The sequence below is a fragment of the Perissodus microlepis genome, chromosome 1 (assembly GCF_051167445.1).
Source record: "Perissodus microlepis isolate ML-2025 ecotype Zambia chromosome 1, ASM5116744v1, whole genome shotgun sequence".
In the NCBI taxonomy this organism is placed as follows: Eukaryota; Metazoa; Chordata; class Actinopteri; order Cichliformes; family Cichlidae; genus Perissodus; species Perissodus microlepis.
Genome location: NC_140461.1, coordinates 36416476 through 36704833, shown reverse-complemented (window position 1 = coordinate 36704833; position 288358 = coordinate 36416476). Strand labels below are relative to the sequence as shown.

The following is a 288358-nucleotide window of genomic DNA, read 5'->3' as shown; positions in this document are numbered from 1 at the left end:
ACTACTTCCAAAAACATTCAGCTTTGATATTAATGAGTTTTTTGGGTTCATTGAGAACATGGTTGTTGTTCAATAATAAAATTATTCCTCAAAAACACAACTTGCCTAATAATTCTGCACTCCCTGTAACTCAGTTTTGAGATCCCTTCCCAGACGCCTTAACGCCCACTCACATCCTGGGCCATCTGACCTCAGGAAATCACATGATAGGGTGCACCGTAAAAAAAAAAAAAAAACATCCTAAAAAAACAGTAATATTCCGGCAGCTGGGGCGCCAAAATAATACCATAAAATAACAGAAAATAACTTTCTCATAAAAATACGGTTATTTTCAGTAATGAAAATACAGTTTGTGGCCATAATTTTAAATGGGATTTTGCCTTTTTCAAGTGCTTTTAAACATTAAATTAGGAACATTTTAATGTGATTAAACAATGAAATTGCCTATAAACAAGGTCAATGAATGCAGCAATATGAATAACAATACTTAAATGTACAGAAATATACAGTTAACAGTTGGTTTAAATAATAATGGATTGCATTCATATCGCGCGTTTTGAGACCCTCAAAGCGCTTTACAATTCTACTTTATAATTACTTGCTACTTGCTAAGATTGGGAGTTTTTGCAGTGTATAACACAGAGGAGTGTGACCAAGAGCATGCTCATTGTTTTCTTTAAGATTCTTGGGGTTTGTGCACTCTCAGTTTGTCCCTGAGGGCCAGACTATCATTGAGGAATTCTACTATAACATCCAGAAGCAGCCTGAAGAAGAAAATGTCCAGAAATCTGGTGCAGTGGTAGCCCATAGCAGTTGTTCCTCATCATCATATTTAATGTTGGTCCAGGTTCAACATTTCACGCTGAAATGATGTCACAACATTGCTGTGATGCCATAGTTTTGTGACATGGATACCATCACCCCACACATCAACCCCTAACCCCAATCACGGTCTCATCCTAACCCCAACTCTGTCCCCCTTTTTTGGATTTTTCCCTCAGTGTACATTGACAGTCTTTTTTTCCACGTCACAAAACTCTGACATCGTAACGATGTGATTGGTCACTTTAAACTCGGACCAACATTCATCAGATACACCTTTTCACAACGTGACAACACTTTGATCACAACTTGCAACTTTCAGTGCAATGTGAAAACAGTCAAATGTTGTCAACAGTGGACAATAACTAGTGCGAATTTCAGTGTTGTTCAAATACAAATTTATAGTCTGACTTTAATTTGCTTCATTCTGGACTCAAAAACAGAATGCTGTTGATGATTAATTTATTGGTATTCATTCAGTGACACCGGGGCCATGCTTTTGTTTCAAATTCAAATTCAAATGTTATTTGTCCCACACACAACCACAGATTTACAGATTACTACAAAAATCTACAGATTTTTAACTTAGAAATGTACAGTAAAAGAATGTGCAAATAACGATTTACAAAAGAAATTAGGAATAAAAAGAAATATTAAATTATAAGACGTGTGCAAATAAACAGTGTGTGTACGGTGATGTGATGTGTTTGGCTCAGGGCCCGAATAGCCTGGGGGAAGAAGCTCCTCCTCATTTCTCTGTTTTGGCCTTAAGGGAGTGGAAGCACTTCCCAGACCTCAAAGGTGAGAAGAGTCCATTGTTGGGATGGGAGAGGTCCATCATAATCTTCCTGGCTTTAGACTTGCACCGCTTGGTGTAGACAGACAGCAGGTCAGGAAACTCTGCTCGAATGATGCCTCCGGCCAATCTTAAGCACCATCAGCGGCAGATGGAAGTCTCTGAGTCTTCTACTGAAGAAGAGACGCTGGCGGGCTGTTTTAACCGGTGATTTCAGGTTTCTGTTCCTGGATGTTGATTGGTCATTTAAATACTTGAATATGCTGTATGTAGTGAATAGGCCAAAAGTTGTCCTGTACTTGTTTTTTAAGTAGGAATCATTGTGAATGACCTCAGTTTTAGGTATTTTTGGTACTTCCTGGATCACTTTGTATCTGTGCATGACTAGTGGCAACACACAAGTCATGGAATAAAACCAGCTTGAGATATCAGGGTGTTTTAAGTTTTCATAAAATTAATAGTTGACAATGAGATGTGATAGAAAAAACAAATGCCTGAATTGTGGCGCCAGGTTAACCCTTTAAGACCTACCATAGAACCAAGTCCGCCAGAGCTTATATTATATTTTTACATGCTGTGGAGCCATTTTTGGGAGCATTTCAAGTTGCTATACATCAATACAACCATTATAACCCACATTTTAATAATATGTATGCATTAAGTGCATAGAAATTACATAAATTGCAAAAAAGTGCAATAAACTACAAAAAAATTGAAAATCGTTTTTGTTTGTTTTTTTACATATATTTCTAGTTAGAGAAATTTAAGAGGCTTTTCCCTCAAAACTGTAAATACAAAAAAGTTGCACAAAATAGTTTCCCACCACAGGAAATTTATTTTGTGTGTCTTCATAGTTTTATTTTTGAAATACACCAATTTTTATATACTGCAGGAAAAACGAAAATAAATATTATAGTGCAAATTTGCAAAAAAGCAGCATATGCATCAAAATAAACTTTTTCCAGCAGTGCAATATGAGTCCTAAGCATCCCAGAAACGACACAGAAAGTCATAAAGTCAAACATAACTTTTAAAAACACCAGTATAGGCTCATGAGGCCCTGATGGTAAAAAACTACATTTCCGCAAAAATGACATCACTTCCTGTTTCGGGCAGGTAATGGCGGACATGCGAAAGTTCACGCTGACGTCTATTCTAACTTAGGAAGTGGTATGAACAGCTGATTGGATCGGCAAAGCGTGTTTCTGGAATATTATGTTTTTGTTCCTGCAAGCGCTTTTTATGCAGTTTTTTTTTTCAAAGCTATATGTGGAAGGAAACTGTGACCTAGGACAAGCTGATGGCATAAGATGTAAGTACAACTCCTCCGGTTTCATATGCAAAAAAAATGATTGCGCTAGCTTACCTGGTTGCAGTTCTACAAGGATTTAAAAGTAGTTGTGCAAAACGGAGCGTGCCTGCTCTGACTGGTTTTAAAGGGTTAGGGACCAGATTTACTAAGCAGGGCAAAATGGCAAAAATACCTCAACAGGAGTGGAGGATTTTAGTAAGAAGGAGCGAATTTACAAAGAAGACACAGCCAGGTCACTTTAACAATGAGCATCATATCTGTTCTCACAGCTGTATTATTACAAACACCATATGAGTATGAAGTATGTGTGTAAAAACTGACCTGCAACAAATTTCACGTCATTTCGTCCAAAGTTCATTGGGGTTCGTGTAGAACAAAGAAGTGATTAAACTGGTTAAATTAGTCTGTGTCTAAAAGGGAAAAAGGGGTCCTGCATACAAAATGGTTTAGTATTTAACTCTGGCTCTCTTCCACAGCACATCTTTCATCCTGTCTCCCTCCCGTCACCCTCACCTGGTCACAGCAGATGGCCCCGCCCCTCTGCTGGAGGTTTCTTCTTGCTTAAGGGGAGTTTTTCCTTCCCACTGTTGCCAAGAGCTTGCTCATAGGGGGTCATCTGATTGTTGGAGTTTTCTCTGTGTTGTTAGGGCCTCTACCTAACAATATAAAGCACCATTCAACATCAACAGTAAGATTGTGATCACAGACATTCACACGCAGGAGCCATGAATATTGATGAAACACTTTGTACTGAAAAGTAGTTTTCCAGTGTTTTGACTCTGAAATAAAGCATTGCACCGCTGCATTGAATTCGTTATAGTGGAATCCTCTTGTCACATTTAATTTTTGCTAAATGCTTTTTCATCCACTATGTAATCTCTTCCCCTTTTCAGTAACTGGAACTATTCTAAGAAAATGCTTTAATGGAGAAAAAAAACAGTGTCTAACATATTTGCTTCATCTTCCCAGAACACCATTGGCACTGAATTATTAAAGCAACCAGTACTTTGGGTGAGAAACAGACTGAATTTTGACTACTTTGTGACGACCCCCCCACCCCCCCTTCCCTTTTAAGTCTACAAGCAGACACAAATGAACTCTCCACCTGAGAGTTTCCAAATGTGTTGTTTAGCAGAGCGCTCATGCAGAAGGCTGCATGTCGACCTTGCCCTCCTTCCATCTACTAAGCCAAGTCTAGCAGTGGCCGGTACACTTACATAAGTGCTCAGTTCCCATTTTAAACCCCGCCTTATTGCCCTCTCCCTCTTAGTTTTACTATTGCCTGGGTGACTCTCACAAACCCCAGACTCCATGGTGTGTTTGATATGAACTGAACCATTCTCCATTCCTGGAGGTGCTGTAAACAGCAACACTCAGACGTGTTATAGCATCTTTGACCTACACATTAAGATCACTGTGAGCCTCCCAGGAGGAGAAAATACAAAAACGATGCAGCTTTACTTCCCAGGCTTTACCAGATCACCATGGAGACATATGAAGTTGGTTTGAATGGGGATTGTGCCTCTTAAACACTCAGGCACCAGCTGATAAGGGGCTTTAAAAGCAGCTCTTGTAAGGTATCACCTCTCAGCTCTATGTGAGGATATGTGTTCAGTGGCATATCCATCATCAGTGAGTATTAAAGCAAAGTTCCTGAATTAGATGAGTTCACCTGTAGGACCCACGGTTTTTAAGGTGCCTTTAGGCTACATTTGGTGTAAATCCATGCAAAGCCTAACAGACATTTTGATGTTTAATAACTGTTGGTTAACCATTAAAAAAATGTGGTCTTGGTTGAAAAGTGGCTCCAAACTCAAAGTTGTGCCAATAGTCATAACATTTTCCCAACATCTGTTTCATGTCCTTCTCAGAATTTTGAACAACGGGAAGTTTGTTTTGAAAAATGAAACCACTAATCCAACTTTTGGCTATTTTGGGGGAAATCACAAATATTCAATAATCAGACAAGTTGTTTATCTTGAGCAAACACTCTCTTATTTTCTCTTACTGTGTGCTACTGTGCATTTAAACCACATCTGTTCATTTATAGCCTGGTTTTTAAGCAACTTTGAATGTCAGTGTTTCAAACATAATGCTGCTGGGTGGTGTCAATGTTGCCGACATCCAGCAACAGACAAACATTGTCTTTGTGTTTTACTTCCACACCAAGTAAATCTTCCATCTAAGTACAGCACAGAGATTTCACAGAAGAAGATAAAGTTTATTTCTGACAAAAGATGGGAAATTATCGAGCCTAAAAAATGGTATAAGCTTTCAAGGTCATACCAGTGAAAAAGTAGGAAATAGGTGACTTTAATTATTGTCCCATGTTTGTTGTTCTTCCCAGCTTCATGTAACAGCAGTATTTAGTCATGAACAGCATTCCTTATTGGAGCCAAATCGGTGCTCAATAACTTCCCTAGCTACTGTCAGTAATCGTACATTATAGTTATGCTTTTTGCTTTAATTTGAAGTCTTTGGAAAACCTGCAATTTATATAGTAATGTCACTCTATCACAAGCATGACAGAAATGTTCAAGCATTTAAAGACTTTTGAGAAACTCTTTCATAAGTTATTGTATTTATGACACCACCATGTGCAGGGGCAAAGCTGTGAAAATCACTGGCTCAGGTGTGAAAGACAAATATGAAGGTTCAGGTGTACCGGACAGGTTCAAGTTGAGGACAGATGGGTTGAGGTGTCAATGGATAAACTGAGCAGGCTCGGGTTCATACATGTGACAGTTTAAGGTGTGATGTAAAGCTTTACGCTCGAGTACAAAGGATTCGTTTGTGTCTCCAGCGTCATGTCCGCTGTCAGCAGAGATGATCAGTCGAAAGGCTGGCTAAGGTAAAAGGAGGAAGACTCCAGGCGTATGTGGGCTGTTTGGGATCTGACAACACAAAGAAACCCCCCGTGTCTGTCTGAATTTTTCAGAGCTTTTCTTTATACAAACTGAAGCTGGTACTTTGGTACTTTGACTCTGGCTCCCTCTATCATAGCTCTCTGTGACCTCGGTGGCCTTTCCAGTAATTTAAACCAAGGATGTGACTAACACAGATCACTGATGTTCAGCTTTGTGCTCTGTCTTTTCCCCTTTCAATTATAAAGAACATTATTATATGTACTCAGATTAATTTAGGTGGTGGTTAGGACAACTATGTAATAACACAGGCCATTTGTCTTCAATGTTGCATTACTTAACAGAAATCTGTTGTGATTTATTTTGGGGAAGAAAACATTTTTCTATGTCTGAACTGAAGAGTTTGGTTTAAGGCACAGTAAGGCAGGGATTTGTCCTGGGAGATTCAGATCCTCTGGCAAGTGAAGCAGCTAATTAGAGCCTGACTAAAAGTGCAGTGTGGTATTTTTCCCCCCTTTTTTTTCTTAAGGCAGGAAGTTTGAGTTTAGGAGTTCAAAACTGCTCCTATCATTGCTGAGAAGCTAGTTTCAGGCATTAAAATGCAGCTACAGTGTGTCAGGTTAAAGCACAGCCCTAAAAAGAGACAGAAACAAAGTTGAAAGGAAAAGAGAATCAGCAAGTAGTGATAACACAGCTATTTACATACTCACCTGAGGGATGCATGCACACCATACAGCACACAGCAGCAAAGGCATAAGAGTATTTCAAACCATGCAATAATAAACAAGGAACAAAGTAGGTGTCATCCAATGATTTTGGCATTCATTTTTGTTGTTACAAGCTTTTCCACATGGGCGATCCCGATTGGTCGCAAATTCCCTAAAAGGAGGAGGACACCATCCTAACTCAAAGAGGTTCAATTAGGCTAGTCAAGTCAGCTTCATTTGTATAGTTCTGAAGATTTCGAAAGAGGAAGAGGATTTTATAAAAGAGCATCTCCAGCATCTCCAATCCTCTTTTTCACACTTACATTCTCACCTCTAGATCTTATAGACCACAGTGAGGTTTGTGACTTTATATATTTTGGGGGAGCATATGTGAATTTTTTTGTACTCTGAAACTATAACACAAAACTTTTTCCACCGCATCGGCCATAGAAACTCACTGTTTCCACTGCATTGTTTCTACCCACTGTTCTTTAATCTGAAGGCCAAATGAAGCTATAATGATTGACTTTGCAGAAAGTTGGCGACCTCTGACCCCGCTCTGTGATGTTATGTTGTTGAGAACTGCACTCTACAGTAACAGTTTTATTACTGAATATAATTTAACCCAAGTCCAAGGTGTTGAGAATTTGAACGCAGCTTAGCTTTATGCCTGACTTTGTCAGAATTGTGTCTGCTTAGACTAATTCGTAAAGTCAGTGCATATTTGCAAAACCACACGTCAATAAGTAGTTCAGTGGTTCTACACCTTATGCAGGATCTCTCTCATATCATTTTTCTTTTACAATACAATAAATTCCAACCAGCACACAAAAACCAAAAAGAGATCTTGGAGAGAGATACGGCAGTCAGAAGGAGGATTACGGTGCCAGTGTGCTTCTGAAGACACTTTCTGTGACTTTCTATGAAATTCATCCCCTCTCTCTATGTTGTCATTGGACAGCTATCATACAGTGATAAAGATTCTAGAATGTATGTAAACGACAGTCATAGCTGTTGTTCCCCTACTGGTTTTGCACATTTTGGAGCTTTAATATCTGCATTTTGGCCACCAGATGTTTGAAAGCTGAAGTGACCGTGTTTAGAGGTGGAGCGCAATGTCACCAGCTGCATGACAGACTAGATGGACTACAAAACGCAGACGAAAATTTGACTAAAATCAGGGATTGACTCAGTGGACACTCTGAACCTCACAACAGGGCCCTGTTTAATTGGGCATTTTATAAAAGGAGCCTGTGGGGATTGAGCCACTTGTGGAGCTGCTGCAGAATTCCCCTCCTGGATATTTCTCTCAGGGTCTTTACACCTTTCACTTTCTGCTTGCACAACAGGCTGCAATATTCCAAACGTCTTCCAGAGGAGACTGAAGTCTGTGTGCAGTTATCCCCAGATTCACACAGTTATCACGTCTCACCCTTCACTGCGACGCAAAGCTTATTTCTCTTGCTTTCACTTTGGCTACAAACACCTTTGATTTCCAGAGCTGGTGAAAACGGATAACTAAAATTAATTCTGGCTGTGATACCTATTGTTGGTGACAGACACACAAAGATGTGTCAGAGAGAAAATCACGTGATTTTTCAGTGTGGATTTCATGTCGATGATGGGTTCAAGGTCTTGCCTAATGGTGACCAGGAGTATTTTATTTTAACGTCAGCCCCATCTACACTCTGCTACTGGGAAGTGAGTACAAAGCTGATGACTGGGGGAGAATTAGTTTTGGCAGCTGGTCACTTGGGAACTGACTGAGTGACTCTCTTAAGTCTCATGAATGTGTTTCCCTGCGCTCTGTTCTGTGTTTCTGTGAAACATTATTGCAGGTCACTATGCAAAGGCAAGAATTAATTAATCATTTTAAAACAATCAAACATAACAATTAAAAACTCCAAACAAGTTTTTATTATTAAAATATTGTGACTGCATGGATTTAATGTGCTGCACCCTTTTTACTGCATGCACTTCCTGTCACTGTGGATTATTGCTGCACCGCTGCACCGCCCTGGAGAGGAGCCGTTTGGATAATTCAAGCTTCACTCTGTCTTTTGATTTATGAGAGAGATGGTGCTGCTGCAGCAGAACTGAGACACGAGTCTGGTTTGAGAAAACATACATTAAAAAAAAGTACACAGTCACCTGACTGGCTGTATGCCGCATGTAATATTTAAACCCAGAGTAAGAGTTGCAGGACAAATCTATATGATCTGCTGCAGCTACAGAGCTCCAAACTGATGTAAGTGCCTGATTAGGTGTTAACTTCATTTCACTTTAACTTTTGCTGATGAATCCATCCAAGCCATGTTAAAATAGTTCATGCTTATTCTGTTCACTGTGTCATCGGAGTGTTGTTCTGATGAGGGCCGCCTGATTGTTGTAGTATTGTAGGGTCTGTACCTAACAATATGAACAGTCATGCGGCGGCTGTTGTCATGTGGGTTATTTTGATATGTTTTATCTTGCAATACTACACATACATGACTGTGCAAACATCAACACATCCATAAGTATATAGTATTTCCAAGGGATATATAAAAATACGCTGTATAAAAATATAGTGCTGTCATTTTCTGCCACCAATGATATGTTTTGTGGCTACATCTGTATGTAAGTGTTCCTCGAGGTGTTCTAACCTTTATATAAGCTCTGATCCTGAACATACTCTGTGTCCTTGCCTTCAGCTCTACTTGCTGCTTTCTGCTGTCATGTAACTCTGAGGCTCTGGACCAGTTTTCTGAAGCTGCATGAGAGCCTGGGGAGTGGAACAAAATAAAAATAAAATATACAGTGAAAATATACAGTCGTGCTTTTTATAGAGTTGTGAGAGAGAACAGACAGATGTGAGTGTAGGGATGGTGTTAATGCAGCAGGGAGCAGTTCACACTGGCAGAGCAGATTAACGTGGGATTTAGGATTTATATGATTCATATAAAAAGGATACCGTGTACTTCATGAATAACACACAACAATGCCAATATCATCCCCTTAGAACTGAAGAAGCTTCTCGGATGAGAGGTGAAACGTCTTCAAGCAACTCAAAGAAGTCCAGACGCTTTTCTTTCCGAGCTCTTTAGATCATGTCCCATCACTTTTTGCAAGTTTTCATCTTTAAAGGATCAAGTCACACAATAACTCCGCCTGCTCTTTGGTCTGTTTCAGTTTATGTGTATAAGGCACCATTCACAGACCTGCAGTCGCAAAGTGGCGTACGGTGAAGTGACACAGATGCATGGATCATTCTCTCCAGTTCAGTTGTAGCTGACAGTAAAATTAAGCTGATCTCACATGTGACCTAAAGCCCAGAGAGGAACCAAATATTACACCAAGATTACAAATGCTGGACTTTCCAGGTGACCAAAAAAAGCCCAACTGACTTTTGAAGTTCAAGAGGAGGTTTGATCCTGGGTTCAGTCTAGTTGGAATTCAAATCCTTGAATTGTTGATATTTTTGGACTCTTTTGCTCCATATTTTTAATTTGGGGTTCTGTTTGTCCTTCCTGGCCCCTTCTAAAGGTCAACCCAAGTCAAGTTGAGCTTTGTTATCTGGACATCTGGAGTATACATTGCCACCTTCTGTGTCTGTCATGAACTGGCTGTGTGGAGGCAGATGAGGACCCAAACGCAAAACTCACGGAGACAGGAACTGAACTCAAAATCACTGCTTTATTGCAGGCCTTACAATGAAACAGAACTAAACTGGGAATGCTAACAGAAGACCGAGGGAACACAGAAAGGCACACAGGTTCGGGGAGGAGACATTGACGACGCGACACTCAACTGAGGGAGACGTGCACATAAATACACAGAGGGTTAACGAGGGAAGTGGGAGCACACGGGGAACACAGCTGACACAGATAATCATAATGAGACACGGCAGGAGTAACACAACACTGACGGGAGACTGTCAAAGTAAAACAGGAAGTACACAGAGGTGCCGACAGGAGGAGGGAGAGAGAGCACTGGGAGAGCACAGGCATAATGGGCTGGGGAAACATGGAATAAAACACGAGGGCTCACAGACACACAGAGGGGCACACAGGGGGTAAAAGTCACAAGGGGAAATCAAATAAGGAACGTAACAGAGCAACCCAGGAACCATGGCCTAAATAAGGAACAAAATACATGAATACCAAGAATGCTGGGCCAACATGGCCCAGGATCATGACAGTGTCTGTCACCCTATGTTTAGTTTAGTTCTGTGTCTGTCCCTGTTGCTTCTTGCATGCAGTTTTATTTAGATGCCATTTGTCTCTTGTGCATTGTCTTTAATTATACTTCCTCCCCTTGCTCATTGTATTGATTGTTTATAGCTGTGCTATTTTGCCACATTTGTTTCCACTTCCCTCGTTACCTTCTGTATGTATAAATAGCCTCAGTTTGCCTGTATAACTGCCGTACTGTCTTCACTGCCTGCCTTTTGTTACCTTGTATTTTGGACATCATTTAGTATCTACTTTGTATGTCTGCTTGCACTTACCTATGCTGTGTTTTATATTGTCTGTGTTACATACTTTAGGCAAGATTTGGGGCAATTCATCTTGCCATTAATATTTTAATCAAATAGAAGACTATGATCCTAATTAATAAATAAAGAATTATATAATTATGGGTAAATTCTTTAACCACCATTGCAATGAAGTGATACTCAATTGCGCTGAATGAAGCACTAAAAAGCTGTAGGGTAACATGGCAGAGCAGCTACATCAGAGGTCCAAGGCAACTGATTGGCTCGTCACTGTGAGACTGACTGTGTGTGAGCCTCATTAATGTCCTTATACTCTGCCTCTCAGATAAGACTCTGTTCTCAGTGAGCTGAATAAATCGTGCTTCTTTACACACTGAGTGAGGAGCTGAGCTCTGAAGGAAGCACTGACTTATTGTTTCCCTCCTTTTGGCTGGAAGATGATCTTGAAAGGGTCAGAAGGAGATTTTATTTACTATGTAGACATTAAGGGAAAAATAATGAGACGTCTTTGTGTGTGCAGCGTTCCAGCCAGTTGCTCGGTGGAGGAGGAGCTTAAAGAAAAGGAACACAGTTTGATCTTTAGGTTATTATTGAAGTAGCATTGTATCGTTTCAACACAGCTATGCAGTTGGAGTTGATGTGAAACTGTAGAGCAGATGATTCATTGAACCTTTATTATTCATGCTCTATGCAGCATTTTAAAATCAATTCTGTATTCTGTTACATAACAGCTGTCATTATATATACGCTTATTCTATAAAACACTTTTATATATCGCTCAACGTGCACCGACCCAAGTGGCTTCGATAACTCTACATCAGAAGGAGGTGTAGCTACATGTCCCTGCCTCTGCACATTCAAGTTAAATGGCAGGTAATTATTCTAATAATGATCATAATAATGATTTTTTGTTGTTTTTTTCCACAAATCACACCCCATCCACACATGCAAAAGCACACCGTTCTCTTCTTCGAGATGTGTGATGCACTGCCTGCTTGAAGTTAAATAAATGCAACAAGGCCGCTCACAGCAGTAAATTGTTTCATGTAAGTGCAGCAGTCCACAGGTGAATATTAATGAGAGGGTCAGATAAGAGGTAACACTACTCACACCTCACACTCACACCACTGCTGGTCTCTTGCCTCCAGCAATGAGTATACAGTGTATCTGTGCTCCTACAGCGGGGGCACATCAACAAGTTAAATCAGAAAATAATCTTCTATCGGACACTTACTTTGTGCATTCTGGTGATTTTTTTAATCTATCTGTATCTATTTCTACATCAGTTTGTGGCAGAAATCTCTTCATTTATGTTCAGTAAAACAAATGAGTGAAACACAGCATAAGGTAGTGAGACTCTCCAGCACTCTGCATTGCTTTCAGATCCACTTTTCACATTTAACATCGTCCCCACAAAGCCAACTTCTCTTTTGTGTTTGGTTCAAGAAGACTGTTGGTAGTTCTTATATCACGCTACTTTTGCTTTTTTCCTTTTGGAAAATATGAATGAGTATATTTTATTCATGTAAATAATACACAATAACAAAATACAAGGGGAGGGGGAAGGCATGTTTGGAGGTAGCAAGAGAAGCAAAGGCATACATGTGGAGTCAAACTGGTGTACCACAGTGCAGACAGGAAAAAAATGGATCCGGTGTAACCTTGAAGGAAAAGTATATGAAAACTGTTGTGGGGGCGAAGACAGCGTCAGACAGGATGGAATGATGTGTTGTTGGATGTTGGATGACATTTTAGAGAAAGACAAACTCTGGAGCAAGCTGGATGAAGTGGGAGTGGTGACTGGGAACAGTGGACATGTAGGCGAAGGGATCAAAGGATGAGGAGGTGTTAAGTAGGTATGGTGTTAAGAAGAGAAAGGCAGAGAGGGGGACAGCTGGCAGTGGATTTTATGAAATGCAGTGAACCCTAACTTCAAGAGAAGTTTCAGGGAAGTGTTAGGTTAAGTGTTAGTGTTAAGGATAGACTGAAGAGAGTGTGCTGGGAACATTTAGACAGATAGCTAGATAGGTCACATGGGGCAAGGTCTCACAGTGGTTTCACCTGGAACCTCTGTTGATAATGACCCACACTTTTTTTCACCCCGTGATAAGGCACATGATTAGTAGTTGGCCAAAAGCCCTGTTAATGGACCTTCAGAGGGTTGAAATACCTGAGACTATTTAGAACTGAAGAAGCCTCTTGGTGGAATGTCCTCACGAAACTAAAAAACTAAAGTCCAGTGGCTTTATTTCTACGTTCCTTAGATAGTCTTGGTGAGTTAGATGATAAAATGGAGGAGTGTATACAGGTACTGATTTTCAAGAACAAGGCTGATATGCAGAGTTGTAGTTACTATAGAGGAACAAAGTTGATCAGCAAGTTGAATTTTTGAAACTTGGTTAACAAGGAGGAGACACTGATCAGCAGTGTCACGTGTGATGGAGAAGTATAGAGAAGGCCTGCAGCAATTGCACTGTGTGTATCTACATAAAGTATATGATAGGATTTCCAGAGAGCAACATTAGCATTTGAGTCCGGAGTGGCAGAGAAGTATGTAAGGGTAGAGCAGGATGAAGACAGTGAGATAGAGGCGTGTGGTAGGAGTGTGGTTTTGCAGTGGTGATGGACAGGTGGATACATAAGGTCAGGCAGGCAGGAGTCTCCATCAATTATAATTGTGATCTGCAGTGAGAGAAGGGAGCAGGTGGGAGAGAAGCCAGAGAGGTGCAGGTATGCACTGGAGAAAAGAGGAATGAAACAATCTGTAGAAACAAGACAGGATCCATGTGTGCATGAGAGGAAGATCAGCGAACAGTGAAGATGACAGCTAGTGAAGTTTAAATACAAAGAATTGGTACAGAACATGGAGCTGTCAGGCAAAGACCACAGAAGAGGTCCACGGATGTAGTGAAGGAGGACATGAAGAGTGACAGGCATGAATGCTATAAACAGGGTAAGATGAAGACAGATTATGTGAGAGCAGCTGAAAGCAGCAGAAGAAGATGATGTTCTGGGGAGTGGATGTCCCAGCAGATTTACCACAAGACTCAGATAAATATAGCAATTTGCAGCATATAACTGATTATCTGACAAAGTATAAAGTATAGTTCATGCTTTTAGAAAGAGCAACAGTGGATAGCAGCACATACTCGTACCTGCAGAGAGACAAGGCGAGGCTGGGGTGTCATGGATGCGGGCAGGTGTAGAGTGGGCAGGCAGAAGCTATAATACTATGGAGGGACTGGCTGACTTCCGACCACCAAAAGAGGAGAGGGTTCTTGCAGACAGCCAAGGTTCCAGGTAGCAAACTGGGGAACACAAAAGTACGAGTTAACCGCGCAAAGACAGCGAGGTCTTCAGCAATGCAGAAGTTGCCTGATTGTCACTGAAGAGATAGAGACAGTCTGGCGAGGGAGTGCGGCACCATCTGTGCAATATAACTCTACGTGCCAAACAACATGATTTCCCCTGGTGTGAGAGAGGAGGAATCCACCAGGAAACTCAGCCTGAGCCTGCCCACAAACTCCAGCTGAGGAAAAACCTCAAAAAGTAGAACATCATAACTATGCAAGAAACCAAACAGTTTTATTTTTTCACTCAAAGCTTGCCGGAGCCACAGCTGAGGGTCGACACTCGGCAGTTAAAGTGCGCTTGAAGGAGTGCAGCTGTAAGTAAGCTGGGGCTGTGGTATTTCAGAATGTAGCTAGCGCTACTGAAGAGGATGAAGCATGAAGACGGTGACATTTTTTTTAAGTGTGAGGTAATTTCAAATACAGTGTTTCTATCAGCTCAGAAAACACAAACTGTTTGTATGCAGTTTGTCAAACAGTGTGTTGCTAGCTAAAGGTCCATCTGCTGTTTTTCACAGAGAGAGAAAAAAGAGAGCTAACTTAACTCAGAGATGGAGAAAGATAAGACAGGACAGGAGAGGAAGACGAGGGGTTAGATTTACTGGTAAGGACTGCCCAGCTTACATGAAATCTCATCATTTTAATCACAGATTGGATTTGTATACGTTATGTTTTGATAAATGTTCACATTGTGAAACATTCTGCAGAATAATCTAAGCTATTACTAACTTTATTGTGTTATTGAAATGTTGCATGAAAGCACATGGCAGTCTTGTGCAGGATAAACCAGTTAGCTGCAGTACTGTGGTGAATTCACAGTAAAGCTGTGCTGGGACACAGTGGCTGTGATGCTCATGTTAGGTTACAACAGTGGTTCCCAAAGTGTTTTTGCTAGGCCCCCCTTTGTTTTACAAGAAAAATGTTCGCGTCCCCCACCACCAAAACACCGTTTTTTGCGTTTACGTGTGGACGAGGAATACAGAGTTCGTCATGCAACGTCAAAGGTATGTGCCTTTTTTCACTTCACGCTGTGCGCCACGTTATTGTTTACATGAGATGAATTGCAGAATAGCAGATAGAGACAAAATACTGTTAATCTGACTATCTTCAGGTATTACACGCTTGCATATACACACGCAGTTACTGTCCCTCCATTTACAAAGGCAGAGGCGTCACGGTGTGATTATTTTATGTGTAGTTGTTTTATTCCTGTGTAATAATATTCAACATTGCTATCAGTACCTTTTTCAAAAAATGCCTCTCTGTGCAAAATGGATTCAAGAACATAAACAGCTGTGGGATACTGTTTGTCTGTGATTTGAACCGAGGGAACAAATTGTGGCAGGATCAGCCTGATGTTATTTGTATCCCGCTGTAACTTTACTGTATAAAGAGCTAACGTCTCCAAAATGTCAGCAGTAGTTAGTCATTACAAGTGTTTGGGAACTAAAAATCAAGAATGTGGGATACTGTTTGTCCGTGATTTGAAGAGCCCAGCTCGTGCTCCCCATGAAGGGAAAACCAATTCTGCAGGGAGACCTACCTCGGCACTTGTCAAAGGCAAGATATGCTTCACCATATTTTCTAGGCACCCCCCCTGCAATGGCTCTGCGCCTTCCCCTAGGGGGCGGGCCCCACACTTTGGGAAGCTCTGGGATCCAACAAGTGTAGCAGAGTTTCATTTGCATTTAAGCTGATAATGCACAGACTCATTCAGTGAATTTCAACTTTATACCAACTGTATACGGTCTAAATAAAGACAGTTGATTAAGTTCAGCTTCACGAATCCGATCATTTTGAACAGAACATTCATCCTGTGGCACGGATACATTACCCATCAAGCTGCTTTATTGAAGGGAAGACTATGACAGCTGTGAAACATCTACTGACATCTTGTTGAATTAAGTTGTGTAAAGAGCAGCAGGTCAGCTGATCACATCCTGTACACTAAGAAAGTCTACTGAAGCTCACATTAGAAATGAAGGTTGAGTTGTGATTCTTTTCCCCTCGCTGAGCCACTACAACCAATATTAGTGTTCTCTCACCTGTTGAATCCCACTGTAACCCCCGACTGTGTTTATTTCACTGTTTAGGTAGGGAGGCAAAGTCACCCTCTACAACGTAGGCAACAGAAAATAATAATGTAAAAACAAATCTCTTGTTATTACTCTGTAATCTTGCCACATCTGAACTTGTCCAGTGCAGACTAGCAGAGGAGCAGGAGCCAATCACAGGTGACACTACGTGGGGAATAGTGATGGGTCGGTCGCGAACGAAATGGCACTTAGAGCCGGGTCTTTGACGTGAACGACACGAGCCGGCTCCTTATCGCAAGCCGTGGGGTTTTTTTTTTCTTTCTCTCACCCTCTCTCTCGCACTTTTTTTCCGCTTCACTCAGCATGCCAGCCTTGTGCTTTACGCTGGGAAGAGGGGGGAGGGGCGGTAGTTACACTCAGTAGCACAGGAACAGAGCGAGAGGGAGAGAGAGAGAAAGAGAGCCAGGGACAACAAGGTCACATTAGAAAGGTATAGTAATCATCCACAACTATTTTCAGTTGCAGATGATAAAGGATTCAGAAAGTTTATTCATGCAGGTCCATATGACAGAGAATGTGCATCTTCTTTTTGTTTTCATAGTTTAATTTATATTTAATTGTGTTGTGGTTTGTAGTGTTTTGTGTTGTTTCACTTTAAATTTGTAAAAGGAAAAAGCTGAAAATTTTAATATTTAAAAGTTGAAATGTGAATAGTTGATTTTTGTATTATGATTTATTTATTACATTTTATGTGGAGTGAATAAATAAAAGTATATTTACGGTGGCCCCTAGAGACAAAACACGTACAAACTTCAAAGCACGTACAAACTCTGAAGCACGTACAAACTCCAAAACACGTAAAAACTCCAAAGCACGTACAAACTCAAAAATACGTAAAAACACGTACAAACTCCGAAGCACGTACAAAAGACAACAGATGTGCTCCAGGATGCTAGGGGGCAGTGTTGAGCTTTTGTTACCTAGTGGCTACACAAGCCAGCAAGTACCAACGACCGGATTTGGTGTGTGGTAATAACAGGTAAATGAACTTTTTTTTAAAAAATTATTTGACTATATATGAATGCTTATGTATAAATACACAAACAATACACATATGCTTTCATGTTTTCAATTGTGTAATTTAAGTGATCTAGGTAGCTCTGTTTTGGAAGTTCAGTTCATGCTAGAAATGTGTTTTGGAGTTTGTACGTGTTTTTTGGAGTTTGTACGTGTTTTGTCTCTAGGGGCCACCGCATATATTTATATATAAACATATATAAATAAAACCACTTTTTTTTTTACATTAGTAATTCCTTTTGTGCATAATTTTATATTATTGTTAATAATAAATTAATTAAAGTAACAAAACAACCTGAAGAGCCGGTTCAGAGCCGAAAGATCTGGCTCTTTTTAGTGAGCCGAACCGAAAGAGCCGGTTCTCTAAAAAGAGCCGGAAATCCCATCACTAGTGGGGAACACAAAGTGTCAGCCAGTCTCAGGCTACGTCCACACGTACCCGGGTATTTTTGAAAACGCCGATTTTTCTATGCGTTTGCACCTTTTGTCCTTTCGTCGCACTTTTCGGTCACTGAAAACGGAGATTTTTAAAAACGCCTGCCAGGGTGGATATTTTCAAAAACTCAGTTTTTGTGTTTACGTGTCAACGAGGAAACGGAGAAAACGCAGCGTCAAAGGTGTGCGCCATTTTTGACATCACACTGTGCGCCACGTTATTGTTTCGGTGAAATTAATTTCTACAATACTGTTACTGTTAATTGTACTTTCTGCAGTGTTTAAATGCTTACACATACGCACACAGTTACTGTCCCTCCACACATACAACTCGGTTCTGCTTCTATGCCCCAGCTTTGTTTACTTTTTCCCACCGAGGCTTCTAGACTTCTGATTGGGCAACATTTCTGCACGGTTAGGAATATATCGCCACCTGTTGCTTTGGCATGTTCCTGGTAGCGTTTTCCTTCATTTCTGCGTTTACGTGTGGACGGGATTATTTTTTTTAAACGAAAACGGAAAATCTCAGTTTTCAAAAATACCCGTGTACATGTGGACGTAGCCTCAGGCTCAGGCTCTGTCCACACTGGCCCGGATGGATTTGAAAACGCCGTTTTTGTCTGAAAACGCTCCGCGTCCACACTAGCGTTTTCAGTCGTTTTCACAGAGTTGCACATCCACATTGAAACGGCTACGTTCCAGTCCTGCGCATGCATGAAACGTGAGACAATTTGACCTGCCTCATTTCTGTCTGCCGCTTATTTACTTTCCGGCTCTTTGAAACGTCGCGGCAAAATGTCGAGGAAAAGCACCAAGTTTTTTAAATGGACTCACAATGAGGTGGAGTTGTTGCTGTGAGTAATACAAAAGTACAAAGTTCCAAAAGCGAGTGAGAATTAAAGAATTTGAAGAAAAGCTCTCTGCAGCATCTACAGACTGATATTAATCTTTAATAGGGCTGTCAAAACTGAGAGCAAACAAAACGACTGCTGTGTAATGCCCTCCACTATCTTTGTTTAATTGGTCACATGACTGCATCACATGACTAACATGCGTCATCGTTTTAGAAAGTCTCCGTTTTCTCCGTCCACACTCCGACGTGACTGTTTCCATATGTATGCATTTTCGAGAGCGTTTTCCATGAGAGAAAACGCCGTCTCAGTGTGGACGGGAGGCCAAAATGGAGAGAAAACGATGCATTTTCAAACGAAAACGTATTAGTGTGGACACGGCCTAACGCATTCACATCCATGACCAACTCAGAGTCACTAATTAACATACAATCAATATCTTTCAGAGGAACTTGAAGTTCCTGGTGAGATCTCACAGAGACAGCATGCAAACCAAAGACTGGCAAGCAGGTCCAAAACCATCATCCTGTGAGATCACAGCTTTGTCATTATGCCATAATGTTCAAATCAATGAAAATATTCAGTATGTCCTTATCCCACAAATTCAAGACAAGGTCAGATAAGATAATGGTAATATCAGTTAGAAACTAGAATCAGTACTGAACTGTAAAAAGATCTGATCAGTCCTCCTTCGGGCTTCTCCGTTGTTGCCAAGCAGTCAGAGATGGAGGTGATACTGGAGGAGATGCTGTGCAGCTGCTAATTGAGATCACAGTCATACATGTGTTTGTGCTAGGAGAGTTGTTTTGCACTGAATAGTCATTAGAGGGGGACCTGCCCCCTTTGATACCTATAAAACGGTGTCCTCGGGAAATCACAGTGTTATCTGATGATTCACATGTCAGCACATCTCATATCTGCAGATGGAACCAGTCATTTAACAGTAAATTACTACAAGATCAGTGATACAGTTTTATCAGTCTGATGTTGTTTTAATCAGAATAGTGCTGTGTTTCGTGTTTCACATTGTGTATGTTCTTTAGTACAACACCATGTTCCTACATTTCAAGAATAACACTGATTTAGCAAAATTATACTTTATTTTTTCTGATGTATGTGGGGGTATGTAGATAAATGAAGGGAAACCAAAGATAGTGATCCAACGCCTCCCTCATCACTTCACAGTCAGAAGCACATAGACTCTAACTGGTCTCCTGCTTTTAGAGTCCTGCAGGAAATGTGAAGAACTGCAAGCTTTTCTTTTAAAAACAGCTTTTAATCAGTTCAGAAAGAAAAGCCTACAACTTGATTTTAAGTATATTGATATTTAAAAGAAATCGCCACTGAATGAAAAGGCTTGTGCACTAAGTCATGTCATGTAAACGTCAACAGTGGGAAATAATAAAAAAAAGTGAAAATGGTGAATAAGCAAACATCTGGTCAAACTTAATACATTTGGTCAACAAAGGTATTTCGTACAGGGAGTGCAGAATTATTAGGCAAGTTGTATTTTTGAGGAATAATTTTATTATTGAACAACAACCATGTTCTCAATGAACCCAAAAAACTCATTAATATCAAAGCTGAATGTTTTTGGAAGTAGTTTTTAGTTTGTTTTCAGTTTTAGCTATTTTAGGGGGATATCTGTGTGTGCAGGTGACTATTACTGTGCATAATTATTAGGCAACTTAACAAAAAACAAATATACACCCATTTCAATTATTTATTTTTACCAGTGAAACCAATATAACATCTCCACATTCACAAATATACATTTCTGGCATTCAAAAACAAAACAAAAACAAATCAGCGACCAATATAGCCACCTTTCTTTGCAAGGACACTCAAAAGCCTGCCATCCATGGATTCTGTCAGTGTTTTGATCTGTTCACCATCAACATTGCGTGCAGCAGCAACCACAGCCTCCCAGACACTGTTCAGAGAGGTGTACTGTTTTCCCTCCTTGTAAATCTCACATTTGATTATGGACCACAGGTTCTCAATGGGGTTCAGATCAGGTGAACAAGGAGGCCATGTCATTAGTTTTTCTTCTTTTATACCCTTTCTTGCCAGCCACGCTGTGGAGTACTTGGACGCGTGTGATGGAGCATTGAAGGATGCAGACTTCTTCCTGTACCACTGCTTGAAGAAGGTGTCTTCCAGAAACTGGCAGTAGGACTGGGAGTTGAGCTTGACTCCATCCTCAACCCGAAAAGGCCCCACAAGCTCATCTTTGATGATACCAGCCCAAACCAGTACTCCACCTCCACCTTGCTGGCGTCTGAGTCGGACTGGAGCTCTCTGCCCTTTACCAATCCAGCCACGGGCCCATCCATCTGGCCCATCAAGACTCACTCTCATTTCATCAGTCCATAAAACCTTAGAAAAATCAGTCTTGAGATATTTCAGCTTGTGTGTCTTGTTCAGTGGTGGTCGTCTTTCAGCCTTTCTTACCTTGGCCATGTCTCTGAGTATTGCACACCTTGTGCTTTTGGGCACTCCAGTGATGTTGCAGCTCTGAAATATGGCCAAACTGGTGGCAAGTGGCATCTTGGCAGCTGCACGCTTGACTTTTCTCAGTTCATGGGCAGTTATTTTGCGCCTTGGTTTTTCCACACGCTTCTTGCGACCCTGTTGACTATTTTGAATGAAACGCTTGATTGTTCGATGATCACGCTTCAGAAGCTTTGCAATTTTGAGACTGCTGCATCCCTCTGCAAGATATCTCACTATTTTTGACTTTTCTGAGCCTGTCAAGTCCTTCTTTTGACCCATTTTGCCAAAGGAAAGGACGTTGCCTAATAATTATGCACACCTGATATAGGGTGTTGATGTCATTAGACCACACCCCTTCCCATTACAGAGATGCACATCACCTAATATGCTTAATTGGTAGTAGGCTTTCGAGCCTATACAGCTTGGAGTAAGACAACATGCATGAAGAGGATGATGTGGACAAAATACTCATTTGCCTAATAATTCTGCACTCCCTGTATAGATCCCAATTTGAAAGCATTGATGGAACCATCACCTCTTCAGCTTGTTTTATTAAACTGAGCAGGTCAGAAGTTTCCCTTTCCATTGTCAAAGCTTTCATTCCTAACCACTAGACATGTTATTAATGGTTTAGCAACATAAAAGTCATCTGTTACAGTGATAAATCAGAGTGTTTACGTGCCGATGCTAGCTCTGTGTCCATAGAAATAACAGATGGTAACTGATCTCAAAGCAGTGAAATCTCACTCTCCAGTCAGAGACTTTTTATCCACTATGGATGGTCACAAACAACCAGAAAAAACTGCTGGCCTCTCAACTTAATAAGCTCCAGGCACTGTTAATGGGACAAAGACACCTGCCCCATTCATATGTAATTGGCTCAGTAATCAAGTTCAGAAAAAGAAGAAGTTTACATCAAGGATGATGAGCTGGTCCTGATGAAGCTCGGTCCTGTGAAACTGAGATTCTGGGTTCTTCTCATGAGAAAACAGCCGCAGCAGGAAGAATTTCATGATTTAATCGAGAAGTTGAAGCTGTTGAGGCTTGGAAGCATATCTGAGGAGGTAAAGAAATCATTTCAGATAACCAATCAATCCAGAGCAGCGTCTACCCGACTGTCTGAGGGAAAATAGTATTAGTAATAGTGTTCAGCACTGGTTCGTGATATGGGTCACGAGCGCACTTGTTGCCAAATGCAGATCTAATCTGATTGATCAGATCTGTTTCCTAAAAATTGGAAAATTCAAGCTTGTTTCGGAAAAAATATATGCCGCAAATTCATCCAGTGAAATGATCCAGTCCATATGACCGAAGTACAAAATTGCCGATTTAAGTCTCGTGCTTCTGGAAGAGTTTTTAAAGAGACTGCGTTAGCTGCTGGGCAGGCTACCCCTGACCTGTATAGCCCCTGCCTCCAGGATCGGTCCGTACCTTGTTGGGCATTTTAAAAGTCTGCTGGGACTGATTGGCTTTTGGCTGGAGCCTGCTTCAAGTGGCAGTTTTTCAGTGTTAGTGTCATTTTCCTGCCCCAGACATTGTTACTTGACTTAAGCAGTTGGACAACAGTAAAAATGCCTACATCATTAAGTTCATTCAATAGTTGTCAGTTAATAAAGAAACAAAACAGACACATGCATCCCCAGAGCTACAGACTGATCAAGGATTGCTATAATTTTTCATTAAAAATGATAACAGCATTAGAAGAACAACAAAATCATATATTAAGAAAATCATCACTAATCAAACAATTACTGTACAAATTGAAGGAAATGAGCTAAACTAACATTAAAAAGCACATAAAAGTTTCTCATTAAACTGTTGTTCAGAAGGAATTTAAAACATGCGTAGAGCTGACTAATCTTCTTTTCTGGCAAACTATTCAGCAGCCTTCAGCTCTTTTATATGGATAATCCTCTTGAGCTGTACCATCTCGTTTTCCAGTGGTTCCTACATCTACAAGATGATGGAGTGGATGGACTAGGGGGGCAATTAATCCACAGTTGTTTAACAACAATTCACAGTCACTACTTCCTTCCTCCACAGAGCTCACAGACCAAAAGCAGTACAGTTCTCGTCTTGCAAATCCCTCTTATGTCTGGCTCAAACAGGTACTTTAGCTTCACATCACAACCATACTTTCCTAATGAGCCTGTTTGATCTTAATGACTTGTTTCCGCTGTCTTTGAAGTGGAGCAACATCTGTGTGTGTGTTCAATCTGAGTAGGCTGAACAATATACATGTGACAACTAAATCTGAATCTGCAGAGTTCCACCCAATCAGACCACAGCTGTGACTGGGAAGGGATTACAGGTAATCTAACTGTATCCTGAAATAACCCACTCTGAGACTACTTCTAATCATATTTCACAAGTCTGATGTACAGGCTTTCAAATGTTATGTAGACTTTATATCGCTTAAGCGCCTCATAGATTTACATGTTTTATTCTTTACAATATGACAGTAATGACAGATAAAGACAGAGAGAGAGAAGTTTTCTCTTGAGTACAGCTAAGTTAATACATTCTTCAGTCACCAACTGTTGTCCCTCTAACAGGTGTATGAAATTTTCCCTCTTTTTTCCACAGATGAGGAGGCTTACAGAGGGTGTTGATGTCAATGATTGTTGAACTTTCTTTTTTGTTAGATAATAAGTAAAAATGTATTTCTTCCAAAATGCAGTCCGACTATGCGTACAGTTCAGGAGTTACACTAAGACGCCCTTCACATATTGGAGGTCAGATTAGCGTAACTAAATATTGCATGTTTCTAAGTAATATTTTGCTCAGTTTAGTATTTTGTACTTACTTTACCCCCACAGTGACTACATGTTGATACGGTGGCTAGTTTTAGGTCCCACCTTTTCAAAGCAGAATTTACAATGAGACAGACAAGTAAAACCAAAAAAAGACAAAAGAGGCCCTACCTTACAACACACAGAAACCAAAAGCTCCAGTGCCATGTAATTTAGGGGTGGGTTTAAAAAAAATCCTGAATCATTTTTAAATATAAATGTATTTTGCCAGAAACGCCAGAATCTCAGCTTAAAGTTTACAAAACTGTTTCAACAACCGCCAGACTATTAAAACAGCAAACGATTAAAGAGCAGGTAAAACAGAGTCCGCAAAAAGATGATAGCACAAAGCGTGACCCGACGCCACACATGTGGACATGGCATCGGGTCGCACTTTATGCTCGCGCCGCTTTGAAAGCCAACATCACACAGATTCTTAACCCTCTCAGGCCCAAATTAAGTTTTTTGTTGCTAATGCACAACCAAGTCCTGCAGTGGTACTTCTGAGTAAAAAAAACTCATGAGATATGTATGTGGGGTAATCAGGTTGTTAGTTCTTAACTGTTGCAAATCTGCAACGTCTGCCTGGAAAGGGTTAAAACTGCAGGTTTCGTCACTCCGACCAAAATTCACTGAATGAGCAGCAAAAGAAGATCAGATCTACCCTTGAATTTCTTACTTTGGCAGTTCTGCTTTCACCATTTTAAAACCACACCTTCTGCACAGCTCTCTCTCTCTCTCTCTCAGTGTACTTTAAGACCAGTTTACCATCAAAAATCATTATTTTATGCATTATCACTGTCTGAGTCAAAATTGAACTTAATTGAATGTAGAAATCAGGGATAATACCCAGCTCTAATGCAAATGCTGTCATGCTCTCTTTAAAAAGTGATACATTTACAGATCTGTTATATTACTGTTTAAACTTTTCACAAAGTAGGAAAATTTGTGTTTGGTCAGTTATTTCTTTGCTGTAACAATGTTTCCTGGGGATACATTTTATACAGTTGGAAAACCATGTTTATTTTCCCTTAAATGGTGCCCAGGAAGGGAAATGTATGAGCATGTGTTTGGGTTGCCAAATCTTCTCTGCCAAAACCAAACAGCTGATTCCACTGTTGACTCTAGTTCGGTGTTATTTCATGGACTGGATGATTAAAATTTGAAGAAACATGACTTATTGGTGTTATGTGTGGCTGTGTGCAGACAGGAATAGGACCCAAGGTGCAGACTCCGGAGACAGTCGTGAACTCAAAACAGCTTTAATATAGAACTCAAAATATAACATAACTGGAAAAACTCAAAATCAACTTAAACCGGAGGACTGACAGAACACACAGCTAGGTAAACGGTGGATCGCGACACAGACACAAAGAAACACAGGGCTTAAATACACAGAGGGAGCAATCAGGGAATGGGTAACAGGAGGGAAACACAGCTGGGGCAAATCAGAACTGACGAGACAAGGAAGCGTAACCTGAACACACTGAGATGAGACAGAGACCTTCAAAGTAAAACAGGAAACACAAAACACAGACTGAACAAAAGACAAAGACTCACATGCAGGCACTACAGAGGGAACAGAGACGTGGGACCAGGGCAAACACAGACACTGACTGGACACGGGGATATAGCAACTAAGGATACACAGAGATGCGAACTAGACAAGGGGATATAACTGACAGGGGAGACAGAGCGACTAGAGAAGACAGAGACATAAACCAAAAGACAGAACTCTAACAAAGAAACCAAAGACTAGAATTTATAAATAATAATAAACTCAAAAACCCTGGGTCAACGACCCAGGCATCCTAACAGTTGGCAACAGTTTTTTTCATTTAACATGCAGGAGCCTCAACATGTGTGTGGAAAAACCATACACAGCCACAATAGACTGGCATAGGCTTAAGCTACCCTATGAGACTTTAGATTGGCTTTATGCAGTCTCATCTGGATTGTCTGGGTAGAAATCTGCCGGTCACATCATCCTGCAAACCTTGAAGGCTACCTACGGTTCCTAAGTGCTGACAGGGTGAGGAAAGGGCATCAACTTGTGGCATCATCCTGTTGAGATGCCCACTTGGTGGCCTGTCTCTGACAATTTGGATAAACTGCTCACTCAAAATAATGCTGCAATTATGTTTTCCAGAACACCAGTTTAGAGCTGCCTTATGGCATGGGCCTTATCCAGATCAACCAAATGTGCCATCCTTCCATTCTTGGAAAAACTGGACATGGAATTCATTAGCAGAACATTGGTCATTAATGGCTTTGTTCTCTCAGGCAGCAAAAAATGCTGAAATGCGCTTAGTACTGCGCCGTGGAACTACACTGCCATTTTAATTAAATGGTTTTTAATAGAGCTTTTAAGATTTTAATCCTTAATAAATAGTCTTTGTTTTACAGGATAAGTAAATGAGGATACTTAGCATGCAGGTCAATGTCATATCAATCTTGATTTTAGGAGGTTAAAAACTGATAAAAGAAGAAACAAAGGTTACTGGTAGTGATATTTATATCAGAAATCCCTGCAAAATCCTCTCCTGCACACACAAGTCCTCAAAATCAAAAACCATTAGAAACACTGCTGCTTAATGCTAAAGGATTCTACTCACTGTGTGAAGAATAAAATGTATGTTTCTATTAAGTGTTGAGAGGGATTTTCTTTTTTTCAGATGATTCAATTGATTACCCAGTAAAGTTTGTGTTAAATTAACTTACAGGTAGAACAATCAATCATCTCTGACACAGCTTCACCTAAACATGGGCACAGCAGAGAGGGAGTTTCACATTTACTGATGTAAAACCAGCTCAATACGATGATCAATGGAGGTTGATGAATTATAAGGAAAGAGTAATTTTATACCCCACTTCATCTTAAAAGGTACATGCTCACATGTGACATCAGTAGGAGAGGAGAGAGCAGTTTGAGATTAAACCTTAAATAAGAAATAATTTCATGCCATTAAAGAGGAACTCTTTAAAAATGACTCTTGGGAACAAAGTTTGCAGTTTATTTACCTTGGTGGACAGACTTGTCTCTTAAAAATTAAGTTACACAAGTACACACTTGTCTCTCCTCATTGGAAGTCTGGTCCCTGAATCTTTTGCACAGAACCAAAACAATAAAGGGGTTAGGGCGTACTTTGGAATTCACAACATGCTGTACAAAGCATGACGAACATTATTTCCCAAGGACTGTGACTGTGTTTGGCAGCCTTGGGAGGTGTAGTATAAACACTAGTGAACTTTGAGGATTCTACACAGTGTGGAGAGGAGTGATTACTTTATGCATGATACTAAGTTGTGTTATGCTGATATGACACAGATATGAGAGGCCAACACAGCAGGCACTAAGTCATAAAGTTAAAGGGCCCTGTCCACATGCCAAAAATGCATTTTGCCCTTTTGTCTACATGCAGTCAGCATCTTAGATCATTTTAGATATTTTTGTACACTCCTTCCAAGGTGTGGGGTTTTCAGAAACCCTTTTTCCAGGTTTCTTCATGTAAATGAAGAAAACTGAGATTTTGTTTTGCACTGTCAAAGGTTTGTGACGTTATCTCTTTTTTTGTCTTCAGACTGTGCACCATGTAATATTTTGGAGCCTTTTGACCAGCCAACTTTTCTATACGATGAGGGTTATTATTTCCACCTCGTGCTCTCGAGAGCGTCTGGCATTGTTCTTCAGTTTTTCCTTGAAATATTTTCAAAATTAAAGTGGTAAATTAAAGTCCTACCATTACTTAATGCTTCAGTCTTAAATATCAACCTATCTCTAATAATCGGCTATGTACCACAGGCCTTCAAGCTGGCTGTAGTTAAACCTTTACTCAAAAAGCATCTCTGGACCCAGCAGTCTTAGCAAATTATAGGCCAATCTCCAACCTTCATATCAAACATCCTTGAAAGAGTAGTTGTCAAACAGCTAACAGATCATCTGCAGAGGAATGGCTTATTTGAAGAGTTTCAGTCAGGTTTCAGAGCTCATCACAGCACAGAAACAGCTTTAGTGAAGGTTACAAATGATCTTCTTATGGCCTCTGACAGTGGACTCATCTCTGTGCTTGTCTTGCTAGACCTCAGTGCAGCGTTCGACCATTGAATAAAGTAGGCTGTAGCCTAACTTGCCCTGAAATCTTGTTTTTAAAAGTTTTCTCTCAAAATCTATTTAGGAATTCATACGCCCTAAAAAATGCTGGTTATTTTCATAACTCAACTTCTGGGTAAAAGCCATAGGTTCGTAAGCTGGGTTACTGGTTCAAAAGTCATGACTCACGAGTTGGGTAGGTGATGTGCAGGGTTATTCAATTCACTCCACAGCTTGACTAATTATGTTGGGTCATAGGTTGGGCAGCTTTGATAAAATATTGGGTCAAAATTTTACCAAATTGATGGGCCGAAGATAAACCTCAGAAGAAGTCACATCATTCTTCACAAACTGCCGTTTTCAGCTGAGCTGTGTCCTGATCAGATATCACTGGACTCTTCTACTATGAAATAAAACATCGTAAGTAAAAAGTGAATTCTAACAGTTTGAAAATCATAGGGTTGATAATTTATTGGTTTATTCTAGAACTTTACCTACTCATTAAAGGTCTTTTAACAGATAACGCCAGCTAGCTTGTGATGAAGAACGCTAGTTCTACTTAAAATGCTTGATATCATCTTTTAAAGTTATTATTTGAAACGAGGCTGAGGTTGCTCTGTTTGACAAACTATTTAGAGATCACTGTATATAGAACGAAGAAAGCATGAGATTGGGTGTTGCATTTGTGGGAAAACATTTTTTAAAGATAGATTGCGCTAATGCTTTGACCCTTTTTTTCCCTCGTTCACTAGACCGCACAAAGGGCACGTGCATCCCTGCGCTTAGCTAGTGTGGGATTAAACAAGTTATTTTACTGCTATTTTATCATCAGTATTATCATTGCATTAGAACCACGTAACAAGCATTGCATTAAAGCATTTATTGAAGCTGTTAACATTACATTAAAGTCTGTATTACAGGTGGTATCATAATCATATAATGATCTTTCATTGCAGGAGCAACTGTAATCATTTTATACACATTGCATTTTGGTGCTTATTAAAGAGTTGAAGCTCGGTCAGTTAATTGATGGTCAGAAGCTTCGTCCGGCGCGATGTCCGGCTGATCTATTGCGCAAAGTGGCCTATATTTATTCAATATATTACATATATAGTTTTAGTAGATTGCTACACATATGAGAGTGGCCTCTGTCTGGTTGTGAGCTTTAGTAGGTGAGGTGAGAGGTGAAACAAAGTGCAATTGAGGTCAGGAGACATATACACACACATCTTAGGTAGATTCATTTCTAGGTAAGAGTTCAGACATATTTTGCTTGCAACTGCATTTTGAGTCTGCAGAATTGACAGTTTTTGTTGCAGAGCATGCCCTGAGGTTTTGGAGAAGCGAGAGCGAGACGGGCTACAGGAAAGGCACCTGGCATGGAGATGGAGGCGATGTTCTTTTCACTGTGTCAAAAGTCGTCACCAGAACATTTGTGGTTTTGAAACTTATGTATGTATTGTATCTGCTTGGCGCATGAGGGGGCGTCATAAACAATACCCTGATGGTATAAAAACAACTGATTGTGTATTGTTCGAGTGAGATCGATGCTGTCTGCGTACAGTGTTCATCTCCCACACATGTGTTCATTAAAATCATCGTTTGACCGACTCTCCTGGACCAGTGTTGTGATTTTGAATCCCTCCTGTATCCCTCCTCAATATTTGAACCCTTAACACTAGCTTGCTACTAATGAAAACGTGATGGCAACAGCAACATATGTGAGCATTTATACTGCCACCACCAATATTTAGCCACCATCTTCGATCCTCACCGTGAGACCTCGGTAGCTTTAAGGTCCGCCACTCCGAAGTTTACGTGTAATCAAAGTAAAATAAAAAACACTAATTTACTGCCTTCTAAATATCGTTTGTATTAAGCCGTTTGGTTCTTAGTCAACACACAAGGCTAAGTTGCACTCGGACCCTGCTCAGTATACAGCTAATCTGCTCTTCACTTAGATGGAGGCAGTGCTAGCTACTCTATCACACTGGGTGAAAGCAGCCTGTCATTACTTCACAGACGAAAGTCACCGACTTAATTGTCCGAATCATCGGTCCCGGATACACAAGCTGTGCAATCAGGCTTGCTTATATCTATGTACATTCACTTTAATGAAAATTAAAAATGAGAAATGTTATCCTCGCTAACTTTTGAGTATTGTGACGGACTGAGCAGTGAAGGAACGTCAGGCACAGGTTAAAGTGAAAAAAATGTTTTTTTATTTGACCCTAAAACAAACTTGGTTAAATTATACAGACAATTCAAAATCTTGGGCCCATAAAAGAGGTCAAAGTAACAGAACTCTTCTCAAAACCTGGCAACAAACAATACTACTAACTCAAACAAACTAACCTACCTAAACGAGACAAAGGGGAAACTTAAACAGTGGCTGATCAGCCAACAAAAACACAGAAAGGCGTAGAACACACAAAACTCGGCCCCTTTTCAACCTTTTAGCTCATCAACCAGGGACTGGAAGCAGCTGCCATTGAGGTAACTCAGAAAACAAAGAAAGATTAAATCAGACATACATAACAGTGTAAACTAAAATGTGCGCACTTACTTTAGAATACAGTATTACGTGATTGTATAAGTAAATTCATTCTAAACCAAAACCAATTCGTTATTACCCTGTAAATTAAATCCTATATTTAAAGAAAGAAAAATGTAAGTGTAATGTTGTGGTTAACCCTCTATTGTAACACTGATGTTTGGTAGATTTTACCACCGTGTGGCTGTAACTGCAGCCATCACAAGTATATTCAATTATTATAAAATTAACATTAAATATGTTTTAACTTTAATTATTTAACTTTAGAACATCCGTGAGGTTCACCTGAGGGGGATCTTTGGTTGCCAGTCTTGATGAACACCAGCACATATCCGTACATGAAGGATGGAGGGTCCAGATACTTATTTTACACTTAATGGAGCGTTATGGATTTCTTATTTCTTGTACGTAAACTAAATCAGTTAAGGTTTTTGTTGTTGGTGGTGTGTGTGTGTGTGTGTGGCATTTTCACTGTGGCTACATTTAGCGTCAGGGCGCTGTGCTGGCCCGAGTAAAATGACTCCAGTGGCAGCTCCTATAGTGTGTGCACTGGGTGATGAAAACAAAGAGGATCAGTCAGAAATGCTTGATTTCTTTTTTTTCCAAAGCTTCTGCTCTTTGTATTTGTTTATTTTAAGAGAAATCTACAGAAATGTAAAGTTTTTGTTTATGAAATTGTATTAAGTGCAACTGTTTTTTCTTGCAGCCCAACTTCAGGAATAAAGGCAATTTTGGCATCGTCAATAGCAGGTCAGTTTCCATGTCTAAAGGACTGTCGTGGCACAGGATATATAAATATCTACACTTCAGTGGATACACACAACAACAATCAAAAAACCCGAATACTGTTCAGTTTTTCAATCAGTATACTGAGTGTCATTGTGATTATAAAAATAAATATACAGTTTGTATGTACTCAATTTCCATATCTTTAAAACATGTATGCACATTATATGTCACTCAGTCATATGAACACTATAGATGCATAAATAATAACATTTGTTTAAATCTATTGCAAAGTTGGCAAAAAGGTTTGTACAACCTTGTGACTGTATAAAGTGTGTGAAACATGATACTTGACCTTAGTCCATCTCCTAACAATTAACTGCAAGCATTCACAACCACAGACTGGTCTGCTTCATTGTTGTCCTCTCTGAGCACATGTCAGGCACAGTGTTGGAGCTCACCACTCCAGGATTACAGACAACTTAACGTTAACCAAACAACTGCAAATAATCTTTGAAATCTTACTTTACTGACCCTTTTATTTTGTTTAAAAATTACAGGATGTGTGGTTCAGCCCTTGCAGAACTCATAGGCCAGCAACTGGATTTCTGGAGGAGTGTCTACGCAATGTCAGGAAAAGGCTTCGTTCTATCAGGAAGAGGAATTCAGCACCAAAGGATCAAAGAACCCCAAGAAAATGTTCATTTTGCTGGTACTAGAAGATAGATTCGTTTCTGTTTTTGCAGCAATCTAAGGTCTGTTGATGGCTGCTTCAAAGCATTTTTTGTTTTTGATGCAAGTTACCCAAAGTCATGCGCCCAGGTTTGGGAATTCCTTCACACTGTCGTCTGTCCCAGGAATAGATGAATCCCAGGACATGACTCAAATATGATCAAATGAATGAGGGCTCATTTAGCTGTGAGCCCTCTCACTTTTCCAAAGTGTTGATGTATGTTAAGCACTGAAAAAATCATCAATTCATCAGTTTTTTAAAAGTTAGTTTTTACATGTAATTTGTTCTAAAAACAGAGCCAGCTTTACATAGCATGTCTTCATGTGTATTAACATGTACATGTGCTGTAACCAAAGATTGATTTGAAGTAATGGATATAATATAATGAATTATATACGTTTTTGTTACTTGCATTTTACTTTCATTGCTGTCTATGTATCATATGGCAATAAAAAGATTGTTTGAGAAAATCTGCTTTGAATCTAGTTTTTATGAGCTGAATTTTATACCAAGTAGAAATTTTAACCCAAACATGAATGGTAATATAACCCTTGTGATGGGTTCTAAGTTTCGACCCAATTTTTGGTGACCTCAGCTTTAAACATTGGTCAACTTAACCCAATTTTTGGATACTATCCTAACCCAGTGTGCTGGGTCAAACCAGTAACCCAACTCTGTTAAGCTGAAACAACTCAGCACTGGTTCGAACCATATTTGACCCAGTGTTGGGTTACAAATTGGGTCATTTTTAATCCAGCATTTTTTAGGGTGCAGAGTGTCACCAGAGTGCAGCAACTTTGTTTGGTGTTTAGGTAGATTTCCCCTGTAATAACAGGCTGAACGCTTAAAGTCCTGGAAAAAGGTGTGTATTTGCTTTGTGAAGGCTCCTCAAGCCATCACTTAATGCTTTGTTCTCTCATTATATTACAGAGTTTCTGTGAGTGGCGTGAGCAGAGGAGTGAGAAGACAACTTTGATGTTCAATGAAGCGCTCCACTTCAAAGTTGTGTGCTGCAGGATTAGCCGAGGAAGAGATTACTGTAATTGGGGACTGTAGAGGTGGAACAAAAGGTTCTTCTCTCTGTCAGTGAGGTGGATGTTGTACAGTGGAGAGACACACACACGCATGCAGAATTGAAGTAGAGGATGTTAAAGTGAAAATTCCCTTGAAATGTCTCAAGCCAGCATTTCCACAAAAAGCATGGATATCTGTCCTTAAGGGGTCTCGGCCAGGTTATGATGATATTTTGTATAAACTTGCAGAGATTACTTTGTAGAAACGGTTTATCCAAGATAAATTGATACCTTCATTCTGTTACTATGTATCTACTCAAATCACTTTGTCCCTGCTGTTTTTCTATCCATCCAGGATTCCTATAATCACATTACTTTTTACTACAGCACTGTAATAAAAATACTGCTGTAAAGCTGTTAGCTCATACCTGTTCTTTATGATGCACTTTCCAGGATGAAGGAACAGGTCTAAAGCCCTGGCTGCAAAATATGGGGATAATAATATTTAAAGGAATCATACAAAAATGATTTATTCACAATTTATGGAATTTACTGCAAATTGCACTGAAATAGCGTATTGTCAGGAATAATGGTGAGGAGAGGACCCAAATGCAGGACACACAAAGTAACTAAATGTGAGCCTTTAGGCTTATGTTTAGACTGATGGCAGATGTTCCCTAGGATGAACACAGTGAAAAGGAAACCAAATGAATGCAAAGAAGAACAGGTCAGAATCTGACGGTAAATGATGCTTCATGCTCTTCTTCTCCACATTTAAATGTCACCTGTTACACATAGATTTGATTAGATGTGGTTATCACAATTAGGCTTTCATCAAATCAACAGAGATGCACAGAAAAGAAGGTCAGACATTAACTTGGGACAAACGGGACAACACTGTCATCCTTTATGTAGCAGTTTCATCAGAGAAACTCAGGAGAGTCTTCTCCAAGCACGACATCCCAGTGTACTTCAGACCCAGCCACACACTCAGAGGACGAAACTCCCAAACACAAACTTAACAACGTGGTGTATGATGTGCAGTGTAACGAGGAATGCTCAGACCTCACTAGGAGAGGCCAAACAGCCACTTCATAAACACATGGCACAACATAGAAGAGCCACCTTGTAACAGTCACAATGGTGTGGTGTCTCTTTAAAACAACCCAAGTCGAGGGTTAATGTTGTCATCGGTATGCGCCACTGCCCTCTCTGTGTTTGTGTGGACATGTGCTTGCACGCTAGTGCATGACGACGGACGGATTTTATGTTTTACCCCTCCAGACACCTTTTTTTGCAACGTTATGGGTTGTACGAACACTGCGCGCTATGTTTGTTAAGCTGCAGCCGTTCAACCGGGCTTATATGGTTGATGAAGAAAAGGTGTATTAAAGAACACGCTGTGGAATTCCCAAAGCCAGTGTGAGTGTGTATTCTTTTGACTATCCTGTTAAGTGTTTTTACCGCCTCCTCTCAACCACTAAACACAACCCGACGTTACAACCTCCACAGGACAAGGCTGTCCATCTGCATCTAAAGGTCAAAGGTCACTCTTTGAGGATAACAATGTTCACATTTTGGATGGAGAAGACAGATGGTTTGAAAGAGGAGTGAAAGAAGCATCTATGTCCACTGTGAACGACCATGTTTGAACAGAGGCGGTGGCAGTGGCGGTCCTAGCCCGTTTGGCGCCCTGGGCAAGCCCCCCCTCTGCCGCCCCCAGGCCCAGCCCCTGGCACCGCCCCCGGCCCTGCCCCCAACACACACAAAACCTATAGAGATTGAAAATGTGACATCATTCAGGGGTAAAACCGCAAAGGATTCTGGGAACTCGTGGCAAGAGGTACTAGCACACGCAGGCTTTCAATTGAAATCAGTTACACAGCGATAAAAAGAAACACAAAAAATGGCAAGAAGCTGTTGTATTATTAACTGCAATAGCCGGTCGCATGACAGCCATGGGAAGCCGACGGGTAAAGACATAAGTTGTTATCGGATTACGTCGTTGAAGAGAAATTGTTCAAGTCGTGTTTCTGAAGTAACAAAGAGCCGACGGATGGCCTGGATTGCAGCCATTCAAAGACCAAATATAACGTCCCAGAACACTCCAGCTCACATGTTAGTCTGCTCCAAGCATTTCCACAAAGGTCAGTGTTTTGTAGTAGTTAATACGTCATTTTTCATAACATAAGTGGTGATATAGGTTACAAGCAAGTCTGGCGCTGAACAGAAATTGTGGCGCTATGCTCCTTTGTTTATTGTGCATAAATAGTGAATTGTCCTGACACAATATTGCGTTTCGCTTCTGTTATTACCATGGTACATTGACAAAAACATATACTTTTATTCACAGGATAAAACAGTTGTTTTGTATCACTAATTGCCCAGTACGATTACAGCATACAATATTATTGTCACTGCTACATTTCTGTAATGCAAACCAGAAATTATTTCCACTACTAATTAATTACCGTTGAGCTCAAAGGTCCTATTAATAAACGGTTAACGAATGTGTATTTATGAAGACGATTTGTGAGACTGGTAAACTTACCTTTGTTCGTACGATGGTCTTTCGTTCTACACGGTGCATTTCAAGGTCCTGTACCCATCTGACGGTAAACTGTACCTGGGCTTGTTGCAGTGACCTGAAGTTACTAAACTTCATGAGTGTATGCACTCACTCCAAGAACCGTATAATTATAAATATGAGCGTGGTGAAAGTTGGGCAGCACGCTAATGTCTTTTGTCCACTCTGTGTGCTCGTAAGGGTCTAACCCTTTCACTCCTTTGATCTTTTCCTCGTGTCTTTTCTTTGCCTTTTCGTCGAGTCTGTCTTTGTACGGACCGGCATTGTTCTCCTTCGTTTTGTACATACCTTTTTTGGGGGGCAAAGAAAAAGCAAGAAGGTATTGGAACCGGAGAATGAACGTTTTGCGGTGCTGCAAATGCTTGCATTTGATGCGGTACTTGGATTGTTTTGCCACGAGTTCCCGGCATGCAATGCGCAAAAGTCACGTGGTCTGTCAATCTCTATTAAGGATTTTAGGTTAACATATTTTATTGTAAAAACTTTGGTTGGAACCATGCTGAATTTAACCAATATTTATCTCACACATAAACAAACATAACAACTTACATATATTGGGAAAAAAGCACTTTAAATATAAAAAAGAAGTCAAAATAAGACATGCATATCACAGTTATTATATTAAGTGTAAAAGGCAGATACAAATAAGGCATTCCTAAATTGCACATTTATCATGTTTGCACTTCACACAACACACACTGACATGAGATAATTGTCATCTAAATCTTAATCTTTCTTGCCTTCCTTGATGCAAAGTCCTCAATAATGTCATCATATGAAATCTGGTCAGTAATTGCATGATTGATGCTGATGATGGCAAGGCCAGTGAGGCGTTCCTGAGCCATAGTGGACCTGAGATATGTTTTTATAAGTTTCAGCTTTGAAAAGCTCCTCTCTGCTGAAGCCACAGTTACAGGTAGAGTAACTGCAATTCTCAAAGCAGTCCACAAATTTGGGTAAATTTCTGAGAGATCATTGCCACGCACAAAGTTCAGGAGCTCAAAAGAGGTCATAGATTTTGACGTTAAGTCAGGCAAATTCTTAATCTCCTGTGCAAGCTCTCTGGCATTCACGTCTGCTTGGTCCTGAAAAAGCAAAGTAGCGCTGAGGGCTTTACACTGTTCAGTGAGCTCATCATTTGAGAGATTTGGAAAATGTGTCAGTACTCCAAATTTCTCTCCCACATTTTCCAAAGTGGTGAATCTCTCTTGGATGGAAGACACTGCAGCATCAACAACAACATTAAAAAAGGTCACCTCCAGCTTCTTTAGGGCATCACTCAATGGCTCATCAAATGACTCATAAGAAAAGTGCCGCTTTGTAGATCTCAGTCTTTTCTGTTGCAGAACAGCCTCTATGTTCATGTCCTCACACATATCCTTGGCTGACATTTGTGCACCTGAAAAGCCTGTTGCTCTGTAGTTGTGGAGAACTCTTTCTGTGTTTTTGAGGAGATTGACTGCTACATCCACATGCATGTTGGGAGACAGCATGAGCTTGCTCACATGGTGGATTTGGTTCAGGATGTCATACCACACCACTGTACAAATGCTGAATCTGTATGATCCCACCTCCTCAGAAGAAGACTGGGCCTCAATCTTTATGACTGAGTCTTTGGTGTGGTCTCTCACCTCAATCAAAGCCTCCCTCACTGCAGATGCTTGGTACCTCAGGGGCTCAACGTCGTTGATCTTACTTTCCCACCTTGTTTCAGACCACATCTTCAGTGTAATGTTAGCATGTTTTTTCAGGATGGCCCACCTCTGAGTGGAGGCTGAAAACAAATTGTAAAGTTTTTGCAAAATCCCAAAGTAATTTGTGGCATGAATAGATCCCTTTGCAGCATCAGCCAGAACCAAATTCAGTGTATGAGCTCCACGGGGAACAAAAAGAGCTCTAGGATTCAGTTCCAGGAGCCTGGCTTGAATGCCCTTGTTTTTTCCCCTCATGTTGGCCCCATTGTCATATGACTGACCTCTGCAGTCCTCAAAGGGAATTTTCAGCTCTTCTAGCCTGTTTAAAATCATGGATGTGAAATGCTTCCCTGTGGATTCATCAGCTTCCAAAAAACCCATGAAATACTCCTCAACATGGGGCTTCTCTTGTAATGACACAATCCGAATCACAACTGACAGCTGTTCAGTGTGGCTAATATCTGGAGTGCAATCTAGAATTATGGCTATGTGGCTGAGGAGGTGGATGGCTGCTCGTCTTGGGCAGTGGCAGTTGCAGAGGGCGCTCCAAAATATTTCAGAAGTGCCCCTGAAGAGAAAACCAATATAAAACTCTGATACATGCCTGCATCATTTTCATAATTAAAACAAGAATATAATTTGGCTTATTTATCAAATATTTAGAATTATATGTATAACAAGCATTTTATTGAATAGGCTACCACACTATCAGTGTTTGGAAGTCATTCATTACTCTGTAATTACAGTAAGATACATTACAGTAAGTAACTTTCCTAAAAAATGTAGCCTAATAGTGTAGGGATTTTTCTTTTTTCCTACGTCAGCTAGACTACAACAGAATACTATCGTCAGATTTTAGCATAGCATAGTAACAAACAGTCATTATAATTTGTCATACATTGAGAATAGTAGACAAATCAACAAAACAGCTCTTCCAATTAATGGGTAATTAATATTGTGCTGAACACAGTCTAAAATAGTCAATGAACCACATCAGTGTTTACTTTCTGTCTACTGTTTACTTTCATAGGCAAGTGGCTAGCAAACGTAAACAGACGTTTACCCAATCCCTACTAATTATGTTATCTTGTTTCAGGATACATGTCATACATAATACCTGCCATTATCCAATGACACATCTGCTTACCTGTATCTTTTGCTCGTTTCTCCTCTTCTTTTTCTAAAGTGAGCACCTGATGGCTTTGACCTTTTCTTGTCCATAGCCATGTTTATTTTGCCCTCCAGTATCAAGACCCATCCCCCAACCTGAGAATCACAACATAAACTAACGGCCCTACACGTTAGTGCGCAGACTCAGTTTGTATGTTTTTTTTTCTGCGATTTCGCACAACCCAGGAAAATGAATTGTGACATAATGGGTTTGGATTGACAATATTATTAATGAAATGTACTCTATTTGGAAGCACCCCGCTCCCCTCCCCTTGTGTGTAAGACTTCAGCACAGCAGCAGCCAGCAGGCGCACCGAGGGCCTTCGGCTCACTGCCCGCATATATGGGTGTGTGACAGAATACACATCGATGCAAATTTCAAAGTTTATATCATGATGTCTGTTGCTTTTACATTTGTTTCTTTGATTTCGCAAGCTGGTTATTAGAAGGCACTCCAGTCAGCCAGAGATTCCCCGGCCGCCCCACCCCTCTCCTCCCTGTGTGGCAAGCGGCAGGCGCACCTTGCAAATGGAGCGCGCCCCCACAAATCGGCGATAGAAAACAGATAGGTTCCTATGCAAATGCAATGCAACATGGGTGCGAGCAAAAAAAAAATGCCCATGATCAGGATCGGTATCGGATCAATACTAGCCTGGTTAGATCGATTCTTTACTTTGAGTTCTGCTTGTTTGCTATGCTGTGCTTTCGGCAAAAACGAAACAGCCAGGTCGCTGGACTCGCCGCTCCTGTGTCAGCGGAGAGCAGGCACACTTTGCTCCCCCCCTCTCTTATGTTTCGGTGTTGCGCTGACAAGTCACGTGACTTAGACACTTTGGGGGTTGTTAAGTTGTTTACATATTAATTATATTTTTACCAATTGTTTTTGTTGTTGAGAATGCGTGCTGAAACGGACAGCATGCCGCCCTCAGGCAGGACCCCCGCGCACCTCGACCTCCATCTCCAGCTTGGCAGGTCCCGCTGGCGCGCCAGCCTCCGGCTCACCCCGAGCCGCGCGCTGTCCACCCTTACAGTGATCACCCGGTTGCTGTAACAGTAGCCTACATTCAAAGGCTGCAGCCCTCCTGCTGCCAGCTGTACACATCAACACCAAAAACAACAACAGCACAAGCAGCGCACAGGTTTTAAGCCGGTGAGGCATCATTGTAGATGCAGTGAAGGTGAGTCCATCTCACCTGCAGCAGCATCTCAGACCGCGACCGCCACAATAATAAAGCATTTTTTATTTAATTATAAAAAAATTATTTCTCCTAATTATGTCCTGGGTTTTAAGTAATTAATAATACAAAAGGAAAAATGACAAAAAACACTTAAGGTCATGAAAATTAATTGCGATTTAGCAATTCAATGAGGCATCCACCTTATTTATTGAAAAGTATTGGTTATTGGTAACGGCGATACTGGCCCATATTTACTTGGTATCGGATCGATACCAAAATATGCAGTATCGCACACCACTACTTGCTGGCTTGTGTAGCCTCTAGGTAACAAAAGCTCCACACTGCGCCCTAGCATCCTGGAGCACTTCTGTTGTGTTTTGTACGTGTTTTGTCTGTAGGGGCCACCGTAAATATACTTTTATTCATTCACTCCACATAAAATGTAATAAATAAATCATATTATACAAAAACCAACTATTCACATTTCAACTTTTAAATATTAAAATTTTCAGCTTTTTCCTTTTAAACAAATTTAAAGTGAAACAACACAAAACACTGCAAACCACAACACAATTAAATATAAATTATAATATGAAAACTAAAAGAAGATGCATATTCTCTGTCATATGGACCTGCATGAATAAACTTTCTGAATCCTTTATCATCTGCAACTGAAAATAGTTGTGGATGATTACTATACCTTTCTAATGTGACCTTGTTGTCCCTGGCTCTCTTTCTCTCTCTCTCCCTCCCGCTCTGTTCCTGTGCTACTGCAAGTGTAACTACTGCCCCTCCCCCCTCTGCTCAGAGCAAAGCACAAGGCTCACGTGCGGAGTGAAGCGGAAAAAGTGCGAGAGAGAGAGAGAGAGAGAAAGAAAAAGAAAAAAAAACACGGCTCTTGATAAGGAGCCGGCTCACGTTGTTCACGTCAAAGATCCGGCTCTAAGAGCCGTTTCGTTCGCGACCGACAAATCACTATTGTTTATGTCCTGGAGGTATTTTCCCCTCTACCATTGTACTCTTGCTACTTTGTGTGATAAAACTAAAGGTAATGTCCACTGTAGGCCACTCCAGCATCAACCTCCTCCCACACGCAAACTGAAATCAGCTTATTGTAGCTCATGTTTGTTTGATTTTTTTTCTTTCTATCCATCCAGCATCTCAGTCACTGAAGAACTTTTGCAACGTGACAACAAAATTGTAAATATAATGTAATTACTGAAGAATGTCATGTGCTTTGAGTAAAACATTACTTTGTAATGCATCACACTCTGCAACACTGGTTATAACACAGCTCCCCTGTGTGTGAGATTTGTCCCAAGAAGAGGTGCACAGAGCGCACAGTCTTCAACAATTTCTAACAGAAGAGTTGGAAATTATACATTCAACATATTGATTTACATCATACACCTCTCAGTGGTCCTGAATGATTTGAACTGCTTCACTGTTTCCAGAAACAAACAGAAAAAACTCTTCTAACCTTCTGTTATTCAGGTTTATAGATTAATCACTCTCTGATCCCGTCTGCTCAGTTTTAACCGACAACTCTTGGTAGAATACTTATTCTGACTTCAGGTAAACACATCGTTGTGTTGACATTGTAATACAACTGTAATACAACTTATCCATTTAAGTAGGAACATGTTTGCAAATGCAGCATGTTTAATTACTAAATCTGCCCTCAGATTACTCCAAGGGCCTGCAATGACATGCCAACACAAAGCTTGGAGTGGAAGAACCAAACCCAAAGTGATGCTCAAGCTGAGTGTATGTTGACCTGAACCAAGCACAGCTGTTTCACAGTTTCCACAGATACTGCTCCACAGTACAGATTGGGTCACACGGCAGGAGTCTACCCCAGCTGTCATTGGGCGAGAGGCAGGGTGGTACAGGTTGCCAATCTTTCACATAGAGACCAACCAGCATTCACACTTACATTCCCACTGACGGGCAATTTAGTATCACCAGTTAACCCAGTGGTTCCCAAACTTTTTTTGCTAGGCCCCCCTTTGTTTTACAAGAAAAATGTTCACGCACACGCACGCACACATCCTCCAACCACACACGCCCATATTTTGCTCCATTGCGGTTTATTTCACACCTCAAACATTTAGTAAACAATTAAGCAAATACAAGTAATCTGCAATAAATTACAGGTAGTAATAAAATAAACTACTAACTCTTTTACGCTACGTCCACACCTACACGGGTATTTTTGAAAACGCAGCTGTGTCGTCCACACGTAAACGACTAGGGATGGGTACCGGTATCCGGTGCCATGATGGCACCGGTTCTGACATAAACGGTAGTAACCAGACCGAAAAGCAGCGCACATTTCGGTGCTTTATTTCGGTGCTTTTTTTTCCTGAGCTGTGATACACTTTAGATTCTAGCCAATCATTTTACGTTTCCGAGGATAGTAGGCGGGTCCAGGTACGTACGTTCTTTTAGAGCAGAGCTACAGATTAAAAATGACCAAGGCGAAGCGGTCAAATGTATGGCTGTACTTCACAGCAAAATATGCAAACTCAGCAGCCTGCAACAAGTGCTTTAAGCTGATACTGTGATACTGTCAAAGGAGGTAACACCTCAAATCCGATGAAACACCTGGCGACGCATAGCGTTTTTTTTAAAAGCCGAGAAATGCGCCGTATTTGATAGCTTGCTGCGAGACCTCACTCCGTGCACATCTACTGCGGGTGGGTTGCCAGTTATCGGACCCGGAGCAACATCCCCCAAAAACCCGAAGAATAGAGTCCTGGCCCCTAGCCCTGCCAGTGTAGCAGAAATGATGACGGATGATGATGCAGCAGCAGCCGTTCTTCTCTGCGTGAGTAGCTTAATGTTGTTCATGTGTAATTTACGTTGAGTAGGCTAACCACGTTATTACATTAATGCATGTAAGGTGAACTAGCAAACACCGTCGTAGTTACATGCGGCTGTCTTCTTGTTTGATGGCAGATGCTCCCTTCACCCTGGCCAAAAAGGCTAAAATGACCAAAGAAAAAGTGGAAAACAGTTAAACATGAGAGGTTTTTGACAAAGTTTGTGTTTTTTCCATTGTTTAAGCACTGCTTCCAGCCAAGAGTGATACTATATATGCCCCATAGCTGCAGAAAAGGCTAACATTGTTATCTTTTTACAAAAAAACAGCTGAACATGAGAGGTTTTTGGACAAAGTTAGTGTTTTTTCCATTGATTAAGCGCTGCTTCCAGCCAAGAGTGATACCATATATGCCCCATAGCTGCAGAAAAGGCTAACATTGTTATCTTTTTACAAAAAAACAGCTGAACATGAGAGGTTTTTGGACCAATTTTGTGTTCTCCATTCTTTAAGCACCGGTTTGAGCACCGTTTAAGCACCGGCACCATTTCAAAAGTACCGGTTTGGCTGGTATCGGATAAAACCTAAACGATACCCATCCCTATAAACGACGTTTCGAATCACCGAAAACTGAGATTTTTTTAAAACTCCCTTTTTGCGTTTACGTGTGGACGAGGAATACAGAGTTTGTCACGCAACATCAAAGGTATGTGCCTTTTTCCACGTCACGCTGTGCGCCACGTTATTGTTTACATGAGATGAATTGCAGAATGGCAGATAGAGACGAAATACTGTTACTGTTAATCTGACTGTCTGCAGGTTTTACACATTTACATACACAAGCAGTTACTGTCCCTCCATTTAGAAAGGCAGAGGCGTCACGATGTGATTATTTTACATGTAGTTGTTTTTTTTTTCCCTGTAATAATATTCAACATTGCAATCAAATCAAAAAATGCCTCTCTGTGCAAAATGGGTTCAAAAACATAAACAGCTGTGGGATACTGTTTGTCCGTGATTTGAACCGCGGGACAAATCGTGGCAGGATCAGCCTGATATTATTTGTATCCCGCTGTAACTTTACTGTATAAAGAGCTAACATCTCCAAAATGTCAGGAGCAGTTAGTCATTACAACAAGTGTTTGTGAACTAAAAATCAAGAATGTGGGATACTGTTTGTCCGTGATTTGGAGAGCCCAGCGCTGCTCCCCATAAAGGGAAAACCAATCCTGCAGGGAGACCTACCTCGGCACTTGTGCAGGTGAAGCCAAAGGGCAGATTTGCTTCATCATATTTTCTAGTCTTTGGCTTAGAATGAAGTTGGTTTGGAAACATATGCAGCGATGCTTCATCTCCTGCTTTGTGTTTCTGTAGGCGCCTGTGCTAGCAGTGTCCAAGCGTTTTGTTTTTTTTCCCCCCCTTTTCATACCGCGCCCCCCCTGCCATGGCTCTGCACCCCCCTAGGGGGAGGGCCCCACACTTTGGGAAGGTCTGAGTTAACCCAACATGCATGTCTTTAGACGGTCTATCCGAAGAGAACCCACACAGATAGGAGGAGAACATGCAAACGCCACACAGAGAGACTGCCTTAGAAACTAGGACCCTCTGGATGTGAAGTGGCTAAGCCTGTGCCAGCCCTAGCTTTTCAAGTAAACTTTATTTTTCCTGTGATAAAATGAGGTTAACACTCACTGTGGTATTCATTAACCTTATTTAATCTCCGCTGCTGGGAAATACAAGGAGGAATTTGGAGCGGGGTGTGAATTCTCACAGTTACATCACGACTCAATACACCGGAGAATAGTTAGGAATAATAAAATTACCTTCTCATTACCACTTTAGTTTTTGAGGTGACTCTTGCTTGCGTTGTCGTGAAGCTAATTGTTGAGGTGGCAAATGGGTAATGATTTCTAATTGTTCGACTCACTGTGACGATACAGACCGACGTCCTGGATGACTTCCTAAGGGGTTTTGTGCTGCTTGGCTTCCACTCAATGGTCTGTTCATCTGTAAATTTTCGCATGATGACACAGAGCACCAGGTACACTGAAGAGGTTTGGATTAATCCCTCATTGGCCTCATCTGTAACAGGTCACTGATGCAAAGAGGAAAAGCTGATTTGATAAACTCAGCGCTTGAGATGACACACATTACCGGAACACTCCAGAGTATTGATCCTGTGCTGAATTTAAAGGGAAGGAAGCTGTCTGGGAAAATAATGTGGATGAAGTTCTTCGGGCCTGAGGGCAAAATCTTCTTAGCTGTTTTTGTCAAAGTACTTCCTGTACAGAGTATATTGTCATAAAGTACAGTTCACTCGGGTTCAGCTTACAGCAAATGTGAAAACTGTAAGACAATCTGTGTTTAGGAAATGTTAAATTAGTTGGTAAAAGAGCTGAAATATGAACTGTACAAACTTTGTTTAGTGCTCAGATTTTCTTCAAGGTTTCCAGAAAATTCTGTCACGATCATCTATCAGTGTCACTTCCTGCTCAGTGTTCTAAATAAATGACATAATCAGCCAAAGTTGACAGTGTGTAACTGGCTGTCTGCTTCCTAAGATGCTTCACTTACTATTAATGAATATTTTTCTTCCTTTGGCCCTTTTTATGCATTAACTGAAACTCTCTCACATTTCCCTAGTGTATATGTTTACTTGTCTTTTAAAGTTTCACACACATGAGTGATTAGTGTTTTAAATGCTCTGCATACGGGTGAAGGACACTGTTGCTCTCGGCTCTCATTCCTTGGCAGCATCTTACTGACAGAAGTAGCAGTGAGCAGAAACATGCAGTTTGACACCAAATGGTGAGATAAAACTGGGGTTCTTAAACTCATCCTTCTGCATCACAGCATCTGCTTTTAGGCTGAACTTGATGAAGTGGCTAGGCTTGAACAAACCGGGAGTAAATATGTACACCAGTTGTGGATTTTCCCAACACTGATTCATTTCAAAACACTTGGATACTTTAGGTAATTTTTCCAAAGTGTCTCATCATTGTCATTAGGGGTGGGTTATTAAAATCGATTCTAGCTAATTCTAGATATCGATTCATTAAAATCCTGAATCGATTTTTAAATATAAATTTATTTTGCCCAAAACGTCAGAATCTCAGGTTAAACCTCACAAATTTTCGACAACCACCAAACAGCTAACACAGTAAATGAGAGCAGGTACACGGATTCTGCACAAAGATCTAAACACGAAGCGCCAACCCGCCAACGCATCAAAATCAGTGAGATGTGGCTTTCTCGCCCGACGACACGGACACGCCGTCAAAGCCGACAGCTCGCAGATTCTGATGCGTCGGCGGGTCCGCGCTTTGTGTTTACATCTTTCTTTGTGCTACATTCTGAAGCTGCAGGTTTTTATCTCTCTCCAACCAAACCTGACTGAACCAGCAGCAAAAGAAGATCCAAACTACGCTTCACATAAACATCGTCACGAATTCACTCTGACTTTTGCTGTTTTGTCTTGACCACGATAAAATCACACTTCCTGCACAGCTCTCTGTCTCTCAGGAACAGTTTCCCATCTAAAAATCTGTTTTCTGCATTATCCGCTTGCTTCTTACGCACCGCGTGTACAGCGCTGTCGGCTGCTTGTGTGGGATTTTTAATTTAACTGACTTCCGACATGAAAGCCTCATCTCTGCTGTTTAATACTGAAGTAATTTAAACTTTTTAAAATTATGCGGAATTGCAAAACTCTTAGTTGTGTCTGTAATCAAACCTCTGTAACTTTGCTCTGCTTCACTTCAGCAGCTCCAGGTAATGTTCAGATGTTGATTCATGGTTTTCTTCAGTTTTTGTTCTACTGCGGAATATTTTTAAGGTTATCTGTTATAAAAAGCCAGAACAGGAAAATTATCCTGAGTTACTTTGATACAAAGGCCTCTGCTGTGATGCTCACACCTCTGATAAAGTCTCACATGTGTCAACTTTCTTTTTATAGATATAAAAATATGGATATGCACTGATAAGTGATCAGAATAATATTAGTGATAATAATAATAATAGTAGTGATAATATTTCTAACTGTCTGAGGGAAGATTTCCCCGATTCAAATCGAATTGAATCAAAATCGTGAAACGGGATCGAATCGATTCTAGAAATCAGTGACGATACCCAGTCCTAATTAACACACACCACACCAGACAGCAGCACACCTGATCAGCCAGATTCCAAGACATGGATCAGATTTAGTCCTAGACTGGGAGAAATTAATAAAGAACAAGTCATTGATCCAAGGTTACGCTTAATCTATATTAATCCAGTCTAATCACTGGCATCCAACCTCTGAATGTGAAGGTGTGATAAGTACTGATCTTTCTGTTTTCTGTCTGATGTAAGATTTCAGATTTCTTAATAGCCACTTATGTATTAAACAAAACATATTCATATTACTATATCCCATTTCTAATGACAATTAGAAGCAAGTCATAGAACAGAAACCCCACTAAAAATAAAAACAATACAACACCTAATATACTGGTTTTATACTGGGTGTATTGGACATTTGATTTTTTTTGTCAGTCGCACAACAACAAGGAGAATTACTTCTGGACCATTAAGCTTTGAAATTCATCCTCCCCTCTGTCACAAATGAACGGTGCGAACGTATTCCAGTGTAATGACAGCGTTAGGAGAGATGCATCCTGCAGGCTGGCTGGTTATTGAGGTGTGAGAATAACACAGTCTGAACACCCCACAGGCTTCAGTGGAATCACTTAGCAAAGGTGTTTTCACCCTGGCCTGTGATCTTGACACGTGTATATGTGCGTGTGAGTGTCTGCTTAAGGCATCTGAGTAGTGCAGAGTGAGATTTTCCTCCAAGCCTGTTTGAGATTCATAGCTTTCCAATTGGAATCTAAAGTGCAGCGCTGCCACTTTTTAAAAGCAAGCACAAATTCTGGCGCCTGTCTGACCCTTATCCTCTGGAGACCTACTTAAAAAAGTTTTTGGCTTGTTCAGAGTTCAGCATCTAAAATCACAAGTGTCAACAACAACAGCTGTGAAAGTGTGGCAAAGACAGTTTCTTTATTAGAAACACAAGGCGCTGCTTGCCAAAGCTAACCCAAGTAAAATACAGTTTTTAAATCATGATTGCATTCATTAAGATTTAATGTATTAGTTATCCAAACTGCCCCTAAACCTTGGTTGGTTGTGCCAACCTTGGCAGCAAGAACTCCAATCAAGCATTTGTGATAACTGAGTTTTTACATCACGGTGGAGGAATTTAGTCCCGCTGTTCTTTGCAGAAGTGGGATGATTTTTAAGGGTTAAAAAATAAACAGCGTAGCTTTGGGTTGGCTGTAGCTCAGGAGGGAGCGCAGGTCATCTACTAATGGGAAGGCTGGCGGTTCGATCCATGGCTGCTCCACTATATGCCCAAGTATCCTTGGCCGGGATACTTAACCCCAAGTTTCTCTCCAATACGTCCACTGGTGTGGATGCATGTAAAACAAATGAACAATGACAGCGTCTGTATCGACTCTTAAATGCAGACAAATTGGACGTGTTTTGCTGTTGAAACGCTCACTGAGAAAAGCAATTCTCAAATCTTGGTGTGCACAGTATTCAAATCAGAGTGTGCGTCATAAGCTGACAGAACAAATATACTGTATTTTCTATATTTAGGACCATACAGAGATTTTTTGAACAAGTTAAGCACCCACGCTCCCAGTCCAGGGGGCATGGGTGGAGGGAGGAGGGAAGGGAGGAGATCGCATTTAATCAGTTATAACACGGAGTCAGAAATATAAATCCCGACATGTGTAGAAAATTCTGAATCTCAGCTAAAATCTCATATAATGTCACGGGGTGCCGAGGCAGGCCGTGTGAGAATATAAACGGACCCAAGATGCAGACTGCTTAAGTTGTGAGCGAGCTTTATTAACAAAAGGGTGAAACAAACAGGGACGAGGAGGAAGAAAACCAAAACCTAAGAATAAACTAAACTGGGAAAAGCTATGCAAAAACAAACCTGAAACCTTGAGTCAGGAAACAGAGATGCAGGGAGAATACACGAGAACATGGAGGGGAACAACACAGATGAACCAGCAACGACTAAGACAGAAGACACGACTTAAAAACACTCAGAGAACACAGGGAGATTACACACAGGTGGGGGACACAGCTGGGAGTGATTAACGTGACGAGACTAGGGAGGCGAACTGAAAACACTCACATAAGACGCAGACCTTCACAATAAAACAGGAACTTACACATGCAAGGACACAGACTAAGAAACGCGGACTTGATACAGGAACACACGGGCAGAACAGAGTAAACACTAAACAGAAGAAGAACAGAACCAACAATCACACTAATAGAAAACACAAAACGCTGGGTCAAAAGGACCCAGGACCATGACATATAAACCATTTCTACAACCACCAAACAGTTAAATGAGCAGTTAGGTGAGTTTCTGGCGTTAAATGTGAACCAAAGCATATTTTCAAAAGTGTTATAAAATACTTTTTAAAATTTGGTGAGGGAAATAAAAAAAAATCTAATGTTTCTATGTTTGAGTCACAGTAACTTTGACATAGTAACATCTGCAGTACTATTTACACCTCTAATGAAATCTCACAAGTGTTAGCTTTATTACCAAGATTGTAAACACAGAGTTTGTAATTGCAGAGAATTACAACATTTATTTTAATTCATTTTGGAGCAGGAAGCTCAGAAAACCCCGAGGGGCTTTTTTTTCTATCCCAGCTTTTTTGGGATGTGTTAAAAATAAGCCAACATTTCTCAGTTTAAACATTTGATATATTGTCTGTTTTCTATTGTAAATAAAATACAAGTTTACAAGATTCTCAAATTCAGTTTTTATTTATATTTTATACAACATCCCAACATCTGGAAATGGCATTTAAGTCCATTTTTACTAGATCTTCACAGACACGCTGTCACTTTGCAAATGGGCATCCAAATGGACAGTGGTCGCTCATAAACCCAGAGGCTCGACCCCCGTGTTGCATGATTATTGTTTTTCTGCTGGGTTTTGTATCAACATGAACTGAATGCTTGACTTTATTTAATGCTTTCTCAGTCTGACCAACAGAAGTGCTCCTGCTCATGTCACAGGCTTCTCCACTTTTACATCAGTTACATAACAGCTGAGTTGATCTTATAACGTGCAGCCTGAGAAACCAGGAGAATAAATGGCTAACACGTGTTCATGACTAAATAATTATTTGTGACATGTGAAAAATAAAAAGATAATCCAGAAGACGTCGATGTGTCTTTGTGATCTACGTTTGCTCTGAGACATAAAGAACAGCACGGCAGTGTGAGGAGACACTGCTTGTTCTTCAGCTGACAATGACTGTATGTGAGCAAAAAAAAGCAAACCTAAGGAGAGATTTGAATCTCTGATTCTTATATAAAGACGCACATAATAGATGCATGGCGTGCAGCTTGTACAGAGCCTGTGGGCTGAAGGCCGAGCTGCACAAACAGTGTCAGCGTTACTGAGAAGGCACAAAATCTGTCAACAGCTTCCCACACAGAGAGAGCAGGACAGGAATAACATTAATCTGACTGAAGCCCAAAATAAAGTGCCTCAAAAGCTGAGCACTAAGTCAGCTACCAATAATATTTCACTGACGACCGCAGATAGACTACGGCATTTCAGTCCTCAAATTAAATTCAGCTCAGTGCGTTTTGTCATGTGTGGTCGCTGTGCAGAGAAGCTGAACTGTCTGAATTACTGTTGTCTTGCTTTTATGCTAAGTCTATACAACAGTCAAGATGTACATACATCACATAAACGGAGTTTCCCAACATCCTCATTACTGTTTCTCCATGCAGGCAGAGTCCATGCAGCTGTATCTACATCATAAGGGACACGGGTACTTTTGAATTTCCCTTTGAAAAGCAGATGAGAGCTAACTCCTTAGCTCCTGCTAACTGTCCTGTTCATCATGGGGGGGGGACACTGAGGGGCTCGTGCAGAATATTCAGCACAGCAAAGATTAAGTTTATATGTTTGTTTTTAGGAAGCTAAAAACTCTCAGCATGCCTTTACAGAACTGTGCAGCTATAACGCTATATATATGTGTGCACTTCTCATTGCAGAAGAGTTGCTAGAACAAGTGAAGCTGTGGGTGATAGTTCAGAAATGTGGAAAGAGCCTAGTGGAATACCACCCACAGCCAGCTCAACCCGCTGCAGGGGTTTCTATTCACTCACTCAGCAATGAACCGAATCTTTGTGCTGTTTTCCTCTATTTGTCTATTCGATGGCTTATTGTCAAGTCAATGTTTTTATTATTACTAATATCATTATTAGTAGTAGTATACTAGTATTAGCATTATCCAGTCGTTAAGTGATGACGTATGAACCCCGCTTCCGGGCTTAAACGCTCCTGTGTTCAATATGCCGCAACGCTGTGTTCCTCGTTGTTTTAACCAATCTGGTTCAAAACAACAGTCTAATCTGTGATTTTACCGGTTTCCTTGTGAAAAGAGAGAGAAGAGGAAGTGGCTGAAGTTGATAAGGTATGTTACAACTCATAAGTGAATGAATTGGTGATGGTAAATTTGATTCTTTTTACTGAATCGAGTTTTAATGAGTCACCCACCAAAGTGAATCAGGTTTTTTGAGTCATTTGATTCACTGAGTCAGTTGACCAGAGAGTGCAAAAAATGTACATTTTCACTCAAACTTAATTTGTTTCTCTTTTCATGTAAATCCTACTGCTAAGATGAATGATTCTAAAAGAAAACTATTTTATAGAGCAAAAAAGAGCAAAGACATTTCTAAAATTAAGCAATTTCCTATCAAAATTGCTTAATAAGCATTTATTTTGTTTATTTTTATTTTATTAGTATTTTCCTTAAATGTGTCAAATATATATTTTCTCATCTAAATGTCCACTGAGCTGTGAGCCAGGGGGCGCCTTAACATTGGTTGCCAACCAAGAAGAAGAAGAAGCTGTGAGCCAGGAGGGAGGGGGTGGGTGAGTGAGTGATTCGCTTACGCTTACGATTCAGCACAGAAAGGGAGGGGGTGAGTAGCTCAAATGTGCTGTTAGCATGTTAGCAGAGCGATGCTACTGTGAACCGAGGAGCTATTGTCTTGATGTGAGCTTCTACTCAGGGTTTTTTCTTCCAGTTCAGAGCAGAAATTTTTTTGTTAAGATACTGGATGTTGTGTTTTTTTCCACAATTTTAATTATAAGCTAGATATATTGCTGCTAACAGCAACAGGGATGAGTCAGTGAGTCAGTTGGGCTTGTGAATCATGATTCATGAGTCAGTAAAGGGATTCTCGAGTATTGAACGATTCGTTCATGATTCACGCATCACTAGAATGAATAAATTTGTAAGATAAGAGCAAGTGGGCTTTTACTTTAGTTAGCTAATATAGCTAGTGATGAACAATTAAAACCCGCTACTAAAAGACAAACTGGCTTTTACGAGTAATTTTACTTATATAGACTATGGATTTTATTGTGTTTTTTTTACTACAAAGACGTTGCATTTTTGAAGTCATTTTTATTTCTCCAAGCAAAGATTGAGAGCTAAGGGTCACTTCGCTATATATATGAACCTTAGTTAGCTTTCGACGCTCAGAGGAATAAAAATTACGTCCAAAAAGCGATGTCTATGTAAGAAAATACATTACAATCCCCAGCCTATGAGCCAGTTAATTACCAAAACTTTCTTACCACAATGCATTCTTTGTTTGCCCAACTGTTGCTTCCTCGATCTGTTTCTTCTCTTCGTCAGACACAGCCAGTGATGCCAAGAGATAACGAGCCTTGTCTTCTGCTTGGGGAAATCCCAGATTCCTCAGCACTCCATCAAATGTCTTGGCTGGTTTAGTCTAGATTTAAAGCAAAAGGATTTTAAAGGTTTTAATGGAACCAAGCAATTTTGACCACACAGAATAGACAAAGTCAGGTACAGAGTATATAAAATACATGTAAAAAATAAAGTGGGGACAGTGGAGGCAAACAGTCTGATGTATGTAGTTTACAAGAGTTTACATACATGTACAATTTATACCACATGTTAAAGTAAATATCAAATTACCTGGGAGCATTCAGGATTTAAAATCCACCCCATCCCAGTAAAACGCTGAAATTTCGATAGGGATGCCACTGCCCATTCCTTGTCCTCCTGGGTGACAGGTCTTTCGATTCCAGCTGAAAAATAAAATAAAAAATGCTTTTAGTAATCTAAATAATGGTTCTGTCCACCAGTTCAGAAGTTTTGGCGCGAGATATGTGAAGACTTATCAAAGTGTCTGAAGTGTAACATTCCAACTTCCCCTTTAGTGTGTTTGTTGGGCAGCTTAGATAATGTCACTACAGAAAAGAATATAGCCCATATGGTTTTCACTGCCCTATGCATAGCCAAGAAAACAGTCCTCATGAACTGGAAAAATACGGGCGTGAGGGTTCTGGGGGCGCTCCGTCTCTGGGCTGGGGCCCTGGCCGGGCCTCGGGGGCTTGGGTCCTGGTTGGTATGTTGCTGGGGTTGTGGGCGGGTGGGTGTATGGGGGCCCGGCCCTGGCGCAGGGTGCCGCCAGTGCATCGAGCCACCTAGGGGGCTCTAGATGTAGGAGAGGTGGAGGAAGATCTCAGCCTGGGCGTCTATTGTCTTGTGTAGTCTGGAAGATGAGTGGATGACGGGATGGGTGCAGTTTTCTCTGTGGTGGGGTCAGGTGGGCTGTCCTGGGCTCTGTGGGGCCGGGCGGCGCTGCTGTTCTGGGCCCCAGTCCGGATGGGCCTGGGCCCCCTTTCCCTGGCGGGTTGCGGAGTATGGGGGTGCCTACTGGGGTCAGCGGGGAAGCTGGCCCCAGGGAGGGGTCACTTGCCCCTCCCTTCCTTCCCTCCCCATCTCCAGCTGCCTCCCTCTTCCCGCTCCACCACAATCACCCACACATGCAGGGCCTTGGGGTAAAGGTGTGTCACCAGGGTGCAGGGGAGGCATCCCCCCCTCTGTCCCCTTCTGGCTGCCTGTGCCTCAATTTTATCTCACAACTTAGACATTCACATTACTCACATTCTCATAACACATACATATAGGATCTTGGGGGTGGGCACGCTACACGGACTCCAAAAGACCATCAGGGTGTACACCTCACCCCTGGCGTCGTTGCCCACCTCTCAATTTTAAATACACGTAGACACTGAGGGCTATCAGGAGGGGCTATGCGCTTACCTGCTGCTCTCTGGCAGGTAGCTCCATGTCCTCCTGGGTTTTAAAGGCACCTTAGAACACACATGCATCAACACTACATATGAGCGGGCGGAGGGAGGTTTGCAGTCTTCTCACACCCCCGTTCTCTGCGACCTGCTGGAGTGGGGAGGCTAGGAGGAGGAGTTGGCCGTCCGACTGGGGTCTGGAGTGTGGGGCCTCCCTGCTGCTGCGGAGTTGGGGCGGTCTGCTTCTCCCCACCGCAGGGAAAATGGTAACACCACCTGGGTCTGGGTGCAGTTTCCCCCTCCAGGGGCAAGGGTACCTAGACCCGGTTCTTAGAGTACGCTTGGGGAGTGTGATTGTGTGTACAGTGTCTCTATATGTCTGTCTCCACGTTGGTTGAGTGTTGAGTAATTGCATATGAGAGCATGAGGGTGGGAATGGATGTTTGTATCTGTGTGTGCCTGTATGTCTGTGTCTATATGTCAGGTTGGGTATCAGACGCCACCTCTCTGGGGACATCTCAGGCCCTCCAAGGTATGGAGGCCTATCTCCCCCACCACTTCCCCTACCAGTGGCAGATGCCCTCAGACATCGGTGCGTTGGTGGTTCTTTGTGTCCGGGGATGGGTGTCCAGGTACACACCGGCTCACTCCTTGGTGGCTGCTTGTCGGGGCCTGGAGCCTGGGGCTCGCTCGGGCCACTTCGGGGGTGGGGTGCCCTCGGCCTGGGGCTCGGTCACTCTGGCACAGCTGGGTGCCGGCGGAGCTCACGGGCACGTCACTGCAACCCCCCCTGGCTTCTGCTCCACGGCTGCTGAGTGACCCCTCATCTGGGGCTCTCCTCAGCTCTTTCTGGGATAGTGGCGCAGCTGCCCCTCTGTTGGTCTTCCTTGGTCTCTTGTGTTCTGAGGGCCTCTGGATGTCTGGAATCTTGATCTCCTCCATACCTGCTTCATGCCCTGGAGGACGGGGCTGTGGCTCCCCACACCCTCTAGCAGATCATTACATGAAGGAACCTTTTAAAAACAAGCGCGTCCATGCTCACAGGTGTACACACGGGTGCTCACACACACAAACGACACCCTTTTTGGCTCCTACCTCAAAGCACACTGTGCGCTGTCGATCTTACGTGCTGCACAATAATGTTTAATATTTAGTATTTACTGTTATATTCCCATATATCATCGTGATGTTGTTTATTGTATTGTTCTCGTTTTCTTCTGCTTGTTTTCTTTTTTCTGTCTCAACAGGTGATCCAGGTGATTGATATATGTATTTTTTGTCTGCTTATTTAGTTGGTTTTTGTTTTTTTGCCCTTTATCCCCGTCTCTCTTCTCCGCTGTTTTTTCCCCCTCTTCCTTTCTCCCTTTTCTTTTCCTCATTCAAGTCTGTCCCGCATTTAGCAAGTGAAAATAAAAAATAAATAAAATAAACAACAAAAGGTGAATCAAATAAACCATTACGGCAGGGCTGGGATGGTCCATTTGGTAAAGTAAATCCGTTGGGCATCTTTCTTTGCCTTTAGACAATAATTCTGATGGCAAAAGAACCAAACGGGACAGGCAAAAAAAAAAAAAGTAATCTAAATAAATAATAATTTTAGCATATAAAACACAATGCTTTTTAAAAAGTTAAGAAAATAATAAATTCAAAGTGCAAATTTTAAATAAATAACTGACCTTGTGTTGTTGATGGTGTCATCACAGACACTCTCTTGGCAGTAATTTCTTCTGCTTTGGATGATTTTACCCTCTTCCACACACATTCCACGTCAGTGCAAGACACATTCTTCTCCACCCAAATCAACAATGCCGCCATATGATGGCACTTATCATTGCCAATTGGGCACTCACAGGAGCTGAACCTGACTGACTGACCCTCAACACGCACCTACATTGAAAGAAAGTTAATGTTTACCCTAAACATTCTAACAAACACTTGCAGCGCTGCTCTGTGTACTGGTACTAGGTTAACTAGGCTAATATAACTGGTACTAGGCTAACATTCCTAACTCTCCAAAACCTCCATGTTATGTAGATTTTCATCTTCGTTTACGTCCACTGTTATAGCATTGCTGTACGTGTGTGTGCTTTATGAAATACATCAGAATACAGAATATCTCATGTTTAATCGTCGGCTAGCTAGCTTACTCCTAGCTCACCTCAACATTGTAAATCTTCTTTTTCATGGATGCCTGGACACTTCCCTTTATAATTCTGCCTGGGAGAACGATTACACTGACCACTTTACTAGAGTTGAAGGAATTAAGACCCTTTTTAACCCTAATTGGTACTTCGCTAAAGAAGGAGGTAATCGTGAACAAAGTCACTGGCTCCGCCATCGTTGTTTCTTGAGGAGCACTTAGGCCCGGAAATAGCAGCAACGTCATCCGTGACGTCTGACTTAACGACCGGATTGCTAGTGACTGCCATAGCTACATTGTGTTTTGAGGTTGTACATCCATTTATCTGTTCACCTAAATTTAGAAAACAAACAAACAAACAAGTCTGTTTAGGCTCAAGATTAAGTTCATTTAAAAATTGATTTACTTGTGGTGGTCAAAGGTCACAGTGACATCAGACAACATGTTTACTGCTCAAGAATGAGTTTGATAATTAGAATAAACAAGGAATTAAAAAAGAAAGGTGTAGATTTAACTGAGAAACCAATGACAGCGCACAGCTACATGTCACCCACTGAGAGAAAACGCAGGTTTGAACACGTCTGCTTCACTTTTCAGACTCAGGAATGTCCGTCTTGTATAAGCAGTCCATGTTAAGAACATCATTTGGATTAAAAACATTACCCAGCTGATATAAGTGTTTATTAATCGTCACGACTGCAGTAAAAACTCAAACTGACAGGTTGACATTTGGATGTTTTGATCAGGCAAAAGTTCAAAGTAAACAAGGATGGGATCGTTTTGAGAAAGAAGGAGGAAATCCAACGACAATATCTAATATCTGTGAACAGTAAAAAACAAAGTGTGCAAAATTTAAGATATGAGAGATACATTTATGTCACTAGTCCATCCTGAAGATGAAACTAAAGAGGAAAAGTTTGGAGATACAGCATGTTATGATAGTAAACAACACCCAGACTGTGTGATGAACTAGCTGCTTCTGTTATTTCTCTTATTACTATTAGTTGTGTAGCAGCAGCGTAAAATGGACTGCTGCATTACTTACTGCATGCAAACGATCATGGAAACACAGCACATGCAGTTTGCAGTTCATGGCTTCTTTTGTTGACATGACTAACAACAGTTTTGCATATATAATGTACTGTCAGCTGACAGTCTATACGTTTCTCCCGGAGACTATCATGACAAAGAGAATTAGTGTCACTCTCAGAGCTTATTTTAGGTCAAAACTCCAGGCCGAGCTCAGCGTTAGATATCACAGTGACCTTGCCAGGTTAAAGCGGCACGAAGCAGATTTTATTACTGTCCCTCTGAGCACTAATTAGCTGATATCTGTGTATGGTTCATTGCACCCATATAGTTTATGAATGTTAACCAGGCTAACTAGCTTTAGCTGATAAGGACTCCACCTTCTCACTCATGTAAAGAATCAAAGAAAGATTGTTTGTTCTAAGAAACAATCTGATGGCAAAATGTGTAATCCAAGTAAAAGCCTAATCCAAGAACCCAAGTTGAGAAAGTGGGCTCTTTCATGTGTCATACTCACTAGCCGGTCTTTAAGTGATGATGTATGAATCCGGCTTCCAGGTCCAAACTACTCTGTGTTTAATAAGGCTGTTGTGTTTTTAACATGTTTTAATGTTTTGTATCTTGTTCTATTTAATCTGAACAAGCCCCTAAAAACAGTCACTGATCACTGTCGGCCTCTCTCAGTTTTTATTACCACTGTTCATTTTAAAGCTCAGTTTTTAAACCTTTACGATGTAACTACAGCCCAGCCCATGCAGCAGTGTATGAATGACTAACCTCGTATTGTGGATGGATTATCTCAGTTGTTCTCCTGACTGAAGTTTGGTCCGTTTACATCCTGCCATGTGATTGCATTTGTCCCTAACCATCAGGAACCCTCACGTTAACTTTTATCAAGTGGAAAAAAAGTTAGCGTTCATCCTCCAGCTTCACTGTGTTTATGTTATGCTAACATAGCTGTGTAGCTAGCGATCACGTAGCACATCATTATATACCAGCTAGCCCAACTTCAGTAACCCTACAAACATTACTGCTGTTTAGTTTTCTGTCTTCATTTATGTTGGAAGTGGTAGCAGAGCTGTACGTTTGAATTTGTTTCAGAAATCTCTCAGTCAGAACATGCTATATCATGTTTAGGTGGAAACTAGCGAGCTAACTTCCTGCTAACGTCTAACATTATTAAATGTAATAAATTCTGTTTTCATGGATGGCTGGATGTTAAACTTAAATTGTTACACCTGGTAAAGCAGCAACGCTGATCATTTTATTAAAGGTGAAAGAATTTAGACAGTTTGTAACTCTCAGTGATGCTGCAGTGTTCGTTTGACTTTGGGACCTGAAGCAGAATTTGGACCCAGACACGGCTAATGACGTCAGACTTAAAGACCGGATAGCGGTATTTTTCCCCAAGCTCTATGCACAAACCACAAAATACTACAACATTTTGTAAATGGAATTTTTTCTTTTGTGTTATACGCACAATGTAAACAGTGTGAACTAATCCCCAGTACAATCTCTGGCCATACAAGGCTCTCCAGAGAATATACTGTAGATACTGTACGTACTTGGGCTTATACACAATTTTCAAGCTCGAGCAAACAAAGAACATATTAACCAAACTTTCAGGTGTTTTAGATTACTCTGTGTCATTGTTAAGCAGCAGATCTATGAGGTGCAGCTGTCGGTGAATGCTGCGGACGAATGAATTGTTTAGCTCACTTCATTTGTCTAAATACTGCGTGTATACAGCTGCGCCTGCTTGTAAATAAAGTATCTTATAGCTTCAGTTATTGCCCTCAACCATGTAGCATTAACAGCTAATCTGCTCTGAAAGTAGTCTCTGACAGCAGCACTGTTGTTAGCGGCCTCAGACCAACTGTTCCTGCACCCACTGGCATCTTCATACACAGTGACACTTTCACAACATACTAGTGAGGCTTTTTCAGCAAACGCTGCAATTTGTTTTTTGCACACAATACTTTGTGTTTGTTTCATCAACTAGCTAACTATGCCTTTTTCTAACGCCAATTTTTTTAAATTATTCTTTACTTATTTTGTTGTTTTAAACAACTGTGCTTAGCCTGAGACTACTGCATTGGATTTCATTTATTACACCATGAACAGAGCTGTAGAGTCTTTACAGTTTTGGTGAAAAAAACAATACAGGACAACTATGAGGAGTGCATGTTGGGATATTGAGATTTCATCACTGTTTTAGCATGTGGGTAAGTCAGCTGAATCTTAATGAACTTGCTACTTTCCAAATCTATTAACTGAGAACGTTTTTATCGCTGTAACATTTGAAAAGACTCGAGAACATGAAGGCCTGTCCTGATAACAATAATGTCTGCTCAGGAGTCGTCTGACTCTTTTCTCCTAACTTCTTTCATACTGACGAGCTACTTTTAGAGAAAGTAGCTTCGAAATTACTCCTAACTGTAGGACTGACTCACTCCTGATTTTTTGTTTCTTTCATTCTTTCTATTCAGCAGTGAGGAGCTACTTTTAGGTTAGAGTGTTTTGCGAATAAGGCTCCCGATAGGTATTATTGATGAGGCAAGAATGAGGGAGGATTAAGAAGATGTTAGCTAACCACAGTGTAAATGTATGCAGTTACTTTAGAGCACAGGTGTCCAACTCCAGGCCTCGAGGGCTGGTGTCCTGCAGGTTTTAGATGTGTCCTTGATCCAACACAGCTGATTTAAAGGCTAAATGACCTCCTTAACATGTGTTGAAGATCTCCAGAGGCCTGGGAATGAACTAATCATTTGATTCAGGTGTATTGACCCAGGGTGAGATCTAAAACCTGCAGGACACCGGCCCTCGAGGCCTACAGCTGGAGTTCGACACCCCTGCTTTAGAGAATACGAAGAAAGCAACATATTGCTTTATTGTATGGTTGTGAAATCAAAGACCAGTCATGCCTGGACTGCAAGTGGAAACCACCAACAGAAGCTTCATGTTTACTAACAGTATGGAGCCTGTTAACCTCATAGTACAAACCCGGCTTCATTTTCAAGAATAAGCCAAACTCCAAGAGCTCCAGCGATCTGGCAGTTTTACATCCCCTCTCTGCAAAACGTTGCACAACAAAGAGAAAAGCATCTGTTATTTAGATGCTTGTTTAAATGTGTTTAAATATTCCACCCTGCATCTGATCTCATTCATCGCTTCAAAGTCAGTGTCAAATTCAGGCAATGACATCAACCTGCCACTAGGGACTTCTGTCTGTTTAAAAATGAGAAGCAACTCTGGCGACCCTGTCAGTCTTGTCCGTGTGGAACGCAGCATTTTTGGTTTTGTTGTTTTTCTTGTGTTTTTTTAAACATATTTTCCAAAGATGTTTCTGAAATATTACCTTTTCTGTTTTCCACAATCTTTTGAAATTTTTTGATTCATTTTTATTTTTTTTATTTACTTGAATTCATGTTTTTCTTTCTGAAATCTTGCGCTTGTGCTTTTGCTGCTTTGTTTTCTATATTGACTGTACGAACTTCATTCCCTTCAAGGCGCTTCAACTGAACCCAGTTTAATCTTCAAAATGTCTCCAGCATATCTTCCATCGCTGCAGTTTCCTCCACTTGGAGCGTATGTCAGTGTGCTGTTCTGTACACCTGTTGTGAGGCTTTGTGTTTCCGGTGTGCCTGTCAGGATGGGTATGACTGGTGGAGAGCAGGCCATGCGTTAAAAGCCTGCCTGATTACAGCCTCTCTCTGATGACAGCAGGATCTTCAGGCTCCATTAGACTCACAGATGTGCTCAACAGTCTTCACCTCAGAGCCCTTTTAAACAACGCTTCCTGCCAAACTGTTCAACTTGATGGCTTCACAAGTGACCTGAGATAGACAGATGCATTTACCACGGGAACTTTCAGAGGGAAGAGTTGGCATCAGAATTTTTTTTTCTTATCGCTGTGCTATCCAGAGTAGTCTCTGTACTGATTTAAAGGAACACTCACATATTGTCATCTCAGATTCCAGTCATATACATGCTCTGCTGTTTGCACTGCAAAAGTCTGGAAGTAACACATTTAACAACTTATTGGAAACATGAACAGCTTCTACAAACCCTCTCACCATCCTGTTGCCTTAATGAGGCAGGAAGAAAGAAAATTACAGTGTAAATCACAAATGTATTTACATTAAAAAAGTACATATGAAAATCATTTTAAATTCACAATAATTATTATAATTCTGCAAATCTCCCAGGTGTGTTCAATACAAATTTAACATCAGCAAATTTACTGTATCGTTTCTCACTGGTTTGTGGTTGTTGATCAGTGGTCATGATAATGACCTCCCAGCCCATTGTTCCTTCAATGGGCTGGTTTCAGTCATTGTGCAAATGTACTGTTTATAAGATTGGGAAAACCTGCAGTCAGCTGAGACTGAAGAAGTCACTTGGATGAGTGATGAAACGTTTCTCCTGCTAAAAACATCCAGATAAACAGATTCAACCTTTTGGGGATTTCCTTACCTGGATGATTGAGCATGCATCAAGACATCATAAAAATCCATAGTTGTTAGGGGTTAAAGTGGGATTTTAAAGGTGGGTGAACCCTAACATCTTGTCTTTCATCATCCTGAAATTACCTGCCACTCAAAAAATTATTTCTATTATAACCCTTTTTTTCACTGCTCTTCTGGAGCAACAAAAAGCACTGTTCCACCCACTTTATCCCCCGAATATCATGCTATAAATAATGCGTTAAATAATTCATATATAAATAATGCATATGTCTGTTTTGAAAATGTAAGGACTGGAAAGTACAGATAATATAAGTAAGTGTTGTAACAAAGTAATTGTACTTGTTAGCAGTAGTTGATAACAGCTCACTTTACTCAGCTGTAAAATATGTAAATTAGCTGAGACTACAGCATTGTAGGTAACTGAAGCCTGTAACTGCTGTAATGATAAACTGCAAAGTGATTCTGAATTGTGTTTATCATTTCAAATCATACTTTTCATATCACAGTTATTTTCAGTACCAGTGTGTCTTACCACAAACCTGCGCGTGATTTCATCCTGACAAAGACGCCCTTGTTTGAAATAACAATTTCACTTTTAATTCTAATGCATCGCCATCACAGCACCACTTAGTCATCAATATTTAATATTTAAATAACGGCAGAGACAATATTTCTGACAGCGATGGCTGCAGGTGGACCTACGTCAAACTATCAAATGTACCTGAATGAAATCTAAATGCTGCCTCGTTGGAACGATGAAACTCATGTTTGTACAAAGGAGTAACCACGGTCGGATACACAGTTCTTATACAGGATTTCTCTCTGTTTCTGTGTGCTTACAGTCTAACATTCACACTTTGATGAGTATGTCGGATACAAGGATATTTGGACATGTGGGCTGGCTCCGCCTCCTAATCCTCAACCTGAAATAATCTACATTAAGAGTGTCCAGTGTTCCCTGTTTCTCATTCTTCTATTTCCACGTTTTCGTAAATTTATATTTGTTCTCAAACATTTGATTCAAATGTTAGTTTAGCGATGAGTCTGCCAGACTAATGTGTTTTGTGTGAGGTAATGACGGAGCATCGAGTCATAAGATGTACCCAAACACAGACAAACATTCACCACCTGAGAGCTGGTTTACTTTATTTCATTGTGATCCAAGGTGGTGTTCAAACTTAAAAAATGAATGAAATAAAATAAATCAGCACAGCAGTAACCATGGCAACTGCAGATAGTACTCATCAGTCGTATGTATATATACGATTTTTTCTGCTCATCCGAAATCAAGTTTCCCTCTATCAGCAGAACGAGGAGAAGGCAAAACAGAAGCAGCTGTAGAGTAAACACAGTGGGAGCACTGACACTTTATTATCTTATAGCAGCACTTCACCTCCTCCTCCACCTGCCCCTCTTTGTGCTCTAAATGCAGCCTTTCAGTTTGCTGCTTTTCCTCCATCCTGCTGCGTGATAATACCATTGATTTATGGAGCTGCTGACTCTGGCTTCTAATGGCCTGCTCGCTACAATAAACATCTCAAGGCTAAAAATGGAGCGTTGCCTATTGATCAGCCATGTTTACCAGCTCTGGCACGTCGTCTTCCACAAAGGAAAACTTACAAAACAGGTCAACAAATAAGGCGGTGTCACAAATACTAAATACACAGTCACGTTTAGCAAATGACTGAGTTTCTCATTTTGCTATCGAAGTTCGAGTTTTTGTTCTCAGTAAAAAAGTTGCAACAATGTGCGAAATATAAATTTTTAAAAAAGGATTCAGATTATTGAATGCAAGCATCTTTGTACTGACCCTGGTATGACACACAGACACACACACACACACACACACACAAACAGGCCTGAGTGGCTGTTTAGGTTTTGGGTCATTTACAGTGTTCAGAGCTGATCACTCTGTTCGTGTATTGCTCCTGCTCCCAGGTCGACCCGCGCTGCCACCCAACAGGCCCGACCAGCTCCTGCAAAGCCTGATTACTATGATGAAGCGAGCTGGGCCACCTGAACCTACTGCTCCCCCCCCGCCCTGCGGCTCAGAACCACACCCCGCCACATGTAAAATCTAACTTTACTTGAAAGTGATGAAAAAATATCAATAAATTATTTTTCGGATGGAAACATTTTGAAGCATCATCTTCACATACAAAAGTTAGTCCACGAGGTTCTGTGCTGCGACCAGTACTTTTCACATGATACAGTATTTTTCTTTTAGGTGATAGTATTTGAAAGAAAAAGCCATATATAAATTTATTGTCCAGCTTTATTTAGTCGGGAACTAGTTAATCTACAAAAATCTCTTAAAGCCATACATGACCTCTAATTTACTGCTTCTAAATTCAGACAAAACTGGCCTTATTAAACTTGCTCCTAAAAATATTAAAATATGATTATCTCGGGCTCCGGTAACACTGTGACAAATCTTTGACACAATTTGTCCATCAAGAAAACGTGTAGGACCACCTCTATTCCTCATTCATTCATTAATCACCAAAGTTAAAAGAAACATCCTGTCTCAGAGTGATGAGTGATGTTTGCATGCATTTGTTACTTGTAGGGTTATTATGAAGTGGCTCTAAAAGCTCCCTGAAAGGATTTCAGTTGATGCAGAACGCTGCAGTCAAAGTACTAACTGGGACCAGAGAGTGAGATCATATTTCTTCCCTGTTAGCTTCTCTTCATTGGTTCCCTGTTAAACTCAGAATTTCATTTAACATTCATCTCCTCACATAAAGAAACTTGAATAATTAGGTGTTGTGGCATAATGTCCAGGTGTGGCTGATTTCCTGTTAAACTACCATTTGAGCAGCTGTTAAAGAACTAACAGCTGTTAAAATCTTAACATTCCTGTTTGATCATCGTGGTAACGGATCAGGTTCCCAGCCGGCTTTGCTGTCAGTGTCAGGTGTTTCCGGATTCTCCATCTCTGATGGCCTAATAGTAGATGTACTCGCACGTTCAGTGCACCTGCTCCGGTTCACTTCTGTGAAGAGTCCAGGCTCAGCTCCCCAAGCACGACACTCATGAACACACGTTCCATCACAATAAGACATTCGAAAAGCTGAATTTAATGGCTGAAACCTGGCAGACTGAACCGGGCCTACCTCGTTGAACTGCGTCCTTTACATCGCTCCGGATGTGATGGAGAGCTTGCAGCCGGTTTAAGGATCTGCTTCCTGTGCTGACAGGTGAGCATAGAGCTGTTTCCTTTGTTTAAGCTCCAGATCACAAAAGTTAGAAGAGCTAATCTGTTTTACTGCATTATAATAGAGCGTCTGACATTCCTTGTTTCTGAAAGAGTTTACTGACTTTTTTGTCGTTAACTCTGAAATTGTCACTTATTGTGATTCTTCTTCTGATTTGCTACATAGTTACATAGATGAGTCCACAGAATTCATCGCTCCCTAAATCAGGCCCCACTTGGAACAAGGGACGTGTTTTAGATTTAGTTTTTACTCTAATCGACTTTCCCTGCTCTGAGAACATTTTATTTATAACCACATTTATATTCTTTTTAATTTATTGTCTGATTCTAATCATCCTTCTGGCTGTCAACCTCTCGCACTTTTAATCAGATAAACAGATACATTTTCAGCTGTTTTTAACCTTGATGATGCTTTTTTCCTGAATAATGATATCAATTTCACGCTGCATTCTCTTAATGATCACTTTTTATGTGTTTTTGAAAAAATGGCTCCTTTTAAAAAAAACAGAAATACCTCTTTGGCTAATTTCTGGATGAATGACACCGTTCAGTGTTTCAGCTGAGTGTTTGTGGAAATCCACAAAGCTCCAGGTACGTCTTAGTCATCTTTTAATAGTATAACAAGAGATGCAAGGGATATAGATTTTTCAAACTTAATCCATAAGAGAAGAAGATATCCAAAAGTTCTGACACTATTAGAAACATTCTTACACCTGTATCTCCAGCTGTTCACTCTTCTTAGAGTTTCAAATATTAATATTATCATATTTTTATGCATAGAGATGCATTGTTCTGTTGGATATTTCTGCAGTCTTTTACACAGTTGACCACAGAGTGTAACTTTTGATCTGCCTTTCGGTTTTTATAAGCATGCCCGCTGTGCTGCACAGACTTGTTTGAAATAAATCAAAGCATGTATGATCTGATCATACATGATTCATAATGCATTATTCCTTTGCCTGAGTGTCTATGCCTGGATCACTTGCAAACACTCCAGAGTGACATGTGAAGCTGCTCGTCAAGTCCTCTGAAAAGTCCCGTGTAACACCAATATGGCTACCCTTAAAGGTTTAGTTTAATACTAAGGTGATCACTTTCAGAGCTCTGCATGGTGAAATGCCTTCCTGTGTTAGTGAAGTACCTCAGGAGGTTAGCCAATCAAGCCAAGCCTGCTGGCTGTACCTAGGTCGAGGTTACGGTAGGTTTGGTTAAAATTGAGACTGTGCTTTCAAGGTTGTGGCTCCCAAGTTGTGGAAGTCACTTACATTGGACTTAATGGAGTTACTGTTGATACCTCAAAAAGATATCTGAGACCCGCGCGTCTGTTTATACTGTTTGTTTCAGTTACTGATTGATTTAGTTTTCTGCGTTCACTTTCACCCACTGGTTGTTAAATGTTAGGATAAGATGGTTTTGGTTTCACAACAGTAACCCTGCAGCTCTGATGAGCGGGGTGTGACAGTGCATCATGGCCCACAACCGATGGACACTATGTTAGCAGCTTTTCTTGCCAAAAATGAGAACAGGTTAGGTCAGCTGGAGCTGTGGATACCCTATCTCCTTTTCCCCCTCTACATCTGTGTAAATCCATCAATCCATTCTCATAGTTTGCTGCTTTATAAGAAAGCCCTCCGCAAAGCCAGAACATCTTACTATTCATCACTGATTGAAGAAAATAAGAACAACCCCAGGTTTCTCTTCAGCTCTGTAGCCAGGCTGACAAACAGTCAGAGCTCTGTTGAGCCAACCATCCCTTTAACGTTAACTAGTAATGACTTCATGAACTTCTTCACAAATAAAATTTTTATCATTAGAGAAAAAATTACCAGTAATCATCCCACAGATGTAATATTATCTACAGCTACTCTTAGTACCATTGATGTTAAGTTAGACTCTTTTTCTCCAATTGATCTTTCTGAGTTAACTTCAATAATTACTTCCTCCAAACCATCAACGTGTCTTTTAGACCCCATTCCTACAAAACTGCTCAAAGAAGTCCTGCCATTAATTAATTCTTCGATCTTAAATATGATCAACCTATCTCTAATAATCAGCTATGTACCACAGGCCTTCAAGCTGGCTGTAGTTAAACCTTTACTCAAAAAGCCATCTCTAGACCCAGCAGTCTTAGCTAATTATAGGCCAATCTCCAACCTTCCTTTATATCAAACATCCTTGAAAGAGTAGTTGTCAAACAGCTAACAGATCATCTGCAGAGGAATGGCTTATTTGAAGAGTTTCAGTCAGGTTTCAGAGCTCATCACAGCACAGAAACAGCTTTAGTGAAGGTTACAAATGATCTTCTTATGGCCTCTGACAGTGGACTCATCTCTGTGCTTGTCCTGCTAGACCTTAGTGCAGCATTCGATACTGTTGACCATAATATCCTATTAGAGCGATTAGAACATGCTGTAGGTATTACAGGTACTGCACTGCAGTGGTTTGTATCATATCTATCTAATAGACTCCAATTTGTGCATGTAAATGGAGAGTCCTCTTCACACACTGAGGTTAATTATGAAGTTCCACAGGGTTCAGTGCTAGGACCAATTCTGTTTACATTATACATGCTTCCCTTAGGCAGCATCATTAGAAGACATAGCATACATTTTCACTGCTATGCAGATGACACCCAGCTCTATCTGTCCATGAAGCCAGATAACACACACCAATTAGTTAAACTGCAGGAATGTCTTAAAGACATAAAGACCTGGATGGCCGCTAACTTTCTGCTTCTTAATTCAGATAAAACTGAGGTTATTGTACTCGGCTCTCGCTCTGCAGGCCTACTTGTTGTTCCTAGAGTATTTAAAAGTAGAATGGGAGGGAGAGCCTTCAGTTTTCAGGCCCCTCTTCTGTGGAACCAGCTTCCAGTTTGGATTCAGGAGACAGAAACTATCTCTACTTTTAAGATTAGGCTTAAAACTTTCCTTTTTGCTAAAGCATATAGTTAGGGCTGGACCAGGTGACCCTGAATCCTCCCTTAGTTATGCTGCAATAGACGTAGGCTGCCGGGGGATTCCCATGATGCATTGAGTTTTTCCTTTCCAGTCACCTTTCTCACTCACTATGTATTAACAGACCTCTCTGCACTGAATCATATCTGTTATTAACCTCTGTCTCTCTTCCACAGCATGTCTTTTATCCTGTCTTCCTTCTCTCACCCCAACCGGTCGCAGCAGATGGCCGCCCCTCCCTGAGCCTGGTTCTGCCGGAGGTTTCTTCCTGTTAAAAGGGAGTTTTTCCTTCCCACTGTCGCCAAAGTGCTTGCTCATAGGGGGTCATATGATTGTTGGGTTTTTCTCTGTATCTATGAAGCGCCTTGAGGCGACTTTTGTTGTGATTTGGCGCTATATAAATAAAATTGAATTGAATTGAATTGAATTACACTTATCTTTATCAGGGTTGAAGGGGGGCTGCAGCCTATTCCAGTGACCATAGGACAAGAGGTGAGGTACACCGATCGTTCGCACTCACATTCACACTTATGGGCAATTTAAATCACCAGTTAATCTAACCCCACTAACTGAAAGCCAGGAGAGAACCCATGCAAACACCGGGAGAACATGCAAGCTCCACACTGAAAGGCCCCGGCCAGGCGGTTGAGTCCCAGGACCTTCTTGCTGCTGCCCCATCAGTTTAAATTAAACAGTAAACTAACATAAATATGTTTTAAATAAGCACTTGTGAAAATAAATGCAGGAATTGTTAAGTTGTTTAGCTACATTTCAAGGGTAAACAACGCTTTGTGACTCCTAGTTTTGTGTCAGTGTAAGCTAAATATCTTTGCACATTTGGTATAGGATGTGTAAACATATTAAATAACTGCATTGGTTCAGGCCAACTGGTTTGAGAGGCATGTCCACTAACCACTTTGGAAGACAACGTGTTAAAAGCTTCTGAAATGGTCACACTGTAAGGTGAAGTGAAAAGCCTCCCTCCAAATAGCAGGGTGAGACACATAATCACTTAAATGTGTGGATGATGGCACCCATTTTGAGAAAGTCTCTCTAAAAGCCATCTTACGTATGAAAGAGAGCGAGAGAAAGAAGTTCAAATGACACATCTGAGCAGTCGCTGCCTGGACTGAGTGTGAATGTCGGCCGTAGTCGTCCCAGCTCCATCGGAAAAATGTGTGGACCACTACACATTTTGGGCCGCTAACTTTCTGCTTCTTAATTCAGATAAAACTGAGGTCATTGTACTCGGCCCTGAAAATCTTAGAAATATGGTATCTAACCAGATTCATACTCTGGGTGGCATTACCTTGGCCTCCAGTAACGGTGTGAGGAACCTTGGAGTCATTTTTGACCAGGACATGTCCTTCAACGCACATATTAAACAAATATGTAAGACTGCTTTCTTCCATTTGCGCAACATCTCTAAAATTAGAAATATCCTGTCTCAGAGTGACGCTGAAAAACTAGTTCATGCATTTATTACTTCCAGGCTGGACGACTGTAATTCATTATTATCAGGATGTCCAAAAAACTCACTGAAAAGCCTTCAGCTAATCCAAAATGCTGCAGCAAGAGTCCTGACAGGGACTAGAAAGAGAGAGCATATTTCTCCTGTTTTGGCTTCCCTTCATTGGCTTCCTGTTAAGTCCAGAATTGAATTCAAAATCCTGCTCCTCACATACAAGGTCTTAAATAATCAGGCCCCACCTTATCTTGATGACCTTGTAGTACCATATCACCCTATTAGAGCACTTCGCTCTCGCTCTGCAGGCCTACTTGTTGTTCCTAGAGTATTTAAAAGTAGAATGGGAGGCAGAGCCTTCAGTTTTCAGGCCCCTCTTCTGTGGAACCAGCTTCCAGTTTGGATTCGGGAGACAGAAACTATCTCTACTTTTAAGATTAGGCTTAAAACTTTCCTTTTTGCTAAAGCATATAGTTAGGGCTGGACCAGGTGACCCTGAATCCTCCCTTAGTTATGCTGCAATAGACGTAGGCTGCCGGGGGATTCCCATGATGCATTGAGTTTTTCCTTTCCAGTCACCTTTCTCACTCACTATGTATTAATAGACCTCTCTGCATTGAATCATATCTGTTATTAACCTCTGTCTCTCTTCCACAGCATGTCTTTTATCCTGTCTTCCTTCTCTCACCCCAACCAATCACAGCAGATGGCCCCGCCCCTCCCTGAGCCTGGTTCTGCCGGAGGTTTCTTCCTGTTAAAAGGGAGTTTTTCCTTCCCACTGTCGCCAAAGTGCTTGCTCATAGGGGGTCATATGATTGTTGGGTTTTTCTCTGTATCTATGAAGCGCCTTGAGGCAACTTTAGTTGTGATTTGGCGCTATATAAATAAAATTGAATTGAATTGAATTGAATTGAATTGAATTGAATTGAATTACTGCTCCACCCAGCAGGGTGTTCTGATGAGTCTCCCAATCCTGTCACTGGTTTTTGTGCAGACACCATAAATTTCCACACACACTGGTGTCATTGATGCATGCTTTTGCTTTCCAATAAGCCCACATTCATTAGCAAGGACACAAAACCTCCAGATTGGAATGCTATATTCAGTCTGTACATAGACTACTGTGTCTATAATGCGTTGGATGTTTGCAACAGGTGTTATTTTACCATAACTGCTAATTGAAGTGTAGCTGTTGTGTGGTGCACTGCAATTAAAAACCAACAATGTTTCTGGCTGCGTGCACACACACACTATGTGTCTGCCGCTCAGCAACAGCCCCTATGTGTGAGCAGACTGAAAATATGCGACTTGTTAGTCTTCACTGCTGGGGAAGCCTGTATCTGAGAATTAAAGGTGCCAAAAACAAAAAAATGCATAATTTATTTTATTTTACTGGTTTAAAACAAAGCAATTAAAACATTCAAATGAACAGAATTAATAACTGCGTTGGTTAGCACAGTTGCCTCACTGCAAGAAGGTCCTAGGTTCAAATCCACCACCTGGCCAGGGCCTCTCTGTGTGGAGCTGTTCTCCCCGTGTGTGTGTGGGTGCTCCAGCTTCCTCCCACAGTCCACAGACATGCAGTTAGTGGGGTTAGATTAACTGGTGAAAAATCCCCATAGGCATGAATAGTTGTCTGTATCTGTGTTAGTCCTGTCACAGATTGGTGATTCTTGCTCTATGGCAGATGGAATAGTTTCCAGCTCCCCCACAAACCTGAATTGGATAAGTGGAAGAGAATGGAGGGATGGATAATAGCTGTGGTTTATGTCAAACTTCTTTTTTTATGTAGCCTGCTGTTGAAGTTTGAACCACAACCTGTGGTGCTGAAAAATGTGCCACAAACTGAGCCACGTGAGGCTGGATCAAATTAAACCTCACACGTTAAAATGGGACTGTGATCTTTGTGCAGCCAAATAGCTGTCTACGTTGTCATATAACCTGTTGGTCATGTGACCGTAGTACATAGCAATTTTCACGTACGTACATAGGAACCAGAAGTGTGCTGTGTCAAAGTGCATGATTCTGACACATTTAGGGATTCGGTTTAAGACACAGGGTTATCTGTGTTGTTGTGGAGAGATCAGGCTCTTCGTTAGTTTTTGTTCTCAGTCCATTTACATCTTTGGGTTTCTCACCTACCAGGCTGTTAATTAAACTGGCATCTCAGCCATACATCAGCTCCTGATTAGACGGGTAAAGCAAAATGCCAACAGACACATACAGCTTGGAAATCAGGACTGAGAATCAGTGGCCTTTTCTATTTCTTTGTGCACATACTTAAACTCCTTTGGGCAGCATGCATCCTAAAAGAAACCCACTCTGCAGAATATATTTGAATATTTAATTTATCCTCAGGTGTTGAAAATGTCTCATTAGCTGGTGTTAACAGCACGGTATCATCTATTTATGTGGAGCTAAGTTTGCTGCAATTTTATTAATGTGTAAAAAAACAAAAAAAGCAGAGTTTGTTCTGGCAGAGGAACCTTATTACTGTGTCCCGGCCGTGCGGTCAGGGGTGACTGACAGCAGTTTTGGTAAATGGGGCCAGGTTTCAATTAGCTTTGTCCTCAGGGGAGAACAGAAGCTGCTCAGCCACAGCAATGAGCACAGAAACCTGCCAAGACCACTTTTCATCTCTGTAGGTCCAAAGGGAAAAACAAACAACAGTAGCAGTCCTGTGTTTCACTCTCCATTTACTCACTGAGAGACACGCTGCCTGATTCTAGTGTTAGCCACTGAAAAAGCTTGCCTGCAGCTCTTAATGGTTTTTACAGAAGTTTTGGTTCAGTTGCTAAAACCAACTTCACTTCTTAACATCCACCAGCTCATCAGACACTGGTTAGGGTTAGGTTAACATCAGGGTTCTTATAGCAGAAGGCCAGATGCTGTAAGAGATTTGGGACATGGTCAAAATGGAACTTTGACCTTGTCCCATAACTGCTGAATGTTAAGGCCTCACCGATCCTAAATAGGATCCTTGTTATTGTTGATCACTGGCACTCGTGATAGTTTCTGTTTATTTCCAAATAGATTTGGGAATTCAGTCTTCACTGGTCTGAAAAGAATCGCATCGTTCTGATGTAAAGTTTGATCATAAACGTCATACAGTACAAATAAAATAAGAATACTACAATAGGATGCTGAAAGCCACTGCAGATGTATGTTTCAACGTAAGGAACCATCATTTGAAATATTTGATATATAGTATCCAAAAACGTAATTTATGCAAAAAGTAATTGATGTCTGATGACCCCGGATTGTACGAATAACATTTTATGTCTTCAGCTGGACCGAGGATAACAACGACCCTTAGCCTTAGTATGTCATCTGTCCGGTGAAGTTGTCTAACACTATCAAACTTGTAAACGTTCCAGGATGGAATGGAGGGAGTCATTTTGCCGATGACAAACAGTTATATCTCTTCTGCAGGCCTGATTCCTCCCTCCCACCTTCTTTTCTTAGAGAATGCGTATCAGAATTAAAATCCTGGTTCAGCTCTCATTTTCTTAATTCAGATTCAGAAGACTTTATTTATCCCCGAGGGGCAATTAAGAGACTGACCTTACTGACCATACTGAGTGACATATGTGACCGTAATGCATACGGTCACACATGTCACATTGGGGAGACAGGTCAGGCTAGGTAGCTGGCCGGTCAGCCACACGAGCAGCGACCCGGAACCGAACCACAATGGAAAATGCACAACATGAGGAAAGACGAGGAGAAAAAAGAACTCCCCCCAGACTGAGCTCCAACAGGGAGCTCAGTTTGAGAACAGAAAAAAACGCCTCAGCACATGAATCATCACATCTCACAACATGGAAGACATAAGCTTCGAAGGCATTTGGGGAGGTGGGGGGGTGAGTGTAGGTCTGTGTCAGTGTACGTGTGTGTGTGTGTGTGTGTGTGTGTGTGTGTGTGTGTCCCTTCACCCGGCTAAGCAAAAGTCAACAATCTTCGGTCGACGCGGGTGGCCTTGAATGAGGAGGGAGAGAGTCACAACAAACAGTCTTATTATCTAAGGGAGAGTTTTGTTATTCCCGTCAGCTTTTGCTTTGAGCATCCAGCTGGCGCCAGGTGATGAAGAGATGAAGATGGTAGTTGTTTTGGTTAGTGTGAACAAACTGCATCCAATTTTACAGTTGGTCTAACGTCCGTCACTGGTCACCAGGTCTCTCAATTCCCGTTGTTCTTCTCCAAGAGCTTATCCATATTGCGTTTAAAAAAAAACACAGTCTGAGTACTCACAGTCCTGCCCGTCGTCTATCATGACGGCCAGCCTTGTGGGATTTTGAACAGCTGTAGCCGCTTCTTGTTCTTCGATAAGCCAGGTCCGAGCCAGCTCCAATCAGCCAGAACTCTGTTATCGTAGTTCCGAATTGGTAGATATTGTTCAATGTCCTCCATCGAAAGTGTCGCCAGACACACAACGCAACCAACCATCGAGTATCCGGCAGAGAACATCTCCGCAGGACAGTCGGGCTCTCCCAAGCCCAGGAAGGTGTCAATTCCGTTAAGGGACCAGTTAATCAAATCCATAATTCTTCTTTATGTTTTTAGAAAACAAGTCTGGGAGACTCTCTGAGGGTTACAGAATAAGTGAGACTATACAAAAGACATGAGAAGCCAAGCAGGAAAGATAAGGGAGAGGGAGAAAGTGTGACCTCCTCCGTCAAGAGCCAAGAGAAGTGAGGATAAAACTGAAATCCTCCTTGTTGGCACTAAATCCAACCGACTGAAGGCGAACCATTTTTCTGTCATTATTAATAACTCCACAGTTTTCCCCTCACCTCAGGTTAAGAGCCTTGGTGTCATCCTAGACAGTTCACTATTCTGAAAATCTCACATCAGTAATCTCACCTGTTGCCTGTTTCCATCTATGCAACATTAACAGATTACGTCCTTCTATTTCCACCCAGTCTACGTCCATTCGTGTCCATAGTCTACCTCCTGTATTGACTGTTATAATTCTCTCATGGTGGTCTCGCGTGGTTTCCCCCAAAAATCCCTCCATGAGCTTCAACTGGTTCAAAACTTCTTCTGCTCACCTTCAAGGCCCTTTATAACCTCGTTCCTCCTTACCTTTCTGATCTGTTAATCACTACCTCTTCTGCCTGCTCTGCTCCCAGGCTGTGGAACTCTCTACCCCCAGATATAAGAAACACTGGTTCTCTCCCACAGTTTAAATCTCAACTCAAAACCCATCTGCTCAAATCTGCATATTCACAGTGAGCCCACTGTTTGTAATTTTATCTTGTGCTTTTGTTTTCTTGTTTTTCTTCGTTGTCATCTATTATGTGTTTTATTGTATTGTTAAGTGTCCTTGGGTGTCTTGAAAGGCGCTTCTAAATAAGATTTATTATTATTAATATTATTAAAACTCCTGACCAAGAAACATCTTACTGCATATTACTCGATGTAATGTGTACTTTTTTCTGGCTTTTCAGTTGGTATTCTGTCTCTGTTCATTTTGTCACAGTGAACAAACTTACAAATTCAGCAAGGAATCAAATAATTACTTCCCCCATTGTACCAAATATCCCTTCTGAGAGGAACTTCAAATCCCTATTGGATCTGGGCGACTTCTAGACTCTTTTGCACTGTGAAGGTGTCTGACAAAGCAATAAGGGGAAGGTGTAGGTCAGTGACATGGCAGAGCTCCTGCATTAAAAACTGTGGGTGCCTAAATCAGGTGCAGATAAGTGGCCTTATCAAATTCAGATGATTCTAACTGCATTTTGGGGCCATTGGTAAAGTGCTGACTATATTTAAAACAGACGTCCAGATGAGCAGAGTTGCATTAAAACTGAGGTTTGCAGGATCACTGTTCTTAAAAATGCCCAAACTGCATATATTACACCTGCACCTCAGGTTTGGTACGAGTAGGGGGACTATACCGTTCCTCACTTCCTGCTTGCCTGCTGTTACTTAACTTAACAACGACCACCAAACTTTTTTTTCCTGCTGTACAGGCTGCCGACAGTGATGACCTGTTCTACATCCATCAGCCACAGTGCTTGAGTTGTGCCCTACTTTCCAAAACTACACACCAGCGTCACTGGGCCACAGATGCACTGCTAATTGCTTGCCAGAAAACCTCTTTCTGAATGCAGCATACCATTTTCATATTTTAAACAACTGTGTTTTACAGCTCTGTGTAACTTATCAGGCCAGCTGCAGCAGCTGTGTGCATAAATTTGGATTCTCTTCCCACATTCTCTGCACCTCCGCAACACCTTTCAAACCTACATACAATAACCCAAACATTACTTATGCAAACCCTCTTTTTTATTCAGTTCTGTGTATTATATTGTGTGTGTCTGTTTTGCATTTAAATAAGGGTTATTAAAGATTTCCTGAAACGCTTAAACATGCTAACCACAAATGTTTTGTTGCAGAGTGGTGGCGTGCTTTGTGCTCAGAGCTACGTGAACATGTTTAAGGATAATGAACTGAATGGATAACACTGAAGTTCAGTAATGAAATGCACACTGCAGGGGTCCGTTCTTCGTACCTCGCTTACTATATCCAAGATCAAATGACACATCCAAGATCAAATCATCGCGCCAACTTTGAGCTCGCTATTCCGGTTCTCCGAACACACCTGTTGTTGACGATTAGTACAGCTGGATGAAGTAATGTGAGATCACTGGGTGGCTTAAAAGGGGCTACGCATCGATAGTAGAAACATTGATCGGCAACCCTTTGATTGGTCGGCGAAAATGTCGATGGAGCGCGCTCAGTATTTTTCGGCAGCAGAGCAAGAACTCTTGATTGAGGGATTTCAGGAGTTTCAGAGTTTAATTAAAACGCAAGGGAACACTGCAAAGGCTGCAAAAGCAAGGAGAGAGGGCTGGCAGAAAGTTGCTGACAAATTAAACTCGTAAGTAATTTATAAATAATAATAATAATAATAATAATAATAATAATGGATTGGATTTATATAGCGCTTTTCAAGGCACCCAAAGCGCTTTACAATGCCACTATTCATTCACTCTCGCATTCACACACTGGTGGAGGCAGCTGCCCTGGGGCAGACTGACAGAAGCGAGGCTGCCATATCGCGCCATCGGCCCCTCTGGCCAACACCAGTAGGCGGTAGGGTAAATTTATTATATTATATTATATCATATTATATTATATTACATTATATCCTGCTTCACATTAGAGCCACAACAGGACCCACTAGAACATGGGAACAAGTAAAAGTGAAATATAAGAATATTCTACAGAATGGTAATATTTATCACTTATATTGCTTTTAGTCTCTTGAAAAGAGACCCTGAAATAATCTGTTTGTTTGTTTATAACAGCAACCAAGAAAAGGGCAGAGCAAAAAAAGACAGGTGGTGGTCCTGCACCCCCTCGTCAACAAGTTGGTTAAGTAAATAATACCCTCACGGGAAAATCGATATCTCTCTATGAGCACACTGTCGCGCTGAGCTAAAGGATCCTGTCTATCCCGCAATATACGCTGAATTCTGAAAACTCTCCTTATCAATCTTGCACCTTCCGCAATGGGTTGCTCGCGTACAAACGGACAGGACATGGCTGCGACAGACTTCCCAAATCCACCTTCACTTTTATAGCCGTGGTCTCTCATCTTGATTACACGAAGTAATTTACTATTACTACTCTAAAATATGAATTACATCTGAAATAATCAAATACATGAAATAGAATGATTAATAGTACATTTCCCTTTTTTTAGGAAATGACCTGTATGTATCTGTATGAAATCAATAAGAGAATCAAATACTGCATTATCTTTAGTTACATTGATAATATTTATTTATGGAAAAACAGTGGAAAAATATCGCTGTTGCTTTCGTATAAATGAAGCGGACATACCTGAGTGGCCGCGATCTAATCCTGTTTACATAAAGTAAGCTTGCTCCCAAGCAGGTTTACGCTTACGGATCTGTTGCTATGACAGCAAGTCCCGGATGAGCTTCGGAGAACCGAACGATCCAAGATCGTCAACAATCAAATCCAGCTAACTTACTTAGCGAGGTACGAAGAACGGACCCCAGCAGATGAAACTGTTTTTGTTTGTTTATTTTTCAACTCTTTACTTCTACCATTCTCAGTTATCTGTTGATGTGATTCAGTGGTATTACCATAGTAACTGGTATCATCCAATTAGCCTGCATCTATTTACGTATGTATTTATTGTTCTGTAGCACAGGAAGATGAAATGCAAAGTAAACATTTATGATGTTATTCATAGCATATCATCTTACATCATTTACAGAATCAGACAAAACTAGTGGATTGCTCCCTGTGCTGTTTCCTCTCTCTCCCTCCCTCTTGTCTTTTTTCCTTCCTCCCAGTATGTGTGTACAGCCTTTTCTCTAATTCCTGCCTCCTTTGACCTTTGTGTTGGTGCCTGTGACCATTAACATCTCCGTGTTAATGCATCTGGAGGCCATGAGAGGAGCGAGAGGCGGATTGCGGGAGAAGCTCTAATCGAGGATGCTCAGGTGAATCCTGTTCTCACCTTCAGTGTTTAAACAGTGATAGACAGAATATACAAACCATGGCGGGACTCTTAAAACAGCTTATCCTGTTTGCTTCAGACAACACATTGTTACACCTCAGCCCAGGAAAAACCGGCGTGCAACGTAAGGAAAATTTTTTTTTAAAAAAAGGAAAATGCCCCCACACTCCCTGCTCTCAAGGAAAACGAACCAAAAAGACAACGGCCCCGGATTTTGCAACAGCCAGTCAGTTTATTAAGTCCCAAAAGGTAGCGGGCATCAGGGTGAGCATGGCCAAAACAACAAACAAAAACTTTAGCAATGAAATGCAGCTGGCTTACCTACACAGAAAACCCCAAAAGAAAATTACAGGTGTCTTACCTGCCTCCCTAACCAAAAACAGGAGAAAAGGTTTCCAAAGAAAAATGGCTTCTCACCCCTACAGCTACCGAGTAAAAAAAATATTGACAACTATTTACAACAAACTATTTACAACACGGCAAAAGCTTCCAGAATATAAATTTACACGCAGCCACATGCACAGTTCGTTGGGAACAGGAAGTAGGCGGGGGCGTGCCGGTTGAGAAGGGTCCTCATTTATAGCCGGCCTCTCCCAGTCCTCCACCAATGGTCAGCCTCCACCTGGAACTCACATAGCAGCAATAACACAGGACACAAACTATGCCACCCTCTGGTGTGGCAGACAAAGAACACAGTACAAAAAATATCCATAACACTGAATCATAACATACCCCCCAAACCAAGAACAAACTTTTCGCCCTGAACGGAAAGTTTGATTCATGATCTAGACAGCGCATCAGCCATGACATTACCTAAGCCCTTCTTGTAACGGATTTCAATGTTAAAGTCTTGGAGGAGTAAAGACCAGCGCATGAGGCGTTGGTTGCTGTTCTGCATCTGAGATAAGAACACAAGGGGGTTGTGGTCAGAAAATACAATTGTTGGAAGAGGATTGGACCCAAGGTACACTTCGAAATGCTGCAAGGCGAGCAGCAAGGCTAAAGCCTCCTTTTCAATCGTGCTGTAATGTAGCTGGTGTTTTATGAATTTTTTTGAAAAGAAACAGACGGGATGATCAAGGCCATGTTCATCCTCCTGCAGGAGCACTGCACCAGCCCCCAAAGCACTGGCATCTACCTCGAGCTTGAAGGGACGTGTAAAGTCCGGGGCGGCAAGTACAGGAGCACTGCAGAGGAGAGCCTTGGCAGCTTCAAAGGCAAACTGACATGTCTCTGACCACACGAATGGTGACTTAGGACTGGCAAGACTGGTTAACGGGGCTACTACCTCAGAGAAGTTTTTGCAGAAACTGCGGTAGTAACTGGCCATGCCTAAGAAGGTGGATGAATAGGCCACTATATCATCCAAATACACTTCACAATTTCTGACTCCATGTAACACAGTGTTCATCAGTCACTGGAATGTGGCTGGGGCATTTCTTAACCCGAACGACATGACGGTATACTGCAAAAAATGGTCAGGCGAATCAAAGGCACTGATTTCGGACGCATGGTTAGTTAACGGAACTTGCCAGTATCCCTTTAGGAGTTCAAGCTTGGTCACGAAGGTTGCTGAACCAACACGGTCGACCAGGTCATCCATGCGTGGGAGTGGGAAAGTGTCTGGTTTTGTAACAGCATTTACTTTTCGGAAGTCATTACAGAAACGTGAAGTTTGATCGGGTTTGGGAACAAGCAGCGATGGGAGCTCCAAGAGCTATTACTGGGAAGAGCAAAACCATGGTCAAGAAGATACTGGACTTCTTGCTGCATTATGGCACGCTTAGTAGGATTTACTCTGTATGCATGTTGCTTTATGGGCTTGTGATCACCCACATCAATATCGTGACTTAGCACATGCGTTTGAGTGGGGATGTCACCGAAAAGAGTTGGGTAATTTTTAATGAGCTCACGGACATCAGATTTGGCGGGATCAGACAGATGTGCTAAATAGACATCCAAGTCCACCAAGATTTCAGAGTTCCTCAGACGCGCACCAGAAACAGAGCTGTGCCTATCATCCAACCCATCATCGCAGGGACTATATAAGGGTTGAGAGATGGACACCGACACAATAGGTTTCGGACTAGAGCGTTCACGATCAATGTACTCCTTCAGCATGTTGATGTGACAGACGCGACTTTTCTTCTTACGATCAGGGGTTAACACAACATAATCGGTTTCACTCAGTTTGCGCTCAATGACATACGGACCGGAAAACTTTGCCTGCAGGGGAGAACCAACGACAGGCAAGAAAACCAACACGCGATCACCAGACTGGAATATCCGTCCTACAGACTTTTTATCAAAATTGGTTTTCATTCTGACCTGAGCCTTTACTAGCGCATCACGAGCAAAATTGCAGGCATTATGCAGCCTCTCTCTAAACGAACTAACATAGTCCAGAATGTTTTCTCTTGGACGACGCATATCTGAGAGAAATTTCTCTTTCAAAAGACGTAGAGGACCGCGCACAGTGTGGCCAAAAACTAAATCAGCTGGACTGAACCCCAAAGACTCCTGGCATGTCTCCCTGACGGCGAACAACAGTAGTGGCAACCCCTCATCCCATTCACGGCTTCACTCAGTGCAAAATTTGCGAAGCATGTTTTTCAGAGTTTGGTGGAACCTTTCTAATGCACCCTGACTCTCCGGGTGATACGCACTGGAAGTGTGATGGTTAACACCGAGCTCTGTCATGACCTGGGCAAAAATTCTAGACATAAAATTTGTGCCCCGATCTGTTTGGATGCGTTTAGGCAGTCCAAAGGTAGAAAAGAACTTAACAAGTGCTTTCACAATCCCACGGGTTTTTAATGAGTGCAACGGAATGGCCTCAGGATAACGGTAGCAGTAAACATCATGGAGAGGAGGTATTGGTTTGCAAAACGCTGATTGGGGAAGGAGATTTAGCCTTCCTGGACTGTTCCTTTCTCTTAAGAACGGGACAGGCAGCAATGAGGTGTCCTTGCTCATGGCAATAGTAGCACTCTCTATTTTCAGTGGTTGCGGATGTGATACGACGGGTGTTCTTTGGAGACCAGATTTTTGGACTGACTGAGTTTGGTGTGCTGTGAACAGGAGATGAAAACACACCTTTGTGTGTCAACGCAAACTCATCAGCCTATACAGCAGCAGCAGCAAGAGTTGTAACCTTTTGTTCATTTAAGTAGGTTACTACTTTTTCTGGGAGGTGACTTTTGAACTCCAACAACACCAGCTTACGCAAATCATCCAAGGTTTTTACCTTGGTAGCGTAACATCATTTATCAAACAGAGTTTTCTTTTCCCTGGCAAACTCTACATAAGTCTGGGTGGCAGTTTTTCTAAGACCTCTAAATTTTTAGCTCGTATGCACGTAGGACAGCAGCCTTCACCATTTCATAATCCAGACTGTCCTCCAATGAAAGAGCTGTGCACACCCCCTGAGCTTTCCCCACCAATTTGCACTGGAGTAAAAGAGACCATACAGTCTTTGGCCAGTGTAGTGCACCTGCAATGCGCTCAAACACGGTGAAATACGAATCTACCTCAGTCTCTCTAAAAGCTGGGACTAATTTGATGTGCCTACTTACATCAAATCTGTCCTTTGGCTGCGGGGATGGTGACTGCGGGGATGACCGAGGTGTAGGAGGACTGGCAGATACAGCGGCTCCCCTCTCTATCTCCAGAGCCCTAACCTTTAAGTGCATGGCATCCACCTCCAACTGCTGCTTCTGTAACTCAACCTCCTTTATGCGCAGCGTTAACTGCAGCTCTTCCGCAGAAGGGCCAGTTTGAGGAGGGAGATCTTTCAGTGGGGCAGGAATGCCAGCAACAGCTCCCGCCTCAACTCCCTCTGTGGGAGCTGGCTCACCAAACAACCCCCTTTCATGCAGTTTAACACACAAGAGCTCTTTCAGCTCTTTCTTCTTCACATTCAATGGCACAGGCACATCAAAAAAGTTTGCAATGAGCACCAAATCATCCTTTTTACACCTGTCCAACTTCCCCTTAGTTGGACTCATGGTGAACTCCTCTAATTTAAACTCCATACTAACACACCCACTACAAACACCCTTCCCCCCACACAAGAAAAAAAAACTGCCAACCAGAAAAACAGAGCCAACAAAGGACACTGGTAACTCACCGGCGGTGACGACGACGACGGCAACAAACAAAGAACGAACGAGCCCACGCTCCAAGCCAACCCAAACGAGACGAAAAAAGGAATGGACGAGCCCCCAGTTATGTTACACCCCAGCCCAGGGAAAACTGGCGTGCAACGTAAGGAAAATTTAAAAAAAGGAAAATGCCCCCACACTCCCTGCTCTCAAGGAAGACGAACCAAAAAGACAACTGCCCCGGATTTTGCAACAGCCAGTCAGTTTATTAAGTCCCAAAAGGTAGCGGGCATCAGGGTGAGCATGGCCAAAACAACAAACAAAAACTCTAGAAATGAAATGCAGCTGGCTTACCTACACAGAAAACCCCAAAAGAAAATTACAGGTGTCTTACCTGCCTCCCTAACCAAAAACAGGAGAAAAGGTTTCCAAAGAAAAATGGCTTCTCACCCCTACAGCTACCGAGTAAAGAAAATATTGACAACTATTTACAACAAAAGCTTCCAGAATACAAATTCACACGCAGCCACATGCACAGTTCGTTGGGAACAGGAAGTAGGCGGGGGCGTGCCGGTTGAGAAGGGTCCTCATTCATAGCCGGCCTCTCCCAGTCCTCCACCAATGGTCAGCCTCCACCTGGAACTCACATAGCAGCAATAACAAAGGACACAAACTATGCCACCCTCTGGTGTGGCAGACAAAAAACACAGTACAAAAAATATCCATAACACTGAATCATAACAATATGAATAAACTTTCTGCCTTTCACTGCTTCTGTGTATGTGATTTAAAAAAACAACTTTTTTTTTTTCAAAGAAATACAAATAGAGGGCTTGAGAAGAGGATTTTGTATTTTGTGGACCAGGTGAGAGACCGTTAGAGATCCAGAGACACGAGCATCTGCTGGCAAGTGCTGATGAGCCTTTCAGTGAAAGTCACAGTTTGTGATTTGGTTGGTCTTATCGATTGAAGGCTCTCTTTTAGTTGAGCTGAGTTTGGACCTTTAGTAAGTGATGAAACTGCACCATTGTAAAGCAAAGACAACAGCAATGTGTTTCTTATTTGTGTATTTTGTGGATCTGTTACCAGAAATGATATTTTTGCCACAGTTTGCTTGCACTAACCAGTCCAGCAGCCATTCCCACGTGTGCACCTCTCTCCATGTAGATGCCGTTTCGTGCCATTACCTGCCCATTCAGCCTCCAACACAGACTTTTCATTTTCTAATTCTCTGAGGTCCAAAGACTGTTCCACACCAAGTCTGTTGCAGAAAAAGAGCACAAAATTCAGAATTTTTCTGATGGAAGCTTGTCGTGTAAAGTTTGTCCTCAAAAAACTTGAAGTTGACATCATGTTAAGGAAGAAAAAAGGCGATTATGGGCTCATCCCATTCTCACCAGAAGGCAGCAGCACGGAGAATTTCAGGATCAGTGGGACAGTTTGAGCTCTAAATGGGAGAGCTGGGACCACATCTGAGGAGGCAGAGAGCCGACTGACCTGGAACAGCATCTAGCTGTGTGTCTGAGTTAAAATAGTGTTACTTACTATTTCATTATTTTACTTTTTTCATCTCATTCTGTACTATTTCCTGTTTTATTTCCCACTGTGCTACGAGCACACATGTTCCCAAACGTAGTGCTCTGATTGGTTAGATCGGACTAAGAAAAGAATCACTGTGACACACATCAGACAGTATTTACAGTTTGTCCAAGATATAGGGTTAGAGTCATCACCAATGCTGGCTTAGACCTCAGAGGGTTGGACCTGTGTACATGCACACAAATCAGTAGATCTAAAACCAGTGTGATGAAAAATTATGAACATTAAAAAAAAATGTTCTGGTTAATTTATAACCTGCTGCGAGCCTGTATGGACAGGAGATTTTACGTCGTAGCTAGGATGCTATGTGATGTTAAAATGAATTTAAATAGGATGATATAATAAAGGAATAAAATAGGAACTGTTTTTTATTATTATTCTAGCCTCAAAGTTGTGAAAAGACCATGCGCATATGTGCTTATATTGCAACAAGAGCTGCCTGCAGTGAAGCCAAAGAGACGTACATGAGATTGGAGGGACAGCCGGAGACAGGTAATGAACATTCCTCCCTCGCTGCATTGCTCTGTTAACATGAGGCCTGGTTAGAGGAACCACCTGCAGGCCGGATTAGAAAGTCCTCTCGCTACCTGCTGGACGTGGCGCTGTGTGTTTTGATTTACTGCTTTACTCATCTATCGTGTGTGTGTGTGTGTGTGTGTGTAGGTGTTATTGAAGGAGAGAGCAGATGGAGGCAGATGGCGACTCCTACTGCTGCAGTAAAATGGCATCGCATCACAGCTCTGCCAGTTTAATCTGCTACCAATAAAAATATATTCCAAAGTAAAATAAGAGAAATAAAACTGAGCAACAGAGGAGAGACGGGAGAGGTGGGGGTGACGGAGGAACAGGTGGTAGCGGGGGACAATGGTATGATAACAAGAAGCAGACAGAACAAGCAGTGGGACCTGTGCAAAATGTTGAGACCTGAACAGAGTGACGTTTATTTTTACACGAATAACATTACAAGTACAACAGCAACCTCAACATCTCTCCAAATTCTGCTCCACTTAAAGGAGAATTACACTTACTCTGCTATATCTGCCATTAATGTGCCTACAGTGGTTAATTCTACCTCCGCTGTAGAGATCATTACAATGTTAGACCATTGGTGCGGTCCAACAGGCACCAACAGCAAAAACACAGAGGTGAGGCCGAGCAGGCAGCTATTGTGCTGACAGCTCCCTGGCTCACCACCTGTAACTTATACTGCTTTCTTTAAGGCTTCACATCCATAGTTCAGTTGTTAAGAAGAGGGAAGCTACCCATGAAAAATTAAAAAAAAAATTTGTGCAAGGCTGAAAGCATGTTTCATTTTAACAGCCAGCCTGTGAGACTGACTGACTTTTGGAGCCATTTGTGGAACAGCCCTTTCTGAAACACTTTAAAACCAGCCTGAACGATTACCACCCTGTGGCCCTCACACCGGTAATCATGAAATGCTTCAAGAGACTAGTCCCTCAGCACATCAAGGACTACCTCTCCCCAGAATTCAACCCCTACCAGTTTGCATACTGCACAAACAGATCTACAGAAGGAGCCATCGTCATAGCCCTCCACTCTGTGCTGAGTCACCTGGAACAGCGGCAAAGCTACGTCCGAATGGTCTTTGTGGACTACAGCTCAGCTTTCAATACAATCATCCCAGACATCCTCATCACCAAGCTGGTCACTCTTGGCACAGCACTGACTTAGCCCCCTATACATCAACGGGGAGTGTGTGGAGAGGGTCTACACCTTCCGGTTCCTTGGCGTCCTCATCTCCGCTGACATCTCCTGGACAGACAACATCACAGCGGTCGTCAAGAAGGTCCAACAGCGGCTGCACTTCCTAAAGGGTCCTCAGGAAGTACAAGCTGGTCTCCAACCTGCTGCTGACCTTCTACCGCTCGTCCATTGAGAGCCTGCTAACTTACTGCATCACAGTATGGTACAGCAGCTGCACTAAGGCAGACAGAGCAAGACTTCAGAGTGTAGTCAGGGCAGCAAAGAAGATCATCGGCTGCCCTCTCCTCTCCCTGATGGACATTTATTCCTCCCACTGCCTCAGCAGAGCAGCAAACATCATCAAAGACAGCTCCCACCCTGGTTTTAACCTGTTCAGCCTACTTCCCTCAGAGAAGCACTGCAGGTGCATCAGCACAAAACCCCACAGACTCAAGAACAGTTTCTTCCCAAAGGCCATAACCACCCTGAACTCACACTGATGTGGACCAGAGTAAGCTAACTATACGCACGAAAATGCCTCTGAACGGTGAGGTTATTAAGTGGACTCTAAAGCAGAACCCAAGAGACAGCAGGTCACAGATTGTACTGATACAGCAGAGAGGACTGGACAGGGTCCCAGTGGCGACTTGGGTTCCTGGTCCTAACAGAGGTGATCAATGCTAGACGATGACATATTTCTGGATTTTCAGTTGCACCCTGGTCTCCTGTGTCCTAAATTTAGGATCCTCCATTCTCTGCAAACAATTATTTAAATCTATTGTTGACATTGATTTTGTAGGTAAATGATTTAAATGGCGACGCCTACGATGAATGTGGCTTTTCACCCCGTGTCCCATTTCATGTCTTTCTGGAGGGAAAAGAGGTTTGAAGTTTGTAAGAGCTTTGTCAGCTTCCTTGCAGGATAATGCTGTTGGAGCAGCTCCCCAGGCCCCCACAATTACACAGTAATGGAGGTCAGAGCGGACTCGAGCCATCTTCACAGATCTTTATTATAGCAGCTACACTCTGGTAAGTCACACCCAAGTAAGCGTTCACCCCTACTGCTCCACCAGCTAAGGAAATGTCACTTTGCCACTGCTATAGCCCACAACACACACACACACACACACACACACACACACACAGACACACACACACACACACACACACACACTCTCTCATTGCTCTGACTTTTCTCTGGAATGGATCAAGGGGCACACAGCCAACACAGGGGTAGTCACAAAAGTGCTTCTGAAATGAAATAAAATGTTAATATCTGTTAACAGTCATCTAGGTGGAGATTTGTTCTTAATAAATCTGCACTCCCGAGTGAGACTAGCCTCATTCAAGAATGACCCCCATCTGTACAAGCTGGATCAAAGTCCTACCACTGCCTCCAGCTCCCTGCTAACCTTCACCTGAAAGTTATCACTGCTTTTCAACAAACTGCTTTGGAAACAGATGCATTACCATATTCATGTCATGGTGTTTAACGCAGTAGGAAAAAACTAAGACAGATGACATTGGACCTGTTATTTAGAATTTATTATGTCTGCGTGCATTCCAAGAAGTGAGGATATTTTCTGCAATTAGCAAAAGAGGCGTGTGAAGGACCATGACTCCAGGCAAGACAAAGGAGGCAATGAAAAATGTTAATTTCTAATTTTGTCATTGTCACTGAGCATCTCCTGTTAAAGTGGGACATCGTGAAATTGTTTCTATCAGCTGGAAAGGAAATGTGTTTTTCGCATCCAAAGAGAATGAATGTATTAAAATAGAAAACATATGGTTACAAAGAATGTTGTGTCATATGTTAGGAGCACATTAAAAACACTGCATTCTGGTTCTTTTTGTGACTGCATTACTTTGCTCAGTCGGATGAGATGCTTCGTTTTGCTTGTTTGTGCTATAAGTTGAGAGAAACACCAGTGAAGACGTCAGACAATCTAATCACAATTGGCCAGATTTTCCAGCGCAGCTGTTAACCAATTAAATTACATCAAAGATCCCGAACGCAGCACATGGTTGCCCAAGGAGTTGACCACTGTGTAGGTAACGTTTTGTTTATGAACAGGGTTACTAACAGGCAGCATGCTAGCAAATGCTATTAAGCAGAAGTGTTCGCTGCTGAAGCTAATCCAACCTTGGCTAACTTGCCTTGTGATGAAAGTTAATACTGACTGACAACCACAAACCCACACAGCTGTACACACACATGTGTACCGACATGTACATACACACACAATAGCAACACATCTTATAAGGTGGGGTGTGGAATAAAAATGAAATGTCTCTTGCACGTCCCTTTGTAAATGGTAAATGGACTGGTTCTTATATTGCACTTTTCTACTCTCCTGGAGTACTCAAAGCGCGCTATACAAGACACCATAATCACCCCATACACACCCATTTACACAAGCACTACTATCTATACGGTGAGTGCTTTCTAACTATCATTCATACGCATTCATACTCCGATGGATGCATCAGAGAGCAAGTCGGGTTAGTATCTTGCCCAAGGATATTTGGCATGCAAACTGGGGGAGCCAGGGATCGAACCACCAACCTTCCGATCAACAGCTGCTCTGTAGCTCAGGAGGTAGAGCATTTGTCTCCATCTACTATGCCACTCACTCATTTAATGTCAATGATAAACCTGTTAAATATATTCTCACGTCAGCCGAGTGTTTGTCAGTGTTTTTCTCTTTCAATGCAGCTGTCGCCTCTTCATCGGGGCCCTGAGGCCCTTCAGGCTCATTCAACCTCAGTCACAAGGAAGATTTCATAAGACAATGATTACAAAGCCAACACACAGAGTGTGATATTTATGGGTTTGATTTTTGCACTTAAAAAATCTTTATGAACCCAAATTATAACAAATTGTTATTTTGTGTATTTGTTAACACATTATTCATTGTTTCTGACTTACATGATAATTCATTATAATTTTATAAGGCAAATCTTTTCAAGTACATAATTATGCTAATCCTGATGTATTTATAGCAGAACATAGGTTTGGAGAGCTTTTTTCACCCTGATAAATAAAACCCTATTTTAAAAACTGCATTTGGTATTTACTTGGGTTATCTTTGTGTTATATTCAAATTTGCTCAATCATCTTAATCATGTAAGAGTGAGAAGTATGCAATAAAAAGGAAATAAATCAGAAAAGGATTAAATACGTTTTCACAATGACACCACTCACTGGTTAGGGCAATCCCGTTGTGAAGCCTTAGCATAAGCATCTTGATTTGTCCATGTTGATTTCTTTGAAATTAGATGTCACAAAGATGAGTTTTCACCCAACTGAGAAGTACAACACACACTCATACGCTACCAATTTGTCAATCACTTATACCTACATACAGACTGGGGATTTGAGCAGCATGATAACAAGATGAAAATGGGCTGGGCTAACTAGGATTATCAGATGAGTTAAATCTATGGAAAATCCATAATTTTAAAACTGTTTAATGTCACTATGTTTTCTACCATTTTTAAAGTCAGGCCAACCCAAAGACCTGTAGAGTCACACAGTTAAAACAGTTTAGCTCAAGTTTAATGTGGTTTTCTAACATGTGAAATAATGCAGCTGTTTTTTACATAAGGTTGTTCAGCTATCCGGTCTTTAAGTCTGACGTCATTAGCCATTTCCGGGTCCAAACTCTGCTTCAGGTCCCAAAGTCAAACGAACACTGCAGCATCACTGAGAGTTACAAACTGTCTAAATTCTTTCATCTTTAATAAAATGATCAGCATTGCTGCTTTACCAGGTGTAACAATTAAGTTTAACATCCAGGCATCCATGAACACAGAATTTATTAAATTTAACGGAGTTAGAAGTTAGCAGGAAGTTAGCTCGCTAGTTTCCACCTAAACATGATATAGCATGTTCTGACTGAGAGATTTCTGAAAAAATGCAAACGTACAGCTCTGCTATCACTTCCAACATAAATGAAGACAGAAAACTAAACAGCAGTGACGTTTGTAGGGTTACTGAAGTTGGGCTAGCTGGTATATAATGATGTGCTACGTGGTGGTGCTACTGTGTACAGTTTGCTGCAATGTGGCAATCAAAGACCGCTGAAGGTGAATGACATTCTGCAACTTCAAGTGACTGTGGGCAAAAAAACCACTAGTGACAGTAAGTGAGCCGAGCCCAAGATAATTTTTTCTCAACTTTCAGGCGTGACACTGAAGCAACAAACAGTGAGAGCAAAGATTTTCCCATGACCTGGCAGTAAATACATTAGAGCGTCACCTAGGCAACCAGAGCCTGGAGCTTTATGGTTAGATGCTAAGACCCTGGCTTAGCTAAGCTAGCTTAGTTTAGCTCATAGCACGCTAGCAGTATGGCTGCCTCAGCTGTCCCTCCTGCATTTTCCTTCTCATTGTGCCAGATGTTTAGTTACTCCTTGACCTCTGTTAGTATTAATGATACTTGTAATAAATGTACCCTGTTTGCTGCTCTGGATACCAGGATCGCTGAATTGGAGACCTGCCTTCCCTTGAAAAATCCGTAGTTAGCCAGGTCCCTGTAGCCCAGGGGTGTCAAACTCAAATGCACAGTGGGCCAAAATTCAAAACTGGAACAAAGTCGCGGGCTAACGTTAATATTTATTGAAATATATTTATTCCACCAGATATAAGAATGAATCTTTTCTTATGGACTCAAACACATTTTGCTAAAAAACTGAATATGGAACAAGCAAAGCTTAATACTAAACAATATATATATTAGCTGTATAATACCAGCTCTGATAGTAATTTGGTATGGTTTCGCGGGCCAAATGTAATTAGGCTGCGGGCCAAATTTGGCCCGCGGGCCAGAGTTTGACACCTATGCTGTAGCCGGTGCATCTGAAGGTAGCATAGCCACCGTTAGCTTTCCCCCACTTTTTCGCACAGTGCTGTGTAGGTTTGGATTTTTCCCCTTAAGAAGAAAAACCTTGATTGAGACAAGGGAACCTGAAGTTGTAATTGTTACCTCCTGACATCGCTCTGGTGGAAAGGAGGATGACGCTTAAAAAGACTTTGGAGATAACAAAAAACAAAAGAAAACACTGAATGCAGACATTTACACTCAGTCTAAATGGCTCATTTTGACATTTTCTTTATTGTGTTAACAATATATGAAAAAATTCAGAGCACTAAAACATTTACATATTGCAGTGTCAGTTCCATTACCTAAAGCACCCACTGAGTGCATTCATAATGTTGTTTTCTCATTCTCAGGGGGAAACTAGATGCAGCAGAAGGCATTCTTTGGACATTCGAGTTAACGAGTGTTTTTCATTAAAGAAAATCAGCCTTACACTTTATTTCAGATGTGAGTTTTTCTCTTGAAGTTTGAGCGCTGCTCACACACCTGCATTCTTACCGCATCATGATTCATAGCAAATTAAATATTTAGGTATCGGTGTATTAGTACCACATATTGGATTCTGTTAATGAAACCCTGTTGAATATGAAAATGTCTTGGCTGGGACTAAAACAGTAAAACCACCATCAATTTTATTTTAAAGTTGCTGAATTTCTGATTTGGGGACAGGATAAGATTTTTGTAATCATACACGCATTAAAAAGCAAAGAAAAGCAGCTTTGGGGTTTTAATATTCATTTAACAAATATGCCGTAGAACTAATGACATTACTGTGAACATGTGATAAGACTTATAGTAAATCTTCCATACCCTAAACACAGGTCTTATATTTATAATTAATTATTAATTAAGAAAATTTGACAAATAAAAATCAATTTTTCTGGTCCTCTGACAGCCATACCTTTAAAACTGTAGACCCACCCATAGATAGGCTTTTTGTAAAATAACTGGTATACATGTCCTCACAAATGAATATAGCAGACTGATCATAAGTGCTCTCCCATTTTAATTAAGGATTTTGTGGATTTATGAAAAGAGAAGCTTGGGAGTCAAATTCCCGGCCTGAATCATCATTTCAGTCCAGCTATGCATATCTTTCCATATTATTATACAACTGGTCTTGCAGCCATTGTCTCAGAAAGCATCTATGTCTGTGTCTGACAAAGATGATAAAAAAAGAAGTCATTTAGTTTTGCTGGTTGAGTTTAAATCCACTGTTGTTGCTAAAATGATCTTGTGTTAGACAGACACCTGGATTTACTCTAATTATTTCTAATCTGTGATCCTGATTGCGACAATTGTAATTAGGCTGTGATGATCTGTTTTGTACGCTGCATCTGTCAGTTTAGAAGAGCGACCTGCTTTTCTTTCATTTCTGACGAGTTTTTCCTCATGCACCAGTTTTAGAGCAGAAGGTGTCGTGTGCTATGCTAAGCCCTCTGAGGAAACTGTATCATTTCCTGGCCTTTAATAATAATCTCTACCTTGACTAGTTTCATGTTGTTAATTAATGATATAGCTCTAGTCCTGGCAAGGTTTGCAACTTCAGTAAAATCCATCCATCCATTCATTCACTTCCGCTTATCCTTTTCAGGGCCGCAGGGGGCGCTGGAGCCTATCCCAGCTGTCATAGAGTGAGAGACACAGAGACAAACAACCATTCACACCTATGGGCAATTTAGATCAATCAATTAACCTATCCCCACAAACTGCATGTGTTTGGACTGTGGGAGGAAGCCGGAGTACCGGGAGGAAACCCACGCAAACACGGGGAGAACATGCAAACTCCACACAGAAAGACCCCTGCCTGATGGTGGAGTTGAACTCAGGCGGCAACAGTGCTAACCACCGTGCTACTGTACTGCCCTTCAGTAACTTCAGTAAAACTTACTTGCAAATAAAAGTTATATTTAAATTAAGACTTAAAAAAAAATCCTCCTTGGGCTAAAACTGCCCAAAGAGCAAAAAGATAGCAAGCTCTCCAAACAAACTAATGACTTAATTCATAAATAACTAAAAAGATTATCTCAACTTTTGTTCCAGTTCCAGCCTGGCAGTATGGATGAATATGAATCAGCTGCTTTAATGATATAGCATTAGTTACAGCTTCTGTTTCAGCATAAGCCCCCATTTTTGGCACCGACTCGATGTGTCTGTGTGCGTGTGTATGTATGTGTGTGTGTGTGTGTGTGTCTGTGTGCGTGTGGATGTATGTGTGTGTGTGTGTCTGTGTGCGTGTGGATGTATGTGTGTGTGTGTGTGTCTGTGTGCATGTGGATGTATGTGTGTGTGTTTTGATGAATTATTGATGTGTGCGTCTGGCTCTCAACGTGTGTCTGCCATTGGAGTGGCTTCTTTGATCGCAGGAACCCCACAACCCACCAGTGACGAACACACACACACACACACACACACACAAGTACGCTTGACTACCTTTATTAAAGATGGTTATTAGGAGCTCTACTGTGCCATCTGGCAGCTAATCAAATATTAAAAGTCTGTCTGTCTGCACCAGACACACCAACACACTGCACATACAGATGCACTGTGTGAACATGTGATGTGTATTCATACCGCATGTAACAATTCATCCTTGTGAAAAACTTGATTTTGACCTTGGAAAGATTTCTGTTACGGGCAAAGGAAACAAAAGTGGGTAAATACAGTTATGACACACACTGTAGATGCTCTGGAGTGATTCGTTAGATTAGTTTCATGGAAATCTGCAACCACGGTGAGGTCGTTGGATTTAATTCATTCAGGTACACGTGAACTATCTGGAATGAAGCATTCAATAATCATTAGAACACTTGGCAGCACTGTGAAGTTTTGTGTGTGTCATTTTCTGAAAAATGGAAAAGTTTCCAACTTTATAGTCTCTTGCTTGTTTCAGTCTTTACTAATATAGACTGCTGCTGTGGATCTCAGCCAGGCACCCCCAAAACAGGAAGGTCTGGAACTGGCTCGCTGCTTAAAAAGTCAGAATCTCTGATCCTATGAGTGTTACCCAGTAGGCAATGTAGAGCTTGGATAGAGCTGGAGAAGAGTGTCGCCCAGCTCTAACGGCTTCTTAGTCCTCCGGGCGTTGATCCCTGGCCATGCTCGCCAGGGTTGCCCTCTGGTAAAGTTGTCCCCTCGGTCACGCCCATTATCAGCAGCTTTCTTCTAAATCTGTGTACTTTGTAACTAACTGGCTCAAATTTAGTGGCCTGGAAAACTAGGCCTCAGGGATCTTATTATTTTTTAAGGCAACAGTAACCTGTAAGAACCCTTTGAGTGGTGCTATAATAATACACAGCTTTTTACCTTTACTGTTTCACAAGGTGTTAAAAAGGGAATGTCCACAATTTAGCAGGAGCAATGCAAAAGCCAAATCAAATAATAATAGTCACATGATCAAATCACTGTAATTATACTTTTCTACTTAACCTACTCCGAGCTAATGCTGAGTTCAATCAAAATTCAAACATTAATATCACTTTATTGCATTTTCTTCTTTGGTATGTTATATTTTAACGTGATCTATCATTACCTTCATCACATATGGATATACTTTCCTTCATGTTTCATTCAGTTTGTACTTTTTACTTCAACAGGATTTATCATTAGCTCAGCCTCATGAATATCCAACATGATTTTAATCAATAAGCTTGGTTTTTCTCCCTTTTTCTTTTTATGACTCTGTGATTGTCAGTCACAATATATTCAGTATAACTTCTTTTTCAAATTATATTATAAAGTCAGAGATTCTTTGAGACTCGTGTCTCCTTGGTGTCTCACTCTGTCCTCCCCTCCCTCCGTCTCACTCACAGCCTCCAAGGTCATCTTTAGCATAAACAAGCTCCTCTGTACCGAACCTCAGTGAGAGGCTTGTTATTGGGATCACTTCACAGATTACACTTTCTTCTTTGTTATATTGGTCAAACTTACACTTGATTATATTCTCATCAGTATTAAGCATATATAAAATTATGTATACAAATTATGATTATGTGTTTATCAGTTATCAGAGACAGATGTCCTATCTTTCACATTCCTGCAGCCAGTCTCAGCACACAGACACTAATCTGCCAAGGTCGAAGCTGACTGGAATAATTTTAATTACTCAACCTGCATTTCTCATTTTTCATATAAATAAGACTTTGGTTATATTTTTGATCAAGAATCAAACATGATTTACTCTGAGCAAACTCACAGATGGCCTCTGCTGTGGCACTCTGTATCACTTTAAAACATAAAAGTTCTTTCACCGTCTCTCAATATGTAATGAGAGGTAAAATTCAATCCCACCTCTCTTGACACTGTACAATATTTAATTCCCTTTTTCATTATCTACTCTGGAATTTATTTGGATTTTGGCATCCTGAGCGCCTGATGAAATATTTCAGCCAACTTCATGTGTTTTAAAATGAGTGGTTTCAGAGGGTTTTCTCACCTGTAGATCCTTCACTTTTGGTCAAATCGTTTGATGGCTTTGTAACCTTGTAGCTTTTTAATGTGATATGGTTCCTTTTTACACCAAGGACTCTCCTGATGAACTCCAAGCAAATGCCTCACTACAAATCCCGTGGGAATATTCAGCCCACTTACAGACTTGATATGTCTGGAGTAGGAGTATCAAAAATATAAATACAGGATGAAGGTGCTGTGTTTGTATATAATCAGGTCTATGGTACATTCATGAGTGCACAGTATACATTGACTGCAAGATGGAGTTTAGCTCAAACTTGCAATAAACACCTTGTAATTGGGCAAGATCAGAGTTGGACATAAACAGGGTGGGGTTTTATTTTTGTCTTTCCTTCCACTATTTGTTAATTGCCCTTGACTAGATACTAGGAACTAAAAAATAAGAAACTAAGAAACTAGACAGCTGAGAGCTAGAAGCTAGGAGGGACACGAGGACCGCAGGAGAACACACAGCAACATGAGACAACGCAACAACAAGACACTGAAGACGCCGGCTTGGCACTGGGACTGAGGAAGAGCAGACATGAGAACATAACTGACTATGGAGACAGAAGGAGAACACAGTCTGGACACAGGAGACACATGAACATAGAGACAAGGGTGACTAGATGTGATATATGGAACACGGGAGAGGCACAGAAACAAAACCTAAATCCTAGAAAATAACTAAGAAACTAGAAAACACCACGAATAATACTAAATCACCTGAGAGTCCTCATCAGATTCATTTGGATCAGAGCCCCACGGTCCTGCACACCACATATCCTCTCTGGCCTCACCATCTCAGGAGGAAACCTCTCGTACCAGCCAGTCACCTGCCTGCCCGCTTTCCACCAGAAGATCCCAGGAACCCGATCGACCGACACACTGCTTCTTGTAAAAAAAATGCCTGCAGTGAAGACCCAGAGACATAGACTGTCTTTTGTACCTGCTGCTATTATCATGGTTAACAGAATACTTTATTACTTTATTAATCCCGAAGGAAATTAGGGACTATAATAACACTATAAGGAGGGTTGTTGCCATGCACATTGCACTTTGTTGATGATAAAATTTGGGCTGTTCTCTCTGGGATTTTTTTTAAATTAACTAATGAATTTTTTGTGGGTGCTGTGTTTTTTTGTGTCTCTGTGTATGCACAGACTGCAAATCAATTTCCCACTGGGGACAATAAAGTTACCATTGACCATTGACCCCATTCCGCTCCCAACCTTCCAAAAGGAAAACTTCACCACTCTCTTTCCACTCATGCTGAACTCATTTTCTGGAATGGACCATAACATATCCTGTCCTCTCTGGTCCCTGAGGACTCAAAAGACCCAAAGGGTCTCGCTCAATCGCACCCTAAACCCCTCTATAAATGACTAAGGTTCAATAAACTTTTTGCTACTGAGTACCGCTGTCTGTACTCTTTGGGTCCTGCCAGATCTGCATCATGACAGGATCATCTTCTCAACTTAAATGAACTGTTTTGGAGTTTGCTTGGAACTGGACCAAGAACACCTACTTCAAACGTTCTCGGTGCAGTTGTCTTGTTCCCCACCAGTGTGTGGTTACCATCTTCACATCTGCATGAATGAACCCCTCTGTGGGGGAAAATAAACCAGAGTTTGTTTTAAACTTACTAAATTATGCAAGTGTGAAAACAGCTTAAGTGAAGGTAACAGATTTATTGGCTTGCACTTTGTGAGGAACACCCTTCAGTTTATCAGAATCAGAGTACTTTATAATTCCCTGAGGAAATTTAGCAGGTCTATGAAATGGCATCAAGCAAACCTGCAGACTATAGGAACCACCTTCACTTTAACATGAGATGCAGAAGGTCGAGACTGATTCCCAAACGTTTGGGTCCTTGGTTCCTTGGAAAGCAAAGAGCCAGTTCCTGATTGAAATGATAAGACCTTTCACTCTGACTGAGAACCTACACAGACACCCAAATCAATATATATCTAGTCCAGCTGCAACAGTAAAATAAAAAAAACCTAAAACTAAAAGTTCCAACCAAGCAGCAAAATGCAAACTGATGTCCAAACACAAAAGAGGTGGAAATCATGCTTTGAACTGTAAATAAATAAACACACTATCAAAATTCTAAACATAAAACAGGAAGAGAAGACAAATACTGCAAGCAACAGAAGGTGGGTCGTGGAAGGTTAATTATATTGTAAACCTATGTGTGTGTTCATCCATGTGTACAGTAAAAAGGAGTTCTCAAGACCAACATCCTCTTGTCCTTTAGGCATCCTAACTGACCTTTGACCCAAACACACACACAGGCATATCCCCGTGTGTGTGAGTATCTGGGAGACAGTGACAGGCAGCACATATGGGCTATTTGCATATGATAGTTCTTCTGGATCTTCAGGCTCACCTTGAGTATTTGTGTGTGTGTGTGTGTGTGTGTGTGTGTGTGTGTGTGTGTGTGTGTGTGTGTGTGTGTGTGTGTGTGTGTGTGTTTGGAAAAATGAAGAGGGTGGCGAGCTGAGTGCGTCTGTGATAGAAGTGTTTGTCTCAGAGTTGAGCTGCAGCTCAGTTAAAGTTGTCCTAGTCTGATTTTTTCATGCTCTTATAAAAACAACTTGTCTCTGAATAATTTATGATCTGCGGGTTTTTGCTTCTCATGCTGTTTCACATTCTAGTCCTCCCTGAATCTAGTTTGTAAACTCTCTCGCTGTCTGTGTACAGCTCTTTCTGTTATCAGTGTTTACAGTTTTTTTTTAACCTTTGTTTTCAGCAGTTGTTTTTCTGAACCTTTGGGTCTCTCGCTGGCATAGAAGAGATGCTCAGTCTTTTTCTTCCATCACCTATTTCTGAAACTCCACAGTGAAATGTTACTGGGTCATCTGTTGTCTGCAGTTGACTGCTTTCTTGGATACTTGCTACTTGATCTAGTATTTCTTGAGATTTCCCATTAGTCTTTGCTGTTCTCTAATATAATGAAGAATAGTTTTTAAATTACTGATGATTAGCCTCTGTGCCTCACAAGACAGGCCCAAACCATGACACCAATACCATCATGTCTGACTGATGAGCAGAGATGGGCAGTAACGCGTTACTGCCCATCTCTACTCATCAGCGTTAAGGTAATCTGATTACTTTTTTCAGGTAACGAGTAAAGTAAGGGATTACTATTGCAAAAACAGGAATTCGATTACCGTTACTTTCCCGTAGGAACGCTGCGTTACTGCGTTACTAAAACCGTGATTTTTTTGCGAGAATGTCTCATGGCAGTGACGTAAGCGAGTGCGACGTTCGTGACAACAGCTGTGTGCAGATCAACAGTACACAATATATCAAGTGCGGGAGAGAGTATGAGCGTGCAGCGTTTAAAGCGTGGAAGTACTGACCTTACTTTGAGTTTGATTCCATAAAAAGTGACAAAAACATTAGTGTCCGTTGTGCGTGGGAAGAAAACTTCTTTTTACAGCGAAAAAAAACCCCTAAACTTCCAAGCAAGCACCGGGAGTGCGCTACCACGTAATGGGAAACTCACAGAGAAACCGCTGCGGCACACCTGCACCAGGGCAAACCTCCGCCTACGCCACTCCTGCTTTACAGGTGAAAATAGAGCAACAGGACCGCTAGTCTTTGATGTTATTTATTTTCTGCTGTGTTTTACTTGCATCTATTTGAAAGACTGAGTGTAAACACAAAAAAAAATATTTTATGTGCTGGAATGTGCAGAAAATAAGTTTAAATGTTAAACAAATTTCTTCAAGTCAGAGAATGTTGCATATAATTTAATTTTTGCTTGATGCATAAAGTTAAAAGATTAAAACTGATAAAACAAGTTTTAAAAACAGACTTTTCCATTTGATTACATTTTGTATGATGGATTATGTAGAAAAAGTAGAATTGGGCTGAAAGATCTATCACTTTATCACCTATTCAGGTTGTAAATCGTGTTTTTAAAAAGTAACTAAGTAATTAATTACTTTTGAAAATAAGTAATCAGTAAAGTAACGGGATTACTTTTTTGGGGAAGTAATCAGTAATTAGTTACTGATTACTTTTTTCAAGTAACTTGACCAACACTGCTGATGAGTTATCGGTCTGATGCTATCGTGATGATGCAATCTTTTCTGTCTTCTATTAGCGCACTTTTCATTTAACCTCCTAAGACCCGAACTCTTTCATGGCAGCATTTTTAATTTCTCTTTGCTATTTGGCTGATTGGGATCTGATGAATGTAAAAACAAAGAATTATCTTTTTACCTGATTTGGCTCTACAAGGGCTGAGATCCCAATATGAGGACATTTGTTTTAAATTTTGATAGAACAGTGGCTGTATAATGTTCTCGTAAGTGGATATCAGGCCCTTGTGGAGCAAAATTTAGTATTGTGGTCTAGACAACCCAAAATGTGATGTCCACATACGTGATCTCATCTATCCACATAACATGGTTTCAAAAGCCTTCTACCTTACTCACCTCCCTGCCAGGCCCACCGGTCTTGTTCAGTTTTCTTAGATAGTGGTCCCGTGAACATAAATAGCAGTCAATGACAGAGATTTATTGCTTACAAGTTACTCGGGGTCCCTACTATATATGACATTCAAGACTATTACCGTATTTTCCGCACTATAAGGCAGAGTTGGATGTCTCAAGACCGGTCTTGGTCTCGAGACCACTTTTACGTGGTCTTGGTCTTGTCTTGGTCTCGATGGACTTTGGTCTTGGTCTTGTCTTAGTCTCACTGTCTCAGATCGACATAGTGGTCGGGAGACTTGGAGTCAACAGTATCCATGACACACAACGTAACGTTCGATAATGTGTCATGCGCAAAATCATCAGCTCTAAGAGCCGTGCTTAGAGAGTGCTTTGTAGTGAATCAGAAGAGTCGACTCCCATTGAGCGAGAGCCGCTCCTCACTTAATTTCCTTTGGCTGCTCAGCTCTCACACAGTGGCTCAGCTATGCTCCAATCCCTCCATATTGTGGCCAATCACATGCGAGGATATAAGATAATATCATTCTGTGAAAAACAGAGAGGGTGAGAGACGCGACAGTCAAGTGGAGCGTGCGTCTGTCCTCTCAGTGAGTGAGTGCGAAAGCAAAAACACATAAATATGCCTGATACCCGTAAACGAAGCAGCATCTGGCTGCAGTTTAAAGACTTTTTTGTCTCGGTCTCGTCTCGACTTTGTCTTGGTCTCGATACCCTCTGGTCTTGGTCTTGGTTTAGGCGGTCTTGACTACAAGTCTACTATAAGACGCACTTAAAATCCTTTAATTTTCTCTAAATTCTTTCATCTTTAATAAAATGATCAGTGTTGCTGCTTTACCAGGCGTAACAATTAAGTTTAACATCCAGGCATCCATGAAAACAGAATTTATTACATTTAACAGAGTTAAATGTTAAATGTAATAAATTACATCTTAAATGTTAAATGTAATAAATTACATCTTAAATCTCCTGAACGTTTCTGTTAAATGTTCAGGAGAACAACTGAGATAATCCATCCACAATATGAGGTTAGTCATTAATATACTGCAACTACATGGGAATAGAGCAGCTGCAGTGGAGGAAACAAGAAGAAGGAGGTGATAAAGTTTGACTAAGGCTACGTTCACACTGCAGGTCTTAATGCTCAATTCCGATTTTTTGATCAAATCCGATTTTTTTGTCTGCTCATTCACACTACAAATAAAATGCGACAGCAAACGCGTTCTAGTGTGAACCCTCAAAGCGGCCCGCATGCGCAAAAGAAGACATCACACACAACGCGCTCTGTTTAGACCCAGAGCAAACAATATTGTTTGACTGATGGCCCTTAATATAAAGACTTCGGACTTCACGTTTCCCAATTTTTGCTTTAAGTTATTTTGTTATTTACATAATAATGTAGATAACCTAATAATTATCCTTATTGCTGTTTTAGAGGAGCGGTGCTTCAAAGGATAGTTGCAGATTTCTGTCAGAATCTGCAGATTATACAGTACAAATAAAATGTTCACGTTTCTCCAACGTTGTCTTCCCAACAGTTTCACTGACATCTACACTGGATGGCCAGGAAGCGTTCGCGATGTCTTCTCGGGCGTCTGTCTTGTGTCAGTGACGTAAAAGACGGATTTAATGCGACATGACCATCAAACAGCAGTCGCTTTCTAAAACATCGGATATGTATCGGATTCAGTACCACATACGAAAGTGACCCAGATCGGATTTGAAAACATCGGATTTGTCATACCATGATCGGATATGGGTCGCATAGGGTCAGAAAAATCGGATTTGATGCGCTTTCGCCTGCAGTGTGAACGTAGCCTTATCTGACTGTTTGGTTTCACTTAATGCGCCTTATAATCCGGTGCGCCTTATGGTCAGAAAAATACGGTACACCCCTTTCTCTTGCAGTGTTCTTGGTCAGTTTACAACTTTTCACAGGCTAACAGTCCTGTACTTATACCTAGCCCGTCCAGCAACCTGCCTCGTCAGCAGCTGGGGGGCCTGAGGAGCCCGTCCAGCAACCTGCCTCGTCAGCAGCTGGGGGGCCTGAGGAGCCCGTCCAGCAACCTGCCTCGTCGGTTGGGGGGCCTGTGGAGCCCGTCCAGCCACCTGCCTCGTCGGCTGGGGGGCCCAAGGAGCCCGTCCAGCCTCCAGCTACACCAGCGCCGCCTGCAACAGCCTCCTCGTCAGCTTCATCAGCGTCGCCTGCAGCAGCCTCCTCATCAGCGTCATCAGCGTCATCAGCGTCGTCTGGTCCAGCCTCAGCTTCACCCACGCTATTGCCTGGTCCAGCTTCAGCTTCATCCTCGCTGTTGCCTGGTCCAGCTCCGGCTTCATCCTCGCCTGGTCCAGCTCCGGCTTCATCCTCGCCTGGTCCAGCCTCTGCCTCTGCCTCAGCTTCGCCTGGTCCAGCCCTTGCTTCAGCTTCTGCAGCTTTGCCTGGTCCAGCCTCCGCCTCAGCTTCTGCAGCTTCGCCTGGTCCAGCCTCCGCCTCAGCGTCGCCTGGTCCAGCCTCCGCCTCAGCTTCGCCTGGTCCAGCCTCCGCCTCAGCTTCTGCAGCTTCGCCTGGTCCAGCCTCCGCCTCAGCTTCGCCTGGTCCCGCTTCAGCATCGCCTGCAGCAGCTTCATCATCCGCTTCGCCTGCAGCAGCCTCATCATCCGCTTCGCCTGCAACAGCCTCATCATCCGCTTCGGCTTCGTCTGGTCCAGCTTCATCATCCGCTTCGGCTTCGTCTGGTCTAGTCTCCGCCTCGCCTTGTGCTGTGGAGGTCACGCCGCCTTCAGGTTCCCAACTGCCGCCTCACCATCGCTGGTCATCCACCAGGATGCTTGTTGGGCGTCGTCGCCACTGTGGATGACCTCCTGAACGCTGCCGTTGCCTTCCGCGTGGCCGGTCCCCGGACTTGCTCTGTCGCCGCCACTGCCTTCCGCGTGGTCGGCCTCCGCAGATGAACTGTTATGGACTCCTGTGTTGCCGTCCTCCGGGTCGGCCTCCTGAACAGTTTTAATCCGCTTCCTGTGCTCCACTGTTTGTAGTGGCTTTCTTGTTTTCGGACTGTTGCCGGTTCGTCTGTGTTTCATGGTATCCTGTTCCTCATCTGCGTCTCTCTGCCTCTCACCCGGTTCGTATGATCTCCGGTTTGTTATTTAGCTTTCCCAGTTTAGGTTTGTTCTGTAAATTCTCTTCCCTCACTGCCTGTTTTTGCCACTCCACCACTTGTAAATAAACGTCACTCGAATTATCAGTCACTGCCTGCATTTCGGGTCCTCCTTTTCCTCCAACACCACACGGCTCGCCTCGGCAGCCGTGACAACTATACTTTATACAGTAAAGTTACAGTGGGATACAAATAACATCAGGCTGATCCTGCCACGATTTGTTCCCCCGGTTCAAATCACAGACAAACAGTATCCCACAGCTGTTCATGTTTTTAAACCCATTTTGCACAGAGAGGCATTTTTTGAAAAATATTGATAGCAATGTTGAATATTATTACGCAGGAAAAAAAAACAGCTACACGTAAAATAATCACATTGTGACGCCTCTGCCTTTGTAAATGGAGGGACAGTAACTGTGTGTGTATGTAAGCGTGTAAAACCTGCAGATGGTCAGATTAACAGTAACAGTATTTCGTCTCTATCTGCCATTCTGCAATTCTTCTCATGTAAACAATAACGTGGCGCACAGTGTGACGTGAAAAAAGGCACATACCTTTTGACGTTGCGTGATGAACTCTGTATTCCTCATCCACACGTAAACGCAAAAAAGGAGTTTTAAAAAAATCTCCATTTTCGGTGAGTCCAAACGCCGTTTACGTGTGAACGGAACAGCTGCGTTTTCAAAAATACCCGTGTAGGTGTGGACGTAGCGTAAAAGAGTTAGTAGTTTATTTCCTTACTACCTGTAATTTATTGCAGATTACTTCTATTTGCTTAATTGTTTACTAAATCTTTGAGGTGTGAAATAAACCGCAATCTAGCAAAATATGGGCGTGTGTGCACAGCAAAATCTCCAGTGTTAAATTAACACTTTTGACAGTGTTATATGTTTAAAAGTAACCTAGTCAGTTTTAAAGATTAACAATGGCTAACACTGAGCAGTGCTGATTTTCTAACACTGGAAAATAACTCAAAATGTTAGAAATATTCCAGTGTTAGAAAATCAGCACTGCTCAGTGTTAGCCATTGTTAATCTTTAAAACTGACTAGGTTACTTTTAAACATATAACACTGTCAAAAGTGTTAATTTAACACTCAACAGTGTTGTATTTAACACTCAGAGGTGTGGACCCATATAGACACTCTCTAGTGTTAATTTAACACTGGAGATTTTGCTGTGTGGTTGGAGGATGTGTGCGTACGTGTGCATGCGTGTGCGTGCGTGTGCGTGCGCGTGTGCACGCCGGGGGGCGCGAACATTTTTCTTGTAAGACAAAGGGGGGGCCAGCAAAAAAAGTTTGGGAACCACTGCTCTAATCCATGCCTGTGATTTAATGTTTTTCAACTCAAAAATAATGTTTCAACTTGAGCCTTGCAGGTAAGCGTGGAGGTGTTTGAGAGTCCTGACTTCAGTGGGGAGCCATAGCTGGACTGGTGTGTCAAAATAACTCAGTTGTTTGGTGGTGGCATCGCAGAGCTTCCACAGATTCAGTAACATTAGCAAGTGGTGGAGGACAGCAGGTGGATGAGGGAGAGGGGAGGCAGGGGGAGGAGAGACCCGAGGCGGCCGCCGGTCCGAGTGTCAGGTGAACTGAACTTCAGGTAAGAAGTTATGACCTGCAGTCTATCTGGGTCAGATATAAACCAAGTTTAGGTGGAGTTTATTTTCGTTGTGCTGACTTTTTACAGTCAGTTACAATAACTCGTACTGCGTATTAGCTAGCATGACGGAGTTTCTATACAGCTGGGTGGGTGCTATGATGTTACTGATAGTGAACTTTATTTTATTCATAAGGTTAGTTAGTAGAGTTGCCAACCGTCCCTTTTAGGTGACATGAATGAGTTAAAGGGAAGTTATGAACTGTTTCTGAGAGACAAATAAAACCAGGATCCTTTTTTACGCTGACAGCTGGTAACTGTGCAGGGGCGGGTCTAGCAAAGTTTTGCCAGGGGGCCAGGTAGGGCATTAACAGGGAAAAGGGGGCACAAAGAAATACGTTCTTATTCTCATTTAAAATGTCTTGCTTTTATTAAATAATTATCTGAAGATTACAACCAAAGTTTTTATCTGACGTAAAATGTATAGAAATCATACATATACCAACAAGACAGTGTACATCACTTTCACAACAGTGTCTGTTTTCATTCAAAGGCTTTATGGCTTTTCCTATAATACCTGGGGGGCCGGTCTCTAGTCAAAATGCCCGGGCCATTTTTTGTCCTGGTCCAGCCCTGTGGGGAGCTCAGTCAGAACCATTATATCCACAATGATATGTAAAACTGCCTGACACTTGTACTTTATATTTTTTGAATCTGATTTTTCTCCTCTCTGCTCTGATGCAAAATGGGATGATTCAAAGCTAAAGGAATTTCCCTGAGTCATCTTAAACTAAATGTGAAAGCCCCTTAGTCCAAAGTGCTTCATAATTCATAAAGACAGGGCTTATTTAGACCTGGCTGTCTGTAGTGTTCAGACTATAACTGACTGCAGTTTTCTGGGACAATTGTAGGCACGTTTTTGGTTTGTTGTGGGCTTCAGACTGGACCGTAATTAAAACTGAAAAAAATCCATCATTGAATAGAATTTTTAATATATATGTAACCGAATATTCCAGTTATTTTTAATTAAATGACATATGAAGAAAATTGAAAAAATATACTGTGAATTAAATGCATAAAATAACATGAGAAATAGCCTATAACTCAGTAAATGTGAAGGGTTCTTTATTTTAAAGAAACTGAATTAGTACGTTTACATTGAAATATTAATTAAAAATTTGTTTCAAATTTCACAAATAAGTCATATTCATTTAATAAATAAAACTGCTAAGCTCTAGTTTAACTCTAAATTTAATGCAATGAGTGAAAATTCAATGTAAGATACATATAGTTTCTTTTTTATATATTTGTTTGTTAATAATATGTTGTGCAATTGTTAGGCAAGGTGTTTGTTTGCAAACGCAAGAAATGAAACTTTTAATTTAAAGTTTGATAATAAAAATAAAATTAAACCGATAAAAAATCAGCGATAAATATTCAGTAAGAGCAGACTGACCTGTTATCTCTTAAAAAATATGCATGTGTGTTCATGTTATTACAGGATTCGGTTATTTCATTTAGTTTTGAAAAAGCATTCATTTCTTTTGTTCTGCAGCTGTATTGTGATGCAACCTTCCTTTAAAACGAAAACGCTTCACGTCTTCATAATGGCCTTGAAAAGATGGTTTCTCAGTAATGTAAAATCTGGTTTGTACAATAAAGTAACTGTGTGCTTTCTATGTAACTGTGGTCATGCTGTGTGATTATGTGTGTCAGTTGTTTTGTATTCACATAATCCAAATAAATGCAAAATGAATCTAGAAAATATTTTTATCAACTTCATGGGGAACGTCTTTTTTACCCTTGGCTATGTTTTATGTAAGTCAAAACGTACTGAATAAAGTCCGGCACACTGCTGTGGCTGTGAGCACAAAGGTCCTACTTGCTTAAATCTTCTGTTTATGAAGGGCAGCCAATCAGAACATATTTGACTTGAAGCTTAAACTGCTTGTTTCAGACAGCGGAGGATGAGCTAAATAAGGATTATTTTGAACTGTGAACCATGCAAAGCTGTTCAAGACAGATTAAACTGTTCGGTCTCAACAAAGCTATTTGGGTCAAACTAAATTTGCCTCACGTACATATGTCCCTCATAAAAATTTTTGCATCCACTGGTTTTGTTGTTGATTTATGTCATTTTTTGTTGCAATAACTGGACTACAATACATTAATGATTGTCATTGTTTTGAATATAAATGTTAACCAAGCAGGTACCCACATAGCAAAATTGGTATGGCCTGGATCTGGTCTACACAATGTGCTTACACAAGGCCCACATACCGCAAAGAATGACAGCCCTTTAGTGGCCCAGATCAGGTTTGCCAGAGGTGGCCCACACATGGGCCAGCACAGGGCCTGCAACTGGCCTCATGCTGGCCCATGTGTGGGCCACCTCTGGATTGAACCACTAACCTTCCTATCAGTAGGTGACTTGCTCTACCTCCTGAGCTACAGCCACCCAGTGGTAAACACCCTGCCATGACACCAGTCAGTCAGAAGTGTTTTTCTTGAATATTAACTATACAGTGTGTTATTGGTGAACTGAAGAAATGTACTTACGCTTTTAAATTTTGCAGTATTCGGTGCATTGATTTTTTTTCTACATTTTGTGTGTTTTCTACATGTTTTTGAGTTTCCCACATATAGATCTTTGAGTTTTGTTTAATTTAAAAAGATTACAAAAGTGAACAATACATACTTAGTTTTCTTAAACTGATAACATGACTCTGTTGTACTCGTTCCTTTTAAATTATTAACTTATTGACATGGGAGACATGAATGAAAAGTTTTAGTTATTAAATATTTATAAATTTAATTATTAAACATTTTACTTTTATTTTAGTTAAATGGAACATGTCAACTGAAATCTAAATATTGGAGTGCTGATAAGCTTCAGCTTCATAAACTTAAAAAACTTAAGCTAATCGGTTGCTTTAAGTTTTTTTTTTAATTCAGATAATTCCTTTTGAAATTCTCCAAAGGCACCAATAACACAGTCCAGTTCAGCTACTTCAATTAGTAGAGCTGAATTCATGCCAGCAAACAGAGCAGTCGGGCCTCTAACTCTAAGCCTCAGGAAAATACAAATGAATAAGTGTTAATGAAATTCCTCAGGAAGTTGTTATGAAGGAGGGAAATGCCGCTGAGACCAAAAGTGCTTAGTGAATATTTTAACAATGGAATCTATATGAATTCACTGTTGAAGCGAGCCTCAAGTGACAGTGGAGGGAATGCAGTTTATTTGCTTGGCTTTAGTTTTAGTTCAGTAAAATGAATATGCATGCTCCCCTCGTATATTCTTTCTTACTAGGAGGTGATTATCCACTTTAACTTGTCAAATAAAATCATTAAAATCCTGAAAGATGGTCATATATATGTATCAAACTGAGCCCATGACCAAGTCAAACTGAGTTACACTAAAACCTTCAGTTCACTTTATTTTTTATCTTTATTTACAGAACCATCATCTTACACTTAGGTTGCCATGACGATACTTCTGGGTTACTTCACCCAGTTAGGAACCTTCATCAGTAAAAGTGACCATTAAAGTGCAGCTCTGGAGGCCGCTGCTTGGTTTGGGCAGTCTCAAATACTGAGCACTTTTTGTGATGGGAAGTCGTTGAAGCCAATGAGCAAGCACAAGATAACATGGCTAATCCTACTTTTTGAAACATGACCAACATTAACAAATTAGACTGCATTTTTATTTGGTATGACCCAAAGTGACAAAGAAGACAAGACAAGGAAGGGGCTGCAACATTGCAAAGTAATTACAGAGGTCAAGAAGAAGCCCTTTCCCGGTAGACCTCTGTAGAACTTTTGTACCAAAGCTATTACCATCTGGTGGCCTACAAATAAATACAAGTTTAAGGCCCTTGGCTTCATTTTTCTGAACAGAAAGCTAGTTTATGTAGAAATACCAACAACACTGAGCTGATAACGCCAAGCATTTCAAGATAAAGTCTTAGAAAATCCAGAGAGAGCAGAGCATTACATCTCATATTGCACTTGTGTATCTTCTTGCTCTTCAGATGTTCCCTGACAGAACTTGTTGAATCTGCTTCCAGGGTTTATTTTTGTCAAATGCTTGTGCGCTGAATTGAGCTACAGGTTGCAAGTGAGTTTTAAAACGCTGTGAAATCCCTTTATTGTGCTTTGGTCAGATGACATAAGTGGTTGTGCGGCTCAATGAGTATGGCTGAGTACGTGTCTGCTCCTTTTAGACGATGAATACGTGCAGGCGGCTCCTGGAGAGGAGCCGGAGCCTTTGTGTCGCCGAATCGGCCAAAGAAAGAGAGAGAGGGTGTGTGGCCGAGAGACAGCGAGAGGGTTCCTATTGGCTGAGCTTGTGTGGGGAGGGCGGAGTTTGTCCTCACGTCGGGGGACAGGAGGGGGTGGGGGCTGCTGAAGACTGCCCATCTCCCCTTATTTTTCAGGAGGAGCAGAGAGAAGGAGGGATCGTCGGTACTCCTCTGCTCACGAGCGTGTGGCGAACCGACAGAGACCGGATCTGACAGCCGCAGCGCCCCCGCGCTTCCTACCCAGACAGGGTGCAGCGCTCTGAGGCTGGACTCGGCCGATACAGCTCGGCAACCTCGGCGCGGGATTCGTGCTCGACCATCTGGCTCTCCTCGTCGCTCCGTCGTGTGAGGACAGATTTACTGAGCCGTTAACGTGGAGCGTCTCTACCCAAACGCACAAACACTACACACAGGCACGCTTTCTGGACCGGAGACGATGCCACCTGCTCCTTCGTCCTCCGCTGAGCTCTCCGCTCGACTCTGAACGGATTTCTGAATGGTTTACAAATCCGCTGGATTAGGATATAGAGCGACTGCGGCCAAGAACAGCAGAACAGTGGAAGTAACAGCGAGCAGAAGTTGAGACGCAGGTAAGGTAGGTTTGCACTCCGTGTGGCAGATCGAGCAGCAGCGGGCTGTGATGTGACTCAGGAGGGATCACAGCCAACATTTCAAATCTCTGATGTTACTGTCGTGGATTATGTCTGTGATCGAGCGCGCGCGTGCCTAAGTCATCTCCATGTGACTTGATTGGTGGATAAGGTGTAATTGAGCAACAGTCTTTTTCTCTGAGCCATGTTCAGACCCCCCCCCCCTCCCCAAACACACACAAACACACACGCACCACCGTTACTCCTGTGCGCGCACACACATCACCTTCCACTTCTTCATGCTATTACTTTAAATTCGCAGTGTGCCTCTCGATCGAGCCGTTACACCTTGTATCACGCTGAATAACATTCAAATCCTAAGGTCACGAACATCGTCCCAGTTTCTGCGTGGATGCATAATCCTTAAATAAAAAAGAACGCACAGCTGCTGTAGACGCAACCGGCTCCATCAGACCGCTGCAGCGCGCTCCTAATACACAGTAAATGACATAGTGTAATAAACGGCAGCAAAGTTAGAAAGAAAACAGGCCACCCGAAGAAAGAAACCACAGGATTACCTGAACTATGCTCTCCCGCACTAACGCACCTTCATCCAGTCTAACAATATCACAGCCCCGCGTACATGACAAACACAACACACAGCTACTCTCATCATTTAAAAGGAGAGGGAGAGATTTAGCTTTAACCTCGAGAGGCGGAATAAAACTAAAAACTTTATTTCATTTTTGAAGCTCTTGAACTTTGAGTACATTTGGAGTGCTAGCCCACTAAAAACAACCACAACACGATTTTTTAGTCAAATATATGACATGTTTTTGTCGTTCTTTTAAAATATGAGGCTTTGTTATAAAGTAAGGCACTGAGTTACAGACAGCCTGTGCTTGGACATGAAGTTAATTTGCAGCTATCTGAATCGCTTAAACATTTTCTTTCTGTAAATTGCATTGCTCATTATTTTTTTCTAGTTTTGAATAAATGAAAAATTTTTCTTTTTTCTTATTTTAGTTTTTTCTGTTTTAGTAATTTTACAGTTTGTATCAGACAGTTAATGTGAATATAATCTGCAGGCAATAATGAAGACATAGATACATCGGTATGATAAGGCTGACCGTGCATATTGTATTATTGATAGCGTCTTATTTATTTTATCTATGTGAGAGTCTGAATATTAAAGCATAGTGCTGCCTGAGCCTGTTAAAATGTCTTTATGACCATGTGCCCACTGACCTCTGGTTTGGCTGCACTGCGAATGGATAAATGTTCTGAAGCTGCTGCCCTTGTCCTCAGTGGTTCATGGTTCATCTGAAACAGACTTGGGGAGGATCTGGAGAACTAAAATGCAACTTGGTTCACTACCAGTAACCAGAGGTGTGGCCAGATTAACCTGGACTGGGATAAATGAAATATCACATAGGTGGAATAAAGATTATGAAAGGGAGAAACATTTTATTTCAGGTATAAAGTTCAACCACAGCTGCTTTGTGTTAATATTTACAATTTTTTTTTAAACTAAATTTAAACTCATTATTTTCTTTCTTCTTCTTTTGGCCACTTGGGGGCAGTGCAACAGAAATTGTTCTGTATTTGGGCCAACATGGTGTGTCCACTTCAAGCTCTGGACTGAGGAATCGCTTATGCCTCTTTTCCACTAGTACCTTCTCAGCTTGACTCGACTCTGCTCGGTCTCTGTTGTTTTCCATTATGACTGAGCGACCACCTCAGTGCGCTGGGTCATTACAGCCGAAAGTCCTGTGATGTCTTTGCTTGCAAAACAAACGTAACGGAACAATGGAGGACGTCTGGGTGTTTGTGAGTCGGTGACCATGGTGTCGGTCTTCGTGCAGCCGTTTCTATCGTTGCCGAATTTCAAAATGAGCAGTTTTGATTTTTGGGAACAAGCCACTCTCATGACTCACTGAGTGACATCATTGATGGGTCAGTTGTTGGCTTGCAGTCTGTTGATCTCACATTTTCAGATCGACTCGGATCACTTGTGATTCCAGCCGAGCAAGTACTAAAAAAGTACCAGGGACTGCTACCTGATCGGAAACACTAACAAGTAACACAAATGGACCTGAGCCGATTAGGTGCTAGTGGTCTCAACACAACACCAGTCAAGATGGGTTTTTTTTCTTTAAAAGAACAAACAAACAAAATACCTGGGAGTGGTATGTTGAGCTGAGGGGAACTGCAGGATCAAGTGTTTTTTGCAAGATGCTCAGCTTTGTATTTTTTTTTTGTGACTTGCATGGAGTCTGGATGGGCATCCAGGCAGGACAGCAAGCTCTTCAACATAGTCTAGATGCCCATCTCCTCCTGTGGCCACATGAAATCCTGTTTTTCTCCTCAGGATTCTTTAGTCCCGTTCTTCCAGTTATTTCCCCAGAGCTCATGATTGTAAGTCAGGGAAAACCTAAATTTGTCTAAATCTCCTCCTTTTTAGTTCCGATACAGCAACAGCATTACTGCCCATCCTCTAGTCTGCCTTGTGCACCTTTTAACCTCACTCTGGAACTGCACCCAGAGGCACCAGAAACACGATTTGTTTTGCTTCTTAGCAAAGGTAGAGCCCTTCATGCATCACTAGCAGTACTTGTTCATTTGTCCACAGCTGTAGCACATTCAGCGCCTGGTCAGTGCTCTTCATATGGGTTAGCGAGTCTCAAACACATGATAGCTTCCAGCTGGTAACTTGTAAATTCCAACTCCTGACCCAATCTGGAACACAAAAAAGCCTGTATTTGTCATAGTATGATATTGAAAACTATGGCGTCTACCTCTGGGATCCCGTTGTGACAGCTGTTACTTCTTTAAACACTTGGCCGCTTCTGCTTCCTTCTAATCTTGCTGCCTCCTTCCAGAGACACTGTCCAGTTTGCCATTTGTCCGATGAACCATGTCATCAGTTTCTCTTTTGTTTGCGCTGTCCTCTGTGTTTGTTACAAAGGAGAGCTCCCAGACAAACTGGAGTAAGCGTTTAAAAAGTCCGACCTTTTGGCTGCTCGTGTCTCTGTCTGCCCACCGTCTCTTTTACCCTGCTTCTCATCTCTGTCTTTTTAATAAAACAGGTGAACTCTTCTCCTGTGTGTTTTAAAGAGCAGCATTTAATTATTCATCACTTGTTAGAAGGTTCTCTGTGCAATATATGTGTGTGTGTGTGTGAGAGGCGCTAGCAGCAGTAGGACTTTGCTCCTGCTGCCTTCACTGACTCGACACTCCCATTCCCATCCAGGAAGTGGTGGAAAAATGTTGTTAACATATTTTCCACAATCCTTCAAGAATATGGAATTCCTGATGACTGCGTTTGGCTACGGCCGCCTCAGAACCATTTCACACTTCGCATCAAGCACTTTAACTTAATGTCTTGGTTAGTGAGGCTAGTTGAGGGAACAGCAGGTATATTGAAGGGCACATCCTAACCAATATTAGCGTTGTAAGTCCATTTTGAAGATCTCCTGTAGGGAGATTAGTTTGATCAGGACCACTGTGCTCAATCTGCAGTAAATATTTTGGCTAGGATACCTCCGTTCTGGGAACTCTGTCAGTGGGAAAAACACCTCTACACCCTTTCACGGGCAAACATGAACAGCATCGAGAGATTGATGGTTGTCATCGTCATTGATGGTGATTGCTTGTCCATCGAGGCAATTTCTTTTCTCTCTTCTTCACTCTTGCATTATTGTGAGATTCATAATAATAATCGCAGAATGTTACATTCCTAGAATATAACAGACCCCTACAACACAGACATGAATGGTTATTCATGTGCATGTGTGCGCAATTTCCCAGCAAAAGCATAACTGCCTGGAACGATATTGGCTGCGTAGGTGGGTTACGTTGTAGCGAGGGCAGGGCAACATGGCCAAAAATGTTTATCACGATATATATTTGAAAATTTGTGATAACGATAGAATTGATGCGAGACAAAATACTTTTACAACTCCACAACTTTATTAGTTGTTGTACTCCAACGAGTGCTTCTGCTTCAAATGATGAAATAGGTTTGTCGTGTTTCCTCCCTGCGCCACGACGACGCTTGCATGTACTGCAAAAACTTGTGCTTTGTTGTGTATCTGACGGACGAAAACCAGACCAGTTCCACACCACTGAGGTTGCACCATTTTTACAAACCAATTCTGGTTCATCTGTTGCTTTCGCCCTTCTCATTCTCTGTCGCCACCATGCTTTTTCTGCCATGTGCGTATGAAAACAAGGGCACTGCGCATGCACGTTTATTTCACTTTCTTATCATTGCCTAACATTGTACTGATATTACCATGAAAGGTATAATATGACCCAGCCCTAGTTGTAGTTGTAGCCTCTACAAAGATCCTCGCAGAAGTCTAAATCAGGTATAAGAGAGGCAGCTGGTGGTGTTGGTGCTGAACATATAACTGTTGAAAGGTTTGGTTGTTGTTTGCATGCTCAGACACTATATATGTTTATCTGAGTTGACCTTAGGTGGGTGCTGCATGGGTCATCCTCTAGTGATGTGTGATTCTAATGAAAAGGCTCATTAGTCCGGTGAATAACCCCAGTGTATTGATGTTCTCGAAAATGCTGCGACTCACTCAGCAGCTTAACAGGCTGAATAATTGCTGTTGTTCCATGCACACATATGATTGTGACCAGCGCATGATGTCATGTGACTCTGGTGACAGATGGCTGAATCTCTATTTAGTCATAAAGAAAGCCGAGGAGGACGACGAGGTAGCGGAGGATTTGTGTGGTAAAGAAATGAATAATGTTTACAAAGAAATGACAGCTGTGCCGCATTTATTCTGCAGGAATATCTGGAGAGTTTCAGGTGTGTACATTAGTGAAGAGCAAATTTTTTAGCATATTTTCATCAAAGAAAACTGTTATCCAGTAAGTTTCTGTCAGGACCTGAAATACACTGAGAATTAGAATTAGTGAGAATTTAAAATAAAATAAAAAATCAACCTTTGAAGATTGTCAAACCCAGTTATGGATGTTAGTTGAACTTTTGAATAAATCAGTTCATTGATAAATATAATGTAGCATAGATTTATTGATTTTTTTTTAAAATTGCTATTAGCTAATGATTATTTTCTTATTCTAATATTTGCAGCATATTGTGGATGTAGAAGGGCTGCTGAAGGTTACTCGTGATTACTGGTAGGGCTGTGCGATATGAACAAAATCTCATATCCCAATATAAGAATTCTATCGTCCGATAACGATATAAATCACAAAAATGTAACATTTTCTGTAAATTCTGTGAATCTCGGGCAGCTCGACTTGCGGGAAGTGTTTCCAGCTGCGCGTCATGTAGCTGGAGTCGAGTGTTTTAACCGATGCATGAAACGATACATTTTTAGACATAAGTTGTAACGGCCGCCGTTTTCTTTGTATTTATTACACGGCGTGCTGCGGGGAAAAGCCTGTTCTAACGTTTGAGTCTAAGGTTTATTTTTTAGCACCTGACGGCTCTTTTTTGCTTCTCATCCGTAAATAATCTGCTCTTTCACGTGATTCAGTTTATTTTGAAAAGTCTCAACAGGATCTTGAGCTTTATTGTGAAAGGTTTATGTGGAACATAAACAAGCGGACACGCGATGGTGTTACCGTCGTTGTTGCTAACCACAACGCATAAAAACAGGCGCTTGTCCGTCCGTAGTGTGGTTATATAAAATATAAGAGAAAGAGAGAACTTTAATAAATTAATATAGCCACTACAGTGACCATCAAAACCATGAAAATATTGCCATAAACAGTTTATTTTGCGACACCACGAAACAAACGATAGCGTAAAATGAAACGATAGACGTTTTTATATCGTCATCCGATATATATCGTTATATCGAACAGCCCTAATTACTGGTGTACTAATTGAAGTCCAGTGTGGCCTGGAAGTGTACGAGACAGCTTTGTGTTACCTTGTTTTGACTGTAAAGTCTGTAAAGCAGCAGCTCAGTCACACGAGAGTAAACATAGGTTGGCAACCTCATTGTTAGGAAAAATTGATGGTTTCCTGATGACTGCGTTAAATTTCTTCAAATCTGATGTGACTTCTATCAGTCACATGGAAAGGTCATCAAAGGTCATCTGGTGGGAGGAAATGAAAATAACACGAATTAAAAAAAAAATACACATAGAAATACAACAAATTAAAAAAAATGAACTAGTGAATTTAAGAACAACTGTGCAGAGGTGTGATTTTTTTATTCCTCATCTATTTGCATGAGGCTTAAATAAAAGCAAATGTACATTTCAGCTTCTTAGTTTCCCATTAATGTTTCAGATGGATTAGAAGAAATGCAGGAGATCATCATTGCTTCATAATTTCCACCCACTTGCACAGAAGTGAAGCTAAAATATGTTAGAAATGATTGCTGGAAGCAGTCACCTCTGTAGTCCAGTCAATTGAGGGACAAGAAGTATAATATGCATCCAGTAATAATGATGCAATGTAATGCTTGTGTCTGTCTCAGTAAGTTCCACATCGTTGCTATGCTGTAGTATCCCAGGTTGGTGCATCTGATATCATGATCCGAGAAGAGCTTCCTTTAGACTGTTGTATTGGTTCAATATTTCATTGATTAAAGAAGCGAAGAGTGTTTAGTCTGAACGAGGTTTATAATCCACGGCTTTTAACTTTTAGAATATACTGACATAAACCATTTAGTATAAAAGGAGTAGTTTTCCTCATCTTACAAAGGATGTGCTCACCAGAGCTATTATAGTTTTTGTGTTTTCTAATTAAAATTGAAATTGAAGTTTTTATTGTATATTATATATGTTATATATCACCAAATTATCACAAGTTGTTAGTTTCAATGTTAGTTCTAGTCTTTTTATGTGTCATTGGCAAGATCTGATTCACAGTCTTGCAGACGTCCAGAGTCTCAATGGACATGTCCATCAATGCCTCATCAGGCAAATTGTAATATATGCTTTTTCTTTTTTTTAAATCTGCACGGCCTCTGCCTTTGTCTTTACAGTATGTATGTTCATAGACAGCACAGACCAATGGCAAGCAATGCATTATTCAGAGCGTGTGCGAAAACCGAAAACTCTGTGAGAAGACGACATTTACACATTGGTTTGTCGGGGAAGCCGAGATGGTTTATACATTAAATGCCGTTATGGGGAAACTTTTTCAACTTGTTTTAAAAATGTTATTTATGAATTCAAATCTTATTTTACTTGAAACGGAGGAAATACATTTTAAAGTTATTAGAGCTCTCCTGGTCATTGTTAGAATTAATATTTACATAATATTAACATCATTTAAATATTGTTGAAAAGTGTTTTCTTTGCTTTATTTGACAGCTGTTGTTGACTACAAACATCGATATAATGACAGAAGGGTACTTCAAAATATATTGCATTGAATCATATTACATGTAGAGCTTACGATGTTCCAGACATTTGTTTGAGGAAACTGGATCTTCTTAAAATGTAATTGAATACTTGGGTTATAGACATTAAGTTGGTACAGTTTTGCTATTTTAACTGTGGTCCATGATGTTTTTTTAAAGAGTGAAAAAAAAAACCCACAGGAAAAACAAGCAAAGCGAAAAAGTTTGCCTTCAAAATTTCACATTTATAGAATTAAGGGATCAAAAGTTTGAAAGGTGTCAGAATTGACACCCTGTAACCAAATGTTTTTTATTTTTTGAAGGTAAAGTTTTGCAAGACTTCATTGTCATTGGTTATTGTGTAAAATTGATACAACAAAACCCAAAACTAAACTCCAGAATCACCAAACACGTTTTACATCGATCAGGTGTAACATTAGGACCACCTGCTTAATATTGTGCTGTGGTGATCCATCGACGTATGGGCTCCACTAGACCCCTGAAGGTGTGCTGTGGTATCTGACACCAAGATGTTAGCAACAGGTCCTTTAGGCCCTGTAAGTTGTGAGGTGGGGCCACCACGGATCAGACTTGTCTGTACAGCACATCCCACAGATGTTCGATTGGATTGAGATGTGGGAATTTGGGTCAACACTTAAAACTTTTTGTCGTGTTCCTCAAACTATTCCTGAACAGCTTGTGCTTTGTGGCAGGATGCATTAACCTGCTGAAAGAAGCCAGAGCCATCATGGTCTACATCATGTTGTACATGGTTTCCAACACTGCTTAGGTTGATGTCAAAGTAACATCTACATGGCTGGCAGAACCCAAGGCTTCCCAGCAGAACGTCCCATAATGCACCCTGGTACCAGGCGTTCCCCAAGTAAGCAATGCACACCCGGCCATCCACGTGACCTGAAAGACAACATGATTCAGTAGACCAGGACATCCTCTTCCATTGTGCTGTGGTCTAGTTCTGACGTGGTCATTGTGTTGGCTTTTTCAGTGGTAGACAGTGGTCAGGATGGGCACCCTGACTGGTCTGCGCCAAACTGTGACGCATCCATCCATCCGAGAGATATAACCTCTCCATCATGTCCTGGGTCTGTCTTGCTTGTCATTCAGAATTTGAGCTTCAGTAGCTCATTGTTGGATCAGACCACATGGGCCAGCTTTTGCTCCCTGCATGCATCAATTGGCCGCCCATGACTCTGTCTCTGGTTCACCACCAGTCCTTCCTTGGACCTCTTTTGATAGATACTGACCAATCAGCAGGAGCTGTAGTTTTGGAGATCCTCTGAGCCAGTTATCTAGCCGGCACAATTCAGCCCTCGTCAAATCCTCACACTTGGCCATTTCCCCCGTATTCATATTTCTCTACGATTTCATATTTATTAAAGAAAGAAAATATCTGTAAGATACAGTTTACTAAAGCTTTTAATCACAAGACAGTTTTCAGGTCAGTTTCTGACTATAATTAGATTTTTTTTTCAGCAGCTGAAAATAGTTTTTTTGTGCTTTTTCTGGAAGCAGTACAGTCTATCCATAAGCTTCCATAAGCAAGAGAATTACTCACATTTACAGCCGCAGCACAGCAGCTGTAAGTTCATTAGTTACTCGTAATAAATTATCCTCAACATGGAAATAGGACGTACGCAGAGCTAACAGTGACAGCTCACCTTTGTGACGTGAACAACACAAGAGTCAGTTTATTGCACAGCTGATGGACATCTTAATCAACTTAATGACTTCTTACTTACAGTGTTATATGTTCTTCTTAAGTGTTTATAGTATTTGGCCTCTGTAATTATCACGTGCAGACAGTGTGGTAGCTTCTTAACTAAAACGGTAAATAATGTCGTGTTGGTGTCATGGGAATATCTGAATGAAGACATGAAGAGCATTAAGAACATTAAGTGATTCATGTCTGAATGGCAGAATGCAGTCACGTTAATGAAGCCAAATTGTATTTCTGATTGATGGCTGTGCTAATTACTCCGTGGATGGAGCCTTTCACAGTATTGATATCACACTCAAACTTGATTTATGATCAAAATAAAGATGGAAATGTTATTTTCTGCAGTACGAAACCTCTAATGAGCTCTTTCTGATCTATTGTGTGCTAAACTGAAAAGTGGACTATTAGAATATGATCAATATTTCAAAAGTATAATCCAGAACAATAATGTCATTAGGAGCTCTGCAGAGATCGTGGTCTAATGTACTCTGCAGCTAATGCAGTTGATGGAGTTAAAATAGATTTTGTCTGCGTTTGTGAACCATAAACTTTTGTAATGTAGAGGAAATTTCAACATTTGAAGTTCTTCTTTCTCCTTTAATTACATATGTGAAAGATTTGAGCTATTGGAAAAGAATAAAACTGAAAATATATGTACTCCTCTTAAAGAATGTCTAGTTATGGTCTGTCTAATGGAATGCATTCATTATGGACTAGAGTCTTGAGGTTTGCATCTTTAATAGAGAGCAGAGAGTTTGGTGCTGGGAAGGAAAAGTACTGAGAAAAATGGAGACTAGCCTTATCCTGCTCAACGTTTTTGAAAAAGAAGATCAGATTCCTTTTTTAAATGAGTTTAATCCTGTTTTAATTGCTAACCTGGTTCAAGCAGTAAGCAGCAGGGTAATGGGCACATTCAAAAGGAGCTGAATTAATGACTAATATCGGCTAATTATGCTCCTGGTAGCATTCTCCTCTTCTTTTCACTGTCTTTGCAGCGATGTTCCCCTCTATGCCTGCGTTCATCCACTTTTTTGCTAATGGTTTCTCTATTAACCCCACCTGATGGCAGTGTAGGTAATTACAGATATATTTACGGCCTGTGGCCACACACAATGAGGAATAAATAACGTGTTTGACCAAGCAGAAGGAGATATTAGCCACCCCCACCCCAAACACACACTCACACACACTTCTTTCTTTTTTTAATGAACACCATCACCAGAAGGCGTAGTGCTAAAGTTCTGTTCAATAATTTCTTCAGCTGGTGAATCTCTCCTTTAACTCGAACTCGTGGGTTCGTCCCGCCCTCCGCCTCTGCTGTTCTGTTGTGCAACAAGATGTTTAAAAATAAAATCAATATGGACGCTGATGTAGGGGGGGCGGACCACACTCTGATGTAGGGGGGGCGGACCACACTGTGATGTAGAGGGGGCGGACCACACTCTGATGTAGAGGGGGCGGACCACACTGATGTAGGGGGGGCGGACCACACTCTGATGTAGGGGGGGCGGACCACACTGTGATGTAGAGGGGGCGGACCACACTCTGATGTAGAGGGGGCGGACCACACTCTGATGTAGAGGGGGCGGACCACACTCTGATGTAGGGGGGGCGGACCACACTGATGTAGGGGGGGCGGACCACACTCTGATGTAGGGGGAGCGGACCACACTCTGATGTAGGGGGGGCGGACCACACTGATGTAGGGGGGGCGGACCACACTCTGATGTAGAGGGGGCGGACCACACTCTGATGTAGGGGGGGCGGACCACACTCTGATGTAGGGGGAGCGGACCACACTCTGATGTAGGGGGAGCGGACCACACTCTGATGTAGGGGGAGCGGACCACACTCTGATGTAGGGGGAGCGGACCACACTCTGATGTAGGGGGAGCGGACCACACTCTGCACCTTTCACTGCAGAAAATGTTCATCAAGTCAGAATCAGAATCAGAGAGACTTTATTTATCCCCAAGAGGCAATTTAGAGTCAGCGGGCTTCTTTTTTACCTTTTACCTCCATCTACTGTATTTTCACCCAACAATCACACTTTTGTATCATTTTTAAGACCGTGTAGTAGAACAAGTGCATATGGGTGAATCATTAGTTTGCTTAGTATATTGCTGTATAAGTAATCTGTGCAAAATCCCATTAAGATTTGCCAGTCGATGATAATCAAAAGGCAATAAATGCGTTCCACTGTTTATCTGAAACAAGAACTTATACATTAAAAACTCATAATGGTCATTTATTTTCTCCAAATGCTTTAACATTTCTAGCTCCAGTTTGTTGTTTTTTAATTTTAACAGAAAAGCTTTTCATGATTCACAGTTCAGAATATATACCAGACTTTCCTGCAGCCCTTAGTTCATTTCTCTTTGTAAACAAGTTTAAATCTTGCCTCTGCTTTTATGCCTTCTGATTGGCTGCCTTTCATAAGTAAAATATTTTAATGGTAGTTGGAGAGCGGCACTGACTTCATTCTTAGCCAAAAGCAGAAAAAATATGTCTGAAACTAAGGATTTAAAACAATCTGAAGCCTATTTTGACCTAATTCTTTAACATTTTAATCATATTATATAATATAATAACTATTTTTACTATATATATTATATTTATTTCAGAGAAGATTTGTCCATGTCAAAAAAAGGTCTGTGTGTCATCTAAAATCCTCATAATTTAAAACTCAGCTTTTTGCTTTAATTTATAAAGATGGAGAAAAACAAAATGAATTCATGGACCATTGGATGCAAGTAATATTGCCATCTCATTTTTTTAGTTTTTATGGTCCGAAGAGTCCAATACCGCAGTCCCTCGTTTATCGCGGGAGTTCCGTTCTAAAAATAACCAGCGATAGGTAAAATCCACAAAGTAGGCAACTTTATTTTTTTGCAATGATTATAGATGTTTTAAGGCTGGAAACCCCTCACTACACACTTTATACACTTTTCTCAGACAGGCATGAACATTTTCACACTTTTCTCTCGTGTTTAAACTCTCAAAGTTCAAACCTTTGTAGAAAAATAAGCCCAGTATTATAGAATGAAACCAAAGATCAAACCCTGTTTTCAGGTCCAGAACATGGGAATAGAGCAGCTGCCAGAGAATTCAACATTAATGAATCAATGGTACGGAAGTAGAGGAAGCAAGAAGAATGAGTTGAGTAAAGTTTGACTTATCTGACTGTTTGGTTTCACTTAATGCGCCTTATAATCCAGGAAATGTGGTAATTTCTACCTTCCTTTAGCATGTCTTTTTGTGCGATGGTTAGCATCTTCCTCTGCCTGTTGGGTGCTACTGCAGGAGCCTCTGACGGTGCAAAACGTTTCATCGACATTGTTGTTTGTTGGGGAGAAAACTTACAAACATACAGTACAGCACTTCAGAGTCACACTGCTAGTGATCGAAGATTTATGTAAATTTGACAAGCTGTACAGGAGACACAGCGCAAGATTGATTGACAATGGTCTACAGCCAATCAGGACGCAGAACACAATGTGCTGTTAAAAAACAAACAAAAAAGAAGGCATGCAAAATTGCACAAAAAAATCTGCAAAATAGCGAGCCCGTGAAAGGTGAACCGCGTTATAGCGAGGGACCACTGTAATACTGGGATAACTATAAAAGGGAAATAAAGAAGATAATCAGTCATAACTGTTTTTTAAATAATAGGCTTTGTTCATTACATGTAATTCTAACACAGCTGTGTAGTTCTTTACAGACATGCTTCATTACCTACCTCTAATATCTTATAATATTTATTTAAGCTAATAATAGTGCTTATACAGTCAGTTCCCGTCAGGCTGGTTTTACACATTCCCTCGTTACAACATTTCATGACTTACATCAGAGCTGCAGAGGCGATTGCAGAGTTGTTGCCCATGCTGGGGTGCATGTGAGCGATGCTGCTGCAGTCATGATTGATTTCATGTCATTATCTGTTTGCTGTGATAATGTTTTAGCGCCTCCATGGCTGACTGCTGTTTGTCAAGTTTATAATTGCCAATACTGAGGGTCGAACAACAAACAAGTGTGTCAAAAGAAAAAAAAAAAAGGCTGAAAGAGCTGATTAGGGGCTGTTGTTGTAAATGACGGCTGCACTTTGTGCTTGCCTCGAGTTCCTGCAGTGGAAGAGCTCTGTGCAGTGTGTAGTTGTTATTTGGAGGCCACTTCAGAATATACAGACAACATGAAGTTTTATTTATAATTGAAAGTACAGCTGAGAGTGTGCTCAGCTCATTAGAGCTCTGAAGATGGAGAGCTAGCATGTTAGCATTCTTCTTAGCCTGATTATATGGAATAAAACCACCAAGAGATTCTTTTTTATATAGTTTGAAACTTGCTGTATGGAATCTTGTTTAAACGACTTTTCTTTAAATTCAATTAAAATGAGTAGGAGCGTCCTCTGGGCTCATCTTTGTGTTTGCACTAGTTTTTATTTCAAGAAATGAGATTCTGTTCCTGTGCGTGCGTCAAAATGCCAAACAGGAGCTAAGTTATGCACGGTGTATGATGAGAATACAAGTTGAACTTTTGACTGAAATTAAAGTTTCTCAAAAGTCCTACTTGGTATTTTTATTCATTTTAATCTATTTAATTTTTTTAAGGACTGGTAGAAAAATCATAGTAAAAACAAAAAGAGCTTCTGCTTTTCAGTTAGCAGCTTGACTGTAGCGTGATAGCAAATATAACTGTGTAGAGCAGAAAACACTGGAAGTGCACACTTCATCCAATCAGATATGAAATAATAACTATATGGGCTAAATGATAATAAACTCAAAGAAATGCACTGGTCTCTGTTAGCAGGCTATACAGGGAGTGCAGAATTATTAGGCAAATGAGTATTTTGTCCACATCACCCTCTTCATGCATGTTGTCTTACTCCAAGCTGTATAGGCTCGAAAGCCTACTACCAATTAAGCATATTAGGTGATGTGCATCTCTGTAATGGGAAGGGGTGTGGTCTAATGACATCAACACCCTATATCAGGTGTGCATAATTATTAGGCAACGTCCTTTCCTTTGGCAAAATGGGTCAAAAGAAGGACTTGACAGGCTCAGAAAAGTCAAAAATAGTGAGATATCTTGCAGAGGGATGCAGCAGTCTCAAAATTGCAAAGCTTCTGAAGCGTGATCATCGAACAATCAAGCGTTTCATTCAAAATAGTCAACAGGGTCGCAATCACAGGGTGGAAAAACCAAGGCGCAAAATAACTGCCCATGAACTGAGAAAAGTCAAGCGTGCAGCTGCCAAGATGCCACTTGCCACCAGTTTGGCCATATTTCAGAGCTGCAACATCACTGGAGTGCCCAAAAGCACAAGGTGTGCAATACTCAGAGACATGGCCAAGGTAAGAAAGGCTGAAAGACGACCACCACTGAACAAGACACACAAGCTGAAACGTCAAGACTGGGCCAAGAAATATCTCAAGACTGGTTTTTCTAAGGTTTTATGGACTGATGAAATGAGAGTGAGTCTTGATGGGCCAGATGGATGGGCCCGTGGCTGGATTGGTAAAGGGCAGAGAGCTCCAGTCCGACTCAGACGCCAGCAAGGTGGAGGTGGAGTACTGGTTTGGGCTGGTATCGTCAAAGATGAGCTTGTGGGGCCTTTTCGGGTTGAGGATGGAGTCAAGCTCAACTCCCAGTCCTACTGCCAGTTTCTGGAAGACACCTTCTTCAAGCAGTGGTACAGGAAGAAGTCTGCATCCTTCAAGAAAAACATGATTTTCATGCAGGACAATGCTCCATCACACGCGTCCAAGTACTCCACAGCGTGGCTGGCAAGAAAGGGTATAAAAGAAGAAAAACTAATGACATGGCCTCCTTGTTCACCTGATCTGAACCCCATTGAGAACCTGTGGTCCATCATCAAATGTGAGATTTACAAGGAGGGAAAACAGTACACCTCTCTGAACAGTGTCTGGGAGGCTGTGGTTGCTGCTGCACGCAATGTTGATGGTGAACAGATCAAAACACTGACAGAATCCATGGATGGCAGGCTTTTGAGTGTCCTTGCAAAGAAAGGTGGCTATATTGGTCGCTGATTTGTTTTTGTTTTGTTTTTGAATGTCAGAAATGTATATTTGTGAATGTGGAGATGTTATATTGGTTTCACTGGTAAAAATAAATAATTGAAATGGGTATATATTTGTTTTTTGTTAAGTTGCCTAATAATTATGCACAGTAATAGTCACCTGCACACACAGATATCCCCCTAAAATGGCTAAAACTAAAAACAAACTAAAAACTACTTCCAAAAACATTCAGCTTTGATATTAATGAGTTTTTTGGGTTCATTGAGAACATGGTTGTTGTTCAATGATAACATTATTCCTCAAAAATACAACTTGCCTAATAATTCTGCACTCCCTGTATTAGCTTAGTTAATGACTGACTTAACTGAACGTAGACATTGTGGTGTGGTGTGTGTTTGTGTCACTTTGTGTTTTGTCTTCGGGTTAAAACACTGGTGGAAACTGTGAAGATGAAATAGTTCCAACCACTGATCAGTTTTGTCGTCAAACATCTTATTGTGACGTTAGAATTGTGAAAGCAACCTTTTCTTGGACTAGTCCTGTGTTAACTATGGCAGCATTTACCTGAGAACAATAGAGAATTGACATAATCGGTCAAACATCAAATTACTGATTGAATCCCGGTGGCAGCAGCAGGATAGAGTCTAACCTGCCTCCTCCTCCTCCTCCCTTTCCTTCATAATGTGAAGCAGAGCGGAACAATCCTGCTGCAGCTCCGATCGCCTTCAGCTCCGAACTGCACGTGGGAGTCCGACTCTGATTTCATGCCTTTTATAGAGGACACTGCTGTTTTTCTGCCTGCGCTCCTATTCCTGTGGAGTGTGACTGTGTGTGTGTCTGTGTGTGTGCCTGTGTAGTGGATCCTCCACCTCAACAACTGTGTTTACAAAGGAAAAAAACCCAAACTGTCATTTTTTTTCTCTCCTGCTTAATTTGAAATTCACACGGCACCGTGTGACTCGCACAGTGTTGTTAAAAGCCCTTCTTAGTAATGGGCTACGTGACGTTTTGTCTGCTAAAGTAACTACTTCTTGTTTTTCAGACGTACTGCGTGAGTGTATGCCCTCATACGGTCATTTGGACTTGATAACACATTCAGTTAAAAAGCTGGTGGAAATGGAAATGGTGACGTGAGAGGGCATACGTATTAAAAAAGAAATCATGACTAGTGGATTAAAAGTGCGTTGTCAGGCATAATGATAGAGCCATAAAATATTTTTTAAAGGACCTGTTATGCTCATCACTAAACCTTACAGCAAGGTTACTGAGTTATTCTTCATTTTATGCTAGTTTGCTGCTCGTCTCAGTCTGCAATAAATCACTGGAAGTTGGTATGAATGAATGAAGCTGTCTATGAAATGCATAAAAGGCTGTTTTATTACACAAATAAGCAGAGAAATAGATAAATAATAAAGTTTCTTAGGTTAGGTTCTTATCTAAACTTTCTAATACATGCGTAGTTTTAGGGTTGCAGCTGTCGATTATTCCATCGATTAATCGAGTAAGTGGATAAGAAATACTTTTGTCATATTAATGAGCAATAATAAATATTCAAAGTAGAAAAAACAGGTTTTTCAGAATGAATGCTCATTGGTTTACCGGGGGTTGGTGACCGCTGGTCTAGTACACTCCATGCCCCCCTTTAGACACGGCCCTGTCCTTCCATGTAAGCTATGATGGCTGCGGTCAGCCTTTAGCACGCTGCCTGACATAAACATGGTATTCGCTCTTCGTGCTGCGTGAGCAGACTCAAACTGTGCCAGCGTCATCATCACTGCTGCTGTTACGTTAAAAGTGGAGGCTTCGTTGCACCGAAATGCGTTTCTATTGCAGGTCTGGTTTTTAGTCGCAAACGTGGGTGAACCGGTGACGCGCTACCGAGCCGCGTGTTGCGCCAAATATCAAAGCAAACAGTTTGTGTCGAGAATGTTTATAATTAAATTATTCAAATTACTCGATGAATCGTTGCAGCCCTAGATATGTTTTTACTAATTATTATTAATAATTTTTTGTGAAAAAGCTATTTTTGTCTATAAAGTGCATTATTAGTATTATTGTTGTCATCACTGTGGCGGGGCGTGGTCTGCGGCACGGCTGCGGGTGATGCGCACGCACCTGAGCAGCATCAGTAATCACACCACAGCTTAAAACAGAATGAGCTAGGTCCTGTTGTTGTTGTTGTTGTTGATGATGTGTGTGTAGGCTGTAAAGCTGCAGCCACATGTCTAAGTCAACAGCATAAAAGCAGTGTACCGAACATGCGATCGGGTCTGTTGTGCATCGTTAACATCATCTATTGTTTTTTTTTATACCAACATGATGTTTTAAATGTAATTTAATGCAGTATTGAAATCCACATAAGATAGAAGTGCTGTTCTTGTTACCTTTCATTTTCCTTTAGGTGTAAAGTTTTGGCTACTGCTTTATTACAACAACAACACAGAAACATTTGAAGTTCTATTAAATGGAAGAAAAGAGTTTAAAATGAAATTATTCTCACCAGCTAGCACATACAGTAAGTAGCTAGAGTTAGCTAGAGTGTAGGTTTACCCCGACCCCACCACCCTTAAACTTAAACTATATTTGTAGTGTTGTTGTTGTTTTTTTTTATGGTCAGAAGTGATGCTGAAGTCTTAAATAAGTTTTGCCCAAATCTGTGAGCTGGCTGTAGGAAAAAAAACATCTGAATTAAGAGATGAAGAGACACAGCCTGGTACTTTTAATCTGTGGTGTATTTGTACAAAGCAGTGGAATGCTGAAGAAATCAGTTTAGTATAGTCATTTCATTCTCCTAATTAATTCAAGTCTGTCTCTCTGAAATCTGAAATCATACATTTTATGTAAAGCTAAGTTTTTAATCCAAACAGACACAGAGTCAGAAACACAAAGGGCTTCATATCTGGATCTTGGATGAACTGTGAATGTGTCTGTTCATGACTTCTGTTCTGGGTTTGACCTGCTTGAACTGTAGCAGGTAGAAAAATCACTTTTTTATTGGTCAGAAAACCAAAACTTGTGTATGCAAGGCTGAAGGATTTAGGCTGGTTGTTGTTTTTTGTGTTGTTTTTCTGGTACAGATGAAATGGTCCAAACCTTTTTCTCCCCCATTCCTGATCTGGGCTCAGCGTCATGCACGCGTTGTTGTGTTGCCTTTAAACAGTTTTTCTACAGTTTTGTAAACTTTGGGATTTAATTTAATACAGTTCATTTTTTTAATTATGACTTTTAGTGAGTCAGTCTGTCAGTTTGATAAGAATGGAGAGAGTGGTTTTGTTGTGAAGGCTGGCCCTGGTTGTGTTTGTGGATGAGAGGTGATGGTCCTGTTTTCAAATTTTGATTTAAAAAAGTATTTATAGATTTATTGGGAGCATTTGTCCAAAAACAATTCATGATGAGCTTCACTTTGCTCAGTTTGTGACTCCTCCATGGCTGATGTTCCCCAGCGACATCCCAGCATGCCCCTGGCTTCAGGATGGCCTAAGTCGGGGGTGCTGGACTCAGGCAGGGCCATGTGAATGCAGGATCAGGCAGGGGGGGTTGTTTAGGGTGTGGGGGTGAGGTGCTTCAGCCACGGGAGGTGCCGGCAGGGTCTTTTGTCGGCGTGCTTGGCCTCTTCGTATTCAGATCAGCTGTTGTTGGGATACCAGTGTGAGAAGAAGCATTAACTCTGCTCCCTCAGACGGATTAGTGTTTCTCTGCAGGATGAGCTGCTGGTTCTCCTGACTCCTCTAAGGTAAGGCCCTAAACCTGAGCGCACGTCTGAGCTGCATAGATTTTTCTTTTGTTTTGATTTCTTAGAAATTGATTTTGCTTTCAGCTTATATGCGATGTGACTGCTTCCAATTTCAGGCAAGCAGAAGCAGGAGGGGATTGCATTGAACTATATTTTTATTTTGAATTTTTAAGAGCTCCACTGAGCACAAAAGACTTTCATAGTAGGAAAAAAAGTTCTTTCTGAACTGATCTTGTAGAGAGCTCAGATTTGCTTTGTAACCATAATGTTTTCTGACTGCTTCTCTTGGAAGACCTCGATCAGGTTTCAATAAGCAATAAAGAGGAAAATCGAATGGTTTGTTTCAGAAAGTGACAGAAAAGGTCTGCACAGGGCTAACCCCCATCAGCTTAATGTTAATAAGGTGCACGGGGGGAGGGGGGCTGTCTGATTGCACCAATGTGAGAATAACAGTAATGCTGTGGTGGAGTTACTGTGTCTGTTTGTGTGCTACACATGTGACACATGGCCTCTTAAGTATCATGGGAATGGTTTACTATCGGCTGAGCTGGACTCCAGTGTAGACACTGCAGTTAACACTGTTCTTTGATCACTGATCAGCCCAACAGTTCATTTTTTTAATGTGGTCAAATTTGTTATTTTGTTTCAGATTTGTTGTCAAATTTGAAACCGAAACGTCTGAGACTTGTCCTTAGTTGGAAGTTGCAAAGGTGCTCTGGATTAGAGCAGGGCGATATGACCAAAAATATTTATCACGATATACATTTGAAAATTTGCGATAACGATATAACTGACGATATAATTGACACGAGACAAAATACTTTACAACTCCACAACTTTATTAGTGCAAAAAAAAACCCCATCAATGTATTTTTACTTAAACAAGCAGCTGTTTTTTATGTGCATTAAAGTTATATAAAAATGTAACAGTGCAAATGCAAATTCCTTGCTGACAGTTTAACAAAAAGGCATTTCCAGTGGAAATTGGCCGACATATCCTCAGCATAACCATGTATAATATCCACAAGAAGTTAAAAAGAGGTTATACACACACAATACAGTAATATTATGTTGAAGCGCAGTACGTGTCACTCCGCGAGGCTCCGCCTACGATAGCCGTAATGCTCCGACAATCCATCAAGCGATGCGGCTTCGTAGCTTAGCAAAGTCGCACTGAAACATTTGACAGATTTTCGAGTGCCGTGTACATAAAATCGTTTCCAGGTCAGTAAACACAACCAGAATTCATACATAAGGCACACGGGATTATAAGGGGCTCTGTCGACTTTCAGAAAAATCAAAGGATTGATTTTAAGTGTGCCGTATTTTCCAAACAACACGGTAATAACGACGGCCCGCTAGCATGCGCTACCAAAAATAGTGCTTTGTTGTGTATCTGACGGACGAAAGCCAAACCAGTTCCACACCACTGAAGTTGCAGCATTTTTACAAACCAGTTCTGGTTCATCCGTTTCATTCAACGATCCGCTTTCGCTCTTCTCATTCTGCATCGCCGCCTTGTGCGTATGTAAACATTGGCACTGCGCATGCGCGTTTTACCCATATTCTATCGCCATATTTCATTTTCCTATCGTTGCCCAAAATTACACCGGTATTATCGTGAACGGTATAATATAGCCCAGCCCTACTCTGGATGCCTTTTTAGTTTTTGCAGATGTTTGCAAAACCAAATCTGTGGTAGAAATCCTCAAATATCATCAGGGACTCTGTGGTATGTGGAAGTGTCTGCTTTTAAAGAACAAACAGTACGACAAACAAATTGGATCAGAACAAAAAACAGTTACATACGTTCGAAAAACTTAGATGAATTATCGTGATTATTGCTGCTTAAATCCGTTCTGCATGCGCTCTGTACTTTTCTTTTTGAAGGGTAATCATGGTTTGTGTCCATGGGCAGGACTTACTGAGAGTCTGTATGGAAAAAGTGGTGTTTCCTTCTTATGTGCAATGGGAAGGAAACGAAGAAAAGCATAACCTGGAGCAGATGTTTGGTAGTCAAATGATTGACTTGTGTGTGCACGAGCTGTTTTGGAGTTCTCTTTGCAGATTAATATTTCACTGTGTTGACACAGGTGCTAACTGAGCCTTTGTACACTGCAGGAAGAGAGAAAGCAAACTGCTGTAAGCATCAACTCATGCTTCAAGCTAAAGGTTTAGCAGAATAATATTTACTAAGGGGTTTGGAACTGCACAATAAGAACCTTATCCAGAGATTAGCAACCCTTTCAGCAACAGAGATATTCTACCTGTATGTAAACTGTGATGAATCGGGCTGCTTAACTGTGCAGCACCTCGCATTATGAACATTACACGTTATATTCCACACAACGAAGAAGAAAAACACTTAAACAGATGTTAAATGTATAAAATCATGTTACAAAAAATTAAAATATATCAAATTAATATCCAAGAACTAATAATCTGCCACTGAAAAGAGCGGCGCAGACAACCACTTCAATAAAAGGGAAAATGTAAAATAACAAATCGGTAAATCAGCCATCGATTTTCTTCCACTTCTCTGAGTCGGCTCAGGGGGGCAGCAGACTAAGAAGGGAATCTCACCAGCCACTTCCTCCAGCTTCTAAGGGAAAATATTTAGAGGTTCCCAGGCCAACTGATAGATGCAATCTCTCCAGTGCGTCCTGGCCTTTTCCCAGTAGGACGTGCCTGGCTGGAACACCTTACCCAGGAGGCACACACCTCAGCTGGCTCCTTTTATGCAGCGATTCTACTCTGAGCTCCTCCCAGATGATTGAACTCAGAGGATTTCTGCCTCTTGTATCTTTGCCTTTAAAAGAACTAACAATAAAACAATCAGGATTAACAGATTCATGGCGTTTTTCAGCGATGATCCTCCCTCTGGTGGCAGATGGTTGCATAACATTTAGGACACAACGATTGACGGGCAGGTTACAGTGTATCAGGTACCGACGAGTGACGACGATCAGTTGTGTAGTCGAGCCCTCATTGCTCGGCTGTATGAATGTGCAGTGAATTTTAAGTCCAACTAAATCTCATACGCAGTGTAATCAGAACAGCTGATCTCATCCTGTCTGGAGGCCCGCACGTGAGGGAGCTGTCAGATGTTTGAACATTGAACCGTGGAAAGGTGTAGAAGGAGGTTTTGTTGCTTAGAAGTCTTTCCCAGACTGTTCCGGCGTGTCATTGACACTTTAAAATACAACTGTTTAAGTACAGTTCATTGTGACTTAGATTAGAGGGCTGAGACGTCGCTGCGGCTGCTCGAGATACTCGTCTGAGTCCCAGGAGAGGACCTGTCATTTTCCCTGTCTGTATCTATCTCATCCTTTCCTGACAGTCCGACTGGAGCTGAACTTTGCTTCCGCCCTGTCGTCGTTGTGCCAGTTACTGAGAGCTCTGCTACTGACCTGGGTCGGCAGTGACAGTCGAAGATGGATAAGCTGGAGATGATGTGGTTTTGTTTGAGATGGGTCCTGCTGAGCCTGACTTTGGTTGCTCTGTTTTCCTTTGTCTGTGTGATGTTTAATGCTGCCATTGTTGCCTGTTCAGGACTTCATGGAACGCAGTGTTCACTGTTAGCTCTCCGCTGTTGAAGAAACCTGGAATCTGCGATGGATTTTAAGACTTAGTCAATTTCAAGCGATGCCTGTACACTGTGTGTTCCTGATGATAATAATATAATAATCAGATTGTATTAATAGAAAGTTTGAACTTAGAGATAAATTACTGTTTCGAAAAAGCTTAAAACCTTCCAAAGTGTGGACAACTGCCTCATTATTCTTATACGAAACATCTACGTGGGGCACTAAAGAGATCAGCTGAAGCAAACTAGGAATTAATTTGGCAACTTATTACCAACATATTTTTTATGGAGCCAGTGCAGCTGAATCAGCCTCTGTCGTGGCTATATCAATTTCTCTCTTTCTCTTATATTTAAAATAACCACATGGACAGACAAGCGACTGTTTTTACATGTTGTCCTAGCAACAACGACGGTAAACCCAGCATGTGGCTCCGCCATCCATTTGTTTATTTTCCACATGAACCTTTCACAATAAAGCTGAATATCCTGTTGAGATGCTTCAAAATAAACCGAGTGTTTACAGATGAGAAGCTAAAAAGTGCCGTCGGGTGCTAAAAATGTTAGAACAGGTTTTTTCCCCGCAGCACGCCGTGCAATAAATACTCACAAAGAAAATGGCGGTCGTTACAACTTATGTGTCGTTTCATGCATCGGTCAAAACACTCGACTCCAGGTACACAACGCCCAGCTGAAAACACTTCATGCAAGTAGAGTTGGCCAAAATTCACAGAATTTACAGAAAATGTGACATTTTTGTGATTTATATCGTTGTTGGGGCGATAAATGTCTTATGACCAAAATCTCATATCCCAATATATCGCACAGCCCTGATGGAAACTTGGCAAAAGGCAAAGCACTTTGAGGAAAGGACTAGATAAAGACTAGCACACATCCCAAAAAAAACATGTCGACACACCCCCTGGGAAAATACTGCCCCCTAATGGTGAAACCTTTAGTTAATGTGCTGCAGAGGGAAAATTACAAAAAGCCCTTCAACACCGACTTTTATTCCAAGTATTCTTTATACAGTCGATTGAAGTCCTGTCACCCTCGTAGCTGCTTCCCTTCTTCGTCTGTCCTTGTGTTTTTGTGGGCCCGAGGCTCCATTCTTACACACTCAGTCAGACTTTGAAGGTCATTCCAAAATCCAGCGATTTGATCCTTTAAACTTCTGCCAAAGGGATGCAAGTAACTTCACTTGCAGGTCTGTATGTGTGACCAGCTCTCAGAAGCCATTCGATCACAGCAGTGTTCACCAAAGCCCAGAGTCCTCGGGGCGGTTTAGGGCTTTCAAGTCTTACAACCATTTCAAGACTGCACTGCAGCCTGATGTAAAAATAAAGTAGTTCATATTTCCTACAAATGTGTTATCCATTCCAATAAACACAAACAGCCACATTCACCTTATCTTAAGAATATGAGCATTTAGGAGTATTTACTAATCAAATCGGACTCTGCAAAAATGTGCCATCAAGCAGAGATGTTCAAAATCACCTCAAGGCCCATCTGCAGCATCACATTATGAGACTTTAGCAAATTAGATTAAAGGCAGCAAGATGCTATTTGCGAGAGATGATCTTTCTGCAGCTAATTTTATATTTCAGAAAGTTGTGCGCCCATAAACTGAACCCATCTCCTTTAACAGGCAGGAGAAAATCACAGAAACCACTTTAGAAAATGGCCAACAGCCACAGGAAGTTTAGCTACAGGGCTGTTTTTGTGTTTCAGGAAATCAGCAAAGCCCCACCCAGTGATGACGACTCACAATGACTTGTGTCTGGTTTTGTAACTGCTGCAAAATCACAATAGGCTTGACTTAAAGACTGTAGCTGTGCTGTGACTCCAGCTGTGATCACTCAGAGAAAGCTGGAAGCAGCACAAAGTCTATTACTCGCAGTACTGTGCCTCCTCCCTCTGTGTCACTCCTCTCACTCACCCATTATACTAAACAGAGAGACGGAGAGAGAGAGCGAGACCACTGTTACTGAACCAGGTGAAGAGTAGAAAAAAGAAAGTATCTGCTGAATGGAGCTGAAAAGCAGGTAAATCGCTCAACAGAGTTGCTGAATTAGCAACAGTCAGGTGAGCTGAAGTGTGACGATCACTGCTGTGAGTTAGAGGGGGAGTCAGGGTGGCGTATTTCCCACAGTTGCTGTTTTCCACAGAAGGAAATGGAATGTTTGAGACACGTTATCACTGGAAATAGTCTGAGGTCTACCTGAGAGTGCTCCTGAGAGCAGTGAGGCAGCACACATGACACCCAGTTATTAGCAGCTAATGTATTAGACTGTTAAGGTCCTTGCCTGAAAAACAGCTACATCACTACCTTTCTGAAATATATTCTTCCAACTGCTCCCCAAGCCATGTGCTGCTGGCTGTGCGACCTCAGCTCTTTGTTGTTGCCTCCAGTCTGGAAAGCACAAAGCCCCACTCAATTCTGCTCGTATGTGTGGTTATCCCATTTTCCAACATGGCTTCCCGTCATCCCATCGTGAGTTTCCAATGTCTGTAGTAGAGATGGCACGATACCACTTTTTTATGTCCGATACCGATATCATAAATTTGGATATCTCCCGATACCAATATGAATCCGATATAGTGTGTTTTTTAATCAATAAAACAGTTTTTTAATATCTTGCTGCATTTTTTATAAGTTCATACTCAAGTTTAAACAAACAACAACACTAAAGCTATTCTGTTATACCTGTATGTAAAAAATACACTGCACCCAAAATATTTCATAGTTCAGCAACACTGATCAATCTAATAAACTTAAACCTACACCATCCTCCCTATTCTGGTATTTTAAAGAGTACTTAGCAGAAATATTAAGCAACCTAACTAATAGGGTTGCAAACTCCCAGCAAAAAAAAAACAAAACAGGGAACCACCCCCCACCCCCCACCTCATGATGCTTAATCGACATAATCAACTTTAATTTGATGCAGTGTGAAAAAAAAACTGCACAGAAATAAATTATTTTTCAAGAATAATTAAATAGATTCAACATCTTTCTTCAACAGAATTGCAGACTGCACAGATGGTATCTTCCCAAAGGAAAAAGTACTATAGCTTACCAGGGTATATTAGACTTAATAGTTACTATATACAGTAATGGACTTCTGTACATTTTACATCAGATTAAAACTTTGGGTGTAAGATTCAGATAATTATTTATTAAAAGCTAGATATTTTAAATGAGAATAAGAAAGAAAAGTATTTCTTTGTGCCCCCTTTTCCTGTTCATGCCCTATCGGCCCCCCTGGCTAAACTTTGCTAGATCCGCCCCTGCACAGTTACCAGCATCAGCTGCATAGAAAAAGATCCTGGTGTAGAAAGTAATATTAAATAAATTCTAACAACAGATTATCAAGCTTAAACGTGCTGCTGTTGTTCAGCCGCTGGTTTCCTCTTTCTGGTGCAAAGTGGGACAAAAACAAACAAAAGAGACGGACTCACGACAGAAAAGCCGATCAGCTGATCATTGATCAGTTTCATGATTGAAGTAGCAACAGGAGAGAGAGAGAGAGAGGCAGTTGCTCCATATATCGGTTGTTAAGCTTAACGTGGGAATGCTTTACAAACATTCAGAGATGCTTTACTTCTCTCTGGGATAACTTCCTCGGAGATGAAATGCCGCATTGCTAGCGAGGCTACAAATACGCACAGCCGCTCTATCACGTGACCACACTGCTCCGAAGTGCTACGGTTATGAGCAGAGTTACGCCGTGTCGCAAGTTTTGTGAGGTGCTTTTTTGATATTTAATGGATCGGATTACATTTTTTTATTTCTCTCCGATATCCGATCCAGTAATTTACGTCAGTATCGGACCGATACCGATACGTAATATCGGATCGGTCCATCTCTAGTCTGTAGTTTAAATTTCAAATCCAAAAGCACCGATTCTTTCCATTTATTTCATTTTCATGGTGTTGGACTCTGAGCTCTGTAGTCAAAAAGTAGCCCATTTTAACCCCCGGTGCACTTGTAACTATGGGTCAGATTTACTTGCCTCAACTTCAACAAGCGGCCCAGCAGGTGCCTCATGTTGGTCTTAGTCATCATGTGGACTGTGACTCTCACTAAAGTTCCCCTAAAGGCCATGTGAGTAGTGTTGCCCTTCTTGCCCTTCTAAAGTCTCCCTTTACCCTCTGCTCTTACCTTTGGGAGTCATTATTCTCAACTTTGGCTCCAATAAAGTAAAGAACTAATTTTTCATGTAGTAAACATCATCCATCGCTCCACAAAAGCTGTGTGGGGAGAGTCACACTCAACCGTGAGTCACAGAAAAATGTGCCACAGCCTGAAGCAATGATCATGTCTTCTGTAACACTGCAACTCCTGTCATGATTGGTTCAGAACCTTTTGCCAGTGAGTTGAATAAGAATAAGTTACTCCATTATTTTAAATTTGAAGCACGTAATGAAAGTAAAGTAACAGCTTTGGATTTTGTGGTTCATAAAACTTTAAATACTGAAAGTCCATAAGTGATGTTGCCACTCCATCTGAAATGTGACAACCTTGAGTTTGAATCATTTGAACCTCATCTTTACATGAACACACTTTAATATACTTTGTTAATCACAGAGGAGCTGTTTTCTAAACTAAACCACATCTAAAGTAATTCAAATGAGCACAACCTTGAAAATGTGCTGTAGTAAAAAAAGCAGCGTTCATAGTAAAGCGGTTACATTATTCCCTACGTTGTACCCAAAGCTTTTGGAGGTGGTGGGCACACAGAGTCCACCAGCATCTTCAGATGACTTTAAGAAACCTGGATGAGATAATTTAGAAAAATCAGATCATGCAGGAAATCAGACATCATCATTTACTACACGTACTGCATAATCCCAGTTTCCAAGACACAAGCTGCTACTTCTGGCTATTACAGTTTTCATATGTATTTCAGTGTAACCAACAACAGTGACTGAGCAGAGTGTGTAGTAACAGCAGGGATATAGACGATGGACCAGTTATTTAACAAATCTAACATTCATGAAACAATTATATTCACTGAACGATATACAGACATGCACAGGGAAAGCTAACACATATTTAAGAATCCGTCTTATCCTTTGAGAACCAATAATGTCGATTCCCTCATGTTAAAATTAGAAATCCCCCAAAATGTTACAATTAGTGCTCTTTGTAAATAATGTTTTTAGACCGAGCTAATGTGCTTATGCTCCTCCCTAAACATCTGCTGTCATTGAAGATTAATGCAAATATTTTCTATATATGAATCAGTCCCAGACAAACAACACATACAAGGACATAAGAATTATAAACAATTAGACTCCATTTTATTTTCTTCTTTGTTAATTGATACTATTTATCTATTTTTACACCACATAAGTAAATTATACATGTAGTTGGATAATCTGTGTTAAAAATGGTCAAAATTCATCGTTAAAAATTGGTTTCAAGACCTAAAATACACCTGAGGGCTTCTAATAAGCTCTTCTTTTGTTAGTTTCAAATATCAGTGATATTAAAATATGTTGGCCAACACTGCTGCTGTCAGTATTCATGCTGCATGAATTCATCCTTACATGTGCATTTGAGCTTTACTGCAGTAACAGGAGTATGGCAGCCTGTGTCAAGCGAAAGTCAAGTCATATCAAAAGAAAGTCATTTTCTTTGTTACTCACAATTGATAATCATTTGTAAAGAGGAGGCTGAGTGAAGTCCAGGTGTGTCTGATGGGTGTCAGAGTGCTAGCAGAGTGGATATGATGCATTTTAATGACATGGCCAATAGGGGTGGGCGATATAAACGATATACGATAGAAACGATATAAATTTGGCCAACGATAGAGACTTTGACTATACCGCTCTATAGAGATTGACAGACCACGTGACTTTCGTGCATTGCATGCCGGGAACTCGTGGCAAAACAATCCAAGTACCGCATCAAATGCAAGCATTTGCAGCACTGCAAAACGTTCATTGTCCGGTTCCAATAAATTCTTGGTTTTTCTTTGCCCCCCAAAAAAGATATGTACAAAACGAAGGAGAACAATGCCGGTCCGTACAAAGACAGACTTGATGAAAAGTCAAAGAAAAGATATGAGGAAAAAATCAAAGGAGTGAAAGGTTTAGACCCTTACGAGCACACAGAGTGGACAAAATACGTTAGCGTGCTGCCCAACTTTCACCACGCTCATATTTATAATAATACGGTTCTTGGAGTGAGTGCATACACTCATGAAGTTTAGTAACTTCAGGTCACTGCAACAAGCCCAGGTACAGTTTACCGTCAGATGGGTACAGGACCTTGAAATGCACCGTGTAGAACGAAAGACCATCGTACGAACAAAGGTAAGTTTACCAGTCTCACAAATCATCTTCATAAATACACATTCGTTAACCGTTTATTAATTGGACCTTTGAGCTCAACGGTAATTAATTAGCAGTGGAAATAATTTCTGGTTTGCATTACAGAAATGTAGCAGTGACAATAATATTGTATGCTGTAATCGTACTGGGCAATTAGTGATACAAAAAACAGTTTTACCCTGTGAATAAAAGTATATGTTTTTGTCAATGCACCATGGTAATAACAGAAGCGAAACGCAATATTGTGTCAGGACAATTCACTATTTATGCACAATAAACAAAGGAGCATAGCGCCACAATTTCTGTTCAGCGCCAGACTTGCTTGTAACCTATATCACCAATTATGTTAAGAAAAATGACGTATTAACTACTACAAAACACTGACCTTTGTGGAAATGCTTGGAGCAGACTAACATGTGAGCTGGAGTGTTCTGGGACGTTATATTTGGTCTTTGAATGGCTGCAATCCAGGCCATCCGTCGGCTCTTTGTTACTTCAGAAACATGACTTGAACAATTTCTCTTCAACGACGTAATCCGATAACAACCGATCTCTTTACCCGTCGGCTTCCCGTGGCTGTCATGCGACCGGCTATTGCAGTTAATAATACAACAGCTTCTTGCCATTTTTTGTGTTTCTTTTTATCGCTGTGTAACTGATTTCAATTGAAAGCTTGCGTGCGCTAGTACCTCTTGCCACGAGTTCCCAGAATTCTTTGCGTTTTTTTTACCCCTGAATGACGTCACATTGAAAATGTTGTATATAACTTTTTTGGGGGACAAAGAACAAGCAAGAAGGTATTGGAACCGGAGAATGAACGTTTTGCGGTGCTGCAAATGCTTGCATTTAATATGGTACTTGGATTGTTTTGCCACGAGTTCCCGGCATGCAATGCGCGAAAGTCACATGGTCTGTCAATCTCTATTGCGATAGCGCATGTTGATGATGTCATCAAGCTGCGCCTGTTTTGGTCGAAAGCATCGCAGTGGCTACAACCATTATCATCTGCAAATTATGGCGGGCTACAGTCATAGCAAAGAGATGAAGCACTTTTGAAATATGGGGAAAGCCAAAAACTGCGCTTCCTCCACTTCCGTAACATTGATTCATTAATGTTGAATTCTCTCGCAGCTGTTCTATTCTCATGTTGTTGCAGTATATTAATAACTAACCTCGTATTGTGGATGAATAATCTCAGTTGTTCTCCTGACTGAAGTTTGCCCGTGTATAGCATCCTGCTATGCGATTGCATTTGTCCCTAACCACCAGAATCCTTCACGTTAACGTTTAATGAGTGGAAAAAAAGTTGGCGTCCATCCTCCAGCTTCACTATGCTAATGTTATGCTAACATAGCTGTGTCGCTAGCAATCACGTAGCACAACATTATATACCAGGTAGTCCAACTTCAGTAACCCTGCAAACGTCACTGCTGTTTAGTTTTCTGTCTTCATTTATGTCGGAAGTGGTAGCAGAGCTGTACGTTTGAATTTTTCAGAAATCTCTCAGTCAGAACATGGTATGTCATGTTTAGGTGTAAACTAGCGAGCTAACTTCCTGTTAACTTCTAACTCCGTTAAATTGAATAAATTCTGTTTTCATGGATGCCTGGATGTTAAACTTAATTGTTACACCTGATAAAGCAGCAACGCTGATGATTTTATTAAAGATGAAAGAATTTAGACCGTTTTTAACTCTTAGTGTTCGTTTGACTTTGGGACCTGAAGTGGACGGAGTTTTGGACCCACATTACTCCGCGAAGCTCCTCACTACGGCAGCCGTTATGCTCTGACAATCCATCAAGCAGTGTGGCTTACCAAAGTTGTACTAAAACATTTTTTAACAGATTTCTGCACGCCAAAATCGGTTCGACGCCAGTAAGCACAACCAGAATTCATACATAAGGCACAATCTAGATTTTTGAGAAAATTAAAGGATTTTAAGTGTGCCTTATAGTGTGGAAAATACGTTTATCAGAAGAAAAGAATATATCGCGATATATATCGTTACCAAAGCACATGCTTGAAATTATATCGCGATATGAATTTTAAGCCATATCGCCCAGCTCTAATGGCCAACCTTATCCACCTCAGCGGCTGCGGTCGCCAGCGGCAAGTCAATAGTCATCTTTATTATCAGTTGATAATGACATGTCCATTATTACAAAGTGGGGAGTAAACATGTATCTTATTGAGATTGCTTCTAGATAACTGCATCGACATGACCAATTATTTTTCTGTCAGTTGGCTAATAGATTAATCGATTACACGTGTAGCCAAAGACCCCTGTGAGATTCCTGGGTTGTTGGAGCGGAGGTCAGGTGGGCGTATTTTTATTCCCAGGGAATAGATAGTCTTTGTTCCAGTTCATACGTGGCAAAAAACATCTTTCTGAGAGAATTCTGGCAAAAGCAGGTTTGTGTACTCTCCAACAGGAAGTAGCTCTCTTCTACGTGTGACATAATTTTAGAAAACCAGGAGTTACTAAACCTAATGGCTGCTGTTTTGAGCACGCATAGTGTGTGTAGATCCTCTGCATATAACTGTGAACTAAAGTTTCTCTTTAAAAAGCTTTTTCCAAGTACCAGGAAGCATCCTCCTCTTTATATTTTTACAGCTCTTGTGTGGGATGTGACTTCAGTGTTCGAGCAAACCTTTCTACCTTAGCTCCCACACGCACTGCTGCTGTGTCACAATGTGAGTTTGTGTAGCCGGGGAAAGTTGTGCGAGTCTGTTGTGCGCTGTAATTTGTGACTGTTATCTTTCCTCTGCCCGTTTGTCTCGTCGTGCAGCCACCGAGGCCTCCTCGTTATGTTTGCTGTGCCAGTGGAAAGCAGCGCCGCTTGGATGGGAAGGCGATGTGCGACTAATGAACCCGGTGAGAGGAGGTGCGGCGTGGCGCCAGGATGAAGCAGCTCTGAGAAAGGCAGCATAGAACAGCAGGATGGAGGAGAGATAAAAAGCACGATAATGCTTTAGACTTTGGTGTAAAGGCAGAAACATGAGCTGTTAATCTTCTTCATAAATAATCCAGCGTCCATTTAGCCGGAGCTTCTGACCCGACTGAACTGGGTGTGGGCTGCTGGAGAAGCAGTTACTGATGTTATCTCTTTGTGTCGGAGTGTAAAATCAGACTGAACGTGGGCTATGTCACCCTGAGAGATCGCTGTGTATCATTCTCAACAAACATGGACCTTACAGCTTTATACAGTAAATCCAAAGCATGCGATATCCATGAAATCATCAATGCTGAGGAGTATTGGTGATAATTAATTAATGCTTGTAATTTGTGGGCTGGGACACATTTAAGTGGATCCCATGGATTATCGATCAAATTAGGATCTGGACAATTTAGGGAACACACCGTGTCTTTGCTGTTTTTCTCATTCGCTGTTCATCTAATGTTTGGATGTTTTGGTAAGTGTAATAGCCACATGATTGTGGATATTATGGGGGTGTCCAAATTCAGAGGCTGCATCCTCTTGAGGACCTGGTTTTTGTGGTCTGCGTGGGCCGGGTCCTCTGAAGACCGAGCAGGCCGGAAGGCCGGTCTAGCCTTCAGATTTGCATCACCAGCTTTTTCGGTGGAGTTTAATAAACTCGGCCGTCTGCTCCTTGCTATGTAAAAAATAACAGGACACTGGAGTAAACTCTCGACCATCTCACCTTCTGTTTAATCAGTTTTCTGTGTGACATTAATTCAGCTGTGTGAAAACTAGAACTTTAATCTCAGCCAAACCGATTTACTCAGGAACAAATAAAACACTGAAAAAACCCCAAACAGTAACATTTTTAGTTATCTAAGTATTCTCGTCGGCTCTAGTGACCCTCGACCTCCAGGTCAGCTATTGAGCTGGTGGGTAACAGACGTCTCCGAAAAACTTGGAGCACTTTTGCAAATATGTGATGTCTTGATAAACCGAGCAGATATTTGAATTTGTACAGCTACTTTCTCGCCTGAAAATATGTTAAAAGTTTATTTTGTCACCCAGAAAGAGGAATAAGAGTAATATTAAAACTAAGTAGCTGCTGCCATTGTTGAAAACTGGAATTGTCTGGGCCTCGCTATGAATTCTGGGATAGATTGGGCCACGAAGGACACACCTGACCCATCCTTCAAATCTGGGGAGAAAGAGGACGGATTTGTCGGCCACATTTGGAGGAGTCTACGAATTTGGACAACCTTCATCGCGTCGCTGTGACGTAATCTGCCTACAAATGTGGCCTCCAAAGGATGCGGCCTATGAATTTGGACACCCCCAATGAATTTTAATTACATGGTAAACCTTATTCACCTCGCCTATCTAGTTGTTTACTGAGGCTGCAGTCATCAGCTGCAAGTCAAGAGTTTGAGTTAGTCCCTGGGGTGATAGACTGACTGGAGAGATGCCTGATTATGTTAATCAATCATTTATTTGACAGAAGGTACTTGGTTATTAAAGTATTCACAGAGTGTAGCTCCTTTTACTCATGTGCACATAAGCGCCAATGAAATCTAAATATTTGGGGAAGAATTCTGAGTTTTAACAACTTATCAAAATGCAAACATGAGTAACTGCCTGATTCCACCAAGCAGTGTTCTGGCGGACACTTAAAGCCTCCTCTGTAGCTCAGAGACGAAAGAAATAAAGACAGAGGTCAGATAAAATCAAGTGTGTTTTAAGAAGAGATTTAAGAGATGATTCTGTCTCAGACGGACTTATTTCTGCTGGCAGATTGGTCTCTGCAGCCTTTGCGCTCCGACTCTATCCACTTTCATAAAAAAAAAAAGAGGGTCTCATACAAAATACTGACCAATATTATTTGGTTTTTATAGGTCACTCCTTTCTGACTACAAGCCTAGCTAACTGGTGTTGAGTTTTCAGTCGGTCAGACATTAGAAATCCACCTAGCGTTGTGCCACCAGGAAAACCCACGAATGTTCTTTTCAAATGAGATTCCTTATTTTGCACAAAGAAAAGTTTAATGTTTTTATTAAAGGGAACAGTGCAACTACAAACATCATGAACTTTAAAGCTTCTAAAGGGGGAAGGTTTTAGCATGGCTGGTAAGATTTTGAACTGACATAATGTGATATATACACACTGAACTATGCTTGATGCCATCAGAATTGCATTTACAGCGTTAGCTTCAGGCTCAAGGGGAACTATTAAGTTTTGTGTGTGTACATTGATTAGTGCACATTAACCTAATAAATGGCTTTAAATGTTAAAATGAAGCAATGGTTTGATAGTCAAATCCAGGCTTTATTAAACCTTTGATGGAGAAAATGTAACAGTTTGGACTATAAAGTATTCAAATCTTTGCCTGAAATATCTGCAGGTCAGTCATAAATGGTTTGGTTTACTGGGCATTATCTAAAGTTGAGCCCAAGTTTAATTAGATTGAGCATTAGATTTATATTTCTGTCCATGTTGTTGTGAATTTAGCGACACCTTTGTTGCAGACTTGTCATCGACTGTGTTGAAAGGAAACAAGATCACAGCAGTTAGGTAAAAAATATTCTTTGGTTGAACTTGTTTAAATTTATTTTGATCCCCTTTAACTTCTTGGTCGGCGTGGGAATGTGTAGGTTGAGGAACTTTCCACTTCCTTTATCCTCTATTAGCATGACTGTAGGAGAAGCAAATGGAAATGGAGGACAAAGGCACTAGCATACAGTCCTCAGGCGGAAAGTTACCCTCAGAGAGGGTTACGCCTGTAAACCGTTTGGTCTAAAGGCAGCTTGAAAGTAAAGATGGTGAACTGGAAGTTAACCTGATCACTGAATCTAAACCTCTTTCTGCGTATATGCACTTGCTTTATATCTATATTTACAAAACAAAAAAATGTGAAGGATTAATTAATGGATTTTCCTTTCTGCATAATTGTTTTAAAAGGAGATGCTGCATATGTAATTAAGAGTTGCTGTGTCATGCAAAGCAGTGTGCTGAAGACTTTGAGGCTTCTGGTCTATCCTCATTTGAACCTGGATGGATTAGTAGGTGCCAGTAGGATTCTCTGTTGCTGTACCCAAATGGTGATTACATTTCCTGACTGATTGGCTCCTGCCCACTTCACCTGTGATTGCATGTATGAGGTTCAGCAAATGAGGATAATCTAGATTTCTTTTCTCTGACTGACAAACCTTTAAAAGGCCAAATGTGCAAAATAACCAAAGCTGCAATTCTTTAAGCTTGACGAGCTAAAATTGATTAATGACGCACACAATAGATTTTTGTTGTTGACCAACTCTTTAACTGACTGACCACCTCAGCAGTATCATGAACACTACACATTCATGTGTTTGTTCTTCTGCTTGTGTACATACAGCTGTCAGGCTGGACAGCTGTGACTTCCTGTCCTGTGGGTCTTCAGGTTTTATCGGAGTGAAAAAGCAAAGTGTTGATGTGCCGAGGTTAATCTGTGAGTAAATGTCAGAGCGGGCTGTTAACGTGCTGTTTTGTGTGCTCAGCCTTCAGACCGTGTGTCAGATTTCGGCTTTACACTGATGTGTGAATGTGACGCCTCTGTGTGGCAGAGTGCTTGGGTTTGTTTGGGATCTCCAGCACGTTTCACTCTTGGAAACTGATGTATGCTCACAAAAGAGCAACGAAATCTGAAGCTACTCAAACATTTACTTTTAGAACCAGGGGTTTGGTGATATCGTCCCCAAATTATATCGCAATATAATTTAAGAATTCTTTTTGAATATGTTTGTTGAAGTGTGTGTGTGTGTGTGTATGGGAGGTCTCTTATTTTATTGTGTAACCCTTTGTTACATGTGCAGCACTTTGTTGTTTTTAAATGTGCTTTATAAATACATTTGGAATTGGAAATTAGCAATAATCATATTTATGAATAACATTTGCGTAAGTCAAATGTAAGCACAAAGTAACCTGGAAATTTATAGTATACGTGGAAGATGACAGTTTAGCTCTGGAGCCTGCACAATATTTGTTCTGTCAGATAATGTGCAAATATTGTGCACTCATATGGAGTGAAGCTAGTTATGGTCAGTGGAGTCATTTGGGGTATTTGTGACTTCGTAGCCTGATCGTACTCAACAGTGTGGCAAAGGATTAGCTGTAGTTTTTAATCAGCTGTCTGTAAGGTCATATTTCAGAGTTAATCTGATTGATTGAATCTTGATTATTACAAGTTAAAGAGGTTGGAGTTCCTGTTAAATGCTAGGTGTAATGGCAAAACCATTAAGCCAACATGGAACTGCAATTCCTCTAACTGCCACTTGAAGTCGTCCTGAAACGCGAATCACTCTCCAGAGACCCTCGCTTTGAAATGCCCAATGTTTATATCTGCTAAAAATGTACTGGATAGTTTTCAGCGTTATAACATTAAATTGAACTAAACAAGTTGGGTCTTCAGTTAGGTGTAGCTAATTTATGCTCGCCTTCCCCATAGTTTGTGCTAGAGTTGAGGGAATTCTAGTATTATTATAGTATTATAGTATTATTATTAGTCCATCAGGAGGTATCTGTGTCTGTACTGTTTTAGAATACAGCTTCTCAATCAAGCTAAGTAGCATTGGCTCAAACCTCGGCTCTAAATTGGTCTAGTTTTGACTCCAAACACCCAACATGGTCGCAGCTGTTACACAAACATAGAAGCCTTAAAATGACAGCAACGACTGGGTGATATCACACTGAGTATGTCACAGTGATTACATCCTTCTTATATTTACAGCCTGTGGTTTAATATTTCTGGTCACAGGATTCGGGTGGCAGCAAACAAACTAACCGTGAATTTCTGAATTTATGCTGCACACATTATGCGTTTGAATAGCCCAGCATACTAAAAGGAGTTTGTTACCTGGCTGAAAATTTGTGCAGTCTGTTGCCTGAAGCACTTCGTCTAACAGTTTACTGTGCTGTGCTATTTCTCCTGTTTTCATTACACATTGCTATATTCTACGCTGTCAAAAGAGCCAGAAAACACATATATTTTAGAAATATTATCATTCGCAAGCTGCTCACTGTGAGCACATTGCATAGTGGATAATGTCATTCAGCTCATTTTCACCTATTAAATACAGCACTAGGAAATGTTTGCTTTGCATTAAAATTAGAAATGTAATTGTTATTATTATGATTCTTTTTAAATCCTGTCGTGTCTGGAAGCTTTTCCAATCAGAGTTATGATCTGAGTGTACTCTTGTGCCAAACACATTTTGCTTTTCCAAGATCAGCTCCATAAATTGTATGTATTGTATGTATGTGTGATGTAATTACTTCCTTATCTGGTTTACTTATGTCACTTTTGTTTACAAAGTTCACAGCTTGGGTGAGGTTGAGATACAGCAAATAAACCGTGTGGTCCTCACGTATCCTCTGCCAGAATAGCATGCATATAGTTCTCAGCAGAGTTGTCTTTGCAATAGTTGCATATGTGTGAGTCTAAGGCCCATTTGGAACAACATTTGTCCTGTATAGTTTGTATTTGCTGTACGTTGCAGATTTTTTAACAGTGTTTAAGCATACTTGTGTCCAGAAGTTTTGATTGGTCGATCCATCTCCCTCCCACTTTATGGTTGGGATAGAAATTGATTCATCAATTTTAATTTTTAATAGCTTATACATTTTTGATAGTCATTTGAGGGTGCAGATATTAAAAAACAACTTTTTTGTATTCTGTATTCTGCAACCAGTTGGCAAGTGTTTGCCAACTGGTTACTTCAATTGCTAGCATGAAGTTTGTAGCAAAGAATGGTGTTGTACTAAAAACATCCTTCCGTTTGCTTTGGTTGCTAACACGTTGCCCTGGTCATGAAATGTGCCGACTTCCCAAACACATGCAGACTCTTTGCCAAGTAGCAGTGAAACTGAAAAGTGTGATGCATATGTAACCTTTCACTTTCAAAGGAAAAGTTCCATCTTTGGAAATGTAATGGTTGCAAAGGCAAGCACAGCAGGAAGGCATGACTTTACTTTTAAGGTAAATGTTCTGCCTTTCCAATTAGATTTTCACTTTTTTCCAATTTTCACTACTGTTTGGAAAGAAAATGGCAAATGTTTTTTTGCAAACTACAGACAACAGCGGCAATCTGCTGGTGAGCAAAGCAACCCAAGTTAGTTGGGCAACATACACCCTTCCCTAGCAACCTTAATGGCCTTAGGCCTCAAAGAACCATTAATTGAGGTGCCTCTTCAGGATTTGTAGAAAAATCTCTTGAAAAAGGTTCTTTTTTTTGTGGAACTAAAACTCTAGGTGTCAATCTGGAGAATTATTGATGGTTCTAGCATTAAAATGATCCCTTTCTTTTTCTCTCTCCCCCAAAGAAACCCCCAAAAATACGAGGACAGGACACAGCAGTAAATCTGAGTTCTTGTGACTTCAGACTTCTCTCATCACACAGTATGAATGGTGAAGGAAGTGTCTAACATAGGAGACTAATAACATGCACACTTAAATCCGAGCAAGGCCTCTCTGGGCCTGGGAGATCTGGGAGCCGATGGGGGTGTAATGAAGCATGGAGCAATGGCATGATCACCTCATTATTCTTTGCTGCTCGCTCCAGAATCCTGTGCCAAGTCCACAAGCGACTGAGGCAGCAGCAGGGACAGCAAGAGACTGAGCTGATGGGTTGATTGTGCATGCAGAGTGGATGTCACAGGGTGTGTGTGAACCAGATCTCAGCTGCTGATTGCTAAGAATGGTTCTTTATTTTATTCAAAATAACAGCAACTTCCTAAGGATTATTTTGGATACATAAAGAGATCAGTCAGGTTAATGGATGGCACATCTGTTTTGTTTAATCGGATGAACTCTGGTCATGTACGGCACCTTTAGCCTTTTATGTTTTCATAGCTGTGGATCGAATTAAAACAGTGAAAGTGAAAAACATTAGTTTCCTTAAAAAGTGAAGGGATAGCCACATGTCCGATGCCCTCCCTCTATTTTGGTCCTCTATGCCAAGCAGAAGAATAACAAAGTCGAAGCTTTTAACCCCCCTCGACTTCCCTCCTCACTCTCCCATCTCTAACCAAAGCCAGAATCCCTCCCAAAGTCCCCAAACTCATCTGGAAATCTTTCTTATCTCAGCTCATCCCTCTCAGTTTTTCACCCAGCAGCAACGTTCTCGGCAGTTTGAGCAGCACTGAAAATTTAAGGATTCCAAACCCAAATTCATCCCAAAATCTAACCTGACTATGAATGTGCGTGCTTTCAGAAAAACATGCTGTGAATATTTGAAAAGCCCTGCAGCATTTCATTGCTTTAGTCTGTGTGTCCAGGTGAGAGAGAGCAGTGCCATTTGATCTTGAGTTAACAAGGAAGAGATGAATTAAAGAGACGTTTTTGTCCCCACAGAACAAGAGTCTTGATGCATTTGGATGCACCATGTGCTCTTAAAATGCAGAATTTCTCCTGAGAGGCGGGGCAGCATTTGTGATGTTTGTTTGTTGTTGCAAAGCATATGGATAGTGATCAAAGTTAGACATACTTTAACTTTAAAAGAAACGTGGTACGAAGCGCGTTTCAGACCAAAAATTACAATCTTTAAAGAACCGAGAAAAAGTGAGGCATACATTTCCATCAGCATGTTTATTATTACCAGACCCAGTGACTCAGACTCTGTATATCTCGTAACATTCCTTGAAACTCCTTAACATCTCTGAGTCTTGGATCTGAATTTCTAACATGTCGTCTTTGTTTTGACAGAGATCTGCAGCGTTCCACAGCTGACAAAGACATATCGTCTGATTAAATGGCAGCACATGAAACTGTGGGAGCTGATAACTATGGATAGCTGAAACTCACTGAAACGATGCAAAATAAACATGAAAATGTTTATTACTTTGAGTACTTTGAATGCTCAGAGTAGAAAAGTGCTATATAGGATCTAGCCCATTTAACATTGTTATACAATGTGGTTGTAAACTGAGACAAAATGTCCATTGCCAAGTTTAGAGTTCAAAAATGAACAGAATGGGATTCAAACTGACGACTACAGGTGAGGACAAACCTATTAACTTTGTAAAGCTCAAAGCGTGTAAAATCAAGTCAGATCTGAGGAACTGGAACTGGGAATCCCATCAAGGTGGAAGGAATCACGAAGACCTACACCTGAGCTACAGGTGGTCACCTACTAACCCGAAGGTTGGTGGTTCCATCCCAGTCTGCATGCCAAATGTTCTTGGGCAACATACTAACCCCATGTTGCCCTCCAATACATACATATGAATGTCTGTGGGAATGTTGGATAGAAAGCAGCTTACAATAAGTGTTTGTGTGATTGGGTGAATGAACAAGTTGTGCAAAGCGCTCTGAGTGCTCAGAGAGTAGAAAAGCGCTATATAAGAACCAGCCCATTTACCATTTACCAAGAACTGATATGCGAAGATTTTGAAAGAAAACCTCAAGCAGTCGGTTGTGAAACTGGGTCTGGGTCGTTTCTTTGTCTTCCAACAATACCAACCCAAAACATGCATCGCTCTTTGTAAGAATCATTTCCAACTGGATGGCCTGCACAAAGCCCCGACTTGAACATATGTTGGGTGAACTGAAGACCAAGTCTGTGCCTGAAGATCATCAAATTTGGAGGATCTTAAGAGATCTGTCAAAGAAGAATGGCCTAAAAACATGTGAGACTTAAAAACTGCATGACTACAGGCTCTTATACAGCAAAAAAGATACACAACTGACTTTCAGCATCAGGGGGGCAAAAAATTAGTTTTTTGTGAAATAATATTGTTTCTGTGTGTGATTAAAATATAAAGATCAGAAATAAAACTATAATATTTGGAAAGGCTGCGTTAAAGTTTTCTTTTGTTTTGGTGCCTCAAAATACTTTTAAAGAATGACATTTTTATGGCGGGCTAATAATTCTGACCCTATCTGGATTAGACGCAAACACACAAAATATATCTTTATGTCCAAAATGTTTCTCCCATCTTTTAGCTTGTGAGCCACACCTCCTTTTTCATCTCCAGTAGAGGCCATAATAGAAAGAAAGATTGATTTTTAAAAACACATTTATTTACTTAATAATGATCCATATAAACATTCAGTTGTTCTGAATTATTTAAAGTAAACAAACTGCCTTCATAGTCACAGAGATGTTGAAAAACATTCAGATCATCCATTATGAAATAATATTTCTATTCTAATCACTCTTGCTCTTAACATTTGTATTAACAGTAACAGTATTTGTGTTAATCTTATATTTTCTACTCAAATAGATTGTCAACTTGTCTTGGCCCATGAAAAAATTCAACAATCATCCTTTTTTCCTTCTTTTTCATGTTGTAAGAAAAAACAAAAATAAAAGCCTGTCTTGTAAAACATTCTCCAAATGCTTCCCAAATGTCACTAAATGGTGGTCTTTCTCACTGAACAAAGAGGACATTTATCTGAAACCCTAGGCTTGATGATAGACACAAAAGCATTGACCTGCAATAATACCATGTAGAATCTGCCATCGTAAATCACCAGTATTTTTGGTCAGTGGTGGCCTATAAAGCAGCCCCCATACAGGTTTCACATCAAAACCAACGTTTAAAAACAGTAACCTGAAAGCTGCTTTTCTAAAACAAAACACTTTGAAGGACGCAATGCATGTGTCCCAAAAATGTTTCAAATAATAGTCTGCAATTTCATTAATAGGTTCGGTGGGGTTCCAAAACAACGGTGCCACAGCGATGATGCAAAAAGACTGTTAGTAAGTGTGCAAGCCCTGTGAGAAATTATCGGTAAAAACCAATGGCATTTCTTTAACCTACTCTCAATCAGTTTAAAAAAAAAAACCTCTCCAATTTTTCGTTCCCCCAAGTAAACACCCAAATATTTTAAACCACTTTTACCCATTTTAGTTCATCAGGTAATTTGGGTCCCCCTCTTGTCCATTTTCCTACTAACAAAGCCTTACTCTTACTCCAGTTAACCTTGGATGATGACATTTTACATCACATTTACAAAACATCTAAACTTTCTTTTAAAGTAAGGACATTTGACTCAATAATGCCATCTGGATAAGCTGAAAAGGTAAAGAAATTTAATTTAGTTTTACTTGATGTAACCTTTTTTTTAATTTGACACAACAAAGGTTCAATATTTACAGAATTAAACATAGTTGACATAACCTTGTCGACTACCTCTTTACATTCAAAGGAGCACTTAAACCACTATTGACCATGGTGGTCAACCATTCAAAACCCTTTCAATGGTACAATAGAGGGTTTTAATCACTGAACCCAGAGGATAAACCAAAAGTCGTCAATTTATCCCAGAGATATTGGTGCTCTACCCAATCAACTGCCTTTTCTTGGTCAAGGGAAATCAGACCAGAGTTTATGTCCAGTAGTTTAGAAATGTCAAAATAATCCCAAATTAGTGGTATGTTAGCTCTTATTGATCTGCCATGGATACATTACGACTGATCAAAATGTGTAACTTTGGTCAGCACTTAAGAGACTGATGGTCTCCAATTCTTTATTTCATAAAGATCTCCCTTCTTGGGAAGAAGAGTGAGCACAACTCTTCAGCAGCTGAGGGGTTGCTTTCCCCTAGCCCACCCTGTCATTGAGAACTTCCAACAGATCTTCAGCCAACACGGACCAGCGTGGTTTATAAAATTCCACAGGCAATCTATTCCTGGAGCTTTACAATTTTCCGTACTCAACAGTAGGGCTGGGCGATATGGCCTAAAATTCATATCACGATATAATTTGAAGCACGTGCGGTAACGATATATATCACGATATATTCTTTTCTTCTGTACAACTTATTTTCCACACTATAAGGCACACTTAAAATCCTTTAATTTTCTCAAAAATCGAGATTGTGCCTTATGTATGAATTCTGGTTGTGCTTACTGACCTCGAACCGATTTTGGCGTCCAGAAATCTGTTAAAAAATGTTTTAGTACAACTTTGGTAAGCCGCACTGCTTGATGGATTGTCAGAGCATTACGGCTGTGGTAGTGAGGAGCTTCGCGGAGTAATCTGGGTCCAAAACTCCGTCCGCTTCAGGTCCCAAAGTCAAACGAACACTACGTCTAAATTCTTTCATATTTAATTAAATCATCAGCGTTGCTGCTTTACCAGGTGTAACAATTAAGTTTTACATCCATGCATCCATGAAAACAGAATTTATTCAATTTAACGGAGTTAGAAGTTAACAGGAAGTTAGCTCGCTAGTTTACACCTAAACATTTCATACCATGTTCTGACTGAGAGATTTTTGAAACTAATTCAAACGTACAGCTCTGCTACCACTTCCAACATAAATGAAGACAGGAAACTAAACAACAGTGGCGTTTGCAGGGTTACTGAAGTTGGACTACCTGGTATATAATGTTGTGCTACGTGATTGCTAGCGACACAGCTATGTTAGCATAACATTAGCACAGTGAAGCTGGAGGATGAACGCCAACTTCTTTTCCACTCGATAAAAGTTAACGTGAGGGATTCTGGTGGACAGGGACAAATGCAGTCGCATAGCAGGATGCTATACACGGGGCAAACTTCAGTCAGGAGAACAACCTCGTATTATTCATCCACAATACGAGGTTAGTTATTAATATACTGCAACAACATGGGAATAGAACAGCTGCGAGAGAATTCAACATTAATGAATCAATGTTACGGAAGTGGAGGAAGTGCAGTTTTTGGCTTTCCCCATATTTCAAAAGTGCTTCATCTCTTTGCTATGACTGTAGCCCGCCATAATTTGCAGATGATAATGGTTGTAGCCACTGCGATGCTTTCGACCAAAACAGGCGCAGCTTGATGACATCATCAACATGCGCTATCGCAATAGAGCGATACAGTCAAAATCTCTATCGTTGGCCAAATTTATATCGTTTCTATCATATATCGTTTATATCGCCCACCCCTACTCAACAGTGCCTCCTGCAGTTCTTGTAGAGTTGAGGGATGATTCAAGACAATGTTGTGTTGTTCTGAAACCTTTGGCAAATTATTAACAAACTCCTCCATCTTCTATGCATTTCACAGATAATTTGAAAACGTTAACGGACAAGAGCTCCCTCTGCTCTGAGCCCTGGCAGAACAGTTGAAGCAGTTTTGTGCCTCAACTTTGCCGATTTGCATTGGCTTTGCTGATCATTATGTGACAACTGCTGCAGCAACACATCATTGCCAATAGTTGGCAAATTGGACAGGATGATCTTTCTCAAAACAACTCCCCTCTCAACTAGGCTATTCACCTTGTCTATAGAATCCAGAAACATGACAACCGCATTATTTCTCCTAGACCCTGCCTTCATGCTGTCACATTCGACAAGTTCCCCTACAGCCAAACAACACTTCTCAACCGAGTAATTCAATGGGTATTTTAATACCATGCTGACAGGAAAGGCTCCAAAAGGCTTCAGAACCACATATCATTCCCGCTATCGTACCCAGCTAAGTGCTATATGCTGCTGAAAAAAACACCAAAAACACACCAGTGAAAGAAAGTTGTGTGAACAGAGCTAAAATGTGAATCACCACTGTAAAAAGTAAAGTTCAAACCTTTAGAAAACCTCACACTCATTCTCCTCTCCACACATGCAGCAGACGCTCATGCATGCACACCCAAAAGAAAGACGGACGGACAGACAGAACATGTTCTGTTCAGTATGACTTGAATCTGCTTTAACTCATCAGGAAAGTGTTCACTGACATCACTGATCAAGGGGAAGTTATTCTCCCAAACTCTGCTATACAGCTGGATTCTGCAACCACAGGAGTCACCCCCTGCTGGCCATTAAAAACAACTAAGGCACTTCAGTATTGTCTACTCTTTTTAGAGCCAGAAGCTACATCCATCTTTTATTTCGTCTATGATAACTGCAATCCACAGATTCAATGTGGTCATCTCCCTTATGTAAGCAAAGCAGACTGTCTGGTCGAAGGTTTCAATAAAATATGGAAGCAGAACAGAACCCAGCATATTCACATCACTAAGTGAGCAGCAGAGGACATTGATTGCAGCTTAATCCATCCCATTGTGAGTTGCTTTTAAAACTGGTTTATTGTTTTTTACAACACAAAGACAAAGCCATCAAGATTACGAAGCAAGCATGGAAAAGGAAGAAACCCTTAAGCTCTCTATAAATTACCCCTTTAGTTCCCTTAATTTATTTTCATCAACACCAAAGCTTCATATGCCCTAATACATGATACATGTGTAGCAGCTAGTCAGTAGCAATATTTAAAATGCATGCTCATCAAATGCACTCCAAATCGTGACACAGGAGATTAGTTTGTGGCCATAAAGGTTGTATAATATAAATGTAGCACAGTATTCCGTCACAGGAGGATCAAATATTCTCGTAAGGTCATCCAGTGAGAGAATCTGCCAAATCGAACATGTGGCGCTACCTGCCTCAAACCCTTGTGAATAAGCGAGCAGCTGAACGTAACCTCAGCGCAATGTAAGACTGAGAGCAGTGTGTGTTTATTTCATCGTGTTAGGGTTTGGTACAGCTTTAAGAAATGATGATGATTTCTACAAATTAGAAAGCGCTGTTCTGTTTTCACAACAACGCAATAAATGTTTTCATTTTTTTTTAAACACCAAAATCGATAAATAATCATCACAAAAGATTACGCTGTCAATATTGAACAAAATGATTGTGATTATAGTTTTGCCAAGGACTGTGCAGCCCTAGCTTGTTGCACAAAAACGACAGTGATTTGTGTCACTTGAAAGGTTGCCTTCAGTTGACACCTACGGTTTCCCACAGTTACTTTTTTTCTAACCATTACCTCGGTCACTCTTCTTTGATTGTGTCCTGACAAAGACGTGCCAGGAAGTGGATGTTGGGGACATTTCGGTCAGCGATATTCTTCCAAGTTGATTCTCCTTCTCCCAAGATTTTCCTCTTCCATCAGTTTTTTTTTCCTGGTCTCCCGTTGTACTCTCAGCCTGCTGTGATCCCCCTCTTTTCTTTTCTTTTTTTTTTGCGTTGTTGTCTCCTTAACTGGACTCCCCCAGGCCTGATTCTTTGGCTCAGTGGGGCTGTTGCTTGGCCGCTTTCTTTCTGTGGACACACAAGGACTCCTGGATTCAGAGCTGACATTGATTTTCCTTTTCTTTGGCAATTTGAACCATGAAGAAAATGCAGACGCTTAGTAGTAGTATGTTTTGTTTTTTTTAAAAAATGAGATCATTTAGATAAATGGCAGTAAGTCTGGGACAGATGAAGACTATTCCTATCTTGAATTCTTTAACTCATTTAACTCGATGCTTTGAGGAAGCACAAGCAAGTCAGTATTGTTTTTTTGCTCATACTGCTGCAGTTTTTCCTTCTGTTAACTTGCATTTCCTTCTTGAGCTTTCCAGAAACAGCAAAACAACCAGGGTTTCGTTAGCCGCTGTTTCTGCAAAGAGCAGAGCAAAAAGTGTGGACTACAGCAGATGTTCAGGCAGGACCAGCACTACGGGGAAGTGGCTGAGGGGGCAGTTAAAAATGGTGATGGGGCAAATTTTATCCTGCTGTGCCTATTTTTACCTTTTCTTTATTAATCACCTAGAAATATAATGGCATGTTTGACTCGATTTACCCCGGTTTATCTTCCATTATTACTTAAATTAGTACCATTTTTTTGCGACCCAGGGAATTGCATCCAGCTGGGTATTAAATACAATGCTGTTAATATTGTGAATTGAATGAAATTAGCCAATTCATTTATTTTGCATTAGCTCAAAAAGAATCTGTACAGCCATGAAGAGCAGCCAAAGCAGAAACATAGATGCGTTCTGTCTTCTGACACTCCCTTCAAGCACAACATTGATCCGTATCAGGATAGCGTCACACAGTTGCTGCAGACTTGTCAGGTGCATCCGTACGTGAATCATAGAATCATACATGTGGTGACTATGGTCACCAAATTTTTGTCATTTAATTTTTTTGTAATTGTTCGTTTGGTTTAGCATGAATCCCCTTGAAAAAGAATAGTTTTTTCGTTTTTGTTTTTCTTGTTTTTTGGAAAAAAAAAAAAAAAAAAAAAAAAAAGCTTGCCAAAAAATACTTAAACTTTAAAAATGTATGTTGTCCTTTGTCCTTCCAGTGGGCCAGATTAGAGTCTTTGCTGGGCTGATTATGCCATATTTGACACCCCTGCTGTATACCATAGAGATGGCTGTGTGGGGAAAATCTTAGTAGATCAGCAGTTTCTGAAATACTCCGACACCAACACATCTGGCACCAACAACCATTCCAAATTCAGAGTCACGTGAATTGCTACCATGTTACTGACTGATTAGATATTTGTGTTAACAAGCAGTCAAACAGGTGTACCTAACAAAGTGACAGTGACTGTATAAGGACTTTGACTTGACCACTGTTCAGGCAAATTAGCTCGGCTGACTCCAGTCAGTTCACTGTTGAGATTTTGCAGATCATTGTCATTTTGTAGAATTTGAAACCGCTGCAGCTGTGCTGTGATCACAGTTTCACACATCAAAGACTGTGTAGCAAGGAAAAAAATTAAAAGGCTGTAAATTGGCTTCAGTGTGGTGTGACTCGTGTCTGTTTGTGTCAGCAATTAAGTCACTTCAGTTTAAATCTTTAATGTTGCCTCCATGTGTTCTGGCCTGAAAAATACAGAATTGGGGAAAAGAAGTGGTTTCAGTGGAAGTAGAGAGTCAGATTTGTGTGATACATACCCAGATAAGGTTGGGAAACGTGCAGTCAGTTGAGACTGAAGAAGTCACTGAAAACGCTACATCCAGATGAACAGAATCAACCTTTTGGGTCATTACTGTTTATTGTACCTTTCTAGCTACTCTTAAATCTGCTACATTGCATTGGTTGCGCTGAACAAGTCCCTGATTTGAAATGTGCCCTAGCCATTATCCTTATTTGACCTTGTTATTTAGCACCAGACCTCGCTGAAAATGGAAAGAAAGTCTGGATGCTGGGTCTTAATTTCTCAGTTAAAGAAAAAAAGGAGATTTGGCACCATATATAAAGGATGGATTTAACCTCCGGATACACAATATGAACCCAATGAATGCCGTAAATGGGGAAAATGACCCTATTTGTCGCATGATTTATGGCCTCTGTAAACATTTCTTCTAATGACTTTATAGCCTGAGTCAGAAGTTTCAAGTTCTCTTTAATACTTCAGTAAGCTGATGTTCATTTGGTAAATGATGCTCCCATTATAGTCTAATGGACAATAGAACAGGGAGTGCTTTAGGATGAGGTTATTTTGTGATTGACAAACTACTGCTATTATAGTCATACAATGTTCCTGGAGTTATAATTCAGGTCCACCCCTCACCCAGCATGTCCAGTCTTGTGAAAAAAAACAATGCCAAACCTAAGGCTTTAAAATAGCCGCCCACTAGCCAGTGTGTCACGCCACAGTGACGCCCATCCATCTCTTAAATAGTCTATGGTTGTTAGTTAGAGAGAGACATAACGCAGAGGACACCGTCAGCAACTTGGGGTTTTTCCATGTCTGGTGCATCAGTGTTTCCTTGTGTGTTTTTAGTAGTTTGTGACTTGACTGTAAACTTAGGACAGGTGAGTTAAAATGACCGAAATCTGCTCTGATATTTGGTAGTTTCAGTACAAGAGAATGGAGACTAGCGGGGGACTGTTGTGACATGAGTGCAAATGAACTGGGCGAATAATATAAATACATTTCCTTCACTTCCACTGTATTTATTTTAGTTTTGTTGTTACAGCCATTTTATTTGATCTTGAATGCATTTGTTGTTTTTTATTTTAAAAAGTTGTGAAACTCTTGTTTAAATGATCAATTGCGCTGCCTCCATAGAAATTCCGTCTGTTTTTATTTAAAGGCCTCACTTAACTTATGCATTTTTTAATAGATGTACTCGAGGCTGGTACAACACACATCTGACTTACTTGTTAATAATTTGTTTTAAGAAACTGCCATGGTTTGTTTCTTTTCCCCTAAAGTCTAAATGAACATTTAAGTTTTTGTCAAGTCAAAAATTACATTGAGTTTACTTGAAAAATGACAAACTGTCCATGTTAAAAAGCTGAAGATGTGTATTTCTGGCATTGTGTGTGTTCTCGCATGCAGGGGTCAGAAATCACCCAACAGCTATTTTTATACAGCAGGTGGGGGGGACCCCTGAGGCATGCCTACAGCGGAAATTTACCTGCCCCCCAATGTCTGTGTCTGTGTCTGGGGATTTAAGATTGGCACGTGACAGATAAGAGCAGTGATCCTCCCCCCGTGTCTGTGCACTCACACAGAGAGTATGCACCACGGTGCGTTTGCATGTGCTAAACTCTGCTAAGCCTCGGCCGTGGGGAAGAAGAGCACATTTCCTCTTTCCAGAAATCTCTTCATTGCTGTAATCAGATTAGCTAAGGCCATGCAAACTAAGCTGAATCCCTTGATTGTGTTTACTACCAACTAAAACTAAAAGACAAGCTCCTTCTCACACTGGGCTGGACTCAGTCTGGGGTAGATGGCCCCCTCCTCCTGCTCCTCTCGCCCCAGGCCGTATGGAGGAGCTTTAATGGCTGCTGTTGTTTCACACTAAGAGCCAATCTGGCTGTGCTCCTGGAGCCATCAGACGGGCTGTTAGCACACAAACAACAGCATCACTCCAGCTATCAGTTGCAGTAAAAACAGTGTGGGACCTCCTGTGGTTCAGGATGATCCAGGATGATGCTGGTGCAGATTAGACTGTCGGCATGCGAGGAGACTGTTTGTCACAGGCTCTGGCTAAGATCGGGCTCCGGGGCAGAATTTCTCGGATTTTTGACAGGCGTCGTGTCGCCTCCCTCTGTTCTATACAACAGAAGAGAGGAGCTGCCGTCTGGATGGAGCCCAGGCAATGCCAGGGAGGACAAAAGAAAGACAAGATTTTTTTGTGTATGTTAATTCTTTTCCCTCTTCTTTTTTCACTCCTCCCGTCTGCTTCTCTGTCCCCCTGTTTCCCTCCAGAGCTTCACCCCACAGTGTTCCCTTCCCGAAAGTCAACCGTTGTAAGCCCTGCCCACAGACTTGGAGTCACGTTTTACACAACACCCCTCACAGCAATAACCCATGATGTTTTTATCTCAGTAAATCAGTCTGATTGGAAGGCACCATTGATCCATTCCAGTGCTCCTGAGCTTTTTCATCAGGCATTCTTTATGGAAAAGGCAACGATGGATACAGTTCAAAAAGATCAAAAAGTCTGAAATAAACATTTAAGGAAAATGATATCTTAAAATGCATTTACATTCATTTTAATTTTAATTATTATTATTATTTTTTTTTTAAGTCGTTGTGGTTTTATTGTTGCTTGCTTATTTTTGTTTTGGCCCATTATTAAGTGCTTAATTTATTTGAGAATGTAGTTATTTGGGCCAAGGCCAAGAATAATGCTGGTCATCTTCTACTCTTCCATTAGCAACTTCAAAGTAGCTTCAGAGCTAGTCTAGGACAGCCATCCCACTTCCACAGGATAAAAGGTCCGGTGGCTACTGTGACATCACTCATGTCACCTTTGCGATCGGATCAGACTGAAAACACAAGCTCATTGGCTAAAGGAATTCAAAGTCATTAGCCAATTTTTTATTTCCGAATCTTACTCTCTGACACCGAGGGGAAAAAATCTGTTTGCATTTTAATCAGTGTGATCCAAAACAAGTAACTGAAACCATAAATGTTTATAGAGGTCTGGGCACTTTTGCAGCTACAGCTATTGCTCCCTGGTGGCCATTTAAGACAATGCAGGTCTAATGGTGCAGACGACAGTCATGACATGTTCCCCGACCCAAAGGCGCAGGTAACAAACCCTCTTGTCCACTGGAAAAACTCCAACGTACAGGCAGCAAGGCGAGGGGATACTAAGATGCCTACCTCAGCCTGCCGCCTCTCGCCAAGGGCAACTCTAGACTAAGGGAGTCCAGCTCCTCTCCAGGGTTCTGGAGCCCAAGCCAAGCGTTGAGCTGGTACCTCTCAACCTCACGCGGTGGATCGGGTCCTTCCCCACCAGAGAGGTGACATTCCATTTCCCAATCGTTAGTCTCGGTAGCTGGTGATTGGCCCCACAGGGTCTCTGCCCCCGGCCGCCGCATGGGCCCACCCTACAGGTAGTAGCCCCATGTCCCATGGTCTCCAGGCGCTCGCCCTCGGGCACCCTCCCTGGGCCTGGTTCCAGGGTGGGGCCCTGGTAACCCTATCCTGGGCAAGGTGAATTGTTCCCTAGATCTTATACTCACAGGGGTTTTTGAATCCTCTCTTTGTCTGGTCCATCACCTGAGACCAGTTTGCCATGGGAGGCTGTACGAGGGAGCAAAAGCCCCCTGGCAACATAGCCCCTGAGATCCCTGGGACACACAAGCCCCTCCACCATGTGAAGGTAGCGGATGTATGGACGGAAGGAACGTTTAGTATTTCCAAACAAAAATGCTGCACTACATGTATTACAAATAAAGAAAACGTATCATGACAGTCCCCGTAGATCTCCATCAAATACCATATCCCATCAGTATGACTACATATAAATTATTACCTATAAAGAATATTCAACTGAAAATAATTTATGTTCTGTGGTAAACAGGCAAATGAGATACAATCGCTAAGACTGTTTGTTTGAAAAATCCATGCAGCTGAGGGTCTTCTTTGTTTTGGAGAGCTTTCAGTACACCGGAAGAAACACTGCAAAGGAGAGGTAGAAATGACTGAAAAGTCTTAAAAATGATCCAAAAAGATTCAGGTTAATGTCATTTGGGCAAAGAAAGAGGGTATGTAACTAGTACTAATGGCTTATTTATTGACTTTTTTGAAAAGGTTTTGCATTTGATGTTTAAAATGGCACAGGAGTCCTTGTTGAGCCGTGTTGCTTAAAAAGACGAGCTGCTGCACTGCTGAACCCATGCATGCACAGGAAGTGATGTAGTATTTAGCCTCGAATTAAAGAAATAGACAATCTCACACTCCTGTGCAGGTTGATCGACAGAGGAGACATGGTTTCAGAGCGCTGGCAACCGAAAAACCTTGTGAATTTCAACTTGAGCAATGACAGTAATGAGAAGCTCTGTCTGCTGCATGATTGACAGCTCAGTCTGTAGCTTTTGCTGTTTGATATTCAGATGCTTTTGGTTGAGCAGCTCAGAGGAAATCTTCACTCTTTCTGTTCATTTCTGTTAAAAAAAGATTATTCTTTAGTATCTTATAAGATTGTCTGAATATTAGTAATTGTTCCAGTCCTGTCATACAGCTGCTGTCATCTCATAGCTATTTTTATTTCTGCAGACTGGATCTTCCCCAGATGGTTCCTGTTGACTTCGACTGAAGAGCCTCTCCGTCACTTCTCATCACTTTACCCCACACGGGGATTTACATTAGCCAATCTGGTGAGGAATCTTTTTAATTAATTATTTTTTTTGCCTGTAAAACACCCCCTCAGTGAGTGTGTGTGGACCTGCATAGAGTCTCTGAACAAAACGACTGAATAGTTGGTGTAAAATCAGCTGTGTGGGGACATAATAGGATTCAGTTTATATCTGATGAGATGCAGAGAAATCTTCAGAGACCAGATTCACAAATTCTTGGATGTAATCCAGAGATGAGCTGCTTGGAACTGGTGAATGTATTGTTTTGGCTCTTTGTTGATTCCTGTGCGTGTGCGTTTACGTGACTGGTTTTGTGATATTTTTTTTTTCTGTTGTCTTGTTTGTGTGACATGACAGGAAATCTAAAATGTTCAGCAGCAGCAGCAGCTGTGGTGCTTTACCCAGCAAACACCTCTAGAACATGTTGTCCCACATCACAAAGGTCATTGCATAATTATGTTGTGTAAATTAGCATCCAAGGTATTTATCCCCTGTGGCTGTCACATGGTGTTATTTTTCTTCTTCTTCCTCTTCCTCTTAATAGAGCTGCAGTGGAAATAATTTATGTGTGCTTGAAGCAGTTTGGGTACAAATTTAGCTCAGAGGAGCAGCTCTCTGGGGAAGCTTCCCATACGATCGATGCTGCACTGTTATATGATTTTCTGTAGCATCGGACTTGCTAAATGGAAGCATCACAGCGCTTTGTTTTTCTTCGGCTGTTGCTTTTGAATTGATGTCTGCATATTTTTAGTCATTTATGTAAAATTTTAATGTGCCAGACTTACAACAAGTAATGTCTTTGTAGATCAGATGTTTGCAGTTTTACAGGTGGCCAACTAGTGTGTTTAATTAAAAACGACAGCTTTTGAATCAGGGGCCGTTCGGACTGGGTGATGAATCAGATTTGAATTAAAATTAAAATAAATTACAATTTTGGCTTGGAGCACTTTTGGGTTAAATGCTGTTAGGTCTGTGGATAGCACAAACTGTAGACATCTTGAATCTTTACATTTAAAACTTGCATTTATAGCTGCATTTCCTCCAAAAAGTAACAGAGGAAGCATCTGCCTACAAGGGTTCGAGTCTAGCTTTACAAAAGAAACAGTCACCAGCATAGAAACAACTACAAATGAGATAGAAAAACTACAAATGGAAGATTTCAACTAGTGCAACTGCTGTAATAGCTCTGTCCTGTTTGGAAAGAAACGCAAAGTAAGTTGTACAAGTACTTTGCATTCAAAAACTCCACAGCTGAGGTTTTGCTTCAACATCTGCCAGAGCAACACTCTGCGTGGCCTCTTAGCACAGGTCAGTTGCATCCAGTGTCCCACAGGCTAATTAAGCCCAACCAGGAGTCCTTCTAGTGCTTGATGGCTCCCTTCACCTCCAGTGTCCACCAACCCATTCAGCGATTACCACCATGACAGCTACCTTGAGGTTTGGAAACAGGGTCCATGTCCAGAGGCTGATGTCACCAGCTTTCCTCAGAATACTGTTGAAGTTGGGATTAACAATCCTATGGATCCCAGCCTCTGCCAGATTTTTCTACCTTCTCTGTATGTTTTGGGTGTCCCCGCCCAACTCCTCACCAGCTGGTCATCAGGAGCTCAGCTCCTCTCTTCACCTAAATGTCCAGAACACACAGCCAGAGGTCTATTACAGAATCAATCATCGACCTGCAACCGAGTGTCCTGATGCCACTCTGTTGTGCGCTAAAGAATGCATTTGTGTTCAGACATGGTGTTAATCAAGGACAAACTTTGATTTGCAGAGAAGTCCAATGATACAACACTGTTCGGGTTCAGATCAGGCAAGCCGTTCCTCTAGAACAGGGGTGGGGAACTCCAGGCCTCGAGGGCCAGTGTCCTGCAGATTTTAGATCTCACCCTGGGTCAACACACCTGAAATGATTAGGTCATTCCCAGACCTCTGGAGAACTTCAAGACATGTTGAGGAGATCATTTAGCCATTTAAATCAGTTGTGTTAGATCAAGGACACATCTGAAACCTGCAGGACACCGGCCCTCGAGGCCTGGAGCTTGACACCCCTGCTCTAGATGACTCACCTCCAGCCCTCACTGTCGTTTCCCACATGAGCATTGAAATATCCCAGAAGGACAATGGAGCTGCCAGGTAGGGCACCCTCCAGCACTGCAGCCAGCAACTTCAACAAGGCTGAGTACTTTGTATTATTAAACTGCAATCTGGATGCCTTCCATGAGCCACAGTTGCATTAAAGCAATGCTCTTGTCCACTTGAAAAACCCCCCCAATTTTCAGGCACAAGAATACCTTCCTCTGCCAGCCACGTCTCGCCAAAGACAACACAGCCCAAGCCACGTGTTGACGAGAGTCCGACTGAGTCCCTGTCATACTCACTCGCTGAGTATGACATCAGGACTCGCTAAGGCTCCTCCCACAACAAAGACAAAAGAGAGATCATCAGTTACACAAAAGTGTCATAATCCTATTTCCCACCAAACGGTTAATGGCAGCAGCAAAATAATAAGATGTTGGCTATCCCAGTGGTCTGAAACTATACAACCATACCTCATGCTCGTAGCCTGACAGTCCCGATTGGACAGAGGAGTTAAATGTGGTGTGTTTCAGTGTTTTTTTTCTTTTCACATTAATTAGATAGCAATAATTAAATATTAAAATGCTATTAAAAGTTCTTAAATGAAACTGCTGGACACCAGTTTAGAAGCTGTAACTCTAAATGTTAAGAAAAAATCATTAGCACCACTAGTCAGTTACTTGAGTAGTCTTCAGTGCCCTGACTGAATAATGCTAGACTGCACCACAGGACAACCACCTGCTGTCTGACACCAGATTACCTTTCAGGTGGTAAATATCTCAAATCTCTCTTGCCTGTTAATGAAACAGGCAGCAGCTGCAGTAGCCTGTTGGCTATCGTGAATGATAGCCAACACACACACAGTTAACTGTCTGGTTAGGCAGATTTACATCACCAAGTTAGACCTGAGCACTGATGCACTGTTATCATATCTAAAAGACCTCATAGTACAATAGGGCATTTTAGCTCCTGTTTCAACAACATTAAAGTATTGAACAGTTGTCATGAATGTTAATCTGCAATTACCCATATTGGTCATCTCTCAGGTAGCGGCTATGGCTAATAAAAGAGCTGCAACATTAATGTGGGAGCTAGCTAACAAACAACATCAGTCCTGCTCCCTGACCTCTAACTGTAGTTAATATAGTGCTCATTTAACAGAATTAAGTTTAAGTCTCTGAAAATTTGAATTTAATTAGCAGTTAGGGAGTCACGTGTCATGTGTAAACCATACAGTTATTTTTCGCTTGGTCAGATAACTGACATGTTTCTATTGTTCAGATTTTTCTTTAAAAAAACAGAGCAGGAGATGTTCACCCCTACACGTCCATGTGTGTGTGTGTAACTCCGCCAGAGTGCCTGTTTCACTTTTCCTGGTCCCAAGTCCAGATAGAGGAGCAGGGTTGGAATTGAGACGTTAAAAAAACGATAATTGCTAAAAGAAATTTAATTTGTAGTTCTAAATATATTCTAAGTGCTTTTAGCGTGTTTTTTACTCACTTCATGTCTCTCTCATGGTGTTATTTCTTTCTCCTACAACGTAGGTTACAATAACGTAAGCATGACCAATTATGGAAATTAGGCGATGGCGTCATTTTGCGACTTCTAGCGACTTTTAGGACAGCCAATAGCGATTTTCCTGACTGAGGAGTTGGCAACACTGGGACTCTCTCCTGTGCGTGTTTTGTCCTGTCTGCTTTCTGCTCTTCCCTGATTGTCTATTGGAGGTTTTTTCTTCCAACCATTTATTTCCATGTACTTACTCATCAGAGGTAAAATAAAACAGAAATGAATTGAAATGAAAAGGAGGCGTTCACGACTGTTTGGCCAGCTGATCGAGCTTTTCTCCCGGTATCAGCTCGGGCACCTTCGCAGCCACTTGCCCAAATCCCCGTCCACACTTTGATTCGTTTGCAAAATGGCTTTGCTTTCGATTAGCCTTTTTTCCCTTCTTCTGTTTTTCCCCCCTCTTAGAAACATAATTACCATCATGTCAACATGAAGCCCTCTGTGTTTTGTGTTCCATGTGTAGGTTTAATTTCTCAGGCTGGTTGCAGTGAGAGGAAACAGAAGGAGAACGACTCGCTGAATTCTTATTTATTTATTTTTCCTCTCATCCTGATTACTGTACCGTCCTCCTCCCTCTGCATTACCCCACGGGTTATTTAGAGTTTGGGAATAAACTGCCTCTGAAGTCTGTGCGAAACGAGAGGATGTGCCAGTGCACCGTCAGCTCCGTCACAACGCATAAAGCGGTTGGATGGGTTAGCGAGGGGGTGCTGTCTCCACCTGCGTGTGTGTTCAGGATATTTCATTGAGGGGTGTAGGCGGCATCTGGAGGCGTTTCCATTCCAATTTAAAATGAACCAACAATAATTTTCCACTTGATAAACCAAATGACATGTGGTACCTTTATAAACTGCAGCTCTTCACCCAGAGCATGTAAGTGGCACCTCCATAACGTTAATATTAAAAATCCAAAAGATGTAATTTATGGTAAATTTATGGCCTTATCTGCTGATAGATAAAGATACTTTAAAGCCATGATTCGAGCACTTCCTCCAGCCCTCACCACATCACCATTAAATCAGTCTCACTTTCTCCTTTAGCGTACTCTTTACCCCAGAACTCGGATATTTTCCTTCTTTTTTATTGGTGCAGTTGTTGACAAAGTTTAAAAAGTGCCTTGTTGCACTGGCTTTGAAGATTGCTGCTTAGGGAACGACCTGGGACGTTCCTTGAGGTTGTCCTTTCGACCGTTCTCTCTTTGGTCCCTTTTTCAGAAGTTGTTAATGATGCCTGGAAGGATTCACTGCCTCAAAGGCTAAAGTCAGAGATCAAAAGTGTCTTATCCAAAAAAAGAAACTTTACAGATTATAAGAGTAATGAACGTAACCTGCTCCTGCTTTTTAAAGCAATTAAAATAGGCCTATAATCCTGTTGCTTTAAGGTACGAGTTTACTGATTGATTATAACACTATAATGTTTGCCAGATTGTTACGTGTGCTATTAGGCGAATCACACATCACACAGGTTTATGTCCATCTCCATCCCAGACACCACAGATCCCTCAGCTTTGTGAACAGTCTGCTGGGCACTATTGTGTTAAACGCTGAGCTGTAATCAACAAACAGCAATCTCACATAGTTACCCTGTTTCTTGTCCATGTGGCTGAGGGTGGTGTGCAGGACGTGGTCAATGGTGTCCTCTGTGGATCTGTTGGGTCAGTAGGCGAACTTATGTCTAAAAATGTATCGTTTCATGCATCGGTTAAAACACTCGACTCCAGCTACATGACGCGCAGCTGGAAACACTTCACGCAAGTCGAGCTGCCCGAGATTCACAGAATTTACAGAAAATGTTACATTTTTGTGATTTATATCGTTATCGGACGATAGAATTCTTATATCGGGATATGAGATTTTGGTCATATTGCACAGCCCTAGCACCACAGACTTCGCCAGGGACTCTTTGAAGATGGAAGTGAATACACCTGCTAGCTGGTCAGCCCAGCAGCGCAGCAGACGGCCAGTGATGCCGTCTGGCCCCGCCGCTTTCCTTGTGGTCACTCTACTCAATGCCGCTCGGACGTCATGCTCCGCGATGCTGATCACCGGTCTCTCGCTGATGACGTCACTGTCCTCGGTAGTCAGGCGGTAGTTAGCATTAGCCGCCTGGCTAATCTCGAAACTGGCGTAGAACTGGTTCAGCTCATTGGTGAATGCAGAGTCTGCGTTGATCGGCGCAGTGTCCCTGGCTTTGTAGTCCGTAATGGTGCGTAGTCCGTACCACATACTCCGTGTGTCACCCTGGTGGAAGCGAGACTCCACGCGCTCCCGGTACCGGCGTTTGGCATCTCTCACCGCGCGCCACACGCTGTATGAGACCGCTTTGTAGGCACTCATATCGCCAGTGGCGAGACCCGCATTGTAGGTGGCGGTCCTGGCGTTCACTGCAGCGTGATTTGTCCACCTACGGTTTCTGGTTCGGGAATGTGGCGACTCTCGCAGTGGGGATAATCTCCTCCACTAGCATATTGACAAAGGTTACTGCTACTTCCATAAACTCATTGATGTCAACTGCGCATGCTCTGAACATGTCCCAGTCTACGTCGTTGAGTGCGTCCTGTAGCGTAGCTTCTGATTGGGCAGACCAACGTTTCGCCTCCCTCGTGGTTACTTCTTCCCTCCGTATGTTTTGTTTATACTGGGGAGTGAGGAAGATGGCGTTGTGGTCAGACTTCCCAAAAGCCGGGTGTGAGACAGCTTTGTAGCCCTGCTTGTATGGTGTGTAGCAGTGATCCAAAATTCGATCCCCCCTCGTCGGACACGAGACATGCTGGTAGAAGTTCGGCATGACTTGTCCGAGGTTCACTTTATTAAAGTCTCCTGCTACAATGAGGGCTGTGCCCGGGTCCTTGTTTTGAAATGAACTCAGCACATCATGTAGTTCGGACAAAGCCACACCTGTGTCCGCTTGGGGTGGGATGTAGACCACCGTGGCGATGACCAAGATGAACTCACGGGGCAGATAGAAAGGGCGGCACTTAATGCTCAGGAATTCCAGATGTGGCAAGCAGCCGCTGGAAAGAGTAGAAATGCCCCTGGAATCACACCACTTTCTGTTTAGCATGAAACACTCCTCCACCTTTGGTTTTGTTCGACTCTGCCGTTCTGTCCGCGCGGAGCACAAAGAATGAATCCGACGGAGTTACGGCCTGGTCCGGCATGTTTGGGGGTCAGCCATGTCTCCGTGAAGCACAGAATGTTGCAGTCCCTCATGTCACGTTGGAAGGTGACTCTTGCTCTTAGGTCATCGAGCTTGTTCTCCAGCGATTGTACGTTGGCCAGTAGGATGCTGGGCAGTGGTGCGCGATGCGCCTGCTGTCTCAGTCTGTTCCGAACGCCAGCGCGTTTCCCCCGGCGTGTCTTTGTTCTACACCTTGGATGAGCGGTAAATCCTTTGTTGTTGTCCGTGCTGCGTAGTATCTCTGGCAGCCAGGATGGGTCAAGTTTAAAAGTGACCAAGATTAAATGTGCAACCTTGTCACCGATGTTTACAAGTGATCTGCTGTCGTAGACTATAAAACTAGAGGATTTTGGACTGTAAACCAGAGCAAAAAATAAGTAAAAAACTAAAAAGGTGCATAGTCTGAGCCGAGCGGTCAGGAAGAATGTGGCCGCACCATATTCTGTATCGTTACAGTCATTTTAGAAGCAAGTCTCCCAATTGCTACCACTAAGGATTCCTAAATGAATGAGGAGATAATGTGGTCAATGAAACAGAAACTGTATGGAATCACAGATAAAATCCAAAGTAAAGAAAAAGAAAGAAAGAAAGCACATTTTTTTGTCATTGTAACGACACAATTGGCTGCTTTCTCACTGCATGTGGCATCACAAGCATGTCATACATTATGATCATTGTTACTGTGACAATGTGCACGACTGTCAGGTCAGTGTGTGCACCTGCTGTGGGCAGAAATGTGACACCAAAGCTGACCGATGACCGATTGATGTGCTCTGCTGCAACCACAGATGAGAGCTGAGACACACACACATGCACGCACGAGCTGTCCAAAGACTGGTGATATGGTGTGCTGAAGGTGGACAGACAGAGGTGAACAGGGGTGAAATAATGTGACCACAGGTCAGTCCCCCCGACCTCTGTCCATTAAAACTTGGCTTTGATTGGACAGATAACAGACATCAGAGCAGACATTAGAAGTGATGTGGTGTGCTGATGGGGTCATCTGGGCTATGGTGGGGTCTTTTGTGTTTGGGTTCCCAGGACAGATTCCATTGTTCTGCCCCAGGGGTATTGGACAGGGTGCAAAGGTCAACCAAGGCTTCAAATTAGGGACTGACCTCATGTGTGTGTGTATATATATGAGGTTATAGGTTGCTTTGATTTTATGAATAAACTTTGATTTTTTTATTGCCCAGTGTTAATCATTGCATTATAAGGTTTATAAATCATCTGTTTCTGGTAGAGGAACACTCCCATTGTTTGCATTTGGATCACAGACTGTGCTTGACATTACTTGGACTGTGGAACCCTGTGGGTTCTGGTTTTTTTTTCAATAAAGCCAGAGTGTTGGTAGTCTAAATGCCTGGACAGATGCTATTCCTGCAGTGACACAGCTTCTACTACACTTGGATCTGTGCCATCCAGCAGAGTCTAGACATTACCTGCACTGATCTGTAATCACTATAATGTTTTTTATGTTCTTTAACTGGATGCTTTTATCGGTACAGTGTGTTATGGAGCATAAAGGTTGCAAATTTGCTAACACAAATTCAAATCATATCTCCTATTTTCCTTAAAGGTCTTTTGGTAGGGTCGGCGTTTTCTTCTGGTAACCATGTCACCAACACCTAATGCCACTCCATTGTCTAGTTTGTGTTGGCCATTTTTATGTACTTACAGGAGCTAGGGCTGGGCCATATCATACCGTTCACGGTAATACCGGTATAATGTTGGGCAACGATAAGAAAATGAAATATCGCGATAGAATATGGGTAAAATGCGCATGCGCAGTGCCTTTGTTTTCATACGCACATGGCGGAAAAAGCATGTCGGAGAATGAGAAGGGCGAAAGTGGATTGTTGAATGAAACGGATGAACCAGAACTGGTTTGTAAAATGCTGCAACTTCAGTGGTGTGGAACTGGTTTGGCTTTCGTCCGTCAGATACACAACAAAGCACTATTTTTGGTAGAGCATGCTAGCGGGTCGTCGTTATTACCGTGTTTTTTGGAAAATACGGCACACTTAAAATCAATCCTTTGATTTTTCTGAAAGTCGACAGAGCCCCTTATAATCCCGTGTGCCTTATGTATGAATTCTGGTTGTGTTTACTGACCTTGAAACGATTTTATGTACACGGCGCTTGAAAATCTGTCAAATGTTTTAGTACGACTTTGCTAAGCTACGAAGCCGCACCGCTTGATGGATTGTCGGAGCATTACGGCTATCGTAGGCAGGAGCCTCGCGGAGTGATACGTACTGTGCTTCAACATAATATTACCGTATTGTGTGTGTATAACCTCTTTTTAAGTTTTGTGGATATTATACATGGTTATGCTGAGGATATGTCAGCCAGTTTCCACTGGAAATGCCTTTTGGTTAAACTGTCAGCAAGGAATTTGCATTTGCACTGTTAAATTTTTATATAACTTTAATGGATAGGATATGAGGAGCTGAGGCCCCAGTGGACTGCTTACAGTTTTGAGAGCACTGTCCTGCTAAGAAGTTGCATTGCTTCCACCTTACCCATGCAGCTTGCTAACATTACAGTTAGCACTGAAGTTATTTTGCTGCTGAAAGACAAAAAAAGAAAGTGTGAGACTGTAGCGTGACCAAACATTATGGTGACCTTGTGTGAATAACTTCATTAATCTCAAATATCCACAAGGTTATTGCAAACCCATCGAGGTTTAGGTTTTAGCCCAATGCTTCTTATAGTAGTTTTGCCTGTTTGGAAGCTTGGGACAGGAAAACTATAGTTAAAGCACGTAAACATCTGTTTGAGGGCAAAATAAATGTGATCCTGAAAAAGGCAAATATTAATGATCAGATGAACTTCTCTTTGGTTACCTAACCAGCTCCACGTTGATTCTTTGAAAACTAAAAGACACGCGAGTCAGTTTGAAAAGAAAACTGGTCCCTTTGTGAACGCCACTCCTGCCCGCCTCTCCATTGTGCCTTGCTGTCCTCTTCTTCATTGAGAGTAAATGATGATGCCCTCCCATGAAGCCATCTACTACATTTGTTGTGACTGCTGGAGAAATGAGGGGAGAAGATTGAAGGAGGGTAAAAGTGACAAACGAAGATTGAGAGCGACAACATTTGATTCTTACAGTGAAAAGTTGTTATTAATGGATGTGAGCCACTCGTTCTCTTCACAGCGCCTACTTTCACTGTCCACACACACACACACACACACACTCCCCTTGCTGTCAGAGAGATAAATCTCTGTTGGTGGATGGAAAGAAATGGAGCCCGGGCTCTGCTGGGAAAATGAACTCACAACTATACTTAATCATTTACCTCCACTTCTCCTCTCTAAATAGTCTCTTCCCCTCCCTTTCTCTCTCTTCTTTTCTCATTTGAACTGAGGAATTGCTGCAATCTCAAAATCACATCCTGACGTTTCCTGAAACGAATGCCTCTCAGCACTTTGTGATTCATCGGGATGCGACAGAACTCCCGTAGATCAGCGGCCGAAGGGGGGCGGGGTGAAATTACATTTCATGGTTTTTCGGCATTGGACTGCTGTTACATAATTTGTGCTAATGTGAGTGAAAATAAGTGCAAAGGAAGATTGTACTGTTCACTGATGAGGTAACACATGATGCAGCTTCCAAACAGCGTAATAATGCGTTAACCTTGAGCGTTTTTATTATATTGGGCCTGGTAGAGAAAAAGATTAGATTAAATCTTCACAGCTCATGTGACTGCTTTCAGAGCTTTGTCTTCTATGGTGAAAGTGAACCTATTGTGCTAGTCTTTATTTTCTGCTATGATATATATACTGTCACAGCGGTGGATGCTTATCTTCAGCAGGGCCAAAGAGGGAGATCTTGAGATTACCCTATGTACAAAAAAATCTTGGATCTGCACAATATCAGAGCAGAAACCTCAGACCTGGATTATACTCTGTAGGCTGGACATGGACAGCTGGAGATCCACTGCCTGGGAGCGTGTGTGGTTGTAATGTCTGCGCAGTCATAGCCACAAATGTCTGCGCAGACTGTCTCGCTCACTGCCCAATGGCAAGCTTGTAGAATAAGGTTGGCCGATTGGACGAATATATCGACTATTGACGAGGCTGAGGCTATCGTCGATCATTTTTACAAAGGCGATTTATTTATTTGCCCATGAGCAAGTTTGCTAATAATGTTCGTTGAAGCTAACAGAAATGTCTCTTCCAGCGAACATAAGAAAAAAATCTCAGACATAAAGTCTTTTGTGCGATTTGGCGCATCTTTATTGCACATCACAGTGCAATAAATAAATAAATAAATAAATGAATAATCCAAAAAGTAGATACATTAATACTGAAAGAAACAAGAAAAGGTCAAATATTTCCTCCAAACAAAACGTATAAATTCTTTGACAGGAAAACGAGCAGTTTATCAGGTTTTAGCAGCATGCACAGGTGGTTAACGATATTAGCCGTTCTGAAGGCGTGCTCGTGGCCGGTATACACAGATGTTTCCATGCCATGTGTGACATCAATGGGAAACGTTTTTCATGAATTTTCCATCAAACCTATGGATTGTCTCCGCCTACGACCTCCTCGCTGAGCTAACAGTCCACTTCTATCTGTGCCCTCTCCTCCAGGGTGCAATTTGGCAATCAGTTCATCCATGTTTGGACTTCTTCTGTGTTGTAAACACGCATGTGCATGATTACATTGCTCCGCCAATCAAAAAGTCTGCTCATGCGTGAATATATCGCCTGTCGTCGGTTATTGGACTGACGATTTTTACATATCGCCCAACCTCACAGTGGAACCCAAGTGGACTCACTAAATCATGTGTTTACAAGGCTCAGCCAATCAGAAGAAAGTTGGCACAATTTAATGTTTCTGGGTGCTGATGCTTAATACAGTGTGCCATTTTCAGGTACCCGATATAACTGAATGTAAATGCATGTAAGACTCTTGGTTTGAAAAATCAGTTTCACACAACTAAACTTTATTATGTATGTAAGATGCATCCTAACCCTAAAGCTGTGTCCACACTGGAATCGCTCACAGGTGCTCGCTTGCAGATATTCCAGGCTCTTGTTGCCTGGGTAACCCTCTTGTATATATTTACAACAAGGTCATGTGTCAACCATGTGTCGGTATCATGTATTTCTCTGATAGCTGCTTAATTACCTCACCTGGAAACTGGGCCTGGTGTCACCAGCAGTTATTTTGTCTGTAGTTGCATGAAATTGCTGAATATTAAATTTCTGTGATCTCTGGTCCCGCCCATCGAGGATGGAGCCTAACGCTACCACAGAGTGGTTCACTGAAGATGTGGAAGATGAAAGAAAAGACTAAGTTGGGCCAAAATGTGGGTGAAAAGATTTGATTTAAAAGGGAGCATCTTCAAATTTCTTGAACTGTTTGTGACCAAGCTCTAACCTAACCGTAACCCTAAGGGTGGCCTTAAAGAGAGAGGAGCTAAAACAGGTTATTTCAGGTAGGAGATGAATTGAGGGACTGCACAAAGGCCTATTGTACGATAAGTAAGCAATATTTCAAACTGTGGAGCTTGCACAGCTAGTAAAGTCAAAGAATACAACTGATCTAGAAATAAGCAAACTAGTTTAGGTTAGCCAGATAAAAATATGTGTGCAAAGTTCACTGTAAGTCACATCCAGTACAAGTCAAGTGAGCAGTCACATTAATTCAAGGTTAATGCTTACAGGAAGATCACATTAACATTTCAGAACTGCTACTTCGTCTTTGGAAAGATCAGTGAGGCACAAACAGAAGCAGTAATCAGTAACTGCAGTTTATCAGATATAGAAGAAAGCAGCTTTCTCTGTTTGTATGTAAACAGCAGTTTCTGAAAAGAAAAGCATATGCTGTGTAGGACCCACAGGTCCTGACAACTCTGGCTCAGTTTTTTTTGTAATACGTTAATAAATAAAAGTAAAATATTTGTGTTTTTTTGCACTTTTTATTCACAGAAAATAAACCTTCAATTTGAAGATGTGAAAATTGTATTTGGAAAATGATACATTCGATTCCTACAGTGCAAAGAGTTATTTGCATAATCACACTAATAATTGATGCAAAATCTTCATACAAGACTTAAAAGAATTCAGCCTTCTATACAAACAGAGTTCTATAATCCAGTTTATAATTATCCCAGTAAAAAAAAAAAAAAGAGTATAGTTCATTGGAAATGCAAGAGCACGATTGGAGAACAATTACAAAACATTAATTGCTAAATGTTCAAGAATAATATTGACCAGGATGTTCAGAGTTAAAGGACAGTTAATCACAGAATAACCACAGGAAGCAGACTTCTGACGAAACATTGATTTTGTCGATTGAGTTTGTCCCGAGCAGACCTCAAACTGATCAATGATTGAAGGCTGAAAACAGGAGGGAGCTTCTGTCACTGCAGCATTAACGTGTCCTGGACACAAACAGCATCATGTGACTCACCATATTATCTGAAGCCAGCAGAGGTCTCATGACATCACAGTGCAATGAGCACGCATTCAGAAAAGCCTGATGTGCAGTAAATAATAACACACCAGGAAAGGTCTGGTCTGTAGGTTAATGTTTTATCTTTGCTCTCATTAGTCTTCTAGCAAACAGTGGATTCAATTTGGTGCCTCAACGACGCAATTTCCCAGTGGGATGAGCGTTTTGGACAAAATACCATACAACATTATTTCGAATTAGAATTATGAATGATATAACTGAAAAGCTAGTACAAAGAATGGTATTTCCTCTACTGCCCACTGGAGGCTGGCTCCAACAGTGTTTAGTGTGTTTAGCTCAATAGCAATGCTAAAATGCTGTGGCCTCTATAACTAATAACTGTGCAGTGGGTGTTTGTTTTAATTATTTTTTATAATAATACTAAGGCCCAACCAATTGATTATTGGCTAATAGTAACTATTTCCTGAACTACATCAGAGTTTAATGGGCTTTTCGCCAGGTCATGAGTGTTGATGTGTAGTTTTCCCACCAGAGGGCACTCTGTAACTTCCCTGTTAGCATCACGTGTTGGGAACGCCACAAACAGAACAACCATCTGTACCAAGCAGAGCTGGTAGATAATCCCTTACTTGAGTACTCAAATCACCTTCTACAACATTGACCCATACATATGCTGAAGTGCTTTCTGTTTATAATTCACACTTTAGTGAATGCCCGAGGTTTTTTTTGGCACACAGACTGAACTACCAGCCTTCCAGTTACCCATGGCTCTTTCTGTGGTGGCTAATCTTCCTGTGTAAATTAACCAGGCATGGATTTTGAGCCGTCTTGAAATAGGTATGATGGGCTTAGGCAGCCACGGTGTGACATACTAAATCCATCATGCTGAATCCCATCAAAGGGGAAAAACCAAAACAAAAAGGACTTGCTCACACCGAGAGGACAGCAGAGGCTGTCTGACTGTTTGCATGTTTTTGTTGCGCCTTGGAAGGGCGCTCTATGCTCCTATTAGTCAGCACTGTGAACATCTTGTTGAAATTGTCATGAGTGAGAGAATTATCTGGATTGGCTGTTAGAAGCTGTTGTCAATCATGAAAGAAAATGCATAATAAAATGAGTTTTGACAGTGCAAAGTCTGACTTTCTAAGATACTGAGTGTGTAACGAACACTGACTGTATAACCCTATAGCCCTTCAGGCTGAATTAGAGCACAGCCTCTGAAGGTCTAGATCCGATGCACTCCTGAAGTTCATGGAGATTCAAAAGCTCTCTGATGTTGAAGGTGAGCTGCAAAGTGTGAGTCTTGAAATGTAACCGTTAGGACCTTAATCCATCCTGATTTCAGAGGGACGCCTAGAATGCAACTCCGGATTCAATTCAGATTCCTTCATTTCCTCTGGCAGAACGAGGCTCAGCGCGGGGGAGCTGCAGTGACCAGTTAGGGGCGACGGTTAAGAGAAGAGACGGGACAAGCTTCCAGAATCTGGTATTCCCAGGCAGTCTCCCAACCAAGAACTAACCACACCTGACCTGCTGAGCTTCCAAGGTTGGATGAGGGCGGTTTGGCTGACCATGAGTTTGGTGAAATTCTGACTTGTGTTCGTGCAGTACATTAGTTTTGAACAATGGTGTGTCCATCATCTGTGTACCTTAGACATCACGTGGCTCATTCAAAGGCTGTAATGCTGCTGTCCTGTCATATCATCACTGAGTAATGAGCTCAGACCCTGTTAAGGTGAAGGACAGGACTGCACAGAGGGTTAACACTGGCAGCATGTATGTTTGTGTTCTGCACCCTGGAAAGTTGTGATTTGTGAAAATAAACCGTTTAAGTGTAACACCATTCCCATTGATTTAACCCATTGGCAAGATTGAACTTTAAATGAAGCTAAACTGGCAAATCATTTCCAGCACACACAAACACAACAGTGCTGCTACATTTAAAATGAATTCCATCTGGGAGCTCTGGGACTATTTTATTTGAAGTCAAAGCTCAGTTTAGCAGACCACAAAGGCAGGAAAAAGCAGCCAAAATGCAAAATAAAGCTGCTGCAAATAGACAATAAACAACCAATGGGAATCCCACACTGACCATGAGGCGGTCGTGTTTTCTCTCTTGCTGGTGAAAGACTAACTGATCACAGAATGCCATAAAGCGAAACCATCGGTATGTAAATTGACCACAAAGACAAAACGGCCAAAAAGAGAGATGAAGCAGTTGCAAAGGGACAATAAATGACCAGAAGGGGACGCACAGTGGTTACAAAGAGGTGCAACTATAAATGGAACAGGACCACATAGGGCTAAAACACCTGCACAGAGCCACAGACGACATTATGGAGCCAAACGCAGCCCAAAGGAGATGCACCAAGAGATCAACAATGAATCTGTTCATCAGGTTGTTTAAATACTGGAATTCAACTCTGGTCTCATGTTATTGTGGCGTGCTGCTTTTCCTTACTCATTGCATTGGCACTGCACCATCAGCGTTGAGGTTTATTGGGTCCGCACATGAAACTTCTCCCCGCACTGTTCCAGATATATTCAGTATGTGACATGGAACGTGGAATACATCAAACTGTCTACGGTGCACGAAAACCCTGTGGTGTTTCTCCAGTTTGGAGCTTATATTAAAGTGAGCGGCTTCTTCAGAAGTGCCACTTAAAAGAAAAAACAACCTTTTCCACATGCAACGAAAAGATTAAAAGTGGAAAATCCTTGATTTTCGATTCAGAGCTAGATGGTATGATGTGTGGAAGCTTTTCTGTCAACAATAAAATATCTTTAAAGGAGGAAGTGTGGACTATCAAAGCGATGGAGCTACATTAACAGTGCCAGCTGTATCTGTTTTTGGTCCCCTGTGAAAAACCCTGAATAGTCTCTACTGTGCCAACTGAGTTTGAATGTTAGTGGAAAACTTTGCAGACTGTAATGTTGAAGAAGAACTGTGCACGGGCTGGATCTGAGATCTGACTAATTAATCGCAGACTAGCTGTTCTGTGTGCATACTGTGTGTTATCGGCCATTTTATTCTAAATGGGGCAATAAATTAAAAAGAAATATAAAGAATCTAGTGACTGAGACCATAAACTCGTTAGGAAAATGTTTGCTGTGGTCATAAATCATTTTCTTAGAGATCTCTGCACAATCTGCCTTTCTCTTTTCAGCTGTAGAAGTCTCCCCCTGCTGGCCATTAGAAAGAATGTAGTTTTAGCTCACCTTCCACCTTCCACCTTCTATCCTTTGTTTATATTTAGTCTATAGCTGCAGCACTTGGGATAGAAGTTTGTTATCTTTCCAGAGGGTGTAGAAGTATTTTGAAGTAGTATGAAAGTAATTACATTTTCATAGATGTATAGGTAGGCCTGCTCCAGAGGACATCGGAAAGTTGCTCAGAAATAGCAGGCGAGTGTACAACAGCGGAGGGGCTCTAAAAGAGTCTTAATAAAACCTCTGACCTGCTGTACTGTCCAGAAGCGGACTTTGTGGATATGACTGTGCAGTGTGGAGGCGGCTGGAGCACGGCGAAACAAACACGAGCGCTCTTGTGTGTGAATGTGTCCATGATTCTGTACTCTGCGAGTCAATTGTCATATTATTTATGCAGTCCATGTGGGTGGGCAGTGCAGAGCCAGAGGGCACAGCATGTTTACACTGAAAGAGATGGAGAGAGATCCTCTGCTGTGCTATCAAACACAGATCATCTGCTTTCTGAATTTCAAGTAGCCGAACAGCTGTTGTCCTTTAACTTTTTCTCTTATTGTTACTCTTTATTTTTAACATTGGTTTCCTTCCAAACAGAGTACAGAATTTAACTGAATTGTGAGCGAATCCAGTGCCGAGTATTGGAAACTTTTCTGACCCCAGTGATACCAGTGAATAAATCATTCCCACTGATAGCAGACTGATAGAGTGACTCAGACTTTTTGCATTTTTTTTTGCCGTGTGGACGCAGCAGACGGATGCTTGCTTTGAAGACCGCAGCAGACCTCCAGTAGACCCTGAATTTGAAGCAACCACTTCAAAGGCGACAACATTTCCAGTTTACAGCACACTTTTGTGCCGCGTTCTCCACCCACACTCACGACCCACGATGAGTGCATGGAAAATTTTGATGGTGACGGTAAACATTTACAGTTTCTGTGCTTTCTGGAGCTATACCAGCTATCTATTAAAAAGTACATAAAAATTCTGCAGAGTTCATCCTCTTCTGGAAGTGAGAAGGAGGAGGGGGGAGGTGCAAGTAGGAGACGCAACTCCTTAGCCACCCTCAATCCACCAGATTCTTTCTCTGCTTCTCTGAGGAAGCGCAGACCTATTTCTCCTCACCTTTCTGTCCCTCCTGTTGTTTATCTGCTAGCAGCCTTCAATAAGACCCCCCCTCCCTGGGCCAGTAAACCTGACCTGTGACCCCATAACAAGGAAAGAAGTGTTGGTGTTAAGTTGTCAAATCATCCGAAGGACAGTTACCCACCATACACGATCCACAGCCAGAGGACAGGAGGCATTAACAAAAAGTGTTTTTCTTGGAGTGAACTGAAAAAAGATGTTGCTGACCTGCAGACCTCGCTTTGTAAAAACCTGATTTTATCTCAGAGGAGCAATAATGTTTCACATTGCACTGCTTCGTTTTCTCTCTTTTTCTTTCTCTAATATAAAAAAAAAAGACACAGACTGCAGTGCTTTAAGGCTAAGACTGATAGCGGTGCTACTGTTGGCTGGAGAGTACTGTGCAAAAGTCTTGAGTCACCCCTCATTTCTTTATATTTTGGTAGAAAAATGGAAAAGAAGTACAGTAAGTTATTGAACGGAAATGCAGCATAATGAGCCTGACAGTCAGTGTTTCGTATGTCTGCCTGTCAGCATAGCCTGATTCTCTCAGCCAAGCTTATCCTTTCTTTAAGTCGTCTTCAGGAATAGTCCAAGTCCAAACTGCTTCTTTAAATGTTGGCCGGCTTTAATCTCGTCCTCAGTCGAGATGATCCCAACTGCTGAGGTCCCGGCTCTATAGGGACGCCAATCCGTGATTAATAGTTTTCCATTGTGTGTTTTTCTACCCAGGTGTGCTTTTACTGCATTGGCAGTGTGTTTGCAGTCACTGAGACAAATGAAGCTGTTTCCAGTTAGATGTTATCCTGATGTTTATTCTCTGCATCCATAATTCCAACAGTTTCGATAAGTTCCAAACACCACTGGCTGAAGTGCAACCACGACCCACGGCAGAACCTCCACCATGTTTTAGACTCTCACTCCAGCTTATCCGGGGGAACACCAAGGCGTTCCCAGGCCAGCCGAGAGATATAACCTCTCCAGCGTGTCCTGGGTCTGCCCTGGGGCCTCCTCCCGGTGGGACATGCCCGGAAAACTTCGCCCAGAAGGCGCCCAGGGGGCATCCTTGTCAGATGCCCGAACCACCTCAGCTGGCTCCTATTGATGTGGAGCAGCAGCGGCTCTACTCTGAGCCCCTCCCGGATGGCTGAACTTCTCACCCTATCTCTTTTTTTTTTTTTTTTGCCTGTCCCGTTTGGCTCTTTTGCCATCAGAATTATTGTCTAAAGGCGAAGAAAGATGCCCAACAGATTTACTTTACCAAATTGACCATCCCAGCCTTGCCGTAATGGTCCATTTGATTCACCTTTTATTGTTTATTTTATTTTCACTTGCTGAATACGGGACAGACTTGACTGGGGGAAAGAAGGGGAGAAAGAAAGAGGGAAAGAAAAACATATATCGATCACCTGGATCACCTGTTGAGAAAGAAAAAAGAAAACAAGCAGAAGAAAACGAGAGTAATAGAATAAACAACATCACAATGATATATGGGAATATGACAGTAAATACTAAATATTAAACATTATTGTGCAGCACGTAAGATCGACAGCACACAGTGTGCTTTGAGGTAGGAGCCAAAAAGGGTGTAGTTTGTGTGCGTGATCACCCGTGTGTACACCTGTGAGCATGGACGCGCTTGTTTTTTAAAAGGTTCCTTCATGTAATGATCTGCTAGAGGGTGTGGGGAGCCACTGCCCCGTTCTCACCCTATCTCTAAGGGAGAGGCCAGCCACCCTTCGGAGGAAGCCCATTTCCGCCGCTTGTATTTGCGATCTCGTTCTTTCGGTCACTACCCACAGCTTGTGACCATAGGTGAGGGTAGGGGCGTAGACCGACCGGTAAATTGAGAGCTTCGCTTTTACACTAAGCTCTCTTGTCACCACAACAGACCGGTACAGCATCCGTATCACTGCAGCCGCTGCACCAATCCGTCTGTCGATCTCCCGCTCCCTTCTCCCATCACTCGTGAACAAGACCCCGAAATACTTAAACTCCTCCACTTCTGTGCCTGTCGTGGTGGTAACCCCCGAACCAAATGGTAGACACCTGAGGTGAGGGGAGACATTACGCTGAAGGAGTCCTACCGGGCTTGGTTAGCCTGTGGGACTCCGGAGGCAGCTGATAGGTACCGACAGGCCAAGCGGAGTGCGACGCGGGCGGTGGCGGTGGCAAAAACTCGGGTGTGGGAGGAGTTCGGAGAGGCCATGGAAAAAGACTTTCAGACTGCCTCGAAGAGATTCTGGCAAACCGTCAGACGACTCAGGAGGGGAAAGCGGTGCTCTACCTGCACTGTGTATAGTGCGGGAGGAGTGCTGCTGACTTCGACTGAGAGAATTGTCAGGCGCTGGAAGGAATACTTCGAGGACCTCCTCAATCCCACTGGCACGTCTTCCGTGGCAGAAGAAGAGTCTGGGGACGAAGGGGATGACCCACCAATCTCTGGGGGCGAGGTCACTGAGGCAGTTAAACAACTCCTTGGTGGCAGAGCTCCTGGGGTGGACGAGGTCCGCCCCGAGTTCTTGAATCCTCTGGATGTTGTAGATCTGTCTTGGTTGACACGTCTCTGCAATGTTGCGTGGAGATCAGGGACAGTACCCCTGGACTGGCGGACTAGGGTGGTGGTCCCCATCTATAAGAAAGGGGACCAGAGGGTGTGTTCCAACTACAGGGGAAACACACTCCTCAGCCCCCTGGGAAAGTCTATGCCAGGGTGCGGGAAAGGAGAGTTCGTCCGCTAGTCGAACCTTGGATACAGGAGGAACAATGCGGTTTTCGTCCTGGTCGTGGAACACTGGACCAGCTCTTTATCCTCTCGAGGATACTTGAGGGCGCATGGGAGTTTGCCCAACCAGTCTACATGTGTTTTGTGGACTTGGAGACGGCATTCGACTGTGTCCCTCGGGGGGTCCTGTGGGGGGTGCTCCGGGAGTATGGGGTGTCTGGCCCATTGCTACTGGCCATTCAGTCCTTATACGACCGTTGCAAGAGCTTGGTCTGCATAGCCGGCAATAAGTCGTACTCGTTCCTGGTGGGTCAGCCAGGGCTGCCCTTTGTCACCGATTCTGTTCATAAGTTTTATGGACAGAATTTCTAGGCGTAGCCAAGTGGCGGAGGGCTTTCACTTCGGTGGTCTCAGTCCAAATCTGTGAACTGCTGCAGGGGATCACGTCCGGCGATGCCCATCGTGTTTGGTCCAATTGCTCAGCACATGACATGGTCAATGGCGATGTTGAAGAGGAATGGCGATAGGACGCAGCCTTGTCGCACACCAGTATCGATGTTAAAATATTCCGTGATGCCGTTGTCTGTTCGCAACAACTAGAGTTGCGGTACAATGCTTGGAACGCGGTAACGAAGCGGTCGGGTACTCCGTAAGACTTGATGATTTTCCAGAGCGTGTCTCGATTAAGGCTATCAAAAGCCTTTTTAAAGTCAACGAAGTTCACGCATAGCCTTTGCTGGAATTCGAGGCTCTGCTCAATAATTGATCTCAGCGTGAATATTTGTTCAATGCAGGACCTTCCACTTCTAAAACCCGCCTGCTCCTCGCGTAGCCGTTCGTCCACCGTATTAGTAGACTAAGATTTATTTTTAAATTAGATTAACTGATAATTAAAGATGATATCTGTGTGTGTAGCAGTGAAAAAAATGTCCCCTCGTAAGCTCCTGAAATGCTAAAGGAGGTAGATTGCTCAGAGCTGTGTTCACAGTTTACATAGCAGGCAGTTGTTCCAGATGTTCCAGACACTCATGTGCAAAGTTGAGTTTCCCCGGGGCCGTGACTTCAGATGGAGTGTGTGAGCTGTTTCCGGAGAAGAGATAAGAGCCGTAGTCAGTTCCCAGCCTCCCCGCCGATCCACTCTGTTGATCTGCATCCTTAATGAAGCATCTATCAGCAGAGCTTGGTTAGCTCAGGTATGCAGCGTGCTCAGACTGGTTCTTGGCATGCTCCTCCTCAACACTGTAAGTCTGTATACACTGTAATTATAGAGCACTCCCTCCCTCATGGTGCTTTTGTTATCATCGCGCTTACCTTCATGCCTGCAGGCACAGAAAAACAAAAGATGACCCAGGATGAATTTACTCGAATAACATTTGGCAAACTATAAAACAAAAAGTAAATCGCTGTCTGTTGATTGCAGGTCTAGTTCTTTAAGGGAATGCGTGCCTGGATTATGCAAGTCACGGCTGGAGTAAATGAAAAGAAAAGCCAAGTTTCCTGCTTGGTTATACATTAAACTAGTTGAAGGTCTGAACCTAATCTTCAGTGTCGAGCGGTATCACAGAGTTGTGTGTGAATAAAATACTAAATCATTTTCCTCAGTGAGCAACAGGGCAGTGTTGGTGTAACCTTCACTGTCATTTACCGCAGTAATACTGCAGGGCAAAGGTGATATTACTGACTGATCCAAGTGTTACCCACACCAAAGTTTTAGTTTTAGAAATAGTGAGTTGGACCTGTAGTGGATTAGACTGGTTTGCCCTTTATTTGGCCCAATCATCTGGACATGGCTGTTGTGTGTCACAACAAGGATGCATCTAAAAGCTGCAGGGTGGTAGCTCTCGAGGACTGGAGTTAGGGTATGTGACTTTTGGCTTTTGCACATTCTAATCCCAGGTCTTGGCAGTTGGCTAAAAAAAAGGTCTACCAAAAAACAAAAAACCTCCAAAAACAATTAACTTATCTTACAACTGTTAGTTCAGCTTCTGGTACAGTTATCTAGTACATGTATGAAATGTCATGTGTTTCCTGGACTGGATAAGAGATGCAGTCTTGTTCTAGTCTAGCTGGGTTTTTAGTCTGATTATGGTCCAACAGCAGTCACATATTGCTGACCAGTGGCAGGTGTATTCAGGCTATGCAAAAAGCCCACCCTGTGAAAAACTGAGCCTCACGTCTTTTGAATTCCACAGGTTTTTTTTAAAGCTTCTTCTCCCACAAAGCTTCTCTCTTGTGTTCTTGACAGCAAGTAAGGCGACACCGCTTCTTTCCCTCTGTCATTTCTCCTCTTTCTACCTTTCTCTCTCTCCGAAGGAGCTCAACTCTTTTCTTGCAAAAGCCAGAGGAGGACAGCAGGGAGAGGTGGGGGCTGAAATCAGAGCCATTGCCTTGGAGGTGGAGGCGATTTATAGCGTGTTTGTGCAGGAAGAGGAGGAGGAGCAGTGGGAGGAGAGCAGGCAGAGTGAAGGAAAGGAGGGCACGAAGCAGTGACAGAGGGTGAAGAACTGGGACAAAAGTCTGTCGAGAGAAAAAAGAACTCTGGAGTTTATTGTTGGAGCTTTGAAAGAGGAGGATTAGAAGGAGGGAATGAGGAGGGCTTGACTCACTCTATGCAGCTGAATTTGGATTTGCAGCCACATGCTGAGTGCAGGAGAGGAAAAACCCAGGTACGGCGACAGGGTAAAGGTCGCTTCTGCTCTTTCTGCGTGTGTGTTTTAAAGGTTTTATACTGGCTTGTTTCTGCATCGTCCATCTGCTTTGTTTATGTATTCAATTCAAGAAATTATACGACGTACAGGACACTGTGAAGCGTTACAGGAGTGAAATAACCAACATGCAGTGCTGTTAGCAAAGATTTAAACCCATCTGTGTCCGGTCCCATTGTCGTTCAGCTTCTTCTCCTCAGGTTTCTGCCTTTGTGTCCAGAGCTGTGTTTTCACAGACAAAATGCATTTTCTCGTTTGTCTTTGGGATGTTATTATAAGGCACCTTATAATACACCTGCTCAGAGTACTGTAGGTGGAGGAGGATTTCATTACATTCAGACATGCTCTGTGATCTTGCCTCTGCTGGTTTCACCCGTCCTTGTGGATGTTTTTGATTTACTTTGTCCTGGGTTTTCACATTTGTCACTTACAGTTCTGCCCTGCAGTACAATGAAGCTGAACGTAATATAGTTGGAGAGTGTGCAACGCTCAAAAGTGACATTCAGAAACTCTGCAGTGACATTTATTTCTTAAAAGGGTAGCCCTGTTTCTAAGGATAGGTTTCATTTCTCTGTAGTATTTGTCTGTCCACCGTAAACAGATTTGCTTTGATCTTTCTTAACTCTAAGCAACACGAGCAGCTTTCTGCGGCCTTTGTCTCAAATGCTGCGTTATAGAAACTATTCCTACACCCATTCTTTTTCTCTATATATGGTTAACCATGCACCCTCGCAAAGATTTATGTGTGAATTCAACTTCTTTACATCCACCATCACGACAGTGATTTGCTGAGCTGAGGGTTAGGGGTAGCTTTACCTTACTCGGTGGAATTTTCCAGTATACGTCGATCCAAAATCGTAAACTCAAGAACAATAAGGCCACAGATGCATATCGGAGACTTGGTCTGAGTTATGTTATAGTCTCTGTTTGTTTTAGACTGTTTGTTTAGCACGTGGTGCATTTGTTAAACATGTCTCCCAGTAAGTTTATTCAAGCACTATGCAGGTTGGTTGTATTTACTGGAGTATTTAAATGGGAAATGTATTTTCATTATGAAATAAGCGTGGATTGCAGAGTTTAATGGATGTAGAATAATGGCACCATTGATCTACAGCTTTGAAGCTTCAGATGTCACTGGGTGTGAAATCTCATGGGAGAATAAAGGCTTCATAATGCAAAGAAAACAGAAAGAAGATGGGTTGAAGAGTGGGGCGTGACTTGTTGCTCGACTTTTTGACTCTTTGCTAATTTATTTGGCAGTTTGTTACTTTAAAATTAACATTTTTAAAAAGGAAATCTAATGTTACTTAGCATGTAACATGCTCTGCAGGACTACATGACAAATTTAAGAACCCAACAGTATGTAAAATATGTTCAGTTAAGTGTACTGCAGATTGCCACAATTCTAAAATTCTGCATCAATGAGAGGAGCTAAGTAATAATCAACAGTATGAAAAATGTAAATTAAAGTTAATTTATGTTTTAAACTTACAGGTCAGGAAGAAAAATTAGAGATATATTAGAAAAATAAAAGGCTGAATAATTCTTCCACCACAGCAATAAATCACGCTAAAGAGTTTTCTGGTATGAAGGATTGGAGTAAAACTCTTCAGTACTTTGAGTAATTTCTGATATGAACCTCCCAGGGATAATTTCAAGGCTCCAAAACTACTCGCATGATTGGCAAAGGTTTACAGTTTGATTGAGGATTGGGGTCATTGCCAATGATGGTGAGAACTCTTTATATTAGCAATAAGTAAGACACATAGTTGTATTTGAAAAAATAATGTCTATAGCCGTTTTTTAAAGTGTAAAATGAAAATTGTGGCTCAGCTTATCTGTGAAAGAGCGAGACAAAGACACAGAAAGAGAGACAATGTATCATTGTCAGTTCCAGCTCTTGTCTGTGGGAGTACAGGGAAATGAAATGAAAAAGGTCGTTCCTGGTCACAAACCCACTAATCCCACCTCAGCTTACTCTGATACATCACAAAGAAACACTCTTGACCTGACAGAGCAGTCAGCACACTGACAGTACAGCTGATTAAATCCTGACCAAATGGAATCAAAGGAAAATCAATGGGGAATGAGCAGTACCTCACTCAGGCATGATTACGGGATCTCTGTAAATAATTAATAATAATAACAAAAGTAAGGAGAAGAAATGTTCACAAAGGACAAAGTGTCTGCTCTGAACTGACATTAAATTTGCTGTGCTAATTTGTTAAATGGCATGAAACGGAAAATAGAACTGAGGCTGATGGGAATGCTGGATGGAGTGGAGCATGAGGAGGGCTCTGAGAAAAGCGCGGGGGGCGAGAGTTTCTTCACTTCATCTTCTGGCTTCAGGATAGCACCAACTTTTCATAGCATCAGCTTGTCGAGATTTTTCTCTAGAACCAACAACGACAACCTTATTTGCTAAAAGAAGAAAGGGCATGTGTTCACTGAAGTTTATTTTGACAGTCAATAAATACTCAATAGTGAAAGTATTACAAGTGGCATCGATATTGTAATGTTGTTTATCCTTTGCAGCAGCTGGCTGAGTGGACAAACATGGGCTAATGGCCTCCTCCTTCCTGGTTTTTCTTGAGCTAGAGCAAAAAGAAAAGATATTGATGTGTGTCATCATGTGTATCAACACAAAATTATAGAATGAAAGTTTTCAGAAAATGCAGCCATGGGGACTCGGCATTGTGGTTGATGTTAATCATGGTAGAAACAAAATATCACCATAGCAGTCTCCCTGTCGATGTCCAACGAGCTATCGTTTCACCGTTCAAGCTGTGCTCTCTAACTATTCGATATGTTACTTCAATCTGTTTGACTAAACGCTGCAAAGGCACCTTAAATATGATCTTTTTCATTTGGGTCATTGACCTTAACGGAACTGCCACAAACAGACTTTTTGTATTCGTCTTTTTAAATATTTTAAATTTGAGTTTTATTTGCTCATAGCATGTCTCCTCTCTTGCACTGAGTTGAGTAATATAGCCGGTGTGTTTTACAGAGGAAAAATCTGCACTAAAGAAAAAGGTTTGTCTCTCTAGAGAAGCTGCAGGGAAAAGAGTGCACGTGTCAAGGCTTTGAGTGCAACTCATGGAGCAAAGGGTGAAAACTGGGTGGAAAGACTCTGAAACACGATGAACATTGATGCCAGAGGGAAAGGATGGAGAAAGTTTTCCTTTTCTTCACACTGACACTTGTCTCTGCCTGTATACAGAAATTCTGAAAAATGATGCTGGTGAACAAACCTGAGCAGCAGATTGGTGATACTGGACAAAGCTCTTAGAAGGAGGTGGTTTTAGATTTCACTCAGTCTGTTGTTGCTGTCTGATTTAGTGAGTGAATGTTGACCATAGCCAAGAAAGACATCATGTCCCAGAACGCCGGTCCAATTCCGATCCAACTTTAAATAGGACATATTATTTCACTTCCCCATCAGGGAAAACCTTTATATAGCTTTTTATGCATGTAAACGTCCACAGACAACAGATGCTGTGTTCTCATACAGAAAACCCTGTTGTTGAACTACCTCAGTGCCTTGTTGGTTGCCATGGCTTTCCCCCACTACTTATCTGGTAGTGGGGGAAACGTTTTGGTATGCCATCACATAAAGTATGGCAACTGCCTCACTTTTATATACTTATACTCGAAGCCAGTCCTGCTAAATGTCTCAGATATACAAATATCCGAGACATTTCCAAATATGTATTTCCAGCTGCTAGCTGCAAAAATTAACACAGGGGCTTAAAAGGTCCCTGAGCCTGGTTCTGCCGAAGGTTTCTTCCTGTCAAGAGGGAGTTTTTCCTTTCCACTGTTGCCAAAGCGCTTGTTCATAGGTGGCCATGTGAGGTTTCCTCTCTTTTCCTCTGCATTATTTTAGGGTCTTTACTAGGGTTGTTCAATATAACGAAATATATCGGATGACGATATAAAAACGTCTATCGTTTCCTATCACTCTATCGTTTGTTTCGTGGTGTCGTGAAATAAACTGTTTACAGCAATATTTGTTCATTGTTTTGATGGTTACTGTAGTGGCTATATTAGTTTCTTAAAGTTCTCTCTTTCTCTTATATTTAATATAACCACACTACAGACAGACAAGCGCCTGTTTTTACGTGTTGTCATTAGCAACAACGATGGTAAAACTGTCGCGTGGCTCTGCTGTCCGCTTGTTTGTTTTCCACGTAAACATTTCACAATAAAGCTCAAGATCCTGTTGAGACCTTTCAACATAAACTGACTCACGTGAAAGACTATGCAGAGAGTTTACGGATGAGAAGCAAAAAGAGCCGTCAGGTGCTAAAAAATAAACTGTAGACTCAAACGTTAGAACAGGCTTTTTAATAAATACAAAGAAAACGGCGGCCGTTACAACTTATGTCTAAAAATGTATCGTTTCATGCATCGGTTAAAACACTCGACTCCAGCTACACGACGCCCAGCTGGAAACACTTCATGCAAGTCGAGCTGCCCGAGATTCACAGAATTTACAAAAAATGTTACATTTTTGTGATTTATATCGTTATCGGGATATGAGATTTTGGTCATATCGCACAGCCCTAGTCTTTACTTTATAATTTAAAGCACTTAAAGGCAACTGTTGTTGTGGTTTGTCACAATATAAATAAAGCTGAGTTGAAGTGACCTGGGATTTTCAAATTGTCAGCATTGGTGCATTTCCTAGAAATTAGTGACCTCGACCTAAACATTAGAGGTCAAGTTTTCTCAGAATCTTGTGAATGCAATAACTTGAGAAGAAGACAACATAGAAATTGATACCAGAGAGGTGTGTCTACTAGTAACCTGGGGTGTAGCAGTGGTGGTTGCCAGTACTTTTTAATAATAATATCATTTAGTAAGAGAAAAAAGTAACTATCCCGGAGAGGAAGCAAATATTCTTCACAACACTGTTCGTGCCCTCCATACTCTTGGATGGTTTGAGATCCTTATAGTTATAAAAAGCAATGTTGCGTCGAAAGTTGAGATGGTTGTGTGTTCATGAAGCATGCTGAAGCCGGCAGAAGGAAAGAAAGACACTGTTAATGAAAAGGAAAAACTAATACGGGGCCCTCCTGCCTGCTATGAAATCAACATTTTCAATGATCAGAAGCTGGGAGGGATAATTGGGTTACTGTATATATAATAACACAGTGTGTGGTGATTGCTGCTCTCAGTTTACAGATAGTATTTCCTTGTTTTTCCTCATTACCTATTTATGGGTTAAAGAGGATCAGCTTTTATTGTTAGCATAATGTAAAGCAGTGCCTCTTCTGCCAAGGTTGTTGACAGCCATCGAGTAGTCGTGTGAGGGGAGCTTTGAGCGCTCTTGAGGTCTTCTTCCTGCACGTGGGTCAGGGAGCTGAATAGAGGATGAGTGGAGTTGATTATTGGTCTCCACTCTTATCTCTCTCCTCTAATGCAGAAGCATCTGCTGATTATTCCCTTAATCAGGACTATCCTCTTTCTGATTAGCTTAGGGCTAAAAGAGCTCCTCACTCACAACGAGGACACGCCCACTGGACTAAAGCTTTGCTCTGGGTTCCTAATTGCATTATCATATGTTGTGTGTGAAGACTGATGGGCAGAGGTGGGTAGTAACGAGTTACATTTACTCCGTTACATTTACTTGAGTAAGTTTTTGAAAAAAATGTACTTTTAAAGTTTTTTGCATGATACTTTTTACTTTTACTTGAGTACATTTGTGAAGAAGAAACGGTACTTTTACTCCGCTACATTTGGCAATATTCGACTTGTTACTTTTAAAAAAATGATTAATTTCACACATTACATAATACTGCTAATAATGGATCATGCCGCCAGTGGAGTTTTCTGTAACTCTTTTACCAATCAGATGTGGCCATGCAGTCACATGACCAGTTTGAAACTGTGGCAGGCAGAGCGGCCCAAGCGTTTTAAAGTAGCGACACACGGAAAGAAGAAAACTAGGGCTGCCACGATTAGTCGACTATTAAAATCGTCAACGACTAATTTAATAGTCGACGCGTCATTTGAAGCTTTGTAAGATCTCAAAAGACGCAGGAATAAGTAGTAGGATTTAAGAGTGTAATAACGGACTGAAACAGAAGATGGCAGCACTGCATGTACAAGGATGCCAGCTGCCGTTAAACCCCGAAGAAGAAGAAGCTGTGTCCCAGAATTCATAGCGCGGCCCTGCTCAGTTTCAATGGCAGCAGCTAGTTAGTTTTAATATTACTCTTATTATTCTTTCTGGGTCACAAAATAAACGTTTAACATATTTTCAGGCGAGAATGTAGCTGTGTAAACCTCAAATATCTGCTCAGTTTATCAAGACACCACATACTTTCAAAAGCGCTCCGACGTTTTCGGAGACGTCTGTTACCCACTAGCTCGATAGCTAGCCGGGGGCAAGGCTCACTAGAGCCCGTGAGAACACCGGACTCCGGGCAAATCGTTTTCAAACCCACCGCCGTCTTTCGCTACTCAGGTTAAACATGATATATAAGTCACTTAGATAACTTAAAAATGTTATTGTTTGGCTTTTTTATTTGTTCCTGAGTAAATCGGTTTGGCTGAGATTAAAGTTATAGTTTTTACACAGCTGAATAAACCAAGCAGACAACTAATTATCAGAAGTGTGAGATGCTCGAGAATATACTCCGGTGTCCTCATTCCACCATCTGTCCACATCAGCAAAATGTTAGATATAGGACTCAAACCTTGCTTCAAAATCAAGTCTGAACCCCTTAAACAAGCGTTTGAAACAAATAATCCAGGTCAGCCTCTTTGAATGGGCTCTGCTGACGGTGTCGCTCTTTGTGGCTGCAGTTTCTATTTTTACATAATGTGACATTAAGGACTGAAGTGTAAGAATCTCAGAGTCTGTCGTTTTCTGTACAGGGACTTTAGGTTTGCATCAGTGGAGCGAGTTCAGGCGGACACGCCTTGCTCTCGTCTTCATACACCAAACACTCCTTTAAACCTGTCCACCACCCGGACAGTCCTCCATATTCTTCTTCTCCCTGATCTACAGACTCGTTCTGCCCCATCAGTAATTCAGTAACACACCAGGTGCTTGACAGGAAAACTTTGTGATGTTTTTCAGAGGATGAATTTTACTGTCTAGTTGATGTGTTTCAGTCCTTTTTGACATAAATGGTTGCACCGGTTTTCCAAAGCCCTCGGCTTTGATTTAATTTGCGGGTGAACGAAAGTGAATTGCTGCTTTGGGGATGATAGCAGAGGAATGTTTAGGAATTGTTGCTTCTCTGTGGTTGCTGTGTTATCCTTTAATTTACAGCCATTAGACTGAGTTATCTGTTGTTGTGCCTCCACCCCGGTGCCACCCACACAGCCTCCGCTGTCCCTTCAGTGCTGTTCTCAGCTGCTTCGATGACAGAGGGGGCTGCAGACTGCCGCAGTCCTCCGGTGCTCCCCGCTCACAGCGTTTTTACTGCTACAATTAGAGCAGAGAAAACGTTTTGTGCAGCTCCTGCAGAATCAACAAAAGCTGCCTATTAAACACCTCTTTAGTGGCACTGCCCCTCACTTTTATTTCCTCTCTGAGTTTATGGCTGTTAGAGGCGGAGTGTCCAGTACACTACCACGACCTATAGCTCAGCCTCCACCTCATTTACTTCCTCTCCTTTTTGCTTTTTTTGCTTTTCTCTGAATCTGGTAATCTTCTACGTACTATGGCTACCTTGCCTCTTCCTTTTCATTTCATTCTTTACCTCCAATTACCTCTGCTCCTCTTTTTTTCTGTTTCCCTTTGATCGTTGTTTTATACACCTCCTTAATTTTCTTTTCATTTCTTTTTCATTGTTTATCTCGTTCCCTAGTACTTTTCCTCTGCTTCCTATGCCCTTTTAACCTCTCTGCTTCCCTTCTTTTCCTCATTCCTTTCTTCCTATCTTCTTTTTCCTTTCCTTTTTCCTGTCTTGACCTTTCCCTTCTCTTTTTATATATTCTTCCTCACATTTTCTCCTGTTTTTCTTCCTCATTTCTCTTCCTTTTTTCTTTACCTGTCCCTTCTTTCTTTTCTTGTTTGTTCCCACTCCCATTTCCTTATCTTTCAAACTTCTTCCCTCTTTATCTCTTTCCCTATTGTTTTGCTTGCCTCTCTCATTCTCTTTCTTTCCCCCCGCCACACTTCTCTTCCTTCTCCCCTCTTCTTAATCTTTACTCTCCCTGCTCTCCATCTCAGCTCTCCTCCTCCTCCTTTCTTCCTGTCTCAGCACCTTTCATTGCTCTTAATGACATAGAGCGCATACATCAGCCTCACTAATTAACTCATAAATCATCTCTATGTAGTTGGAAAGTTGAAATGTCTGGCAGAGTGTTGGAGAGCCTTTCAGCGCGCAGTGTGATCCACTTTTACAGCAGATAATTGTTGTGGTTTTAATAATGCATCACTTTAAACCATGTGGGGCTGCACCCACAAATAACAGTTTGGGTTTTTTTGTGGTTTAAGTCGTCGTAAATGTCTCAGTGTTTCTCCTTCTAGGTTTCGTGGGAATAACGTGTGGTAAAAACTGAATCAACATTTCAATTCAGCTCAAACACCTGACAGAGCTCAGCTCCATTATTAATCAGTCGATTTGCTGGTAAAGTGATTTGTTGGAATCCTGTAACATTTGAGTCAAACAGGTGATGGTAATGTGGGTGGAGTGGACAATTAGCAAGGAAGGGGAAACTATGTTAGGCATGATATCCTGCTAACATTCACAGTAACACCCAAGAGTTATTGCTCTTACAGCCTTGTTGACCCCACAGCAGCACTAAGCACCACACATTTGTGTTTGTTTGTTTTTTAATTTAAAAAAGCTGCGGTTGCTAAGTTAGCTCATGCATCGTGTTAGGCTGCTGTTACAGTTACCAACTCCATATACTGCTAAAAAGAATTAAGGGAACACTTCAACATTTTTAAGTTGTGGGGTGGGGCGTTGGGGCAGTGCCCCCCTTTGGCCCCCACCTTGGTGCCACTCCTGTTGTTGGGAATTGATTACCTTCTTAGACACAGATGTGGCACAAAAATGGCAGGAAGAAGAACAAAAGTTAATTCCTGATGCTAGACATAGTTGATTTAACAAAACAAAAAACATTAAGTCTGTCTGGTAGCTGCTCTGGAGCTTTCTATCATATCACGTGGTCACATGGGTTTCCCCGCTAAAGACTGAAAACACTTTTATTAAACATTCTGAAAAATGATGTGTGTGCAGCTGATACGTGGGGATATTTCTTGCAGACAAGTTTTACATATTTGCATGTTTGGATGACAAAAAATACTTAAGTTTATCAGAAATGTGTCAGCAGTTCTTCATGTAGTACCAGAGGTTTTGCTTTTTGGGTAATTAAAACTTCGCAAATGAATGAAAAGAGGATCAAAAGACTTCCTGCAAAAAATATATTATTAAGGTTTTTAGAGAAGGTAACAATCACTTGGCAGGTTACAGTCATGGTGTGTCAGGATTTAGATTAAATGCATCTTGCCCACAAAACAACATAAAGGACGAATACCTGAGAATACAGTCACGAGGAGTGTTAAATGGGCTGCACTTCCACATTCACCAGCTTACACCACACATCAGTGGCACCAGAGATGTTACAGAATGAGATTTTTTTTCAACTTATTTCCTTAAATAAGGCCTCGTTTCAGACAGATTTAAAATTTCAAACTGAATATTTGGATGTTTGTTTGTTTTTAAACGTAATTTTTAGACTTTTACACATAAAATATTACCTGTGAATCTGCTGTGTGTGACGTATAACAAGGAAACATCACCAGAAATCATGGCTGCACTGCAGTGCGTAAGTATTTGGACGATGCTAATTTGTTGCCTTTGTACTCCACCACCACACAACCAACATGTGACTGAAGTGCAGACGTTCAACTTTAATTGAAGGGGTTTAATAAAAGCACTGCATTATCTGTTGAGGAATTATAGCCCTTTTTATATGTAGTCCCCGTTTTTTAGAGGCTGAAAATGGGGGACTACAAATGACTGACAGTTTAATGGCCACACAAGCCTGTGTTTAAACGGGCCAAGGAACAAAGTCAGCAGGTGTTCAAGCGCTTCAGTAATGCTTTTAAAATGTCAATTTAGCTCCTAGTTATTAAACGCAGAAATATTCTTGAAGATTTTTCTTCCACGTGAGCTGCAGACTCCAGCACAAAGTTTCCTTCTTTCTACTACGAGCTTGCTTCCATACTGTTTCCCACTGGCAGCCCTCTCTCCTCTCCGGGCTTGTGTCTAATTAAAGAGGGATTAATGAATCACGTTGTTAAACAAAGACAGACCTCCCGCTCTAATCAGGCTCACATAGAGAGGGAGGGAGGCCAGCACAGACAGAGCTGGACTGACAAACATGGAGAGCTAAACTGAAACTTGTATGGGACTTTCCCCCTTTTCAAGTTTTCTGTGTGTATGGAGCAAAGTGACTCTTTCTCCTTCTTTCAGTTCAGTTCAGCTTCATCGACTGAAACAGTCATGTGAGCTCTGCACGGTGACTCCAAACCTCAAGCTGAATGCTTTTAAAACATCGACTCTAATGCGTCTGCCTGTAATTATATAGTCAGCTAATCCATGAAGTTCTGCAGATGCAGCTCAGGAGCCTCGTGTTCACATCCAAGCAGTGGTTTGATCTTTGCTTTTTGGTTTGAGTATTTCTGTTGCTGACGTCCTGAATTTTCACCACATCGGGCTCCAGTCTTTACCGAGAACGATGTGAAAAACGTTCGGTGTGTGGCAGAAAGAAATGTCCTGGTGATGAGAGGTCAGAGAGCGATCAGACGTGCTGGAGCTGAAAGGCTACAGTAACTCACTAAGTCTCCACAGCTGTGCTGAGCTGGAAAGCAGCTCAGATTAACAGGATGTCCAACCTTGAGGCAGACATGCATGAGCATGCCAGCCAAGAGCAGCAACTCGATGATACAATGAACAGAGATGTGCCAAAACTGTGAAGATAAAGGCTGAAAAAATGGTAGTGATGAATCACAATAGGGCATCAATCTTTTACCATCCACCAGCTCACCAGCTATTCATTGGTGAGCTAACCAGGCACATTTTCAGGCTCTACGTGTTACGTTTGAGTTGAAGTCAAAGACTTTGGACGAGGATTTCCATTTCTGTGTCTCAGCACCGAAAAAAACCCTAGACAGTTCTAACCCAGTCTAGCTGGGATAAAATGGCTTTGTTTCTTTCGTTATCTGTAAGAAACTCATTTTGTTTTGCATTTTAATCAGACTCCTTATTTTATCTTTGAAGGTCCAGAGTCACTCACTGTTTAGACTAAAGAGCACCTTCAGTCAGGGACGAAGTGTGGGCCATGAAGGTGCTGCAGTCATGACAGAAATTCAATTACAAGTACGTACAGTTACATATTATATAAATATATTGATTTAGTAACGAAAGTGAATAAAACTGGTCACAGGAGGTGGTTACTTTGTGATGTTATACATTTCTCCTTGAAGCTTGTGGACCAGCGACAGGAGTGTCACACATGTCAGCGTTAGCGAGTGTATCCAGCAGCACTTTTCCTCAAGCGTCAGTGTTGTATTTGTAAATGTTTGTGTGATGAAGAGCCAGATTTTAAAAGTTGTCTCTTGGTTTTGTAAAATTGTGTCTCTTTAAGACAGAGGTGCAATAATCGAGGTCGAAAGCAAATATTATGAGTGTAACAGGCTGTGAGTGTCGTCCTGGGTTTGGTTTGGTGAATTTGGGCCATCTGTGAGGACTCTTGGACGAGGTCTGGCTGTCCTCTGGTACTTTCGGACCGTGTGATTGTGTCTTCTTCTGTGGTTCAGATCTCTTACAGATTGGGTCCAGACTTCTTGGAACCGTAAGCTTTCTAACTCAGATAGTAATGAATCACTCATAAGAAATCTGCAGACTGCTTTGGGATGAGACCCAATCAGCTGGGCCGCTGGAATGAAGAGAAATTGTTCTTGGTTTTTAGACGTCCTTGAAACAAAACGAGCTTGGAAAACTGGACATGTGTCAGTTTTCCACATTAAAATCTTGTGAACTCAGTATTTGTTGGTTAAATGGAGATTTTTCTTCAGTAACGACTTGAACTCGGACGGCTCTGTTCTAAGTGTCCTGTTTTGACTCTGTGTTCTTCTCTACTCAGATGAAAGGATGCTGCAGAGACCTGCCGAGGGACTGAGCCCCACCTGATAACTCCCACCCCGCCCCTCCCCTCGTCCTCTTCCCGACCCCTGACCCTCAGAGCCCTCAGCTCCGCTGTCCCATCATGAACCTTCTTTGCCGTGGGCGCCTAAAGCTGCTGGCGGCGTCACTCACAGCCATCGTCCTGCTCACCTGGCTCTACCTTCTGGCTGGAAACCTGGAAAGTGAGTATGAAGAGATTTCAGGATGTGCGCGCAACAAAATCACTCAACATGAGTTCTGCCAAGCATTGATCATTACACGGTCCAAACTGAGAATCCACACAGTGTAATTTTCATAGACGCTGGCTTGCGGTCTGGGTCAGACGGCGTCGCAGGAATCCTACCAGCGACAGCAACACATCAATTATCAGATGCATTTTGCAGCTCGGCTCAGTTTCCTTTCAGTCTGACTATGAAGTTACATTTTTAAACACATGGAGGCAGTTTTCTGTTTAGTTTGCTTTTTCATTCTGACATCACAGAGAGACGTTTCTGCGTGGTGTCTCCTCGAGAAGCTTTAATAACACACATGCTAACACAGGAGGTCACATGTTAGAGGCACAGTATCTCTGCCAGTGCAGCTTCAGGATGAATTGCTTTTTAATTATTTTGAATTCAACCTTGACATTTGTATGAACTTACATTTTCTGTGGATCATGCCAGCAGTCCTCTGATCTGTAATGTAGTGCTGGATCAAACTATAATGAACCAATTTGGGAAACATTGTACCAGTTTTGGGGGGTTTTGCCACAGACTTTGTTGATATAGGTAAGCAGCCTTGGCTTTAATCTCATTAAAACTGAGGATGCATATCTAATGATTCTCCTTTTAACAATTTATATCCAGGGCCAGCATTTAGTGCCAAAGGACTAAATAGTTTTATGTATTGAAATATTATCTACATGCTTAGATCCTCACAAGGCTTAGAAGTTGCACATAAATATAATAAAGACACCGATAAGGTCAGAAATGATTCATTGAACATGATGAATTAGTTTGTCCTTTTGTCCTGTAAGCTTGACAAACCCTCCTGTATAAGGCAGATTGGGTTGGTGAGCGTTATGTACAACAGCTCCGCAGGTGTCAGCGACTGTACTGGTCCAGGAGAATCAAGCAGCATCTCCATGTTACGGCACGGAGATGCAAAACAGAACAGGCACCTCTTCTGTTCTTGATGTGTCTCCCAGTCTCCCACTGTCAGACCACCAAAGCGCCCTCAAACCATCACACGGAGTCAAGAACTTGCTCAGGATTTTTATTATTTCTGTTTTGATCCAAACACCTCAAACCTTGATTGGTCCTCACATTGTTGGCCACTCTCACATTTACTAACAGGATACTTGTGACAGTGGGTCTCCGTGTGCCGTATGCTTATTTATGATCAGTGATTCCTTAACAATTAATGTCACTTGGAACAACTCGATTTTATGTTAACCCTTACAGCAGCAGGTGATGGCTGCTGCATGTGTTGGTTGCTTTTCTGTCTGATAAACTCTTTGAAGGTGACATCTTTCAGCTATGGGGACTTTATGCTAATGCTGAGCTATTTTGTATATGTTCTTCCAAAATGGTTGCAGTCAAACCGCAGCTTCCCAGTGACACCATCTCTGCTTTTTATATATCTGTGTGCTGGGCTGTTTTTACAGGTTAAAAAAATCAAGTCAAATTGTGCTGCATCAGAGTGACTGCATTCACATTCATACCATGTTGGAAGCGATAAAGAAGCGAGGCCCAACCTATGAGGCTCAAAGATTGATTTTACAGAAAAGTGTCCAGTGTGCTCATCTAAGGCCAAGAGTGACACGTGACACTGGTGTCAGCGTTGATGGGAAGGAGGATGCAGGTTTGCTCCTCAGTGTTTTTCACACACACACACAGACACACGTACACAGACACACACGCAGACACACACACACACACACGTACACACACAGACACACGTACACAGACACACACGCAGACACACACACACACACACACACACACGTACACACACAGACACGTACACACACACACACACACACACACACAAACACACACACAAACAAACACGTACACACACAGACACACGTACACAGACACACTCGCAGACACACACACACACAGACACACGTACACAGACACACACGCAGACACACACACACACAGACACACGTACACAGACACACACGCAGACACACACACACACAGACACACACACACACGTACACACACAGACACACACACACAGACAGACAGACACAGACAGACAGACACACAGACACGTACACACACACACACGTACACACACAGACACACACGTACACACACAGACACGTACACACACACACAAACACACACACAAACAAACACGTACACACACAGACACACGTACACAGACACACTCGCAGACACACACACACACAGACACACGTACACAGACACACACGCAGACACAGACACACACACACACGCAGACACACACACACACACACACACACAGACACACACACACACGTACACACACAGACACAGACACGTACACACACAGACACACACACACACAAACACACACACACACAGACACGTACACACACACACACACACACACACACACACAGACAGACACACACACACATAGACACACACACACAGACACACACATAGACACACACACACAGACACACACACACACACACAGACACGTACACACACACAAACACAGATAGACAGACAGACACACACACAGACACGTACACACACACAAACACACACAGACACGTACACACACAGACACACACACACACACACGTACACACACACAAACACACACAGACACGTACACACACAGACACGTACACACACACAAACACACACACACACAGACACGTACACACACAAACACACACAGACACGTACACACACAGACACACACACAGACACGTACACACACAGACACACACACACACACACAGACACACACACACGTACACACACACACACACACACACAGACACGTACACACACAAACACACACAGACACGTACACACACACGTACACACACAGACACACACACACACACGTACACACACACACAAACACACACACACACAGACACGTACACACACAAACACACACAGTTCCTGGTGATGCATTTCCATATTCGGTGTATGTTTTATGTGGCAGTGATTCTCGGAGGGCACGCAGAGCAGGAAAATAGGATTCCTTTTTGGTGAGGCCTCCACGTTGCTCGAGCACTCCAACATGGATGACTGATGAGTTGTCTCTGTTCAGTGGATCCACTTTAGCTGTGAGTGTTCAAAGTGATGGAGTGGGCTCCTGGAGCACATTACCACAGAAATAACCAGCGTTTCCCTTTTTTCTTTCTGCTGACTGACTGCGAATCGGATTCTGGTTCCTCCATCTGTCCTGTCAGCTAAGGGTTTCCTCTCTACCTACAGTATTCTTTGTAGTGAGTACACGCACCCTGGCCTTCCTCACCCAGTCACAGGAAATGACTGATGCTCTCTGAGACCAGTAATCCAAGTAAAAGGAAGTTCTTCCTTTCCCCTGTCACCAAGTCGCTGCTGATTCTCAGTGAGAACCATTCGGGTTCTCTCTGTAACACAGTAGGATCCTTAACATAAAGCCCATTGAGAGCTTCATACGCATACAGCTACATTATTAAAATGCTGCTTCTTAATCATGGATTGTGTATAAAGATGAGCGCAGAAAGCCACTGTTTGCACTAGCACTGAAGCTGGATTATAGAACGACTTCTTGTTGGATTGAAATGTTGCTTAAATTCCTATTGAAGCCAAATAACAGTGGAAGCCATGAAGAAAATAAACACAAAGGTGCACAGGAGGAAAAGTTGTTATTGTCCAAATAGTTGGACTCTACCGCATTATCAAATAATTAATTTTGTTTTTTCCTTTTTTATTAGAAAGAGGGACAATACATATGAATGAACATTTTAACAAATGTAAATATGCCAGATTACAGCCTCAGGCTAATTTCATCTGCAGACCCTCTGACAGGTTGATGTTACACACAAGTTAACAACAACATACAGAGACATTATTTACAGCCCATGTATATGGAGACAAGCACAAACAATGGGAACAAGAATGGACAACAGAGGATCAGATAAATAATCAGAAAGAGGATTTTGAAAGAGTCCAATTCCTTCTTGTCACTCAGCCATTAGATATGGGTGTAAACATTCCCATCATGCCTCTGTTCAGCTGTGGGCCGGCTGCTGCTCCGTGGGGTTACAGATAGGAAGGGAGGGAAAAGGAGCACAATGTAGAAGAAGAGAATACCAAGATGGGAGAAAGAGTTTTAAAAAAATGAAGTGAGAGAACTCAATCACAAAGGAGAACTGAGGGGTAAATATAGAGGGAGAGGGAAATGATGAGGAGGGCACGGTGGGAGAAAGATGCAATTGCTTATGCTTACATAAGAGGAGGAGGAAGACATCAGAGAGACTAACATGTAGAAAAAGGAGAAAGATGTGAAGACGAATAGAGATAAGTATAGATGAAGAAAAACATGGTGGACAAAGTCAAAAGAAAACCAGTGAGAGAAGAAGAGAATGGAAGTTAGATGGAGGCAGGACGACGAGTTGGCTGGACATCGTCCAACATCATTTTTGTCAAATGTTGCTGACATTGAAGGAAATAGTGCGTTTGTTGGATAATTTCCAGTAGCAGACATTTGGTGCTCAAGTGAGTATTTGGGTCAGCGTGGCAGTGAATGTAGGACTGAGTGAAAACTCAAACTCCAGCCTGTGTGTGTGTGTGTGTGTGTGTGTGTGTGTGTGTGTGTGTGTGTGTGTGTGATCTTTTCTTTTTCTACATTTAATATTTCTGTCATGATGCTGCTGGAATGGAGAGAAAATGGCTATTATTATATATATATATATATATATATGCATATAATCAGGTTACAGGAAACATTACATCACCCATTTATTAGTGAGGTCATAGTGTGAGGTCGCTGTCCTGCTGGTTTGAAATCAGACATGAGAAGGGCCCTGCATGCTCATCAGTTATCAACTTGTGCATCACATAGTCCCACTTATAATGTGGAAGGATATGTGAAAGGACCAACTTGACATTGGCCCGGGGGCCCATGAGCCTGAGTGTCAAGTACTAATTAACTCTCATAAAGAGATTTAAAACTATCAGACTCAAGGTGACTGAACATAAAGAGCAGCTAAAGAACTAGAAGGAGAAGCAAAATGAGCACCAGCTGATACAGTGTGTTTGCAAACAGAGAGAAAAGTGTCCATTATTAAAGTTCAGTGTAACCGGGGGGAAATGCAAATGACCAGAAATGGAGTTGAAACTGCAAACAGACAGAAAACACGTCTGCATGTTTTTGGTGTTTTGTGTTTCTTAGCCTGTGAGACTCATCATGTAGGACGGGCGAGGTCCTTTACAAGTCTGTGCCTGGGGGCATGCTGTCTGACCTAAAGTAGGCCCTGATTTATCCTCCTGTTTGACTAATGAGAGCCACAATTTTCAAAGTAAACATAACAAAAATTCAAAAAAGGAAAGTGTTTACTGAGATCGTGGATTAACAGAGCCAAAGGCTGTTTTCTCATAAACTTCGATAATAACCTGACTTTTTTTGTAAAACCACGAAATTCACCACCTACTGGCCATTAGAAGAATTGCAGGTTTATCTCACTGATTGGTTGTTGTTGTTTTGTTTTTTTTAATTCTCCACATGGTGAGAAGTTTGAATTGAAGCTTAACTCTCTCCAGCTTCATTGAAATTATATTTAAGCTGCTGGCAAAATGAGAAATGACTATATAAAAAATGAACAGACAACACACACACACACCCTGAAGCACCGCGGGAATGTTCACACCCGAGTCTGTCAGAACATTGAGGAGGCAGTAAGGTGGTGAAAGAGGAGCGAACAAATGTGTGAGAAGCCAATTTTCAAGTGTGAGCCGCAGGAGACATTCTCAGACTCTCAGCATGCATGAAGCCAAACATGAGTGTGCTGCCTGTGATGTCACCTCCACAGGTCCTGGTCGGGTTTTACACTTCCTGTTGTCGTCTCCAGAAGTTTGGGCAGAAGACGACAGAGCCCGTTTGCAGCTTTGCTATAACTGTACTAATTAATCTGGTGTTTAATGGAGCTGTGTCTGGCTGAACTGCTTTTTTGGCAGGGATTTTGGTTCTTCAACATACCAAACTAACACAGGAGAATAATCATTTTTTACTCAATTGCAATTATTTGACAATTATAGTTACTTTACAGTGTTGCATATTATAATGCATTTTTGCTAACTACCAGCCGACCCAGTGAAGGAGTTTATGTGCAGTGCATGTTTGAACTGTGAATGAGTAGAAAACCAGCAGCACCTAGCAGCTCAGTGCAATAATATCAGTAGAAGACAGCTACCATGTGGAGATCCAGAAGCTACAGTACAGTGGGAACCACAGTGAGCTGTATGGATGTAATGAGCCGACCCTGGTAGATGGGACCAGTGTAACTGAACTAGATACCTGACTACAGATGCATCTACCGACTAAGTAGTAAGTTAAGTTTGCTGAGGTGCAGACAAGTGTTGGATGAATAAGAACTACAATAAAAACTGAGGCTCTAAAAATAAAGGCTAAGAATAGCCTCAAACGGGCCAAAATTGCTGCTGGAACATGAAACAGTTATCAGAGATTTCAAACCAAAAGACATGCGCCAAATGTTTTTGCATTGTTAAGGCTGTAGTAAAAAAAAGAAGAGTTGTTTTTTATTAACTGCAGAGCAAAAGCAATGCACAGGTTGCATGTTGTTTGCTTCCTGCAGACAGCCTGACAGTGCCTCACTTTCCTTCCTTAGATGGTCGTTCCCTTCTCCTGACTCCTTGCCTGGCGGACACTCCAGCTGCCCAGGTCCTAGAGCGGGCCGTCCTTGAGTCGCGGGTTCGGGAGGTGGAGGAGGAGAACCGGCAGATCCGCCTGCAGCTCAGCCAATCGCAGGGTATAGCTGGCCAGGCAGCGGATGGTAACTATGGCAACCAGCAGTGGGGCGCATCTGCAGACACGGGGCCCGAGGATGGCGACAACACGGCCGAGGAGAAGAACAACCACACGGGGTGTCCCCGCTCACCCACCGTCCAGAAGTGTGAGGTCAGGATAAACTCTGCTAATGTAACCGACCCAGAGTTTGGGCCGGTAAAACAGATTAAATGTTCCTGCAAAACAGGGAAATGATGAGACAGAGACGACTGGTGAAGTTTCTCTTTGCCTCGCTTCTGCCATATTTATTTATACAATCACATGTATTTTCAATTTGCAGCACCAACATTCTCCATATGCAACAGAAATAAGAATTCAACCGTCTGTATGTTCAAGCTGCAATACCACAATCTTTACATGGAAAACAAAAATACTTAATGTGTAGCGACCATTAAATCATCTACTCAGCTATTCTCTCTGAATGACAATTTAAAACAATATGAAATGCATGTTCAAATACATTTTTACCTCTAACTTTTAACCCAAATACCTATGTATTCTGATTGTTTTAACCAACATACCAGTGCTTGGTCTTAAACCAATTCAGCTTAGTAGCTCACAAATACATGAAAGAGTCATGTGTATGCTGGCAGGCTTAGCTTTAGCTTTAACATTCTCATTCTCACTTTTCAGAACCAGTAAACGGTCGTTCTTCACTGCCAACAGCAGATTAACATTCATATTCACAATATCAGGACACAACACGGAGCTTATTCAGCTAAAACGACCCGAAATAAGTGGAAAAAGGAAACCAAAATGGCGCCCGCGGCTGGCTAGGCTTTGGCATTTTTCCAGTCCTTCTACTTCATAAAACGTAACAAATAACAGGGTTTACCCACTGATTTATACCCCCACATTTAGCTGTGTTTCTTATCAATATTTTACAACCGTTTTAATATAGTTTTACTGGTTACAAACCTGCAAAACAGGGAAATGATGAGACAGAGACGACTGGTGAAGTTTCTCTTTGCCTCGCTTCTGCCATATTGGAGAGGAGGACCTATGACCTCGCTATTCTGTCTCACTGAGCAATGCGCCACCCGGAGGCCGGGGGGTGCAACTACCTCATTACACATAGTTCACTTAGGTGACAAATCTCTCATTTTTTTTAACAAGTACTACTTCTGATGGGATCACACATTAGTGTGTCACACTAACAGCTGCACTGATGGCTAATCACAAACAGGAGAGAATTTCCTGAACAAGAAGCTCAGCGAATCACAGTGGTCCATTCAAACTAATTAATGAGTGAGGCAGAGGTGGGTTGGCAGGGTCTGAAATCCAGGGGAACACTTTTGTTCTTTGATGTGATTTGCTGCCTTTGAGCTCCAACTTTTCAAAGTCTCTTCTGCTGAAAAGCGAGTGTTGTGAAATCATATATGTTTGAGAATCTCAGTATGAAAGTTTACATCAGAGACAGGGGCGAGTGACACGCACCAACAGAGCAATATAACTTCAGTACTTTAGGAGAAGACTGATGACACTGTGTGTGACTTAGCACATAGGGCAGATCTATAACTGCTGTCACATCTAGTCTGCTGTGAGCTTGTGATGGAAGCTGTTAGTGCCCATAATGGGAAGTATTCATGCTACAGGCTGCCTTTTGCCAAAACTCAGAGCTTCTTCTTCTTTTTTCCTTTAGCTGATCCATGTAGCGTGCGTTTGTGCCGGTCATAATGCCAGCAGAGATGTGGTCACACTGGTCAAGTCGGTCCTCTTTCACAGGTGAGTCTAAATTTGTGTCAGTCCTCTAGTTTAGGTTTTCTGTAAACAAAAATGTATTCTTTGAAGGTCACCCTAAAAAGAGTTATTTAAAAAATGAAGAGACTGAAACAAAATGAGCCAGTGGACCTTTACACTGTAGAAATTAAATCAAGCAGTTTGATTGGTTGGTAGCTGCTGCAGGCTAAAGTCTCTGCTGAGGTGGTCCCATTTCCCAGTTAGATTCATTCAGCTTAAACAGGAAACAGACAAAGTGAAAATGTTATGGTTTAGATCACATAAGAGTCACATTTTAACTGACTTATTAAGGTTATTACTGAAAGGATCTAAAAGTATATTACATTGGTTTAATTAAATGGATGCAATCAGATGCTAAAAAATGAGCAAAAAGGGAGGTACAATACTTAAATTATCTCAGCTGATCAAAATATTATTTCTGTCAACCAAACATTTAGCCTTCATTTGCTTTGGTCACATCAGCTAAACAAGCTAGAAACTGAATTACATGTTCTGTCTCCAATTTCTCAGACAGGTTGCTTCCCGCTAGGTCAGAGGTCAGCAACCTTTGGCTGAAGAGCCGTATCTGGCTACGGGCTAGTAATAAAAACACTGATTTATTCTCTTATATCTGTCATCTGTCCGCCAGCACATCTGTGTGCTGCTCTTTCCCCCCCCATTGTTTGGTAGGAGGGTCTAAAATGGCTCATTTGATGTTGAAGGTTGCTCACGCCTGTACTAGCTGGTCACTGCAACTACTTGCAGGTCACCAAATACGGAAAAATGCAATGCAACAACCTGCAGCCACCATTTTTTCATAGTTGCAAGGAGGACGCAATACACTTTCAAACTGACATAATCTCATCATGCTAACTAATGTCACTTAGCTGTAATGTAATCATAACTTACCCCAGCCTTTAAGAAACACTAAAGTAAATCTGACAAACTAATTTCATTTCAAATCTACTCTTTACCATTCTCAGTGACTACAATGTTTACAGGAAGTTGGAAAAAGTGTTACTAAGATATAGGAATCTACAAAATGCTACAAACGCATTTTTAGAGAATTGTGTTCAAAAACACAAAGTGTTTACAAATGGTCAAAATTCATGACTTTTTCTGCTCTCTTTAGAAATGGGCAGTCTGTGAAGAGCATACTGAGAGCACAATGTGCAATCATTAAAGAACCAGCAATGTGAATGATTAGTCAATACATAATAGGTTTATTTATTTTATTTATTAGTCACACTATGTTTGTCTATAATTGTGACTTGGAAGAAGATTTGTTTGAGTAATTCATACAAAAATCCTGGTCATTCCAAAGGGGGTCACAAAATTCTTCTTTTTGTTATAGATTTACATACAAACCCACTTTTACCTAGATATTCTCAGATATACATGACTTTAGAGTTAACACGAGATTGTACAGGAGAAAGAAGAAGCTAAAGTATTTGTGAAGCCTTCTTCAAACATGCTAAAGGCAAATAAAAAGAAAAGGATATTAAATAAAAGTGATAAGGGACAAAAAGAAATGTTTGTGGGGAAATTGGATAATCAAAAGCGAGATAAAGACCCATAAAGGCACTCTTGCTTCAAGCTTTTGTTCAAAGCAGGCAAACTGTAGAGCTTGTTGATGAAGATAGCAGCTCCATGGGCAGAGGGCTGCTAATTTAGAAGGCTAATGATGGTGATGCTTTTAGAGGGCTAACCTTAGCTAACATGAATAACTACTAGTAAGATATGTATTCAGCTTTATCAGCGACCCTGTGTGGGGTTATTATTCAAGAGAAGAAATGTACTACAGATTACTTGTTACTTCTTTTTAAATTTATGCAGTATCCTGCTTAAGTACTCATTATACTTATATAAACCTCAGGCTACAGTCCCACACAGACACAAAATCCTATCCTAACAAGGACACACATTTGATCATTTTGTTGGCGTTACATAATAGAATAAACCCACAACAAAAAGCAAAGTTTAACACCAGTCCAAAGAAACTTCAAAGTGATAGCCAAAGAGGTTCTGCTACAGACACATGTACAGGTGTGGTTTGGGGTTGGCATACACTTAGCTCTAATGTTACTCCGAGCTCTTCCCTTTGTGTTAGCGCACTAGCTTTGCGTTAGCGTGTTAGCTTTGTGTTAGCATGTTAGCTTTATTTTAACAGGTTAGCTTTGTGTTAGCACGTTAGCTTTGTGTTAACTTGTTAGCATTGTTTTAGCAGGTTAGCTTTGTGTTAGCCTGTTAGCTTTGTGTTAGCAGGTTACCTTTGTGTTAGCGCGTTACCTTTGTGTTAGCAGTAAAACACAGTTGTTTCTGTCCCAGATGCAGTTTGCCCTTTACCGTTGGACTGATGTGCTTTTGTGCACTACAAATAAAAGAGATGCCCATATCACCGTAGCACGTTACATCACTGTCATACTGAAAAATGTAATCTGATTACAGTATTGCATTGCCGTGGAACGTGTTGACATTTTTTTCCTCCTACTGGAAGGACGTCCTTGACCTTGATGCCTGTTTTTTATTTTTCAGGAGAAATCCTCTCCACTTTCATTTTATCACTGACACAGTAGCAAATCGAATCCTGAGTTCTCTGTTCCAGTCCTGGATGGTTCCATCTGTGCAAGTCAGCTTCTACGATGCAGATGAACTCAAGGTAAGAGCACGCCTTGAAAGTACACAAACCTCATCCAAATACATTAACACAGCCCTGTTTCCTGTTGTCTGTTAGACAAGGTGAGTCAAAGTCAGACCCTAAATTTATCACATCAAAAGAAAACCTGCACAGTTCAAAGCAACAGCAAGATGTGAGGGTACCGTTGAATATATTTCCAAATCTTTACCAGAATAGTTGCAGAGCATCAAAGAGTGGGAGACAGAATAAGAGCTGCACGGTACAGTATGCATCTCTAAGAGTCTGACAGAGGAGGTCACAGCTAATGTCTATGTGCTTGTCAGATCATTTGTCACTTTAGCAGAGATCAGAACATCGTTAAAGCTCTCTGATCTTACTTTAGGATGAGATAAAGGGTCAAGCTCCCATTTAGCTTCGATTGTACTCATATTGGTGCTGAGGGGGTTTCCAGCCTTCTGGTAAGGCACAATGCAACACACTGTAAAATTTGACTTTACTTTAAAAAATTATGCAGACTTACGGCCCAAAAACATTAAGTAATAACTAAAGTTATGCTACGTTGTTTATTTTGAACATGCAGCTCTTAGGTTTATTCAATTTAAAGTTAAACTTTATACATTCAAAGTTTTATACATGTTATGATGCACAGATTCAGAAAATGTCATCTCTGTAGTCAGAGATCTTAGTCTTTGTTGATTTCCTGTGCCACATACACCACACAGCTACAGGAACACTGGTTTTAATAACACCGGAGCATCAAGCCTGAACATGAATACTGACAGAGTCATTGCTGTCCTTGTATTATTCTTGACCTGTTAATTCACTGGCCATGGTCACACAAACACTGGAAATCACATCAAACATTCTCATGAATCTAAGGATAAATATGACTAATCAGAAATAATAATCACAACACTGCTATAATAATGATTTGAAATTAGAGATCATTTTACTATTTTTCTGTATAATTTCAACATTCTTTCTTTTTATGTATTTCTCAGATGTATCATGTTAAGATAGGTGGGGATTATGCCCCCCCCCCCCCCCCCCCCCTTTACGTTAATGGTCTAGTCCAGTATTTACTTGGACTGTGACTTAACCAATTAACTGCTGTCAGCTGGCTTACCTATGAAGATGTGATTGGTTAATTTGAATTTTTTTCTGTTTCCTTTATTTAAGCACAAATTGTGTTATCTGTTTCTATGACCCTGATGAAAGCCACAAGCCGACACACATTGGTCAGTTAAGAAAGTTGTTCCTCTTTACTTTTAAGTGTTGCTGGAGTTCATGCGTTGTTAGTTTCTCATCCTCTCCATGCACCTTGGAAGTAGGTGAAGTTGTGGCAGAAATTTTGCTGCTTGATATTAGAGATTACGAGTCTCACAAGTGCTTGCAGACAGCGGTGTACAAGTGTTCCACATTTAGGCCAGATCAGTTGATGTATGTGAGGAAACCAAGTATAAATAAAGTTAAATGCACTCATTTGATCTAGGTAAGGTTATTGTTGAATTATCATTGTATTTAAAGTGGTGCCCTGATATAACACATTCATATAGTTATATAATGTTAGCAAACATTTGCTGTCTTGAAATGGTAACGTGTGTTTTTCACGTTTGATCTTTCACGTGTACTTTTTTGCGTTGGCATGTGTGGTGTTTCCAGTGCTTGTTGACGTCCGCCTCCTTCAGATATAGAGTAGAACAAGAGTATATGTAATTGTATTGGTGTATGCTGCCCCCTTCAGTCCTGGGATGAATTGCAGGATTGATACATAAACTGCCTGACCCACTGCCCCACAGCAACAGTTGCCCAAAGGCATGTTACATTTTAAGATAACCCCAGAATAATACAGAGAAAACCCCAAATATCAGATGACAGTAAAGACGTCCAACAGTGAGCGTCTAACGTGGAACTCCGTCAGTCATGGATCGGTGTCCAAGCAGTGTGGGACCATCTAGACTGGGAACGGGACAAAAACAGTCAAAACATCCAATTAAGTGTCACCGAATTAAGACTTCTGCTCGGTGATTCTGAGCCGCTCATCCAGCTCCTCGAAGTTTAAAGGCAACAATCACCACAGGAGCTTTGACTCGACAGAAACGACTGCTTGTTAAGTTCGAAAAGTCAAGTGACGATTGAGCACAAAGACGCCAAACGATTTATTTTAACATCATAACTGTTCTGTCGGAGTGGCGGGGATGGAGGGAACAAGCCTGAATTTGTTTGTGTTTCCAACCTGCATCACCCCCGTCACATCATCACATTCTCCTCTCCCTCACAGTCTTAGTGCTAAACAATGAGTCCTTTGTGCTGTCAGAAGCCTCGACCTGCAGCCTCTCTCTTCAGCTTCCATTAACTCACACTAAAACAGGGAAAAACAGCCAAGACTCTAAGCCGATTATGTTTGCAGATGATTCACTTATGCAGATACAATTACTCAGAATCAGGAGAATTAATTAAAAGAGTCTCTTAGCAGATACAGGAAAAAAACCCAACAAATTGAGGCTTTGCCAGATTGTCCTTATATGGCTTTGTCTTAGCCCACATACTGGAACTGCGCTCATACATAATGAACAGCTCAGAGCTGTAACAGCTTTAAGAGTTACTGTTGCATTTTTTTCTCGTTTCAGTCCGAAGTGTCGTGGATACCCAACAAACACTACTCAGGTATTTACGGCTTGATGAAGCTGACGCTAACCAAAGCTTTGCCCTCCGACCTGTCGAAGGTCATCGTCCTGGACACAGACATCACCTTCGCTACGGACATCGCTGAACTCTGGGGCATTTTTAGGAAGTTTACTGGTGAGATCCTCAAACCTGACATTGACAAAAAAAATTGCGTGCTCAACTCCAAAAAGTCAGCCGGTGCTGACACACAGAAATGTCAAACTATAAATGAGAAATTTGTGAAATTCCAAAACTTGGAATGGTGCGTAAAATATAAATAAAGACAGAACCCAACAATTTGCAGATGTCATAAAGCCATATTTTATTTACATGGCACGCTATACCACATTTAAAATGAGGCAATGTTAGCCCATTTTGACTTTTATGGCAGCAGGACATGTTTACCGCACTGTAGCATTCGGTCTCCTTGTAACAACAGCTGCCAGTTCCACAGACGCTATTGCACCGCCCTACAATCGAAGATCCGGGCTTTTGAACTGAGTGCTGATAACAAGCCAGCTGACCGATTTCCTCTTTAGTCCGGAGGATGTGTTGACTATGTGGTGTGGCTGTAGCTCAGGAGGTTGAGCAGGTTATCTGCTAATTGGAAGGTTGGTGTTCGATCCCCGTCTTAGCCCAAGTTGCTCTCTGATCTATCCATCGGAGTGTTAATGTGTCTGAATGTTAAGATTCACACAATCGCTTGATGATATTATGTACTCTAGACACAATTTTCCATCGAGGAACATTATTCTGAAATTGTTCCACAAAGAATTTGAAGACAGAGTTTTTACAGATTTGTGAACCTCTCTGCTTCTCTTTTTTATGCCATGTTAAAGACCTGTTGCCAATTAGCCTAATTAGTTATAAAATGTTCTTTTGTTGCCATCAATTTCAAAATAAGCTATTTTTTTTCATTAAATAATAAAATATCTCAATTTAAAGTTTCTGTTTTCTGTGTGCTACTGTGAATAAAATGTGGGTTTATGAAAATTTCAAATCAATGCTGTTTTTATTTTTAGGACTGCTGTGTACCATCACACATAGTGAAAACCATCAATAAGTTACTGTTACTGAAAATCTCCTCAAGCAGACCACAGACGTACGGATGTATCTGTGGGTTTTAGATGCATTAGCGGGCAGACGCTGCCAGCAGAGTGACTGCTGTTGAGTATGTGAAGCCTCGATATCAGTTATCAAATAAGAAATTAGAATTTTTTTAAAACTAGCTGAATGAATGATGAAAGCAGTTGGTTACTGTGAACACTGACACTCATTTAAGTTTATTATGTTTGTGAACTGTTGAGGGGAAAAACTTGTTGAAAAAGAAGAATGTTTCCTGAAATGTTTGCTCCTCAGCTGATGGTTGTTTCATTCACAGATAAGCAGGTGATTGGTCTGGTGGAGAATCAGAGTGACTGGTACTTGGGCAACTTATGGAAAAACCACAAACCGTGGCCTGCGCTGGGAAGAGGCTTCAACACAGGTAAACGGGTTTTTGATCGAATCTCTGAAGCTGCCAGGTTTGCTCCAAACAGCACAGAACCTGATGTCGTCTCATTCCTAACAGCACAAAGAACCTCTGTGTTTGAAGACTGAACGTTTAGCCCAAAGTAAACATTTTAAGTTAATGTCACATTGTTAGCCAGTGTCCTGCTTCGTGGTTTCAGGCGTCATTCTTCTGTACTTGGAGAGACTGCGGCGAATCGGTTGGGAGCAGATGTGGAGGCTGACGGCAGAGAGGGAACTTATGAGCATGCTCAGTACATCACTTGCTGATCAGGTTAGGGATACCTCCAAACAGGATTGTCAACTCATTACACACTGTTACTGTCATCAGTCTGTGGCCTTCACTGGAACTGATTCTGGGTGAGGACTCCTTTGATTGTGACTCCGTTGCCTCGGCGCCCACGTATACAGCTCATCAGTGGCATCATCCTGGCACTGACGAGCTGTTGGTGTTTTACAGTCTTGTTTTTGTTGAGCTTTATTGAATTTTTTAAAGACTATTTTTTTGGTTTTTTGATGTCTTGGAGAGCAGGGCTGCAGAATGAGACCCTGAGGCCACGATGAGTCATGCTTTCACAAATTTGATCCTGTTTACATCATCACAAACATCAGCAGCTCTGATCTATGCATGTCTACGAAGTAACCCTAGTGTTAAAAGGATCGAGGCTCTTGATAAAGCGGTGTGTTGTCTGTGTGCAGGACATATTCAACGCCTTCATAAAGCAGAACCCAGTCCTGGTGCACCAGCTTCCCTGCTTCTGGAACGTTCAGCTGTCTGATCACACGCGCTCCGAGCAGTGTTACACCGAGGTGTCTGACCTCAAGGTACGCCAGCTCGCACCATCAGGTTTGTCGTTTACTGCCACCGGCTGCCGTCAGGCTGAGTAGCAGAAACTTGCAATCGTGGTTCAAGAGTTGGGAGTTCGCCTTGTAATCGGAAGGTTGCCGATTCGAGCCTCGGCTTGGACAGTCTCGGTCGTTGTGTCCTTGGGCAAGACACTTCACCCGTTGCCTACTGGTGGTGGTCAGAGGGTCCGGTGGCGCCAGTGTCCGGCAGCCTCGCCTCTGTCAGTGCGCCCAAGGGCGGCTGTGGCTACAATGTAGCTGCCATCACCAGTGTGTGAATGTGTGTGTGAATGGGTGGATGACTGGTTGTGTAAAGCGCTTTGGGGTCCTTAGGGACTAGAAAAGCGCTATACAAATACAGGCCATTTACCATTTGTTATGGTTTCAGGTGATCCACTGGAACTCTCCTAAGAAGCTCCGCGTCAAAAACAAACACGTGGAGTTCTTCAGGAACCTCTACCTGACCTTCTTGGAGTATGATGGAAACCTGCTGAGACGGGAACTGTTCGGCTGCCCGACGCAGGCCAGTCCAGAGAGCGTCAAGGTTGGCGCACACACAAACACACACACACACGGGCGATATTTGTGACAGTAGCAAACATCTGAGAGTAATCATTTAACATTGGGGGAAAATATTTCAAACATCACTCAGACTGTGTCAGGCAGGAAACAATAACATCCACCTGTTTTCTTATCTGCTCGTCCAGTTCAGGGCTGTGCCGAGCTGAGGTCAGCTGATCTGTGTCTACTTCACTTTGTGGCCTTTGCTGAGTAATATTGTACGGGGGCAGCGTCGTGGTTTCCACTGTTGCCTAAAGTATCTAGTAGTAGTAGTGAAGTTTATTTGTTAAATATTTATGATGTTACCTGTCAGCTAAACACATGTGCATGTATCGTTTTCCAGTCGATTCCCATGAGATTAGTCTGCAGGACAAATCTTGTTTGCAATATGTTTTTATCTTTTGTTTTGTTTTTTTGATAAAGGAGGGTGTTTGGGGAAGAAAGAGAGAGCTAGGACAGACAGAGACAGAAAATATTTTTTGTGCCACTGGTTTATGTCCGACAATATTTTCACGGACCAGCCTTTAAGGTGTTGCGTATAAATACAACAAAATAAAACCAGTACCAAAAAAGAAGATTTATTCGTAACACTCGGGAAAAGATCCAGGAAAACCGAGTTAACGATAAAAAACATTAAAAAAATAACGATAAAAACCCTGAAAACCATAAATTTCACACCCGAGCCTCAACACACACACCGAGCCGACAGGCTAGCAGATGACTCCCGCAAGACCAGAGGTGGAGGTTTGTGCATTTATATTAACAATGCTTGGTGCATGAACTCCACTACTACTGAGAGTCACTGCTCACCTAATGCGGAGTTTTTAATGGTCAAATGCAGACCTTATTATCTCCCCAGAGAACTCACTTCTATCATACTCACTGCAGTGTATATCCCCCCTGACGCTAATGCTAGGTTGGCCATGAAAGAACTTTCTGCAGCCATTAACAAACACCAGAATAAACACCCCCGAGGCTGCTTTTATTGTTGCTGGTGACTTCAACCACACCAACTTAAAGACAGTCCTCCCAAGATTCCACCAACATGTCTCCTGCCACACCAGAGGAGACAAGACTTTAGACCATGTTTATTCCAACTTGGCTGGAGCTTACAAAGCAACACCCCTCCCACATTGGACAATCGGACCATCTCTCCCTGTTCCTCACACCTTGGTATTCACCACTCATTCAACTTGTGAAACCTGTTGTGAGGACAATTAAATTGTGGCCAGCAGGGAAAGACACAGTTCTCCAGGACAGATTTAAAAACACAGACTGGAATATGTTCACCCACACAGACCTGGACCAGTACGCCTCATCTGTACTGGATTACATCTCCAAAACCACAGACAGTGTCACTACCCAGAAACGGATCACCATGTACCCCAACCAGAAGCCTTGGATGAACCGGGATGTTCGTCTCCTCCTGAAGGCCCGCAACACCGCCTTTAGGTCAGGAGATGCACACGCCTGCAGTACAGCCAGGGCTAATCTAAAGAAGGGCATCAAAAAAGCCAAACACCATTACAAAAAGAAGGTAGAAGAACACTTCTCCAACTCCAGCCCCCGACGCATGTGGCAAGGACTCCAAACCATTACAGACTACAGGACCACCAAACCCTCCCCCGCATCCTCTGATGTCTCCTTCCTTAATGAGCTCAACAACTTTTATGCTCGTTTTGAGCGAGGGAATCCAACAACCACAACCAAAGCAGACGTGACGCCAGACCACCAACCTCTGACTCTCTCCCCCACCGATGTAGGAGCGGTGCTGAGCAGGATCAATGTCCACAAGGCTGCAGGCCCTGATGGCATCCCCGGGCGTGTTCTCAGAGCGTGTCCTGGGGAGCTTGCAGGAGTGCTGACAGACATATTCAACCTGTCCTTGGCCCACGCTGTGGTACCGGCCTGCTTCAAATCCACCTCCATCGTCCCGATACCCAAAAACTCCAACCCATCTTGCCTCAATGACTACCGCCCATTAGCACTCACCCCCATCATCACTAAGTGCTTAGAGCAGCTGGTCCTAGCACACTTCAAATCCTGTCTCCCCCCCCACCCTGGACCCCCACCAATTTGCATACCGCCAGAACAGGAGCACAGAGGATGCAGTCTCCATCGCACTGCACTCTGTCCTCTCACACCTGGACAACAACAACACCTACGCCAGAATGCTGTTTATAGACTTCAGTTCAGCATTCAATACAATCCACCCCTCACAACTCATCAGGAAACTGACAGACCTGGGCATCAGTTCCCTCATGTGCAAATGGTTACTGGACTTCCTGACCAACAGCCCCCAACATGTCCGGCTGGATAACCGCTGCTCATCTACAATCACGATGAACACCGGTGTACCACAAGGCTGTGTGATGAGCCCTTTCCTCTACTCCCTCTTCACCCACGACTGCAGACCTGCTGATGGTTCCAACACCATCATTAAGTTTGCAGATGACACCACGGTGATTGGCCTCATCAGTGACAACAATGAGGCCGCCTACAGGGAGGAGGTGGATCGTCTGGCTGAGTGGTGCGACACAAACAACCTGCTGCTTAACACTGAGAAGACCAAGGAGCTCATCGTGGACTACAGGAGGAATGCTGACCCACATCCACCCATCCAGATTAAGGGGACGGCTGTGGAGCGTGTGAGCAGCTTCAAGTTCCTGGGAGTCCACATCTCCGAGGATCTCATCTGGACGACCAGCTGCTCCAAGCTGGTCAAGAAGGCTCACCAGCGCCTCTTCTTCTTGAGGACTCTGAGGAAGAACCACCTGTCCTCAGACATCCTGGTGAACTTCTATCGTTGCACCATCGAGAGCATCCTGACCAACTGTATAACAGTTTGGTACGGGAACTGCTCTGCCTCGGACCGGAAGGAATTGCAGAGGGTCATGAAAACTGCCCAGCGCATCACCGGAGCACCACTTCCTGCCATAAAGGGCATCTACAGGAAGCGGTGTCTGAAAAGGGCTGGGAAAATCATCAAAGACCCCAGTCACCCATCACATGGACATACGATCATTTTTAATTCTATAACTGTTTACAACTTGCATAGTTCCCATTTCTGTATAACTGTATATCTCATATTTCTGTAAAGTTCTTTATTTCATATTCTGTATAGTTTTTCATATTTATATCCTGTTCATAGCCTGTACATACTTATAGTTATAGCATATTCATAACATACTTCATACCGTGTACCTATTACATACCGTAATAGACCCATTCTGTAATATACTCACATATCTATATTATTGCTAATATATATTGTAATATATCTATATCACTAAAGCACTTCTGGATGGATGCAAACTGCATTTCGTTGCCCTGTACCTGTGACATGTGCAATGACAATAAAGTTGAATTCTATTCTATTCTATTCTAATGACAAACGACTCATGGACCGGTACCGGCCGGTGGCTCGGGGGTTGGGGACCGTTGGGTTAGAAGATAAAGGAAATTGAAAATGACATTTAACTGTTGTAACTGTGTGTACTTTTGCTCAGCTACAAAAGGCTCTGGAGGAGCTGGACGAGGACGATCAGTGTTACGACTTCCGTCGAGAGCGACTGACAGTGCACCGAGTTCACCTGTATTTCCTGCAGTATGACTACACGCCCACTGAGGACAACACTGACATCACTCTGGTGGCCCAGCTCTCCATGGACAGGTACTGAACCCGTGTACTGTAATCGTCTCCTGGCTTGGATCTGTGTGCTTTAAAATGTGTGAAATGACCGTGTGTGCCTGCTACAGGCTGCAGATGCTGGAGGCCATCTGTAAGCACTGGGAAGGCCCCATCAGCCTAGCTCTCTACATGTCTGACGCTGAGGCTCAGCAGTTCCTGCGTTACGCCCAGGCCTCCGAGGTCCTCAAGAACCGCAAGAACGTGGGTTACCACATTGTCTACAAGGAGGGCCAGTTCTACCCGGTCAACCTGGTGAGGAACGTGGCCCTGAAGAATGCCAACACACCCTACGTGTTCCTGACTGACGTGGACTTCCTGCCAATGTACGGTCTCTATGATTACCTGAGGTAAGTCCGACTGTCCTGTTGTAAGAAAACCTTTTCATGGCTTGTTTTTTTTTTGTTTTTTTTTAATGAAGAGTGTTACATACAGATGTGGTGTTATAACTGTACTTTTGATACCCTTACCTTACCACTGACTAAAATAAAATAGAGTAATGAACTCTGAGGCCTACACCTTGACTTTCCGCTGTGCTTAGGGGTTGTAATGCTGCGCTGTGACATTCGTTGGTTCTGCGCTGACTCATTTTCCTTATTGCTGCGAGTGGAAACGGTGTTTGCTCCTCAGTGAGGACGCTCTCCTGCTACACAAGATGAACTGAAAACAAGAGTAAAAATATTTTAACACTACTTAAAATTATTATTGGACAAAGAAGAGATGACGTTTCCCTCCTTTCCACCAGGATATTCCTGCCATGATTCGGTCTAGGTTTTCTGTCTATGTGCCAATTCATTGCGAGTGTTTTTGACTCGATTATATCCGCCTAATAGGAGACGCACTGATCACAAAGTGCTGTGTAGTCTGAGCCCAGCATTAGAGGTGAGTCATGAGTCCTGCATAAAATCCTTTTGGAGTAGTTTTCCTAACCAAGAACCAAAAATCATTCATTATTCATTATTCAGGGCATTTCTGGATGTTTTACTTACTTTGAACTTTCAGACTGCAATCCTGTTTTCGAGGGTTTAGTCATCCCTGTTGGTAGATACGTGCTACTTTAGCTGCCTCTCACTTCCTGTTTGCTGCTGCAGAAAGTCTGTGGTGCAGATGGACATGGCTCACACAAAGAAGGCTCTGGTGGTTCCAGCTTTCGAGACCCTTCGTTACCGTCTGTCCTTCCCCAAATCCAAAGCCGAGCTGCTCTCCATGCTGGACATGGGGACTCTCTACACCTTCAGGTTTCTAATTACGACCCAAAATGAACTTTTCTGATCAGTCGATGATGATTGGAGGATTATTTAACTGGCAATGTCTCCTTCTTCCTGCCTGTCACAGGTATCATGTGTGGCCAAAGGGTCACGCGCCTACCAACTATGCCAAATGGCGAACGGCCACCACGCCCTATAAGGTGGAGTGGGAGCCAGACTTTGAGCCGTACGTTGTGGTGAGAAGAGAATGTCCCGAGTACGACCAGCGCTTTGTGGGCTTTGGCTGGAACAAGGTGTCCCATATCATGGAGCTGGATGCACAGGTAAACGTGCTCATGTACACAATAATCTGGTCAAAGATGGCAGGGGAAGAACGACTGGGTGGGGTGGGGGGATAGTAATCAGTTATAAACTGATTTAAGTAAATCCTTTCGTGTTTCTCGCCGATCGCTTGTCAACTCAGATGTCCGTGAAGTTGTCCCGTCCTTAGCAGAAAAGTATAATGTTTCCATGCTTGACTTTCTCTTTCTCCAAACGTGGCACATCGAGTTGATGCTAAAGAGCTTGATTTTGGTTTCATATGACCACACAGCTTTCTCCCAAGCCTTTTCTGAATCATTTGGATTTTTAAACCTAAGTCACGTGCCTCCTTGAACAGGAGGACCTTGCAAGCGCTGCTAGATATCAGTCCAGTGTGGTGTTCTTGGTGTCTGTGGTCCACCATCTTTCTCATGATCATCTTCACCCCATGAGGCAAGAGCTCACGTGGAGGTCCAGACAGAGGGGAGAGTGATGGTCGTTTTATATTTCTTCCATTTCTGATTAATCGCCTTCTCATCAAGCTTCTTGCTGATGGTCTTTGGTCTGTGCCTCATATGCATAATGTATAATGTAATTAAATTTAATTGCAGTTGTAATCTGTGTGTCACATGAGCTCACAGTCAGTGTGTGGAAGTCTGGCTGGGCTGTAGGATCTCAGATGCTTGTTTTACTCAGTGTCATATAAATTATTGTATGCCTTTAGTGTAATGTAATGATTGAGCAACTTCACAGCAACATTCATGTGCTTTTTTTTAAAATAAGGCAACAGTCCTACTATATTACAGAGAGTACCCCAGTGATCCCCTATGAGCAGGATCCTTAGTGGGAAGGAGGAAGTCTCTTTTAATATGGCGTTATTTGTGTGCCACTATTCTGCGCACGTAAAAAAAATTTGCAGGTGCAAGTGTTGCATTTTGAGGAGAAATTTATTTTGAGCAAAGAAAAGCTAAATTTGAGTGAACAAAATTCATTTCTGCGTGCAAAAAATGTATTTCAGTGTTTGCTATTATCCACACACACACACACAATAGCAGCCCCTCTCGCTCAGGTTTTGCATTTGCGCTCGCTCCCAATGTGTTGCTCGCGCTCTCAACATTTCTGCCCGTGCGCATTCAACTCTTTGTGTACACCGTTATATTTGTGCCACAAAACCAGCCAATCACAGACTTGGATGCAAAAAAATCTGATTGGCTGTTCTGGTCTCCAATCAGCTCGAAATGATGAAATGCAATATCCCAGAATGCATTTCGTCCAAAACTCAAACGAGGCAGTGGCGGAGGAACACAGAGTGGTGGAGTTTGAAATATTGCTCTTTGTGGGTCACAAAATAAACTTTTAAGATATTTTCATGCGAGAATGTTTCTGTGTAAACTTCAAATATCTGCTCGATTCATCAAGACATCACATATTTGCATAAGTGCTCTAACGTTTTCGGAGATGCCTGTTACCCACCAGCTGATCGCATAGCTGGACTGGCCACTGGGCATACCGGACATATGCCTGGTGGGCCGATAATGATTTTTCATTTTTATGTTTGTTTGTTTGTTTTTGTAACGGTATAAACAATGAAAGGTGGTGGATTAGCCAACTGGTCATGATCAACTCTGGGCTGGACCAATTACAATACATCCGTATTGAGGGGAAAAGGAACGCGATTCGTCCCGGACTTCAGCGAGAATGAAAAAAAGACACAAAGCTGGAGTTATTCTGTCTTTGGTGCACAGCTGCCTCTTCTTCTCTCATTCTCCCCCCCCCCCCCCCCTCCCTCTCCTGTTGCTATTTCAATCATGAAACTGATCAATGATCAGCTGATCGTCTCTCTTGTTTGCTTATCACCCACTTCGCGCCAGAAACAGGGAACCAGCGGATGTCGCGCTAAACAACAGCAGCACGTTCAAGCTTGATCAGCTGCTGTTAGAATTTATTTAATATTACTTTCTAGTATCAGCTGATGTTTGCTGGAGCCACAGCTGTAAAAGCTGCTGGCCATGATATCAGTTTGGAAACATGAAGGTGATACAAATCATACATGTGTACATCACTGTCACAACATCGTTCGTTTTAGTTCAAAGGCTTTATGGTTTATGGTGGTATAGTCCTATACTTTTATATTATGTTTAACCCGAGTTCCCACCCGGTCATCTGGTGGGTAACAGGCATCTCCGAAAACGTTAGAGCACTTATGCAAATATGTGATGTCTTGATGAATCGAGCAGATATTTGAAGTTTACACAGAAACATTCTCGCATGAAAATATCTTAAAAGTTTATTTTGTGACCCACAAAGAGCAATATTTCAAACTCCACCACTCTGTGTTCCTCCGCCACTGCCTCATTTGAGTTTTGGACGAAATGCATTCTGGGATATTGCATTTTGTCATTTCAAGCTGATTGGAGACCAGAACAGCCAATCAGATATTTTTGCATCCAAGTCTGTGATTGGCTGGTTTTGTGGCACAAATATAACTGTGTAGAGAAAGAGTTGAGCGCGCACGGGCAGAAATGTTGAGAGCGCGAGCAACACATTGGGAGCGAGCGCAAATGCAAAACCTGAGCGAGAGGGGCTGCTATTGTGTGTGTGTGTGTGTGTGTGTATAACAGCAAACACTGAAATACATTTTTTGCACGCAGAAATGAATTTTGTTCACTCAAATTTAGCTTTTCTTCGCTCAAAATAAATTTCTCCTCAAAATGCAACACTTGCACCTGCAATTTTTTTTTTACGTGCGCTCAGAATGGTGGCACAAAAATAACGCCATATTTTAACAGGAAAAAGAATTCCAGCAGAACCAAAACCATGCTCCTCGTGGGAGATAACGTACAGTTTATGCATCCCAGAAGCTGGGAAATGACTGTGTTCCAGCAGCCATCTAACCATGATGCAGTATGGAGCCTAAATCTAAAATGAAGCATTGTCCACATCCATTCACCATAGCAACCACTATTGTGGAGCAATGTGTGTTTGAGATTTAATATGAATTTCTGTGTAATGGGAAAGATTTGCAATTTTTTACCAATTGATCACAGTTAATTGCCATATTGTCACAAAGAGATTGCATGTAATTGCCAGCCTGCCCCCATTAAATTTCAAGCTGATAACAGATGAACTCCAGGTTATTGCCATTTTATCACCTTCTTGTTGCAGACCTGGGCAACCAAAGATTGCAAGTTCAGTGTACACACTCACGATAATTTTGGTCATCATTTTTGGCTTTTCCCCCGCGTGACTGTAGCATAAAATTAATATTCTTAAAGGGTGTATTTAACCCGTCCCATCGTGTTTTGATAAACTTACCCAAACTGTGAGTGGAGGCTGAAAGCCATTTGAAAATGCATTTATTCTCCATTTATCATCTCTTTCTTCTTTTCAGGAGTATGACTTGATGGTCCTGCCAAATGCTTTCATGATCCACATGCCCCACGCTCCCAGCTTCGACATCTCTAAATTTCGCTCCAGCTCCAGCTACCGCAACTGTCTGAACACCCTGAAGGATGAGTTCCACCAGGATCTGTCCAGGAAGTATGGCTCTGCAGCTCTCAAGTACCTCACTGCCCAGAGAAACATCTAGAAAGTAGACTTGTTAAGAGCAGCTCTGTCAGCCCTGCGAGCTCCGACGTGTACTGACGCTGGAGGGGCTTGGAGTGTATCGAGTGTGGATATAAGCTTTACAGCCCTTTTGAGCATCCCCGGGCTCCTGTGCATTAATTCTCCAGTCGACTGCAACTCGGAGTGACTGAGGACCGGACGCAGAGACGAAAACCAAAACAGGACAGCACAGCTGCGGATTTGTAACGCGGGACTCTGACACGGCCGAAGGGGACAATAGACGAGAGTGGAAACTGATGGGACTAGCTTTAAGGCGAGGAAACAACAACCATATTCTTACAATTGACAATCAGGGCTTTTTTCAAGCAGACACACAGTGAACCAGTCGATCTCCACGGATATTTGGATATTTGGATATTTGGCACCTGGGGGAAAAACTTCCGACATTAGGAATCATATTTGGGAGGCACGTCGAACTGGAGAAAGATTTAAGCCTTATCACTTTCCTGATATTTACTAAGATATTTAATATTTTCTTTTCTTTTTTTTTCTTCAGTGCAAATCTGAACCAATGATAGTGAGCATTTGCATTTACAATGTTTTGATTATGGCTTTACACAAGAATCAGTTTTTTTTCTTTCTATATTTTCTGACCTCTTATAAAGAAATCCATAGTGTCCTGGTCAAACGATTTAAGTTTCTTCTGTGGGCTTCAGGGATGTGCTGTGTGTGTGTGTGTGTGTGTGTGTGTGTGTGTGTGTGTGCTGTGTGACAGAGAGAGAGAGACGGAACGAGCGATCCAGCTGCATCACTGGGCACGTCTTCAACACGCTTACAGCTCGTCTTCAGTGTCACGCTTGCTTCTGTCTTGCATGTAAAGAGTTGCACAACACGTTCTTTTCATGTTGGAAAAATCTACATTTTTCTCCCATGATTCCTCCCTTGGAAACAGAAAATTATTGATGAGATGTGTCATTACCAATTGGGACCAACTCACACGACCAACACCGACACATAATTGTCAGTGATGAGATGAAGCTATTGGCTTTGAAATAAGAGCACGGCGACGGGCAGGAGCTTATTTTTTTGTGCCATTACATTTATAATGTGTCTGAATCACTGGATTGTACGTGCCACCTACTGTACTGTTTTACCCACTGTGCTGCTGTTTTTGTAAAGTCCAGCTGAAATGTTTCTGCAGCCAAAGTTCAGTTTATTGTTATTCCAACTTTACCTGCAGACTAGAATCTGAAGGATTTCTACAGTTTGTTGTCAGATTATTTTGATGCAGATCGAGTCTTCTAATCAGGAGGTGACGTTGAATTATAACAGGAAAAAGAAGCTTCTGTGTCCTCTTCTCTTTGCCAAATTGAATATTTTGCCAAGCTAATTTTACATGAGATTTGAAGCTATTTAAAATGAAACAGCTGACCGGCTAACTCAGAACACAGGATGTGCTTGAATTTTTACTGACAGAGAAAAGAAAAGAGTAAAAAAGTAGTGTAGTGTTCCCAACTTTGCGTCATAGCCTGTTACATGATATCAGCAACGGGCTCGGTCACTCAGACCCGTCAATAAACCTGGAAACCTCCGCTCTCACAGGAATAACGTTGGTGAGGGGTGGTGCAGTTGGAGAACTACATCCTGCACTGACAACCTTGTGATTGCTTTAGTTAACGCGGTCCCCCGTAGTTTTTTTTGTTGTTGTTGTGAAATGCCAAGTTGCAAACGCTCCCTAACTAACCACTGAGTGATAGTCAAACTATCAGGAGTGCGACACAAACCCGAGAAACCAAGAGAAACTTCAAAGTAAAAGTTGTATTTTTTCAATGAAATGCACAACTTGTACTCTGACACCTGACGTTCTCTGTTTCAGGTCAACCAGAAACCTGATAGTTTCACGATTAGTTAGTGAGTGTTTGCAGACTAGTCTTCCATATGAACTACAGGTGACCATGGCAATCTTCTAGCAACCAAAGAAATGACAGGGTAGTTTTCAGTGCAGCACTCTTTGTGATTAACTTCACTGAGGGACAGCAGTCACCCACCACCAAGCACTCTCCAACCAGTTGGGGAATACTCATTCCTCCTTAGCCGACGAGCCTGCAGGCCTGTGTGACTGGAGACGAATTAATGATGTAGTGAAATCAGAGCATGAGGTCACTGGATATCAAGCGCAATTACAGTAAACTTCCTGTCCAGCAATATTTGTTGTTGCATTTGTTTGTAAGGCTGTTTACATCCACCAAACAAAGTTACAGGTCAAAGTCTGACACAAAAGGCTTTTTTTGTTTTGTTTTATCTGTTACTGGCACAAAAGAGCTTCGGTACGTTGATGTCACAACTGGTAGTAGGGACTCAAGAGCAGAGCGGTTTGACGTCTCCAGAAACAGTTTATTTACAACACCGGTGCACGATATATACAGTGAAGGGAAAAAATCCAACTCCAGGGATTCACGGGGAAGCTCTCTCACACTCGCTCTCGTCTTCTCGCCCAAACTCACATACGCTCACACGGTAGGGAGGTCACAGGTCCAGGAAGGAAAGTCTGTGGTAGAGGAAAGGAAGTCACTCACAAATCACGAAATACTAAGCACATGAGCTGGGAGAATCACTAACGTCTGTAGTACAATCATCCAGCGACGAGAAGATCTGTGTTCCAGCCTCAAATAGTGCTTCAGGTGATGACAGCTGATTGTTGTCAGGTGTGTGGGCCAAGGGCTGGAGCCCACAGTGAGCTCCGCCCAGGCAGAGAGAGAGAGAGCGAAAAAACAAAACAAACACACGTAGCCTCGCGGGGCCGGCCGGCAGGCACGGAGACCATGACAGTTGAGGCTTCATAAAGTCAAGATGGTTAGTTTTTTTCCCACCGATGCACATTTATTTGCACTTTGCTCAGATGCATTTAGAAAAGTAACAGAGCCGTGAAAGTGCAGCATCAAGAATTAAATACAGTGTGACTGAATATTTAAAAAAAAAAAAACTAAATATTTTAATGAGGAAGATTATAAGAAATCTGATTTTCTCAAACGATGATGTCCGTTCAGTCTTAAAGTGTGGTTGAGGATGTCATCATGTGGAAATCGGTGCTGACATCTTGTGCCGGTGGTTTGTTAGTCTTTACAGTGGGGACGCTAACCCTGCACCCAGTTCAGATGTTGATACCAAGCTAAGAGCACAACCAGTCTAGTCAAAATATCTGACGTGTATCAAACTGAATAACTTGGTTACAAATCGGTTTTCTTTAAAATCACAAGAATACAGCGAGCGTCCGAATCGGTAAATCTGTTGACAGCTACATGTTCAAGTTCAAAGGTTGTGCCCTCATATGTATATCAGGCAGGGAACCGGCTCCCCTGTCACTATTATGCAGCCGCCTTGGCTTTTACTTTTGTATAATAGGAAGGAGCAGCATCAGCCATCTTTATATACAGTCTATGTAAACATCCAACAGCAGCAAACTGGAATGCAGCCGTCAAACCAGAATGCTTCTCCTGAAGTTTCCACAACTGATCCGTGTGCTGCAGAAAGATATTTATTTCAGTTGGACTTTATTCATTTTCTGTTTGTTTTTAATGATGCTCTGTCCAACATTTCCAATCAGTAAAGTATGATGAAATACATTTGTCATGTTGTTATGACATGTAGCATTGGACATGATGGATAAGTCCTACTGCTTCAGTTTAGTTTAGTTTTTGGTTATTTGAACGCTTTGGTCAGTTATGCTCAGAAGCATCCGTGTTTAACGTTATGTTGGAGCTGCCTGCAGGCTGATCACGATGTTTGCATCCTTCCCTGTAGCGCAGGAGAACAAAACAAGTACCAAGGTGCGGCGTTATCGCTTGTAGCAGCATCGCGCTGTAGTTTTGTTTTTGAGCATTCTCTACAAATTTTCATCTCTACCTGCATTTAGAGGGGAGGGGAAGGCAAGAAGAAAAGACTTCAAGCAGATCTCGTGTAATTTCCACTGCAAATACGGCAAACATGGGAGGTGGGTCACGAGTGACGGTGTATGTGACAGCCGTTTGACGAGGACTGAGTCCAGACGGTGCCGTGAAGAGCCCTGCTCCCTGTCCACTCCCACCCACACCACCTCTATTGCCGTGTTGTTGATTGTGGTAAATGCTAGTGCCTTTGCTGTATTGTGAAACTGGATATTGATTGTACTGTTGTACCGACAGGGCCTGGGGATAGTCAGGCGCTCTATTTATTATTGTTGACTCAAATCGATCATATTTTTCTATGTAAGTGCTTTAAATAAATTTGCCCTTTTTATCACTTGGTCTGTATTTAGTTTTTCAGCATTCTTGACAAACACAACTCCGCTCTGCGTGAGGATGCAAATACTCCTCAAGCTCGCTAAAGTAGCATTAAATGAACAAACGCTGCAGCATTTGGATCCAAGGATGTCTTGGGATCTTCAGGAATTCAGAATATTTGCCAAGGTCAGTGGTTTTAAGCCGGCTGAATCTTCCATGTGTGTAATTGGCCTAGTGAAAATTCCAAATACAAACCAAATTGTTTTGGATGAATAGGTCCCCTGATGGCTCTCATCCATTTTAATGCAAATTACAATACAGTAATTGGATTCAGAACTTTGCCTGCAGTTTGTTCAGAAGTGAATCATTTCTTAACAAATTGGGGTGAGAGAGTAGAAAAGCAAATGAATACACATTTAGAAAAGCATTTATGTTTTCATTCATATATATGTGTGTGTGTGTGAAGCCAGAAATGCCGACAATACAAAATATTCTGAATATGAGGGAAAGAGTGGGCTGCAATGTGCCCCGGGGCATTTAAGCTTTTACAAATGCATCCAAAATATAGTAAAATGTAGCATAACATGGAAATACATATAGTTACATACGTGTAGTATGCCCTTCTGCTTCTCTGCGTTACATCGTCAAATGCCGAGCAGGTCTTCATCTCATGATTAGCACATGACACATAGACGTAATATCGCTCAAGCTCCCATTTCACAGCAGGAGAACATCCACTTCACACCTCCAGTGTTCTTAGTAACAGCTTATCAGTTCTTAGTCAGCCTCCCTGCATGTAGGCTAACCAAGCCCATATGTGAGTGTAAGACTGTACAAGAACTTACTGGAAACCTCAAAGTACCTTTCATGCTTGTTTTTTTACTGCAGTTATTTTAAAGCTTTTCAGTAAAATCACTGCATTAAAGTGATCTGTGACATTCCTCAAAGACAAGGGCAGAGCTTCTTTGATGGCATCCCGTATGCATCAGAGGGATTATATAGGGAGGAGACGTGTGCAAAGACTTCTGTATTGAAATCTATTTCACACAACAGCACAGAAGCACAAATTCCACAGGACAAATCTTTTAAACCCTTTTATTGCTGCTGTGCTTTTAGAATGTCAACAGGTAATCGGTTTGTATCCCATTTTTAATAAGTAGAGCTCACTTGGAAGAACTGAATATGATTCCCTTTGATAGACCCCCCCCCACACACACCTCTATACACTAGTGGTGCTGAGGATGCAGACTGAGGCTTGAATGGAGCTCTGTCTGAGGTGGAGATGGGGAGGAGGTGGGTTGCGCGAAAAGAGTCCGAAAAGGAGAATGAGCACAGATTTAAAAGGCGTGATGTCGAGGATGATTGGCTCAAAGAAGGCGGGTGAGAAGGTTCACTCTTCCTGTTCAGTTAGGTTTTGAAGAACAGTCCAAATCTAACTGAAGGTTCTAGGATTTATTTAGTCCATCTACATCCCCACCTTGACCTACGGCCATGAGAGCTGGGTGTTGACTGAAAGAGAAACGTTGCAAATTTCCTCCATTTTCCTCCATCCTCACCCTCAGCCTTAAAAAGAAGGGGGGAGGAGCTTGGACATGTCTTGAAGCAGAGCTTCTGTTTCTCCGTGTTGAAAGGAGCCAGTCGAGGCTCTGTTGTTAACATCACTTGTTGGGTCTGCGCTTCCACAGGCCCCGCTGGTTTAGAAACTTATTCCCGTTAACGACAAGGAAGCAAGACGAACAGCGATTTTACTTGCGCAAGGGATGCCCCGGTCGGTGTCTCAGGAAAGCACTCTGAATCCAACCACAGACGACCTCGACCCCGGCCTCCACTTCCCGCCTTTTATTGACAACAGTTACAGTACACACAAGTACCTCCCATTGTAACCCCCCCTATGGTTATAAAAGATAAGGTACCATGTGTGTATGTGTGCGCACGTGTGTATGCCTGTGCGAGAATGTGTGTGTGTGTGTGTGTGTGTGTGTGTGTATGCATGTGCGAGAATGTGTGTGTTTGTGTTTGGGGGTGTGTTTGTGTGACCTCCTGCTCACCAAAAGGGTCATAAAGGCAGGAAATTTACTAAACAAGAAAACAGAACCCTCACATAGGATGTGTCCCTATAAAACACTACAGCCTCCCCCACCAACAGGCTGGGGAGGGTAATAGAAACAAAGAAATGTCTTTGATGATGCTGTTTGAACTAAGACTTACAAATTTAAGTAACACAATGACAACATTTAACAATTTGACTCCAACATCACTCTTCATAGTTTCATTCTTACTACATACCCCGTGTACTGTGATTTCACCACGATCCTTTTCACAAACATCAACTTCTGTTTTAGCATGAAATCAATTTCATGTAATAAATCACAGCTGAAGAGAGTTGATCTCCAACCACCACTAAGCACTGTTCAATTAAAGAGCTACAATTTCCAAGCCTGAAACAAACATGTCAGAGGACGAATGACACGGGCAGGATGCGATTTTTGTTTTTAGGTTTTTATGACATGTATGTTTGTTTATTTGTTTGTTTATGACATCTTCGTTCTCCATCGCACATCATTTTTTTCCACTTTATGCTACGTGAATTCCCTGTGTAAAAGATCCATGTACACATACACTGGGACATAATTCATATGTCTGTGAAGAGTTAAGAATATTAGTCGCCCATTTTCCCCACTTTTTAAAATTCATCTGTAAATTTTGGCCTAAACTGTGATCTTGAGAAGAACTTCAATCAAACTAAGTAAAAAACATCAAGTCACATGGAGTAGCATTTTTAGTCTTGCAGCCAAACCTTACTCACTACCTGATGTGGACCGTGGATTATTTTTGTTGGTTATGCAGTCAGGTTATGTTTCATATGAGAAGAAATACATTTTCCTTTACATATTAATAGGCAATGCAGTTTAGGCGTATCTCTTTTTCTTTCTTCAGAGAGAAGGTTGGAGAATTTTATCAATAAAAATTTTAGGACTAAGCTTCTGACCTTCTGTCTCTAAGTGGGAGCTGAGTCCCATAGCATGAATAATACAGCTACACGCCTACACCTTCTCTTCAGTACAAAACCACATTAAGCAATTTTCTGTGAGCGTTTTCCTGCTCTGACATTTATTGCAAAAGCCTGGAAATCGAATTGTCCTTTGCAGATGTGTTGCTTGAATAATGGGCTCCCTCACCACTTTTCTTTCACTAAAAAAAGAGAGGGAAAAGAACTGTGAAGTCAAGCATTTCCTTATTTCCAATATCTGCAGAAACAATTGAAGTACTGCGATAATAATCTCTTTCAAGACAAATGCCTCCCACTTCCAAAGCAATGCTCACCAAAGCAGAAAGCAGCTGATGTACTGCTGTCATGAAAAAAACAGCAAAGGTAGAAAAGAACCGTTACGCTGCTTTCAAACGGTTGTTTAGAAACAAATACTGGCAGCACTGACCCATGGCTCTCTGGCAGGTTTTTCTCTTTTTTTCTGTGTTCTTGTTTTGTATGCACTTAATTAATGAAAAGTACAGTTTCTTCTCCCTCTATTGAACATACATGCTCAACAAAAATCCCCAGTTAATCTCAGGGCTTGCCCTGCAGTACAAGTACAATATGCAAATGAATGAATTCATCAAACGCTCTTTTAAGTATCAAACACGATTGTTGAAAAGTTTGTATTTTGCCTTGTAAATTAGAATCCAAGTGATGATACAGAAGCAAATGTAGAAAGGACTGACTGAAGTTTTTTTTCCTGGACAGAAAGCCACATTTATGAACAGCAGTCAGCAGGAGGTGCTTGGGGTGGATGGAGGGGAGTATCAAACGCAATACTCTGACCCCAAACACTGGCCATTAGGTTAAGGTTGGCGAAAGATGGGATTTTTAACCCGTCAATACAAAGTTATATAAAACCAGACGACCACCTTTATTTATCTCAGACTTTTCATACTGTTTGCCACTATGGTTATTAATACCTTTGGACCTTCAACATAAGTGATTTATTTGCTCATAACTGATATTTTGATTGAATTTGTTCACATATGATTTACTTGAATATCTCATATCAAAGCCTAGCATATTGAACCGAGCTGTTTATTCACATCATAAAACATTATCATTATGACCATCATTATTATCATCGCATTCATTTTTTAATATGTTGCTTATAGTTATCACTGTTAAAGACCTAACTCAGATCATAAAAATGTACATGTTAATTTTTTTTAACTATTTTAATATTCTTTGTAAATATTTTTATATCCCAAGTACTCTCATTAAAAATCCTTAATTTGCTAAGTTGTTATTCCTTACTTAGTGCAGGTGAAAGGGAAACGAATGGTAAATGGTAAATGGCCTGTATTTGTATAGCCCTTTACTAGTCCCTAAGGACCCCAAAGCGCTTTACACATCCAGTCATCCACCCATTCACACACACATTCACACACTGGTGATGGCAGCTACATTGTAGCCACAGCCACCCTGGGGCGCACTGACAGAGGCGAATGACAGGTGTGAAAAAAGATTTACCTCCACATTGCACATTGCTCCACCCGGACCTCAGCCCACGTCTCCAGTGGTGGAATAAACAACCTCCTGCTCATAAAAGCAGCTGTTTCTTTTCTTCTGTCATAAAACTCGTGTCATAAAGACACACAACACACGTCTGCTCCACGTTGAATAACATCTTCATTTCTTTCTTCTGTTGTTCCTTCCCAGTTGTTTTATGGATAGTACATTATAATACTGGCTTGAATAATGTCGGGTCTGTGCTCTATGATATATAGTTCTATAATGGTATATAGATCATAGTCTGCCTCCGGGTATCTGAGGTTATCGTCCCATCTATTAGTCCTTCCCTTTACCTAAAACCAAAGGTGAATGGTCGAAAGTTTTTCTAAAACTGTCTACGCACCCCAGCCTTGTTGTTTTACCTATACAAACACTACATGTGTTTAACTAACGTCAGGTATGTCAGAATGAACCACACTCCCCACACTCACCTGCTTCATCCTCCCAGCAACTCCTCTTAGCTGCTCTCCAGTTAACGTCCAGTGTTTTTTAAACTTTTCAATTTTATTCAATTCAATTTTATTTATACAGCGCCAAATCACAACATCAGTCGCCTCAAGCCGCTTTATATTGTAAGGTAGACCCTACAATAATACATACAGAGAAAAACCCAACAATCATATGACCCCCTATGAGCAAGCACTTTGGTGACAGTGGGAAGGAAAAACTCCCTTTTAACAGGAAGAAACCTCCGGCAGAACCAGGCTCAGGGAGGGGCGGGGCCATCTGCTGCGACCGGTTGGGGTCCACCAAACCTGATCTCCTTGTAGCAGCAGAAGTTGTACCAATTACAAACATATACAACTGTCACCGTCTACAATACACGAAAATAACATCAAATTCGTATGTAATCAAATAAAGTGACACAGTTTCAAACAGTTTTAGCTCAATTTTCAAAGCTGAGACTTTGAGAAAAAAAGTAACATTTTCTGAATATTTGTAAACTGACTTAAGAGTAACCAGCTCTGACAGCTTCATGTCCCTGCAGAGATTATTCCAGAAAAAATGGCACATTTTCTCTCTAATTCTGACTCTGTGGACAGGTGGACAGCCAGGATTATATTTTTACATGTACTGTATGTGCAAAGATAAAAGAGAAGCAGACCCAGGAGAGATTTATATTTAATAAAGAACCTACGGGCATATCCGCAGACACACAGATGGTTAGCAGCTGCATACAGACAAGAAAGGTATGTTTGATTTCCACTGCCAGGAATGTACATGTGAAGCTCCGTGTGGAGATAGTATCCTTGTTGTTTAGGAGCTGGCCAAGTGTAATTACATTTATTGTATTTACAGTTTTTATATTTTTATATTACACTAAATGATCATTTATTTTCCATGTTTTAATAATGACATTAATGTATTTTTGCTGGGCTGGTGTTTAACTTACAAGAAAAAACCCAACACTGTTTTGTATTGAGCTTTGATTAATCGATTAACCCTTTTAGAGCCGTTACCAACAAGTGTACCACAATCTTAAATGTAGAGTGTAACCAAGTGAAACCAAGAAAACATCCTTTCCTAGAGAATCCTCAAGCTTACATTTCCTAGATCGACTCCAGATTGTGTCAACAGAAGCTTTGGCCTGTGCTCAGTGTTTGGCTAGAAGGAGATGATGAAGCCATCCAGTTGGACATCTATTCAATTCAATCCAGTTTTATTTATACAGCGCCAAATCACAATAACAGTCGCCTCAAGGCGCTTTATATTGTAAGGTAGACCCTACAATCATATGACCCCCTATGAGCAAGCACTTTGGCGACAGTGGGAAGGAAAAACTCCCTTTTAACAGGAAGAAACCTCCAGCAGAACCAGGCTCAGGGAGGGGTGGGGCCATCTGCTGGAGAGAGAAGGAAGACAGGATCTGAATCTGGATTTGTTGTATTTTCTAGAGAAATTCATGTTTCTCAATTTTTCTTTTCAAATTTGATCAGTTTTCAGTTGTGAATATGTGTCCTCGGAAAAATGATTTAAATATCGAAATTTAGCAGTCGTAAACCGTAGTTCCAAAAACTGTTGGAGTGAGAGCTGAAGTAATGTCATGACTTCCAACTTGAACCAAGACCTTTCTTAGCAGTCAATAAAGCACAGATATGATCCTATCCACCCCAGTTTAAATATGTTGAATGCATTCTTCTTCTTCATGTAAATCTAGCCATACCATTATGAATATCCTGCTAATGGGTAAACCGACAAACCAATCCAATCACAAAAGTACCATTGCATCGGTGACAAATAATTCTTTGACACAATATTGTAGCGGTCCATTTTTTCAAAGTTGTGCAGAAATATAAGCCCCGATGAGAATGACCTACTGTAAACACAAGTAATTAGGTCATTTCTGCAAAGTAGTGGAAAAAAGTATGTTCTAAGATGATTTTATTGTTTAAATGAGCTATTTTTAACTCTTTCCTAACCATTATTGAGTAATGTTTTGTGTGCAACGCTAACAGAGTAGTTTGAGTGCCTTAGTCCAGTGAACCCAGAGAAGTACTGTCCTGCAGTCTGCAGTCAGTGTTCTCCTCCTTCTGCCTCCATAGGTGGATGCTGTTTGTCCTTGGTGGAAACTTTTCTGGGGGGGTTTCAGGAACACTAGCATGAGTTGTGTGGGACCTTGAACAGTGCATAGCACTGCAAACACACAATGTTAATTTGCTGAGTGTGGATAACAGTAGCAGCCATCTTTTGCCAGGCTAGTGTCCACCCTCCTGTGCATAATTTTTCAGTCGAGTGGTTATATGTCAGTTTAGTCATATATTTAATTACCATTACGTTTCTGCGCCAAAGTGCTATAGAGCCCTGCAGTTAGCAAGGCAGTCGTCTGTCTTACCTTCCGCTTTGCTCGTGACTCCTTTCTGTAGCAGACAGAAGGTTGCTGTTGGATACACGTTTAGAGCAAAGTAATTTTACTTCACTGATGTTTTAAAATGTTTTCATTCTGGTTCAATCATTCACAGCAATTGATAATTCTGTCTGGAAAATTACAGTGTGAAATACACATCATCATTGTTGTTCACTGTTTAAGACTGAGATGATGGAACACTGAAACAGTTACATTTCTTTGTGGTTCTTGTTAAACAGTATCTGTGGGCTCTTTCTGCTCTGAGACTACAATAAGCCTTTTATGCATAATAATTGTAATGGTTTGTTATGAGGCAAGAAAGCAGGAATATCACTTGCTTGATTACATTTCACACATTTCATCTCACTTTGTGCTTCTCCACTAACAAAATTTTCATGATCTCAGTCTGCCTCTCTAAGGGCAACTTAGCTTTACAGAGTTGAACTTGCAGCACATAATACCACAACACCCACATAGTAATAACTTACAAATGATCTCTTCTGACCATTTTCTTGTAGCTGTGTATTGATTTCACAGCAACTAACAACAAAGTTACTTTTACACCACGCTTGTGCACACACACACACACACACACACACACACACACACACACACTGTTTAAATGTATTTATTTTTATTTACACATTTAATTTCTATTTTTTTACAATTACGTAAACTTTTTTTTTAAACTTCCACCTGACGGGGCCCCTGATGTGCTGTTGGCTCAGGTGCCTCTCAGCACCCAACAGTTAGGAAAAGTTGATCAGAGATCCTTCCTCTCACATTTGACATCACACGGCTCAGTGAGGAGGCCACAGAAGCAGCAGAATTTAATGAGGGCGAAGGGGTGAACACGCATTTACACAACGGATTCATTAGAGAGACATATTGCAACATTTGGTAAATGACGCCCAAACGGTGCAGCATTGATGCTCTGCGAAATCTGTGTGTCCAACGTGGCCCCAGGTCTCCAATTACAGACCAAACTTCTCATCTGGAGCAGAGGCCAAAACACCTGCTCACAACATCTGCTGAGCTCACTCGAGGAACTCTTAGTGTACATGTGTGTGAATGTGCACGTGCACACAGGGCTTTATTTTACATGGCTTCCTTATGATGGAGGAATTGTAAAAGCATGCGTACGCGATGCGTAAAAGCAGAATAATTCAGGATGAAACAGAACTGCAAAATTTCAGAATCTACAGGTAAATCTTGTGGTAGTGAGACTGAACAGATTGGATCTTTTAGAATTCCAACAAAGAACAAATTCTAGTTTAGGTGTGCCTCCAGAGGCTTTTTAAAAATAGACTGCAAACAATATCTCTACAGTGATGAAACTACTTCAGATACAATGTTACAGGCTTCAGACCACAATCTAGGCTCCTTCCTTAAACACGATAACTGAATCCTTTTATAATCATCAAAGCAAAAGCAGTCAGCAAAGATAAAAGACATTTGACCGCAGGTGCAGTTACCATCAGCTAATGAGCAGTTTGCGCACACACACACACACACACACACACACACACACACACACACACATACATAGGCTTCGACCTTGCCTAAATCATGCAACAAACACAGCTTTATCTCGTCTTGGGAACTATTAAAGTTCCCTCTTCCTACAGCTCGTAGTAATTTATCTGAACATAACTGTGCACATGATTTGACTTTGGTTTAATGACACTTCAGAAAACCTTCGACATGTTGTTTCGAGAGATGAACCTAGCTAACAGCCTGAGGAAAATCAGCAACAAAACATGTTAGCTTGTAGCAAAACTGTTGTTTTATACAACAACAAATAAGTTGATTTAAAAATAGGTGATTCTCAAATGCAGTTTTTCTTGCATCCAACTGGAAAACAAATACTGACATGCTCAGAGACGATACAGGGCTTCATCCAGAAAATGGATACATGTGTCAATTTAGACCATGACATTCAGCTACTCTTCCATTTCAGTCACCACAGGCCACATTATAATTTACACTTGAATTTTCCTTAATGGAATGAAGTGATAAAACCGGAACCGTGTGGTACATTACATCTGATATTTATTCAGCTGGAACATGACAGAAATAGTACCTGTGACAGAAATGAATATGAAAATATGGCTCAGGCAGGTACAACTAATCCACTAATGAATGTATGATTTATATCATAGTCTCATGATATGGTTAAAAGGGCTGAGTGAGGTTCAAACTCCCTCCTCTAAACTACAATATATTTAATCCAGATTTCTAATTATAACCAAAAGAATTCAGCTGCTCCACAGACATCTTCACTTAAACATTTACCATCATGCCCAACCTGATGTCAGCTATAAAAGAAAGTTTGTATGATGCATCATATGATAGAAGTGTCCCATCAGTATTACTCATCACATGATAAATCCAAGTCAAAGGCTCATACTGCTTTATGTAAATAGTAGTGCTGTCAAAATTAACGCGTTAACGCGAATTAATCCGCCATCACGGTCAACGTGATTAAATTTTTTTTAACGCAATTAACGCATCTCGAGTGCAGAATGACTCAAAATCCCTGAAATATTTCTGTCAACGCATTTCGGGCAGACCTATTACTATTGTTGAGAACATGCGGTTCACAGAACTTTGGTTCCTCGTTTTGAGGACTCGAAGCCTCTCCAAGAGTGACAGAGAGAGAGGGGATAAATGTTTACAGAGTTTTTTGTTAACATGAATGTTCAAGATGTTCAATAAACATGTTAAGTGCAGATATTTTCCCTTTTTTCTTGAGTCTGTTTGCTCATGCAAAATGAAATGCGATTAATATAGAATAAAAATGAATTCAATTGTGATTAATCTAAATTAATCTACAGTAACCCTGCGATGAATCAGATTAAACATTTTAACTGTTTGACAGCACTAATATATATTGTATATTAGTGTATACTTACCTATTAGTACATAGAAAAAGTTGTATTTCACAGTAGAGAACCTGTGCTAAAAGACTGAAGAAAACTATTCAAATTCTCTTTGAATTTAAGCATTTAACATTCTTTGTGTTTATTCTGCATTTACTTGATTATATTGCATAAATGTCACAAGCTTAAATATAAAGTTGAAAAAAATTAGTTTTCGCCAGGTTATTGATCAAGTAATTGCGATTAATCGTGAATAATTACAGAAAATTGTGAGATAAATTTTTTTTTTTTTAATTATTAAATTGACTTCTTTTGGATTCTTTACGGCCAGCTCATGGTGGTCTTTTACTTTAAAAAATGATCTTTAATTTCACATATTCCGGAATACGGAGACTCAGCAGACACACAGACACGTCAGCCAAAGTCTGAAGCACAAACAGGAAGCCCAGTTATATTTATATGCTCCATCCAGACGTCACACACACTATAAGTTTCGATCAAACACTCTGCTTAGTTTCACTTTCTGGCCCTGCAGTTACCATGCTCTTGCAAAAGCATGTAGTTTCCTGTCAGTACTTTTGGCACAGACTGTACTAAGAGACGGCCCTTTTAAACTATATTAAAAGCAAGTAACAATAAACACTAAATAAGGACTAACAATATAATTATTTCATGACAGTTCTTCCCCTTTTCATGTTTCCCAAGAAACATGACATAATTCCTAATCTATCCCATTAAGTCTACTTTCATGTGAGAATAATAGCTAGAATATAACAAAAGGAATCATATCAAAATGAAACCTTTCAATTGCCCAACCCTTTAGGTCCTCCGCCCCCTCAACGAGTTGTACACTTTCAATGTTCCCTTATTACTATAGCATAATTACTTGTATCCACAACAAATAATCAAACAAATAAATCAAGCCCTTATACAGCACCTCGCGTTTACGCTGGGCTGTGAGCTATCATTGCTTCTCTTCCTACCATCCCCTTTTGACCCCAGAGTCACAATTTAACCCCACTTCTGACTCCCCTCAATGCTCACTATAAAATCCAATCATATATGATTAACTTTATCCTATTAAGAGGTCCCATATTACTCTTTGGAAACAGCCTCTATAGAGATAAGTTTTCTCACCCCCTCTACGGGTAACATAAATCCAGTCTTAACACTATTTATTGGGCAATTTACCTAACATAGAAATCCTACAAGGTATTCCTAAAGTCCCTATCATACTCTTTATTACTTTTATGGTCACATTTAACCTTAACAAGCTTTTAATCTCCTAAACAACAAATTTTATTCAACTGTGCGATTCTCTGTGCTTCTTTTGTGGTTCCATTCGGTCCGGTGCTCCCTGGAGTCTCACCACCCCTGTGGTCGCTGTGGTCCCGAAATCTCCTGCAAAGGAAACAAAACACCTTTCCCTACTACGCCTCCCTAATTTATTATGTTCAATTGTTCTCTTAATTATTCAAACTTGGTTCAAGCTATCATGTTTGGGACTCTAATCAAAAGCATTAACCTAATTATGTGTATAAGCGTGTTTGCATTTATCCATCGGCCCTCAAGGTCCTCCCTACAATATATCAGTTCAGTCAGTCACGCTGAAGGACGTTTTTGACCTTCAGTTGACCGAGTGACAACTCCTATGAGCACAGTTGCCATGTGTGTATAAAAAAATCATTTATATATATATAATCTTCAATTTTATTCATTTGGGTAAGCAACACGTTTAACAACCTTTAACCCCCTTTAACCCCCTGTAAGAAACTCTCTTCTTCTCTTATCTGATCATCTCAAGCATGTCCTGTACTCTACTTACTTCCTGTTTTCAGTCACACATACATTTACAAGCTCTATCACATTTGCCCTATATGGTTGTCTCAGTCTTCACATGTTTCCTGTCGACCTATTCAGAGCAGGCCTATTTTCACACCTTCTGCATTACTTCTTGCTAAGCAAAGACAAAGCAAACTGTTTTTCAGCTCTACCCCAGAAACTAATCTACGTCATGTCTGTGTCTGTAAGCGTGCATTAAAAAAACTGTTGCTATACATATTTGACATATTTTATATTTGATTTCATTTTGTTCCTCTTGATGTAACAGTACATTCTATAAACTTTAATTGACTTCTACAGTGGCCTATTTTGTTAATGGCATGAGTTATATCAAAAAGTTTCTCCCCTTTAGCATTTGGCATTTTCCCCACAATATAATCTAATACCATAATCTAACCCCAGTCAATAAAACAGAATTTTCTCAAAGCAAACATCAGCAACCCAAAATCAGCAGCCCCAGATTTAAGTCCTCCGCTCCTCCTGCTCATGGCAAAAGCAAAGCAAAGCAAAGCAAAGCATCCCCCTTTCTCTTGCCAGCGTGGTGAATTGTTTGTCCACATTTATTCATCCTACGCTTGGTCCAGTCACACACATTCATTCACACGCATTCACACCAGGTATTGCTGATAGTGGAGACTCCCGCACAAATAATCAGATTCTCCACCCTCAGCAACATGAGCTCATTCATTTGTTTTATTTTTTTTGCTTATTTATTTATTTTTTTTAGGAAACTAATTCTTTATACTCTTTTACTGGATCGAGTCGCTACAATCCTTTTAGACAGGGACTTACAACCTGATCAGGTTCCCACAGGTGGCCCATTGTAATCTGGAAAAGGTCACCTTATATTTGTTCTCCCGGAAATTTTACAGCGCTGTTAATTCAATCTTGCAGGCCTGCTTACAAAAAATGAGAAAAAGAGAGCTGATTATTAGCTCATCAAAACACAAAACATAATCACCTGACAGGTTTTCTCTAAGTGCACTGTTACAATTTTAAAGGGCCCAATTCTAGACATGTCCATGTTTACTAAAACTCCCTCTTTTCAAAATAAGAAAACAACCCAAACCTAACTGACAGAATCCACCCATCACTCAAACAACAACCCCAAAGGTCTTAATCACAGAAAAAATTTCACTTGTTAATCTATTGATATGGTATTGGGATTAGAACTTCAGGGCCACAAAAGTTTTGCCCTACTTTTGGTTTAATTAATACTTACATAGTCTGAAATCAGACTTAAAATCACTCCCTCTGTTCATTTTCCCCCACATCATATCTCAGTGGTTGACCTCAGATTCCACAGCGTCCTGAGAGTCTGAGGTCAACTGATATAATTTCACCTGCTAAATACACAGAAAATCTTGTTAAAAGCCACAGTTTGCACACAGTAATGTTCCCCTTTAAGCACTTTAACATACTTAGATTTAGCATAACATATAAACACGTTATAACAATGTGTCATCACTAAATTATACATTTCTTGTCCAAATCTGCACTTCTGAACAGACCTGACCACCTTATTCAATTAATCCTCCTCAGTCTCTGCTGTTTCCTCCATTGAAAGCCTCTGACACCCAACCACACAGGAAGCTTCTTTCTCACCACTCATTTCAGCTAATTTGCATACTGAGTCATATCTCAGGAAGTTAATGTGACAAGAGAAAGACATATTTAAATCTTACCACATTATTAAATTATTTTATTTTCTTCCTAGAGTAATCACTTGTTTTGCTCAATCGCCACAAGAGCACTTCCAATTCACTGTTTTAAAACTACTTTAAGCTTTTAATCACTTTTCATTTTCACCAATGTCACTCTCTTGTCATGAAACTTCCCTAAGTTATTCCTCAACTTCAGGGTTTAAGTGTGTTCACACTATTTTACCACTGATAAACAGACTCACATGCTCAACATGCTGTCTAATCCTCATGAGCTCTCTTGTATTTGTAAGGTTAATGCATTTTCTGTTTGTGTGTGTGATTTTGTATATGTTTCTTTTTGCAGTGTTTCAGACTCCTTCACAATTTTCCCACTTAAGCAGTCAGTTTTCTCTTTCCCAAGTTTGCTAACCCAAATTTTGATTTCCCACCTTAAATAACAGCATTCCTTGTCTTCAGCCAATTCAACCAGAAACTTGGCCTGAACGTTTCCAGTGATGTTAACCTATAACTTTCTTCCGACCGCTGCATGTGGAAAATTGATCCAGGTCTGCTTTGCACCTAAAAATAACAAAACTGAGACATTTTCATTATTATCATGAGTGCTTAATAATTAATTATCATGAGTGCCACTTCTCTCTCTCCGGCCAGAAATACCAATTTATTTCATGTATTCACATTGATAAATGTAAGCGTGTCTTCCTTGCGTTTATGTTATGTGGTCATGTTAATGGAGTGTAAACTGCTTCTTCATTGCATATGTATTTTATAATCAGGTTTAACGCATGCCTCTTTGCACTGAGCTTTGGGTTCAAACTGTCTCACTTCTGCTTCTCTCCAAAAAGAATTTCACATGCAACAATTTGTATATGTGTGTTTTCTATTCATTAATGTAATTGTTAGTTAATTTCTCTCTTTATTTTTACCTTTTTTAACCTCACTGTTGTGATGTGGTGAACATTTCTAAACCTCCATGAGGTCAGCCTTCAATCCAGTTTTAGCTCATATGCATTCACTATATCACGTTCACCTCTCACTGTTCTCACAGTTTCCTGTGGGGCCTCGCAGATCAACACAGGTCCAAATCAGCTGTTTCTTCTCTCCATTGCTTCTCTCTTCACCTTTTCAGTCTTTTCTTTGAGGATTACTCCAAGCATGGCAAATGTGAAACTCAGTGTCCAGTGCTTTCCCACAGTTATTTATTCCACTGTTCAACTTCCCAGCTTAGAGTTCAGAGTGCATGTTCCATCAAATGTTTTCTTACATGCTGCTGCTGGAGTCATCAGTGTTATAGTTCAGTTGCACTGTCTTTTTGCCTGCTGTTAATTCTTCAAGTACACGGTGTTCTGTCTGTCTTCTGTCTTCATCAGGAGATTGACTGTCCTTTAAGCTTCTTCTCAGGATAACGAGACAACGAGAGGTGAAGCTGTCAAATTTTAAGCCAAAGGCTGGCCTGTTTTCCTCCCAATTCTGTTAATCTATGCTTTTGCCGCTGTACTCATGTTTTCAGGTTGAGAAGAGTCCACCTGTATTAACACACTAAAGCATTTAATTAATATCCTTTTCATTTCTTTTCTTAAGACATCCATTAGCTTCATCTGCCTAGATTTTAACTCGTCTCTCTCTCTGGTCTCACACTACACACATCAACCAGTTTCCTTTTATGGGCATGCAAAGTTGTCACACACACTTCCACACAGACTCATGTTTTTCTGTTTCTCTCTTTCCTGTTTCTACAGGCTAATTGAACTCTTGTTTTTCGTATTTACAGTCTATAAACCCTCTGTAATTCTGCTAAATCTTCATCTAAAAACAATGCTCCCTTATTACACGCACACACACTTAAATATACTTATCTCTTTGGTTTTGCAAGCACTCACATCACAATATTCAGCGTGCTCAGCAGAGCTCTTTCAGACATCGGGACAATTAACAATTTTCCACACATATCACCATTCTTTCAGCTCAGTTTCGTAGCATCATCCACGCAATACTTTCATCATCGTCTCACACACACCGCCTTTTCTCTCAAAACAATGTGCATCTTTAACCCTTTAAGACCTACCATAGAACCAAGTCCGCCAGAGCTGATATTATATTTTTACATGCTGTAGTGCCATTTTTGGGAGCATTTCCAGTTGCTATACATCAATACAACCATTATAGCCCAAATTTTAATAATATGTCTGCATTAAGTGCATAGTAGTTACTTAAATTGCAAAAAAGTGCAATAAACTACAAAAAAATTGAAAATCGTTTTTGTTTTTTTAACATATATTTCTAGTTAGAGAAATTTAAGAGGCTTATCCCTCAAAACTGTAAATACAAAAAAGTTGCACAAAATAGATTCCCACCACAGGAAATTTATTTTGAGTGTCTTCATAGTTTTATTTTTGAAATACACCAATTTTTATATACTGCAGGAAAAACGAAAATAAATATTATAGTGCAAATTTGCAAAAAAGCAGCATATGCATCAAATTAAAGTATTTCCAGCAGTGCAATATGAGTTCTAAGCATCCCAGAAATGACACAGAAAGTCATAAAGTCAAAGATAACTTTTAAAAACACCAGTATAGGCTCATGAGGCCCTGATGGTAAAAAACTACATTTCCGCGAAAATGACGTCACTTCCGGTTTCGGGCAGGTAATGGTGGACATGCGAAAGTTCGCTCTGACGTCTATTCCAATGTAGGAAGTGTTATGAACAGCTGATCGGATCGGCAAAGCGTGTTTCTGGAATATTATGTTTTTGTTGCTGCAAGCGATTTAAAAATAGTTACGCAAAACAGAGCGTGCTCGCTCCAACCGGTTTTAAAGGGTTAATCATTCATCCAAATAACAATTTTAAACTTCACTTATACATTCACACATTTATATATAACAAAAGACTGCCACTAACTGCCAAGATAAATTATTTCCATTACCATATCACAACTTCACTTCATCTGCAAAACCTTAGTACCGGTACACCTAACTTTTCGACCACTTTAAAAGACTTACCAAAGTCCCGCGGGTACCAATCCGGGCTAACTGGACGCCGCCAGGGATGACTGTGCGTCCACGATCACCAGTCGCTGCCACACGCTGAGCAACCACGCTCCTAGGAATCGCCGTTCCCGTCCTAAGTAATTTAAATAATTCTGGAAGCATCACTGTGGACTCTAACAAGATAATACAAGTTTATTATCTGATGCTCGGGTCCCACCCGGGACCGTGGGAATAAAATTCCCTGACCAATTGTCCTAATCTAATCTCTTTTCTTGGCTGACGTAACACACATAACACACCAACTTCAAACATACGTCACAACAACTTTTAACTTCACCCTAAAATTAACCACAATAAATTTTGTCAAATATTCCCCAAACTTTACTTATTTATTTCTAATTACCCAAAATTATCATGGACATGTCACCTGAAATCTACTTAACAGATTTTATACTTTAGATTAATTTCCACTACTGAGCCAATTTAACGGTAACAATCATCAATTCGGTGGACAACTAATTTAGAATTCATCCAATGTGCACAATTTTCAACAGGCTTGCGCTTACCTATTAATCTTTTAGACCGGTCTGTAGTCCGCCTCATATCAGATCGTACCTTAAGGTCCAAATTAGTCCCCTCAGCCGCACAAGAATCCGGGTCACTGGCACCAAGTATTAAATTAAGTTCTTTTGGATTCTTTACGGCCAAAAAAGACACAGCTCATGGTGGTCTTTTACTTTAAAAAATGATCTTTAATTTCACATATTCCGGAATACGGAGACTCAGCAGACACACAGACACGTCAGCCAAAGTCTGAAGCACAAACAGGAAGCCTAGGTATATTTATATACTCCATCCAGACGTCACACACACTAAGTTTCGATCAAACACTCTGCTTAGTTTCACTTTCTGGTCCTGCAGTTACCATGCTCTTGCAAAAGCATGTAGTTTCCTGTCAGTACTTTTGGCACAGACTGTACTAAGAGACGGCCCTTTTAAACTATATTAAAAGCAAGTAACAATAAACACTAAATAAGGACTAACAATATAATTATTTCATGACATAATCTATTGACATCACTGATAAATAGTGATTATTATATAGTAGTACCTCTGTTACAGACAGACGTACCTTCCATGTCTGAAAACTGAGCCCACAGTGTAGATTTAAGGCTTAACCTTAAATCTGCACAGTGGGGTGAATGTAGCTCAAGAGGCAGTGCAGGTCACCCACTAATTGGAAGCTTGGCGCTTCGATCCCTGGCTGCTCCAATCTGCCAAAGTATCCGTGACCAAGATACCGAACCCCAAGTTACTTCCTGATGCATCCATCAGAACACGAGTGAGCATGACTGTTAGGTAGAAAGCATTGGGCATAGAAAACAGTGCTGTATTAATGAGTAAAAAACGCATGTTGTATAAAGCACTTTGAGCCCTCCTGTATAGTAGAAAAGCACTATATATAAAAACCAGTGCTGTATTAATGAGTAAAAAACGCATGTTGTATAAAGCACTTTGAGCCCTCCTGTATAGTAGAAAAGCACTATATATAAAAACCAGTGCATTTCATTCTTTTTAATGGCGATCATGAGGTGACAGCTGTGACTCTCAGTCTTACTGAACTCTGTGAGATAAAATCCCTCTGCCCAGTTTTGGGTCAAACTGAATAAAACATTCAATGAATTTTGCAAATTTTGGCCAATTTTTGAAAATGAAAAGCAGGATTATCCAGGATATACTTAAAATGTTGTTAGCAAACATAAATGGTAAATGGACTGGCTGCAGACTCTGATGGATGCATCTAACAACTGTGTATCATGCAATAAACAGCTGCTTGTTACGGACAAAGTGCTAGCCACCGAGTGTGCAGTTTCACATTCAGCGCCATCCCTCGGCCGCCACATCTGGCTTTAAACACCAACACGGCAAAAGCAAAAACATCTCAAGGCCTAAAAACAAGAATTCAGAAACCAAATGGTGACGTCACAGTTGCTACATCCAGGGTGTGATTTGTGAAAAAAATCCGGGGGAAGGTTTGTGTGTCGCTACACCCTCTCTAACCCACATGTGCAAATCTCCAGACAAGGAACTCTGTTTATTTACTGCAGAACGTTAACAAATATGTAACAAGAACTTGGCTCTGCAATGTGTTTCACAGCATCAAAAACCACAGGTTCTAACTTGTGCAGTGAATCGTGGATCAGTCTCTTCACACTGGTGTGTGTCAGCCCATCAGTTGTAAAGCCAGCAAACCACACATTTCAGAGATAGAATAGAATAGCTCTTTATTGCCATTGTACATGTACAAAGAAAGTGAAGATGCCCTTCACAGCAAGGTTTCTGCAGGCTGTGGTGGAAAGCAACCCTGGTGTGTTGCTGCAGTTCAATAAGAAGAAAGAAGAAACTGCACAATTCGTCTTTGTAGAGAATTCCAGAGCATATGATCAGGCAAGCGGCTGACACGGTATTTATAGGGTTGTTTTGAATGCAACACTAAAAATCTAGTACGAAGCACTTTAGACATAAGCTGCATCCATTTTGTCCTTCTGTCTATGGCCGGGATGTCAAACTCATGTTACATCAGGGGCTACATATGGCCCACTTTAAGTGCTCGGTCACGGAGATATCCTAAAAGTGCTGTGACTGCAGCACGTCATTTTTTTCTAGACAATGTTGAAATTCTGTTCTGGTAATGAAAGAAATTGTGAGCATGACTCTTTGGGCTTAAATTGTAAGAATTAACTGGTTAAAGTTACAGGTAAAAGTTCTGATAGGTTATTGTCCAGACTGTACTGTAAAGATAAAACTGAAAGTTTTTGTTAATTAACAGAAACGGTCCTTGTCTGGCTGGCTCCTGAGCCTTAGGCTGGACTATGGGAACTCCATTTATATGGATACACCGTAATAACATGGGAATGGTTGGTGATATTAAAGTCCTGTTTGTGGCACATTAGTATATGTGAGGGGGCAAACTCCTCAAGATGGGTGGTGACCATGGTGGCCATTTAGAAGTCGGCCATCTTGGATACAACTTTTGTTTTTTTCAATAGGATGAGGGCCATGTGACACATCAAACTTATTGGTAATGTCACAAGAAAAACAATGGTGTGCTTGGTTTCAACGTAACTTTATTCTGTCATGAGTTATTTACAAGTTTCTCTTTGTTCACAGCCATTGACATGTCGAAGAGGTCAACACGTGAGGAGCGGATCGAAATTGTGTTGATATCTGGTGAACGCAGTAACCGGGTCATTGCAGCAGATTTCAATGCAAGACACCCTACGAGACCACCCATCTCCCATGCTACAGTTAGCAAGCTGCTTGCTAAGTTTCGTGAAACTGGTTCAGTGTTGGATTTGCCAAAATGTGGACGCAAGAAAACTGTCACTAATGAAGAAACATCAGTGGCTGTCCTAGCTTCATTCAGCAAGAGCCCACAGCGTAGCACTCGCTGCATGTCACTGGAGAGTGGCATTAGTCGAACATCCCTTCAGCGGATATTAGCTACTCACAAATGGCACCCTTACAAACTCCAGCTACTGCAGCATCTCAGCGAGGATGACCCAGATCGGCGCACAGAATTTGCAGAATGGGCAAAACAAAAACTGGAACAGGACCCTCAGTTCATGCAGAAGATGTTGTTCAGTGATGAGGCAAACTTTTATGTGAATGGTGAAGTTAACAAACAAAACCACCGCTATTGGTCTGACACTAAACCACATTGGATGGATCCCCCCAAGACTGTTGGAACAACAAAAGTGATGGTTTGGTGTGGTATATGGGGAACAACGATAGTGGGTCCATTCTTCATCAATGAAAACCTCAAGGCCACTGGATATTTGAAATTGCTACATGATGATGTGTTTCCCTCTTTATGCACTGAAGCTGGCACGTTCCCTGAGTTTTTCCAGCAAGATGGTGCACCACCACATTATGGGTGCCAGGTCCGAGCATTCCTAGATCAACAGTTTCCTGGAAAGTGGATTGGTCGTCATGGGCCAGTTGAATGGCCCCCAAGATCTCCCAATCTGACCCCCTTAGACTTTTATCTTTGGGGTCATCTGAAGGCAATTGTCTATGGTGTGAAGATACGAGATGTGCAGCACCTGAAACTACGGATACTGGATGCCTGTGCTGGCATTTCTCCTGCGGTGTTGCTATCAGTGTGTGAAGAGTGGGAGAAGAGGGTTGCATTGACAATCCAACACAATGGGCAGCACATTGAACACATTTTATAAGTGGTCAGAAACTTGTAAATAACTCATGAAAGAATAAAGTTACGTTGAAACCAAGCACACCATTGTTTTTCTTGTGACATTTCCAATAAGTTTGATGTGTCACATGGCCCTCTTCCTATTGAAAAAACAAAAGTTGTATCCAAGATGGTCGACTTCTAAATGGCCACCATGGTCACCACCCATCTCGAGGAGTTTGCCCCCTCACATATACTAATGTGCCACAAACAGGACTTTAATATCACCAACCATTCCCATGTTATTACGGTGTATCCATATAAATGGCCCACCCTGTACAGTAGTGCAGAATAAATGTTTCAGTGCAGATAAACAGATTGGCACACACTTTATTGATAGCTAAATTAAAAAAAATGCCATGTCCACTGTTATCTCTATTCTACACGAACAGCTTTTCCATATAAGCAGTATAAGCTAGAAGTTAATGTTCTTTACGGTGTGTCACACAGCTGCTTCAGCAGGAGGGGAGGAGCCAAGCAGAACACCTGCCAGTTACTCCAGTGACTCTCTTTCTAGAACAGAAAACTTTTCACCAGTTCACACTGAGCCGTCTTTCTGGAACAGGGCCGCTCAGCTGTCTCTGAATGCCTCCAATCTGTTCTGTTTGTCTTCTGCAAACATGTTGCATGTTATATTTATATTACAGCTTGTGTCTTTCAGCGCTGTCTAGTTTGTTTTCATGTATTTCTGCTTACAAGTCCACAGTGCAAATCTTGATTCCTGCTGTGATAAAAAAAGGCAGATTCATCCATCACAGTGTTATAATTATAAGATATCTGAGCATACAGCAGTACACTGCTCTAACAGAAGAGTGAAGAGATGATGCAGCTGTGCCAAACATCTCACTTAACTGACATTGCTTTAAAATGGTGCTTATAGATAAGGATATTTCATTTTGTTAAAATCCTGCCGCCTCAACTCCTTTCTGCTTGGTCTCTTCCTCACCTCCTTCCTCATCTCTGGTGGGAAAGACTGAGGCTGAAGAGCATGTGCATACTGAGAAATAAAAAAATGAAGGCTCCTGTTGCTGGAAATGTTCCTGCATTGTTTTGCTGTTATTTTGTTCAACATTGTGCAATGCCATGTTTTCACACTTTGATCCTTTTTAACTACATGAATATATTCAGACTTACAGGAGGTGTTGGTGCAGGATTGCTTCCCTATAGAGAAGCACAAGACTTTCAAGTGATAATCAGAGAGTGTGGAACCTTTTAAAAATCTGCTTTAATTGCATGAATAATTTTCAGTAATAACAAAGTAAAAAAAATAATTAGTGACTAAATGTCAAAAGTTCCTGTTTAGTGTTTTTAACCCCATAATGCCTTTGTATGAGTTTTTGAGATCTCTAAATCATTAGTGGGATCCCCCTCCCCCAGCAAAAGTTAAATAAATATAACCCATATATATACTCTATATACTCAAAAAAGTCAACTAAGGCACGTGTTTAATTACTTGGTTATGAAATGATTCCTTCTTGTTGGTAGTATTTGAATCAAAGATCAACTGGATCTATATGAGTTCAACCAGTGGGAAGAATTTACTTCAAAACAGTGACGCTTTCATTGAAAAAGCTCAAATCAAAGCAAGTGCACATGTTGGAACATCTTCAGAGCTACCAGCTACTTTTTTCCATCCTTACTATCAGTTTATAGTATATGTATTATGAGTTTATAGTTAACAAAGCTAGCTCATACCTGTGCTGTGCTGTTTTGTCAGACACATTATGCTACGTGTGGAAATCTGTTTGTGTTATATTGTCAGTCAGAATGTACTAGTGCACTGGTGGGACTATTAGCCTGGTTAGCTCAAGCAACAACCAACTTATGTACACTCAAAAAAATGAAACGTTGACTTTAATTAAAATTATTTTGTCAACAGGTTCCACGAAATTGCATTGTGTTAGTTTAAAGCAAAAATCTTTAGTTCATCTAATTTTAAAAAACTACTTAAGATTAACAAGAGATATTTAAGACTACCTAAATCAAGTTATGTTGTATGAACATAGATTATATATTTACAGGTTAGATAGTTTGGTTACTTCAACACATTTCTTATTTGTGGCAGTAAAATTTAAGTTAGATTAATTCAAATATTATATTTTCAGCCACCTTGTGCTTTACTAATTAGTTTTACATAAATCTATTTTGTCAACAGGTTCCACACAAATGAATTAAGTACATCCAACTTATTTTTTTAAATTTCTTTTATTGCCAACACATTCAGTGAGCATTTGTGTAAAACCGGTCCGAAACAAAACACGACAGCTCATTAGGGTTAGTAACTAACAGTATGTAGACAGATGCAACATCACGACTTTAAATTAAATGTCTGTATCTGCCAGAAATAGAAGAAAAAAAACATTGAAGACCACATAACATGTTGATAAGATGACACTTGAGTTATGCACATGTGATGCTAGTAAGGTCTGTGGAGTGTTTTTTCTTTTAGTGTCTAAAATGGATAGCAAAGTTGCTATTTGCAATGATTGCTTAGGGTCAGTCCAGTAACACAACGCCAATGAAGTGCTTTCCTTTAACAATGCAAAGTGAAGTGTCCACCTCAACAGCCACAATTAAAAAAATTAATGTAATAATAATAATAATAATAATAATAATAATAATAATAATAATAAATAGTCCACTGATATTAGCAATCAAAGAAAATTATATCACCATCCCAAATAAAACTTTAATAAAACATGCCAACATTATGGTCTAACAATAAAACAGCTTGTCAGCGTTCAGTTTTTTTGCAACAGCACAGCAGTAACCATTTAACACTTGCCACTGTCAACGTTTATTTTACCACTGTTTGGGCAAAAAGCTTGAGTTGTAAACAATTTAACATGGAAACAATTGTTCGTCTTTAAAAGTCCGCAAAATATACATTCATCCTGTATTCCTAACTTACCCTTATTCTTAGTATGTATTGCAATTACCTTTACAATGCACACAATGTAGCACAAACAGAATATGAACATATTTCCACCTCATAACAATATGCCTTGAACGCTAATATACACACCACCCTTCAACATTTCTGGTGCAGTATCATCTCTCAATTAAATCCTTTGAATCTCAATTAAATCCCCCCCCCACAAGAGTAAAATCTCTCAAATTGTAGTAGTTTACAAACTTTTCAAAATTTTCTAAATTTCTCTTAAATGTAATTTTCCCTTTATCTGTCATTTTCAACAAATTACCATTTTATTCCCATTCAGCCTCCGAAAAACTTCTGTCCATCTGACAGAACATTCATCATCCAAATTAAGGGTTGGCTTATTCATTCAGTTTATTCTTGAGCATCTGTACCTTGGTCAAGAGTCTGCTGACATACAGATGAAGGAAGAGCTTCTGAAGTACTTCAAAGAAAGCTTTCAGTCTTGAGGTTAACTGAGATTCAGTGCATATATCCCACCCATTAAGAGTGCACATGCAGAGGCCAGGTCTTCCAGGTCATGCAGAACACCCGAGATGGTTATACCCACATCGGCTGGAGGAGTGCTGGCATCAACTCTTTCGATGGTGAAGATAGCAAGGGTAATTTGTTCCAGCTCCCTCTGAACAGCTGTAGCTTAGACACAAAAACATAGAAAAATGGCGTCCAGTTTAATGAAGTAAACACAATATTAGGAACATGCACCCCAGTGAGCCACTATTTTAGACTACAGATTCAACAATAAATATAAATAGTTTGGGTATACAAGAAGATTTCCCAAAACATTTAAACAGGTTCCATGCAAATTACAACAACAACAACAACATTACAACATGCAACAACATTAGTTATTCAAAATTTGGTTTAATACAGATAAAAAACTAAACTAAAATTACCAACCAATTATTCTTTGAAGAGGATGCTTGGGTCTTCATTCAGGTAAAAAGGTAGTGCCCTGAGGACACACTCCGTGCCCTGAGGACACACTCCCTCCCCTTTTCAATAGTTTCCTTCTGTAGAGAGTGGCAGAGATACAGGAAGAGAAAACAGAAATACTTTAGGATGACACAAACTCACATTATACGCAAAATGAATGACATATTTATTGCACAGATAGACATGTACACAAGACCAACTAATCATCACATGGACATGAATAGTTAACCTGTTGGGCAGGGTTTCCACCACATTTTATATGTCCATAATGGAGGTAAAGACAAACTAATACATCATCTTTTTTGCATTCACAAACTGATCTTTAACATAAAAACCATTCACTTATGGTTTAACCCGAAATTGAGGGATCAGATTTTACATATGTTTAGGTAATTTTAATTTTCCAAAGTCTTGCTTAATATAAATGTAAGTACAATGTGCAGCTACCATACACTAGCTGTTTAAATTTGAAAGTGATCTTATTAGCCATAATATTTTGCTGTATAACTGAATTTGCTGAATAACGCACCTTTGTGGCTGGGGCCAAAATTTGTCTAATTTTCTTCACTGCAGCGCCTCCTTTTTTCTTGAAGACTTTTATGAGCTGGTCAGTGTATTGGTCAAGTTGTGTAAAAAGCCTTGGAACAAGTGGAGCAGTAGTAATCCTCACAAATTCTGCTTCCACTTGAAAACATGTCAACAAACACAACATACTGTACTGTAAATATACATACTATATGTACACATATACATACTTTATAACTAAAACTAATGTAGAAAGACCTCATTAAAGCTATAATTTTAACACAAACATTTACACAAAATGCTAATGGAGCCATTACAGCTTTTATTGTTATTTATCAATTCCAAAAAATATTCATCACAGCTGATCTGAAAAGAATTTCAGGCCTCAGGCCCTTGAACTGCAACCTTTACAATGGTTCAGATCTGGAGAAGAAATAACAGGGGCATGGGATGGGTCACTAAAGAAAACTTAACTTATAAACAGTTTTGTTTTTAAAAGTATAACAGTTCACATGCCACATACAAGCTCAGCAGTACCACATACACCACATCAGTATAGGAGGGAGCAGGTAAAGGCAGGATCTGAGATTTATAAAGTAAAACAAGAAATTCATTACTTAATTTCAAGAAGCAAATTATTGATTGAATTACAACTAAATAACATACTACTCAGAACAAAAGCAAGAGATTGACACTGCCATGTGCTAACTTTCTATAGAAGCAATTATCACCAGGTCTGTCGACCTCCATTGTCTGTCCACTCATATGTCGTGAATAATTTTATTTAAAAAATTAAGTGTGTGATTTAACAAACTGTAATTTATAACTATGTTGATATGTATAACTCCGCTAGGAAACATGCTGTATTTACAGACCATTTTTACATAATACAGATTACTGATAGAGCATAACAATGGTGTCACAGTGGCTTTCGCCCTTGACTTTTTGGATTTTAAATGCCACTTTATGCTATCCTTGCTATCCTATTCGATATTTATGACTCTCAGATTACAGTAAAGGAATCCCAAGAAAGCAAATGAAAAAATAACCCCATGAACCCCTGTAGGTAATCCCTTAATAAAACAAAAAACAATAAAAAATGTTTCTTACACAGTCCACAAAATAAGCATGTCCAGGACCCAGTAAAACTAATGTAGAACAAGCGCACGCAAACGATATAACATGTCTTGTAAGACAAACGCAAAATATAACCATGCTCGACATGTAGATACTACACAACATAGTCAAAGAAAAAAGTGGTCTTACCTCTCAAAGAAACAGCAGCTTGGCGCCAAAACAACGTTTTCAAGTTAAATTTGAAGTCTTGCCCATGAGCAGGCACAAGCCGTTTTATTACAACTGTTTTTGCATTACTGCCACCTTGTGGATATACAAAGTATATCGATCCTAATTGACTTAACTTAAATGTTATGCCATGAAATAACACATTAGTATTATGTACGTTGAATAATAGACACAATTACGTAGACTTGATTAGAAAAACATATGTTAACTTAACAAAAACATATATTTTAAGTAAAATGAAAATAAATAATTAATATACACTGAACAATCCCCCTCATTCATTTTTTTGAGTGTACGGTATAATGTGTGTGCGTATATACAGTATGCATTTGCGTATAAGAACCAGTCCATTTAACATTTATAAACCAGTAACATACATGATGAACCTTTACATAGATGTAAGGACTTATGCTCTAAGTGCAGATCATTTTTAAATCTGCTCGCAATGTTAGTCAGTTGTATTTACAGCTCCAAATCACAGCAACCCAAGGTACTGTCAAGGTACTTTACACAACAAGGTAAAGGACTCACAGTGTTACGCGAGAACACCAATGATCAGATAATCCCCTATGAACAAGCATTTGGTGACGGTGGGGAGGAAAAACTGCCGTGTATCAGACAAAAACTTCCAGCACAACCAGGAACAGTCTGACAAGCTGGGAGGGACGGCCATGCGCTACAACGCGGTCAGTAGAGAGGGGACCACAGGAACACCACAAGCAACCAATAGGATGAAACACAGAAGAACATATGAACCAACAAACACAACAATATGATAAAATACAATAACAAAAATCAATGGAAATAACAGGAAAGAAGAAAACTGTAACTGTTAGGACTGAAAAGAATAAAACAGATATGATCAGTTTTTTAGAAAGAAACCTGGGAAAATTCAATTGAAACAAAGAAAAATGAGAAAGAAAATGAAAAAAAGCAGAGAGAAATAATAAGCTGTTAACAGCAGAAAAGCACTGCTAAATGTAACTGTTAGATTTCATTTGAACCATCGCAACTTCGACTTTCTGAAATTGTGCCTTGTATTCTGGTTTAACCTCTTCACAAATGTCACTCCATTAAGACTCTTTTGGCCTTGGCTAGAAGTCATAACTGAGTCTAACTACACCGTAGACTATCTTGTCCTTTGAGGCTGTGGGAAGAATAACCATATCATGACTGTTGAGTTTTTGATGTGACTTTATTTTTCTCAAAGATATTTTTATTGAATTGAAGAAACAAAGAAAAACAGATACACACAGAATTGTTAAACAACAAACAAGCAAGTTTCACAGTGACTGTTTGAACTGAAATATTAGAATACAGATTAATGACACACTCACATGTCTTATAATTGCTTTCATCAGTTTATCCCCTACCCATACCACTTAAAACCCCTATCCCTCAGGCCAGGTAGGAAAAAGCCAAACAAAGCAAGAAAAAAGAAAAAACAAACAAACAAAAACAACATCGCAGATAGAAGAAGAAGAAGAAGAAGAAGAGATTTACTGAGTAATGCTGGAAGTCGGGTTCGCAACCTGGAGGCTGGAAAAGTATTTCAGGAATTGCCCCCACGCCTTGTAAAACTTACCGCTGTTATTACTAATCGCATACCGGATCTTTTCAAGGCTCAGATAGTACATAAGGTCCCTCAGCCATTGAGCCTGGGTGGGCAAAGGGGCACCCCTCCATCTTAGTAGGATTGCACATCTAGCTACAAGGGAGGCGAAGGAGAGCATGCAACGCTGTGACGAGGTCAGCCGTGCATCAGCCACTACAGTGGTGCCAAAAAGCGCAACTAATGGATTAGGATCCATATGGTGTCCAAGAATTAGGGATACGGTTTGAAATACATCTCTCCAGAATCCTTCAAGGGTAGGTCACGCCCAGAACATATGGATAAGGGAAGCCTCCGCACTCCCACACTTATCACAAGTGGGGTCAACATTCGGATACATACGAGATAGTTTGACTTTGGAGAGATGGAACCTATGCACAACCTTGAATTGTAAAAGACAGTGGCGGGCACATAGGGATGTGGAGTTAACCAACTTGAGTATTAAGTCCCATGTATCCATAGACAATGACTGATTTAAATCTTGTTCCCAGGCCGTTTTAATCCGATCTATCGAAGAACCGTTCATGCTCACCAGCCTGTCATAGATAAGAGAGATAAACCCTTTACGTGTTGGAACTAGGGTAAGGAGCATATCCCCTGGGCTTGCAGCTGGTGCTACCGGGAAGTTTGGAATCTGAGATTGGAGGAAATGTCTGGTCTGCAAATATCTGCGTACGTGGGAGATTAAACTTTTCAGAAAGCTGAGCAAAAGATGCAAAGGTATTGTCAAAAAACAGATCATTGAAACATGTAATGCCCCTGTCATGCCAATCTCGAAATATAGGATCAGATAATGATGGCTGAAAAAAAGGGTTAGAGAAAATTGGACTTAGAAGGGAGAAGCCTGTTAATCCAAAATGCCTCCTCATCTGAGCCCACACTCTCACCGTGTACCAGACAACTGGATGATTAATTGTCTTGTTTGGGGGAAGGGGGAGTGAAGATCCAATCAGGGCCAGGACAGAAGAGCCTGTGGTTGAGTTCAACTCCATGAGCACCCAGGACGGGCAATTACCTTTGTTTTGGAAGTAAAGCCAAGATATAATGTAGCGCATATTTGCTGCCCAATAGTAATATCGAAAGTAAGGCAGTGCCAGGCCTCCACGACTCTTGGGTTTTTGGAGTTGAGCCTTGTTCAATCAAGGGCGTTTACCTCTCCATATATAAGATGAGATAATTGAGTCCAAGGAATCAAAGAAGGATTTGGGGATAAATACTGGTAACAATTGGAAGAGAAACAAAAATTTAGGAAGTATATTCATTTTGATTGAGTTGATTCTTCCCACCAAAGAGGTGGAGAGAGGGGACCACTGTGCCAGATGTTTTTTTGTATTATTTAACAGAGGAAGGAGGTCCGCTTTGAAGCGACAGTTATGCTTCCTTGTAATTGTTACACCTAGATATGTAAATTGATTTCCTGCTATTTTAAAGGGGAGGGTAGTATAGTCAAACACTGGTACCCCTCCATCCACAGGAAACAACTCACTTTTATATAGATTGAGCTTGTATCCTGAAAACTGGCCAAACTGGCGAAGTATGGATAGCATTGCAGGTATAGATATTTTGGGGTTTGAGATAAAGATTAAGAGATTATCTGCATACAAGGATACTTTGTATTCAACTCCTTTCCTCCAGATCCCATCGATCTCCCCACAGCAGCGGAGTGCAATGGCAAGTGGCTCTATAGCCAGATTGAAAAGGGGCATTCCTGACGGGTTCCTCGTTGGAGGTTGAAAGGCTGCGACTGTATGGAATTAGTAAAAACTGAAATGTTAGGACACATATATAATAACCTTATCCATGAAATAAATTTTGATCCAAAATTGAATTTATCTAGAATTGCGAATAAATATTTCCACTCGACCCGATCAAATGCCTTCTCCGCATCTAAGGAGAGAATGCACTCAGGACTCTGACCGGAAGGGGTGTATATATCCAATAGTCGGCGGATATTGGAATAAGAGTAACGATTCTTAATGAAGCCTGTTTGATCTTCGGATATAACTTAGGACAAAATATTTTCCAGTCTGCGTGCCAAAACTTTGGCCAAAATTTTAGCATCGACATTTAATAGACAAATTGGCCTGTAGGATGAGCATTCCACAGGATCCTTAACTTTCGTTGGGACAAGAGCAATACTTGCCCCGTAAAAGGATGGCGGAAGTTTACCACACTTCCATGAGTAGGAGAGGGTTAAATGTAGTTGAGGCAAAAGCAAGGGTGAAAATGCTTTGAAAAATTCTACGGGAAAGCCATCAGGACCAGGGGATTTTCCAGGCTGCAGTGAAGAAATGGCTGCACCCAGCTCCTCTGGCGTGATGGGTTCATCTAATCTGTTTTTACTATCAGAGGAAAGCATAGGTACATTCAAAGTCTTTAGAAAGTTATCCATTAAGGTGCTTTCCTGCGGGAATTCAGAGGTGTAAAGTTGGGAGTAAAAAGCCCTAAACGTATCGTTAATTTTGGAAGGGTCCGAAGTGATATTACCATTAGCCATTCTAATCTTTGTGATATGTTGTTTTACCTGGAAGCCCCTTAACTGGCTGGCAAGCATCCTACCCAATTTGTCGCTATGAATATAAAACAAACTCTTACTCTTCAGGAGCTGACGTTCAGTTGAGTGCGTTGAGAGGAGCTCAAATTTAGTCTGAAGCTCCACGCGCTTATTGTATAGATCTGGGCTTTTTACCTTAGCATAGAGCAGGTCTACTTCTTTGATTCGGTTGACTAAATCGAGTCGTTGTATACGGGCCTTTTTCTTCATATTAGCAGTATAGGAAATAACTTGTCCCCTGAGAAAGGCTTTTAGTGTATCCCAAATTATTAAGCTAGAAGTTTCTCCTGAGGCATTTGTTTTAAGAAACAAGGTTATTTGTTCTTTCATGAATTCCAGGAAGTTTACATCTGCCAGGAGAGTCGAATTAAAACGCCAGTGTCGTCTGGGTTGAGGGATGTCTGGGAAACTCATTGATAGCACAATGTATATATAGTACGGTCTGATATTACTATGGTCTGGTATTCACAGGATTGGACCCATGGAGTCAGCTGCTTATGAATAAGAAAATAATCGATCCTAGAATAAGTGTGGTGCACCTGTGAAAAAAAGAGTGCTCTCTTCTGTGGGGGTGTAAACAGCGCCAAACATCAGAGACACCACAGTTAGATAAAAAGGATTGGATGAAAAGAGCAGATTTACTGACAGTGCAGGGATTCAGGGAGGATCGGTCTAACACAGGCTCCAGCCAGCAGTTGAGGTCACCACCAAGTATGAGAGAATATGAGCTCAGATCAGGCAGCAATGAGAAAGCACACTGGAAGAAATCTATATTATCAATATTGGGGGCATATATGTTGGCCAACACTACTTTCGGATTGTAAATTTTACCCGAAACAAAAACGTACCGGCCACTCGTATCAGAAATTACATTATGTTTCTCAAAGGGAATATTTTGGTCAATTAGAATAGAAACGCCTCTGGCCTTAGCCTGAAAGGTGGAATGAAAATGCTGCCCTGCCCATCGGGATATAAGATGAGAGTTATCCGAATCACGGAAATGTGTTTCTTGTAGAAAGACAACAGCTGCTTTACACTGCTTTATGTGTGAGAGCACCTTCCTTCTTTTCACAGGGTGGTTTAAGCCTTTGACATTCCAGCTTACAAAGTTTAAGTTACTACCCATAGTCCTGCACTGAAAATGTAAGAAAACAAGTGCAGCTGAAAACAGAGTACTAGAAAGATGACAAATAAGAGACTAAAACAGAGAGTAGAATGGTTCTCGGATCCCCCAACTTCACAAAACAACATACAACTACCCCGGCTCTGAAGGATGTCTCCCCCCTCCCCCCCATTCCCCATCCACCCCACCCACAAGACAGCTGCTAAGGAAAAAAGCAGCAAGCTCTCCAAAACACACATTGTGTACCCTCCAGAAAAAGAAACTCTTCCTGTCTAACACTAAGAACTGACTTTAGCTCCCAAAACGATGATTTCAGTAAACACAACACTCCTAGATAAGCAGTAGAATTTTGTTAAAGCAGTCAGCATAGAACCACAACACAACCAATGACCAACTTTGGGGACAATAGAAGCAATGAGTTATGAATAGCCTCCCTGCTTGTAAATAACAGAGGAGAAGAAAAAGAAAAAGAAGAGACGTCCGTAATGCCTGAATATGAACGAAAATCCTTGCATATCCCAGGAGAGGAAGATAGTCAGGACAATCTACTCACAGGGCTGTCCCGCGGACAAACGTCAAGACCAGATAAGCAGGCTCTCAGGGTGATTCGGCTGTAGCGGGCAGGTCATCCAAGTATCTCCTCGCTTCATCGACCGAATGAAGCCAGCGTCTTGCGCTGCCAGGAGACGTGATGCGAAGTCGTGCAGGATACAGCAGAGCGGGTTTGAGACCTCGTTTATACAGCTCGGACATCACTTCACGGTACTCTGCTCGCTTGCTCAAAACTTCCGGGCAGTAGTCCTCCACCGCGCAAATCTGCCGACCATGGTACTCTAGTTTCCCTCCTCGCCGGGCCTCTTGGATAAGAAGGTCCTTTACCTGGTACCGATGAAGGCGTATAATTATGGGGCGCGGTCTCTGTCCTGGGGCTGGCTTAGCGGCAGGTATACGGTGGGCTCTGTCGATCTCCGGGCGGGTCGGGAGCCTCTCCCTCCCGAAAACCTCGCAGAGCAAATCTGCAAAGAATTCTGTGGGACGCCCACCTTCAACGCCCTCCTCGAGTCCCAGGATACGCAGGTTTTGGCGCCTACTTCGGCTTTCTAAGTCCGTAACTTTAGCCAGAAGTTTAGTGTTAGATTCGCTGAGATTGGAACAAACGTTCTCGAGTTCTCTAACCCGCTGGCTTAAGTCGACTGCTGCTAGCTCTAAAGATCCGAGCCGCTGGCCATGATCTTCCACCGCAGAGTGGACTTCGTCAAACTTCGACTCCAGTAGGCTAAAAGATGTTTTGAAGTCGCAGGCCAATGACTCCCTATGCTGCTCCAGAAGGGAGGAGATGGCCGCCATGTTTAGCTTAGGTGCGTCGTCCTCCCTTTCTGCCGCTTTAGTGCGTTTTGAGGCCATGTTAGAACGAGCAAAAACCAATTTCGTAAAATAAAACGTACTCAGTTCAGTAGTTTTGTTGTGAATTGGCTGGTTTAGGAGTGGAAAAGGTAGAAAAGTTAGCGGAGCAGTCTTTTCCTCTACCTTCTACATCCCCCTAGCGACCGGAAGTCCTTTGATGTGACTTTTGAAACAGCCAAACTTTTATTCCCATCTGTGGATTTAAAAAAACAGTTTAATGCTGTAGATGGCATAATAAGAAGGAAATACTCTGCAATATGCACTCTTGTAGTTTGGCTGAGAACTGTAATTTGAAACTGAAAATGACAACAACAATCAGCGGCTTATTCTGTGACCCACAAAACACTAAATGGGCTTCCAAACTGGGAGCACTGTTCCCAGGGCTGCTGTGTGGTGAAAAGACAGATGTGTGATTTTATAACTTTAAAAAGTAGAATGCCACCATGCTCGTTTTGGAGATAGAGGTTGATACTATGTTACTATTATTTCAGATGGACCCTTAAGGACTAATTTAATAAAAGGTAATCTAGGAATTTCTAACCTGGGAATGTTTTGATGTTTTTATGTGTGCAATGCCAGTAAATCTGAAATGGTTAGAGAGAGCAAGCAAATGGTCAGCCCAATAAGAGTGTCGCTAACTTCATCACACTTTACTAGTCCCCTATATAAATACAGGCCATTTACCATTTACCACATATGCTACATCAGATAAAATACTTTTCCAGTGTGTTTGACTGTGTTTTTCTTTTCCAGTAACTTAATTAGTAGAAGTTCCTTGAAATAAAATTTGGCCCAGTGGTGGTTTGAAGGGTTTCTGAAGCTTCTGCGGGCATCGACATTGACAGAGTGCACTGATTGCAGTTAACAAGCTCTAAATGTCTTATCTGGAGTTGTGGTTTCCACGCCAACAGCGCTGGAGCCATCCACCGTGCCAACTGTGCCATTTGAAATTGATTAACTAATTTATATTCAAGCCTGCTGCTTCTTTACGTCAAGACAAAGAAGAAGTCTCTTCAGCACAACAAAGACAGCAGATGAATAAATCACTGACAGTGAATTCTCTAAATACACCGACGTATGCGAAACAAAGCTGATTCACTCCTTTGTTGTGAGGGAGGCGAGGCCTGATGGATCTGTGGGGCTCAGCCAAAGGTGAAACCGCAGATCAAGAGACGACAGCAGGTTGATCTGGTGATCGATCTGGAGCGGGTTCAGATGATATAAGAGATGGTTATTAGAATTAAAGCCTCAGATGCTCTTATTAAACTGTGCGTGTTTGACACGGGGTGATGAAGTGGTGGCTGGAGCGCCTTCAGCACAAAGTCAGCAGCTCTCTGTTGTGACATCATACAAACTCCACACATTAAACTAATTGAGCAGTAGAGTGCCATCAAGCCAAAGTCACCTCAGATCAGACAGCAGTCGAACAGCTTAGCGAGCAGCGTGGAGCAGCCACATTCATACCACAACTATCAGTAACGCACAAACGCCCCCAGCAGCTGCTGCCTGTTCGTTAGCAGACGTGAGAACATTTGGTCAGCCTGACTGCCACTGAAACGGATTTGTGGGGTTTTTGTCAATAGCAAAAAGGTTATAGAAGTTTTGAGGAAGTGAGGATTTTTACATTTTCATTTCTGTTTATGACTTTATTTATCTGCTGTTCTACCCCTTTTTTTTGTTTTGAACGTTCTTAGTTAAATGTACTACAATACAATTTTATTTTGAGCATAAGCTATTCACCATTAGCCTATTATTTTTTATAATTTGCTCTCTGCTAAAGTCTTTAGGCCTTGCAGGCAAGCAATTATTTCAGCTACATATCCATTATTTTTCATTAGCTGAAGTAACTTTATACTGATTGTAGAATTAGTACAGTACTCGTTCTGAGTCATGATTGGCTGCTAACTTATTGATTGTTATAAGAATTTATTAATTATGAGTGTGCTCAATCAGAAGGACTGTAAAGAAAAACAAAAGATCAAAAATAACCACAACAGACGAAACAACTGCACAGAGACCAGCTGAGTCTATTTGAGTTATTCTTTGTGCATGGGATCTGTTAGTGCCCTGTGGCAAAGGCCTGGCTATTTCTTAATAAGTAACATTATTATTATTGTTAAATAATAAATTTAAATAGATGGATTTAAACGCTGACTGTTTAATTCATCACATGTGCTAACTGACACATTAATAGGACCTTCTTGCTGTGAGGCAACAGTGCTAACCACCGTGCCACCGTTACTTTATTGATCCCCATGGGGAAATTCCTCTGCATTTAACCCATTCACTCAGTGAAGCATTATTAGTAAGATTTAGACAGCAGCTCTTCCTGAGAAGATTCAGCATGAACCCCAGAAAGCTTCTATCAATGCACCATTGAAAGTATTCTGACTGGCTGCATCACCACCTGGTACGGCAGCTGTAATGCTCTGAACCGCAAAGCTCTGCAGAGGGTGGTGAGATCAGCACAGTGTATCACCAGGACTGAACCGGCAGCCACAGACTTTTCACACTCCTGCCGTGCGGCAGGCGGTTCAGGAGCATCCAGACCCACACCAGCAGACACAGAGACAGTTTTTACCCACAAGCCATCAGGCTTTTGAACTGCTGACATTCCATACACACCACTACACACTCACTACAATTACAGGACTCTGCACACTATCACTTCAACAAATGCCACTTAAATGCTCGTTGCACAACTTTGCACAACCTGTAAATACTCTTGCACAAACTTGTAAATACCAAATTGTCTTCAATTCTCTAATATTTAATACTTTTTTCTCTCCTTTTCATTGTTATTATTCTACTACTACTTATTATTGGCTAAATTCTGTTATTTTCTTCTTAATATAACTGCACACTCTCTATATGCTCATGTAAAGCTCAGGAGCAGGAGCCAAAGAATTTCATTATGGATAAATGTGGCTACACTGTTTATCTGTACATGACAATAAAACTTGAAACTTGACACTTGAAAATAAGTTGCATTCAAGGTCTTTGTGAAAATAACTAATTTAATACATTCTAAGGTTTTATTTTCAGTCTAAATTCAATATTTTCTAAGACGTGCACAGATAATCTAAACAGAGCTGACAAAGGCTCTCCTGCTCACACACATCAACTGCTGCAGTCCAGTCAAACTACACTTACATATCTCGTTCACGACTGCTAAATCAGACCCTGAGTCTACATAGTTACACTCTATCTTCCTGCATCGATGAGGTTTTCTCCTGCTGCACTGGCTCCGACAGCCTAAACAAGAACTCATATGAAAAAAGAATTAAAGGCTGGACCACAGTTCATCGCCTATTCATATCGTGAAAGCACTGAACAAACATGACAGTGAGAAAGGTGATGATAGTGCCAATATCTCTGGAAATACATGTCACAGCCTCTTTCTTTTTCAGTCACACCTTATGCCTCTCGCCGGTCTCCTGCATGTCATCTCAGATTAATGGCCTATGGAGACGTGCAGGGGAGGGATGTTTTCAGTGGCGCTTCACAGAGTTAATCTCTGCGTTGGCGTGTTGTCAGCACATACAATGTAGGGCAATTTCCCCCGGGGTGGTCTTGCATCTTTCCCTGTTTGCACTCCTTCCTGCTCTCTCTCTGTGTTTCTAGAAGAGAAAACAGACAGAAACTGAAATAGAGCAGAAACATTGTCTCTAAGGATGGCATTATACTTGCTTGACATATGTGTATTGATTAAGTGGCGACCTCCAGGGAGAAAAAATAAAGCCACAATGGAAGTTTCCAAAAACTGCAGTTTATGTTCAGGCTGTTTGGACGCTGACTCCCATAAACTTCCATCAACCGCCCACGTTTAAAGAATTAAAAAAAGATCAGATAAAATATATGTCATTTGAACCTGTCACGGCGAGTGAGATGAGCCGTATAAAATAATAAATGAGGATCCAATCGCAGGCAGTAGTGGAGGAGTGAAGGTGGTTTATTGAACACAATGCGCCAGTGGAAAAACGGAAACAGAGATCACACTAAACAATACTGGAGACAACTAAACTACTGAATACGAACCGGAACTCAAACATGAAGCAAGATGGTGACGGCAGGGAACACACAGATGAAACATGGTGAACACACAGACGGACCAGCAACTACAATGACAGAGGACACGACTTAAATACACACAGAGAAACACAGGGGGTGGACACAGCTGGGAATAATCAACAAGACGAGACAGAGGTAAAACTGAACACACTCACATGAGACGCAGACCTTCACAATAAAACAGGAAACGAGAACACTACACCAAGACGCAGACCTGACACTGAGAGACAGACAGACAGAGAATGACACATGGAACCTGAACTAAACTAAACGTGAGATACAACCGAGAACAAATCCTTAAACATGAATAAACAGAAACATAGAATTCTAATAATAATCATCATTATAATAATAATACTCATAGCGCCCAAAACCACAACAATCATTCAAAAATAAACTAACAATCAAAACTCAAAATACTGGGTCGAAACTGACCCAGAACCGTGACAGAACCCAAGTGAAGATATGATGCTGACATAAATCAGATAGAAGATACTTTGAGATGTTTCACATCTGGGACACTGTGGTTACGCTGGATGCCCTCCCAGCATCAAACCAGGAATATTTTGCTTGTCAGGCAATTGTGTCACCACTACACTAAGGAGACAAAAGTCATATAATCTTTCATGTAATAATATGTTATAATAATAATAATAATATATGATCTATTTGAAAAAAACAAACAAACAAACAAACAAACAAATTTTTCTACAAATAGCCACACTCGGAAAAATAACCCCAAATCACCTGGACTCACTTATTCCTGTTGCAGAGGGACGTGACATTTAAAGAAATGGCAGAGAGCCTCAGAGGCTCTTTTATTTCAATGAAAAAAATCCTTCACACAGCGAGGCTCTTCAGGTACTGTGGAAAAAAAGATGTTTTATGCAACAGATGGCATGGTGTGAAAATGTGACAAAAAGCTAATGTATTTCTTACATTTGTCATGAATCTTGTAGGATTCTTATGGGAAATAGAAAACATTTACACTGTGTCAGTGGAGTAAAGGCAGGGCAGAAAAAAATGAGTCCCATGGTAGTCAGGAGACATTACTGTGGTCTGACAGCTCCTTCCACTCACCACAGCTATTTAAGTATGAAGTCATTATCAGTGAGTGTGGAACATACATTTAGCAAGTAACCAGCTCTAGCAAGGCTGTAATGTATATTATAACACACCTGTAACAAAAGTGACTGATGAATGAAACAAAAAGACATGCAGACTCACATTGTAAAATAGGCTAGCATTTACATTCAGCTCTTCTGGTTTCTGTGACCACTGAAGTTGCTCTGTTGCTACAAGCCACATTCACCAGCCCAGTTTGTAGTGCTTTGTTCTGTGCATGCAGCACTTTGTTTATCACAAGCATGCATGCACATGCACACACACTGAGAGCAGGTTTAGCATCATGCACGCCATCAGAATAGAGGAACTGGGGATAGAATCACTGACTCCTTTGCATATCCTTTCTAGCTCAACCTCTGACCAGTCAGTCGATACAAGTCCTTTTCATCTTCCTTAGTGTCCAGGAGTACATGCAACTCACTATAAGCCTTTTCTTTTCCCTCCTCTCTTTGGAGAGATGTACAAAGTCTCATACTATGCTCCCCACTGCCACCACCTTGCAGTCTCCTATCTCTTTCAGATTGCACCTTCTGCATAGTCCACCTGTGTGAATCTTTGTCCTTTATCATACTCTGTTTCACTTCCTACTATCTGTACCGTGGTAGAACAGCTTGGCTTTGCTTCAGTTAAGTTCAATTTAGGTATTTCCAAATCACAACATGAGTCACCTGAAGGTGCTTTATAAATGACCCACGCCAGCATCAAAATGCTATTAATACCCTGGGAATTATCAGGAAGTCCCAAAATCTCCCTGAAAAGCCTTCAGCTAATCCAAAATGCTGCAGCAAGAGTCCTGACAGGGACTAGAAAGAGAGAGCATATTTCTCCTGTTTTGGCTTCCCTTCATTGGCTTCCTGTTAAATCCAGAATTGAATTCAAAATCCTGCTCCTCACATACAAGGTCTTAAATAATCAGGCCCCATCTTATATTAATGACCTTGTAGTACCATATCACCCTATTAGAGCACTTCGCTCTCACACTGCAGGCTTACTTGTTGTTCCTAGAGTATTTAAAAGTAGAATGGGAGGCAGAGCCTTCGGTTTTCAGGCCCCTCTTCTGTGGAACCAGCTTCTGTTACACCCTGAAAAGGGGCTGAAAGGGGATAAGTCACCAGAGATCCCCCCCCTCCGGCAATGGCAGGCATAACTAATCAATCATGATCACTAAATCACATTCCCCAGGCTCGACAAGTAGATCACAGATTGAATTTTACACAGCTTGTAGTCACATTAAGGATTGTTATCCGGTTGAACGAAGTCATGAACTCTTTTACTGTTTTGCCTGTGTTACATTACATCTCTTTGATGGGACTTTTTTTTACCCTTGTTTATACATTTACATATTTGAAATAAATTGAATAATAAATTGAGTAACTTTTAACCACTACTGTTTACCCCATTATGAACTTCAACTAATAATCAATCTGTCACACTTCCAGTTTGGATTCAGGAGACAGACACTATCTCTACTTTTAAGATTAGGCTTCAAACTTTCCTTTTTGCTAAAGCATATAGTTAGGGCTGGACCAGGTGACCCTGAATCCTCCCTTAGTTATGCTGCAATAGGTGTAGGCTGCTGGGGGATTCCCATGATGAATTGCATGTTGCTTCTTCACTCACTATGTATTAATAGACCTCTCTGCGCTGAATCATATCTGTTATTAATCTCTGTCTCTCTTCCACAGCATGTCTTTATCCTGTCTTCCTTCTCTCACCCCAACCGGTTGCAGCAGATGGCCGCCCCTCCCTGAGCCTGGTTCTGCTGGAGGTTTCTTCCTGTTAAAAGGGAGTTTTTCCTTCCCACTGTCACCAAAGTGCTTGCTCATAGGGGTCATATGATTGTTGGGTTTTTCTCTCTATGTATTATTGTAGGGTCTACCTTACAATATAAAGCGCCTTCAGGTGACTGTTGTTGTGATTTGGCGCTGTATAAATAAAATTGAATTGAATTGGAATGAGAATAGGCATTAATTTCTATGCCGTACCCAGTGAGACTTATAGTATTGTGCAGCACTAAACAATGAAGTTGTTCTTTGTGTCAAAAGAGCTGAATTCTCGCCTTTTCTTTGTGCTTGACTGAAGATTAGAGATACTTATATCTCACCGACACTCAGTTATCAATGAGGTGCAAGTAGTTTTTTTTGTTTTTTTTACAAGTGTAGTGAGGCTCAGCATGGTACTGCAGTACAGCTGAGCTAATTATAACGTTTCCAGGTAGGTACAGGACGCAGCCTCAGACATAATTACTGACAAACCATTTGAGACATTTTCAGTGGACCTGACCAGTTGCCTGGCTGTGATACTTTTTCTGCAATTGCCTGAAAGAAAAAGGAATCAGAACCACTCAAACATCCAAACACCTATTATAAGGTTCATTTCAAGGTTTTCAAGACTTTTGTAAAATTTTAACTCCTGTTCTGTGTGAAGGAGTCACAACCCCCTGGGCTTTGCATGAAACCTGAGCTCAGACTCAGTAGGAAAGCCAAAGAAGCCACAGGCTTTACTTTACCACCATTACAAGTGGGAAATTTCGGTATTTCCATGCTGGATGGTACTATTTTACTCTTAACAGAACATTTGAAAAAGTGAGGGTAATATTTGCGACACAGTTTGTGATGTTAGTCTTCTTCAGTGTGGTGATTAATGTTGGATTATTTCAAAGCCTTGATACATTCTCTGCACAACTGCAGTTTCACGTCACTACCAAAAACAAACATCCAAAACCCAAAAAGCTTCCTGAGATGGAAACTACCGCAGATATGGGGAAACGCTAAGAGCCAGATTTGCAGAAGAGTTGCACCAGTGCAAACTGGTGTCTCGTGCAAGAACAAAAGAAAAAAGCACTCGGCTGTTACTTCCTGTTAAAAGGGTTTTTTTCCTTCCCACTGTCACCAAAGGTTGTTTGTAGTATATTTACATTACAATATAAAATGCACTGACTCAACTTTTGTTGTGGTGATATATGAGTTGAATTGAATTACACTGACAAACCAAGCAAGAACAAACTCACACAGGAGGAAAATAAAGACACTCACAAAAGAACAAAACACAAACTAAGACACAAAGTGTTAAAAAATATTTCTTTGAGGCGGGTACAGAGATCTATTGGATGATGTGTGCTTTCATCCAAGGTGAAACAAAAAACATTTGAGATGTTTTGACATTTATTAAAGCTAACTCCTGATTCACCAAATCTGCTGCAGACACATTTGCCACTGTTGTGAGTTTGTTGAATGCCACAAAACCAATCATAGCAGAGAGAGCATCCCTTCAACTCATCCAGTCCAGCACCAAGCCTAAACAGAGGGGCTTCTTGTGGTTATTGTAATCTTGTATCCGTCACTTTAACTGATTTTTTTTCTTTCATTGTGCTTTGAGAACTGCAATCTTCTCAGGAGGCTATTAAGTCCCCTGCTGTGTGAACTCTGTGTCTGCCCTCGGCTTCACGTCGAGCCTCACAGGGTCACTGTGGCCATGCGTCTCACCAATGTGAGCGTCGATCTTGTGCAGTTACAGAGGCCTCGGCAGAAATTTCTAGATGTGCTGGTGCAAAGTAGCCCTCCCATTATTTTGTTCTCGCAGCAGTTTGAAGAACTTGCCAAATGACTGTTTAAAGCATTTAATCTATAAAAAAGATACCATAAATGACTTTGTGTCACTGTGTGGTCTGTGTATTGTGTGTTTCTTTGTGTGTGTGGAGGTTAATAGGACTGTGTGTGTGGATGAGTTTTGGATGAGTCCCATTTGTAGCACATCATTACTCTCTGGCTGCTGGCTCCATCCTCTGACGGGCTGATCTATAAATACAGCTGGTCCAGAGCCGTTGCACGGCTGATGTGACGCTGCACGAAGCCACGTTTCCAACAGCTACAACAAACAAATAGCCAAAAAAGAACAAATAACACCATGAAATAAATCGCAAGGAAATGAGGCCTGGATATTCTTTTGGGGTTTTCTTCTTTTGCCCTCATTCAGAAAGTAGCAGCTTATATTTGCAGTTGTAGTGAAAACAGGTAAGATAAAAATATTGGAGATAAAAACTGGTTAAAGTGGATCAAAATAGAACCTCGTCTTTCCTTAACTCTAGTTTGTTCAACTCAGCTCGCTGCTCTTCTTAATGACAGCTGCTCCAACACTGCGGCATTTCACTGCAAATGAGACTGATAATTAGCATCTTAAAATTTATTTGGCCCCATCTGTGATGGACTCTAACACTGAGGTTGGCTAAATGCACAACAGAATCACACATCACTGTAAAAGATATCCTGGAGGCAGCCTTTCCTTTTATTGGTGCTCTTCATCACTTTCACGGTTTAAACTGACAGACGAGGCAGATGTAGCTAATTAATATTGTTCTACTGTCGTGAAAAACCTGACAGTAGAACAGAATCAACCCGAGCGGCACTCTGAACATGTCAAAGACTGCTTCCTGCTATTAAAGAAGAATCCCTGTGTAACACTGCTATACAAGCACCAGAAGAGTCATTGCAATGAACTGGGTGTTTGTAAAAGATGGACATAGACAGTGGACATGTCACCGCCTGGTTGAGTCCCAATCAGAAGCTTCCAGCTGACACTTGCTTTCTTTTAATGTTTTGAAACAAACATGAAAAGTGAGCAGTTCACAGAGAAAAGAAATGACGCTGCAAACTCAATTCAATTCAATTTTATTTACACAGCGCCAAATCACAACAACAGTCCCCTGAAGACGCTTTATATTGTAAGGTAGACCCTACAATAATACATACAGAGAAATCCCAACAATCACGTGACCCCCTATGAGCAAGCACTTTGGTGACAGTGGGAAGGAAAAACTCCCTTTTAACAGGAAGAAACCTCCGGCAGAACCAGGCTCAGGGAGGGGCGGGGCCATCTGTTGTGATTGGTTGGGGTGAGAGAAGGAAGACAGGATAAAGACATGCTGTGGAAGAGAGACAGAGATTAATAACAGATATGATTCAGTGCAGAGAGGTCTGTTAACACATAGTGAGTGAAGAAGAAACACCCAGTACATCATGGGAATCCCCCAGCAGCCTACACCAACTGCAGCATAGCTAAAGGAGGATTTCCAGCCCTAACTATATACTTTAGCATGGAGACATGCTGACTTTAGAAGCAGAAGATTAGAGGTCATCCAGGTCAAGACATTCCTGCAGTTTAACTAATTGGTGTGTGTGTTAGCTGGCTCATAAACTTAAACCTAAACTCATTTGGTAACTAATACGATCCTAATGTAAACAGTTCTCATGGTTCTTATGCGGCGCTTTTCTACTCCCCCCCCCACCCCGACCATACACTGAGTCAAACACACAAAATGACATGACATCAGAATGCTACTTTAGCTGTGTCACCATGAGTGACAAATTCACAGTTTAAAATCTTGTTAAAGTCAGAAAAATATGACAAGCATGCTCCTATCTTCCCTGGGCTCATGTGTTTGCGCTCTCATCACCTGCAAAGATTGTTCAAACACAACTCAGATCAGTTTGAAACAAAAGTTGATGCTTTTAGCTGACACAATGTGCCCAAAACAGTGAAAATTAAAAATAATGGTCTATTTTAACAGCGGGTTGTTTCATTTTAATGTTCTGCTATGGGTTAAGATTTCAAATCTTCCCAACCGGTCGCAGCAGATGGCCGCCCCTCCCTGAGCCTGGTTCTGCCGGAGGTTTCTTCCTGTTAAAAGGGAGTTTTTCCTTCCCACTGTCGCCAAAGTGCTTGCTCATAGGGGGTCATATGATTGTTGGGTTTTTCTCTGTATCTATGAAGCGCCTTGAGGCGACTTTTGTTGTAATTTGGCGCTATATAAATAAAATTGAATTGAATTGAATTGAATTGAAATCTATTGTGTTATTTTAATAAAAGAATGTGACTTTACTGTGACTGACATTCTACAACAGTTAATGTGCACTTCAATTATGGAGTTGCAATAACTTTGCAGTAAGTTTTTAATTTAGTTTTATTAAGAAGAGCTAGAATGCAGAGAAGAGCCAGCAGCAATGATCCCAAAACTAATGAACTGCAGTAGGAAGCCTGATATATATGGCAGCATTAACAAAGTGTGTGTGTGTGTGTGTGTGTGTGTGTGTGTGTGTGTGAGAGAGAGAGAGAGAGGCTCTCTGTTGGTACTAAAGGGGCAGAAATGCTTATAGCTGGTTTTCTGCAGACTGCTGACAGAGACCTGTTATCGTCACAGTCAGGCAATAACATCCAGGAAATCACAACAAGATGAACCTGAAAGTGAACGTATGAACACACACACACACACACACACACACACACACACACACCTGCACAGAGAGTTACATTCCACTTTTCTGCACATGTCAGCAGATGACATAGTGAAGGGGGGGGGGGGTCACAGTGGGTTTATCAACCTAACAATTTTCCAGGTAAGCAGTAAGTACGGTTTATTACTGTCTTGGGTTCTAACTAACCCAAGAGTGATTCTATAAAATGTCAAGTACCAGCATATACATATAAATGCATACTGAAGAATAGAAAATAAGGCTTAAATATCCATATCTCTCTTTCTATGTATATATATATCTATATATATATTTTCACTTTTTAGTAGCTCAAATAGTTTGTCTATATAAAAAATCTTATTTGTCAAAGCCATCCATCTGCTTCGCTTTCATTATTAACCTTAAAATAGTGAAGATACAGAAATGTCCTCAGTTTATATGTCAGAATGACAAAATGCTTCTAAAATCTCAGAGTCCTGTGACTATTTTCCAGGATGACATGAAACTACGACAGATTGTGCTCTCATACTTTGTAGCACACCACTGAGACACATGTGTATGTACCGCCTGGCGTTTGCTGGTCTCCCCCTCCCTCTAAGCACATTCATCACTTAGAGCAGGGGTCTGCAACCTTTATCATCAAAAGAGCCATTTTGCCCCTCTTCTGCCAAAAAAGAAAATCGTAGGGAGCCGCAAAAAATAACGTAATAATTTAACTTTTCATCTTTTTTTTTATTTTACCTGTTACAACCACTGAATAAAACAAACAGAAGTGCAATGTGCATTTGTAGGCCTGCTTTGAAATAAATTAAACTGTTAACTGTAGGCCTATTTAAGTCCACCGTATATTTTTGTAAAAGTACCTTAAAGTAACTTTAATATAAATAAAACATGTAGCTGCAACTTAGAAGCTTTTAAAAGAAAAAGAAAATTAGGAGATTCTTTGACAAGTCCATGTCAGTGTTCTCTCGTCCTCTTCGGGTTTTTTGCTCAGCCAGCAATCAACTGAAGCGCCTGAACATACAAAAAATCTACATCAGCTCGGAGTCTAAAATATTTTTTTTTTCTGAAAAATAATAGCTTGTAAAATACTATTGTCCTTACCATTTTAATGTGACTTCTGTGTCTGAAGTTCGCTGCAGATCTTCCCTATGTCGGGGCTGTAAGATGTGACTTTGATCTTCATACAGGACTGTAGGCTCTCATCTTTGAGGCGGGAGCGGTGTTTGGACTTTATAAAATTCATGCTTGAGAAAACTTGCTCACATAAGTATGTTGAGCCAAAGATGGACAGGACTCCAAATGCATACTTTTTCACATTAATATACATGTCAGGAATGGCACTCCATGTTTCAAAAACAAGTTTGTCGGGGTGGGGGAGTTTTTCCATGTCACTCCATTTGTGCTCTTTAGCGAGCGTAGCCTTCTGACGGGCGACTTCTTCAAGATCCGCCGTCAGTGTTTTGAACTTATTTACCCACAAATCTTTATCCACTATGTCGGCCAGTTCAATTTCTAGATCAGACTTACATACTCCGGTGTTCAGCAGAGATGGGTCAATGTCCAGCGGTGTGACAGGGAAAGAAAGAATGTTTCTCCTTTCTGAAATCACTGAATCTTTCTCCAAATGCAGCTTGCATTGCAATGATGGCACGGTGGAAATATTCATAATTTATTTCATTGTTCGCTTCTTTGAACTGTCTTAGGGAGGGAAGTGAGAGAGTGTACGTTTTTGTGCATCTCTTGCGAACACTGTCATCTTGCGCTCAAATGCCAAAACATTCTCCAGCATCTGCAGGGCCGTGCTTCCCTTTCCTTGTAGATTTGTATTCAGTGTGTTCAAGTGACTTGTCATATCCACCTTGAAGTAAAATTTACCCAGCCAATCGAGGTCTTCCAGTTCAGGATAGCGGAGGCCTTTGCTTTCCAAGAACGTTTTCACATGCTCCAGACAGGTAGCGAAGCGTTTCAGCACCTCTCCCCTGGACAGCCACCGGACTTTGTTGTGCAGCAGGAGATCTGAATATGTGTTGTCGACTTCTTCTAACAATGAACAAAACTGTCGGTGGCTTAACCCGTTCGCAATTATTTTGTTCACTATCTTGATAACGACGTTCATCACTTCGACACATTCGGGGGGGAATGTTTGTGCGTACAGTGCTTCTTGGTGGAGGATGCAGTGAAACGCCATCAGCTCTCGATCCAGTGACTTTTGAAACAAATTCACAAAGCCCTTCTGTGCTCCTCTCATACTGGGTGCCCCATCAGTAGACACTGACACCAGGTGAGTGGTGTTTATTCCTTTCGCTTCTAGACAACTCACAAACAGCCTCACAAATGTCCTGCCCTCGTGTTTGGCCCTTTAGCGGTATGAGTTCAATCAGTTCTTCCTGAGGCCCATCACAGTTGACATATCTGCATAACAGTGCTGTCTGCTCAACATCGTTTACATCACTTGACTCATCGCAGGCAATTGAAAATGCTTGAGCTGAATTGATGTTATCAATTTGCTTACGGATGATGTTTTCCGCCATTTTAATGGTCCTGTCTCTGACGGTCTTTGCGGAGAGAGGCATTTCTCTAATTTTCTGAACAATTTCCCCCTTGTTTTTAAAGTCGGAGAATAGACGCTCTGATGTTTTTATGAATGATTCTTTCAAATATTCTCCGTCTGTGAACAGCTTCCCCCTCTTTACAATCTCCAGAGCTGCCACACAACTAGCTAGTTGGCTGTGGAGAGCTGATCCACTTCTTGAAAGAAAGTTTGCTCTCTTCAGCTTTTCACAGCAGTTCCGAAATTGCTCTCTTTCGCTCATCTTCGGTTGGGTATTTTTCAGCGAATGCCAAGTGCTTGTTTTGAAAATGTCTTTCAACGTTACATTTTTTGTTGTTCGATATTCTTTCGCCACATATTAAGCACACAGGTAAGCCAGCGTCGTTGGCGGTGAATGCAAATAAATATGTCCACGCTGAATTAAACTCTTCTTTTTTGGGATTTTTTCATGGTTAGCCTTTTGCAGGGTTAGCGTACTCTAAAATCCACCAGCAGGTAAAGGCAGGGTCTGTTGACGTTGATGTGACGTATAGTTTTGTTGAAAAATTATAAATTAAAAATTGCTTTTTTAAAATTAGATAGTATCAACTCAAACTCCAAGATAACTAGGCAAAAAAAGTAAACTAATAATCATGTATGAATAAAAATGAGTTTCGAAATACCTTTCATTTATGGGGTTTTTTTGGGGTTTTTTTGTAAAGTCCAGAGGGAGCCGCTACAAGGAGGCTGAAGAGCCGCATGCGGCTCCGGAGCCGCAGGTTGCCGACCCCTGACTTAGAGGAAGATGAGCTGCTTTAAAGGAAAATAAGCCAAAAGTTGACTGTACCTGTTCCAAAATGAAAAACTCTCCAAGGTGAGAACAGACGACCCAGAACTGCCAACATCTGGCTGAATTTAGTTTTAATATAAAATATTCAAAATGAAAAAAGCTTTCAGATTTCCACCCTCCTGGAAAGAACTGAGGAGAGCCCCAAATGTGGGGCCACCCAGCAGCTGTGCAGAAGTCACAGGGGACTGTAGTGACGTGCCTGTGGGTTCTGCTGGCAGCCAGCCGCACCAGAGTGGATCGAGCCCCAGGTCCAGAGGCCCCCCACCCACTGGAAGGGGCCCAACTGAGCCACAGGCGCCAGGCTCCACCAAGCAGCCACCAGGAGTGAGCCGGTACATACCTGAGTGCCTAGCCCTGCACCCTGCTGTTATGTGCTGGATGTCACAGTTCTGGGTCATTTTGACCCAGCTTTTTCTGTTTCTGTTTTGGTGTTTTTCTAAAGTATGATTTGTTCGGGTTTTTGAGTTGTGCTGGTTTGATTCTGTATTAAGGGTTATTCTTGGTTTTGTTCTCTTTACATTATTTGGTGTTCTGGCCTTTAGTTTAAGTCACTGTCTTCTCTGTTTTATGTGTTATATTCTTTCTGTCTACCTCTCAGTTTCAAGTTTGCGTTTTTGTAATTTGTTTCTTATGTCCTGTTTTATTTTGACAGTCCCAGTCCTATGTCAGAGGGGGTGTCCAAATTCATGGGCTGCATCCTCCTGAGGACGCATTTGTAGACTGATTACGTCACAGCGACTTGCCGAAGGCTGTCCCAATTCGTAGACTCCTCTGAATGCAGCCGACAAATGCGTCCTCCTTTTCCCCGAATTTGAAGGATGGGTCGGGTGTGTCCTTCGTGGCCCACCATATCCCAGAACTCTTAGCGCGGCCCAGCCAAACTCCAGTTTGGCTGTCGCTAGTAAGTTTTAAAATTACTCTTATTACTCTTTCTGGGTCACAAAATAAACTTTTAACATATTTTCAGGCGAGAATGTAGCTGTGTAAACTTAAAATATCTGCTCGGTTTATCAAGACATCGCATATGTGCAAAAGTGCTTCGACGTTTTTGGAGACGTCTGTTACCCACCAGCTCGATAATAATAATAATAATAATAATAATACATTTTATTTAAAAATAGCGCCTTTCAAAGCACCCAAGGACACTGTACAACAGATAAAAACACAGAAACTGGAAATATACACAATAATAAGAATAACAGATAAAAGTTAAGAGCATACAGAGGTTTAAACATAAGCAATTTTAAACAGATGAGTTTTGAGGGTGGACTTAAAAAGAGGGAATGAACTAATATTTTTGAGGTCAGGGGGTAAGGAATTCCAAAGTCGAGGGGCAGAGCAACTAAAAGCCCTGCCCCCCATTGTAATCAGACGAGCGGAAGGAACAGAGAGAGAAAGAGAAGATGAAGATCTGAGGCACCGGGATGGGAAGTTCATCTGTACTAAATCGGAGAGGTATGGTGGAGAGAGAGAATGAATAGCCTTAAATGTATAGAGGATTATTTTAAAATGGATGCGAAATTTAACCGGGAGCCAGTGAAGCTGCTTCAGGATTGGGGAGATGTGGTGGGTAGAGGAAGTCCTAGTAATAATACGGGCAGCAGAGTTCTGGACACGTTGGAGCTTGTTAATAGATTTTTGTGTAAGGCCAAATAATAGTGAGTTACAGTAATAGCTAGCCGAGAGCTCGAGGGTCACTAGAGCTGCAGAGAACGGCACAACTCCCGGCACATCATTTTCAGATCACCGCGGACTTTTGCTACTCAGGTTAAACGTGATACATACGTCACTTAGATAACCTAAAAATGTTATTGTTTGGCTTTTTTCAGTGTTATTTATTCGTGAGTACATCGGTTTGGCTGAGATTAAAGTTATTAGATTAGATTAGATAAAATAAAACTTTATTAATACCCCGGGTAGGTTCCTCCTTGGTTTTCACACAGCTGACTAAACGTCAAACAGAAAACTGATTAAACAGAAGTGTGAGACGGTCGAGAATTTGCGCCAGTGTCCTGTTATATTTTAGATAGCAAGGAGCAGACGGCCGAGTTTATTAAACTCCACCGAGACAGCGGTGACGCTAATCAGAAGGCTAGACCGTCCAATTTCACAGCCGTTTACTTCCGGCCTACCCGACCTTCTGAGGACCCGGCCCACGTAGACTGCGAAGGCCGGGTCCTCAGGACGATGCAGCCCATGAATTTGGACACGACTAGCCAGCTTTACCTGCCCCTGTCTCGTTAGCCCTAATCTCTCCCAACTGTGTCTCCCTCCTGTTGCCCATTCCCTGATTACTCCCCTGTGTATATAAGCCCTGTGTTTTCCTGTGCTCTCTGTCGTGTCGTACCCTCAACATGCTGTGTGTTTTGTCTCATGCTCCTGTTTAGTTTTTCCTCTTCCAGTGTTTCAGTCTTTAGTTCCTCTGTCCAGAGTTTTAATTTGTTTTTTGGTCAGTTTAATTTATTAAGAGGTTTTTCCCAGCAATAAAGCTGCGCTTTGAGTTTTACCTCCATGTTTGAGAGTCCTGCATTTTGGGTCCTTTTTCCTGCCTGCCTGCCACACAGCCAACCATGACACTGGATTGTCTCAGGGGCATCTTGGCACAGCCTGCACCTGGGGTCTTGCCTGGTGTGACAGACCCCAGCCTCTATGGCTCTTGTGCTCAGAGCTTGTTCCTGTGCTGCCATGATTAGTGCCTCTGTATTTCAGTCAAGCTTTGTGCCACTAGGAGGATTTCAGCCACTTCTTCTATCTGCTGGTGGCAGTGATGGGAATAACGGTGTTACTAAGGTTGGTGGTTCGATCCTTGGCTTACCCAGTCTGCATGCCAAGTATCCTTGGGCAAGATACAGAGCCCAAGTTGCTCTCCAATGCGTCCATCGGAGCGTGAATGTGTGTGAATGCTTAGATTGCACTTAAGTATAGAAGGAAGTGCTTGTATGAGTGGGTGTGAATGGGTGAATGAGGCATGTTGTATAGAGCGCTTTGAGTACTCCGGGAGAGTAGAAAAGCGCTCTATAAGAATCAGTCCATTTACCATTTATTTCTATTGATACAACGCTGTTACTACTAATAAGAAAATGTGGTGCGGTCGCGTTACTATTTTTCAACAAACAGACAGTTGAAGCTGTGTTCAGCTTACCGCATCTTATATCAGTTACACAGAAGTAGCTGTAAGTAATCTGGGCGCTGCAGCTTTCAGCAGCTGCGCGCTCCCGCGGACGGCAATCACTTTCTAGCAGACGATCACTTTTTGGCACAACACCTGGAGCTAAGGGGGCAAAATAATCGCATGAGGAAGAATATAGTAGTCGTGGTAAGCCAATCACATGACCACTTTAAGATGACAAAGCAACAAGGTGATGTATACCAGTTTTTAAATTGTGTTGATAGGCCACGTAAAACCAGAGTCATGATAAACAATATATACGCGGCGTTTTTTCCTGAATAGTTTCATCATCATCGTTTAACGTCTAAGGATAGCACTAGCAAGCACTCTCTGCTTATGAGCAAAAAATAAAAAAACAAAACAAAAAACACCCCTTTCGTGTGTATTTGTTATCATCTATCGTCCACCTGGGCCTTACACAGTTTCTCTCTGATTTCTGAGACTTTTTATCTGATTTAGTGCTCAGCTCAGATAAAATAATTATTGTGGGTGATTTTAACATCCATGTAGATGCTAAAAATGACAGCCTCAACATGGCATTTAATCTGTTATTAGACTCAATTGGCTTCTCTCAAAATGTAAAAGAACCCACCCACCACTTTAATCACACTCTAGATCTTGTTTTAACATATGGCATAGAAACTGAACATTTAACAGTGTTTCCTGAAAACCCTCTCCTCTCTGATCATTTCCTGATTACATTTACATTTACAATAATTGATTACACAGCGGTGGAGAGTAGACTTTATCACAGTAGATGTCTTTCTGAAAGCGCTGTAACTAAGTTTAAGAATGTAATCAACCCACTGTTATCATCTTCAATGCCCTGTACCAACACAGAGCAGAGCAGCTACCTGAACGCTACTCCAACAGAGGTCGATTATCTTGTTAATAATTTTACCTCCTCACTACGTACGACTCTGGATACTGTAGCTCCTGTGAAAACTAAGGTCTCAAATCAGAAGTACAGTGGGGCAAAAAAGTATTTAGTCAGCCACCGATTGTGCAAGTTCCCCCACCTAAAATGATGACAGAGGTCAGTAATTTGCACCAGAGGTACACTTCAACTGTGAGAGACAGAATGTGAAAAAAAAATCCATGAATCCACATGGTAGGATTTGTAAAGAATTTATTCGTAAATCAGGGTGGAAAATAAGTATTTGGTCAATAACAAAAATACAACTCAATACTTTGTAACATAACCTTTGTTGGCAATAACAGAGGTCAAACGTTTACTATAGGTCTTTACCAGGTTTGCACACACAGTAGCTGGTATTTTGGCCCATTCCTCCATGCAGATCTTCTCGAGAGCAGTGATGTTTTGGGGCTGTCGCTGAGCAACACGGACTTTCAACTCCCGCCACAGATTTTCTATGGGGTTGAGGTCTGGAGGCTGGCTAGGCCACTCCAGGACTTTCAAATGCTTCTTACGGAGCCACTCCTTTGTTGCCCGGGTGGTGTGTTTTGGATCATTGTCATGTTGGAAGACCCAGCCTCGTTTCATCTTCAATGTTCTCACTGATGGAAGGAGGTTTTGGCTCAAAATCTCACGATACATGGCCCCATTCATTCTGTCCTTAACACGGATCAGTTGTCCTGTCCCCTTGGCAGAAAAACAGCCCCATAGCATGATGTTTCCACCCCCATGCTTCACAGTAGGTATGGTGTTCTTGGGATGCAACTCAGTATTCTTCTTCCTCCAAACACGACGAGTTGAGTTTATACCAAAAAGTTCTACTTTGGTTTCATCTGACCACATGACATTCTCCCAATCCTCTGCTGTATCATCCATGTGCTCTCTGGCAAACTTCAGACGGGCCTGGACATGCACTGGCTTCAGCAGCGGAACACGTCTGGCACTGCGGGATTTGATTCCCTGCCGTTGTAGTGTGTTACTGATGGTGGCCTTTGTTACTGTGGTCCCAGCTCTCTGCAGGTCATTCACCAGGTCCCCCCGTGTGGTTCTGGGATCTTTGCTCACCGTTCTCATGATCATTTTGACCCCACGGGATGAGATCTTGCGTGGAGCCCCAGATCGAGGGAGATTATCAGTGGTCTTGTATGTCTTCCATTTTCTGATGATTGCTCCCACAGTTGATTTTTTTACACCAAGCTGCTTGCCTGTTGTAGATTCACTCTTCCCAGTCTGGTGCAGGTCTACAATACTTTTCCTGGTGTCCTTCGAAAGCTCTTTGGTCTTGGCCATGGCGGAGTTTGGAGTCTGACTGTTTGAGGCTGTGGACAGGTGTCTTTTATACAGATGATGAGTTCAAACAGGTGCGATTCATACAGGTAACGAGTGGGGGACAGAAAAGCTTCTTACAGAAGACGTTACAGGTCTGTGAGAGCCAGAGATTTTCCTTGTTTGAGGTGACCAAATACTTATTTTCCACCCTGATTTACGAATAAATTCTTTACAAATCCTACCATGTGGATTCATGGATTTTTTTTTCACATTCTGTCTCTCACAGTTGGAGTGTACCTCTGGTGCAAATTACTGACCTCTGTCATCATTTTAAGTGGGGGAACTTGCACAATCGGTGGCTGACTAAATACTTTTTTGCCCCACTGTACCTGACTCCGTGGTATACTTCTCAAACACGTAGCCTAAAGCAGATGACTCGTAAGCTGGAGAGGAAATGGCGTGTCACAAATTTAGAGGATCATCATTTAGCCTGGAGAAATAGTTTGCTGCTTTATAAGAAAGCCCTCCGCAAAGCCAGAACATCTTACTATTCATCACTGATTGAAGAAAATAAGAACAACCCCAGGTTTCTCTTCAGCACTGTAGCCAGGCTGACAAACAGTCAGAGCTCTGTTGAGCCAACCATCCCTTTAACGTTAACTAGTAATGACTTCATGAACTTCTTCACAAATAAAATTTTTATCATTAGAGAAAAAAGGACTAATAATCATCCCACAGATGTAATATTATCTACAGCTACTTTCAGTACCATTGATATTAAGTTAGACTCTTTTTCTCCAATTGATCTTTCTGAGTTAACTTCAATAATTACTTCCTCCAAACCATCAACGTGTCTTTTAGACCCCATTCCTACAAAACTGCTCAAAGAAGTCCTGCCATTAATTAATTCTTCGATCTTAAATATGATCAACCTATCTCTAATAATCAGCTATGTACCACAGGCCTTCAAGCTGGCTGTAGTTAAACCTTTACTCAAAAAGCATCTCTAGACCCAGCAGTCTTAGCTAATTATAGGCCAATCTCCAACCTTCCTTTCATCTCAAACATCCTTGAAAGAGTAGTTGCTAACAGATCATCTGAGGCTCGGCTCTTTTTCCTCCACATTGTCTAAGATGTGGGCCAAGATGTTTTGGAGCTGGTCAGCACTATTCTGGATTCTCCTGACGCTCGTCTACCATCCTACGGCTGGACTGGTCCACTATACGGCCGCTGAGCTCCTGTGCCTTCGCGGTCAGCTGCCGCTCCCATCGCCGGCGGAGCTCCACTACCACCTGGACATCACTTCCCAGCCTCGCCGGAGATACAGCCATCGTGGGTCCCGCAGGATTTTCCTCAACTCCAGACAAAGCAGACAAAATTAATTCGTTTTGGTCTGCTACTCGCCAACCTCGCAGGAACCCTCATCGGGCTGTCAACCACCGATCTCTAGCCCACCTGACCAGGGTGCCCACCGCGATTAGCGAAAAAGAAAATACTCCACTCAACTTCGGTCTTCTAAACATCCGCTCACTGACAAATAAGGGACCTCTCATCCAAGACCTCCTATCTGACTGTAAGTTTGACTTTTTCTGTTTAACTGAAACCTGGCAACAACCTGATGACTTTTCTGAGCTAAATGAATCTACTCCTCCGGGGTTTGTTTACTTTTCTAAACCTCGCTGCTCAGGTCGTGGGGGTGGTCTCACGATCATTTTTCGTCAGCACTTAACTGTCCTGCCAGTTATTGTTGATACCTTTAGTTCCCTAGAGTGCCTTGCATGTGAGCTGACTGGACTGGATGTTGTGTCTGCTCCCTCTCCAGAACCTTCTCTCTATTTTGAGCTGTTTTCCACTTTTCATCTTCCTGATTTATCTGATATTTCTGAGTTTATTTGTAAATCAAAGTCTGCCACATGTCAACTTGACCCTATGCCTACAGGGCTTGTGAAATCCTGCCTCTCTTCCTTACTCCCACTCATCTCTGCTATCATTCACTCTTCACTCATCACCGGTATCGTTCCCTTCTTATTCAAGATTGCTTCAGTCACTCCCATACTGAAAAAAACCGTCTTTAGATCCTAACAACTTTAACAACCTCTGTCCGATTTCTAATCTACCCTTCATCTCTAAAATACTCGAAAAAGTATTTGCAGTTTAACTTCATTCACACCTGGTTAATAATAACATCTATGAGAGATTTCAATCTGGTTTTCGTTCATGTCACAGTACAGAAACTGCTTTACTTAAAGTCACTAATGATCTTCTAATCAGCACTCTGCTGCTCGCATTATCATCAGAACCCCTCCTACCAGCACATCACTCCTGTTCTTCAGGAACTTCACTGGCTCCCAGTGAAATTTTGGATAATATACAAACTTCTTCTGCTCACCTTCAAGGCCATTCATAACCTTGCACCTCCTTACCTTTCTGACCTGTTCAGCACTACCTCTTCTGCCTGCTCACTTCGATCTTCTTCTTCTATCCAGCTTGCTGTGCCTTCTTTCTGCCTCAGCACCATGGGAAGCAGAGCTTTTAGCTGCTTTGCTCCCAGGCTGTGGGACTCTCTACCCCCAGATATAAGAAACACTGGTTCTCCCCCAGTTTCAATCTCAACTCAAAACCCATCTGTTCAAATCTGCATATTCACTTTGAACCCACAGTTTGTTAATTTTACCTTGTGCTTTTGTTTTATTGTTCTTCATTGTGTCATTGTTCTATTATGTGTTTCATCCTATTGTACAGTGTCCTTGGGTGTCTTGAAAGGCGCTTTATAAATAACATTTATTATTATTACTATTATTACAGTTTTTCTCAAATGCTAAAACACATGTCACAAACGTTACCACCAGGTCCCCCAATGTCCAAACACAACACCCTTCTCTAAAGCTACATAAACACAACCACACCTTCCCACTGCAAAACTCAAACTCCCACACCAAGAGAGCAGCTCGAAGCTGTCAAAACTGTAAACACTATACACAGCATTACACACTACAGCAAAACAATTGAAAACACAATGCTCAATTTGTGAGAAGGTTCTTTGGTTCATAACTGCCAATGCATATTTTTATAAACTGTACAGTAACGGATCGTCATAGAACCCTGCAGAGGATTAGGCATTTAGATTTGTGAGTTTCACATGAAGACTATAAATCTATAAAAACATCCTGCATGTACGTACACTACTGTAACACAACTCAATGCAAAAACAGAATCTATCGCACACAACAGTACTCTCGGAAACATGATCAGGGTGTGAAGTCTTTTTTATTGTCTACACGGTCTTTTTGCAGTATTACACACAGTCACTGTGCGGCATCATGTCGCCGAGCTGCATTGGGCCACATCACCTCATCCACATCACAGGCTATATTGTCCCTTGCTAGGCACCGCGGGAAAAATGCCCTGGAATGGCGAATCCATCCCTGGAAGGCCTCCACTGGGATGTCAGCACAGGCCAGCTCCATTGCCCGTACGAGGTTCTCTCTTGTGTATGGCTGTCTGTCATACACCTTCCATCTCCATGATGAGAAGAACTCCTCTATAGGGTTCAGGAAAGGGGAGTAGGGTGGCAGACAGACGTTTAAAAAGTGGTCACTGTTGGTGGTGAACCACTCTCTGATTTGGTGTGTTTTGTGGAAGCGGACGTTGTCCCAAATGATCACATACATGTGATGTGCTAGCCTAGGATGGTGTTGTTGACGGTCCAGGAGGATGTCTTTTAGCTCCTCTAGGAAGGTGAGGAGACGTTGGGTGTTGTAAGACCCAAGGACAGCATGCTGGTGGACAAGCCCCTCCGTACCCATAGCTGCACAAAGAGTAATATTACCCCCCCGTTGGCCAGGAACCTCAGTGATGGCTCTTTGGCCAATGATGTTACGGCCTCTTCGCCTTCGTTTCTGGAGGTTGAAGCCAGCCTCATCCAGGAAGAGGTACTCATGGGGTCTGGCCATCGCGTCCAACTGCATTATCCTCTGAACATGGAAAAGCGTACAGGTGTTCAGAACGGTCAATCAGGTAGCACAGTATTGTCCAGAAGTAATGTAGGCCACTAAGCAACACAGTATGTCCACTAACTGTACTGTGGACATGGATGTATACGTACTTGCACATACTCGTAACGTTGTTCTATGTGTCGCGCAGAGTTGCGCTCAAAGGGAACCCTGTAGACCTGTTTCATCCTCATCTGTTGGCGCCGGAGAACTCGGTCTATTGTGGACACGCTGACAGCATCAATGTTCTCAAAGTTTACATTATCTGCAATGACTTTGTCTCTGATCTCTCGGAGTCTAATGCAGTTGTTCTCACGGACCATATCTGCAATGAGGGTTTCTTGTGCCGCTGTGAATATGGCAACCCTCCCACCTCTATGTGGCATCCTTTCAGCTCTAAAGAAAGAAACATGTGTTTTCAATTGACTGATTTATATGTAAAACTACATGTAAAGTAACAGACCACTTTCACAGGCCTGTAAAACTGTAGTGTGACAAAGAAAGCAATAGCGTACTATACCTGTTGTGTTGTCTAAATGCCTTGATAATGGTGGCCACGGTGAACCTACTCAGGTTTGGATGTACTCTTCGTCCCGCTTCAGCCATTGTCATGCCATGGCCAATGACATGATCAATTACTGTTGCTCGCATATCATCTGTTATGATGGTGCGAGGTTGTCTTCTTCTCCCACCTGGACCTTCTCCTCTCTCTTGTTGGCCTCCTTCTCTTCCTCCTCTACTCCGAACTCCTCTTCTTCTTAGGCCTTCACCTCTTCCTCCTCTGATCTCAACCCCTCTTCCTCTTTGGCCTGCAGCTCTTCTCCTTCCGCACACTCGAATGCCTTCATCCATTGTGATTGTTTGGCATCTTCACCAAACTATGCTTTTATAGGTAGGGTCACATCATTAGCAACAGGTGTCTTCAATTTTGAGTCGTTGTGTGTAGTGACTGACGCCAGGTGTGTTCCCTGTGTTCAAAGATTGGTGACTGTGGCAAGCATTTTGCATCACATGGGCTTTCATTTGAGAATATGAGCAGAGTTGTTTTGCAACATGTGTTTTAGCAAGGAAAAATGTGTTTAGATTTATGAGTACAGAGGGTTGTGTTTTGTGAATTGTGTCTTCATGTGACATGTGTTTATGGTACTGGAATATGGTGGCTACATTTAGTAAATGTGTTTAGACTACTGGTCATTTGGGTTACAGGATTGGCTTTTGTGTTTTAACATTTGAGAAAAACTGTAACATACCATAATAGACCCATTTCTGTAATATACTTACATATCTATATTATTGCTAATATATATTGTAATATATCTATATCACTAAAGCACTTCTGGATGGATGCAAACTGCATTTCGTTGCCCTGTACCTGTGCATGTGCAATGACAATAAAGTTGAATTCTATTCTATTCTATTCTAACATAGCACCCACCCAGCTGTATAGAAACTCCGTCATGCTAGCTAGCACGCAGTACGAAAAAGTCAGCATAACGAAAATAAACTCCACCTAAACTTGGTTCATATCTGACCCAGATGGACTGCAGGTCATAACTTCTTACCTGAAGTTCAGTTCACCTGACACTCTCGGACCGGCGGCCGCTTCGGGTCTCTCCTCCTGCCTCCCTTTTCCTTCATCCACCTGCTGGCCTCCACCACTTGCTAATGTTATTGAATCTGTGGAAGCTCCGCGATAGCCACCACACGAAGTAACGAATAACGAGCCCATTTAAATCCCAGTAACGAGTAACGCGTTCCCGGTTTTGGCATAATAACTAGTTACCGTGTTCGTTACCACAATAATAACGTAGTTACTGTAACGCGTTACTTAATAACGCGTTAGTCCCAACACTGGTAGTGTCCACAGAAACCTCTGAATCTCAGCTAAAAGCTCATGTAAACCATGTCTAGAAACACCAAACAAAGCAAAGACACCAGACAGTTAAAAGAGCAGTTACGTCACCATGAATCTGTGGACAGGTAATATCCATATCTTGATTTATGATTTTCTGGAGTTAAATGGGAACCAAAGCATATTTTCAAAGGTGTTATATGCTATAAAATACTTTTAAAAATTAGGTGAGGGAAATAAAAAATCTATTTTTTTATGTTTGAGTCACAGTAACTTTGACACAGTAGCATCTGCAGTAATATTTACAGCTCTGATGACATCTCACCAGCAATGTTCCTTCTAATGTTTCACGTGTCTGAGCGAACACACAAACTCCCTGAGCGGACACTTGGACCACTGTGAGCAACGGCAGACGTGTGCGCTGTGGTCACGCCAGCATCAAATCCATCCAAGTTACATGCTTTATTAAAATAATCAAATTACAGCGTTTACGTTTATGTTAGACTACTTTAAATTAACTGCTTTAGCCCACTTACAATGAAAATTTAAAAAAATCTTGTTCATGACCTGTAGCATGTTAACACTATTGGAAGGAAAAATAACTTGAACTCCAATTTTGAAAACACAACTTTCTTTCTTTCTTTCTTTTTCTTTTTTTTATAAAGCTCTGACTTGTATAATGAGTCTGTGGTCTGGGAGAGAGTCTGTAACTCTGTCTGCAAAATACAGTAAATAATGACCAATGCTGGGCAATTAATTATATAGTTACTTCTTCAAGAAAGTTACTGAGTTTTGCAAACAAAGTTTTTTGCAGCTGTTTACCTAAAAATGCAGCCAAGGCGTTTTTTAAAAAAAATAAAAATAAATAAACATTTCAAACTATTTACAGAACAATCAGCTGTTCTGCATCAAATCTGATGCCACACAAATTATTTGTGTCACTCCAAAAAATAATTTCTGTCCACTATGAGATGAAGGAGAACAACAGCCTGATACCTGCAGGCCTGACAGCAGCAGATGCATCACTGCTGTAACACCTGTAACATTCAGCAGTCGCCTCATTGTTCTGACACACACAACAAAACTACTGACTACACTACACACTAACTACACACTAACTACACAAGATTTGTGCTAAACGTGGCAAATCTCTCACATCTCAAACACGCCGTCACTCCTAAAACTTCCCCCTCCCTAAACCACTAAATGCCATGTTGCCATATCATTTTTTGATTGGTCGACATGGTACATTTTTCGACCAATAGGAAAGGCTGGGGTTTTTGGTTTTCTTTTTGCTCACAGGCGGAAAGAGCTTTCCAGCGTTTTCCTTATAAAACGACGATTTTACAGTTTCTTCCCGCAATAAATATAAAAACCAAACATTGCATATATTCTTTTTATCATAACTCTGGTTTTACGTGGCCGATCAACACAATTTAAAAACTGGTATAAAGTCCACACTTTTCCCGTTAATTCTTCCGTCTGTCCTGCTCACATCTCCAATGGTTGTACACGTTGTCATTAACGTGGTTTCACTCCACATCAGCCGCTTTGCTCGCTAAAACACCGGTGTCGGCACATAAGGACGCTGTCATAGCCTGTCAGCAACGTTGATTAGCTGCGTATATACGAATGTGAATCGCATTCTTGGCTGGACTATGGGATAAGGTGACATCGTTCTGTTCCCATACAGGAGCAGCCAGTCACTTACTGACTAACACTGCAAAACAGAATTGTTAACGTATTTACTTTAATTTCAATTCAGGTTAGATTTTTTTTGTGCGCAACACAGATTTTTTGTGCGCAGAGACGTGCCAGCAGTGCGCAATTGCGCACGCGCGCAGCTTAGAGGGAACATTGCTCACCAGTGTTAGCTTCATTTTGACACCAAGACTGTTTACACAGAGTTTGTAATTGCAGAGAAATACATTTATTTTGGTCATTTCCTTTTCGAGCAGGAAGCTCACCCTTCTTGTTATACCCTTTAGATGAATACAGAGTTTTTAATTAAATACATATTCTTTAAATAATGTTCCCTTTCATAAAAAGTAGGATAATTAAAAAAAACAAAACATTTATTATAGCTCTGTCACGTAGAAAAAAACGGTCTTTTTTCTGTGGTCTGTTATATAACATTAGGGGTGTTCGTGGCAATTAACTTTTTAATCGACTAAGCGGGTCAAGTAAGAAACACTTAAATATTAAGTTAAATTTGAAAACTGTTTAAATTTGAAAACTGTTTTAAAAAACAATATCTCCCCATTCCACATTCCAAAATGTCATGTGACAATCTGATTGGCTTAGGAGTGATGATGTCACAAGGATCTTTGATCCTTTGAAGTTTTTCCTTAAATAGGGGTGAGAAACAGAAATTTTTAGTTCGTTTCTTCGCAGCCTTTGTGTTAGCAGCTTTCAAACGTTCACTACAGAAAAATTTAGAAACCTCTCAGAGTCATCGGATACAAACGCCAACATGTATCCAAGATTACGGCAACCGAGACAAAAAGATTTCGCCGCCTCTCCTTCCACGCGTGGCCGGCCAATTTCTCCAAATGGCCTCTTCTCCATCCAAAAGGCTTTACAGGAGAGTAGAAATGAAAACAACCATCTCCAGAACAAAATTCGACAAATTGAAGAAGAAAAACTTCACCTGGAGAAGAAGTGCTTACAAATGGAAGCACAAAACAAACACCTGGAAGAAACACTACAGCGCCAGCCCGACATCAACATTATTAATGAGGGCTGGGGGATCAAGTTTGCTCAAGCCAGAGAGCAGATTGTATTCCTCATCAAAGAAAACAAGAAAAAGAGCGCTGAAGTTAAAGAAATGTCCGAGCAGCTTCAAGGCAGGAAAGCGACGATTGATAAGCTAGAGTGGGATCTCCAATACATGGACCAACAGAATCACCTGCTCCAAAGAAAGCTTGATGAAGCTGAAGAAAAAAAGAAAGAAGTCCTCCAACAGAAGGAAGAACAGGACACAAAGCAAAAAGACCTGCAGCGCGAACTCCAGGGCATGCAGGACAAGTACACAATGGTGAAGGTAAGGTTGGACCAAACACTGCGCCAAAATAAAGACCTTCAAGAGAAACAGCAAAAGCAAGAAAGGCTGGCAGAAGAAAGGTGCATCATCAAGGACTTTGAGAGTAAAAATCAAAAGTTGCAAGATTTCTGTAATGAACTGAAGGTCAAAACAAGTGAGCTGGAGGGAGAAAAGGAAACACTGGAACAACGATGCTCACACATGCAGAAAAGGATTGATCACATGGCCAAAAACAACTCAGAGCTCATTAAGGGGATATTGTTGGAATTCAACAACTTGAAGCGGGAAAACACAG

The 288358-nt window shown here is 41.4% G+C and overlaps 1 protein-coding gene across 3 annotated transcripts; it reads left to right on the top strand.

The window, feature by feature from the left end:
- Positions 1 to 107913: 107913 nt before the first annotated feature.
- large2 (LARGE xylosyl- and glucuronyltransferase 2) lies at positions 107914 to 225592 on the top strand. 3 transcript variants are annotated; one of them, XM_084918224.1, is made up of 16 exons: positions 107914 to 108383; positions 160344 to 160444; positions 195554 to 195776; positions 202433 to 202722; positions 204254 to 204336; positions 206866 to 206989; positions 209599 to 209770; positions 211017 to 211121; positions 211306 to 211418; positions 211844 to 211969; positions 212379 to 212534; positions 216061 to 216224; positions 216311 to 216589; positions 217331 to 217477; positions 217575 to 217770; positions 221139 to 225592. In XM_084918224.1, exons 3-16 carry the CDS (start codon positions 195677 to 195679, stop codon positions 221334 to 221336), a joined length of 2253 nt encoding a protein of 750 aa, XP_084774350.1. In that variant the 5' UTR covers positions 107914 to 108383; positions 160344 to 160444; positions 195554 to 195676; the 3' UTR covers positions 221337 to 225592. The 3 variants fall into 3 exon arrangements, with proteins under 3 accessions (XP_084774350.1, XP_084774416.1, XP_084774499.1); XM_084918290.1 differs by having other exon boundaries at positions 107914 to 108388; XM_084918373.1 differs by lacking the exons at positions 107914 to 108383; positions 160344 to 160444 and adding an exon at positions 183238 to 183397.
- The last annotated feature ends 62766 nt before the right edge of the window (positions 225593 to 288358 follow it).

What these genes read in the sequence shown, in the direction of transcription:
- large2 (XM_084918224.1), top strand. Translation starts at nt 195,677, where the DNA reads ATGAACCTTCTTTGCCGTGGGCGCCTAAAGCTGCTGGCGGCGTCACTC. An exon ending in AAGTCGGTCCTCTTTCACAG is followed by an intron (nt 204,337 to 206,865) that starts GTGAGTCTAAAT and finishes TTTATTTTTCAG; the next exon opens with GAGAAATCCTCTCCACTTTC. An exon ending in GGGAAGAGGCTTCAACACAG is followed by an intron (nt 211,122 to 211,305) that starts GTAAACGGGTTT and finishes TCGTGGTTTCAG; the next exon opens with GCGTCATTCTTCTGTACTTG.